At 33.4% G+C, this 288,358-nt stretch overlaps 4 protein-coding genes across 6 annotated transcripts; 3 read left to right on the plus strand and 1 right to left on the minus strand.

Annotated features, from left to right (window-relative positions):
* Nucleotides 1-6,046: 6,046 nt before the first annotated feature.
* LOC124369448 (nucleoredoxin-like) lies at nt 6,047-65,898 on the plus strand. Its single transcript, XM_046827454.1, has 8 exons — nt 6,047-6,467; nt 53,044-53,248; nt 54,998-55,065; nt 55,165-55,265; nt 57,757-57,949; nt 59,574-59,664; nt 61,647-61,771; nt 65,404-65,898. Exons 1-8 carry the CDS (start codon nt 6,096-6,098, stop codon nt 65,614-65,616), a joined length of 1,368 nt encoding a protein of 455 aa, XP_046683410.1. The 5' UTR covers nt 6,047-6,095; the 3' UTR covers nt 65,617-65,898.
* Nucleotides 65,899-84,128: 18,230 nt separating this feature from the next.
* Nucleotides 84,129-193,281, plus strand: LOC124369456 (endoglucanase F-like). 2 transcript variants are annotated; one of them, XM_046827463.1, is made up of 9 exons: nt 84,129-84,463; nt 157,768-158,004; nt 159,603-159,698; nt 161,661-161,843; nt 170,907-171,084; nt 175,462-175,624; nt 178,588-178,752; nt 190,453-190,592; nt 191,422-193,281. In XM_046827463.1, exons 2-9 carry the CDS (start codon nt 157,770-157,772, stop codon nt 191,654-191,656), a joined length of 1,395 nt encoding a protein of 464 aa, XP_046683419.1. In that variant the 5' UTR covers nt 84,129-84,463; nt 157,768-157,769; the 3' UTR covers nt 191,657-193,281. The 2 variants fall into 2 exon arrangements, with proteins under 2 accessions (XP_046683419.1, XP_046683420.1); XM_046827464.1 differs by having other exon boundaries at nt 84,130-84,463; nt 157,782-158,004.
* A 6,468-nt stretch (nt 193,282-199,749) lies between these two features.
* LOC124369460 (glucose dehydrogenase [FAD, quinone]-like) lies at nt 199,750-222,951 on the minus strand. The gene is made up of 5 exons (XM_046827467.1): nt 222,837-222,951; nt 208,183-208,228; nt 208,001-208,059; nt 205,740-206,150; nt 199,750-201,455 (listed from the first exon to the last, which is right to left on the minus strand). The coding sequence occupies exons 3-5, from the start codon at nt 208,001-208,003 to the stop codon at nt 200,034-200,036; spliced, it is 1,836 nt and encodes a 611-aa protein (XP_046683423.1). The 5' UTR covers nt 208,004-208,059; nt 208,183-208,228; nt 222,837-222,951; the 3' UTR covers nt 199,750-200,033.
* A 20,009-nt stretch (nt 222,952-242,960) lies between these two features.
* On the plus strand, nt 242,961-273,878 carry LOC124369465. Of its 2 annotated transcripts, XM_046827474.1 has the most exons (8): nt 242,961-243,120; nt 244,487-244,663; nt 250,762-250,921; nt 254,852-254,973; nt 261,840-261,965; nt 265,275-265,459; nt 265,683-265,770; nt 273,443-273,878. In XM_046827474.1, the coding sequence occupies exons 1-7, from the start codon at nt 242,983-242,985 to the stop codon at nt 265,762-265,764; spliced, it is 990 nt and encodes a 329-aa protein (XP_046683430.1). In that variant the 5' UTR covers nt 242,961-242,982; the 3' UTR covers nt 265,765-265,770; nt 273,443-273,878. The 2 variants fall into 2 exon arrangements, with proteins under 2 accessions (XP_046683430.1, XP_046683431.1); XM_046827475.1 differs by lacking the exon at nt 244,487-244,663.
* The last annotated feature ends 14,480 nt before the right edge of the window (nt 273,879-288,358 follow it).

The following is a 288,358-nucleotide window of genomic DNA, read 5'->3' on the forward strand; positions in this document are numbered from 1 at the left end:
AAGACATTTACGTGTTTGTTTCTTAATGAAGTGAGAAATATTTTTAATATTTTACAAACTTTAGAGCTGGAATTTGTACACTAGTTCAAAAGCACAGTCCAGTGAACTTTCATCTAGCGTAGGTCTTGGCTAGGTCTGAGAACCCTAAATACCTAGTTCCTTTTAGATGTATGTATAAACGTCAACAGAGCACTTATGCTAAAAGCTCCTCAATACTTTAGCAGCCTCAAATATAAAGTTTTTCTAATATAAACAGTTTAGCAGTACTCAGATAATCGTAAGAACCAGGCTTTCTAATTCTAGGATGTTCCAGAAGTATTGTTGTGTAAATTGTAAGGCTTTCAGGCACTAGGAGTCTGTAAGTTTCAAAACATTGGCTCCTCTTTAACGTTTTACGTGCCTAATGTACTCCTAAAAATCTAAAATATTATGTTTGGTGCGAGTATGTTATTCATTTTAGTAAGGTTTACCAACTTGTTATTGAAATATCTCAAGTATTTAGAGTGCTATTACGCCTACTTACTGGGTTACAAACTCCAGAATAGAACGCCGAGCTGTAGAGCAGGAGATCGAAGCTTCTTTCGAACTTCTATTTAAATTACCTTGGGACATTTTCAAATATTTCATGATAAGAATTTCCTCAGCTCAGCTTATATTACTTTATCCGCATAACAGCGGCCTCTATTCCGGACGCGGGGACGAACTTTTGACAGTAGAACAAATTAGTACAAGAACTCGTGGTCTGTGCTATCGAACACATTTCCAAATGTTCGATTTGGATTTAAACTCACTTTCAGAATGTATAGCATGCTGCTCTTGGTTGTGATTCAAATTTATACTTCTACCTTTCTCGTAAGACGAGATACCTAGAGTAGTCATAATAAACCCTGAATATTACATTTTTATGGGCGGAACACTCTCGTCTAAGTATTGATTAAGCTGTTTGAAAACCATTAAGATTAACTGAAGTATTTCCCCCCTTACATTAGTATATTATTCATGACAGTGTAATAATGTTTAGATCAGTAACTTAAATTATGTCTGCTTTGAAAATTTTCCTCTTCATCCGTCCAACCTCAAGCAAAGACGTTGGAACCTCGCGGTTCCCTACACTGTTCAAACATTATATTTAAAGGCTAAATTTTAAACCGTATAACTGGCTCAAAGTAGTCTTGACTTCAGTGATTACCATTGATCGCTCATCACAAAATAATCTGTTTGTTTTCGTCAGGGCCGAAACTCCATAATTTTCTAAACTAAATAAAACGGAAACCTCTTTTCTAACGGTAAGACATAATGAGGTAAGATTTCAAACCTGAGAGTGAGAGTCTTGTACTGTATCGACTTATTCTGTTTGATGAGATCCTCGCAAAGGGCAATGGTCACGAGGGTTAAAGGAAGCCGGTTTCTCCTTAAAATGAATGTTTAAAATTTCATTCCTGAGATTAATACAACAATTTTCAGTATTCATTGTAATCTTTTTATCAGTGTATATATTTACGTTTTTAAAGAAACTATATTCTTCTTAACGTTGTGTACATAAGAACATAATTAGCATTACTTTCATTTACATTAATCCACTGGCGTAACCCCTGTTGATTTAAGCAGATTTCATATTAGATCAGTTTTAAATTTAATACCCTGAATTATACAATGTTTATAATGCCAAAACCAATTCTGACATAACAACTTTTAACATCTGAAATCAAGTGTTGTTTTAAAATCTGTAATAATTTTTTTAAATTGCTTATACAGTGTTATTAAATAGTTTCTCTTTGTTTGATACTAGTATTTCAAAAAAATCATAGTTCACACACATCGCAACTGGTGTTTACATTCCGCTTATATCTAATTCTCTTTACCACAAATCTAATGTGTAAAAATAAGATTAAAAATTAAATTGCTGCAAAATAACAGTCGGGCATAATAAATAAAAACTGAATTACTAATTATTTTGTATGCATGAAAGAAATACGTGGCATGAGCTAACCCAGCCATTGGGTGGTGAAGACGAAATACAGTTATTTCTCCTACTTTGGAAGTTTAATGAAATTATTTGGTTTTAATTTTAATAAATAGAATCACTTTGCTTGCTGAGCAATCCCAATACTGTTTTCTGATATTTCTCCACCCATCCAGCAACTGCGTTATGAGTTGATAACTTGTTTATTCACCTAGAAATAACAATATTCTTAACCTCAGGTGCTTCATAGAAGTAACTTCATTTTATTCACACCACAAATTATAAATACGTAAACACAATAAATTGTAGTAATCAGTGACGATTTTGGTTATGTCTAAATACGTAAGTTGCATTTTTATAAAATATCCAAGAGAACATAAAATCTAGGTCCATAATTTTACAGTAGTATAACTCGATAAATAATACAGAATGATAAAAAATGTGTTGATCTATGGGCAATAGCCAGTTAAGAAATTACCGAAACAAAAGATACCTTTGTAATAATAGAATATGAAATGATGCAATTTAGAGGCTTTTAAATCTATACGCCTATAATAGGGCCGAAGTTATGGTCAACAATGCAGACAGAATATTTTATAATGTAGATATCTGAAGTGACACCTTAATGACAGGTGTTTTGTAATAAAAAAAGGTTTATTAAGTTAGTATGTAAATCTTCGAGTAAACCTCTTTCTCATAATAGTCTACTTTAATTTCACTAAATATATGACATTAAGTGCGTTTCTTTGTTTCATGAGTACGTTTATGCTAGATTCTGTGATAGTAAATTAAACATTTATAATTGAAAACAGATTTAAATGTCATGCCCACAGTTAATTTTAATTGGAATGCTGAGTTTCGTAGCACATTTTATTTAATTATCAAAGTAAGGTAAGCAAAAACTCTGGAAGTATGAGAGGAATATCTTTATGGATATCTTAGTTTGTACAAACGGCACTAATACGTGATCAATTTATAAGGTGTTTTTGTTTAATTATTTCTCACATATTTCCAGTAATGATTCACTATCACAAAATAATATCGCAAATCGTAAAATAGTTTAGATTTATTGCATAATTCTTTTAAATATAAAAGAATAAGTGTATGTAAGAAAGAGGAGCCCTGATATAGTTTTTAAGCATCATACATTTTAAGTTGTTTCAAAAGAATATTCATGTTTATGAAATTATTTAAATTGAATGTAGTTAAATAATGCTAGTAACATCATGACGTCCTGCTCGAAAGCTCAGTCAACCTTAATTATTTTATGTCATTGGTAGTGTAGTAATCGATAAATACAATCGGTACTTGTTAATGTAGAAATCTTATGTTCTATTTTTCCATTATTTATGTTTTTGATCAGTTTTTGTAACATTTGATTTGGAATTTGCATGTTTAAAAAAATAGTTGTCTAGTAAAACGATGACCTCGGCTATACAAGTTTTTACTAAATATTCAACTGTGTGTAATATGTTATAGTCAGGTTTTTGTTATAAAACGTGATAGACACAAATATAGACGGAATACAACAAACATGAAATATAATATGTTTATTTGATAATTGTTCATCTCCAAACTATACCAGGAATTATCCAACCTAATTTCTCCAACATTCTAAACTGAAAGACATAATTACTTAAATATCCACGTAATATTTTTAATATTGCGAATTCAATTGATTGCAATATATCTTTATGAGCGGTTCATCCATTGAACTGCACATAACCATTGTTAAAAGTCGCATTCATGTGTAATAATGAGTTAATAACTTGTGTAAAATGCCAAACGCCATAAAATATGTAAATAACGCTTCTAACTGTAGTTATAACTGTATATTTCGCAACAATTGCTTTTTCACAAGATGTTGAAGAATATATATCCTGAGGAATCTAACATACAAAACCATTATCTATAGATAATAAAAAATAATCCGGTTAAGATGTAACATATATTGCAAATGTTTTTCATCTTATTTAAGGTATTTTATATATATATATATATATATATATATATATATATATATATAATTATTATGTATATATATAATTATTATTAAACTTGTAAAACAAGTACGTGAAAGTCTGACACATTTTATGCAATTTTAACACATTTTTACTGACTTCTTATTAACTGGACAAATCACTACCAACGAAATGTAACAACCTAATATTTTGTTACATATGAAATAACTTTTTATATATTATTTTATAACAAACTTGTTATATAAATATTAAATAACTAATGATAAAAACAACATGTCATCTTATTATAACATTTATGAATACTAATACCGATACAATAGTACTTACTGATACAACACTAATCGTTAGCCTAAAGAACCTATACCAGTAAATTAAATCTGTAGAGTTCCTTGGGACAACGAACCTATTTTCACAATTTAAAGAAGTTAAACAAATAGGGTCGTTGGGTCAACGAGCCAGTGGAGCAATCGAACCTTTATATCATAATAAAGAAGGCCGTTGGGCCAACAATCAGTGGAGTAATCGAACCGTTCTCGCTCCAGCCCGCAAAAACCACACTGAGGGGAAGTTTCACCCAGATAAATTTTAAATAGCGCGTATTTACATTAGTATTTGATTCTGAACCTTATCAATACGAACGAATGGTATGTTCATGTTAACTGTAGTGTTATCTAGTGAAACACACTTCGATCTGTATTCGGTTTTCTACGTAGTATTATACTCATAGTGTTGTTCAATAATCTGATGTTTCTCATTGGTCCCTGCACTTTTGTCATGGTTGATTGATTACATTTATTTAGATAATGTGTATTTATTCTGGTTAAAGCTGTATGGCCAAACTGCTGAAGGCAATAGGTAAACAGATCAACAACTTTAACGGAACACCCATGGTTAAATCAATTAATTACGTATTTCTTTTTTTATATGAGGGATACAAGTGTGCGGGTTCTAAAACATGAACGTGTGCTGTTTGAATTTCAAAAGCTGAGGACAGAGAACACTCAATAACTGACTTAACGTCTACGAGATTTAACACTTTAAGTCACTATCAAAAACAAATATAAAAACCCATGCGTACATATACATCACATAACGTTACAAGGTCAAATGGTATGTCATTGAAATGCCAGTTAACAACAAAAGTTTTAATAACAACATAACAACAAGACGGCTACTTTTCTTTGTGTTCTTTAAATAATTATAATGTTATGCCTATGCCTCTTGATCATATAAAATGTGTAGCTAAATTAATTTTCCTTTGTACCCATTCTTGTCTTCTATTTCAAAGTTCATTTTTGTTTGGAGAATTTAACACGTTCTTATCGGTAACGTGGACCATTGGCTGCTGTCTCAGGTTACCATTCTACTAGATCTTATTTTTGATTATCCCTCGAAATATATATTAGTAACGTAAATTATTTCATCAAAACAATCTTTGAAAGTAGTAAAGATCAAATCAAAATTATAGAACATTTTTGAAATATTCATTAGATATACGATTTTATAAACAAAACCAAACGTGATAATTTACAAATGGACAATATCCCAACAAAAATTTGGTTGCCTCACAAATGTACTGCAAAGAGGTAAAAACCATAATACGGAAAACCCCATAATTATAACAAAATGTTTAGTTTAACCAACCGTGTATTTTTAAGGTATCAAATCATTGACTATAGTATTATTAACTACAAAAAATTAGTAAGAATGCAAAGGATTATCTGGAACTGCGGAAAGTTAGTTAGGAGTACGGAAAAACTAAAGCCTTCAAACTACGAATTTTACTCTAGTAGTTCAAATCATCAGTATTATTTAGTAATATTCTACGTATTAATTCATTCTACTTTTCATCATACAAAGTGATGTTATAATTTTTAAATTATTTTCTGTTTGCTTAGTAAAGTCTAAATTAAAGTTTTCAGGATGGGACATAACTGCAACTGCTACTTATGAGTTACCAACTGCGAGTATGAGGTGTCCGTGTCATGTCACCCGTTCGCCCGCCGCTCCCTCCCCCTCATATCGAGCGTATGAGTGAGAGGAGAGGGGAAGTAAGGCCATTATTGACCAGGGCCGCGCGCGCTCTCTCGCTCTTCCTCCCTCTTCCTCTGACAGCAGTCACAACACGTGGTATCTCAGTCAGTCTCGCCATGGCCGTCGACTGGCTGCGTTCGTTCTTTGGCGAGCGCCTGGTGAGGCCCTGTTCGGTCGCCGGCGATCCTGAAGACTTCTGCCCGGTGGACATCCTGGTAACCGAGAAACCCGTGGACGAGTCTCGCGTCATCGGGGTTTACTTCCGCGCTCTGACGGACCTCGACTCAGAAGATCCCTCGGTCAAGCCGCTTCTGGACCTCTACAACTCCGTCAACTCTGGAGGTTCTCGACTGGAGGTGGTGCAGGTGTTCATCCCCCCGTGGGTCGGGTTCCGCCAGTGTGGAGATCCCGATCTGCCCCGGATGTTCCGCCAGTCTTACATCGGAGTCCCATGGTACACCATGCCTATCGACGATGAGGTTAAGTGGGTAAGCATGCACCGGCTATCATATCACATTCGTAACAAGTTATTTGATTATTTCTTAAGTTATTTAACTTAAGTTTTTTCTTAATCCTTCGTATTGGAGATAAAAATAAGACTGAATTAAATTAAGAGCGCATCAAGTAAGCGGCGTGTTTTAAAATACGCTTAAACTGTGATAACGAATAAGACTACGAGAGTACCTGTTAAGCGTCCACACACTCTGAGCACATTTACTTTAATGTAAATGTATAATACAAAAGTTAGTCGAGAATCACAGTTACAAAACTTACAAAATTCATCAAATTTAAGAAATTAAACCAAATTGTAAAGCATTATTATATATTTCACTTTTTGTTTTAAAGTTCAAGGAAAGTTTATTGTAACATTCCACGGAAAGGTTTAGGAAATAAAGTAAATCTATTTACTATTCCAAAGCTCAGTATCAAACCACCTCGTTTCATAAGAGTTCAGCAAACTGTGAGTGTTCCAAGTAATGTAAGTATGCATTTGAAAACATTCACAGATCCTTTATTTAAGTTTAAAAAGGTTCGTTGACTTTATTAGTGAAGCAGGCGCTGCAGTGAACACCGCAACACTCCACTACGGCAACAGCATTGCGATAAATTCAAGCGTAAATATTTACAACTGCGCTAGGGTACACCTCTGCACGCCTCTCACTCCACGTCCCTACACTCTTCGTTACCCACAATCTCTCGTTCGTACTGTAAAATAAAATATTTTGGATGCGATTGAACATTTACTGTGTATTAATATTATGTATACTTCATACACAATTCTTTAAGAATGTAAAACGGTCTAACGAGTGGATAAAAATATCCTTTTAGCGCGAAGACAATGTTTACCTTTAGAAGATGTATAATTACTACTAAAAACTAAAATTACCTTTACAGATGAGAAAAAACAGTATTTAAAATCCATCTATGACTTTTGTTATCCTTATATTCGGACAGTTACCTATCGATGGTTCGGATTCCATATGAATTTCAAATGTACTTACAGAAAAAGTTATATTAAACCTCATGGTACAATTTTAAATCTTGAAACATGTAAACTGTTGATCATTGACTTAGGCGGCCGGGATCATAACTAGCAATCAGTTTGGTTACCGCGTCAAAATATTACTTACACAATGAGATTATTAAAACATTTGACTATATCTGTCTTAGAAATTGAACTTCATCTCACTTTAAACGTTAACGGTTCGAAAGAATTAAGCACGTTTTAAGTTCGATTTGTAGTATGTATAAGTTATGTTTTTCATGCTTAAATGTTTTATTGGTAACATTTTGAGGTTTTCATTAATAATCTGAACACAATTTGAAACCTTAATGCATAATTTGGATGCCAATGTTACCAATAAAAGATCATACTAATAACTCCGGTAAGTTGGTACCGCGTACAGGAGAGATAAGTAAAATACAGGATCAGACCTATTCTGAGGTGATTCGGATATGTTTAAACTTAGTTCTGGGGTGCAGGCGACCAAATACGAGGACTGGTGATTGGATATCGGGTATAGGATTGGATAATAATAGGATCAGACCACCATCGATCTGTCCCGGATCATAAATTAAAATTTGGTTCTCTATTCTTGTGCTGGCCACCAAAACACCAGAGCTGGTCATTGATTGAGTGTTAATACTTGGATGCCGGGAATAGGAGAGATTATCTTATCTTATCATATCATCTTATCATATCATCTTGTCTTATCATAGCATCTTATCTTATCGGGAGTAGGGATGATGTAACAGACCAAAACAGATGTGACTTGGATTCTACAGTTAGTTACTATTTGATTCCTTATTCTGTATAATTATTTGGCTCACTAATGAGTTTTGTTCAGAAACTGTAGCATTCTGAGGAATAAACACTTTAGAAAAAACGGTAAACAAATCACCTCATCCTGTAGGAATCGTGTTTTAATGTGTTGTGTGTGTGTGTGTTTTCATTCGTAATACTTAGGATGTATATTTTATAGTAAAGACAGGCAGAAATGTAAATATTTTCATACAACAGATCAGTGGATTAATGAAGTCAATGTGTTTGTACTGTGTGAATAATTGTTCAATTATTTTAAAATTATAAAATGATATTTACATTTTTGTTTGTTTAGTAAGACTGGGTTGATAAATACTTTAATGCATGACTTACATACAAGAGGTTGAGCTCGGCTGAAGAGAAGTGGAGCTGCCGAGGCGTTTCTCGGCAAACCCGGAGCCAGCGGCATCCCGAACTTTGACCCGGGATATTCCAACGGTAATTAAAAAGCCGCCTTCATCGAGATCGGATCAGTTCCGCAGAGGCGAGCGCGGCACGACAGCGACACGGGGGAGGATGCGGATAATGACTTAAAAGGTTTCCCGGCAACGTAGTGACAAAGTTCTGTCTACGCTAATACGTAGCGCAGCTCGTTACTGTACGTGCAATACCACTCTATCATTTAATTTAGTCTCTTGTCTTGGATTCCTCTTGCACCATAATTAAAACTGAAATACAAAGGTCTTGTTTTACATGAATGCTTCGTGATCTCAGCACAGATAAGGAAACTGTGTTGCATCAGAAAAAGCAATGTTAATGAGAAGAATGACCCCATGCCGTTACACATTGACATAAGAGTTTCAAATAACCTTAACCTTACCATTCATTTAAAGAATCTTGAATAAAAGTTTGAAGGTTTTAATAGTGAAAAATATAATGGCAAATTTAGGATTTATTTACAACTAATGATGTGGTTCAATATATTTTACAATATTTGTTTTAAGGTAACTGAAACTTTTTATTATAACCTTTCTTGTTGTGACTGTTAAGAAAGAGAAAAACGGAATTAATGCTACTTACAAACTATTGTATATTTTTATTTATGAAAATTAAAGGGTGGTTAAAAGTATAGAAGTAAAGTACGGGTGGTTTGAATGGTATATTTCGATAAGATAACATGCCATCGAAAATGTGCCATCGTTAATTTTACAAATACAAAGAAGAAGGACAAGACGTTTCAACACTACATTTTAAGGATCGCAATCTATCATCTTCCTCAAGTGTCAAAAAACCTTGAAAGATAAGATTACGTACTTTTACATAACTACATAAACGATGGCAAATGTATGAAAACCTGTTATGCTATCAAACTATCCATCGTCAGTAATAAACTGCAAAAAATTATATTTAGGTTTCAAACAAATAGATATTTGCCATTGATACCTGTTGACATCTGAGTTAAACCCAATACATCACCAAGGATGATGCTGCCGGCGAGCCAGAAGTAGATACCGGACAATTTTCGAAATGATTTTCAAAGTAAGTTTTTGATTTTGCAACATACTTGTAAGTGCCTGCAGTACTTGAGACATGAGAGGCCAAACAAACCTCGCTTGGTAGTCAGCCAGGTATCCCTTTCCATTACGTTAGTATTAATTTTGCTACCGACAATTTTCTTAATACAAAGAAACGCTAAATACAACATTAAAGAAACGTTAAATTTCATGTTGTGGCGTAAAATGTATTTCCTCCGAATTAATTACACAAGTAAATGCACAGATCAACAACTAAATATAAAAGGCACATTTCTGGTCCTTAATAAATAAGCTATACAGATAAGTACAGGTATTATTGACGTGAAGATAGTCAATGGCATCGTGATTATAACTGAAATGTTTTAAAGGTGTTGTGCTAGGAGTCACCCTCAACTGGTCTGAAATAGCACACATTGTTTATGTCTTCGCCTGTCAACTGTAAGCCATGGCTTAGATCTTGGCTTTATTAGATCATTATCAGAGAGAGACACTGTGGGTCTGAGCGGCGCGGCGTGACGCTAGGCTGTCGTTGTTTAAAATACAGATGAAACCGATAATGTTGTGGTTTTCTATTTTTACTATTATAATTAATTATCAGATGGAGAATAAAAATAGTCTGTGTCAAGATTTCAAAAGAGACTCTACTTCTTTTGAGCTTCCTTCTTCGGAAAAGAAAACTACGTGGAGTGAAAGTGTTTGAGTTCCTTCAAATTTCCAAATGTTTCTTCAACACGACGTTGTTTAAACTGTTTTAATAAAATAATTTTAAAATTTTAATAAATAAAATTAAACATTTTGAACATCAGATCATGATGAAAATGAATCCTTTCTCACTCGTACGTATGCATGATAGGAATATTTAATTTCTCTTAAGAACATAACTTAAGTCGCACCAGATTGATAGATATCAATGGATAGTTTAAAACCCTGTACGGTATATTAATTCAAACCAAATTTATGTAGGCAAATGATGGTTGGAAAATGTGAACTTTCAAAATAAGGTGAGGACGATTAAATTCATTCTAAAAAAATGTAATCACTGATACATTTTTGAACCTTATTCAGCCCATCCTAATGTTCCACTGTGTGAGGATTTTATAAAACAAAATAAGGTGGAGAATCAGTACAGTACAAGATCGAAAAAACTGATTAAAAGTGCTTCGGACAAAGATAAGGTTTGAACCTGTGCTATCTCTATCTCAAAATCCAGAGTCTAACGTCTTATAACGTGTTTTACAATTACGCTCTTACTATCACATATTTTAACAAAACACTTCATTTTATGTTATGTACCATGTACCCCAGTAGAATGTAGTATGTACACTATCCTAAACGCGCAAATAGAATTCCCTCATGTGTGGTCTAAATATTACGTGAACTGGTATTGTTTATTGCACCTGCAGTACACACAGAGCTAAAGTGAGTGTATTAACATTCAATGTTGATATAAATAAGAGTGGATGAGCAATCATAGTAATATAAAGATGGTTATGATAGGATGATTCTTATTGAATAGACAGAGAATTCAAATTACGGCAACTAAAAGCTAAAATGGTAAGCAATCAAATTATTCATTAGTTTGAAATTCTAATCATGAATTTTGGAATGTTTGTCCATGGTCTGGGAGAAAACTAAATAGTTTATTATAAACATGTAATCAAATAAAAAAGCACATGGAAATTGATATTTAATGTAAATGGATCTATTGAACGAACTTCTGGTTTTATTTAACATACATTATGAGACATGTACATAATTGTTTTACTGATATTAACAATGTTTTAAAACTTTAGATATTACTTCTAAAATTGTGTTTGTTATGGAACTTGATTATTATGATTTAACAATATTGTGGTTCTTTACGTTATATTTTCGTATGTCGTTAATTTGTTTCAAATTGCTAAAATGCCTCTTCTTTATTGATGATTAGTGACTTCATTTGTGGTTTTACAGGTTTTGTTCTTTTTATTGGGTCCAGCATACAAATAAAAAGATTGTATAGCAAATCTCTCTGAGTTATTGTTTATCATTTTCACTCTCCTGGTTTTAGGGTAGTAGACTGAAGACATGACACTCTATTTTTCAACTATAACGTAATTTTAAACCAAGAATAAAAGAAGTGTCAGTTCTCGAGAAGTTACCGCTTTGACAACTTTAACACTTTTAGTTTTCTTCCTTTGGACTAAATAAATGCACTGAAGAGGAGGAGGAAGGCATAACCAATTGTACTAGGAATTGAACTTGATGATTGCGTCAATTGCCAATGAAATTCTTTATTCCAATAGCTTGTACGATGGCGTTCATTGTGTGCCTTTACTCACAAGCAGACATTTCCCAGTTCTGAGCAACATAGAGCCAAGATAGTTAATTAAGATTTACGTCACTTGGCATCTATCTATCTTTTAAGATATAAGTTTAGTTTAGTTTTTTTTTTTACAATATACCGCCAGGCCTTACAGTTATTTTACCACAGGGCTTCTCCTGAATTGCTGTGTAAATTTAGGGGGAAACCAGAGACAGTTATAGAGTCACAGGTGCTGCATGAGTGTAGGGCCCATCTCACGTCCCCTACTCCAGCTCCCCCTCTTTAGTTTTCCGTTCTCTCCTCAGTGCTTGCTTATTTATCACAATTGGTTTACTTGCTGAATACAAAATCTAGCCTGGTGTAATTAGGGAAATGTTCGTTATTATCTTTTTTTAATAAATCACTTAGTAACTACCTGCCATGCAAATTGGATGTCGCCGAACCTAGAAAAGAAACTTATTATTGTAAATATAATATGATTCTAATTTGATGATATTTAGAATCATAAAGACATCTACGATGTGAGTTTTTCCAAATTCTAAACGTTTTGGAAAACTCCAAGATCATCAGTGTTTAATATGATTTTTGTATACATTTAAACAGGAAGAGCGGAACAGAAGTACTGGAATGATCGATATTATACAATTTATTATTATGGATATTGTCCTCGATGGGCGGTATATAGTTTACTAATGTTGTAAGAGGTTATGTTAGTTGTCAAAACAGTGTTATTAATATTCCGTATAAAAAAAGTAAAAGATAAGTAATTTCAATCTTTATATACATATTTTTTTAGACAAATGAAAAGACGATATTCAGTATAGGAAGTTCAAGACCGACTTGAGCCCTAAAAAGGGGTTCTCTACAGTATACAAAACTCAAATTCCGATCTCTTAACCTATGAATTTTGTTTTAAAAAATATGGCAGAAATTTGGCTAAGTTTTATTCACGGGTTTTGGCGGCGAAGAAACATCCATAGTATTTCTCCCTTATTGTGTTACATCCCACTTACATCCCAGATTTCCCGGGTTTGAATTTTGGAACTGCATTGAACATACAAGGAGAGTAGATTAAATGTTGTTTTGTGAATGGTAACGTTTTATTACAAGGCTTAACAACACTGAAAGACTTTACAATACAGAATTACAAATTCGATTTCAAACAAGGCAAGTGATGCGTACCGTCTGATTTAGTTAAAATTTTTGGTTGAATTCGATAAATCTACTAATAACAATGAGATTGATATTGGGACAAAGTTACTACGCCAGAAGGAATTTACCGACAGTCGTCATCGTCAGAGTCATCAGCGATCGATATCAGCGTCAGCCAACTAGATACACTATTATTTACTGGAAACTTTTAATTAATTGGCGAATCATTGATTTTGTATGAATCTAATGCTAAAAAATATGATATAAAAATAAATTATTTGTTATTTTAACCCTTAGATACCTTTCTTAATATATATTTTACTACCTATTTCACAAGAACTAGATGGAAATCGGCTCTCGTCTACTTTATCCAATGTACATATGAGTATTTTTGTCACTGTATGCACAGCGTATAGTGAAGTGGTTTATTGCATGTACATATAGTATATTTTATTCGTGTGTTTGTTGTTACTAATTATTGCCACTACTTGATTTAAAGGTATTTCACAGTGACGTTTTATAGTATTTCATGTTGTTTTATTATTTTTACACACAATGTTGAATGAAATAGGCTATCGTGCTAGATAGCTAGATAGGCACGATCGGCTAGATCGTGCTGGTGTTTATTTCTATCACAGATTTTAAAAGTGATTTTATGCTGGTTATTGTTTCCACCACACGATTAAGGTATTTAATTTATGTTGGTGTTTGTTTCACCACACAATTCATGTTAGGTTGTTCAGACTTTTCATGTTAGGTTTGTTTCTACCACACAATAGCTATGTATTTCGTAGTAGTGTTTGTTGCCACTGCCACCACACAATTCATGTTAGGTTGTTCAGACTTTTCATGTTAGGTTTGTTTCTACCACACAATAGCTATGTATTTCGTAGTAGTGTTTGTTGCCACTGCCACCACACAATTTCCAGGTATTTCATGTTAGTGTTTGTTCCACCACACATCTTGTTGGTGTTTGTTGCTACTACTTGGACGTTGCGTGGATGTACACCTTACCCCAATCAATACTATTTTCAATTAAAGTTCCTCCCCCTGCGATCGCTCCCCCAGCCATAAATCTTGAGTTATCACGCCCGCAACCCCGCCTGTCTCGCTCCGCCGCGGATCTGCTCTCACCTCGCCCTGGCCCCCCTCGCTTACGGCCTCGTCGGAAAAAGAATGTGGAATCAGCCATTTTATACTTTTGTTTCTATATTCTTGTAGCTAAAGTTTTTTATGCATTTTAATCAACGATTCCGTCCTGACGTAAGTATTTGACTAGACGGCTTCCTCAAAATTTGCTTAATTATTTTAATAACGACATTAAACGTGTACGCTTATATGTACCCAGAACAATTTTCTCTTCGTATAGTTATTCATCCATTTAAAATACACAAACTGTTGTATGATCCTAAATTTACATCCTTAACCCATTAGAAATAGACTGTAAATAAAAGCTAGTTTTTGTTTAAAACATTTCTTTTTACTTTTTTTTCAACCCTGCATCCATCGAATCCTCCACGCCTGTGCTCGTGGTGTTCCCTATCAGACCCTCCCCCAAGTATGTTCTGCCATTTTGTGTTCATGTTGTACCATGTTATTAATCACAATGTTTTCGTCATTTTTGTTTTATGTCTGGTGCTAGATTACTATGTAACGCAAACATGTACCGAGAAGAAACACAGTATGTAACAATGCTACGATTAGTATAAATTATCTCTGATAAGTTATTTCTGATTCTCATTCTTACCCATACTATATTTCATAGCTAAAATCACGTAGTTTACTATAGTACGAGATATATCAATGCAACCCTGGGTTGTGGAACGCTGTGTTCATATGTAACGGAAGAATAAAGTTAGTGGTGGGATAATCTATTGAATTCAACAATCGAGTGATCGTTACTGCTCATATTTACTTCTCATCTGTTTTAATGAGGCGTTTACCTTCACAATTTCAATTAACACGTGGTTACATTATGGCACAGAACGTGAGTAAAATATATATGTATATCAAAATAAGCAGAATATTCGAACACCGAAGAACAAAACGGATTTAAACAACCGGAACGAAGTGAGACATCGTCGCATCGCATCGTCTCATACTGAGGATCAGCTGATATGACAATTTGGCAACGCCGCTAGGTGAGGGGGGAAGTGGGGTGCGGCAACTGCCCATACTGCCACTCTTGCAATAATGTCTCCTACTATAGGATATATGACATATTCTTGATTCCTACGAATTTTTAGTACCTCCTCACACTGCTATCTAAAAAGGGCCTAAACAGGTGAAAGCCACACGGTATTGACTTTGAATCAAATTTATTTAAACCAAACACGTGAAAATAAACAAATAAATGAAAAAAAACAAGTTTTCAATAATGTTCTATTTTAATTAGTGATAGTTTTAACTCCTGGTTATGCAGTAAGATTAAATTACCAGCGTTGCATAAATTACTAACATGAGCGAATAAAGTGGAATGGTTAAACATGTAAGAATCTTTATCTTTCTTCATCATAGTAAACCTTTGTTTATTTATTTTTACATATAATATATACAGTATGTATATTTGTCCTTGGGATGTAATTTGCAATACAACTGATAGATTACATTCTTTTAGTTACAGTTAATGTTATTTGAAATTGGACTGGTCTTATTAGTTGTGGTACTTATAAAAGTTATAGAATTTTGCATGTAGCACGTTTTTCTTCGTAAAAGCGGCAACCTAAAAAGTACCACTTCCACACTGACACTGGTCGTCGGTCGACTTATTTAGTGGTGCCAAAGTCGAAAAGTTAGATCTAGGTTTGATTACATAGTCCATTTATTCCGAATCCTTATTTAAACCAGCTGATAAGAATTCACTGCCCTGTGTCAAACCACGTCGTGGCTATACTGTGGACCATATTAGTCACCGATGCAACCATCGCGCATCGTTTATTAGTGGACTTTTTATATTCACATTTCCCCTAATTTTATTTCTCCATTTTACACATAAAATTTTAATATGCATAATTATTTTGATAACATTAAACTTTGAGACTGTCAATCATAACTTTGATCTCCACCCAGAACCACTTCAATTTTGGTATTTGTATAAGCTTTATATGTAGTTGATTGATACATAATATCTTTTTCAGGTTGTGTATCAATTCCAACGAAAGATATTTTTAATGCCAGATACAATCAAAAGCTTCTGGGGAAAATACTGCTGTTTTTAATTATATTTTCAAAAACTTATACAATGATGATAAAGCTGACGTCAGAGATGAACATTTACAAGTAATAAAAGGCCACTGCAAAAGCTTTTACTTTCAGGATTCAAGCTAAGTGGACAAGTCACTCCAGGGTGTTGAAGAGATTTTTAAATCATGAAGATGACTGATTAAAGAGAGAAATAATGTTTGCTGAGAGGAATATAGCACCAAATACAACTGATAAAACATCGGTCGACCAGATAAGGATTTTGAGGAACTCATTACTGCATAATACAAGTGTGGAAGAATTCACTTTTGCTGCCAGTAGCAGTCGTTTCATAGGCTAAGTGGTAAACGAGATGCCGCTGACTTGGTCAGGAATATATCTGATTCAAAAACAGTTTTAACTGTGAGAAACGCCAAGAAAACACATAGTTCAGAACCCAGAAAACACACTGCTGAAGAAGTCCTCACATTGTTTATAGACGGCCGTTTTACAAAACATTCATACTGCTTATAATGATCAGTATTTATTATTCTTCTTATAAGTAAATCGCTAAGGCAAAATATCTTGTTATCCTTGCTAGGACAAAATTATTGTAATAACATCTGAAAGGGATTAGTTGATCATACTGCTAAATAACAGTTTCTTGAAAATGTGATTGTTAATATTCCAGATAGTAAAAATTTAGAGTTTAGTATAACATGTAAATGGGGTTGTGACGGAATGCACGGACAGTTCGCGTTCAAAGGTTCCTTTCAGATGAGGAGAACGATTCATCTTTATTTTTTATAAGCGGTGTGCCTTTACTACAGAGAAATAATGATACCACTATTTTATGAAATCCTAGGCCAAGCTATACACGACTTTGTAGACCAATTACAATTATTTTTAATCAAGAGAGAAGAAACTATTTTAAAAAGAAGAGGGAAATGTCACAAATCAAGATCACTGAACTAACACCAACAGTAAATCTTAAAAGTAGAATTGTTTCTGTACTCTATTATTTTCACCTACGATGATTGATAGCAAGGCTTTCGGAGCCATTACAGATACCTCTACCAAGTCTTGTGGAATTTGTGGTGCAATACCATTAGAGGTGAACAAGTTAAAAGACACCAAGAACCGCAAAATTGTTGTAACTCGCTACGTGTGAGAACTTTCAACGCTCCACGCTCACATTTCATGTTTGGTGTTTGCTACATGTGTCGTATCGTTTAGACGTTAAGAATTGGCACATTAGGGATTATAAAAAGAAATAATTAATTATATTCAAGATCAACTAAAAACACATGCGGCGTTGTTGGTTGTTGTTAGAAAAACCTCGATATGGCACTACATGCGACGGAAATACTGCTTGAAGGTTTTTCAGTCAATATGAATTAGCATCGACGATCACCGGGATAGATTCAAATATGGATACAGCTAAACTGTGTGTAACCTGTGTAACCGTTACCCTTGGTACAATATGCCTTCTGGCGTGCATTCATGGGACGGACATTGAAGTAACAACGTTGCCCCAATATTTTCAGAAGTAGCTCTTGAGGCTAGAAACAAAGATATCAGAAGATTTCGGGAGTAAAAGAAAAAATCCCGAAAATGTGAAATGACAAACCTCCTACATAGTACATCGTTCTTCACATCAGATCCACTTATAATCATCTATAGCTACGAATCAAGTGTCAAGGCCATAAGAAAACAATATTTGACCTCAAAAAGTTATTACTTGTACAAGAGGTGAACAATCTTCTGATGAGTCTTATAGCGAAAAACATTCTTAAACTAAATATTTTATATCTATGCTTGTGTGGGCGTTATTTAAGTGATGTCATTCTCAAAGGCATTGTAGTCAGCCTCAGAAATTTCTGTGAACGTTTTTATTAGGACTTAAATATTATTAATGTGGTAGTAGTATATATATAATTATAAGTAATTTAGAAATTTCAATAAAAAATACTATAACTGAAATTATTAAATAAATAACTATACATTAAAATATTGAATGTTAGTAAATTAAAGTGTAAATAGCTGGGCATAAAAGATTTAATTCCTTATTTTTTGTTTATGGGTGATAGCCAAACAAACAACATTATTCATTTTGTGCTAAGACATTGCTGGTTACATTCCACCAACGTTACTTTGAGCTTGAAGGTTGAAATAAAGTATGTATTGGTACACAACGCACCTGTTTTCATAATAATTGTGATTTAAATTATCGATGTATTATTCACAGTGCAACTGTTTTGTGCGCTACTTTCCAGTGAAAATATTCGTTGGTTTGCAATTTTGGATTTATTTATAAGATAATTGCCAATCATATAAGGTAAAACTGCGTATAGTTCATTAAAACCATACACTACTCCAACATACCAAATATTTATTAAATCTTTTGGAGCTAATTTTACTAAGCAGACTTTCAACATATACAACTTTGTTCTTAATTATATATGGTGACAACAAGTGCAAAATACAAATCCTATTTTAGAATTAAGACTTTTGCTCTGCTTTTGCATTGGGGAGCATTTTACCCCAATGTGTCGAGAGGGCATTCAACGATTCTTTCAGTTGGGATTAACGAATTTATTATGTCAGCTAAAATATTGGAAAGCTCGAGTTGACTTAGATTAAATTATAAAAGAATATAGAGTAATATTATTTTTATCTAAAATTGTTACGTGTGTATTTAATTTTTGGAACTAAGGAATATCGTAGGTTTTAAAGATGGAACATAATATCAGCTGTATATAGATTTTATAGCGATTAAGTCTATAGTGAAGTTGTTAAATTTATTTCCACAAATACATTATTAGTGTGCCATTAACATAAATGTGTTTCATAGCCAAAAATATCCGCACTAAACCCAAGACAAAAAAACAGAAATTGATCCTCACATTACCTCATATGTGTACTTTCGTCATCGCACACATCCGAGAATAGTAGCAAAAGCACTATCCAACAATGCAGTGCGTTAAGTGCAAACGTTAAGAGCAAATTGTGCTTAGCCACGCCCTATATCGAACACTGAAATTGTGACTTAGTGTTCTTTCCTCGAGCTGGCGGAGGGTAGCCATTAGCTGGTGTTCAAGGGCTTAACGATCTATTCACTCACACACGTAACACCTCCGACGTGAAACGTTTCTCTTTATTCCGTAATAGTTCCGAGATTTTCACTCTTTTCGTTCTCAACTATGATTTAAATATAAAGTTTATTTCACTACTAACTGAGGACCTATGATTAGGAAACTTTCGGATATCACCTGAAGTTCATGCCTCTGTAAAATGTATATACAATATAAGACGGTTTATGTCTTGTATGCCATTCTATAGCTACACAATATGACTAATATTTGCGGATTTTTTAATGAACCGTATACGGACTATATAACTTAGGATACAAAAATTAAACGTTAACACATTTTTATTACGACATTGTTTATTGCAAACAGATAGTTGTGTTCAATTGATTATGTTTTATATGATTAATGGATGGTTTAATTTAATATGGAGAAAGTAGCATAGGAAGGTGAAGCGAAAGAAGAAGGCCAAGAACAAAGCCCAGCTAGTTTCCTCGACGACGCCGAGGGAATGCAGCATAATGCCCAAAAAGAGAACCCAAGGGAAAGTTTTGTCCCGACATAGTCCTCATTACGAGGGCCAATGGCAGAACTTATGCAGACTTCTGAAGGAGAACCAGGCATAAGTGAAGCTGAAGGTCCGAGCAATCAGATAAATAAGGGTGGGTGGTGGTCTGTTGGAGGTCGGCGGTGACCGAAAGAAATGGAATCACTGACGTGCTGCAATGAATCAGGATATCCGGCGATACCTGCACAGTGCGGAGTATAGAAATCAGAGATCTTGAACTCAGAAATCAGAAGTCTAACAACTGTAGAGCAGGGGACGGCCACCACCACAAGGTATCTGGCTATGTATTTACATCAGAGTCTCGGTAATCTCTATACCTCGTAAGGATGTGTAAACAGGTTCACTGTTGTGAATCAGAGAGAACACTCTTTGCCAAAGCTCCCATTAAGGTAGTAGTCACGATTTGCTTCAAGCGCATCGTCTCCGTTATCCTCTTGGCGGACTGCAAAGGGCCGAACAGTAGAGGTTATTTAAGTGCTAATTTGGTGGCACCGTCACAAATGTCATTGGGCTACTTCCATGCGAGTTGCAATACAAGTATCAAAGTATTCAGTTTTTAAATTAATAAACTTGTGGCAGTAAACTATGTTCTTATGTTCTTCCATACAGATAGTAAACGATAGGGTATTTTAGCCCTCCAACTGATAAGATACTCCCAGAATGATACATTGGTTTTTGTCTTTGCGTAGCATATTTTTCAGATATTTTTAAAAATATATGCTAAATGCTAAGTAATAAGTGTTGTACATCAGTGTTTTGTTATAAATCAAAGAGACATGTAAAATAATAAAAATGCGCACTTAAAATAATAAAGGTAGTGAGATAAAGTTGCCGATTTACAAACTTGATTCCTAATCAGTGGCGTAGCTACACCCGGTGCGGAAGTTGGTAGTGTATATATATATATATATATATATTTCTTTTTATTATCTATCACTATAGAATAATACACATTTAACAATTCACGCCAACCAAACACAACACTCTTCACGAAACAAATGAGAAATGTTGCAAATGAAACGTCAAAGACCGCGAGTATGGGACGGAGAATCCCCCACGACAGCGTCAGGCTGTTTTGCGGGAATCCCCGAATTATACATAGAGCTGAGCTGGTGCTAGTGGAGGAATCCCCGAAAAAGAAATCTTCATGCTAGTGATTTATTTTTTTGTACATTGTTCTTAAAGTTGAGAGACCGGGTGGGTGACACCCCGTGCGGCCCGCCCCCGCCGCTCCCCCTTTGCTACGCCACTGTTCCTAATACCCTCCTTATCCTTGTGATATGGATTGCAAGCTAAGGTTACTGGCAATGCCTGAGTTTATCTATTTGAATAAAGCTAGTGAGATTAGGCGCCGGTTTTGAGATTAGGAGACTCTATTCCCGATACCATCAATATACTTGTGAGAGTGATTGTGGACTAGCTTTATTCAAAATCCGACGAGTTATAAGGCGAGCAACAAAGCCAATGTATTATCAATCACACGTTGGGTCGAGTTAGATGATGTTACCGGCCAAGCTGGGGTATTACTAATGTAGCTTTAGCCGATGAGTTTTCAGCAAAGCTGTATTTCCTTCTACTGCTGACACGAACCTTGCAAGACAAGTATGTGCACTAGTAATATGCTCAATGCCGTGACGTCACGTTACGAGTTAAGGTTACTTATCATGGTGTTATATTGAAAGTTATGCGATGAAGCTGACGATACGGAGTATTCCTGGTAAAGCAGTATTTCTAATGAAGATTTGAGACCGGCACGAAGGAAACGCCTGATAAAAACTTTATCTTGAGAAACAGTTTTATTGCATAAAGAATAGGAGAAATATCTTGCCAGTTGTGTAGTGACATTTATTGACAAACTATTCCTCTGAAATATAGCACTGCCATTACGTTAACGATCCAGTAATCAGAGGAGAAAAACGGAGATTAAAGATCAAAGAACAGCTGCATTGTTTAACGGGACTCTGTGTTTGTTAAATGTTAAAGTTCGATGCAGTCTTTATATAATACCCACTCAATTTATTCATTCTACATTCACTTCAATTTCTAACTTTTGTCTCGTTCCTGTTTGTTCTCTTGATATTTAAAAACATTATATTCAGTTTAATTAAAAGAAATGTAAACAAGCATTTGCAAGATTCAAGCAATTTTAAACTCTACTCTTCAAATTAGGTTTATAACAACTGTTGTTACAATTATTACTCAGCGGCTATGTCCCTCTACGTATATTTAATGTGCAACATTTAAGAATTTTAATAACCAATATTGTCACGGTCGTTCAAAATGTAGCTTTCTTTATTTATATATTGTTTTTACTTTCAAAATACTTTCAATTTACATCTGTGATTGGTTTTTTCACGTATCTCCATAATCGTGATGATCCAGTGAGTCGGTTTGGGTTTTGCAAGAACGCAAGAACGTTTTTAAAATTTTGTAATTGATAGATGTGTACCTGGATTTGTATAGAAATGTGTGGAACATTTTTGCTTTTGCGATATTAATAATGAAAACCCCTTATGTTTTAGCGCAAATTTTAAAACAATTATAACTCAATTGTAAACAAATTCTAATGGGCAAGATGAAGAGGAATACAAATTTCTGAAATTTCAATCCCTAGAAAGGTGGAAATTTCATAACACTTAGGCTGAATGAATAATTAAGTAGTAAACCTCACCTACCAGGAGGTAAAGTAATGCAGATTAGTTGATATCCTTGAGAACTGCCATTTTTTTGTTCGTAGGCCATTCAGCTATTAGAACATACATTAATTGACGAAACCCACGTATGTCCATACGATTTTAAGCTCCCTTTTGTCTAGATCATCTCAAAATACTTACTTTTATAAAAAAAACGTTGAAATAATAATACCATAGTATCACCCTTAAGATTTTATTACAATTGTTGTAATAACATTTCATTTTCATTTAAATATCCTTAAAACATCAAAAATAAATTATTGTACACTTTATTAAATTAATAAAAGAGGGGATGTGTCACGCCGACATGATGCCTCGGAGAGTCATATTCCATCAATAGGAGATGGAAGTTAATATTGTAGCACCCAGATGATATTCTTGTTTCCCGTTGCAAATATAGTTCATGACACCATTTTGGGTGTCGTTTCGTTCATAATGAATATGTATTAGGATCTCGTATTCCCCACTCATCAATCATATATGGTTACAAATCCGCAAATGGTGTTGAACTTGCTTAGTTGTCCGTCTACATCTACTAAAATATATATATATATATATATATATATATATATATAATTATATAATATAATTATATATATAAATTGGCTACAGTTTGACCAAGCAGCGAGCACGGTTATGTAATTGGCATTTCCTTTAAAATGCAAAATATCCTACAATCCTCTTACCTATAATAGAGTTTTCAAAAGGTTTTGGGTTTAGAGATTTCGCCAACCCCACGCTTAGGCCTGGGTGTTGTAAAGAGGTAGGACATAAAGCCAAGCCTTGATAATTGACGGATTGGCAGCTGCTAGGTGTCCAGACAATGAGACATGACCGACAAAGGGCGTGCTTGAACGGGCTGTGCTGTTGGGTGTACAGAGTCTCGCGCTCTACGTTACACACTAAATGTAACAATCTCTGTGTTACCATTTTCTCGCACTCCGTTGCACATACTATTATAACTGCCTTCTTATTTTATATATATTAATTTCTCGCGTGTCCAACGGCGTGCACTATACATAAATATCCTATCTTCTTTCAGAGTATCATTTTACTTGTCTACACTAGGTATAACTGGTATATACTGTTGGAGGTCGGCGCTGAACACGTTGAGTCGCTGCTCTCATCTATATACTAGATAAATATATATGATCCCAATTATTTACTGGACTAACTTACTTTATTACATGTAACAAACTTTTCTACTATGTTTGCTATGGCCGTCTTGCGCCGTTTCGCCTCCTGTCTCCGATGGTTTGAAACACCTCTAATAACCTAAATTTAACCTTAATTATTGTTAGTAATTAATTTTGTTCAACTTAATTATTTATTCTATAGCAAATAACATACCTTATTTTTTATGATTTTTATATCAAAATAATTAGACTATTCAGTATTGTGGCATAATTAATGTTGTGCGTGGCCAACAAATTACACAGATTATTTTAGATTTGTATAATATAATAATATATAATAATTGTTCTAAAAATATACAAAATAGTTTATTATTATTAATGGTAACTATTATTATACCGCTGTGCACAACAACTAGAATCGGACTCGTCACCACGCACAAGCCTCTGTGGCTCATATGGGACTAATTTTATGTATATTACGTGTACTATGTTTGTTTGTAAATTTTGAAATAAATTTAATTTTAAATATAAGAATCTTCTCATCTGTAATACAATAATTTTTCGTGTCCAGCTGAAAACCCTATGTATAACAAACAATCTTCCCACCTACCATATAATAATTTCTCGCGCCCAGCAGCATACACTATGTATAAAAACCTACCCATCTTCGTTGTAATCATTCTTCGCGCCTAGTCGCATACGATGTGTATAAAAGCTTTCCGATCTTCGATTTAATCAGTTTCTCCAAAATGAATAGTTTAACCGAGAGATATCCCAACTGAATTTATTATCTATAGATTACAAACACATTTTAATGAGAAATTTAATTACAGATCAAATAATCAAACTTGGAAACTGATATAAACTTAATTGTGTTTTATTTTAGTTTCTCGTGTTCCGCTACACCTGACAAGATACGTCTATGTCCAAAAACATTCTTAAGAAAATGATAAAACGTTTTAGATAGGATTAGTCGCAAATACCGTGAATAAACATACTTCATTCGTTGTTCAACAAATATAAACTAAAATATACGACATAGGCCTCATGTTTTAAAAGTTATTCATCCGTTACACACAATGAGTGGTATTAAGATCACAAAATAAAACAAGAGAGGGAAGTGTAATGTTACGCGACGCACAGCACGGTGTGGGGACTAGGATACGAGTACCGGTGAAGTAACACAAGACTGTACGTAATAACGAAACTGTGAGAGAATGTAACTGAAGACAACCCAGAAACAATGTAAGTCGTGCGAGAACAAAACACAAGACCAAGACCGCTGCCAAGGACAGCAAGGATATAACTCTCCGCAGTGGGACCAGACTGTCAAACGGCCGAACTTGCTGCAGCGCTTGTCACGTGCATTATGCCGCAGTACATCCAACAACTGAAGAAGACGATAGATTCAAATCCACGAAACGTACTGCACTGTCATATGATCCATCGCCTCTAATAAACGTCAAAAAAATTATCATAAACTATTTTTAACTTCTAATGTATTACCGGTACTCTCTCTTAAGCTTTCAAGCCTAAGTTAAAATTATCGTTACGAATAAAAAAAATAATACGGTCAGTCAGAAATCTAAAACCCTAAATTCGAAATGTACCCTTCACAAAATTTAAGGTGATGCAATCAGATGTATATTGGGCTAATTTTAAAAATGTCTGGGTTATAGTCTTTTTGGGTAGCTTTCATGATGGCACAAAATGTATAAAACCATAGGCATTTAACATAGGAAGTTTAAACAATCCAGTAATATGACAGTCTCTTAACTCATGTGTACCTTTAGTTCCAATATTCGAGCAGCAGGGAACATCAGATAGTAGCCGGCGCCTTGTGAAGTCCTGTAGTTGTTGGGTTTATATGGGGTAATAAAGGGCTGTGACTATTTTTAATTACAAAAAAATAAATCCAGCCAAACACAGATCTTACTACCTTAAAATAAAATGTAGATTTTTTAATCTTCAGTTTTAGTCAATTGTTTTATTTTGTATTAAAATGTCCGATACAAAATATTCCGTATATAACAGTGTCCGGTAGCATGTTAACACTCCAAAAAGACTGTTGTAAGACATTGTTTGAGTAACTTATAAGTTCAAATTCTATATTTGATTTATTTCTTTCAATTGAAAGTGTTTAGTTCCGGATGCCAATGTTTTCATAGCTGACCAGTCATAGCTCTTGTGCAAACTAACCGGTCAATTTTAAATTTCACACACGTACTCTCCGTCATGACTTTAATGTAGAGAGTTTGAAAATATTAATTTTTGGTTCCGCGGTTAAAAAACAGTTAGTCTAGTGAACTTGCTTATTTTTATTTTGTCCGTGTGCAAAAACATGCACATTGCTTAAAGACTGACAGAAGCCTCCCATTTTTATCACGCTTGGCATGCATTTAGAAAATATATAATAAAATATTTCAATTTGTAACCTTCCATATTTTTTTTAATTTAAAGGTAAAACTTGGGTTAGCTTACAAATTAGATCCAATAGGATATTTTAGAAGTCTTTATTATTTGAAGTGCGAAAACACGTGCGCACGCCCTACGCGCAAACTCACCGGGGTGTCCCCCTAGTCAGCTATGTAGGATGTCTACGTTCTATTGTCTACAATAACTGACCAGCAGGATACCATACGATGAACAGTCTACCAGCATTCAGCTACCGCACCGTGCGGTTGTGCCGCTCACTACTTATGGCAGGGCGACAGACAGATGCCAGACCCGGAATGTTTACAAACATAAAGCTCTAGCTCCGGTTCTACTGTAGACCTCTCAGCCTCTCAGTTTGACATCGATATTCGCTATAAGTAGCCATCATATACAACTCAACATTATGGCGATCGAAAATACTTTGTTGTTTACCAATATTCGATGGCAGCTCTCATCCTGTTACATACATGGCGACTGTGGCTACACAGCATAGATACCCGAGTAGTATACTTTTAGAATTTTCATTGCATACTAAACACTGTTAATACAATTAACGTGTCAACATATTTCGGCCTCTGTGTGGAGTGGGTAGCCATTGTTTACTTATTTTTTCTTTTAAGTTGGCGAAATTGATTTTTGGTTTGGAAAATATCTTTTTTTTGGGAATTTGTAGCCTTTTAAGATAACTGAAACAGAAAAAGTAGACCCTTTTTTGTTCACTTAGCATGAAATTACAGCCATTTTAAGTTTGAAATTTTGGCAATTTTTTTAATCAAGCTAAAATGAAAACGGCTGAAAATTATGTAAAATTTTTACATTTTGTATATGAGGTGTAGCTTTAGTGAGTGACGTGTTTTTAACTCTTTTTTACTTAAATCAGTCATTATTTTAATTCAATTTAAGAAAATTACATATTTTTAAGTTCTTTTTGTTAACGAAAGTAAAAATTTTTATACATAAAACTACGTTTTTAATTAATTTTCACTTAAATATTACAAAGGAGTTGGGATATGGACACTGTCCTGTCTTTACTATCACGTAATATTTTCCTTTTCTATTTCTATTTGATTTTGATATTGCAACATGTACCTGAATTTCATATTATCTTGTTGTTTTTCATATTTTACGATACGATTCCAGTTCGTGTTTCAATTGCATTTTAAATCAATTTGAATCGATATACCTGTATAGCATTTAAGAAGACTACAATTGTTAAAAAGTATTTTATGCGCTTGTTTTACATAATTTTCAACTGCTCACGTTTGCCTCAAGTTTCAACTTTATTTCAGTGCTCTTAATTCCGGTAAAGAAATTACACTTAAGCTATTCAAAACTCGAATTAGGTCTTTCCAATAAGCTATTATGACTTAGCATTGATGATATTTTAAAATTAAGTAAGTTTGATTCAGTGATATATACCGTTTACATTGTCAAAAGTCTCCGTGACGGGGATTCTACAAATAGTGTTCTACAGAATGTTTGAATTTCAATTTAATAACGAATAGTTATAGTGCGAATTCTGTTACGTGAATAATCAAAATCTTTAAAAAATAAAAATGAGATTGTCAGGGGTCTGTTCGTTTCTTTTATTCTAAAGTTTTTAAATCACTTAAAACATTTTAAGAACTCAAAAACTTGCAAGAAAATATTTTATTTTAATCGCTTAAAATTCCTACGTTGAAATATTTTTAAAGAACCATCTGACGAATACATCTATTGTAGTTGTAATGAGTCGATACATTTTTCTTATAACTGACATAATTTTATAGGAAATCTTTGTAAAGAAGCGTTGAAGTCCTTCTGCGGCCATGTCCAAACATCATCACACAAAGTTGTAACCGGCATGTAGCTTACACAATATGTGCCCACCACGAGTTCGATGTATCCCTACAATGTATCCCTTGAGCCCCAGTCTTTGACACATGACAGTTAGCTAACTCGGCACCGCTAATGCCTCTTTCCTCTTGCGCGGTTCTTGTTTGGAGACAGTTAATTCGAATGAAAACAAACTTGATATAATCACGGTCCGAGATTCCAAGGACATACAGAGTCCACCTGTGCATCTGAAGGAATGATATTAGGACTTTTTCTAAGATATAAATCGTCTATATGACTGTGAACTCACTACTTCGTGTATTTTAGCTAGACAGTTATTGTACAGCAGTTTAGTTTAAACTCATCACTTCTGTATGAGGAGCTTTGTAAGTAGATGTTCACCACCGCCACAAAAGTCAGGGCGTGCTGACGGAACGAGACACCATCATATCGACCAGGGGTAGCTTTCACAATCCTGCCATCTTCACACCAGGATAGCGAAAACGAGAGAGGAGTAGCTCAGTGAACCGTCGCGTCGTGCACGGTTGCGTGGAAACTGTCCGCAACGCTAGAGACATGCCCTCCGACAGTTGAAGTCATCAATGAACCGAAGTAAAAACTGTGTGATCCAACAATTTCAACTTTTCCATCACGATAAAAAAATTGTGTTAAAGATGAGGAATGAGGAATTACATCAAAGCCTTGAAAAGCAGCTAAGGTTTCAAAAAACCTTCATAATTCAATCAAGATACTTGTGAATGTCTATCCACTTTTTTGTTTTTGGTTTGATCTTTACATCTACGCTGATGTAACGCGTTTCCCCAGAATCAGACATCGATAGTATAAACGCCTCTCCTTGGATGCACGTGGGAGCTGTAACTACATTTGTACACTAAGTAGAATTGAAGTTAGGCATCTATGCTGGCCCCGCCTGCTCCATCCGATCAGAGTTGCACAAAGACTCATTCCTCTTTTTTTTGTTCACTTATGACAAGAGGATGGAGGAAACCCTCATTGCACCTAATACTAAAAGAACCTTTGCGTTTGATTCCGGACTAATTTTCAGAACGGATAAGATTGGTGGCAGGGGACGCCTCCACTTCGAGATCCCATGATGAGAATCATCTTGGAAGAATTGGGGGCTAGCTCTGTCCTAGCATCTTCCAGCCACAGAGGGTAGAAGACAGTACCCCTTCATGTTTAGGCTAGCAAAACCCTTATCACTGTAGGAGGTTTACCAACTCCAATTGTTATCCTTCGCAGTAAATGAGACCTATCGATTAACCATTTTAACCTAATAGCTCGAAATTTGGGGTTAGAGATGTGCCATTTCTGGACATCCCTGGACGTGATAGCCCAGATGCATGTGATAATTCTGTTTTTGCTGTATTCAGTGTAGGTTCGACTAGAAAGCAAAAACCAGCCAGAAGCGATCCTCCTGGGCACCCATATATATATATATATATATATATATATATATATATATATATATATATATATGTATGCACCTTAAGGTGTACCACTGAGAATGCCGAGCTCAGAGAAGAAGTACAGCGGCTTAAAGATCAACTGATGTGCGTCCTGGACCACACAATCGAGTCGGACACGCGGCTGCTCCAATACACAGACCAGGTGTTCGTGGCTAACACCTCACGACACGATTCATCGATGCGCGCTTCCACGACAGACTGCGGTGTCCAGTGTGATCTTCCGTCCGAATGCAGAGACCAGCGATGTGCTGAATCCAGAGACCTCGCGGACAAGCTTAAGGTTACGCTCGAGGTCCTTGAGGCGTTGCTGCAGTGTCTGAGGGGAGAGATGGCACGCTGTGAATGTGACGGAGGGGGAGGAGTGTCGGGGTCTGAGTGGACTGTGTGTAGCAACAAACGCCCTCCAGTAGCTACGAATAACACATACGATGTTTTAAGAAGTACAGTAGAGACAGATCCAAAAACCCTCCGAACAGGCAGACCGGTCAAAATAAAAGGCGACGAAGGAATAAAAAGACTCACCGGCATCGCACGTCAGCACCGAAATCAGCAGGAGCAGACCATCAGACTCTCCATAAAGAACCGCTATTGTTATCCTTCTCGTCTGCCCTCATAGACGGAGATAGCCACAGCCGTGGCCTGGCGGGTCTGGTTCAGCGGATGGTGGCCCGGAAGACGATGGTGAAAGGCATGTTTAAGCCAGGTGCCAAACTATTAGATGTGACATCCGACAGGCCCCCGCCAGCCGGTAGTTGCTCTGTCATCATCGCCGGCACCAACGATGTCGCCGCCGGCCAGCAGAGCAACATATACTGACATCTGGAGCGGTGCATCACTGGCAAGCTGAGATCTGCCGGTGTTGTTGTCGCTACACTGCCGCACAGACATGACATACCTGCGAATCATCCTGTCAACCTGGAGACCGCACGAGTAAACTCGTATATTGAGGAGCTGTGTGTGAGACATGGAAGAGCGGAAGTTCTTAACTTCAACCGTATCGACAGAGAGGCCTTCACATCACATGGGATGCACCTCAGGCCGCAGCACAAACGTCTGCTAGCCGAACTTTTGCTGGAGAGCGTGAAGAGACTGGACACGACCCCTTCGCCCGCTGCTGTCTGCGAGTCGCCGCCGCTACCGTCGGGGTCGCCGCTACCGTCACCGCCACCGCCAGTCTCATCGACAGTTCCGACTGAGCCTCACACCTTGGCCTTTGAAACTTATGCTCAGGCACTAAAAAGCCACATAGTGAACACTGACATTCCTGAACAAAAAAACTGTATGTTCATAAAAAATGTAAAAACAAGGTAGACGCAGAACTAAAGTGTCAAAATCAAAACAAAAACCAAATTAACCAAATTCCAAATTCAACCCAAAATTTATCGGTGGTGCACCAAAATGCACAGTGTGCCACCAATAAAGCTGACGAGTTGTCATTTATGGCAGGCGAGTTGAGTCCTGATGTTTTTGTAATTACAGAGCACAGTTTCAGATCTGAAACAGTCGGAAATTTCAGGATTTACAAATATGAATTGGCAACATCTTTTAATCGAGAACTTTTTAAAGGGGGAGGTGTGGCAATTTTCGTAAGATTTGGTATGGAATTCCTTCCCTTCAGGATCGATCATAGTTGTGATTTAGATTTTGAAGTGGTTGGAGTAAAAATCAACCTAAATCCCGAAAACAAAATTATCATAATTGGTTTATATCGCTCTCCAAATAGATGCAGCAACACCTTTTTTTGAAAAATTTGAAATTCTTCTAAATTCTCTCAGTTTAAAGTCGACCAAGTTTATTATAACTGGCGATTTCAACATCGATGTTTTGGACCACACTAACCCCTTAACCCAGCGGCTACGTGATATTCTTAATTCTTTTGGTATAATCTGGTCAGTAAACACGCCAACACGAGTGACCACCACATCGAGCACAGCCATCGACAACGTCATCACAAACATTCCAAACGCCACAATCTCTGTACTGGATGTAGACATATCTGACCACTATGCTCAGGAGACCATAATTAATAATTTCAAGCCCAAAATTATAACTCATTCATCCAAAATGAAAAGGGACTTGAGTTCGGAAAACATCGCCCTTATGAATTCATTTTAAAAAAATGAGTCATGGGCGTTTTTAGATAAAATTGAAAATGTCGATAAAGATTTTACCGCGTTCCACGAACGTTTAAATACTTTAGAGAGCGGAAAAAGACAAAATCTAATTCGTGGATGACTCAAGATATCTTGAAATTACGTGAACGTTTGAAATTTTACAATTCCATCTACGTGCAAACAAAAAACGAACAATTCAAAGCTTTTTATAGAACTTTCAAGACCAATTATCGAAAAGCAATAAAAACAGCAAAAGCACGTAAAATCGAAAAGAAGCTATCAAATTCTGAAAATTTTTCCAAAACTGCTTGGAGCATCATAAAAAAATTAACGACACAGCCCAATGAATCAAAACAGTATAAAATTCCAAAACTCTTAATACAGAATGAATTAATTACATTAAAAGTAGCAGGTGAATTCAACGCCTTTTTTTCGTCGGTTGCGTTATCCGATCCTTCTTTCAAATGCTCCAACCAAGTGTCATTGATGGGACCGGTCTCTTCCATGGCACTGTCTCCAGTGAGTGAGGAGGAGGTGTCTCGTCTGATACAGAGATGCAAACCAAAACATTCATGTGACATTAACGGCATGTCTATGTGGCTGCTCAAACGCTGCTTTGAGCACATTTTGACTCCACTGAAAAATTTGATCAACATGTCTTTCGCTCAAGGCATTTTTCCTTCCACCCTGAAAACAGCGAAAGTCACGCCAATTTTTTAAAAAAAGACGATCCTTGACTTGCAAGCAACTATCGTCCTATTTCAATCCTTCCAGTCATAAGCAAAATTTTTGAAAAGCTTTTTCTGTCGAGATTAGAAGGGTTCTTTGAGCGTTTTGATGTCCTTTGTTCTCATCAATTCGGCTTCAGAAAAAACAAATCCACTATCGATGCCGTCACAAATTTAATCTAAACCGTTGTCGATGGACTGGGAGAGACGGGAACATGTGCTAAGCATATTCCTTGATCTGTCCAAAGCATTCGACTGTGTACATCATGAGACATTGTTGTGCCAGTTGAAGACATGTGGTGTTCGAGGTCTGCCGCACGAATGGCTTTCGTCTTATGTCAGAGATAGGAGCCAGTGTGTGCAGATTGCGAATTCCCTGTCAAAAAAAGTAAAAATGGCCTATGGTGTCCCGCAAGGATCTGTCCTTGGACCAGTACTATTTCTTGTGTACGTCAACGGGTTGAATTCGTCACTCCTAACAGGTAAAATGGTTCAATACGCTGACGATACAACGCTCTGTTTCAAAGCTAAAACAAAGAACCAATTGGAAATCAATACTTTTTTAGAACTGAATTCATGTATTCAGTATTTCTCAACATTGAACCTGAGCGTGAACAGTTCCAAATCAAATGTGTTAAATTTTTTCCTTCGGCAATATGAGCCCGAGGATTGCGTTGCTGTAATGGTGGATGATGTCCAAATGATTCTACCAAGTTCCTAGGGATGTGCCTTGATCGAGGCCTGACATGGGACGATCACATAGATAGCATCTGTTCAAATGTTTCTTTGGGCATTTATGCTTTACGAAATCTCTCCAAGTTTGCTCCTTGGACTTACTAAGAACGGCCTATTTTGGCCTTGTATATCCTCATGTAACATACGGGCTGAGACTGTGGGGCAGCTGTTCTGAATACAAATTTGAAAGAGTATTTAGAATTCAAAAGAAAGCGGTCCGACAAATTTCAAAATTGAAATTCAGAGATTCATGTAAACATTCCTTTAGGGAGCTTGAATTGCTGACTTTGCCCTGTCTCTATATCCTTGAGGTTGCTCTGTACTGCCGATTCAAGTGTGAGTTGGTCCAAGGCAGGGACGTTCACCAATACGGGACTAGAGGCCGGGACAACTTCCGTATTCAACAGCACAGAACTGCCACGTTCGAACGTCTACCATCCGAGTTTGGCGTTCATAAATTTATAAATAAACTCCCTAATGAGATAAAAAATTTAAATTATCCTAAAAAATTCAAAGCTCGATTGAGAAACCTATTGGTGTCGAGGGTGTTCTACTCTGTTGAAGAGTTTCCTTTAGTTCTGTTCTAAATTGTAATCAGCATAGCTGAAAACGTTTTAATGACTGAATTGACGTGCATTTAAATTGATTTACAGTATTTGAATTAGTTTAATTCATTTTAATACATGTATATTGACGATTGTATACAATTTGCTTGAATTGTGAACACAATATAGATTTATTGTTCTATTATATATATATATATATATATATATATATATATATATATATATATATATATATGGGTACACATATAAGTGGGAAATCCGGGTCCGAGTCCCGGCGGAGCAAGTACTTTCCGTGATTCAATGTTTATTGAAATTATATATGTAATATTTTTAAAATCTTATACAAATTAGATGCCAAAAATGTCATATTACTTTTATAAAGCAAGGTATTCGTAAAATTCGAAATGATTAAACCCATCGCTGTATATTAAGTTGTCTATATGCAAGATGGTAAAGATAGTAAAGCAGACATTTCTGAAAGAGTTGACTGTAATTCCCCATGACTATATGACACCAACATCCAGATAGGTCGTGCATAAAACAGGTCAACGAGTATGTCTGGAATAGCGGGAGGGGTGGGGTAGCACCTACCATTCATACCAACTCTAAGCACCACATTTCCTAGCTCTCAGACCTCATTATGCAATTTTGTGTCGGTGCTTTTCGAAGCGTGACTAATGTATATTACGTCCCAGTTACTGCCGGATGGAATATTTTTATTTATTTTGTGCACCAGAAAAAGTTTCCCAGGTACACATTTAATTAACATTCATTTAAATAAACAATTGTATATAACTTATGTGATATTTTGATACGGTGTTATTATACATTTTTAATTAACACAATATATTCTTCAAACCTAATTTTAAGTAATTAACCTTAAACATTGAGTATTTTTCATATATTTTCATGAGTAGAATAGCGTTAGAGAACGCGTCCCTTATAAAATTTCGTTTAGAAAACCCGTTAGGGCACAATTATTGCGTGTGATACATAGTGTTGGGTGAACGACTAGACATCCTCAACTCCGTAGACCATTAGAGCAGGCATGGAACGAACCAACGTGCCATTTGTTGCCCAGTCAATTAGTTAAACGTTGTCGAGTTTTTTTTTCATTCGATAGAAAAAACTAAGCAATTTACATATACAACACTTAAGTGACATCAAGATTAAAAACATTTACTAATTGGCCTATTACCTTTAAACGTTAAATGTCATGTACCTGGGCATGATGGTTGTATCCTCGGTTGTTTAGCGTGACAAAGCCAGTCAGTTCTATCACAGGTGGATGGAGCGAGGGGTAAACACATTGCCATTTTGATTCTTCTCAATGGATACAGATCCATTCTCAAAAATTTCATTTCAAAAACTTGGTAAAGATATTACCACTTGCTAATAAGTAATCCCTAGATATATTACTATTGGTTTAAAATTGTTCTTGGACAACACATGAAAATTTCCTGGTTTTAGGCAAATTCTTAAAGATGGTAAATTGTACAGAGGAGATAAGAATTGTTAACTCTAGATGTTTCTTACTTCTAAATACGAAAACACGATTAAAAAGGAGACAGTTTTAGAAATGTACGATTTGTATTTAGATAGAGATGTGTATTTTTCATCTATAAGGATCTTCGTTTTTCCTGCCTATATTCAGGTTTAGTTTCAAAGAAACCCTGTGAAGTTTACAATTATATTTAACGTACCTGGTATTATTTACTAAATTGTATTTGTAAAAATGCAAATTTATTTTTTAAAATCGTACATTTCTAAAACTGTCTCCTTTTTTAATCGTGTTTTCATATTTAGAAGTAAGAAACAACCAAAGTTTACAATCTTATCTCCTCTGTAAGATCTACCATCTTGAAGAATTTACCTAAAACCAGGACCTTTTTTATGTGTTGCCCAACAACAATTCTATACTCTACATAGGCGCAATAAGTTATTTAGATCAGTATACTCGTAGTTATCTACCGATTTGTTAAGAAACATATTTGCTACAACTGTTTAAATATTTGAGTCCGTCCTTGGACCTCTAGCATCTCAGTTGTGAAGTTCCACAATAGGCAAATGGGTAGTTTTCTGTGGGTTGTTCTTTTATAAATAAGTCTCATTTTTAACACTATTTAGACCTTCCCTTGGACCACAGGTCTGGCGAGTATCTCACCAAACAGGATAAGGCAGAAAAATATTTAATGAATATCTCTGTAGAGAAATAAAGTACTAATAAATTGCATGTTTGATATTTATTTTTTAATATTCAAGCTTCAAAATGGAAGTGGATGTGGGGAGTCAGTGAAACTATGGAAAAGAAAAAAGTATTACGCTTATTATTTTGTGATTTTAATTCTGAAATGAACTTAATTAAACTATAGAACTTAATATTATTAGCAACACTGAACTATCTAATGAGAGATTAACAATATAAATTAATATTTACTCTGTAGACATTTGAATATGCTGCGTAAGCAAACGTGTTTAGTCGTTATTCGTGTATTTGAAGGGTGGAATTATGTCTTCTGAAACGGCAACATATACCTGTAAACAAGTTTAATTTATATTGTTTTCCAGAAAATAGGTATGTTGGAACAGTTACCTGCAACCATTCTTGCAAAGTATGGAATATTGAGACCAGACTTCCTACAACCGCAGGCTCTCATGCGTCTTCTTCGCCCTTTCCGAGGACACTTTTTCTAAAAAGACACTTTCGTTGAATTTCATAATATTCCTGACATGACATGACCTAATGTAATATTCTGCGATTAATCCAAAATGTGACATAGTAAGCTGTATCATTTTTAAGACGACATTTGATCAAATACAGTTTTGAACTACTGTTAACACGTACTCACTAAGGGGGTGTATCTGTGTTTTTGGAAACATGGAGAGAGTTAATGGGTTGATTGTTGACCACCATACAGTGATTTTAAAACGCTCTGTGCCTTCTCAGAAACCCTCGTCACGTTATAGTGATAATTGATTTCTAGAGCAAATTTAGATTGTTTTTATAATAAATAATGCTAATATTAAATTTATTTTTTCCAAAATATAAAATGATATTAGAAATGATGCCACATTTAGTAATGGAATCAGCGAGCAGAACATTGTTTTTAGATTATCTTTTCCAAGTTTTTAAAATGCAATTTTTGAGAGTGGATCTGTATCCAGTGAGAACAATCAACGTGTCAATGTCTTTACTAAGGCTACCTCGTGCTCCATCCACCTGTGATAGAGAACTGAATGGCTTTGTTGTCACGCTAAACACAACCGAGAATACAACCACCACGCCCAGATGCGAGTACATGACTACTCATTGCTGTCTGAGGTGTGACAGACCAAGAAAACAACTTTCTTCGTAACGGTTGAAAATGCCTCTGCACAAAGGCCATAGTGATTACCCACTATTGCACAAAGACAGCCTCACAAAACATGCCTTAAGGCTTTCAACTTTCCTCTTTTTCTTGGAAGCCACTTGCACTCTCATAATTGGTTGTGGAAATAAAAAGTTTTCCATCTTTACTTGCACCAGGAGTTTATTGTTAAAACACTATCATTAGTATTTTCAGAGATCATCAATCCTTAAACTGGTGTTTATTGAATTTACAGATGATGAAAAGAAAGATATATTAAAATAATTTTATTAATTTAGATCGATCAAATATGTTGTAGCTAAAGTATTCCGGGTTATTAAGGAGAAATTCGGACAAAGTTTAAAAGACTTGGAAAAGAGAAAACTTACTCCACAGTTCTGAAAGATTGTTACTGTCGTTGTCATTGTAACAATAATTGAAACCGAAATAATGAGTGATTCATTTAAAAAAACTTCCAAGAAAGGTGCCCTGTATATATAACTATCATGCTTCTGGGTTATTATTACTAAAAAAGGTTTCATGTCAGAAGAGCATACTGAGTATGTCCTGTTTGGTAGAAAATATAAGTATTAGTTTATTTGTTTTATACATTAACATTTATGGTTACTTTACTTTTCAAAGAATGAACGATTTTTTTCAGCAAATTGAATTGATAAGACAAATATATGATAATGAACTAATACGAATAGTATGAATAGAGCAACTGGTGGTCATAACGATGACTAATAGGTTGCTCTTGGTATCACTTATCCCTAAATCTATGACTCATGATATCGACACGGAACTTAACTGATGTGAGTCTATATTATTGCTTTCTTCCCCTTTTTAGGCGTAGTCTGACTGCCCTCATAGGCCACTTGCAGATCCGAGAGGATCTTATCAATCGGATGGAAGTTAGTATAGTACCTAAAGTGGTGATAAAAAGTGCGACGTCATATTGCGCCATCTCTAACTGAAATCCTAAGTCCGTTAGACTTTTAAAGCTACCGGCTCTACTAAACTATCCAGCACCATTTAGAAATCACAACTTTCAAACTAGCGTTTCAAAATATTCACTCATTTCTGAATATTATATTATGGCAATTCTTTCTGGAAACGTCTCAACATTTTATGCTAATTATTATTTGCCAGCTAAGAGATCCAAGGGTTCCGAATTTTTCATTTGATTTTTTAGTAAACAATTATTATTATTTTAATAATTCCGTATTACTGACATTTACTTCTGAAAGATCGTTCTCAACAAAGAAACAAGCAAAGAACTTTTTAAGAAACAAAATGGAGCCTTACTCTGTTCACCACGGTACATATACAAATATGTGTATAAATTTAAACCTGCCGTTCAGGTTGTTTTAAAAATGTATTTCAACTTTGAACTTAAACTTCAAATATCAGTGGGGATCTCCCACGTATTCACTATTGTTTCTTGAGAACTATAAATCCTAAGAAATGGAGTAGAACAGGAAACTTTATTCAAACAATTTTACATAAGCCAATTTAAAAGTAGCTATTAATATTGAACGTAATGTTAGTAATAACTGTGCATTTAATTAAAAATAGACAAATTCTCAAATATATTTTGTGTTTTATCGGAAATTAAAAATTTATAACATACAGATGCTAGAATACCATAGATAGATGCCATGAAATTTGTTTGAAATTATGTAACGTAAACCATTTATTATTGTAGGATGTCATAAATCCTTTTAGATAACTAAGGCGCAAGGTAAGTTCAGCAAATCCATGGTCCAAGTGGACATATAACTGATTTTAACGAATAAAGTCAGCAAATGTGTATCTTTCTCAATTAATTCATGTTTACTGTTAACTTATTTTTGCATATTTTGACTCATACCACTCGTTTCACAAAACAATGAAGATAATATTTATAATTTATATTATAACAATGGAGTTATAATAATTATAATCATTAAATTTAAATAGCTTGCCAACTCTATAGTTTATTTTATATTTCCCGGAGGTTTTAATTCCATAGCCTCATAATTTATAGTATAGCGGGAATAACATGCCATATCCAGCCAAAAGTCAATACATTTCTTGATTTTATTTATTATGCAATCATATTAACAAAGACAAATATTTACGTTATAGTAAAATCAGTATTATAAGCAATTTTGGATAAGTGATCTTCAGGTGGACATTTGACCTAACATATAAACTGCAATCTAGTTATAGTGCACTAATTCTAATGAAATGATAACACGCATAATTAGGACACTTAAAAATACCTGGGTGACACCTCCATCCAAACATACAGTTGATTATATTACAAATTAATACTACATACGTATAATAAACTAAAACCTGTTGTGATTTCTGACATCTTGTTACAAGGAGTTGGTGTGAGTTGTTAATTTTTACCTAGTTTGCAGTCTACATATTACATTGTTAAATCAAATTGTTAAATATGTCAAACTGTCAACCCGCCTGAGATTGTAAATTTTAAAACGTAGTGCTGCTGTTTTAATTTCAATTAACAATGATAATATTCCAAATTCTTTTGACAGTATTACTGTTACCTTCAATAACCTTTCAGCGTCGAAAAGCAACCTTAAGCAATATATCAATAAGTTCATTTTTGTACTCTGCATAACATAGACTATACATAAAGTTGTTAAAGTAACAGGATTGTATTTGACGTTTTACATCGTTTAGTGTTTCAAGAAGTCAGTAACACCACTACGTTCCGAAATCTGCAATCTGATTTCTTTCTCAAGCGGATAACTAACCTAGCATATAACTACAACCAAGGTTGAAAGTAAACAAATTATACCAAATCTTGCTACATATAACGTAGGTGGGAAGGCTTATTTTAATGTGAATGTTGAGTTTAGCTCCAGTTCATCGTGCTCTTATTGCAGCGTCTGGAATCTGACGCTGTCACAGACTGGACTCCTGAAATCTGGAGTCGCGTTCGTCTGAAGAGAACCGAAAAGGTGGGTGACGAAGAAGCATAAAATGAACTCTTTACATCGTTTCAACTCCAAAGACACCTAGACTACAAAATATAGTGTATTCTCTTCGTTTCATAAAGTGAAAAATTGTCTTTGATGTCGAAATAATGGCATAATCCTGATGAAAAAATATCCGAAAAATCCTGTTCTGTTCGTGTAGGTGATTTTTTAGGTGATAATGACAAAATTAGTAGTATCCGCTTCCGTTCAGACCACTACGAATCATTTGAATAAGCCACTTTATATATGAATTGTACATATTTAAAAGTTGTTTTGACTTGAATTGTTAGTGAAACTAGAGTTCTTAGATCTACTCAGTGACAAAATGACACAACATTATGGCAAGAAGCTCTAGTGAATGGCCACTTAAAACTCAGGTGTACAACATGCAGCTCTGCCAGAGCCGCTGCTGGGCTGCGATCCCCATTTATGATACGACGTTACCGTTCATGGCCTCTTGACTTTCTTGTTCCGGAGTCATTAATGAGTAGCCTCGTTTAGTTCCGGGAGCACCAAGTTATTACCTGAGGTAGTGGCATCCTGATTGCTCCGTTTCGCTCGTTTAACAGTTTTGATTTCTCGCATACCGCTTCTTATAAGTAGAAAATAAATTAAACCTTTCGAGGTGAAGAAATATTAAAGTCAAGACATGAGTGCTACGTCTTGCTTTGAGAGACCGTTTCAAGTACTCGCTCTGAACCTCAGTTAGGAACTTAAAATGTCAGTTATGAAATGAGTGCGCGAGTCCATTCTTTCTCATGTTGTTCGTACTTGTGGTAGATTTGTTCAAACTAAGCATTTTGTATTTCCTGGGTATAAACATTCATATTCTTAAACATCTTTAATTTTATTATAATCCTTGTTGTTTTTGTGAACTAAACATCGAATTAGTTTAAATACATTATTATAATTTTCCGATTGAAGTTTAGCTAGAGATTCATCTAAAATTTAGCAGAAAATATTGATCTATTTAAACATCTTGCTAAACATTTATAATAAAAACTTATTTGGAAATTATGAACTATACACTCCTTTAATAAGGCTTTGTTGTGTAGTTTACACAATACACACTTCATAAAAATATAATAATAAAACATTAATCATCACGAATAACTTATGTGGAAGATTTTAATCTCATAGTCCCTGTAGTGTATTCAAACCTTTAATTTGAAATAGTATCAACGAATCAAATTGTCAAGTATTCATAATAAGTATAAAAATGGTGGTTCAAGATCTTGTCAACCAGTTTTAACGTCAATTGTTGAACCTTTTTGAACATCAGAACTTCCAAGATAAACAAAAGTGTTTCTTGTGGTACCACAAACAAGAAAGGTTATAAAGCAGCGGTGAGGTCTGGCGAGATGGGACCTGCCGCTGTAGCTACATCACTCTAAAAGCACCATTTTCACTCCCTTTTGTTGTCAAGCTTATACCTGAGAGAATCCGTTAGTAAATTAAAAAGCTTTACGTTATCACGTGTCTATTCTTATTATTCTGTCATCCGTTCCTTAGAATAAGTAATAGAATTCATTTAGTTGTTATACGATTTTGAAGGTTCGTGTAGTTCTAAAATGACTATTAAATTAAAATCGTGATTTAATGGATGCATATTAATTACCAAATCGGTACCATCAGTTCTAGTACAAGATAAAATAAGGCTAATTGTGATAACAAAATGAACAATGACAATAATTACTAATGAATAGTATAATTTTATTCCATTTGACTTGAATTGTTTGTTTGTTACGTTGTTATTGTTGTTTTTACGTTTGTTTGGAACAAACGTAAAAGAATAAGTAATACAATAAGAAGACAGTAACATTATAAATAGCATTACCCAAAATAAATGTTATAACCACTGAAATTATTACAATTCCGTGAGGTCTTATACCAAAAGTCAGGTTCGTAACCTATCAGAAATTATGTCTGCTGTTGACAAAAGTAAATATAAAGAAAATTAACTTAAAATCTTAAATATAGTTATTTAGGACAATAAAAACAGTTATTAAAATTTTAATTTTATAGTATATTTAATAGTAGTAGTCGATGTGTAGCCGCGAAGCCGTAATACCTAAGTTTTTCAAGATGGCTATTTGTTCAGATGAAATTAGATAGATACACCTCAAAATCATCAGTGCTTTTATAAACTACAATATAACTTGGTTTTATGTAGAATGTCTTTTGGAATTTTTTCTACAGGTTGTTTCTTAAATTCAGATCACGTTTCACTATGTAGATGTACTGTACATATCCATTGACTATGCTTGCGGCCATCTCTATGTACTCGTATGTTTTACTCACAAATCGTTAACGCTCAAGCTGAAGTTGCATCATTATGAGCTTCCACTATCTTATTAGCAACTACTTCAGTGTTAAAAAGAAAGCAAGTACTCCTTTCAAAATAGTGAGTACTAAAATTGTTAATGTCACATTAAATGAAAACCGATTTGAAAAGAAATCAAATGTATCACAAAATTAGATAAAAAGTATTTTGTTTTTATTTTATTAATAGTTTATAATAAATAATACATAATTATATTTTAAATCTTGCAGAGTCACTGTAACATATTTTATAAGTAGGATTTATGACTGTCTAAATGTGCATATGCATTTTTCAGTTATCTGTCAAAGGAAAATAAGTAATTTTTTTTAATAGTTGTCTTATAATGTTTATTAATTTAATTATTTTATACCGGTTCTCGGGAACTTTGACGCCACAATAAAATTTCAAAATGACAAATTATTTCAAACTGGAAAATTATATTTTTATGTTAAGCCCTAACGTAGTTCAAACATATCAAAAAGTCATACATATCTGTAAGTTAGTAGTTTACAACTTTTAACAAAATATTCATGCAAACGAACATATGAAATAATATGTATCAAACACTGAATTCTGTTCAACGCCCGCCATCCGGGCACCGTTTCCCCTTGTTTGTTTGTTTACCCAGGAGTAATTTTTCAAGAAAGTTTTAACGAGTTTCTGGACTTCTTGAATAATGCTGTATTGCCAAACTTTAAGCCATAGTATAAAAAAATTTAGCCGAACTTCACTTATAATGCAGCATTAATAAGACAAAAGACACATTTATTTGGTTTGTTTTCAATGCTAGAGGGTGCAATACATCAAAATAAATAGTATGGTACTGTGTGTTTTCCAATGTATTTAGCGTTAACTTAGAAATGTTGCAACGTAACATTGTTCCTGCCATATACAACATAACGAAAGGCATTTAAGATCCTTTTTTCCAACAGGACGGTGCTCCTCCTCACGATGATATAAACGTTAGAACATTCTTCGACCAGGTGTTTCCTGAGAGATGGATAGGTCGACGGGGTGATGTAGAGTGGCCAGCTCGCTTGCCCGATCTTACTCCCCTAGACTTTTTCTTCTGGGGATTTTTGAAAATAAAAGTGTACGAGACCAAACGTCAGACCTTCATGAGTTAAGGATGCGGACTGAAAACGCTTGCCGACTTATAACACCAGAAATGTCGGAAAACATAAGGCATTCATTTGAATCAAGACTTTATTTTTGCAAGTAAATGGGGGCCATTTTGAGCATTTACTTTGAGCTTAAAAAAAGTTGATGTAAGATTTCAACGGTAAGTTTAATTTAGCACTATTTAAGAAAAATAGTGTTTTTTAGCGTAACTTTTCAATAAAACTTTGACAAGCCGTTATTTCGTACTGGATTGAGATAGAGACCTCTAGTCTGTGGCAGTGTTCTTCTTTTATAAAGAACTTAAAATGAAGTGTCATTTGATGTGGGTTTGCATTTAAAAACTTTGACTTGACCCCCCATTTTGGGTTGAGGGGCTAAGTTCTCATGTAGCGCAAAAATCATCATTTGTCATTATATAACTACCCCCCAAAGGATATTGGTTTGTTTAATTCCGTTCAAAAGTTAGAAGGGGAGGGGGACTTTTGGGACACCCGGTACCTATATACAGTCTGTTACAACTGGTTTGTTGCTGAAAAAAGGATCGTAAATGCCTTGCGTTATGTTGTATATGGCAGGAACAATGTTACGTTGCAACATTTCCAAGTATTGTGGGCCGTTCAAATTCCCATCAATAAAAAATGGTCCTATAACATAATTCTCTAAAATTCCTGCTCAGACACTTAACTTCTGAGGATTTTTTGTGTGGTTTTCAATCATCCAATGTGGGTTTTGGTTTGACCAGTATCGACTCTTGTGGCGGTTAATTGATCCGTGTAAATTAAAAGAGGCTTCGTCACTAAAACGTATTTTAGAAATAAACTCAGCATTTTGTTCAATTTTGTGCAGTATTTGCTCACAAAACTGAATCCTTCGGTCAAAATCATCTTCATTCAACTCCTGATGAAGTTCAACTTTGTAAGGGTGAAAATTATGTTTTTAAACACTCTTTGAATGGTACTTTTTGAAATATTAACTTCAGACGCGGCCATACGAAGTGACGAATGAGGATTTACAGTGAACCGTGCCAACATTTCAATTTCATCTTCTTCTGTGAAAGTACTTGGTCGGCCTGATCGTGGGGCATCATTTAAATTAAATGTAGTTGTAAACTTGTGAACCAAACGTCTCATGTACTCCCGATCCACTACCATAGCTGGAAATTTATCGTTATAAAGGCGCACTGACTGGTGAGCGTTTCTGCCTGATTCACCATAGCACAGTATCATTTCAACTTTTTCTTCGTCAGATCTAACCATATTTTTAACTAAACACATCTTAAAGCGTAAGGATACTGAAAGCTACAACCACTCTTCACAAATCGAATGTCACAACTAGCATTATAAGACACAACAACGGTGCTCATAGTCACTGAACTTTGAACCAAAGATAAGAGCTACACTACTCCTATGTCCAGAATGACCTTTGTACTTACATGATATAAATCAGATTGCTTTGATTTCTTTAAATGTTTTAAGCATACATTATTCCTACTTTCATTCCAAAAATTTGGGAATTGTTTCTTAATTCAAATACAAAACAAAGACTTGTCAAAATTAATACAAAAATACAATTCATATCACTTGAAACATATATAGAGAAGATATAGTAAATTTTGAATAGCCACACCTCGATGTGTTACAAACACTTCATATTGATATAGAAAGTTATAGTGAACTTTGAAAAGCAACACACCCAGTTGTGACAGACACAACATATATAGAGACGTTATAGTACATTTTGAATAGTCGCTGTGTGAAAATGTGTGATGATTTTCCGAGTGATATTTTACCGTCAAAGTTCCTCACTGATTAATAATTGCGATTAAGGCTGCACGTTATAATCTTCTCTCATATAGACTTCCTGTGTAATTAAGTAGAGGCTTACTGCTTGCTTTGTATCTTACTGTCCATTACTGATACCAGAATTGCATTTCATGTTACGTGATTATTCAAGGATTTTCTTGCTTATAAGAATAACAAATTGCCTCAGTCCGAGGTTACAATGAGGATTAAAATCAATTTTCTCAGTTATCTACCACCCGATCACGACAACTGCCGTAATACACGTTTAACTCTATGGTAGGTTTTTTGTCACTATTGTGTATTTCATGAAATTTGGTATGTAAAATGTAAAAACTATAGCAACTCTGTAGTTTAAACAGTTCTTGAGTTGTGAACATTTAAAGACAAAAACACATAAACAGACAGACGTAAAAGTGAACAAGACCGGACTTGTACGATACTTATTTTACACTTGTATATTTTCAGCGATCGAATACTATAGACAGGTTTGGTTGAGTATTTTCCTGACACCACGTATTCCAAGTGAAAAATTTGAATCATGTCCGAAATTGTCGCTAAAAATGTACTTCACTTGTTGTTCGCAGTAGTAAATTACAATTCTGGGATTACAATACTGCCACAAAATTGTTTTACCCTGAGACAGAAAATGGAGTTTCTTGTCACGTTTCTTACCGAACTTTAAAATAAAGTTGGAAATGTCAAATTGTGAATTGGTAATGTGTTCCTCGCTGTTTAACCGTTCGTATGGAAATTTTAAATTACTGCCTGCAGAATTCTAGTCACGGTTATGCAGCTTTTAACAGGTTCTAGTATGCTGTATCACACCAAGTGTTGACGACAGTGGTCGACTATCCATAACAGCACTGCACAAGAATAACCTTCCAAGCGGTTAACTTTAATCGCCGAGGACAGAGTCCGCGAATAGGAGGTATTGGTTGGGAAGAACTCTCACAAACATCGATGTACAGATGTCTTCAAAGTCTAGTTGTTCAGAAGTATATCTCGTAAAGTACACACGGTCCTGTTTCGCTTATTTCTCCGCATTTTAAAACATACCACGTATTTGCGTTTCCCAGTCCTACTAGTTTAAATTGTAGTGCTGAACCACTTCCTCGTCTAATGAGCAAATAATTGTTTCCTCTTTAATTTTGGTTTGTATTTATTTTTCTTGACATGATGATTATTTCTACTTATTTATCTCTTCAATGGTAACTTTACGGTCTACTAACTTCGAGATGCCACAACCACAAAGTACCGAAGTAGGTCACTAAACTCGTCGGATTTCTTAAATATTATTACGCTAAATTAGGTGACATAAATTTACTTGTTTCATCACTATGAATGAAGGTAAACATAACGTACGTATACAATACAGTAAACTAAACCTCTAGTACCTGAAAAAGTCGGATAAGTTCTCTTTAAAGTTTTTCCCACAGATGCAGCAGTTGTAAATTTACTCACAAATTAGGATAATGACTATATAAATATTGAAGGGCATTAGTGTAGAAGTGTATTGTGCGTAGGAAATGCTACGCACATAGGTCATTAGTTGCCACTCAGAGTACGATATATAAACAGATGCAAGTAGAGTGGAGTCAAAACGCAGAAAAATCATTGTATCCTAAACCTAACTTGCCTGATCTTAGGTTCTGATAATTAGGTTCTGCACGGGGAGCTTTTGAGTGATCATGGATTATTTAAGAACTAAAAACGGTTCCACTTATGTGATGATATAACTAATGTGAGAGTGTACCATAGTTACACACTGCGTCACATTGGTACCGAATGGACGAAACATGGTATTGGTGATCTCTGAGGTGATATTGATAAATACACGATATTGAAAAGTTTAGTTATGAGTTAAATAGTGCCAAATCAAACTCACAATCACCAATTTTAGATTTTAAATAAAACAGACTTTACCGCGTCGCTGGCGAAATAGAACAATACTAATTGGTTTCTTGGGAGTGGGCCTGGTGGTTCCAATGCTCTTTGGAATATTACCTATGAACTTACTCACAGAATAAAACTTTAAAATACTTCCCTTCGCGTTGATGTTGACTCACACTCCGCATCTTGCCTCGACATTGCACCTGTAGTTACGAAAAGGAAGATAAAATTTAGGTAGTCCTCAAAGAAGAGTCATTCTGGGAGTCCAGAAATCGATGATGAACTAAAAGTTAGACTCAAAGTACTTGGTCTCGCGGACAAGGTGCACGAGTAGGTAACCAGTGACCTGTAGAACGGCTACCAAGTTCAAGAGGGAAAAATACTACGCGTGCCAATTAGATTATTCTGTCAAAAATTTAGTTCCAAGAACATCGGAGGGAAATAATATTAACAAATAACGAGTACATACACATTATATATAATGCAACTAAATAACGGTACAAGATATTGCAGCACAGGCTGTATTAGTTTGTCCAAGACGGACTCAAGAAAGATAGATCTTAAGAAGGCGTAAACATTTAGTATCGACAGAGAGCACCTTCTTACCACTAGTGCTTGAAACGGAAGAGAAGTGGAACTTATTTGGTAGTTACATTAAACTATCATGAAGAAAAGAATAAAGCAAAACATATAAAATGGAAAGAAAATTGTAAGACGCATAGTAAAAAATAAAAAGGCAAGTAAACCTTTCATATTTGAAGTATAAATAAGAGTTTCTTGAGTGGTGGGAAAAAGAGGATGAGTTTAGCGTTTAGAATATCACTCAGTACGGATTGAATAGGCACCATTCAAGCAAGGCTTTTACCTTTACAGATTTTACCTGCTGTGGTTAAATGTAATAAACCTTATTTTGTTTCGTTAATGAAGTAATTTTACATTCATTCATTCATAACCCTACGTAAAAAAAATAAATTAAGAATCATTTTATACTAAGTCGGATGATTTGTTTTAGTTGTGTAAATTAAAAGATAAAGAAAGTAGGCCACATCCTAGAATTTAATTAGGTTGGCGCGTGTCCAAATTAAAGGGGTTAAGTTACAGTTAAACGTTGAATGCCAAGATTATATGTTTCATACAAATTTCCATTTGCTTGGTATTTCAAATATTTGTGATTTTTTATTATTTTATTACGTTTTATCTGCAAATATAAATATTACGACAGTTTTTGATTAGTAATCAATCATCCATCTAACAATGTTGTCAAACATCTTCAGAGCACTTCTCTTAAACGCACCCGAATTCACCTTCTTCTGCGACTTTTCTACGAGTACACTTAATATTGTTTGGCCCTCCACATCTACGAAAAAATTAAGCTGCCATTGTATATCTAAACACTGAAACGTTGTATATTTTATATAACAAATTATATGAAAGTGTATATCCATAAAAAGTGAAAGTGTGTAATTAGTTTAAAATTCTTACATTTTTTTGCTAAGCAAATGAAGAGTTTAAACCCCTAATTAAATTAAGAAATATTTAATTTGGAAGGAAATGGATATGTATTTTAAAAAAGTAAATACGTGAAAGCAAAAGATTGGCGGATTAAATTATAGGGTAAGAATGTCAAAATGTTTTTTTTTTATGTTTGATATATTTTTAAACATTGATATATTATTCCAATATTTTATTATACTCGTATTATACTCATATTATGTAATTCATAAAAAGAAAATGTCATTTTTCTGTTATGATCGATAAAAATTACAGATTCGAATATTCAGACCCACAAAGGGTAAAATAAACCTTCAACACATCGCATCCTCTCCCAACTATTATTTACTTCGTAATTATTACTAAACAATCGCTTTGTGAATTAACAACGATATCAGGTTACTGCTGTTGTGTAATACACGGAGATTTCTGACTAAATAACTTTGAAATTACAGCGCAATTAATTTAATTAACGGAATTTATCATATAAGTGCAAAACCAAAATGCCCTAATGGAATTTTTTTATTGGTGTTGAGAAATAGTCAACCTTCATTTGCATTTATCTTCGTTACAATGGTATAGAAGATCTAACACTGAAGGAAGACTACCACCTCGCTAACTAGGTAGTTATTTGCCGGTAAATCTTATCAGACAGCTGGCACCCCCATAGGGTTACAAGTACACAGTCAAGACTCGAGAGCCTGGATAGTGCACCCCGCGACTAAACCCTTTGTTGCCGGGCGCTCCGCTCCACTAAGGCTTAATTTGTCGACACCCGCGCCCTCGTTCCCACTCCGAGCTACGATCCTCCCGATATACAATGAGACGAGCTTTCGCACCTCCCCTCTGCAAATTTTTATTCCCTTTCATCGTCGATCTGTTTGTTATCCCTACAACTTGCTTGTGACGAAGTCGTTCCGCGTTTATTTTTGTACACCATCACTTCTGATTCTGTCCTTGTAAGTAGTGTTGGAACTAGCGAACTAAGTGGAATGTTTTACGACTCAATTATACCGTGCCGGTCATATATCGAGGTGAAGTTATCCAACCCAACGCGTTTTCCAAGAACATCATTGCTTTAGTACCAAATGTGATTCGGACCGAATTTTCACTTATTTTATTTGTGCTAAAATCCTTTGTTTTGGTGGTCAAACAGAAGAGCTCTTAGGTTAATGTTCTTGTTTTTCAATTAATGACTAGACAATCCGTTATTTATCTCTACGTAACAGAATAAAATTATCAATTTGGTTGTTACAGAAACACAAAAGTATGCTTAGTGATGAGGGTATTTTCCAAGAATTTTTCCGTCAATTATTCGCTGAGCGTTAGCAAGCCTGTAACTCGAGGGGCTGGAAAGCTTTAATTCCTGTCTTTTAGCACGATATATCGGAAAGGGAATTAAGCTATAGACTTGAAATTTTGCATGAAGCTTCATTTCTAAATAGGTAACACTGAGTTAAATGATGTTGCATGTTACTCTTTGGGATTTCGCTGTCAGCAAATATTTGTATATTTGTTTTATGGTTAACCTTAATGTTAACGGGGAAATAGCAGAATAAGTAAATTTGAAAACAAATTGAATAAATTTAGTACAATCATATGAGACTTTAACGTGTGACATTTTTATTCACTGAGTAGAAAAGAATAATAGAGTGGAACCCAGAGTTAAGAGTAGGTTAAAATATTTTATTTCAGCGCAATTTTGCATTGTATTATCCTTCCTCTCTCAGAAGAGCCTTTATTATTTGAACACTGTTATGAAACCTAACTAACTGAACAAAAAAGTGAATTTATCATGTGGCAAGACGTCTCGTGAAAGATTTCGTCCGTAGATTTTATATTTTGCGTGAAACTTCATTTCGGCATACACAAGAATGAGATCTATGGTGGTGCATGTCCAACCATAGAATTTGGTTGAACGACTTGAAGCCCATCACTCAGTAGGCTTATACAATTTCTCTGTTGTCTGCCGGGGAGATATAATAATATTTTCTGTATGGTTATGTTTCCGTCCGTCTGTCTGCAGGACGTTTCGACGTCTTGTGGTGTATTTCTACCATATAAATATATATAAATATATATATATATATACATATATATATATGTATATATGTATATAGTGTATATATATATATATATATATATATATATATACACAAGGAATAAATACGTAATATGACTACTGTGTTAGATCGGTTACGTAAGGAAGCTTGAAAGTTGTAGCTTTTCGTAATTTTCGTACATTTTGGACTTGTCATGTACGTGTGTTGACTGAAATAAAGTCAATTTAAAAAAAATTGTCATTTAGTGCTCACAGCAACAGGTATCATAATTACTTGGTTTCTGGAACATCTGCATTACTTACAATAGACACTTTTTGTTACTTTAGAATCTATAATAGTACAGCTCAGTCATAATGGAGTTTTTAAAATAAGGTAATAATTTGCAGAATCCAAAGTTAGAACCGTTTCGTGCACAATTACAGTTTTGTGATCTTCAATTAGAACTCAGAACGATCGAAATTACAATTAATTGGACGAAGCTTTGAAAGTGGGATTTAAGAAAATGAGGTAAAATTATTTCGAGGGAAGGGTTGTCAGTGAATTGTAGATATTACTAATTGTAGTTGCCGTCTTAATTGGGTTTCATTCAGAGCACTCGTCTTTCAAGTTCATTTTCTCGAATTGAAAACTTTATTTCGTCTTTCCAAACAAGCAGTGATGTCTTTTGTATCGCTCCAATTTCAAAACGACAATGTTCCTTTGAAAGTAACGTTTTGTGTTTACCTTCTCTCAGTTGCTTCTGTATTATCTTGAAATTTTAAACAATAGACAATGTTTTGTTGTGGGTTTCTTTACATTAGAAATAAGTAGTATACATTTTGTAATAATTTTAAAGAATTTCTTTAAATCATCCTACTTGTATATATTGTATTAAATATATACAAAAGGCAGAATTAACTTTTAATATAACGACAAATTTGTTTAATCAAAACAAATGGGGCTTTAGAATCAATCATAATTTAAGCTTTGCTTGATTTAAAATAAAAATATTAAGGGTCACGCTCTAGCATATACCGTTTGCTACGTAAATTACATTACACAACATTGGCACCCTGGAAAAGAATATTCTTAAATAAATCCTATGACAACGTTTTTCTTTAGGAGCTGTAGGTGTGTTGCTGATAAGCAAACAGACATATCACTGCTATAAGGACTATAATATGTTATAGGTTAATGCTATAGTACTTATGGTTAATTATAGATAGTGTATGGGTACTATACGTGTACTATTTAGTCCACCTGGATACCCCAGAGAAACTTTTTGGATCTTTTTGGTTTCCTGGATTTATGAATTTTTAGTACTACTTTGTTATTACTTTTAATCAATAAACCCCCTCGGCACTCTCATTCCAAACTTGTGCAAATCTCAAAACCCAAACCATCTGGGTTGTTGTTGATGATCTGGGTTCAAAAGCACTTGATTCTTGTTGATTAAATTTTCCATTCTAGCGTACGTCTTTCCTTGAGGCCTCATAATGGTCCCTGATGTCTTGACTTCTTGGTTAACTTGGCATCTTCTTTGTCCTTTTGATAACCTATATCACCTATTCGTTCGTGTAGAAACGCGTTTGGGGAGCTGGGATTTCTGACTCTGCCCTGTCTCTACATTCTCGGGGTGATCCTCTACTCCATGTCAAGGTGTGATTTGGTTAGGGGATGTTCACCAACACAAGACGAAAGGCAGGGACAACTTTCGCGTCCAACAGCACAGGACAAATGCGTTCAGAAACTTTCCATCCCAAGTTGGTGTCAGATTCATCAATAGTCTCCCTGAACACATCAAACAACAAAATGGAAAACAATTCAGTTGAAAACCCTTATGATTTCGGAAGCATTTTACTCAGTTGGCGAGTTTATGATGGATCGCTGGGATGATTGAAACCAACAATTTTCAAAGACCAGCAACACAAATAAATTTGCCGGGCCTGTAAATTGTGAGAAAGATTTGTGAGTGATATATTGTATGTCTGAATGGTCTATTGTCAGAATGAATGATTAGGTTAGGTAGGACGATTATGATACAATGTGTGCATTGTCTCTTTGCAATAAAGTGTATTATTATTACCTCTAAATCCACTCGTATAAAACTATAAACCCCTTGGAAAATTATCCATATTACAGTTTTGAAACAAATAAAATCTCTGGAAAACAACACCCAACGTAAATTGACGTGCTCCCTACAAAACTGCTCTTCGATCCACCTATGTTAATTATAGGTTTGGTTTCAGGTGAGATTGAAGCACAGGTGTCGAGGCAAAGTGGGCATGTTAGTACTGCTGTGTGCTCTCTCAGGAAAGGTGTTACACAAGGACGCTAGTGAAAGACTTGAGGAAGATCCCCAAGGGCAGAAATTCCCTTGGCTACCCAGGCCTGTTCCTCTCGTCATGTGTGAGGCAGCTCAAAAAGGTTTGATCTCAGGAGGGCTTAGAAGAGGTAAGTGATTTTAGAATTAACAGTAAGGTGTTATTCTGTATCAATATGTTTCAATTTTAATAGTTTCACAATGTCTTTACAGAGGCTAAGCTATGAACTGCTCTCTTATAGTATCTTACCACATGCTTTGAAGACGCAAGGTTTTCTAAACAATCTGTTACACAAGTAACGAAAGTATTGGAAAGGTGGCTGCATATACAACCAGATTTATGTTTAGAGGCGAGCGGCAGTAGGGCAGTCCCCCCCCCCCCCACCAGTAGGTCCCTGTAATCGTAAGCTCGAAGGTATGCTGGCGTGCGTAAGAACATTTCGCACACTTACAGTTTGAACAGTATATTGGCTCCTCATCACATACCCACAACTATTGGCATATTGCAGAGTTATTTATAAATACATAAAACTCGGTGTTCCCAGTAGAATAACATTTTATTTGTGTAAATAAAATAATGTTTTGTCGCACATTTTTGAGCTCGAAATCAGTAACAATCTTTTAAGTAATTAAACTGACACATCATTTTGAAAATCAATCAACGTTAGATGAGTTTTAAACTCTGTTACCATGTTATACCAATCCAATAGAACGCCGTTGTTGTCATTAACGTTTGCGATTCCAAGGGTTTCTGTGACGAACAAAGTAATTACTGGCCCCTTATTACACTGGTAAGTCACTGGTAAGTAGACTCGGAGACCATTACTTGGCTGCTTCAACCTTTATTCCTCAGTTTTCTCTGTCAAATTTACTGGGTTTCTTTCTGCAATGCTTATTCTATTGTTATTCATGTTCCACACAAAGTTATCAACAATGAGTAGAGATAACTTTTTAAAACGGGTGTGGCAGGAGAGACAAAGTCCTCTTCACAGTGGTGAGTGAATACGTAGAGTCAAAACACTGTACTTAGTCACGGCCAACACCAAAGGCAAGTCTAAAGAAATGAAAGTTCAAAGGTTGCACATTGTTCACACTTTAATTTCACGTCAGACAATAGGACCTACCTTCCCACCTTTGTAGACAGCTGCAGTAACTTCATAATGAGGTTAAATATTAATGACACTATGCAGGGATCTTTAGAACCATCCTTTTCTTTTATTATCCACGATACACATTAATTTTTAATTGTAAATTGTTTCAAACTATGGATATCCGTCACTATCACCAATGACATCTAACCATATAAATGTGTTACATGTCTTCTTCGTATAGGAATTATTTTATAGACCAATGATGAAAATTTAAAGTTTAACAAAAATTTAGAATAAGTAAATAAAGTCGTACAAGAAGTAAAAAATAACGTAATTTGAATAAATAATGAGAATTTAGATAAATTGATCACCAAATTTTCAAGTAATGCCAATGGAAATAAAGTAATAGTAATTAAAATTCCAATGCTAATCAGAAAAGATATACTAGCAATGGTAATGATTATGACTTAATTAAGCTAATGAGTGCTTGTAGTAACTATTATAAAATGCTTTAACAGCTAGAACAAAATGCATTACAACTCTGAATAAAAATGGTTCTATAAAAGAAGATTCAGCCTAAAACACACTAAGACTGTAGAACTACAGCAATCTTATTAGTATTCTAATACTGAGTCTTGCTGATTATGCTGACAGACAGGTGGGCTGTATACTCGTAGAAGTAAGTTTAAATCTTGGCATAGGCTAAATGTTTTTCTTACATGATATTCAATAAGACTTATTATAGTTAATTTTTGGTTACTAATTGATTGGGCTGATGTTTTTTTCTAGGACCGAAGATAATTCCATACAGTAGCCTTGATGGGTATATCAAAGGTCTTTATTTTTCAGCACACTGGGTAAGTGAAAATTTAATTTAATTGTTTTCCTTATGTATATACAAGAATTATATTTAGAAAACAGAATTTTCACCAATAATTCGAATGATCTGTTGCTAGTGCCCTCCATGCAAGGCGTTCACGCCCCAACTTGTTGACTGCTATCGTAAGATCAAAGGCAGAGGGCATAAATTTGAAGTGATATTCATCAGTTCAGATAGGTAAGTTTTACTTGAAACAGTTCTTTTAAGCAGCTGTTTAAGACTGGATCTTCAAAATTCTTTTTAAATATTCAAAATTGAAATATTCATTATGTCATCAGTTTTTTTTAGACGTATCTTCTATCAAAATATTTAATTCGAATGTAAAATATAATTTTAAGTACTAAGTTTCTTTGATGGTTTTAAGTAAGTACTCATATATCAATAATTCATTACTGATAAAAAGCAAAGTTAAGATTCTTTACTCTTGGCAGGTGAAAAAATGTAGTTTATTCTGTAAATATTTATTTTTTACTTATATTTTAAAATAACAGATATACTACACATTTTGTCAAACTGATAAATTATCAAAACATCCTAAATTTTGGATATACTGTAGTCTACTTTGTGAAAAATGTATGATGAACTCTTTATTGTTATAGCTTCTTTTTAGTAAACATCTGGGATTTCATAATTTAAAAAAGAACAAAAAAAAAAAATAGACACCACTGTTTGATGAAAAAGTATAGATAACCGAGTTTAAAAGGTAACAATAAACTAACTAGTAGAACTAAGATTAACGGGAATTTCAATAAAATTTGGATTTTTATTTCTATGTTTATACATACAAAGTAAATTATTTACAAAGAACTTCCAGTTTTTATGTCGGTAAAAATGAAAAAAAGGTACCAATTTATGGCACTTTTGAAACAAATTGCAACATTAAACATTTATAATTCGGAAACTTGTGATCCGATTAAAACCAAACTTTAATATAAGATAGATACAAGCGTACTGTTGTGAGGGTGTAATTTTAAAAGAATTTTATGAAGAGAGTTGTTATTAAATTACCATCTTAACTTCTATTTTCGACAGGGATGTATGAAAAATTTGGAATTGGTTATGCTACGGAGTTCTAAAAAATCATTAATTGAGTGTGTAATTTGGTAAACTTTTATTTTAAAAGTTTAATTTTTTACATGGATATAATCGAACCGGTTTTGGTAATTTAGCCCGACCAACCCGTTTTTGTTTATTTATTTAATTTATTTATTTTGTAACACTTAATTTTACATAATCATGGCCCCACCAAGTCAACATGAATTATCGGTGAGGTCCATAATGAAACTGAAAAAAAGCAAGATACAAAATTCCATTACAGTTTCATCAATTATTTGTTTTGATCAGTTTAGTTCATGCTTTTACAAGAAAATGTTATGTTGCTCTTTGTGTTTAAACGCGTCAACTGCCAAACTTCCGAGGCAACACCGCACTGGGCATGTATACTTTTTACAATCTAGGATATTTATGCTTTATTATTTAATAGTAAACGGGTTAAGTCCAAGTACTATAATTATTTTGAATCCAATAAATAGTGTTATGAAATCCCTCTAGTTTATGTGTAGCAACAGCCCTTACCCAATATAAACTTACATATTACTATTTATCCAGTACTATTATTTATTTGAGTGAGGACAACCTAGAGAGGTTCTTGATAATGGTATTCACAACACCTACATTAAAATTCCGTAACACCTTATTCCACATCTTTTAATCCTCATCTCATGTAGGCTATTTCTAAAATTGGAAGAAATTCCTTTCCATTTAATTTATAACACTTAATTATTCTTACATATACTTAATTATTGAAAATAATTTTCAAGAGAACTAACTCTGGAAAAGTGATTAGCATAACATTGATTATTTATCATTTACTCATTGTTTTTATGATCTAGTTCAGTCAGATTCCATCTCCTCCGGACATCTAACAATTTCATTTTCCAAGTCACTGTTTTTAAATCTGAAATGTGTTGAAACAGTGGAGTGGCCAGAAATGAAGTCTGACTGGGGAAAGATTTATTTGTCAGCTGAGCTATAGTGTAAATTAGGAAAATTCAAAGATCCTCTCCAGGAAAAATATAAATTTTAGTTTATGAACCTTTGCATAAATAAGTTTTACTCCCATGTAAAAGTTAGTTTTAAATTATAACTTTTGAAATTTTACATGCAAAAAAACTAGATTAAATTGACACACCTAGTAATTATTCTCTCTAGGGAGGTCATAGACAGTAGGATATTATTACTGCATTCAGTGTCATTACTCTTTCATTCCAAATACCAAGCTGTGGAAAACGCTGCTATTTCACTGAACTCACTCTTCGATTCAAAATACAAATCTCTATGGCATGCTGTTATTTCACTAACAAGGTACTTAGCTGATTACATGTGATCTAGGTCGAGTCTGTCTGTTTCATAGAATCCAAAGTTAACCTCAACATTGTAACTCTTTTAAAATTTTATAATTTCATATTACACTTTCATTGAACATGAAAGTTTAGGCTTTGTTACCATGATATTTTTATTCCTTTTTTTCTGATATTTTTCTGGGAAAGGTTGTAACCAGACCTAAACCTTATTTTTCAACACAAGTCTTAAAGTAATTTCATCATATAATATAAAATGGAAACACTAACGGTTTACATTATAATGAACCCACAATATGGTTCTCTAGGAGTGAGGAGTCATATGAGAGTTACTTAGCTACGATGCCGTGGACAGCCCTTCCTTACAAGAGCGGTTATGGTCAAGAGCTGGCTTCGATGCTGGATGTCCATGGGATTCCCACACTGGTGCTGCTCGACTCTGATGGTTCTATCATCACCGATGATGGCCGTAGTGAAGTTAAGGAAGATCTGGATGGAGAGGTAAAATCTGCTTAGCTCCCCTAAAATAGTGTTTAATCAGCCAGCTTCCTCTCAGTTGTATGTGCAATGCCTGATAGTTGGTATTTATTGAAAATTTCTGTGCATCGTTATCAAAATCTGCTTCAGGGCACAATGCTGTCTTCTATGCTGCAATTTTTCTTTGGATTATAAAGCAGAAAGAGTGCTTGACTATTGATGGAGAATGTTCTACGGTATTTATATGATACAACAGTCTTTGTGTATTTATCACTCAAGTTATGTGGTGATTCACAATGAAGGCATAGAGATTTAATGGTGATGAATTGAAACTATTCATCATGAGGCTGGCTACATCTTTAGATGTTGAGGTTGCTGAACCCTTTTCTATGATGATATTTAAATAAACGTAAACCAATTTTCATTATAGTGGTTATTTAGTGTACTTTATTTAACATTTAATTTTAAGCTTCCATACATAATCCTGCTTGTACATACTAAATTATTACCTGAATACACGACAATGTTGCTAAGGTCACACATCTTTACATATTATTCCAACTGCAGTATATTTAGTAACTAACATGTTCAATAATGTAGGTATTTTTATAGAAAAAACCATAAAATCAAATCTATATTCATTCAAAATGCAGTACTAGGCTAGTGTACTGGATGGCAGAGAAGTGACAGAAATCTAATTAAAGCCAGTTTATATAATTTGTAAACAATCTCATTCTATCCTGGGGTATTGGGGTATACATACTTTCAAATTCGGTACAATATACAAGACTTGTAATAATAGTAGTATTCATCTCTTGGAACAAAAACAATTCAACTGAGCATATATCACTTTGACTTTAATGATTAAAACATTTGTTCTTCACAATGCGTTTAATATATACCTACTATCTAATTTCCGTATCAGCTTCTTGAATGGTTGAATGGTAAAATTAAAATATCGGAATTGGTGTGAGCATATCAAAATTTGAATTGTGCAACAGCTGACAAATAAGAGGGAATTAGAAGCAATCATTTTAAAAAGCAATTTGATATATTAAAACAGATATATATATATAAAATATATATTTTAACGCATATTTTGGGTCAAAGCCCAAGTGTAAATTTTCTACATCAACCAATACTAGAGGTGTGAGAGAGCAACATTTTGCTGCTGCTAGTGACCATGAATACATCAAAAAGAGAATATTACGAGTCTCAATGTCAATCTCAACTGATGATGAAAGCCAGTGGTTATCACTGTAAATAAGTAGTTTTCAACAATAACTCATTGTACATAGAGACACACATTTTAGAAGGTCTGGAAAAGCATCAAATACTAGAATACTTAATTAATTTTGGGAGCACAAAGATTATGTGATGCAAGCCACTCGTTGAGAGTGCACTTCTCACAATACTGCATGCACTCTCCTGTCATAAAGAGTTAATTCATACTGTATACTCTGCCTCTCTGGTAGCCATTTCAGACCATTTTTAGGTTCATGTACAGTGGATGTTTTGTCAGTAATTCAACATTTTCTCCAATTCAGCCCATTCTGCAGTAATTTTCTAGTTTCAGTACAATGTTGTATATCTATTATCGAGTAGTAAAAATAATGACATCTAAAATTTTTATATTCTCGATTTTCAGTTTTTTCCATGGAGACAGAGGCCAGTCAACATCCTGACAGATAGGTTAGCGGAGCTACTGTATGATTCACCTGCAGTGGTGTTGTTTGTTGGTTGGTATCAATTACATTTAATAACTTCTACTATTTTAATCTCTTAATTAACTTGTTTAAGAATCAAAGATCATGACTATTCTAAAAATCTGGCAAAGGTTTTAAACACAAATCTCCTTGCAATTATTTATGTGTTCAATAGGAAGTTTTACATAAAAATTACAGTATACTGCAATTCGTGTGTGCACTAACAATTGAAAAATTATGAAAAATTCTAGAGACATTGTGAAGGAGAGTGGCAGATCCAACGAATGAACCCTTGGAGAAATTGTTCTTCCCCAAGTCTCTGGTAGATTTTTCATCCATTTTATTTAATAGATATTTTGTAGTAAAATTGTTAGAAGGCTAAACTTGGATTAATATTGTTGCCAAATATATTTCAAAATAGCAGTCAGTTTTCCAGATAAACATATATTAGAATAAAAAGTTAAAATAAAAACAATACAAGGGGTTCTGTCAGTAGTCTTCTGTAGTAGGTAAAGTGCATCATCATAAATCAGGTAGGTAGTTTATTTTTTAGATATGTTTATTAATTCACTCATTTTTTTTGTTGATAAGACAAAACAGATACATATGCCAATTGTATTCATTTACAGGATTAGCCCATGTGCTAATCGTACAAAGAGAACAGTTCTTAATATTAATCATTATATTTCTCCTAGTAACCTTATAGCATATAATGAATTAATCAAAATAACCCACAGAATTAAGACATATTTCCTTGATTTAAAAAAGAAATGTTTCAGTCATAGCTTGCCTTTTTCCAGTAAATCTGTCAAATCGCAGCTAGCAAACAAAATTACGATTACATTACTATTACAGCTAAAAAAACTGACCTGTATTGTGGATATTCATTACTATCAATTTGTAGCCTATAACTTATTTATCTTATTCTTAAAAAATGTGAGCTCTATATTTTAAAATATTTTCATTAATTATTTTTACTATTTTACTGTGGAGAAAATTATTTAATTATTAACCTACATCAACTGAATTGATTTAAATGTATGTAAGAAAAACTGTGTTTCTCAAAACAAATAGACTCTAAGAGCTTACAAATTGTGACTATATCTCATTGACTGATTTTGTTTACTTCAACGTGATGCTTGGTATTTTGTGAGCCAAGCCAAAAATGTGAACTTTGAAAAAAAATATACTTTGGTATGTTTGAACTATATACCCTCCCTTTTCAATTACCAAAATTAGCAAGGCTAACAAAGATTCCTTTCAATGATTTTTTTCCTTTCCCCTAGTGAATTTCCTTAAACAATTTCATGAAAAACGAGATTGTGTTTTTATAAAGTGGAAATTAATAATAAAAATGATCATCATAATATTTATTGCTGGAGATAATTTCATAGCAAAATCATTTAACATTTGATCTACACATTGATTCCTGATAGATCTATTCAGGGGATGTCCACCTGGTTGTAACTTTCAAATTAACTCTTTCTTCCTGAACCATATGCAATTGTTACTTATTTGAAAGAACAAATATCTGTCTCAGATAAATTCACCAAGTTATGCTGTTTACAGCCGAAAATGGTGTAGCATTATTTCAAATTCTTCCAATAGAAAACTATTTCAAAACTAAACATATTAACAAATTATTATTAAAAATAAACATATTAGATAAAGAACTTGAAATAAAGCTATAGATCTATTAAGGGTGTTTAAGGAGCAAAGTAACAGTGAAATTCAGTATAGACAAGGTAGACTGTACAATTACCATACAACATTGACTAAAACTGACTTTCTATATAGGAACTTATGCTATCAACTCAAACTTTGGCTTTCCCAAGTTTGGTTGCTGTTAACTTTCAGATTACTGTCACTGTCCTGAGATACACTTGTCTTCTCCAGAAGCCCTTATTACTATTTATTTAAGATATATCTATCTTTATGCTTTATGAAATCAGAAGCCTTCAAAATAAATTTAAATACGCTACTGACAATTCTATACAGAGTGTTTATATTTTCAGATGGGGAAGAAGATGAGGATCTGGAGTTTGGAGAGGCTGTTCTTCTCCCAGTCGCTGAGTGGACAGCAACTCACACCCACAGCCTCCACCTTGACTACCAAATTCTCTTCTTTGTGGCTATAGAGGTATGAGTTAGTGGAAGTTACACCAAATTCCTTCAAAACATATTATAAGTTTTATTTTTTTGTCAAAATGTTTTGTGTGGTAGAGGCAGGATGTTAGGACAGATTAATGCACTTTGTTTTAGTATAAATTTGATGCTTCTAATTCAAGATATTATTAGGATGTCCGATAATCCTGCCAGCACACAAGCCATACGTAACATATTCATAGAATAAGAGAGATAAATGTGTATCACTGAATTCAACAACTGAAGTAGCTTTGATAAATGTTGTTATATTTCTTATATAATCTATTTAATACACCAGAATGTTCTCCAATAATAAAACAGATAAAATTTCACCTGGGAATAGAAAAACATTCTATTAACCCTACGATAGCAAACATTGAATGGACAACGTTGAAAGGCAACATGGGGTGACGCGTCACCCCATTTTGCTTAAAAGTATAATAAAGCATGTTAAATATACATTAAAAGTGCTTCTAACTTCATTATTTTAATAAACCGATTATAAATACACAAAATACTGTTATATTTGTTTTTCTTCTTTTCCTAATAAAGTATTAAGAAATGTATTTCAAGGAAGACTTAATGAACAAGTTTTCTATATTTCAAAATGCATTCAAAACAATGATAGTTACATAAAAGAATGAGAAAAAATACGCTTACTCAACAATATTTTAATGATAAGATACATGTTAGTGAAAAATAGCATTTTTTGAGTAGTTAAAATACTTTGTAAATGTATAATTATGTTCATAATAATATAGTTAAAATCATGAATAATAAAAAAAACAATACGAGTGTTTATAGACCACACTAGTATAAATTAATGTTTTGACTAAAAAAAAAATATAATACAAATGAAATATATAAAATTATAACATATTATTGTAGCTAAGGCAACATATTAATTTGTAATAAATTTACCTTTTGTTTTAAAAACATTCATCACAGACTTCTTTGCGATGGTCACCACAAGTTGGTTTCCTGCATTTTGAACACACAGTTTTCACTTTTTTGTCCTTACAACGTGGACACAAGTGACATCTAGCTTGTTTAGCTAGCTTTGCCGGTGGGTTGAGGGGGTAGCTGAGGATCCTCTATGTGTAGAATTGCCTTGATGGTAGCCTTCAGCTCCTTTGGAAGATTTGTTTCCAGTCTTCTTTCCATGTGAGGTCTTGCCAACTGCAGTCCCAGCTCCTTTAAAAATTGCCCTTCTCGCTTCATATTCTCTAATGGTACAGTTTTTTTTGAACAGGACCATTGCATTAACGCCTGCTTGGTCCAACATACCATAGAACATGCGGAGGGGCCATCGTCTAGTACCTCTTGATACACTGTATGCGTGTACCATTTTATCAAATGTATCTACTCCTCCTTTAGTCGAGTTGTAAAACTCTATGACTTCAGGGTTTTGGGAAGTCTTTATTTACATCAGGTTGGTTATGCATAGTTGACAGAATCAAAACGCATTTGTTCTTTTTTAGGAGTAAATTGATGTAAGCATCACTTGACCAGAAAATCCAAATTGTGTTGTGTTGACAGGCTTTTTGTTTTTTGTCTGCCAAAAATGAGGTAGGAATTTCTCTTTTGTTGCGCCTTACAGTTCCTACAAGTGTATAGTTGTGATCTTTGGCCATTGCTCAACAAGAGGGCACAGACATAAACCCAGTTATCACATGTTATGTTGCGACCCGTACCATGTATTGTTTTTTGTCAGATTGTTTTACATAATAATCAGCTGAAGTTTTACCTGGGTCTTTACCAATGTACGGAATTGCATCAATCATGTAGTAAGTGCGTGCATCACACATAGTCACTATTTTAATTCCATACTTATCTTGTTTCTTAGCGATATAAACCTTAAATGGACATCGGCCACGAAATGCCAGCAATTGCTCATCAATAGTAACATAAGCATGGGGCTCATAAACTGATTTGCATTTATCAATGAAGTTCATCCAAAGCTCTCTAATGGGGGCAAAAATTGTCTTTTGTATTTCGCACGTCTTTGTTGTCGAATCTTAAGCATATCAGTAAAAACCTAAATCGATTTTCAGTCATAACACACTTATAAAACTGTGATCCATAAGGAGAGCCACATTTCAGAAGTGCTAAGGTGCCCATCTTTCTGTGAATCCTGCTGTGTATAGCAAGCCAATCAAAGATAAAATTTCAGTTTTTGAATCAGTATCACATAAATACCTTTGAGGAGAGGTAAAATTTTTCTCTACGCTTAGCTATCTCTGTGTTTGTATGAATGACAATCATATTTATGGCTGACTGGTCTAGCAATATTTTAAAAGCATCCTCTTCAGTTGTTATAATTTAGAGCTGTTTTTCCCCTTGCATGAGGTATACGAATTATATTTCTATTAGCTGTTCTAGTAGTAGGAGGTGGTACAAGTGACCAAGTATAACCATTTTTACCTTTTACTATAGGTCCTTGTACTTGAGACGCAGGATTATCCGGTTCCGAGTCAGAAGCAGCTGAAGAATCATAGTCCGGTCGGGTATTCAGTATTGTCTTCCACAGAAGTTATAGAACTTTGATCTTCATCAATTATCACACTGTCTTCATCTAACATATCTCTAACTATATCACTAAAGTTTGGGTCTATTGTACTTGCCATATTATAATAAAACTTTAAACACAGCACTCTGCATTTGGACATACACCGAAGGCAACAGGGTTATGCGTCACCCCAAGCAATTATTTATAGTCACTTTGAACTGATCAACACACTTGTTATCTCGCGTGCGGGCACAGACTGGACTGCTTGTAGAATAGATAAAATATCAAGATCGTATTAGCAAGATTGCCACAACAACAACAAAATATTATTCTGTCTGTGTGGGGTTACGCGTAACCCCTGTTGCCGTTCTAGGGTTTAAAGTATATGGGATTCAAAAACATTTATATTTTTATTACAAATTACAAAAAGTGTATAATAATAAATATTATTTGCTATTAACAACAAAACAACTACTCGTATATTTCTGGACTTATTCTTGATGTTTCCACATATATAATAGAAAAGTCTTGTTTTAATAAGCCATATCTCTACCACACTTTGCCACCCAGCAGGGAATACTTCTTCAGCAGGGGTTTATACCTTCCAGTTGAACCTACCAGTGGACACAGCAAAAACCAATGTGTCACTTAAATCTGGGCAACCTTTTGGATATTCAGGAGCGGCACATCACTAACTGCAAATGTTGAAATTCTGGGGTTCAAGGGCAATTCTACAGGTCTAGTCTACTGCGGGAGATGACTGTTGAAGTTGGTGGGGTTTGTTCCCTAACCTCAGAGGTTCTTGCTAGCCTCAACAAGGGTGTGCCACCCGCTGCCTACTTTGACTGAAGCGGCTGGTTCATAGCTGGCCTTCACTTCTTCCGGGGGACATGACTTTGAGAGTAGTGCCCTAATTCTTCCTTGTGGATCTAGATAGGAGGTGGCCCATATCCCCTAACCTTACCCATCAATATCCTGGCACTCCAAAAGCAGCGCTAAGGTTCTTACAGGACTAAGTGCAATTTATAAGCTTCTGCTAAGAGAACAAGAAAAAACATACTTTGCCATTGTTAAAAAGTCAAATTTATTTTTCTACATAAATGATGTATGTGTTTTAGAATGACGCAAGCGAGAGCCTTCGCTCATTCACCAAGCTGGATGATGCTTCTCCACTTGTGACTGCCATCGACTTCCCTCTCAACAGGTTCAGTGTGATGGAGTATGGTGCTGAAATAACAGAACATTCGGTCAAGACTTTTGTTTCCAACTTTATATCTGACAAGCTCACATTTAGACCCATTAGTGAAACTGAATCTTCTTCTAGTACATAGTTACAAAAAGCAATAACATTAAAATATATAGGCAATCCAATGAAAGTATCTATAGCCTGTTGCTAGTCAAAAGCGTTTTAGCTTTGATGATTTCAAGTTAAGTAATTTCTTCCATAATCTATTTTTGCCATTGATGAAATATAGTCATAGACATCTTAAATAAATAGAGTTAGTATTTTATATAGCGATTTTGTGAACCTAAATTTAATATTTTCGTACAAACTAGATATAAGATATTTATTATCTTGGAAATTTAAAATTTGCTTAACCCTATCATTTGAAAAAAATGTGTTCTTTATAAGTTTAAAGTTTTGTATTACTTTGTATTTTAGTATTCAAATTATGTTTTGTTTATAAGTAATTGTTCTACTTTATATGTTATAAAAATGTGTTATGGAAAATGTGGACTATAGTATACTTTTTAGAAATTACCCATCATCTATCTGTAAACTATTCTCATATAAATATGATGTCCAATTCTAAAATGAGAGCATTCAAAATCATATATTTTTGGATTTTGTATTTCATGGAGTTTAGTGAAGGCTTAAAAAGCATCTAAAACTGCAGGTTTCAATAAGGAGCTTCTCAATTGTTATGTCTAATAATGTTGTAAATACACCTTCTGTAATCAATGATCAAGAAGAAAGTTTATTCATTGGAAACAATAAAATTAAGATGGTTTGGAGGATATCAGTTGACACCGATATCAACTTAAAGTTAAATAATAGCACAATTTAACCTCTAAAGAAAATACAGGGAGTGAGACATAGCTATTATGTCAGCAATAAAAGCATTGAATTCACTTGTCATGAGCATATATATATGGTGTGGTGGGACAAAATAATAAACTTCTCTCATCTGATTGCTGGGGCATGCCGGAATTGAAGGTAAAAGAAGCAGATCAACCAGCCAGAAAAGAGAATTCCACACATCCTAGAGGATTCAAACTGTTTACGAGCTGATTACTGCTTTCTTTAAAGGAGACCTCAGCAAAAGGCAAGAAAACATAAAGAAAAACCTTTTGGACAGAAAGCTGAGGTTGAGACAAGACAAAGAACTACTTGGGAGCTATGTTCAGAGCTGAGTTGAGAAGGCTAAAAGTATTGCCTTTCTTCTATGGCATGCAAATTTAATGAACACCTTTGGAAGTTTATTTAAGAGAAGATGGTACCTGTTCAATCTAGTGTGTCAAGATAGACAGGAAACTCGTCATCATCTGTTAGTAGAATGTGATGCTAGGAGAACAGGCTGATCTTAAGATTGTGTTAGGCAGGGGATGCGGGTCCATTAGACAAAAAAAAATTAGGATAGAACTCGACTTTAATCAGATCATTCGTTACTTGAAAATGTTATCTTAAACACTGGGTAAGTTACATGTTAAGTTGACTAAGTATAAGGTTCCTATTTTTTTTATTTATTTATTTTTTGGCCTGAGGGAAAAGGACAGTTAGTCCTAAAAGGACCCTTGTACCTCCCTTACTTTAGTTTTGTGTCCTCAAAGTTTGAGGCTTTTGCAAAAACTAATCAGATTTGACGGCTCCTGTTCTCTGATGTCCTTGGGGCTGAGGAGATATGCTCCCAGGAATCTTTTCAGAGTTTCTAAGATGGCAGGACAAACTAACCAAATATGCTCTGCTGATTCCTCCTCTTCTCCACAGAGTCTACATTTATCAGTTTGGCTAAGGCCCACCCTCATAAGATGTTTCCTTAGGGGGCCATGTCCTATCAACATCCCTAATATCAGTCTTATATCCTCCTTATTCTGATCCAAGAGAGCTGTCTACACTTTAATAAAAACAGAGATAAACATTTGGATAGTCTTAATCCTGAGGCTCTACTCCAATTAATGTTTCTTATCCTCTTTTCTCAATCTTTAACCAGAGCTTTGCTGTTGGAGAAGGCTATCCCGCAACCTAGCTCAGGCCCCACCATTATAGTCCTCCCTTTTTGGCAAGGATGTCTGCTTTTTTATTTCCATGAATGCCCTCATGACCCGGCACCCAACCGAGTTTTCAATAAAAAATAGGTGCCTATTTAGCTACACTCTATGTGGCAGTGATATCAGAGAGTGTCAGTGTTGTGCGCGGGGTAAGCACAATGATACTGTAGTTGGATGTGGCCTTGAAGATTTTATATTGCCACGGCATGGTCATTGCTATATCCCCAACCCTAATACACGCTTAAAATGTTATTCATGTCAGTAGATCACCCACTCACAGTCTAGTTTTGAAGTTGTTTTGTTGACACTGTGTAGTTTTTATTACCTGTGTATAATGTACCTTGATTAGTGAATATCCCATACTTCAGAGGGAACACAAGTCAGGTGGTGGCCGCACATATGTTTTTATCATGGAGCATAATTTTAGAATTGTGGTTTAAACAGAAACTTGTTTCTGACCTATAAATGTTTCATTCCAGACACTTAGACTTTGATGTCTCTATGCTAATAAATGGTCAAAACTACAATCATCTGTTAACATCAATTGTTTATAATTTATATTCTGTGTAAGTTTTAAATACAGATTTTTAATATATATATATATATATATATATATATATATATATATATTGTAAAAATTTATGATTAACAGATAATTTTATTTTTTTTATTCATTATCATTGAGACACTAAAATCTAAGCTTCTGGATTAAAGCACAAGTGGATCTGATACAAGTTCCTATTTATAGCATAAATTTAAACATCCTCCTCGTGCTAAAAGCAAGACCTCAGATGAACGACAGGCAGCTAACTAGAGTCTTAAAAGCTTGGCTTTATACACAAACCTAGTTTATTAATTTAAATCACCTCTTGTCAGCTTTCATAAAAACTAATCTGCGAGAAAATGAAATGATAGTTATAGTAGTATGTAAATATTTAGAAATAAAGTTCTTTCTACTGAATTGCAAATAGTATGTAAATATTTAGAAATAAAGTTCTTTCTACTGAATTGCAAAAGTGTACATAGTTAATATTTATTTATTAAATTTATATTTGGGAGAAAATACTAACACAAAATATCTTATTGAATCGGTAATTAAAGTCCAGTTACATAAATAAACATGCCACGGAAGAGGTCCTGTTTTTGTTGTAGTGTGAACGTTGTAGCAAACAAGTTGGTCATAATTGCTGGCAAAAGGGTATTTTAATTTAGAGTAGAAAAGCATCCAAGTACTGACCCCATTGAAATCATAAGGTTTATTGAGGAGTAAGGGTAGGCAGAACTGCTATAACTGTTTTTCATCAAGTATATCAGTCAGAAGTAGAGGAGAACTATAGATCTTTCAGGTCATGTCACCTTTCTCTTTCTCTGACTCAATACAATAATAAATGATAATACTAATCCTCTTCAATAAATTCAAAATTTTAAAGCATTTTTTTATTACTACAAAATTGTTAGCAAATTTATGCAATCCAAAAGTGTTCTAGCTAGTGGTCATTTATGAACACTCCTGCAAGTTTTGTTAACACTGCAAGAAACCTTCTGATAACACTGACTTCACATTGCAACTGGATGAAAAATGTTAGGAAAATTAAGGATTGTCGACACCACCACCCCACCACCTTGTTAGAGCACTTGGTATAGGACCTAGCAACTGTGAGACCCAGGAATATCCTGGACACAGAACTCTTATGCTGTGCTGTGCCACAATCTGCCTGGCGTCCTCTCAGGAGTTACTCAAGCCAATTCAAGAGTTAGTAAATTTACAAACAAATCAAAGAAAATAAATAACACTTTTACAAATTGAATGCCAATGTGTTAAAAATTTGGTTGAAACAAATAAAAAGTTATTTTCTTAAATTATTTTGATGTAAAAGACATGAAAGTTGTAAGTAAACATGAAATGCATGCAACAACTATAATATTCATTTATAAAATGTACTTTCCTTGACTTTTTCGCAGCATCAATAACTTTCTCATAATTAAAAGTCCCAACAATAAAGTAAAGTGAAGAGAATTGCTATGTGAGCTTTTCTTGTGATACGCGTATCCCATCCTAAAACATGTATTTATTAATTTCAAATGGAAACAAATACCTTTCAGGACTTGCAATAGTAATGGGAACAGTCAGCAACATTCTGCAATCAATGTAAACACTGGACAAAAGATTCTTTATGCCAATGAAATACTTAATCACTTTCAGTACCAAATGTCAATGTAAATATCTTGTGGAATTAAACACTTTTATATTATATATTAAAAACTCAAAACCACATATATCTTTTTACTTATACTTGTCCTAATCCTGATTAACCTGTAGAAATATTCTCTTTCAGTTCTCCAGTACGGTACTGGAAGCCATATATCCTAAAATAGTTCTTAAACTGTAAGAATCCTTTACTAGCATGGTGTCAATATCCGATATAAGTAATCACGTTCTATTTTTTCCCTATAGACACTGCATTCATGCATGCAGCATACCACATTCATACTCGAAAAGCTTTCTCTTTTAACTGAATAAATTTCCTAGAATCTAATTCAAGGTTTTTTGTTAACTGTTTTGCTGTAATTCTTTGCTAGCAATAACATCTCATAGTATTTCTTTAAAAAAGTTATTAGTCCCAAGGATAATAAGATGCCACTTAGAGATCCATGTCCTCTGTCTGAAGAGTTGTGCCGACTGCGTTTAAAGCTAAGAAACTTTGTAACAATCTGCTATAGTTAGAATGAACTCAGATTTCTAGTGCTCAATAATTGTGCTAAATTCATTGTTATTATAAAATATATAATAACAAATTTAGATTGAACTTATTCTCCAGAATCTTACATTGTCCTTGTGACTGACAATGATGTTTTCCATTCTACTAATAGTTGTTATGAGTTGTTCCACGGATATTTTTATAATTTTGTAAAGTAAGAAAGAAAATTTTACAATTTTTAACTATAAATATTCTATGTTTATATTTTTTGTAATATCAACGTACGAGACAGTCTCATTTGGGTAATTGTATATTCCTGATTTTAGTTTGAAAAATTATCTTTTAAAAAGACCATCAACACTTTCTCATAATGTCTATATGAGAAATGTGTGTCTATTGCCAATGGCGCAGTGTAGCTGGTACAGTGGTTATCGCAAGATAAACAGACCAAGCAACGTCGAGCGTGGCCGCTGCTTGGATAGTTGACTGTTGAGTGATCCTGTCCTTGCAAGCGGCCCGCATGCCTGGCCATTGGTGGTGGTTCGGAAGTCACCTTTAAGCCGTTGGTCCCCAGGTTAAGTGTTAGAGAGGGCTTCTTAGCCCTAACTTCGCCTGGTAAAAATAAGACATTCTATATTCTATTGTATATATGTTTATTTATTTAGTTGTTTCCTGTCAGCATTTAAATTTATATTTTTTATATTTTTACAGGGCCAGGGTTCTTAGAAAAGCAGTTGCCCTGCTTCCCCTTGCCTATGATCGGCCCTGTAAAAGATTCTCCTATCCTCTCCCTGCAAATTAGTCAGTCTATGTCACTGCATGTATCCAATAGGTACAAAACAAAACAACACAAGTCTAAAAATTTAGGTCTATAGAGGCTTTCTCAACAATAATTTATATTTTGCATTCAGAATATGTTCATCCATCCCTTATAAATCAAAGACATAAAGTATCTTTAATTAAAAATCTCTATTTGAAAAAATCTTATGTTGAACTTGGGCTAGATAACATAATATTAATTGACATATATTTTTTTAAATTATGAAGTAACTTACTTTCCTTTTATAAATTTTAGTTCAAATAAGTATTGTGAAACGACCACCTATCTAAGGAATAGCTGCATTCATTTGACTTGGTTATCCCGCAGGAACCGCTGTACTCACAAAGCCAGTATCAAAATACAGTATGGTAAGGAAGAAAACTCCTCTCGCATCCACAGATTTAATTAAGTATGTGTCGCCATATAATAAGTAATAATTTGTTTTAACGTAATAAACTCTAAACTAAGCAAAAATACAATACATTTTACTCTTTTAGGTGAACAGACCGAAAAACACCCATAGCATATAAATTCCAAAAGAGCCCATAATCATAAAATATCTTGGCTTGAATTTTTAGAGGATCCAGTCCCATAAACAAAACCTTGTCCAAATATGAGGCCATTTGGCCTTTAGGGTGAACAAAATAAACACTTATGGAAGACAAATGACAATTTAGTTTTTATTAGGATAACAAAAATGGCCAAAAACTGAACTAGGAACAATTTTTTTTTACCTGCTGTAGAAATTGTTTGCATCCCTAAAACTTAATGCATAATGAAGATCCTTTGTTTTGTATTTTAACCCTAGAAATGGCCGTCCAATATTTCTGTGCTAGCAGGGTTTCTTTTCTGATTTGTAAAAGTTTCATAACTCTGATTTAACTTATGTTATTTTTACTCAAAAGTATACTTGTAATATATAGTTCTTTTTACAAAATACAAGAAACTAAAATTTCTTCATATAAAAAAACATAAATATAATATTATTCTACACATAGTGTAGGATTGTGATAAAATTGTGTTGTAAAATTGTCATGTTTGAATTCCCTAGTTCCTACTTAAGCTTGTTTATCATAAATCAAGATACGAAGCCAAATAATGGCAAATAAAAACATAAAATAAAAATTTGCTGTTACTAAACAAACTTTAAATTACTATAAAACAAGCTGTGAATTGACAAAAATGCAAGAATTGGTCAGTAAAAATTAAGTTTTACATATTAGCCCCAAAACTTATTATTAGAACAGTATTACTGATGTATGCTTTAATGTAATAATTGTAATTGTATCTTCAAATAAAAACTATAAATAAAATAAGAAAATTTATAATTTTACTAATAAAAACAATTAAACAAACATCCAATAATTCTTCACAAAAGTATACTGAACATTCATTTAATAGTATCTTATAGCTTATAATCTAAACTTTTGATTGATGTACAAAATTTGTTGAATACTTCCATTTTGATCTATACCAAAATGCAATGATTAAATCAATGAAGTATCAACATGGTGGTTGGCACCAACTATGCATTAACTTTTATACTTTATTAAAATTTACTTTATTATTATTTACTTATATTAATTATATTGCTTCTTTACAAATTAGCAGTTTTAATTCTTAAGTTGTTGTAATTAGTTTCTTTAGGTGATACAAATTAGCAGGTATTATGCTTAGAAAGCATAAATCATTTTAACAGCTTGAAATATTGCCCACTTTGATTTTCTTTGTTTTAAATAGGTGTTATGAAGGGGGGGAGGTTCCAAACACACTTAACAATCCTAAACCTCTCTCTCATTAATTATTCACATCTAAGTTAGCTTCTTAATTTTAATATTGAATGCAGGTTGATGCATTTATTAACCTGTACCCATAATCTGTTTATACTAAATTTTCAATTATTTAATTTCCATGATTCATCCTTCCAAGAAACATGTGATCTTTCAAATAACAATAATGAATAATGTTATCCATTCCTGATTGTTAATGGGTCCTAGAATTTCAATCTAATTAAGGAAAGATGTCTGGTAACATCATCCTAATACTTTTAATTTATATCATCCAATTCTAAATACCAAAGTTCACCACCCACAGAACATAATTTTTATAATGATTATGTACAAATAAGGTCTACTGGTTTAAAGAAATGTATAAGGATTACCCATTTAGTCTTTTTTATAGTAAATTTAATTTTTTGCCCTTGAAGGTAGGAGTGCTTTATTTCTTCTCAATTATTTCCAGCTCCACCTTCCTTAGTAGAAAAAATGAAGCCAAAAACCAACAATTTTCAAAAATATAAGCAATTTTGAGAGGGGTTAGGGCCCCTACATTTGCACCCCTTTTCGTGTTTTAAGTACAGCACTGGTTTAGAAGTGGCACTGGTGTATCAGGCTCACAGAAGATGGCTGAAGTCAACATACTACATGACGTCATTCTGTCATCACTATGACGTCATACTGTCGTATTTAGACGTCACACTGTTGTCATTAGAGACGTCACACTGTCAATAGAGACGTCATTCTACTGCTAGTTCATTAGTTTGCTGCCAGAGCGTACTAGCATCAACATGGTTTTACCGATCACCGTTAGATAGCGTTAGCTTGCTTTTGTTGCGAGATAGCACTTAAAAGAGCGAGAACCAAACGAGACTCCGCTCTGAGGTATCAGGGCGGCATAAACTAACCAAGATCAACAGCAAGCAGCGCGAGTGAGAATGATTTTAGTAACTTCGGTGACGTCTACACATGATGATATTTGACGTAACATACACTCCTCACTCTACCATTCTAAAACCTATTTTAAAATTACACCTTGAGAGTAAATTTGTACGCATGCAAATCTTAAAACAGTCGTTTATCCTTTCTGTTTAACATTTAACTTCTTTCCGAAACAATCATGCAGCCATCCAACATTTACTTTAGTACGAAGACGAAAAAATTATACACGTTCTGTTGTTTTATATATACTGACTCATTACAATAATAATAAATCTATACTGGATACATTGAGAACGGGTAAGCTTTGGTTCCATTTTACATCTTCTTATTTAAAGATATTTGCATGTACAAATCAAAAGTGTAAGATGTTTGGTGCATTATTATTTATTAGACATTATGTAAACAAAAATTAATAAATACAGAAAATATAAAACAACAAACAAATATATACGAGTCCAGACAGCTTTACCCCTAACACCTGTATTGAACAAGGATTTGGTCTCTCTGATTACAGCCTGCAAAAACATTTATGGATCAGGTGTTGAATGATCCCAACTCTTTCCTAGCAAGTCCTGAAGTAACTAGCGCCTAAAAGCAGCCACGTGTCTTTTCTGTTATACGATCGCATTATGAGTAATTATCTATACAAATACATTGATATGAAAGAAGCTTATTTTACCCGGATTGATGAAATTATTCATAAAAATATGAAATGTTATACTTGTTTGCGTACACAAACATAGTTCACAAAAACTTATTAAATGTAAACATTATGATTAAATGTACATTTCTGGTGACCAAAATACTTTGATATTGCATTACTTTGTTGGAAGAGATAATTGACTTCATAACGTGTACACCAAAGAGTAAAATCGACATGATTAACCGAATGCATGCACTGTACATTAATGGTGAACGCACGGCTAGCAACGGAGTAACTGATAAGATAAGGAAACAATACCTAGTAACGTCGTTTAATGTGATGAGACCAAATATTATTATCTGGACTGCTCTATTGGAAGACTGGTCACAAGAATTACGATCGTGTAGTAAAACAAATGGTGTCATATAATAGAAAAAAAACCCGCAACCACCAGCTAATTTGAACTATATAATAACCCTAGATTTTTGTGGGACCGGTAGAGGAATTTACACCATTAAAGTCATCTATCGTCAGTTGTGCTAATTTTTATAGGCGTCGGAATAGTAGAGGAATTGTCAAAAATACCAAATGAGTTTTCCACGCGTCAAATGTTTTTAACTGGACACAATTAAAACCAACTATCGGACAAATAAATAATGGTCAGGTAAGGCGTGTTATGTATTTGCACAATGTCTTATCCCTTTAAGAACCTAACAGTTTTAAACTTTAAAACCAAGTACACTATTAATTTTATATTAAAAACTATTAAATTGTTAAGATATGATAAAGGACAGTGATTTAACCCAACAAGACCTATGGAAACTGAAATGCTAGAATTTTACAAATCTTCATGAGAAGATACTGCAACAGTAACTGGCACAGATGGAAGTGGAAGTAACCTCATATGACTAGCCGGGCTTTAGGTTTTCAGGCCCTCTCCCTTCACAACACATAATCTTATAGTGTATCTAAACAATAACTTGGCATTCAAGCTCCTTCTTCTTTGTCAAATACATATAAATCGATTTATTACTTATTAGTAAATACGAAAATTACAAGTCCATCAAGTGAATTCTCGTGTCACTTATCAGCCCTATCAAGGTGGGGCCCTTACCTCTACTTTTCCCTAGTCCAATCAGATTCCAATACGGGTCAATCTATTGGGAAGGAGGGAGTGGGCGGGGGAGATGCTTACAAAGTTCTAATTGATAAACATTCACAAAATCATACAGTTCGCATAATGCTAAATAAAGAAAATCCGAGTTAGCTCTTTCGCTCTATTTTATGAAATTCGAGCCCTGCCGGTCCAACATTTGTATGAGAACATAAACGATTTTATACAAGAAGCTGTAATGAAAGTACTAACTTCCTTGTATACGGAACAAGGAACGTAAACAGAAAAAAAATTTACCAAAAGTAAAAACAGAAATATGGAAACTCTGTTTTCAGTACGCAGGCCCCAATGTATTGAATACATTACCATTTAATATTAGATCTAAAAATAATAAATAAAAAGAAATTGCAATAGCTTATTTTATTGGCTAATTGAAAAAAATGTTTTTTTTACATACATTCATTTGATATAAAACAATGGTTTTACAATGAAAATACCGTAGTCTAATCCAATTAATGTGTTTCTGAGTACATGTATGAATATGTTTGAGATTAAGTGAGTATGATCAAGAGATTGAATGTGAAATTATTTTTGTGTATCCTTTGTGTATAATGTATAGATGAGAAAACGTGTATTCATTGTAGTTTGGGTTGAAAATGCATTGATTGTATTGTATACAGAAAGATTGGTAATGCTTATTATTTTTGTTTTTAATTCTTAACTCAGATTGTAAAGTTGAATGTAGTTTCAGAGGCCTCGGAGAGTTGCCAAGATTATTTTAGTGAGACCTGAACTCAAACAGTATTGTATTTAATTCACATTAATTAGTATACCTAATCACGCAACTGGATGTGATTAGGCTAGTCCTAAGAATTTACCTATATAATCTATGTACATGTATTTATATGAAGGAATAAATCATTATTTATAATTTACAAATTTCTTATTACATAATGCCATTACAAATCTTTTTATACGATCCTACTTCAAGCAGCTGTTTTGTTTGATTCCATATACACAACAGTATATGGTTCCAAGTAGTGGCCGTTTCTCAGGTAATTGGTCCCCAAAAGAAGAACAACATCCGAATGAAATCATCTCAATGAAGCTCAACAAACGTTTTAAAAGGTTGAAAAAATACCCAACTCGGCCATTTTTGTATTTTGCAAAAATGGTAATTAGGCCTCTGTTTTAATTCAATAGTAAAGATTTATATGGTTAATATGTTGACTAGAAAGAAATTCAAGACAAGTGTAACTGAAATTCCTCTTCCTGTTTACCCAAAAATCGATAATGCTTGTTACGAATATCCAGTCATTCAACATGTTAGAAATAAAAGTTGGATATTACTATAAACACTATAAGTCTGTAAACGCAACGTCTGTACGTGTTCTGTTCAAGGAAAGTTATTCAACACTGCTTTTAAGAAATGTATATATTTTACTTCAACAGAACTGTATGTCTGACCAAAACCCATGTCAATACACTGAAGTATTTATTTGATGTATTATATATTAAACATTAAATTGTGAATTCTATTGTAGGCAGATTATATATATATATATATATATATATATATATGTATATATATAATTATATATCCAGTGGGAATAATTTTTACATAAAAAACAGTAGCAGTCGTGGGACTGCCGATAGAAGTGAAAACGGAACTATTAAGTTGAGAGTAATTAACAATACGTTATAGTAGCAGTACATCTGTAATTGTAAATGTGACGCGTTTTTAATTTTCCAATTTTAAAATCCACGAAAAAATATTATCAAATAACTAGAAATCTATTTTACCACGCTAGTAAGATAAATCTTATACCGTAATAATACTCATTTCATGATGAAGAGGTTAAATATTAAAAACATAATTAAAATGAATAATGCTAAATTTTAAATACAAATATTCGTACAAATATTAAAAATGTTGTTTTCATTATTCATTTATAAGTGAGTAAACACCGAGTGAACAACAGTGAGTTGAACACCGTTGTAAATAATACAGTTATTGCTACGGATAAAGTATATAATTGCAATAACAATTAAACCCACAATATTTTTAAAACTAATAAATTAGTTAAATTAACTTGGTTCTTTCGTAAAGGTAATTTTATTGCACAATAAACTAATTTATTGAGTTAATACGGTATCAGTGAGCCAATGCGCCAACTACAGTTCCGGCAGAAACGTTCACTCATCACTTCATACGCTACTACAGGCTAAAAACTAAACTTCCAATAAAAAAATGATAAATTACAAAAAAAATATTCATCTATTTTCACACAACTTTCTCGCTGACAAATTTTGTCTGACCAAAAAATAAAAAAAAACCTCGCTTACTACTTTTTTCTTGTCATTGTAAACGCTATGTAAAATGTAAACAATAATCAAAATTATTTCGAAATTTTTTTAATATTTAAAAATGTAACCAATAGATTGCCAATATTAAGAGCTTTAATTTGACGCATCTTACAGAATTGTACGACATTGGCTTCACTTTTAAATCGCGAGAGGAAGCCGTAAAGGTCACTGATTTTCGCAGTCTGTTTTCATACTCCGCCGGGACAGTTTTAACACAGCGAGACTGACTTTTTCATGCAGGTTAGTAGTCCGCGGCCAAGTCTACGGTTAAAAAACACAGCGAGACTGACTTTTTCATGCAGGTTAGTATCATTAGCATGTCGGTGACGCGAACCGAGGATTTTAGCCTCTACCAAAACGCTCAACGCGCCTAAAGAAGTTTTCACTTCAATAAATTATTATATTTAGTATATATAATAGAAATTATATATAAAATAAATTCAATAGTGACAGAATATATATATATATATATATATATATATATATATATATTATATATATATATATATATATATATATATATACTAAATTAAGAAATGCCCCCCACACAGCCATTATTTTTTTGGGTAAATAATGCCATATCTATTTCCTCGCACAAAGGCGGAATTGACTTGATTGTATCAGGGAGGCAGAATTGCCTTGCTGCTTCCAACAGAGATGTCTGGGCTTCAATCACTAAGTGAATATTGATTCACTAGGGGCCAGGGTTCCGTTCCCCGCCAAGGTGTTTACTTTTTGCGTTGAGTTGTACATTTTTTTGAACTATCATTTGTTAGTTTAACTCTTTGATGAGTTTATTAAAAGTATTATGTAACAACTATTATTATTGTAAAATATTATTTATTTTGCTATTTATTATTAACTTTACTCGATGGAAAAATGTTTAATAGTTCATGGTCTCAGAAGTCTATGATAATAAATTACAATAACTGTAATAGAACTATAAAAGAAATATCATTTATAAAATAATACAATATTCCAATCTTAGTATATATGTAGGTAAGATTAATACTTTTTGCAGCTCAAGTTTAAAATGTTAAACATCGTGTAAAAAAGGAAAATGGAGTACAAATTAATTCTCACTCATAACGGGTCGGTGCTGAAGCAATAAAATTTATTATGAATCTATTATATTTATCATATAATTATTATATATGAGATCTATACAATATCTATTATATCATTTAGATGTTAATTGTGCGTTCTTTTCCGATTTTATAATAACAATCAATAATAGTTTTGGAAAATAGACAACATTTGGAACTAATTTTAACACTTTACATGCTGCATTATTGTATTTTCCACGCAACAAAAGAATCCTGGAAGGTGTGTATATTGGTATGGTATTTGAACTATAAAGACAATTTTCAATAAAATAATAACTTAAAGAGTTAAAAAACTAAAAAAACTTAAAATGTGTAAAAATGTACAGGTTTCAGGCGTATTGCGACCTAGCCCTTCATGCAGAACTTTATTAACGTCAAAGCATACTTATGGGTCCTCCCTTGGGGTTACATTTTTGCTATAAAAATCACACACACATGCTGCAGAACACCCCCCCTTTTTGGCCATTTTTTCTCCCTTATTAAAGTAATCAGTTACAAAAATAAGCTCTCTAAGTGAATCGATTTGATTGATTAGTTTTAATTCAACCACAAAAGAAAAATGGTGCTATTACAATTAATGATTGTATACAATTAATGACAATGAATATTGTGCACGTTCATTATATAATGCGTTTCTCTACGGTGAAAGGAGGTCAACTATCACTATCCATAATACACTGGAGGAAGAGATAAGAGAACGGTATATCCTTTTTATTCTTCGGGATAATTCTGTTCGAAGTACAAGCAAATCACTTTGTGATTTATTGTGCCAAATAACTACGTATCGACTCATTTATTAAAGCTTCACTTTTTACGACTTTTTCTGAAACAGGAAAGCAACTGGCACGACTTTACAGGAAAATGGCATGGAATAGTAGGTCAAATTATGCTTCTAGGACAATTCTTGAACTCGGACAAACACTCTCTCCAAGCCCTCTGAGAAGCTCATAATCAGGGACTTCATTCACATTAATACCGTATAAAAAGACGACAAATATTTGAGCTTCAATGACGACGAAATGGGCAGCTGCGCATTACATTAATTCAAAAAATAAACCGATGAATCAAATACAGTTTAAAATAAAGCAATGATAGCAATGAAATAATATCTATTTATTCATAAATAATTTTTAAAACATTGATTGACATAACACAACAAAGCTGTGAACACATTGTAATTTACATAGTGAGTGTAAGCTTTGATATTCAAGACTAAACGCAGCAGTTAAGTTTTCCTTGTTTTAGTTCTAACAGAAACGCCAATCAATCGTTGACCCAACATCTGAGTCACAGTGACTGATGACATGTTCCAGGAAATCCGTGATTCCCCAGCTAACAAAGGCTAGGGCTTTGAACTAGCTAGGGACGGGAACGGGTCGAGTTTGATCTAGGAGTAATGTAAGTGTTTCAAGTGAATACTAGAGTAACGTCATAGTTATCACAAATATTCACGACGTTACTACAGTTGCTCAGTTTTCTAAAGTGATTAATGTCCAAGTTATTTTTTATATTAAGTATAACATAGTTGATTAATTGTTGTTAAGTATAGCTTTTAATAAGTTCTCTATGTCCTAATAATGTAGTGTGATTAAACGCATTTTTACAACTGATTTATATTTGTTGTACACAATTATATTATTTATAAGCCGTAAATACATATGTTTTTTTACTAAATGAATTAGAAATTCAAACCAATACAAAAACTTGTTTCTATTTTTGCTTATCCTTCGTCTGTCGTTACAGTTATTTTATGAGTCAATGTGGCCGCATATCTGAAACTGAAACCTGCATTTCCATGAATTCACTCACTCTTCGTTGCATTACGTTACATACAGAGACATCACACTCCAAGAGTCAGATGGTCGATTAGAATTTACACATAAACGTCTGCGTCTCGTTTTGAGTTTCTGCGTTTATACATGGTGTAAAAATAAAATTATTTCTACAATGCTACGTTTCAATATCATTTACTGCCTACGTTAATTAAATGTTGTAGATTAGTAATAAATTAAATGCTGTAATAAACTACGTTAATTAGTTACATTATAGTTACTAAATCAATCGATTTATGAACCCGTACTTATAAATAATATCACAAAGTAATTTCTGTAATATATAGGAATATTAACACTGCCAATAGCTGAATGGTTAGTACAAGACTTAAATGTTAACCGTAGTACTTTATAAACTTCAGATATCCCGGAAACGTCTTTAGCCTGATGGAGAGCAGGACAGATGACCGGAGTTTCACGCCATACAAATAATGTTACAGTTCGAATAATTTTACGCCCTTATTTCCGGTCATATAATTATAGTCTCATTTTAATGGTCCGCATTATATGCCTTTCATGTTTTCTTGTAAAATGTGCCGTATACTTCTGTTATGTTTAATTAATGAAGTATAACGACTTGTGACTTTGTCTGGATAACCAATGGACGTATCGGGAAAACTAAAAAAGGGTTAAGATACGTATTTATATCTTTAAAATGGGACATGTCTTATATTTTTAACATTGTTGTTGTGAGGCCGCCAGTCCGACTCATGACCGCGGAGAGCAGCCAAACCTCAACTCATACAAAACAATATAAAGTTTTATTCACTATCTGAATATTGTTTGCTGGCAAAACAACCGACCAAATATAAAAACTTTAATTGTAAAACCAAAGTCTTTCAAGATAAATTAATACGATCTATTTAATGTTAGAACAGCATTTACTATTCATGAAATGCAGAAACAGATTTGCACTTGAACTTTTAGCAACTTCTACAGAGTGATATGTTTGAAGAGGTATTTAAGGTGGTACAACTGATTAAACATCTGATACGTGAATTACTACAGTTTTCACGCATCTGGCTTCCCCATGGATATACACTCAGAGACAACAGTGGGACACCCAATACATTGTTATAGCTGCGTAATATTTTATTTAGGGTTAAATATCTTTAGTTCTCTTATACGTGGACCATTCCTCAATTGATACTTCGAAACCATCCTAAAATATCCTGGTTATCTTAATAAATATTGCTTACCTTATTATGAGTACAATCTACTTCCTTACTAATTAACTTAGAAATGGACCTGTGTGTTTGTTCAGTGCTGCAGATCATTCCAAGCTTAGACAATAACAGAAGCTGTATGTGGCACTAACAGATTGGGCCAGAGTCTTACTCTAGTGGTTCAACATAGCAAGAAGAGGAAAACACCAGGTTACTCTAGATCCAGCATTAGCAGAGCTGTGATTCGCTTTAGACTGACTGGAAGTTAAATGAGGATACGGGGATCGGGGAACAGATCAACGAGAACCAGAGATGACCGTTTAGTTGGGTCAGTTAGCTTGCACGATTGTATTCGAACTTCTGTTGTTGAGCTTATGAGGTCTGTGGATTGAATATTCCACACGAACAATCAGAGGAAGGCTTCATGAAGCGGCACTTAAGGTGTATCGGCCAGCAAACCACGGCGATGGGTCTGGGCTAATACCACGCCATAGAAGGTCGCGTTAGGAGTTTGCTCACAATCATGTAAACTGAACCGCAGACCAATGGAACCAAGTTTTGTGGACTAATGAGTCTCGGTTCTCCCTGAGATGACCAGACCGTCGCAAAAGAGTTTGGAGACGGACTGGAAAGAGGTTTGCGCAATGTGCTATATCGCTAAGGATAAGTTTTTATGGTGGGTCTATGATGATTTGAAGAAGAATTTCAAGATAAGTCCGCATTGATTTTAAACAGAAGAATACTAAATGCTAAAATGTATATTGAAGAGGTTTTATCAGAGTATGTAGTGGGGTTTTCGGGATATGTGAGTCTATATATTTATTAATTCAAGAAAATGTTCGTCCGCATGCCGCTAAGATGGTGCAGAATTGCTTACATGAAGTCGGAATCAATGTTTTGGAATGACCTGTGAACAACCCAGACCTTAATGCATTTAACACGTTTGGGACGTGATGGTAAGATACATAAGAAATCGTCAGGCCGGGGTGAATTATACTCTATGCAACAGCTTAGTCAAGCCCTACAGAAAGTAATGGAATAACATGGACCAGGAGTACGGGCATGATTGACAACATTGGTCGCAGACTGCAGACATTCATCAGAAGCCGAGGTGGAAACTCGGTACAAACCATGTTTAAAGTATTTCAAACTCAAGACGAGATAACTATATATGCCAGTCTTTCATCTCATTTGACCAATTTAAATATTTCCGCAATTAAAACACATTAATTCCAGACTTTTAAATACATCTGATACTTTTACAAATATGTAAATAAGACAAGACGTTTTGATTCTTTTTATGATAGTATATCAATAAATTAAAACATTAAAAACTCGAAACATATTGAATGTCCCTTTTTGTGTCCCTCAGTGCGTATTAAATGCGGTTAATAATGGGCTGCACAGGCAATTTTGTAATTGTGGTCTTTTTAAAGTGACAATATACACTAAAACAATATATAAATGAGTGATATGTTAATGAAAAACAATTACTCCGTTATTTGTTAGTTTTAAAAGGTCGAATATTCAACTTAGAGTTGAAAGGTATTACAAGGGCTCTGAATTTCTGTGGGAAGGTTTTGAAATAGTCATGGGACTTTCTATCAGCCGGACATCACTAATAGTTTAAGATATTTTAAACGAAATGACTATTGTTATTATCGGAATATCATGCACCAGGTATCATTATTCTTTTAAATATAAATGTATTACAGTATTTCCAAATAATTCTCGTTTTCAAAAAATAAATTAAAAGAGAATATTTGTATAAGAAAAAAAATCCCTCAATAATATTCTTTACAGGTATTAATTTACTGTACGGAAGAAGGGATGAATCCAAATCCAAACAGTAATATATCAGCACACAGAGATAAACGGCGTTTAAAAATGTCATGCTTCGGCCCGTTTATTGGAACGAACTTTCAGTAATTTCAACTCAAACCGGCAGGTTGCAGAAGCAGTCACAAAGGATCAGGATGAACACAGTGGCGGAACCTCACCGCCAAAAGTGGAACTACAAGTAGAAGGTTTGCAGAAGAGTCCGGTAGAGCGGGCGCGAGGAGTCTACCCACACCAGAGAGAGACAGAGACAGAGAGAGAGAGGGAGAGTGAGAGAGAGCCCTCAACCTCTCTTCCGACACGCATAGACTTCAACTACTGAAGCACTTGCATTTCCAACCGCACATCGCTCTTGTACAGACGTCTGGTGTTCCGCCGCTGCCGCTGACTGCCCACCACGCTATCAGTGATACGGAAAGTTCCAGCTGTCAATTTGTCTCATACTTTTCCGAAACAATGTTTTATCCCGTGACATGTTAAGTGCTTTAAACTTTATTAAACTGTCATAACTTATTTCAACTTGTGAACTGCACGTCTCAGTTAACATGTTATCAGTGTATTGAACTTTCACGCGGCTTTTCAACCAACTTCTCAACATGAACCCAGTAAGTACAATTAATACGAGACATATATACGTTGCTAATGTTATATTTCGTTAATTATAATGGTATTACAATTCTGAAAAAAATTTAACACTGCGTAATTTTAAATTAGGATATTTGTCAATTCATGGAATTATGTACTTAGTTTTAATTGCATTTTCAGAAAACGACTTATTATATTATTTAATTACCGACACTACTAATTACCATTACCCTCAACGTAGAAATTAACTGTTTAACTAATTCACTTTATCGCTAATGCATTATGTGCAGGCGGAAGCTGTTTGATTACAATGATTTTTATTAAGACCAGTTAAAACAAAAACACAACACCCATTTACAAAACAAACATTTTTTTATTATGTGGGTAATAAATTACCACTGTAAAAACTTGTCAGAAACAGTACCGTAATAAGTCATGTATAATTTCACTTACTCTTCATGTATCCACTAGTTTATAGTGTGGCCTAATGGTTGCAAAGAAATGTTAATGTGAATGACAACCAATGTTAAAGTCAATGTTAATTCATGTGTCGTTTAACAGACTGTGATGCCAATGATAAATTTCGCCATGTGTTTAACTATTATATTTAGAAATCGCACTATTTGACAAATCAGGGCATAGTTTAGCTACGGCTTGTGTGATATGCGAGATTGAAACAAGCTTAACTACGTACCACAGAAACATACGTATAACGCTTGGTTTTGGTAATGGTAAGTACATTGTTTTTGTTACATAGTAAAAGAAAACCAGAAACACCTTTACGGGAATCCGCAAAAACCATGCTGCATTCAAATGACGACCGAAATATTTTAAAAGGATGTCCTTCTATAACTATACCTGTTGTTGCTTTTTATCTAAATAATTGGGAGAATTTGAATAATTTATCAAAACTGGAAGAATAAGGAAATTGTCGTTTTATATATGCTAGTTGCAAACAGTTTTTCTCGTTTTCTTAGTGGTTTCTACTTATCTGATTTGATACATAATTAGTTATATTTAACATTTCAGAGTTACTCTAATTACTTGAGTTTTCTTTGGAAAATAAAATTTCTGCCATCTCCAATTAAGTGGTCTAACTGCTTTAATTAACATCTCAACGTTTTTGTCTTGTGAACCAACAGCTTTAAATTTGACTTGTTCAATCGGGTTTGAATTGTTAATAATTGTTTTTGGGAAATTTAAACATTGGTTCAGGCAAGGTTCAGCAAAGCAAGTTCCCTCCCACACCACAATTAAAAATATGCAGAATAAATTATCATAATCATACCTCTAAGACCAAATGCATTATTTTTAAATGCACATTTTGGGCTGTTCTACAAATTATACAAATTAAAAAAATGAATTTATTATAAACCTTCTAATTAAATATTGTACTATAATTTGTAACAGAAAACATACGTGTGATTACAGTACTTGGTATAATTTTGTTATTATTAACAGAACATTCTTGAGCTAATTTTAGTACTTGTAGCCTTCTTCTCACCATAAAAAAGGAGGTTCAAAAGTATTAAACATTATATTTTTAAATTGAATTCAATAGGACATGGTTTTTACCAGTTTTTTAAACCAACGTAGTAAAGTTCTACTTTTGTTTTAAAGTAAGTAAATTGTTATAAGTAATCAATTGAAGTCTTTAATGCCTCCCTCCCCCACCTACAGTGCAAAAAGCATAACAAAACCAGTTTTGTTGTTTGTGATGTAGGTGTAAGTAATGGTTTTTTATCGTTCCCGCCGAAAAGGGGCTAAATGAAAACTCAACAAAACTACTATAGAAACACGGTTATGAAATGCAAATGCGAATTCGGTTTCTACATAAAGGTATGGGTAAGGGTTGTTAAAAGGACTAGATACCAAAACTAGTTCACAATAAAATTTAAATAATTGTTCATACATTTGAATTGTTGGTCGATGCTGTCTTATATATTTTTAATAGTTACGAACGTTTATTTAATCGCGTTTCAAGTTTAAACAATTTCAGTACCATTATAACTTAGAACTAAAAACGGGCATAAATTGGTTTCGAGTTTTCTTATTTATTAAAAAGCTGTGGAGTGCTCTTGTAATTTCTTTAAATCAAAGCGCACTAATGTGAACAGCGCACGCGACGGGTTGCGTCACAGACTCGCCGCTTCGCAATCACCTTCGCTGACGATACGCGCCAAATTAATTGCGTTATATTTCGGGCAATCTCCACAATGTTTATCGCGGTTTTCCGGTGGTCAGTAATTTAGTTTCGAATGTCTTTATTGCTTTGGGTTTTCATAAAACATACGGTTTTACTCAAAACAATTAGAACAATCACTGGTTACCTTGCAATTTGACAATAGAACTAATTCAGTTAGAGTTAAATATAAAAAATAGTTATTGCTGCCATAACCTGTAAACGTTGTGCGCTAGTGTCACATCCGATAGGGGGCACTTACTTTGAGATACGACATTGTGTTTTGTACCAGAATAACTATTTTAAACTCCGAACTATTTTATGCCATTTGCTTGATTTTATAATTATGGTAGATATCTCACTTTAAAGGTATAATTAAGGATCCCAACGCATTTTAATACTCGTAAAGAGTATATTTAAAATATTTTAGTTTTTTTCTTAATGACCACTAGAAATATCGAAAAACCTAAAACGCGTCAAACGCGTATTGATCATGTTTGTATAATGAAACATCTTGCAAACTTCTACGACTAAAAATAAGGGCGTAAAAGCGTTCGGAGTTTAATATTGGTATTCTGGAGTAAAACACAAGGTCGTATATTAATCTATAACATGTGCTTAAGGGGGTAAATCAAGAAGGCTGAGAGTACAGCTGCCTGAAGTTGCAGCATAGGTAATCTTTCTCCACTTAGGCTAATCTGTCGAGTACCTGGCGTGTTTGATATAGATAGAAATAATGTAAGTATTACTAAAATTGTTGAAACAAAGTATGCTTTCCTATATATTTTACTCATTTAGAATATTTGTTTGGGACAATGATGACTAGTATAGAGAAATGATATGTTGGCAAGACAACAATATGTCGTATACAACAAGACCAGTTTTTAACTAGTAATACTAACGGTTGTTTCTTAATTTATTCTACGTGAATTTAAAGTCACCAAAAAGAAACAAACTTTCAATACTTTAGTTCAGTTAATTGGTACACAAATGGATCCGTACCACCTATCTGAAAATATTTGTATACGTAGTATGCAATTTACAAACCACTGGTAATAGTTTTCGTACGATTAAGTATGTATCCTTTTCACGTTAAAAGTTCATAGCCAGCAACAAAACATTTTTTTCATAATTTCTCCTTCATAATCTGGACTATTGGAAACAGCAGGATAACCGTAGTGGGAATCAATTGTGCTATGAATGAGAATGGATGAATGATTGTTTCTGTGAGTTCGAGTGTAATACAATACAATATTGATTGATTGATTTATGTATTTGATATTACATCTTGAGACTGAAAATTAAATTTAAAAAGTGAAACACGTTTCTATGGGCCCTTCAAGTATTCATAATTATGATCTATGAACGATATTACATAGCTTACTCAAAGATATTTAAATTATGTAATATATCTTCAAATTAAATTTATACTAAACTATAGTAAATAAATTGAGACACATATTTCAGTAAACATTTACAACAAAAAAACCGGGTGTCATAATGGACGAATTTTTTTAATTTTCCAATAATAAATATAACTTAATCGGGAATATCCGTATGTAATTCCAAAAAAAGATGGGAATTTAGAATCGGTTTTGAAGCAATGCGAACTCCGTTTGAACCATGATTACTTTGGCGCCAAAATTGGATACTGCTTAAAACCACAACTTAAAATTGCTGTCATATTTTTTTCACCATACGGGTATTTATGACCGAATGAACTTTTCAATTTTTAGTAATTAGTCAGATTTATTGTGACAAGTTTTTGAGAGCAAGCTATAAATTTAAAAAATCGTGAAATAGATCTTCGATATGTACAGCTAAGTAAACGTTTTCTCAGAAGTTTACTAACTTGTATTAGTTTTATGGTGTTTTGAACTGTTTAATTGTGCCTAGAATTATTTAAAATTTAAGAATGTTAGAAGCTGGTGGAAGCTTTACGAATACTAATTTTCAATGCGTCCAACTAATAGAAGTTAATTTACGTACACATGCTGGTAATAAATCTTAAAGGTATGAACAACTGTGAAAAGAATTGTGTAAGATCAGTACCGGATTTCCATCTAAGGCGTGGTCTTAAGGAGGGGGAGGGGTAGTAAAAGTCTTGGTTACATTTATGAGTGCTAACGAAGGGTTATTGGTTCTCCAACAGGAAGGAGTTTTCCAAACTAAAGTTGCTTTATATCTTATAGTGTTTTTGTCACTAATTATGTACACGATGTAAAACGATGTTCCAACCCGACAGAAAATTGTTTCTTATATAAAAATAAGAAACATTTTTGTAATTAAATAATTAATATAACATAGCTTATAAATATAACCGCTACTTATTATTCAAGGTAATTGTTTAAATTAAATACAATAAGGAAATGGCATGGTTTTAATGTTTTAGTTTTCTTTAAGAATTAAAAAAAAACAGTTTATTCCTTGAAACATTTATCTCACGTTCATGAACATTTCTCATTTTTATATTCAGCCGGTTTTATGTGGGCCAGATTACAAATTTGTCTACATTTAAATGCCTGTCTACATTTCACGTGTTTTAATCAAACATATCATTGTTTACTATTTATGTATTCAACTAGGGCTATTAATTTACGAAACAAATATTTTCTAAACCCAAAATTGTTTACATTGCGAAAATGTAAAGTAAATTTTGTAAGGATTAGTAATTGCCAGAGTTTTGTATTATGTGGAAGTTTGAAATTACATACCAAAGTTTTGTGAAGATGAACATTACTATATTTACTTTGAAGTGAAACCTACAAATGGAAACCATAAAGGGGATGATCAAGAATTTTAAAACAGATTTTAGAAAACTAGATTGTGTCTTTAAATGTAACATCTCCTGTAGTAAAGTTCAGTGTCTGCCTACCTGTTTCTTATTTTCCACTACCAATTCTAATAAAAGATGCTCAGCTCTTTAACTATTGCACACGATTGACTATTTTTGTCGTTATGACGTTATTACATTAAACAAATTTATTTAAACAGCCACTATTTATAGGATAAGATAGGATATAACACAACATACTGTGAACAATAAAAAAACTATTAAAACCCCAGATAGGACAACTTTTACTGTTAGGGGTTACTTCATTTAAACGTTTTCAATTATTTATTGAAGGATTTAAACCACTGTTAAAGCACTCTTAGTCCAGACTACTGTTGTAGAACACATAATTGGTTTGCTATTAAAACTGCATTACAGAATAATTAGAGTTTCAATTAGCTTACTTTGAGAGTACCGTACCTTTCACATTCCCTATATCGGTTCTAAGCTATACAGCTGTAACGTAAATTGCTGAAATACAACATATATGTAGCGTACCAAAGATATAGTTAGAATTAACGTTTAAAAGTTAAATATCAGTTACTACGTGCACCTTACGGTACAATAACGATGTGTTTCGTGTCCGATGTTTCGACTGTGTTTATTCACGTTTCCCATTGATGGGTGGAGATATAGTTAGAATTAACGTTTAAAAGTTAAATATCAGTTACTACGTGCACCTTACGGTACAATAACGATGTGTTTCGTGTCCGATGTTTCGACTGTGTTTATTCACGTTTCCCATTGATGGGTGGAGATATAGTTAGAATTAACGTTTAAAAGTTAAATATCAGTTACTACGTGCACCTTACGGTACAATAACGATGTGTTTCGTGTCCGATGTTTCGACTGTGTTTATTCACGTTTCCCATTGATGGGTGGAGATATAGTTAGAATTAACGTTTAAAAGTTAAATATCAGTTACTACGTGCACCTTACGGTACAATAACGATGTGTTTCGTGTCCGATGTTTCGACTGTGTACACATGTTTTTATTATTTGTTTATAAATTAATTCAAGTGTATGCAGTGTTAATAAGAGTGGGGAACAGCTGTTTTGGAGCAATATCTCTCTTGCCCTCAAATATTCTGCGTGGTTTGAATGGGTGATGGGGGAAACACTTTAACCGGGGGGCGGTTATTTTGAATAATTTGAGCGCATGCAAGTCTTCAATTTTTAAAAACTAATAATTTTAAAATTAATTACCTTACAGTATCTTTGTCATAAATGTTGTAAAGATTATTCAAAACTACGTTTCAATACTCAGAACATTATATCTTGGATTAAAATAATAAAACATTATATAAATAAATAGTGAAAATAATAGAAACTATAGACATAAGTTATATAATGCTTCGTTTACCATGTGTCTGTGTATATTGTGAAATGTATATTGTGAAAGTAGTATTAATTTGTATCTAAGGTATGTATGCATTCAAAATGTACACACTATTATGATATTTTCGTTACTAGAGCAAATAATAGCCCCACACATCAAATGCAATATTCTCATAAAATTAATATTTTAAAGACAACCCAATTTCTTTGTTTGCTAATTTTTTCGTGCGGTAGGAGCGCTTCAGCCCCGAAACCCCACTCCTAACAAAAAATTGGGTAATACCGAAAATAACATAAAATATAAACTTGATATATAGTACACTGCGAAGAAACATGAAGTCGGCCGGTGGCATGTTATGACTTGCCAGTTCCTAATCGACTCTGCCATGACATGTCGGTCCTCGCCTTGTTTACAATCGAGCCGAACTTGCTTATTGACAGCTGACAATCTTGACATAACAAATGTGTTTCCAGACGAAGATGCAGATCGTCAATATTTAGAATTTAAAGCTCTGATGACTGTGAACGTCAATTGTGTATACACATCCCGTACCACTTACATGATCAGTTTACTCTTGCTACATCGCTGGTGAATCTGGGCATTGAGAAACTAGGACATCACTCATAATTACCGTAATTCGATGGAATGTCATTTGACAATAAAACATTCATACGGTATACAAACAATTACGTAAGCTTATCATTCGTAGGTGGAAGCAAGAGCAACATAGTCTCCATTTCATTTACGGTAAAATTGTATTATTCACACCGTAGTATTCTTTTCAAAACTGACTATTAAATAGTTGCCGCCAGGCCCTAAGTTATCAGGTTTGAGCTTCTAAATATCCAGGCCCCAGCCTATGCTTTTAAGAACTCAATTTTATAAGTGACCTGAGCTCCCACTTGGACACTTATACTAGGCGCCCATCACAAGCATTTATGCCCAACATCCAGGTCCTCGGACCTGAAGGCTTAAAGTACCCAACGTGTTAAGTATGCGTAATCTGTTCTCCTTAAAACCCTCGAAATATTATGGCCTCAAAATTTAGGCTCTCAATTTGAGGTCCCAAATAAAAACACTGGTCCCAGAATATCTTTTGAAATCCGAATTTCAGGTTCTCTACCCGAGCTCTCAAATATCCTAGCTCCAGCATCCCAGTCTCAGCTTTCCCCCGTACCAGGCCTTTTCAGGCCATCAACTCTGGTTCTCTAGGCCTCAGTTCAGCCTTTATAGTACCGGAACATCAGATCTGAATTCAGGCTCCCAAGTATCCTTAGCCTTGATCCTTAATCACAGCTCCTAGTAACTTGCCTCCTAGCCCATGCTTTGAAGCACCCGAGTCCCGAGTCCTCATCCTGGATCCCTTTCTTAATCAACTCCCCTTTCTTTAAGGTTTTCTTTCCCTTTACGCCACATATGGACACATTTCATTACATCGTATTTTTCCTTCAGCTTCATGAGCAAAGATGTCCTTTCAATCTAACAGTTCTTTGTATGCAGCCGTAGGCGGTTTTTCCAAACTGTTGTACGATGTAAATTTCTTATATAGGAGTAAAACGAAAAAGAATTACACTAGGGTGATGTATTTTAAGCCCTCTCAAATACTCAACTTAAAGACTAAACAAAAAGTAACTTCCGAACCACCGTTAATGGCTGAGAAGGCGAAGGACAGGATCATTCACCAGTTAAGTATCGAAGGAGTAGCTATATAATTAATAATATTGTTATCAAACAATAATCACTGACCCCTCCAGATAAGATTTTAGATTAAGACCTGTTTTAATTGTTATCTTTATTGAATGCATGAAATCTATCCTTAACGGTGGCCTCGAGCAAACTGCTGATGATTATACCGATCACTTGAGTTAAAGGCCATTTGATTCTGCAATCATGAATTTTTAATTTTTTATATACTTTGAGCAGAAAACACCTTCATCCTTCTGAACCCCAGCAACAGCAGTGGTAACTTTTCCTCGTAAAATTAATCCTTTACTCTGTTTTATGCTGTTGGGAGCGTACAATTAAAAAAGATGATAAAATACAAGGTGTTAATGTTTTAGATCGCAAATCCTCTTGAAAATAAACAGCGTTTTTGGAAAGCTACGAAGGAACTTTTATAAACTTTTTCAAATTTTCGAAGATACAGTTTCTGGTCTGATGCTTTGCAGATCCTTGGCCCGAAGATAGAGCAAGTAATATGATATGTATTGAGCTAGTAATACGTATTGTTCGCTGATCCGAAGCCACAATGAATGCTATATTAGTTTGTAGCAGATATCTGAGTTACACATAAAAAGCGATCAAGGCCTTGCATAGGAAATCCCTTTCATGAATAGTCGGGAAGTTTCCTGAGCTGTGCAAATTAATTATCTTACTTTTATTTCAGCTCTTCCTGTAGTGATAAACTTGTTATTTTTACAGTATTCCGTGCAGGCTTTATATATCGGCAGAAAATGTAGGTTTAATAGTTCCGAGTTGAACCGTTCTTAAGAGAGATCCGTTCGTTTGTCCGTACTTCTGGGTATGTGATCCAATAAATAGTTTTACTGGTATTGGAAGCATTTAAACAGAGTATATCTTTTGATGACAGTACGGAAACTCTACCCGCCACCTGAGCTATGATTGATTGATTGTTCCTAATCAGATTTTTGTTGTGAGCTGAACCTCTAAACATTTCGGTCACTTCACTGTCTGAGAATTCTATTGGTGTAATGTATTGGCCAATAGGAGGGCCGGATACATGATTGAGCATAGTCGGATATCAAATAAAATATGACTTGAACCCATATTGTTTTGCGGTGAGGTATGTAATCGATCTGAACCGGAAAGCCCACTCTGTCTTGGCTTAGCGTCTACATGTTTACACTTTTCCGTAACTATGGGTTACGTCTGTTCATGGATTCGCAGTAAAGCTTAGTTGTAGACGTTCTAAGAAACCAGGCTTAAATGGAAATAGTTTCTTTTCAATTGCTCTTCTTTGGATTATTCGTATTGTGTGGCACCGAACTTTTTAAGGATAATATTTTACATGAGAATTTCTTAGAACAGGTTATTGAGAAACATTACCTTTCATCCTTTTTCATTCCGAGGATATAAAAATACACGGTTATGAAATTCAATCAATGTTTTATATCCGGTTCGATACGTTATAAACCTACTAAATGGGCAGCAACAATCTGGAAAATACGAAATATGTACTTTGTGGTTATATATTTGACATAAAAGTACAAAACTATAAAATAGGTTGGGTAAAAATATAGAAAGTACTAAATTATTATTTTGAAATGTTTGGCTTTGTAAAAAAGTAACTTTACTTTATGATCCACATGATGAGTTTCTAAAGTAACCTATGATTCTTCTTAAATTCGGGAATAGTGTTCACAAACATTAGCTGAAAATCTTGTCTTGAAAAGATAAGCTTTGTACTTTACTATAGGATCCCAAAAACTAGTCTTATAATAACCTGCGATTCTTCTCTGTTCAGAAACTTTGTCGTTGATAAGTCTAATATATAAGGAACATGTGTTTAGTTGCATATAGATGAAATGTAAGTGCCCTCTCATCTAGCACATTTTCGACAAATTTGACCTTAATGGAAAGATGTAAAGTGTTACAGCGATACTTCAATGGAACACTTACTTATAAATTATAACATTACTTGTTATAAATTCGTATTACATGATAATGAAAACAGTTTGTAGTGTAATATTTTATGACAGGTGTTATACTTCAATTGATAATATTTGCAAAATACTTTGTGAGTAATCCTAATAATTTATTTATGCTCGTTCTGACGTTACTGAAAGATTCAATTCTAAATTTCATTCCCTTTCAATATGGCCGAACACAGCCGATACTATTATATTAAGGTGTTTCATAAAGTCTATTTCATAACGTTGTATTTACAACGCATACAAAATGGAATAACAGTTTGGAAGGAGTTTACATTAATAAATGAATGTCTTCATTTACAGTTTACTTCTTGAACAATGTTTGGTTCCCAATAAAAGATGTAAGACCTTTTTTTATTATTTTAATATTTGTTATTATTTTTTTAATATGTACCTTTATTTTTGCCAGGGGTCTACAGCGTTCTATTTTAAGGTTTTATTATAATTACACTTTTTTACTGCTTGAATGAAGTCAAGCTTGAGTATCAGCTTGTATAATTGTATCTTGATTCACGGTGGCCTCCATACCCGGTACTATAATCGAGAAATATTCATACAATCACCGCCAATACCAAGACTTTAATCAGTGGTTTAGTCGATGATAAGCGTGATGGTTCTCCGAATTGCCTACGGCCCTAAAAGTGACAAGGTGAGCCTGAACCGTGTAGGTATGCGAGGTAGGCGACCTGACCCGCCTTTCCATACGAGTGATTAACTTAGCGCCTCGCGCCACAGAGGCATGGATTATGACTAATGCAATGTCGGAATGTATGTGTATCTGTGACTAGTTCCCTGACTATTTGTACACCATTGGAAACATAAGAGTACTTAACTTAGCGCCCCGCGTCACAGAGGTATGAACTATGAGTAATACAATGTCGGAATGTACATGTATCTGTGACTAGTTCCCTGACTATTTGTACACCACTGGAATGATAAGAGTACTTAACTTAGCGCCCCGCGCCACTGAGGTATGAACTATGAGTAATACAATGTCGGAATGTACATGTATCTGTGACTAGTTCCCTGACTATTTGTACACCATTGGAATCATAAGAGTACTTAACTTAGCGCCCCGCGCCACTGAGGTATGAACTATGAGTAATGCAATGTCGGAATGTACATGTATCTGTGACTAGTTCCCTGACTATTTGTACACCATTGGAATCATAAGAGTACTTAACTTAGCGCCCCGCGCCACTGAGGTATGAACTATGAGTAATGCAATGTCGGAATGTACATGTATCTGTGACTAGTTCCCTGACTATTTGTACACCATTGGAATAATAAGAGTACTTAACTTAGCGCCTCGCGCCACAGAGGCATGGATTATGACTAATGCAATGTCGGAATGTATGTGTATCTGTGACTAGTTCCATGACTATTTGTACACCACTGGAATCATAAGAGTACTTAACTTAGCGCCCCGCGCCACTGAGGTATGATCTATGAGTAATGCAATGTCGGAATGTACATGTATCTGTGACTAGTTCCCTGACTATTTGTACACCATTGGAATCATAAGAGTACTTAACTTAGCGCCCCGCGCCACAGAGGTATGGACTATGAGTAATGAAATGTTGGAATGTACATGTACCTGTGACTAGTTCCCTGCCGACTTGTACCCCATAGCAACCATCAGTTTATGTGTTTCTCGTTATATATGGGGCCCTCACGAGCTCAAAGTTTGCTGATTTTGAAAACGTGATCCAAACATTTTAGTGATAATGAAGATGCAGGTTAGACCATGTTGAAGAAAAGAATAAATAACAAAATTTCCTGTTCAAATTTTCACGTATTTTACAGAAAATACCTATAGTCAGTTTTGTTTAGTCAAATATGATGCATTGCTAATTAGGCACTCCTGCGTCTCTTATAAAGCAACATTAGTTGTTGGATGCGTCATTACTTCGTTCCAACATCAAATTAAATTCCTTGTAATTTATTTCATTTCGTGGATGAATGATTAGCTCTTTATTTTGACGGACGAAGTTAGGACCATTTAGTTATATCTTAACACTTCACTTCATGTCATTCATTTCACGGAGAAACACAACGCTATTCAGAACTACAATACATTTGTCCTAAAAATAAAATAAATGTATAAATAACAAAGTCATGATAATTTGAAGACACCGATGCATATTTGTATCGTAACGTGAAACAAATTACCAACAATATTGAAAGAAATTATAAATCGCCAATTAAAACTTTCTAAAGAGACGCAATTATTATTAATTGGTTGCCACCTGTTCATTTAATAAATATTGAGTATTGCAACAATTATGAATTATTTTGCATTTCTTGGTCTTTTCCCCTTACATATAAGTTAATGAACCAAAAATAATTGTTAGGCAAGTTAAAACGGTTAAGGATAATTGTATTGCTAAATACTATTTTAACTGTTACTAATGTATTTTTATTTATTTAGCAATTGTATCAAAAAATACGCATTTGAATACTCAGTATTTCAGTACTTTTATTGACATTTTACAATTTTCCATCCAGTTTGTTATAAAATTCCAGTTTTATAAGTTGAAAGTATTCTAATTGAATGTTGCCATCATCATCCGGTTGTTTTATATCTTCAGTCTTTATGGACCCATAAACTCAATTGCGCATAAGAAGCAATTGAGTTTACTGGAGTTTCAACATTTCTGACGTGCTAAGTTAAGTGGGTTGTGCTGCAGTGGATTGAGGGTCCTCCAGGAGTCTTGTCCGGCATGAAATTCCATCCCTTAGCAAATACAGTGGAAGACAAGGATAACTAGTGACCGAAGGAAGAATATGCGTCAGGGCCAGTCCAAGAGTACATGAGACCCGTGACTCGACATCCGTAGGACGGACTGCCTTACCACACTTTCACTGCACACACACATGGCCTTGTGGCCGCCTGGGTCTCTTGTTATTCAATCCGCGGCATCGCTTAAGCAGCTAAACAGCCGTTGCCATCTTCTAGACCTTCCACCTCGGCCGCTCTTTGCGTTTTTTACCAAAATCTAGCCGATCGAGACGTAGGCCAATGATGAAATTCTTGACTGCAAATTATCAAATAACGTTAGAACGGTGGAAAACTCAGTGTGATTTTTAATGGATGATTTCACTGTAAGATACTAGAGAGGTCAAGGAATGCATCTGTAAGTGATCTTCACTTCAAGGTAAAATTGTTTGCTCAGATGACACTTCGGTATCTTTTTACAACAAATTATTAAGTTATTGTTTTATATTTTAAAATTTATAATCTCAACTAATGAGATTTACGAATTTTTAGGCTTATACACCCCTAAAAATTGGTTTTATGTCACCGGAAAAATTAGCCCAAAAACGTTTAGCGCCATATGCTGAAGTCGGTAAATAATAATAATTATGTCAACTTTTGTTTTCAATCATCACACACCTTTATGTATAGCTTAAAGATTAAAAATAGTTCCTCTCTGGTTAAAATAGTGCAACGTTTACAACACAAAATGTAAATTGAATCGAATAATACTAGAACGGCCTGACTGCCAAAAGTTTATTTTCTCCGGCCAAAATAAAACCTCACATTTTGAAAACTTCTATATCAATAGAACATACAATCTTACGTGATAAATAGAATATTGTGCTAACTGAAAGATTCTAATTTACTTGCAATTCCCGGGTGATAGTTTCCAACAATCGCATTCTTCCGGATTCCATAGTAACGTATATTACTGTAGACATTTTATGGAGCCTGGCGTGTTCGGCAGGATACACTCTGTTTTCAGTTTCACTAGCAAGTTTCCTCAGCTCTCTCGTCGACAACTACGTGACTCCATAGTAGCCATTTTGCACGCTTGTAACCGACATAATTGAGGCTTCAACTGCCGCAAGTCAGATTACATAGATTAACTAGTCTGCCGCTCTCTCATTCGAACTTGACAGGTAAGGTCCCTTCTAGTCTTGTATTCGCTTTATCCCCGAACAAACTAAACCACCCGAGGTATCAATATACGTACATCATGTCAAAGCGTGAAATGTGTGAAAATTCTTAATAGCAGTAATTTAACGTTTCCAGGTAATTTGTATGAAATAGAAATAATTAATCTTCTGGTTACTACTTTTGAAATTTGGCTGCTATCTAGAATCTACCATCTTGGATTTAAGTTCAATATGTTATACACGAGGAGGGCAATTTAAAGTTATTAAGAATCATTTCGTTTTTAAATTTGTTATTTTCAGTATTCAAAATCAAGTTATTATGCCTCATTGCTTCTGGAAAATGTAACTAGCCTTATTAATTTAGGTACGTTTTGTTAGTACTAGTTTTGTTAGGCGGCTTTTATGCTGCAAGAGCGATGTGGCATAATAGATCAACATTGAAAACGGTGTGTATAACTGAGGTCACATTAATGAAGCAATTAAAAAACATATGCAACATATTAATGTTTCAACTATGTAACATAAGTCCAACGGCTAATTTTCTAGAGGGCCGTCAAAATTTGAAATTTGGTGAGCCACCCGTCCACGATCTATAGCGGCTGAACAGATAACCTTTCTTCTTTTTGACGAAAACCCTCATATTTGGGCTCCAAAGAATTCAGGAAAATAATTGTTAACATCTCAAAATGGAACTTTTGTGTGGGTAGGGGTAGTTTTTAAAAGACTCAAATTTAAAGGTAAAGGTAAATATAAAGGTAGTTCGAACCGTACTTCACTTTAAAGTTATTGGTTCCATTGACTGATCATTTGGAAAAACAAGCATTTATTTATTTTGCTTTTTGCAAACAGGGTGGTCCAAAATGTCAAAGTTGTACTGCTTCACAGACTTTTTTACTGTTACCTCGTTAACAATTTCAGTAAATCCAAATTTTTATCCATGATTACCAAAGAAGTACTCTTACTAAAAATATGTTACAATTGTCACTTTTGAGCTCATTTCCAATTTTAAAATAGTTCAAATTGGGGATATTTCAATCTCGTAAAACCTAAATAATTAAAATAGAAAGTATAATTTTCATGACACCTATCAATAGCTCTCAAAACATGTTTTTTAATATATATAAAGTTTAGCTGTATTTAGTATGCCGTTGTGTTTTCGTACCTTTGCTTTAGGGTGTCTATCACTTGTTTTTGAACACTTTCCGTATAATGAGAAATGCCGTATACTAAAAGTGCGTCGATTATAATTTATATATTAGTGACCTGTGATGGATTTGTTTGGTAACAAACCAACTAGCAATGCCAGCTATGTTTTACAACTTTTTGTGATTTTAAAACAAAGGATTCGTTATAACTGTAGTAAAATGTTAAACAGTCAAAGAGTCTTGTTTTAATTTTAACCCAGGTAGGTTTGGTATGCTTGAGGAGTTGGAAGACAATTAAACTTTATGCTTTACTTGGAAATTTTAATTACAGTACATATCGGCTCACGGACCGAGTTAAAGAATTGATATGTCCGTTTTTCTGTGATTGGCTTAGTATGTTTACAAAATAATTTTATTTTTCAGTATTAGGGGTATATCACTACTTACAGCCGTAAAATGCTTAGAACTATGCTTTAAAAATTATATAAGAATGTTTTAACTTTGTTGAAATAATGCTTCTTAACTTACCAAATAAATTAGCATCTATTGTATTTTAATTAGCTGTAAATAGGATAAAAGTTGTACCCACTTATTGTTTATGATACAAAATGTTTACCATACAAATTTCAGTTGGTCTAGTTCGTGATCATTTATTTAGTAGCAACTATTTAGTTATATATAATATCAGTTACGACAATCCTGAATAGTTGATTAGCCACAACGAATATATAAAGAGATTTCAGGATTCTTGAATTACAATAAGCAAGCATGAATGTCAGATACCTATTTGTTCTCCTTAATGTAATGAAACAACGAATGCATAAATTCATTGTTTATTCAAAATTCATAATTGACGATCGTTTGAAAGATCAACTCAATTGTCGCGGACGTTCGTTATCATGTTTGATACCCACACCGTTAATTGGATAGGAAACAGTCGTTAGTGAGTTCATGCAACAATTATTCACACAATCGGTTATTAGAGCCTTGTGTGAGAAGTCCACACAGCATTCACTGTGCGATAATTAAGGTAGTATTACACAGACTAAATAAATACGAAAACGGGGAATGAACATAAACATAACAAACGCAATATGTATGAATATGTGTAGAAAACGAAGATCCGGATTTGGAAAGTAGACAAATGAATAATCAATTGTATGTTCTATTAGGTAAATGCAAATATATGTTATAATAGAAAAAGGAAAACAAATTTAACTTTGAAGCTATTGAAAGTTTGTTGAAATCAGGCTCTAGTATGATAATTGGAAATATGCGTAATTTTTATACCCTTCTCGCAACTTTATGGTTGGCGGTAACTATATAAATAATGTGTAAGTTGCTCAAGTGAAGTGCTAAATTTTATCGGAAATTTTAATACACATTTGTTAATAAATAATTATGATAATAGTTTAGTTCATTGAGAACATGTATATATAATTGTTTTCAGGGTTTTATGGTTAAATATGTCATAGAAGCGGAGATGACTCAAGGTCATTATATAGTGAACTCAAAATGTCACTGGCCAGAAAGAGGGTTAAAACACGTACAGTGATTATATATTTGTTTAAATGCAAAGAACAAACCCTCAAAAGTGTTTGACAACAATTCTGAAATATGTTAGATTAGTGGCCCTAGCGCAGCAGTCTTATTGAAAACTGTTCACATGGCGATCCCATGGCCAGACTTAGTATTATCATTGGCAGGGCCTAGCGTAACAAATATTCTGTTGATGACTCAAAATTACTAACTTTAATGAGACGTTTAGGTCCAGTTGTTTTAAAGACTAGGAATGAAATTCCTAAGTAGACTACATATTGAACCAATGGTCTCACCTAGCTAAATAGATGTAGGACTAGAAGAAAATACATGTATATGTAACTTTTGACAAAAAAATTGTTAAGAAGTACCTATCTTGCAACTATCTATCACATTTTGTGCCATAAATAAAGTTTGATTTACAAGAAAACTATTTTGTAAACGTAAAATAATTATAGTTACTTTATAGTAAATGAGCAATGCAGTTAAAAATAATAGAAGGTTATAATGCAGTTAAAAAAAAAGACTGACATAGGTTTACTATATCCTTGTGTAACTACTGTCTAACCGTAATACGGGTTTTCTAAATATTTTCTGTTATCTGTGTACATGCATATTTTTTATCACAAATGTGACATGAATCTAAATTTTTCACTACTCAAAACTAAAGGTAGTTTTCTATCAATATGCTACTAACATATTGTAATAAAGAATTGTTTAATGAGATCGCATCTTGTGGACATTTATTGGAGGAGTGGGTCTACTGTTATATTTTATTACGATAATACAATTTTTAAGTAATGAATAATAGAAAATATCCCTTCCGGCTCAGTCGGAAAGAAGACATATTTCAAATGAGGCTGTCATCTCAAAATGTCAAACTGAAGATGCATTATTAGTATATATGTTTGGTTCGCGCAACACTGATGGGACAATAACCCTCGATGTCGGTATGTTAATACAATGGTTAACACATAGAAAGTCCATAATCTGGAAACCTTACTAGACAAAAATTGTTACAACCATATAAATATCTTTGTAAAACAGAACTTAATTTAGTCACAATTAATATGAAATTATGTTTGTAAACATATTCACTTATAACGACTCAATTTTATACTTCTATAAATTTGAATGGCCACCATTTGGAAACCTGAAAAGTTATAGAAAAACAAGTAGGAACTAATGTTGCTTAGTGTTAGTTGACAATTTTATAAAAATTGCACATTTTGATTTATATTGTGCAATACTCTAATAATACTTTAAACCAAATGTGAATGATCGCCATCTTCAAACGTTTCATTGGTTGACTAGCTAACGAACTTATCCAAGCTAAGTACAAATGCTGTGTATTCACCAGGTTTGGTCTGAATCTATTAAGACTACGGTAATTATCGTAGCAACAGCACTGCTAGTAAGCTACAAAAATTAGCTATTTTAATTTTAGCTGCTTTAACCAGCTGATAAATATGATATTTTAAATCTATATATATATATATATATATATATATATATATATATATAGGGTTATTCCCGGTGGAGCAAGTACTGTTTGTGATTCAATGTTTATTGAAATCAAATTAGGTTATTGCCACTCATACAAATTTATTTAATGCAAATCAAAGTCGTTTGACAGGTATTTGGTCTCTGGATCATATTTTACTTTAGTTATTTGAACACATACATGACAGAAACGGCCAAATACAAAATGATTGAATCGAAAAAAGTACGGGCTCTGTGGTGTAGTGGTAACGCACTCACCCGGCAAGTGAGAGATCCGGGTTCGAGTCCCGGTGGTGCAAGTACTTTTTGTCATTCAATGTTTAATGAAATTATATGTGCATATACGTTTTCGCATTATGATGGTTTTGGATTTTGGACGTTATGATCGGAGAAAATCCAAAAAAGTCTCCCAGAAATACCGTCATGATGACAATTGCAATAGACAGATTTCAATAAAATCTAACTAAAAGCATGTCACCCCCTGAAGCTATAGCTCATAAAATACTATATAAAGTCACATATCTATATTCAGCAATTTCTACAAAATCGTCTAATTAAAAAAAACATTTTAATGCCTATCATTCCTCGTGGAGTGATAAAATATTTCCTTTTTTATTTTTTAAGGGAAGTTATATTAAAGACCTATGAATTTAAAATTAAAAAATCACGATCTCATAAAAAAATCGATTACTGACATGACAGAAAGATCCTAGACATTTAACAGGAAATTAATAGCGTTTTTCGAAAGAGTAGAGTTGCTGTGTTGCCACAATATATTGTTCATACCGAGAATTGGAGGAAGTACAATACTGTGCGATTTAGTGTCAGTAATTGTGTAGTAATAATCCTATTATATTGATGTTCTGTGAACAATACAGCTTATACTACGAAATGTAATATCTGCCTATTGATACTAACTCTAATAAAGGGTAAATAATTAGTTTTATAGAAGGCCAGACGAAAATGGATTTGTATAAAAGATAAGAAGTATTGTATTTCTTTATACAAGAGCAGTATTGGAATACTATTTTATTTAGAATTTAAACAAAAAAATTAAAGCTACTTTTTTGTGAATATTTTTGGATTCTAAAACTAACCAATTCCTGTCGATTGGTGTAAATATACCTGTAAACGTTAAATATTCATATCACGATTCTAAGCCAATTCGTTCGGCAGAGATAACTAATGTTCCATATCGCTATTACAATCTTTCCGCTGAAGAAGAACGCTCCCAGCACCGGTTTATTATGCAATAATCCGTTTTCATAAATATCTGTGTCATTTTCCTCAATGTTCTACATAATCTATCATAAAAATTCAGATATTCTGAATGTATTTAAATATTTCTACTGAAGTAGTTAATTACAACCATCTTTGGTCTAGTGTCTTATGTTTAGAACCCGGATGAAATATTTTTATTCTTACTAAAGATTTATTGTAGCTATTATGAGATCAAAATGAGGAGATTCTACTGATAAATAAAAAGTTATTAGCAAAGACCTAAATAACCCGTTATTCGGTTGGTGCACTACTCAAAGTGATGTGTACAATTCTTTAAAGTACTTCTTAAGGTCCTAAAACCCTTTTTATGACTAATATTAAGGTACTTTTCTTTTTTTATGACACGAATGCGGGCCAAACTTACCTAAACAGTCCGACATGCACCTTATAGCTGATGGGGATGGTAACTAGCGGGAGCGCCGGCGGCAAGCGGTCTAGGGCGTCGGACTTTGGATCTGAGTTACAGATAGCGCAGGATTGCAACCAGTTAGCCTTGTACTGTACCTACTCTCTCCCTTGTTCTGTTTGATAAGATCCTTCCAGTGGCTCATGAGACTGAGTGGAATAAGGTTAAAAAGGGGATAGAACTCTTCTTAAAAAAAGTATACCAGAACTAACTCAATTCAATTGTTGAATTCAATTTGATTTTTGCTTCCTAATCGGCGACAACTTAAGTTAATACAGAAGTCTAATCCAAGGGGTGACGGCTTGAGAGGCCATTGCCCTAAGCTGCCATCTCTGAATAGTATTATATGTTCACCAACTAGATCCTCACCAAATTCAGCACCACCTGGCCCTCTCTTCGCAACCTTTGATCTTTTTACATAAATCAGATCGCAGGTGTGTGTTCCCACCCTCGAATGTCGAGTTTATTTTGTTGTAACATTTAACGAAGGCAAATATTCGTTATCATTTTACCCTTGAAATCACCCATCGCCAATGACTAACTCCAAAAAAAGAAATTTATTCCTATTGAAAACGTTAATTGGACGATATAACGGAATGTGGTCTGAATATCTCTAACACAGCAAGAATTCAATCAAATAATGAAAACATTGATTACCGTAATTATAATACAGAATTTTAATATTAAGTTATGAATGTTTTAGAATGTTTATTCTGTTAAATTAAAATCAATTACCGTACTTTACATATTATTAGGCTTAAATAAATGCTACAAAAATGTTGTAGCGCTGTAGCTTTAATCACTGTGCAATGTGCAGTCTCACGGTGACGTATACAAATTGTAGTCTTGTTATTTTGTAGGTGTATGTTATTGTGAAGGAAGCAGGATTCTTCCTTTCTACCTTTTCCATCGCCCAGTGATATAAAAGATCGAGATCTGCAAACTGATGTCTTCCTTAGAATTTGAATTCTTTATTGCAATAAAAAATTTACAAAATTGTAGTGCAATCGTCATTTAAAATATTGATTACAAATACATAAACAAATCTTATTGAACGAATCTAATGATATATTTGTATGTTTCCATGTTTCGGATATAAGAAAAATAAAAATAAAATAATGATAAACAGTTATGTTTATTCCAGCGGCCCATCGTTAACTCCGAAACAGATTAAAACGCCTTTGACAACAAAAAGTGAATTAAACGAGGTTTGAATAGTTGGGGTTTATTGATCTGACTGAGATCCCCTGTGGGCTTATTGATTATGTTGACCCCTACTTGAGACAGCAAGTATTCGATTATAATCGTTCTGTCTCGTTCAGTTCTGAAGTTATCCCTGCCTCGGTCTGGTGGACGTTCCTTCCTTGTACCAGTTCGCACTTGAATCAGCAGTTCAGGGTGACATCGAGGGAGAATGTAGAGACTGGGCAAGGTCAGCATCCAAGCTAACCGAAGGCGATTTTACACGATTCCCAGAGTTTTAACAACTCTATCAAATGTGTATTTAGAACAGATGCCCCATAGTCTCAAACCTTAGGCCAACCGTGGATGTATTAGACCAAAGTAATCTGTTATCAGTATATCCAACGAGCAAAATTTTGATAGATAACGTAAGAAATAAATGCATTAGGTAACCTTTAAGGAAATTCTGTTGATGTGAATGCTCTAGGCCAGTCAACCATTAAGGGGCATACGCAGAAGCATGGTGGACTCGGATTCGTCAAGGATAGCATCCTCCGCCATCACAATTGATCTTTATTCGTTTTCTTGTTGGCTTAGTTGAGGTACGGTCTGTTTTCAGATTTCTCTTTGAAAAGTGTTCGATGCATATGTTTAGTTCAGTAAAGGCTTTGATCTCGAGACCTTCTTTCCTTTTTGATCTGATGCACAGTGTCGTATCGTTCGCATTTGAAATCATCTCTTCATTTGATAAACTCAAAATATTGAAATAAACTTAAAAAAAAGGTTGGCCACAATGTTTAACCCTGGGGAACACCATAGGGCATTTTTACTTTATCTGACAGGGTGTTCGCGATCTGCACTGAGGTATGACGAAAGCCATTTATGCGGCAGACCTAGTACATCTCTTGTCCATAACGGATGGAACAGTCATATGATACACACAGTCAAAGGCCTTTGAAAGGTCAAGAAATATGCTGAGCTCTTTTTTTTGCCTTTCCAGGCCATAAGCGACAAAGTTTATAATTTTTGTGTCAGCATCAATGGTCGATTTGTTTTTCCGGAATCTGAACTGCACATGACTAAGAATTTAGAGCCGTTCAAGGGATACTTCGAGTCTTCTAGTGAAATTTTGCTCAGGACCGTTAGAAACAGGTCGATAGTTATTTGCGATGCAAGGATCGTCCATTTTGGGAATTGGAACTACCATTCCTATCTTCAAAGCGAACGGGAAAACGTTTTGGGCGAAGGAATTGATTACGTTTGTAAGTGACATTAAGATATCCCTGAAGCATTACTTAATCAACTAGGCAGACATTCTGTTGATGTTGTAGGACTTTGTCTGCTTGAGAGCCCTCACGACGCCACCTCCACCTCTTCTACAGGAAACAAAACCATAAAAGAGACCGGTATCACTAGTAAATCTTCGTTAGGGCTATCTTATATGCAAGATAAGTTAGATACAGTCATAGTCGACACAAATTATTGAGGAAAGAATCGTCTGTTAATTTACCATAAATTTTGGGTTTCGGATTAGATTTTTTTTAACAGGGACGCTTTTCGTTAACTCCATCCACTTTTTGAACCGCTCTCTGCATTAAAAAAATTTACTTGTTATCTTGTGTTTTAGTGCCTTTGATTTCCTGCCTTTAAAAATAAATAAATTCTTTTATATATTTTAAATAAATTGAATTGTAAAATTTAAACTTTTCTCTTTGCTGTTACATGATACATGTTGTTGTTACACGTGTTTATCTGTTACAGTAAAAGCTCTAGTGCATCTTTAAAACTACGTAAACCTCGAACCGTGTTGAAATGACTTGACTGAGTGGGCCATAACCGTAGTTGAAAATGGCAAGTAGATAAGCCATACATAGTTTTTGCGAGATTTAGTCTTTTAAATTGAATAGGAAAAGTACTCCAATTTCTGACTCTTTTGGCATTCTGTATATAAGTTGTAAACCCGTTTCATAATTATTATGGGTAAAACTTGAAAAGTAAAACATAATTAACGAACTATTTGACTTTGCTTTATTATAAATTGTCCTTAGTTTATACAGCTGGATTTTTTTTATTTAGGGAAAGCTGTGTAGAAAGTACACAGAGGAAGCCCATGAAAGGGAAACTAATGTGTAGAATTGAGACATTTCAAAAGATCATGGGTGTTAAGCCGAACACCTAAGCCACATATAATCAATCATCTATATACAATTGGTATGCCGTACAGTTTACAATCGTTGTAGTAATTTTAGTATGATTGTTCACAACACGGATGATTGATCATGAAATGTTGATTAGTAAACTAGTGCTATATTTAAACACACGTTTGGTGTTATGCTCTATCTTAATACTTCAAATTCTAAGGTTGTTTGAACACAACTGCACTAGAGTGTATCAAAAAGATAGCTTTTCATATTGTAATTGAATGATACACAGTAAAATAAACAAATCTAAGGAAAGTCCTAAGTTAGGGGTTCTTTCATGAGTCCAAAGTTTCAATCACGAAATGAAAGACAGAGCGTGAATCCTTGACGCCGCCGTGGGAAGTGACGTTCTTATATTCTCAGGAAGATGAAGAGGCCGCGGGGTGCGACTTTAGCCACTACTAATTCAAGTCCCGTCCCGACAGGATTTTTCCTTTATCAGTGGAACTTTACTTTTATCAACAGGTTTTCCTCCACTGCAAGACTGAGAATCGCCTGGTCCGTTCCTGGAAAGGAATCAAGGTCAGCCTTACCTCAATGATTGCGCTTTAATTTGTACTCTGCCATTGTTGCGCCCGCGCTACTTAATCGGGTGAAAGGCAGCTCACCAGCGGCATAGTTTAGCAACCGCACGCATACTCCGGGAATAAGCAAACTCTAAATTAGCCAAAGTCGCTCTCTCAAATAAATCAATTTATTTATTTCTCAATAACTAATCACAATTATTTTTCTAATTTTTGAGAGTGAAATATGTACCAATATCCAAGATGTGTATTTTGAAGATCATAACTTCCTCATGGTTATGTTTTTGAAAAACTACTTTCAAATCTCATTATCATTTCAATTTGAAATAAAATAAAGGCATTTATAGGAGATTACTTGTGTTCTCATGAATGGCAACGCATTACAACGTTCTCGTTGTTAACTCTTTAACTGACAGTCGTTTAACAGTCTTAATTATTAAAACATATTATGTTTGTTACAACATTTTTACTCTAGTTCAAAAATGTTATTTTACTAAAATTGAATATTATTTTGAGTAATTTATCCAGTTATGATATATCCAACTTTATAATCGTATACTCGTCGTATTATTGGGTCCGCTGTCATAACGAGTCATAAGATTATTTATTAAGTAGTTTTCATTATTATTAATGTATATATATATATATATATATATATATATATATATATATATATTAACGTATTATTACGAGTGTAATGATTGGTATTCATGGGTATTGTCTATTAGTTTAAGATTAAACCTGTAAGGTTAGTGAAAAAATAAATATTTATTTGTTTGTGAAGTTTATGTGCAATTATTCTGTTTTCTTCTATAATTTATCTACCATTCACAAACGTTTCTGTTTGTTTACTAGGTGAATGTAAGAACAATATAGTATGTTCTTGTTGGTAGATATTCACTGACTTTTGAGTACGGTACGAGACATTTTGTATTTTCACTCTATATTAGACCGTGTAACCTTATTTGGCAAAAGCCAAAGGGCATGGAACATTGAGTTGCACAATATTACACATAAGTGGTTCGCGAGAGAAGGAGAATTTCTCAGATAAATCGCAGTGCTCGGTTATAGAGCGGTCAGCAATTCCCGGAAGAGAAGTAATATTAAGTACGATAAAAGTCTGATATTTGGAGAACAATTTTTCAGACAAGTTGAGGATATTAGAGGTCATATATTTTAGTCTACAGTCCCTTTTCACTAATTGTTTAACATTTACCAGCGTCCAGTAAGTTTTTCTGCCCGATTTTATACAAACAAAGATGAAATTACTTTAGGGCTCATGTGACAGTATTATTTCATTTATTTACCATAAAAAGATTATAAAAAACCAAGTGGCTTAGTGACATTTATTAACCTAGGTCATTTACAAATTATAAAACGTCAAAACTTTATTCTGGGTTTTAAATGTATTACGCATGATATTAAAAATTTACTAAATATTGGATATGATTATTTTAAACGGAAATGTACATATTCATCTTTAGTATATCCTACTCTAGATAATATAAATAGCCCCAGCTAAACACTAAAGTGTAATGTCTAACTTCCCTTCCTTAGTTTGGCTGTTGGGAAGATAGAAAATATTTAAATAAAGCAGCAGAGTACGAAACGCACTTTTCAACAATCATTTGTCTGTGTTTAGGAAGACAGTAACTATTCCATTTCTTTTTCTATAACTATGAAACTTCTAAAAATGTCAATAAAAATATCTTCTAAAGTTCAAAACCACGTAGTGAATAAATTGGAAGAATTTTGAAATTTCAAAATTCATGTATACACGATACAAGCTTGGTAGAACAGCGGCTCATAATTCCCAATTCCCATTTTGTACTTCAGATAAATGGAAACGTCAACCAAATTAAACTAGTCGCAGTCTTTTTCGTCTCCTATAGGGATGACTAAGAATTGAAAGTGTATCCAAATTGGCTAAGAGCAAAACAAGCCGAATTGAGTTTTGGGATGAAAGAATTTAGAAATCCTCTCTCAGTTTAGTGTAGAATCTAGTATCATATCTAAGACTTTAATTCTATTTGTACTGTTAATTTTTAAAGTACAGTTTCTGTCCGACAGCATTAACGACATGCAACCTGTGTAGCATTAGTGACACATGCAGTTGCAATAAAATTTTATGTTTTGAGTTTTATTTAAATTTAGAATAAATTTAATTTGGAGAAAACCACTCATTTAGTTACTTGGTACTCTCAAATAATTCTTGTAGTGTTTTGTGGGATAACACAATCGTTGTATCATCTGCATACAGGATAATATTTTGTAAACTCCTGTAAATAATGTATGGTTGGAGCAAAGTATTAACATTTTTATATTGCTGAAAAGCATTTAAAAATACTAATTCGGTATGATAATAATTATACTGTGGTATGATTACTATTTGATGTATAAAAGATTGGAGTATGATGTATAAAAGATATTATTTTCGAACGTATCAAATAAGTATTCCCTTTAAAATGTGTAATTTACAATATTGTAACATTTCTATTTGTGTGTGTGTATGTATAGTTTAAGGTAAACATTCTTAGTTTCCACCCTCAATAAAGGTGATGTAGATCTACTAGGCTTGTACTGAAGATAGAGAGCAAAGGTCCGGTTCGGCGTAGTAGATGTTTGATCAGTTCCGTCCGATACCAATAGTCCTGAAGCCACATTGTATAAACACGTTACCTAGTTGTTCGTGAAATTGGTAAAAGACTTTTCCTTAAAAAATATATTATGAAAATAGTAAATGTTTAGTGAAGACGAAATGGGAGGATATTGAGAGGTTAAGTTAAATTGCCAAATTAGTTTTAGTTCTACACATTTATAACCAACAGTTACACACGTAAATAATTATATCAATGTCAGTTAACAAAATATAAGGACTACAAGTTTCCATACAAAGTAATTCATCTCTATTTTATTTTTTGCTGCTGCAATAAAAATATGACTTATGAATATTTTTGTCAGTTATTATACCTTCATAAACACTAGCGCGGCTGACGGTTGGTTTATTTTTTTGGTATAAATTACTCTATCAATGTCTCGAAAAATGAAGTTACATGCTTATACAATCCAAATTTTGCTCTCTACTCCTAACTAAGTGATTCGTATGGAACCTTAAAAACTGTCGGCCTTTGAGGACTACTACACACCACGAACACTCATCTTTCTTTTATAGTGATCATTAGATTCCTACATGTAAATGTTCACGGATTGAGATAAAGTAAATTTCCTGGTATTTCGTCAGAAAAAGTTACAATTTTATTACAATCCTCCGTTTTATGAACTGTAATCGCATCAAGAATTGTCTGTTAAGTAAGTTCTTGAGAGCCAGGGTCAGTTTAAACTGAGATCGCGTCAAGAACTGTTTGTCGACTCTCAAGTAAGTTCTTGAGAGTCAGGGTCAGTGTGAACTTCGATCACACCAAGAATTATCTGCTGACGCCCAAGTTCCCGAGAGCCGGGGTCGAGTGTTGACGCGGTGCTGCTTGGTGTCTAGTGAGTGCAAGTTGTTGTGGTATGTCCCACCTCTCAACCGTCCATGCATGCATGCCCTAAGCGAAATGAAAGTCGCCTCCTGCGGTATTCCGTTAGCATATTAATCGAGGAAAGTTAGGTAGAGGCGGTGTGCGGAGTGACAGCTGTTTACTTAATGGGCACGTCGCCGCGCTGCGCCGCCGTCGCGTCGCTGTCAGACCTCTCAATCTGCGCGACAATGTGTACTCCCCTTCGCGCAGGTGATACAGCAGCTCTACAGTTGCAAACAATAACAGCGAATAAACACTTCAAACTAGAGTTTTGTTCACGTACTATTATGGCAAAGTCATGGAAGTATGTCAACAGGCAGGTTATGTATTTCCATAAAAAGATTTGATAGTGGCAATCGATGGCTTTTCGTCAATTTACTACGATGTCGAGGTTGAAATGTTTTAAAACACGAAACAAACACATTGTTATGACTTAAACACCATTACATTCGTCAGTTTTGTCCCATCATACAGACAGGTATATGTATATATTTGTGTTCGTACATTACATTACAGTTACTATTCTGTGGGATTATCCAAAGCGTCCGTTGTTAACCATTACCTTACCTTCTTAGCAATATATTCGTAATTAGTTTTCCTTCCACAGGCTAAACCTTCGAGACTTACAGATTTTTAAAAATATATACTGTTTACACCTTTTATATTTTAAAAGTTCTTGCGAGAAACCACATTTCTAAGTACCTCATGGCTACCTCTAGTGTGAAACATTTCTTCTTACATCAGTTCTTTCAAATATGGCATTTGAATAACTATTATCTTACAGCTACATTGTTATCCCCATATTATCGCATTGCCTGAAAATTAACACATTATGATTTCAAATGTATACATACATGACTTTATAAATTGAACTTTGTGAGATGCCCAAAAACGGGCCGCAATTTAAAGGGCCGCCATTTTGAACAGGGTATACGTTTCAGGGATCATTCTATAATACAACAGAGCACTTTGTATTGAAAGTATTGAATTTCGTAAATTTAATAAAACTGTGAATATTGAATTTCGGTCATTTAAAATAATGTTTGCGCGTTTCCAGACAGACACCCCGTATACTTTTTCGGTCCCAAATCCTCATCGAAAAATGGAGTCGAACAGAGCGCCTAATTTGAACTTGGTTTGACCCTTAGACTAATTATTCACATGATTCTAGGACCAAGCTACCAAATCTATCTGTTCGGTCGGTTACGAGCAGTATGTTGTTGATTTAATGTAATTTAATTTTGCTTTCAAGATTACATATGGTTCTGTACTTACACTTACCTATTGGCTCATAGCGACTATAGTGTCGTCTGAAAAATAAAATAAATTGTAATTTCATTAAATGTTTACCAAGTTCTATTTATATTCCAGTACATTTTCATTATTCAAAAAGCAAATATTGTTATCAATATATTTTACAATACAATAAATATATGTTATATACATCGATTTGACATCAAAATATACGGAGTTTGACTTTGTGTTATAATTTTGTTGTATATAATTATGTAGTATGTATTTGGTCCAACAGTGCGAACATTTTCTATCCCAACCTTCTTTTGGCTTGTAACGCATTCTGGACACATTTCATTTTTACGACTAGAAAACGCAATCTATAGCCTTTTCACAGCACTGACAGGTGGTTAAATGTGTCGTATTATTCGTTAAATAAATAAAAACCCCCAAATTATCAGTAGGTAAAAAGTATCTGATAAAATAAAATTGGAAACTCTTAAATTGGTACAACAGAGTTTGTTTTGATAAGCATTAAATTATAAGGGCTATTCTCAAAAATGGAAAGAATTTATATAAGGAACTGATACATTTTTGCTCAAGTAAATTGTATTTGAATACTAGTATTAGTCAGGATTTAATAAATATCTAAGTAAGATTCAATCAAAACCTTAAACAGTTCTGGTTGGAAGAAAATTAATACTGTCTGAATCTGGTATAAAAACTTGAATATCTTGCAGTAGCATAATGTATCCAGGTCAGTATTTAAATTAGACTTAATCAAGGTTCAAGACAAGCTTGACCGTTTTAAAACAGTGTTCTTTAACAGTTTCCATTCATAGGCCAAATTTATAGACCTCTATATTTGAAGATGGGATTTTAACAGTTCAGTTTAGAGGTTGAATGGAAGATAGGACTTTTTAGTCCTAACTTCACCTCTATAAATAAAGGCATTTTTCATTTCATTTAATTTGGATGGGCTTAAATAGAAATAACAATACCAGAAATTCCTAAACTATGCAGAAAGTAAACAGAAGTAATGAGATTCTGTATTACAAATGACATCTCATGTTTCATTGTTATGTTTGTTTAGGGATTTTAAAACATATCTAAAAATGTCTTTGCAAATATCGAATATAATAGTAGAGCCACTTTGCATTATATAAGCACACGACCTGGTTTTTCATGTTAAAAACAACCATCAGACACATAAATAATAGTTATATAATCGCCGGAAAACTAGATATAGAGACCGAGTGTCGCCGATTTAAGGCTCTTTATATGGTGAGGGTATCAAGCTAAGAAAAATATAAGCTGAGAAAATAATTATAATGTCATATTTTTAACCCTTTTGATACCTTACCATTCGATCTCCACAAAAACTTGTGTGGCTGACAAACGTTTTCTTTATCGGAAAAGATTCCTCCATTGATCACAAAAAACAGATTATATGCTTATAGAGTGGAAATTCTATTTCGGCTCATACTAGAAATCGTTGATCCTTTATTTGACTTTTATTAAATCAAATATACGGTATTCAAACGCAACTTTAATTAGGAAAATATTAATTTTAAAGCAATAGGGTGTCTTTCAATTGTTAATGCCTTTGATGCTACTAACGATTATCCAGTTTTTAAACAACTTTGTATTTACTAAAATTCAATTAACGTTCGATTTTAAAAATAAATTATCAGGTTTCTATGAGTTTCTAAAACACTGATGACGTTTCAGTCAGATTTCCGGCGCTGTACTCAGAAGAAGGTGTACTGGAACTAAATTCAACATATTCAAATTAAACTTCATTTATTAAAAATTATTTTAAAAACAGAATCACAAATCAAATAACGTTAAGTTAGGTTATTATTAACTAACTAATTAGATGCTTTAGTGCACGGTATTAAAATACAAAATCAAACTATCGTCCAGTTAGTTGTACAAATAGCAACTAACAAAGCAATATCAGATCAGTTTTAGAAACTTTTTAATATATTTAGATTTATATTTAATCTAAATAATCTCAATTATTTTTACTGATGGGAAATAATGACTTATCCATATTCCATAGAGACTAAAACACATTTTTATTGGAATTGAAATCAAATATTTCGAAAATATGAAGTGTATTTGGACTGATATGTTACAACGGCAGGATATAAAATACTTTATTTCTTTGATTGTATTAAATCAAAGGTTATACTAAACCAATATGCATTTCGTGGAACTGGGTTTGTTATCGAAGGCCTCACACCATCCATCCTTCATATTGACTCGTTTGAGGTTTGTCTTCTGACGGCAATTTTATGTCTTTATATTAAATCCTGCAATCATATTGTATACTTAAAGTCTTTTAGCTTTGAAATCCGGTTTTATTCACGAATGACATATTAATATCAAAAACGAATCCTTTGCTTACATAAATTACACTCTAGATGTTCGATTGAGTTTTAAAAATAATTTTGTTTGTACATTGCCTGTTTATTTTGCCGGAATCTTTGTTAGGAATAAATCTTTCAGGAATGTAAATCTTATTTCTGAGTACGATTATAACAATTCTATTTATTTTAGATTAAACGCTATTTTTTACGACAAGACTTATATAATGTGTTATTGTATATAATGTGAATGAATATACGAGTACAATACACACCATCATTATCACGATTGTATGGAATTGTATCAGATTGTTATAGAATTATTATAATATAATATAATTGTATAGGCTTAATTTTTCAGTGAATTGATGAAAAGTAATTCTTACTTCATTTTGATTATGAGATAAACTCAAATTTGATGTAAAATTGTACATTACCCCGTACAATTATATTTGTTTAGGATTGAACTTTCTCCATATTTTGAATATAAATGTAGTTGTATTGTAATTTTTAAAGGAATTTGCGATTCGAAAGATGTAGTATAAAAATCTCTCAACCTACTCTTTCCCTTTGTAAATAAAATAATACAATAATTATAAGTTTAAAACAGTTTATGAACTACAATACGGTAAGAGTATCAAGAAAAATATTCTTCTTTAAATTTGCGTTAGTTAAAAAAGCGTGATGAATGAAAATAATATATTATTTTATATGTAATTAATTACCTGTTCCCATGCCTTTGACCGGGTAATGCCGAACCGGCTATGCTACTGGCCTCTACGCACTAGGTATTATAGCGACGTTATTTGCCTCTACAAATTAGGTATTATAGTGACGTTATTCACCTTTAAATGACGCTAAGTACACATTAATCGAGTTAATTGGTTGAATAAAACAGGTTAATTTGTAACAGTTTCAAGACTGGATTGCTAATCTATAGTTCGGAGATATAGTATGTATCTGGTCATCTGGTATGTGATAAATTATTACAAGATCTACAAATTGTTACATCTCCTAAACAAAATAACTCCTCCTATGCAAGTATATAACTTACAAAAGTTTCGTACAGACACTGTCAGTATGTACATCCGACGTGGAAATTATGGCTATAGTTTGTGTTTTGATGAAGACAAGAAGCTTAAACTAATTCATCATTGAGTCGAAACTGTATGAGTGCACACTTAATACTGACTCTTCGTTTTCAGTTAGTTTCACTTTGTTCATTAAATCAGACCTTAGCTCTTTAAAGTACTACTGCATTGCACAATATATCTGTGGTGGGTCTTGATATGAAAATTGAGTCATCAGTAAACAGAAAGGAACCTCCTGTTACGTTGAGGTCATTCATAACACCCAGGAAAGATGAGGCACAGTACAGAACCCTGAAGTACTCCATGTTTTATTCAGTGTTATTTATTGCTTTTAAACTATTTGGCATCTGTCAATTGAATATGATACAAGTATTTCTAGCGACCCCCCCTATATGCTGTACTCACTATCTATGAAGGACATTCTGGTTGATGTTGCTACACTATAATAATAATTTAAAAAATACAGCATTACCCACTCAACTGACGTGCATACGATTGCGACTGGGCGGTACGAAATTGAAGAGTTTACACTATTTCTGAAATAGTGTGAGACTCTGTGACAGATTGTTGCACTTCTTTAAAGCCATGGTGTGAGACGTCACGAATTTCTCTCTAAAGTTTTAATTAGTTTTTTATATACTATACACCCAAATAACAGTTAACGCCTGGTATGTAGTTCTCAATGTTGGACTCCTCTACAAAATATGAGTAGTATGTTTACAATAATCAAGATATTATATTATAATTAATAATATAATATAATCACCTTCCTGTAAACACCATCACATTCAGATGACCAAAAGACATTCATTTTCAATTCAAATTCAAAATGTGCTTCATTAATTTTACTGTCATACTACTGTTTACACATCAGGATTGACTTTAAAAGCCAGATTATTATGATAAATTGGACTGTTCTTCCAGGCTTCCAAACATTTAATCCGGGTAGTCCAGGATTTTGGTTAGCTCGATATCACAGAAATCAGAAGATTCACTAATCCTGCCCCAACAAAACAGTTGCTTTCAGCCGGGGCACCTTGAGTTTATTTCTGTTTTTAATTATAAAGTTTAAGATGACTGTCGTGTTAGATGTTTCCTTCATTAACTATGACGTAAGCTTCATTGTGCCTTCCTTAGTGCAAACGTCCACGTTTCATCTGTAGACCTTTCGTTAGAGTAAGCGGTGGCCCCTCAATAATCACAAAATTCTTGTTGCAGAAAGTCCTAGTGAAATGTTCATGAAATGTATCTGATGATGAATTCTTAGAATTTGAAATGTACATCATACGAAATAAAAAATATATTAAAAGTATTAAAAAGGTTTATTATTGTAAATATTTTTATCAAACACTTTTCGAGGCTACATATCTAATATAAAGAAGTACTATTCCAAACATCCAGTGTTTCTATCTTTTATATTATATCTTTTGTCATGAAATCATATATAGAATTATATACAGGCACATTATTAAGCGCAATACTGTAAACCCCCCCCCCTCGCAATTGCGGTGCATTTAAAAACAAATATTTTAAGAATTCATATCGCAATAAAGTTGTTTGTTTCTTCTTGTTTGGTTTGGAACCGTCGACAGAAAATATCGAATACATTATTCTAGATACAGAATGCTTATCAAATAAATCAGAATTTTCATCGAGTTTAAAAAGTATGTATAAAGCGTAAATTAAAGTACTTTACGGTTCAGGCTATTTTTTATGAATTAAAGCGTACATTTAGATTTTACATGTTACATTCAAAGGCTCGGCAGACATCTTTTATGAGAATCTTCCAGTGCAAACTGTGATAAGCATGTTTTAATTCTGAGAGGACAAGATCGAACCTGTTGGAACAAATCATATTTTTGAATAGTTTAAAACTGTACCAGGCGTAACATAGCACTTTGCATATATCAGGTTAGTGACGGATGCATTGGATGCAGTGTATTCTTTGCCATTAAATAGTAAACAAAACATTATGAAACATATATATATATATATATATATATATATATATATATATATATATATATATATGGTATGTAAATAAGTCAATGATTTTCGGCTATGCAAGGCATGTAAAAATAAACAACTCACGCAGGATGTAATTGTTGTATTGGGAAAGTAAACATGCATATGAGTACACGATTTTTGGCCCTTTTTTACATTTACTTTTTTGAGTTTTTGTAAAAATGTAAAAGATATTGCATACTCTTTTTGTAGTTACTAAATGACGTACAACAAAATCCCATAAAACCTAATTCTGTTGTTGTGCATTAACACGTTCAACGAATCTTTTTATTTATTTAAATATGCATCATCTTCTTTAATACGCATACACTCGGTTTTACACAGAACAGGTGCATGAAGACTAAGGCGCAAACGGTTCATGAACATTTTGCCTTACCAATTTTGTTAGAGAAGATGTATTGTAATACAGTTTTCTTTTACATGTGTCTACTAAATGTAACTCAATAAAACTCTTTAAAGTTATTGGTGAATTTGAGGGTGTTTACCTTCTAATAATATTGAGTTTCCAAGAACATCCACAATTTTTTTGGGGACTATAAAGTTTGAGGTGGTCAAATAACTCTTTCCACTACCAGTAGGATATTTATTTACTAAAATAAGTTATAAATGTGGAGGGAAGGGACTGGGGGCGTCGTTATTTTGAAAGGGAAATTATGGAAATATATTCGTTGCATAATGTTTGGATGTGTTTGGTATTGAATTAATTATAAAATCGCTACTGTTTACATTTATATGAAATACTCGTCCAATATAAATGTAACTAATACATTCAAAATATTAAATGCCTTTTCAATAATATAGAATTCACAAAAACACTCACAGAGCATTCCCAATAATTATGTTAAATGGAACTTTCTAGACCTAAAGATTTCGTTATCATCAGTTTCTGATACATTATTTATAAACTTATAATCCCTCTACACTATTTTATACAATATACCTATATAGATGGACAAAACAGTTATGTTAACCAATTAACCCCGTTTCATTTGCAAATTTAAAATATTTGTCGTTAAAGTAAGTCGATGCCAACAGGTATACGATAAAACATCGCCAATAGTTTTCAAATATCGTAGCTATTACACAGTTTATTCATCGATGACAACATTCGGTATAAATATACTTCTGATGTTAACATAAAACGTAGAATGGATAACAAAACGTTTTCTCTCTGTCCAAGTAATTAATTATTCCAGGTATAGGGATACGAGAGGTATACTGCAAAGTGCAGACCCTACACAGCAAAGCACAGACAGAGTTCGGGGAAATCAGAGATCGTTATCTATTATAACTTTGTATGAAAACCTAGTCGTGTATTGTGTCCTTGCACGTGATGTAAAGCCAGAATTTCACGACCTCATTACCGTTCAATAACGGTTTACATCTATAGTGTTGTACACTTTTATGAATGCGGGAATAAAACATTCTAAAGCAGTGCTCATCAACAATGCACTAACGACGCACTCTTTTTATAACATTTAAAAATTGAGTATATCGTTGGAGAAAATGAAAGATTTAGCTAATGCTTACTGGTAATCACTTGTAGAAACACTTAAATCACATGAATAAATATCATAAACATAAAACAGTACGTACCTTTACTTACTACGTTCAACAGCGTCGCACCCCGACCCGAAGCTTGAATCCCCTTCAACAGCCTGGCCTCCCTGCTGGTGCAAACGGTTTATTTTTAAATTCAGTGAACTTTTGAATATAACTTTCCTGAAGACAGACAAATAAAAAAAAGAAAAATAGCTCTTGAGGAATTGCTGTATAAGCATTTCAAGTAGGAATTTTGGAAAACTTTGTAATCAGCCACTCCCTCTGAAAATATCAGTTGTCATTAAAATTTAAGTTTTTTTAGTATAGTATACGTATACTAATTCAAATAATGGCATGTTTTGAATGATTTATGACAAAGAAATTACATTTTTAACGTTTCGGAATTACATCGTTATTATATTAAAATTACATCAAAATTATATCTATTACAATAATTACAATTATTACATAAAAATTACATCTAAAGACAATGATGTGGTTCCAATAAAATATAAATACTTTCTTATAAATAAAAATATCATTCCCTCCAGTTATATTTCATATTGACACAGTAAACTTTCATATTCTTTATCTCAAGCAGTTTTTTTTATGAACTCGATTTCAAGATGCCCACTAAAGTACTAAATTAAGCCCGGAATGATATAACAATTTCCTATTTTTTTACTATAAGAAAGGTTTTTAAAGATGTGACTAACACTTATAAATAAATAAGTTGCACTGCCTGATGAAGTTGAACTACTTTGGTCTACTTGCCTTGATCGTTTTTTAGGGCATAGCCAAGATGTGCCAACCAACTATAGTTTTTTACTAGTAACCACTGGTAAAGTACAGTTTTAGGTGGAACTAGAGCTGTTAAATATCTATATATTGGTAAGGTGGTAGTATCTAGTTCCAGAGCTGAATGAAATTCTTCCATAGCCTAGCGTCAGGTCAGGTACTGACTATCAGTTACTCATGTTTCTAGAAGAGTTGTGACAAAACCACATACTTACAGGGTAATTATAGACCTTTCAACAGAAACAAATACCTGGTGTCCCACTCCGTCTCCACCACAACATGAGTGTCTGTTCTAGGAGGCATATCTCCATTCATACCGTACCACGAACTCTCCGTCATCATCATTTTCATAAAGCAGTAGTTCAGGACGAGGGCTAGTAGTCAATTGTCGATTGTGTCTCCGAGTCTTCGATTTTAACACGGGGGATAAAGCTGAAAACTGTGTTATAAATAAGATAATCGTAGTTTTTTTTTAATTTTAGTTAATTAATTTGCATTGAGATGCAAAGTTTTAATTTTCTGAAGTAAGGCTTTATGGATCAGAGATGAATTGTTATTTATAAAGCAGTTTTATACATTAAAACCCACAACTAACTACGAGAAGCTATCACCTTATCGGACTTTATAATCATTATGCAAGACCACTTAAATTGTCTTTATGTTACAGTGTAGTTACAGGTTTCTAGCGCAAAAAAGTCAGGATTACAAATTTTACAAAATAGCAATTCAAATGTCTTCATTTTAAATGTATTCTCGAAAATACCTTTAAATAATAACGAGGTATAATTTATTGATACAAGGAAAATGTCAGCAATATTTGGGATTTGTTTGATCCCTTACTGGACATGTTCACAAGATAAGATAAGCTGTTTTAGACCGGGGCTACCTCAAAGCTAATATTTCCATCAAGAACATAAGGTACTGTAATCAAACAACTCATATTTCCTTTGTGCGAGAATCGCTTGATACCGAGGCCTGCTGGGATGCGCCAAGGTGAAATTGACCGGTTACGCAGACTTGTTTAGAAAGTGTTAGCACATATATTTGTATAGGCTAACAATCACCAGTTTTCATTCTTTTAATACATTAACTACTGAAATATATTCAACTAAAAAATATAATACAAAATTTAACCTTAAAAGTTAATAAAGTTCTTAAACTGTTTTGAAACAATTAAACATGGATAAAAACAGTTTTGCTATTAGCTTGGTAAAAAATAAATATAAAACTAGAAAAATGTAGATCGAATAATATATTGTAAAAATGTTTTCAAAAAGTGTAAATGTAGTATTTTATCACGTATAAAACCTCAACGTTTCTTACAGTTTTTGGAGTTTTTCAGTAACTAAAAGAAGTCTAACAAATAATATCTTTATAACAAACTGAATTTGTTAAACTCCTTTAAACAAATTTACAATTGACTGTGGAATCACAACGGTGAAATATGGCAGTTGGCATACGTTTGCAATTGACGATTTCTTAGAAAATCTTAACATTTCGACGAACACGATAAACAATAACATTAACATAATTTTATCTCTAATGCCTGAGATATGCCACACAAGATGTTCCTCTGACTCATACCCACCACACGAGTGTCAGTGTTGGGGATCGGGTTGATGCAGCAAATACTCAGAAGCGTCAGGGGTCTGCCCTGCAAGATACCGTAAGATAATGGACGTCCTTTGTTTCTTTGGCACTGTGGCTGCGATAACGTTATCAAGTGACTGGCTGTATACAACAAGCTCGCCACAGTCTGAGACTCGCACCAAAACCTCCAGAGAAACGTAACATATTTTACAATTGTAGACGATTGTTTCTAATTGAAAGCAAAGATTTTTCTACGGGTCGTTCCCTGAACCTCAAGCTCAATTCTGTTATCTATTGTACGTGGCCAGATACCGAAACACGTGCAAAGGCGAGTTGCACAACTACGCCCACTAAGGGTTCCAAGAGTTCTGCCCGACTTACTACCCCGCCCCGGTTCATTGCCCAGCCATGGTAATGAACTGTCCGCTCGAACCACACAGCCTGTTGGTTTCATTTAGAAGTACAACTATTCCGTTTATTATTTTACACTTTATGTTACTGAGACTTTCTCTTCAGGCAGTTCGAAAGTAAATACGATGTTTTACTTGAAATGATAACAGGTACTTTCAAAATAAACCCCGAAAATCGTACTTTCAATGTATTATCCCAGTTATCGGGTGTAATCCGAAGAATAAGGACAGGAGAGTGCAAATGGGGGAGATTCCTTTAAAAGAAAGTAGGAGTCGGATGCCTTCTGGAAGTCCAGGTACATGGTGTTCAAGGTCTGGACGAAGCGTTTCCATTCACAGTGTGTGTCCATATGTTGTCTGAAGGGAGACTAAGTTATATTTATTTATTTATAGTTAAAACCAAGTGCTGCTTGATAGTGCAATCCGCTTTGGTTTAGTGTTTTTTTTTTTAAAATTTCTGATCCCTACTCCCTTTTAAAATACTTTTATTAACATAAAAATAGGAAATAATAAAAAGTTGATTGTTTTTATATTTCTTATGAGACATATTTGAATTACGGGTAAGGGAATGGCATATTTATTAATTGAATTTCATCTTAGGGTTACATTTTTAGATGGCATATAACAAGAATTTGCGTGTTCTTTGTTAATGAAACATCGTTTAAGGGAATTACATTATACATATAACAACGTACCATTCCTGTCAATCACATTTCATGCACATGCTATTAAAAATTCATATCTTAAACCGTTTTTCTGTTGGCTTGGTTTCAAGATCGCCAATCTTACTATTTTAAATGCCTACAAAATAGTAGTTATGGAATGATCAACTCCACTTAACTATCAATTTTCTTGCTTCAAGAAAGGTATCTAAGGAGCTTTAACTAAACGTTTACAAACAAATTTAAGTAATTAACCCTAATGAACCGATTCTACCATCATAACATTCATAAACAAATGCAATTTCTGCACGTTAACCTAAAAACATGGGGGTTTACTAAAGTAAAGGTTTGATACATTCATTTAAGATGTTTCATTTCACGGTTAATAAGGTTAAAGTAAAGTGTGTGAGTGCGGACTTACTAAACTTTAAGGTCACATACTTTTTTAGTGAGTTAGGAAGAAACATTCAAATTTTAGGTTAAATACGTTTTGCATGCCTCCAACCATGGCTAAACTGAAATCTTTCAGTATTAACAGAGAAAAATGAAAGATGAAAAGTTAAGTGACAAACTGTATCGCTATGTTAACAAGTCAATAGTGAGTTACTTTTTAAAATTTTTCGATAATGGATATGTTTTGTAAAAAGGTATCATATTTTGTAATGAATTCTTAGCTTTTTCAATCCTATTGCATATGGTTTTAACATATATATACTTTCCAGTATTCTAAATAAAATCACACAATTAATTGATACTCAAAATATAATGAAAACTAATGACACATAAGTGTATTTTTATTGTGGCCTGAAAATATTGTAATATCATGTATTCTATTGCAAGTGTAAGATAGAAAAATCTTTTTACGGATTTTACAATAAAGTGGAGAACTTTCAATACGCTGCAAGATGCCCGAATTAACATTTTCACAACTCATAAAGTGTAAAATAGGTTTTCAAACTTTTGTGTAAACTTTGGTGTTTTGTTTTCCAAGTTAAAATAAACATAAACGACATTGCAATATAAGACTGCACTTATCCCTGTTATTTGGTTAAATTTGCAAATATAAACAACAAACAATTTAATTTCAGACTGGCGGCGTATTTCTTCGAATTCTGTACTTTTAGCAAAATAATTTCGGTCGACGCTAAATATCATCCATTCACACTCATTAACTGTTGCTGATGTTTGTGTACTGTTAATTATTTGGTAGTTTAGTGGCAATAGCGTCATGTTAGTTTGGAAACTTCCAGTCATTATATTCTAAATTTAACTAACGAGTCTTGGAATGTGACTCCTTATAAATTCCGAACGTGAGTTATTACTGCAATAATTAATTAATAAATGTAAAAACTTAATATAAATCACACCTTTGACACACTTTACAAAGTTTTTTTAGTATAATCGTATCCCAAATTATTTATTTATAATAAAATATTCACAATATAGTCAAATAGTATTTTTGGGAATAATTTATATTTTGAGCAAATATATAGGATTTGTAAACATATAATAAGAACAATAATAAAGAATTCATGTGTATTGAAAGTTAAATTAATTAATTTAATAATTTCATTGAAAACAATTGAGCTACTTTATTTTATGCTTGGAATATTATTACGTTTGGCATTTTACATTACCGAAGATAAACACACATTGTAATTGCTGTTGACAAATAAAACCAATTATCGTTTGCTATTTGTAAGTGTTTTAAAACTGCATTTATGTCAAACAAAGATGAATGCTCGCCTACCCGTGACTCCATTATTGCAACACCAACACTAATAATATTTTTAACATTTCTACTATAATATGATGGAAAACTGGAAACAAAAATGAAATCACTGACAATTCTAATTAAATTTTAAAGTGTCCATGAACTAAAAGCAACCTGGAGCACCGATCGATTTTGCAAATTTACTAATAGATTTCCAATTATTTCAAATAGTTTGAATGGTATTGAAATTTATTGAATTTCAGAGATTCTTTGCAGTCAATACTAGTTTAAGATTTACTCATATGTCTGTCAGAAAAATACCGACATGTTAATAGAGAAATGTAAAATTTAGTAGTAGAAATGTTTATTTGAATTCAATGAGTAATACCTCGTAACGAACCCTTTAATTTGGTAGAAACGAATTTTGATTGGGTTAATATTTCTAGAATATTATAGTCATATTCCTTACTCGAACACAGAAAAGAAAAAAATTATACGAAATAAAAATATATATATACGAATTATAGGCACTAAGTTTAGGCATTTTCGACATTTTTTGTAAAAAGAAACTAGAATAAAAACTTGCTTTAGGAATGCGAGTTTGTGTGATATATGCAAATAAATGTTTTTGAACAATCTATTGCCGAAGGTAATTAAATTTTGTAGTGAAAGACAATTTAAGAAAACGACGTGCTTTTAATAAAATATTGCCTAATAAAATTATTTTTCTGAAATAAAACACATCATTCCCTCTAGTTACGTTTTATATACTTATATATACTTTTATATATTTAAATATTTTTCCTTAGACGTACTTATAAAATTGCCCTGAATACTACTTTAAATTGTTGCAAATTCTTAGTGGAATGATTAAAAAGATTTTGTATATTTCTCGTCTTTGAGAAAGGTATCTTACACATTTGTCACTAACAAAATTTTTAATTTAAAAATATCATCCCAACCGTACAGCAATGAAGAGATGAGCTGATTAAATGTGTGGTTTGTTGGTTTTTTTAAAGAAAAGTCGTATTTATAACCGTGTATACACCGCAGCTATTAGCATTGTTTTCAGAAAAGTAAGACAACGTTGTTTTTGTTTGCAAGGTTGATCTTGTAACAACAAGAGGCGAGTAGAAATGTTTGACACTCGCTCACAATTTAACTCGCTAGATAAACATCTCAGATACGGTGTGTCCACCAGCACTAGACTTTTTACACATGAGGTCTCACTGCCGATCAACATTCAGTATGAGATGTTGCATGAGCATCCCGAGGTTCTACTTGATTCTACATTAAGGCGGCAAGTTAATCATTGCGCAATGGGATCACATCAGTGCTCTTAACGGCGGCATCAATCGTTGAAGGTACTTTCCAACAATTTGTGATTTGTATTCATCTTAGCAGATAACAGGTCAGCAACGGCAACTGGAGAAAGCAAAGCGGACTATTTCAGACCTCAGATCAAGGTCTTTCGATCCATATTTTTCGAGTGGGTCTTACATTATCGGTTTTATTGATCTCAATAATTTCAAGGACTCAGTTAATCTAGGTAGAGTGAGGTTAGAATGTGATTGTAATCACATTACAATCACCTCTTAATGTGATTGTAATGTGAATGAATATGCATGGTCCTAGCCTGGTCTCTACGTTTTCATTGATAAACGTTTGCCATTAATGGTTTGTATTTAATGTTTTTTAAGTCATTACAAAACCGTTATAATTTTGGGTGCATGTGTTTCACTAGGCAGTGACTAGGAAATGTCTGGCTAAAAATTTTGAATATTCCTTAAATTCCCAACAATTCATTCCTTAAATATGTTTTATGATGGGTTGACTCTGATTTTAAAATATTGAAAGTTTGACGAAGGAAATCTTTTGAGAATTTAATTTCAAAATGGTTAAACGTTTGGTAAACTTCCTTTCCCAAGTTGAGACACCTTAATGTGTAAAATCCTTACGACTAAATATTATACGGTTACTTAAGCTTAAGGAAGCTACAGGGCCTTATTGAGTTCGAAACGCCAGATAATTTATTCATGTTTAGAGCACTTTGTAAGGATTAAAATACAGAAGATTACAATTTTCATTGGTTTCTGTCTGGTTAAGCATACGCCGTGCTCACGTGTAACAGGTTGGTGTTACTTTGTCCGTTAATAATTATTTTTAACTTTTGTAATAGATGTTGTACAATACTGAATGGAATATCTTTCAGCTTACAGCTACCTTAGTAGATATTCGAAGGTTTTCACCATTTTGGCCATTTATAGGTAAAAATGCGGATAATACTATAGGTGGTATTGTATTTTTGCTTACATTGCTGGGCGCTGAGAAATGTAGATCGTGCCTTGTTCATAAGCCTGATTAACACCTTATTACGTTGGAAGCTAAATTTCGAGATTACGTCCAATATGTATCCCATGTAGTTTCTATTTTTGTTCTTATTTATAACACCTTACTGTAAACCTTACTATATTAAAAGGTGTCATATATTAGAAAATAAGCAATAGGTTTTTATTTTTCAGTTAATACATACTAAAAATAATACCGTCAATACATATATAGAATTTTGATATAGTGCAATATAACGTCATAAGGTCATCACTAAACATTTGTTAAAAAAAACACAAAGTTGACCAGTTCTTAATATAAAGATTCAGTCAGAAGTTTAAAACATTGTTGACTACAAACTGTCATAATCTAAGACTACTATTACAATTTTAAATAATAAAAAAACTCTATTTTATATGAAATGGTCATAAAAAATTCATTTACTGAATAGTATGCATTCCTTAACAAAATATTTTTTATTTCCTTTAAAAACCTTTTGCTGGACACCAATTCTTTGTTGCATTTCAATATTTTATTTATTATTTTACAAATCATATAATTTATGGATTTTTCAAACTTTTAAGAGCTATGTTGTTTTATTTGTATAATATTATGTCTGGTATTATGTTTATTGGCGTTTGTATCATGAGAAAAAATATTTTTATGTTTTGTGTAGTATTTGCATAACTCATAGAAGTATAAACTCGATAAAGTCATGTTTTTGAATCCTGAAAAAGCTGCCTGCAGGAATCAGTGGTTTTTTTTACTAATAATTCTTACAGCTCTTTTTTGTATTAAGAATATTCTGTTAATACTTAATAAAGTTGTTCCTCCTCAGATTCCTATACCATAGTATACCAAACTTTGAAACAAAGCAAAATACACGTTTCTCAATACTTCAAAAATTAACGGGGTTTGATAATATTTTTAACGAAAAAAAGTGAATCAAGCTTTTTTGAAATTTGTTAAACGTGGCATGAAAAGTTCCAATTAGTGTCAATATGAACACCCAGAAATTGAGCATTAGTGGACTCAACAAAGTTGGCATCAGTGCTAATTATGGTTAATCTTCCAAATCTGATTATGTTTGTTTTATTTTTATTTAGCTTCAATGCATTTGCAGAAAACCAGGTTTTCAGGTTTATGATACAGTTCATAATATTGGTATCCAGCAATTGAGAACTCCTCTCCCTGACGATCACTTATGTGTCATAAGCATATTGAATCGTTCTTACGTTATCAGCATTAATACTTTTAGGTAAGTCGGCTACGAACAAAAGAAACATTAAAGGGCCCTAGTATTGAGCCTTGAGGGTATCCTGTAAGGCCTTAATTCCCAAATCAGACTCAAAACTTTTCCTGAATTTGATAGCTGCACTTTTTGAGGTCTCTGATTAAAATAGTGCTGTATGGGGTTGAGTCCTATACCTCTAATTCCATAATTTTCTATTTTTTTAGTAATAACTTCCGGTCCATTGAGTCGAAAGCCTTAGACAGATCACATAATATTGCAGCTGTACAAAATTTAGAATCAACACTTTCTTAAATTGTGTTTGTAACGTTTGCTATGGCGTCCATTGTTGATAAGCTTTTTCTGAAATCAAATTGTTCTTTATTTATTACTTTATGTTTATCAAAAAATGGTAAAAGTCTGTTTAAAATTATTCTTCCATATAAGTTCGAGAATACTGATTGTAAAGAGGTTGGATGGAAATTGTCTCTGTCATTACGGTTTGATTTTTATTATTGGTTTTATTTTTTAATTTATCTGAGAAGATTAATTCTGCAGCAAGACATACAGGTATAATGATTGAAAATGTATATTAAATGCGGGGCAATTAATTCTGCTACATATTTAATTAAGAACATTAGGATTTCATCCCATCCTGCCGATCTTTTGTTTTTCACCCTCTTAATAGTTGATAACATTTCATAAATTGTGACAGGTTTCAGGAAAAGGGTCTCGTTTATATTGGATATATAGTTATTGGAATATTGTAAAGCATTGACTGTACTTTACTGACTGTATAATCTATTATTAATGTTAAGGAAATGTTTATTCAAAATCTTGCTGCTTCACTGTCATGCAAAACCAAATCTCCGCTTCCAACTTTATTGTTATTATTACTGTTTACTGATTTTCTTAATTATTGATTAACAACGGATCAGGTGGTATTTAATATATTTTCAGAATTATTTATTTTATTAATATTATATTCTAATTTTGCCGATTTAGTTTTGCTCCTTAGAGCCAGTTTACAATTATTGTACCGAAACAATTCTTTTATTATGAGAATCATCTTTCAACAACAATAAAGTTCTCGCTTCTCCGCACTTAAAATTTTAATTTCTTCCGTAACCCATTTCTTATTCTTAATTGTTTAATTTGAGGATGTCAGTTTTTTTTAATGAACGATATTGTGGTCACGATTATTGGCCCAGAGGCAAGTTACAGTTTATCAGACTAAAAGCTTGTTTTTCATTAGTTCGTTTGACGAATTCCTTCCAAAAAGGTTGTCAATTGTTCAAGCAAAAGTGATCACACACTTTAAACCAACCATCAGATAATAGTTAAATTAGTGTTAACCGAAGTTATAAAGATACATAAAATGGTGACTTAGTTAGTTTTCAGTACCCTTTTCTTGTCATCTGACGCTAATAGACTATTATTTGAAAGCCTGAGGCAGTGGCGGATTTACAAACTTGGAGGCCCGCCGCACCTTAGCTGTCAAGGAATCCTTGTGTACAGTTAAATGCTAACATTTTTCATTTACCTATAGGAAAAAATTCTAATAAATAAGACTTGTATAGTGCAAAATGCGTTTAATAATAGTTTCATAAGGGAAATTTTGTCAATGTAATCGTAATGACATAAAGAAAAACCAATGTTATAGAATTAAAAGAAAAAAATTAAAATATTGAAAATAATAGCAGTAATAATTTAAAGATAGTAAAATTGTAGCTTATCCTCGATATGTGCATTTTGTAGAGCAAAGGATATATAATAAATACATTTATTCTGTCTTTTTGAACAGCAAAAGTGTCTATCAGTGTGTCGTAGCGGATAGTTTTCAAAGGGTAGAGAAAACTTTAAACTTTCAATGTGGAGAATCATTCAGGTGATTTTTTGAAAGAGTCGTGTGAAGATAATCTTTTTTCCTCTTCAAAGCACTAAAGGATCTCTCACCCAAAGAATTGGATATTGAAATTCTAAGAAAGAATGTCATGATAATTTCTAAATTGGAAAAGGTTTCTTTAAGCCCCGTTGGTTGTCACTATAAGCTTATATCATTTTCTTGGACAATTCTTGAAGTTGACCATCTTGAGTACAAAACAAGTTCTGAAAAATTGGAAAAAATATGGTGAAAATTTCATTGTCTGTTTTTTAAATTCAGAAACAATTATGTCACAAACTTCAGTTAAATATTTCCTCTCTCACTGTAATAGCTCTTCTCTGAAATATTACTTCAACATCTGTTGGGGACGAGGTTCCATTATAAAATTCCTTTATTCTTTTCAATCGTTTTATTTGATCTTCTTTGTATTGAAATGTTTCTGTCAATAGTGTCAATAAACTTTGGGCACTTTCCATTGTTGAGAAATCCTCACATACATCTAAAACATGGTTTTTCAATCACTACAGCAGCTTTACTGCTATCTTCACTATCTATATCACTATTTTCGTTTTGTAAACACTTACTAGTTTTATTCACTGTTTCAAGCAAGTGGTTCTATAAAATTGTCACAACAGTAGTTTCATCGGAGGCTAACTTTTTGGCAAGCCCTAGTGCTTCTGATTTAACTTTAGGTTTTTCATGTTCACGTGCATGTGTTTCTAAAAGAGGATTTTGAATTTCTGCACAGCCGTTTTAAGCGCTAAGACAGAAATAAGCTCTGGCTGACCACCTTGTGTCACTCAGTCTTTTCACAACTAGTAGTTTTGGTTTAATGTGCGATATTATTGTACTCCATCTATATTGTTGAAGCGCTAAAAAAAAGTGTACAAATTGTGAACCAAGTCAAAAAAATTACAATCTACTGTAACTTTTGGCAGCGTTATTGCCAACTAAGTTTAAAGTGTGGCTTGTGCAAGGCACGTAGAACGCTTTAGGACTCATCTCCAGTATCTTGGCTTATAGTCCAGCATGTATTTCAGGCATTGTCGTAGCACTGATCTCTGCAACTAGATGCAATGTTCAGACCCAGACAATTCAGTACTTTCAGCACTGTCTCTTTCAAGTATTCTGCTTTGTGTAACTTGACGAGAATAAAGCCAAAATGTCTTTCAACTGACTGACGAATCAAATTTATTACAAAAACAATCAGGTGTATTACAAAAGTCAACTGGTCTACGTGACTCAAATCAGGTGCTGAGTCCACAGTTATGGCAAAATATCGAGCTACTTTACTTTCACCACTTAGAGTTTGTTTTAGGGCTTTTGTCAAGAGGGTTAAAATCATCGAAGATTTTATTAGACAAGTAGTTTGTTTTAACTGAGCCACAGGTTCCATATTTCAATAAATGTTCTTTCAGGAACTCATCAAATGTAAAAAGATGTTCCAAACAGGATAACAAAAATTTCCTTTGTTTTTATTTGTACCGGAAATCTGGGATAAATCATGCTCTCTGTGACCTCTAAAAGGAAGTTCACGTTTAGCGGGCAGTTTAACAGTGGCTACTAAACGATGTAGAACTTTCCTCCTGTAACCATGCTCCTTTTCAATTGAGACATTTAAATAGCTTCTTGCAAAAAGCTTATAGCTGTTAAATGAGATTTTGATGTTTCGTGGATATCTAATACTTTTGATATCGCCGTCACTATTAGGTGAATAATATCATACATGTCTAGCCACTAATTTTGTTGCAAATATATTATTCCAAAAACGATTGGAGAGTGAGTTACTCGTATTTATTTTTTATTCGCTGATAACTTTAAAAAATAATCTATATAATTTTAGGGTAAATTAGTTAATACACTGTGGAACAACATAATATCCCATAGAAAGTGGTTGAGTGTAGAGTTTTGTATTCAAAAGACAAAAAACTATACAAATATGTTTTCTTCTGTAATAAAACTACTGTAAGTCTCTAATGGCAATGCTCTTTTCCCTAAATTATTTCCAGTGCCGTATGTTTCTTTATTATTTTACTTGAGCTTAAAATGAATGATTTCTTCAGTGTTTAGAAATTATTCGACGTACATTTATTTCTATTACTATTGCTACATATCAAATATGTATTATTGTGTTGTGATATTAATTAATATAGTTCTTAGCATGAAACTGTTTACTGCTGTTTAGTTTTCTACTAATATATTCCTTGCTGACGTGTAATTTAATTGTTTTATTGCAAAATGTAAATATTTTTCTTAGCTAGTACCTACCTTGTGTACAAAGTTTTATTTAAATCATCCGGAGTTTTCTTAAGTCGCTGGTGTAGCTCTAATGACATTTTCAGCCAGGATAAGCAAACAATTGACCTATTTTATTTATAATCAATATTGTTCAACCGAATGGGGTGTCTCAGTGCGGATCATCCAAAGTCTCAGTCCGGATCATCTAAAGTGGAAAATCTATTAAGACGTCGTTTAATCGGTTATAAACAGCGCTTGACATTGAACACTGTTGAGGGTAAGAGGATTCAACAATTTAATATAAATTAATGCAAATTCGAACTAATTGTTTTGGTCGTTCTATAAAATGCATTAAAACATTTAATAGTCTGGAATCTATTTGTGTACGGAGGTGCTGTCAGAACTTCCTATTATTCTACCTCGTGGTTCTAATCCTTAACGCTAATGATGTTCGATCTAATATCTTGTTGGATGAACATTACTTATTTGCCTTATCGAACTTCGTCGCGTCAGTGCTCCTACATGACTCTCCAACAAATAAACTGTCCGTTGGCGTGCCGATAAAGGTCATAGACAATAAACAGAACTTAATGACTTGGTTTTAAGGAGGTTGGTTTGGTTGATTTGTATAATGTCAGAGTGATTCCCCTCTAAGATAGCTTCCTTAAAGGCATAAAATATGGAACATTTCTTTGATCACTCCACAAGGATTTTTAGGCATTTAAATTATAATTTTGGCAATTTTTGACCAGGCCCAAGAAAGTGATTCTTAACAATAATTATATGACTATGGGAAGTGACATATTTTTAATGATCTATGGTTTAAGGTAATGACCTCTTATTAATACATAACTTGAGAAAATTACATTTTTGTAATATAATATTAACTCATGAAATTACACATTTAAGGCAAAAAAGACGCCACTTTCTTCGGTCTTTTTTATGGACGTAGTATAAAGATTTCACGTATCCTAATATTCAGCCGTTTCTTTGTGGCATGATTATAATATGTCCCAAATTAAAAAGAAAAATCCAACTGATAAGGCGGTACAGAATCTTTTCGTGAACCCTGTTCTTTGTACTGTCAAAAGTCACTTGACACGGTCGTAATTTATTTACAGTACTATCGTGTGTGATGATTGGATTCCTAAATGTTTTATATTTCCATTATTTCTTATATTGTAACCAATGTTAATCTATATAGTGTGAATTAGAGTACTTTCTGTGACAATACTGTATTCCAATACGTATTAAGCAATGTCGGTATACTTCTGAGTATTATTTTACCTCTTAGGTTTACGTGGCCATTCATTACTAATATCAAGTTATCCGGTTCTTATCACGTCTAAACACTGCTTACACAATTATCAAATTATTGATTTATTTCTCTATGGAGAACCATCTCAAGTTAACCGAAACATAACATCTCCACAGCGAAAGCAAAATGTACCAAGAACTTATTTGTGTGAGATATAATTCGACTCTAGGTGAACAGGAAGAATAGATTGCTATCTGAATATTATACTCAGAATCACGTCAACAATCATTCTGAGATAGTCGTATTGTAGTCATGCTTATAATATGTCCGAAGAGTTTGTATTAAATTGAATCCCATAAAACTTGAATAGTGAGATAAAAATAATATTTATATTTTAGCACTCCTATTCCATTGACATTGACCTTTCGCCATCAAGCCTTTGACCATGACCAGCGCTTCTTCATCCTAATGTGCTATTACTCACTCACTACATAGAAAATAGGGTGACACAGTTAGTGCTAAATAGGCACGCTGTCCAAAAGACAATAGGATGGAGCAAGTCAGCGCCAGAGCCGCTCTGGAGGCGTAGGTGGCCGAAAGGTTAATTGACAACGAGATTTCATAACCAGCACGTCCAATATTGACGTTTCGCAATGAACACCTGATCAGCAGTGCGTGACCCTCGACCATGACCTTGACGGGAGGACATTTTGTTATTCAATCCGTCACTCAAATGACACCTAAAGATCTCGTGCTTTTCCTCAAGCTGGAGTTAGTTGAAGAAATATCTTAACAGGGATATAACCGAGAGGTGAAATGTAAATATAAATTGCATGTAAATAAAAGTAGTTGGCAGGAAGAGATTTAGACACCTCGAGATGAGTTGTCTATGATTCGATACGATTACGCAAGCGATGCTTCGCACCATGTGAGGACTCGTTGCAAGCTACGAGTTCATACGGCTACTAATAGATTTGGTTGCCGCCAGTTTAAGGTCATCAGCTGCTAATGTGGATCCTATTTTAGGGAATTTCTTAAATATGCGTAGGTGTTAATCGGTTTTCTCTTTTATATCGTATATATAGTATTAATGTGTCGTAATTTTATTAAACGAAATGTAATGATTGGTAGTTGAAACTATAATCGTGCTTCTTTATTTGACATAATTTAAACGATGTTCCATAAAAATTGTTTCGAAATGCAGTTAATGGGGTTCGGCCCTAAAATACTGAAAAATTCAAATTTTAACAAATGTTTTGTTTTTGTTCTCTTTACATATATTCACCATAAAATATAACTATATACTTGTTTTGTTACAGTTTTCAGAATGTTAACTTGTAAGCATATATTCCTGCAACGTTTTATTCATTATTAAGGACCCGGTAGATCTTTCTTAAAATCGCTTCATTGTTTTTTCTACCCGTCTGTGCGATAACTCTTAATGGAAAGTCCTAGATACTCGTTACATCGGTTCTTCTTGGTCCAAGGAAGAATTATGTTGCTCTAGGGATCCAACGAATAAATGGACCTAAGTTACAGTGCAAAGATGTCACTAATCCGGGATAAAAATTACAGTACGAGGAAGTCACTAATCCGGGACAAAGTTACAGCACCAGGAAGTCACTGATCCGGGACAAAGTTACAGCACCAGGAAGTCACTGATCCGGGACAAAGTTACAGCACCAGGAAGTTACTGATCCGGGACAAAGTCACAACACCAGTAAGTCACTGATCCGGGACAAAGTTACAGCACCAGGAAGTCACTGATCCGGGACAAAGTTACAGCACCAGGAAGTCACTGATCCGGGACAAATTTACAGCACCGGGAAGTCACTGATCCGGTATAAAGTTATACAGTTGTGTGACTGTTTGAATACATCATAAATGATGCGTAAAAAGACTCAATGTCCAGTAGCGACTGCGTACATATAATTTAAATCATAAAAGAAATACGTTCTAATCTCAGACAACAGGTTACATGTGTATTTCTTAATAATAAAATAAAATTCTTAATAAAATGAGTGGAATTTATTAAGTTATTTATACTGTCGTTATTTCTGTTATGATAATATTATCTTACAAAATTGTGTACCTTATGTAAATCTAAATGCCCGAACTGACTATCTTACCTTTATTCTTCATGAGCATTTATTTGTATATAAATGACCCCCGCTACTCTTAAGATCCAGCAATAATTATAATGAGGCTGTAGCCTAGGCAGATCATGGTACCACGCCTCCGCGGGGGTCGAGGGGATGCTTGCAGTTGCGCACGAGTGTACCCCCGCACATCCTTATATGTGCACCACGCAACACGATGAGCGTTATTCGTGGTACTGGAGGGGCCCGAGGTAGTAGGACCGCTGAATACAAGGTACTTGTACACACAATTCCTGATGAATACATTTCTAGTTTCTAAGGTCAAAAGTTCACACAAACACGCTTTTAGGATGAGTGTTTGACTTGGTTCTCTTTAGATTCAGTTTCCTTTTTTAAATTTGAAGACTAAAACAAGTATATATTACTTGACACACGTACAGTTTTCCTTAGTATAGTCGTTTCAAAACAAATGTTTTAATTTTGGCTTTTGAAGTAAATATAACTAAAAGTTTTATTGGCTACCATTTCAAGATATCTTAAGAAAATTCAACAGAGATGTTCTGATACTCTTCTTAAGGTAACAACCCATCTCTTAAACAATTAAAAAATAAATTATAAAAATGCTTCTTTTAATCTTTCATTGGAAAGTTATACTAGACGGAGAAAGATTATGGAATCAGATTTGCTTCGTATCTAAATGATGAATTCAAATATTAAAACAGTTCAATTCATGTTTTAAATAATTATTGGCTTCTTTGTTTCGAATTTAATGTGAATAACATCTAAACCTAAGAAACGATAAAAGTAGAGTAAGGGAATTATTACATTTTTTTAACAACTTACCATATATCATTGGTTTTGTATGGTTGGAGATGTCTCATAAATAGTACTTTTGACTTAGCTAAGACGGTTATTAATGTCGTCCAAAGAATCATACCGGGGTGATTTGATGTTGCATTTGGCGTTATGAAATGGCAAATTTAAAAGTATTGCAATTGTGAACTGTAAGGATGTTGTTGGTGTTTAGCTCCACGCTCTTAGTGTAATGTCACAAATCTGACGCTGTGACATGCTTGACTCCTGGAGTCTGGGGTCATGTTCGTCTGAAGAGATCCAAAAAAGACGCCAACACACGGTCAAGCTCAAGCCAAACTCTTAGCATCACATCGTTTCGACGCCGACATCAGACTAGATTTGAAGAGTCAAGTCTGTAACATCGTCAGATTTCAAACGCTGCGCTAAGAGTAAGGTGGACTGGAACTATACTCAACATTCACATTGAATAAACCCTTCCCACCATAGCTATGTTATATATGGAGTGTAATTATCTGAACATAGTGATACCACCTTTTCTGAGCATTTAAAATGTGTCATATTCAGGAAGGAAAGCAGAATTTTAGTAGGAACTCAAGACCATTTGGAACATGGCTGGGTATAAATGTTTGTTGAAAATCTTCTGTTTTATCCTATCTGGATAAATACTACTGAAAATGTTATTTTTTACAAAAACAAAACTTACATTGAGATATAGTATCCTATTTTTATTCCAGTTTGTATAAACGTGCTGTAGTTTGTTGGGTAGAAATGTCTAGTGAATAAAGTAATAGTTTAAAATCGTAAAAATATACCGGATTAAGCTCATTTTATATATAGAACTTAATATTCCGATAAGTACCTCCAACTAAAGTTTTAGTAGGCTAATATAAATGTATATGTCTAGTGAATTAAAAATTATGTAAAGGAAATTTGGTGAATTAAAAAATTAAATAATTATTCAATTCTGTTCATCACTTTTTGATAGGGAATTAGGCTTTAAGGCCCTTCCTGAAAGGAAACAAGGATGCAGACCTCTTACGCTTGCAGACCTAATACAAAGGAACGCGCGTCAGAGTTTACAGTGTATTGATAGGTCAAGATTGACTGAAGTATACCTTTCTTTGTTTTACTTATTTTAATAAGAAGCAAATAATAACTTTATTATCTTTGTAATAAAAGTACTGGTGTGCTCCAGTATCTGGGAGAGTCAGTAAATTATAATTAAGAATCTGCTGCAGGTGAAATGACCTTGAGTTGTTTTTCCGTATAATAGCAATGTTAAAACTCATGCACTTTTACAGTTACATACATTTTCATCGAAGTGTCTTAATTTAAATATATAATTAATACGTATCGAAAGCTTTTTAAATTTTCTTTGAAAGTCTATAATTTTTTAATATTTAAATCATGAAGTACAAACATTTGTGATTTCCTCCTGAAACCCAAATAAAAATATCGAAAGTAAAACGAAAAAGAGGCATGGCATGTGTATTAATAATAATATTAATCTTTAAAATGAAACGTCCCCCATTATTCTACGATTAAAAATAAGGTCGTAAATGTGCATGAGGTTTAACATTGTCCTTCTGGGGATAAATAAATATGACCGCCATTATAACCGGGTCTTAAATATATCGTAGTGAAACTAAAGATTTTAGTAATGTTGTTTCAGCTAATGTAACCTTGATTTATTTTACGTGTTTCTGATATCGCAGATGACAGTGATATTTTCACTTGCAACAACTATATATAACATTAAAATTATATTTATTTCATCACGACCGTTGAACAACTATTAGCACTTCTTTGTTTGAAGTTTGTTTTCGACGATGGAAGGATTGTGAAGGAAACAGGATTTTTCCGAACATTTTCAATCGTTCAGTGACACTAAAAATCAGTAACACTACGTTTCGAGATCTGCAATCTGATCCCTTCTTCAGGTTTTAACACTTAAGGCTCCAATGAGCATCCGCCACAACAACCCGGTAGTGGCCATGCCGAGCGCGCCGTGGTATTGAAGGTCACCAATGCCTCATTACACGCTTCGCTATCCTTTGTATGCTGATTGCCAAAGTAAAAGACACCAATATTCGATTTAACAAAGATAATTAATTTCAACCGTTTTCGTTCTACGCAGTGTTTACTGTTAACTCGTTCTAGTATCTTCGCAGTACACGAAATAATTAAACGTTTCTGCGAATCGCAATGCAATACTATAATCTTTTTCTAATTACTTTACTTACTGATCCTCCGACAGTAACCCATTGTTAATCACTATCCCATTACTGATGGTTCCTAATAGAATTTGTATACGTTGCACAATATCAATAAAGAAATATTTCAAAATAATTACTTGTGACAAATGAAGATATCTATATACATCTGAAGTAAATGTACATATTCAACGGATTTGAATTGTTACCAGTAAGGTGCATTCACACGAACTTAATGCACTTTTTGGAGAATGAAGTTGTCTACGCGTATTTCCAAGTTTGGCTTCGTAATGACAGGTAGTCAATGATCATTGAAAATGTCATTTTCTGTTATTTGGTTGTATGGTCACCATCTTCACATTTTGTTATGAGAGGGGAGTGAGTGATCATTTAGTGATAGGAGGGGAGTCAATAATCAATTAGTGATTGGAGGGGATTTGTGGGGTTCAATATTGTCTATAATAGCTCTTAATACAGACACTATTCACAGGATATGAGTGCTTAAAGGTATTATCGAGTGCATGGCCTCGTCATTTTCCAAAAATGCACGTATTCATTTTAATGCAAATTTAAATTGCAATATTCGTGTAAAACACATACACACACACACACACACACACATTTTTATATAAAACGCCTCATCATATATATGTTCTAAAAACAGTAATAATAATAATTGATTTTCCAAAAAAAATACAATTTACAGTAACATATTCACATTCATCGTTCATGCACATTAACAAAAAAATAAAAACAACAAATGTCCATTTTTAACTTGTCAGACTGATTTATATTTTATAAAAATAATTAACTTTAATTATGTACAAAAACTTCTTAACTATACAATAAATTTAAGGTTCTTTACTTGTTTATGAAACTCTAGGGCCTCATTAGGCTATGCCTGATTCGAGGCTCCTTATTTAAAATTAAATTTAAATTATGTACTGTGATAAAGAAATTACTAAACAAAGCAATTTCGGCCATAAAAGAAAGTTATTTTGACATAATTAAAACAATACAAATTGTTTTTGTAAAACAATACAGCTTTAATGCTTTTAAACAGAGATATACTTTAAAGGTAATATATAACTAGCATAATATAAAATAACAACGTATGATTCTGTATATATTCATATAGCACTGTATACATAAAATCTACAAACTACAAAAGAAAACAAATAATGTATAAATGGAAGAAAATTAAAAGTAAATTAACTTTATATTTGAATTTTTAAATGCTATATCTATATTGGTATCTTCTTGTTGAAATAACAATTTTTTCAATTTATTTAAAAATTATTTTTTGTTTGATATTTTGTTATACTGCCAGGTAATTTATTAACCATTCTCTGAGCAATAAAGTTATAAGTTTTAGTGAGCAATGTATTCATAGGTCTTGGAATCTGAAAAGCGTTGACTGTTCTGAGCTTGTTCCTATACCTGCTCTCATTGAGTGGGACATTTCCGCTTCTGTTATAAAAAAGTTTTGTACTTTAAACGTAATATTCTGTGACAGATTGAGGATGAGATGGTTCAAATTTTGTTTTTATATTAAATTAGACTTAGCAGAGGTTTTTACTGTTTATAAATTGTGTTTACATGTTGATTTCCCTACACTAAAAATCTAAATATATACTTTTATATTGATAATAACGCACATATGTACTACGCCTACGTCAAGTACGCTTTTGTTATTTTCATCATTTTAAACCCTTACATTTACTAGCATAGACACGACAGTAAGGGTGTATCGGATTAAAAAAAACACATTTCTACCAGACATTGAGCATAATGTCCCTAAAATGTGTTATTTCTTTGGAGCTAAACAATTTAAGTTGTATTTACAGTAGACATAAGCCAGCACATTTTTCAACATTCCTTTGATCCTTTTATGTTTGAATGTAATTTAATAGTTTAGATTTTAAAAATATTATTTATCGGATGTGGCATATCTGTACATGGTTTGTTTTCGACTAAAAGAAGTTAATAATCAACAATGTAGCTATTTTTTTACATCTTTACTCGTTACAGGGTATATAATCGTTACTCGTATTCGAATATTTGGTTTAGAATTATCTAAAACTTTGAGACTAACTACGTTTTTGAATCAGAATTTAAAACCTCCACCTAAATTATTGTAATAGAAAATAAATTGTTTATTGAACATTCTAAAAGTAGTACTTTGTAAACCTACACTACTCAATCAGAAGTAGTACACTTACAATTGATATATTAAAAAATTAACCTAGTAAAGTTTCAATATTAATGTTTTATATTTGAAAAATTTAACTTTCGCACAAAGGTAACTTATATGATTGTATGACCTCCACCCGTAACCTGTGTATCCTTGAACATAGTTACAAAACTACTACAACGATCTAACCTTAAATTATTTATATTTGTAATCTACCTTTTCCCTTTCTTTGTGATATAATTTTCTGAAATTCCTTTATATATTCCTACATTTACTGATATTTCATTTTTTCCAGAAAGTTTCCTGATAGTCTTTTCTGCTTCAATATCACATTTTTGCCTAAACTGTTGGGTGTGGCCGACATTTTTTCTTATTAGCTTATCTAGGAATTTGGATACTTTTATAAGGACCAAGATTATTTTCGTGGTTTGTTATTGTAATATTATTTTGTTCTCTTTTATTTTTTCTAACAACTTGTTGCTTATTATTTTACAGTTTTTCATTCAGTATTATTCTGTTGATACGATTATTTTTCTAGATGTCAATTCCATTTTCCTTCATAATGTTGTTATGTTTTCCCTCCAATCCTTCATTCTTCCTTTTATTATCCTTTTCAGCTTTATAACACACCACAAACTAAACAGTGTCAATATCAGCTATGAAAGTATTGTCAATACTTATAGAACAAGTATGTGCTTATTGCGACTCGATAACAATTGAAAAGGCCAGATTTACAATTCAAGATCTATGAAAATCACAACATATAATAAGTAAGCAGAGATATTTTCCTTACTTACAAAAAGTATTAATGTGATAACAATTTATATAAATAACCATAATAATAACTTCAACCTTAGTAATCGAACATTCATATTAGTTGTTATTAGGCTTTTACAGATATGCTTTATATATGTATACAGTGTTTGTTATTGGACATGTGCAGAGAAGTTCTTGATACAAAGTCAACTATTTCACTAACATACTCGTATGTTCAAATAGACTTATCAACTTGTATGCATGGTGGTTAGTACGTACCCTTGCAGTGTGGTGTTATTAAAGATCTATTTTTAGATTCATTGAATCTAACAATTTGAAAATCCAGCTATTATCAACTGGCACCAATCTGTGAATTTCATCATTGCTAACGTTAATTTGGACAAGTCTAACGATCACTAAAAAACTAAAAATCAAACTGAGCTAAAAACGATTATTTTCCATTTAGAATATAACAGTAATTTACGGAGAAAATAAATTGTAAAAATATTTCCTATATGACATTCACAGAAGAATACTTCAGTAACGAACTGTGATTTCTTGTACTCCTCATATTATAACAAGTAGGCGAAGGATATTTTGGGTATTGTATCCTTATGGGAAAGACCACGTGTCAAAGGTTTGTCGATGAATGATATGATGAATGATTGCTAAGGATTTCCTAGAAAGTCGTATTGGCTGTAGAAAGTAGGCTAACAGTTACTGAGGTGTAAAGTAGTATACAAATCGAGCGTTTCATAGAAACACAATAACCAGTACGCTGTTGCAAATATCGGTTATAAACGTATTATAATAGGTAATAAACGACCAACGAGATACGGCAGTGGTGGTCTATGCTTATACCGTGAACCAAACGATACATGTCTTCTGAAAAAAAACGACAATTAGTTTCACTATGATAATAGTTTTGTCTATATGAGCTGTACGTCGTATTTGCTTTAATTTAACTTTGAATTTTCCGCTCAATTTTACGTAGTTTTTTAAACAATTCCTAACAATTTAACTAATTGAAACCACCTTTGAGTTAGCCATTTAGAAAGATGTAAACACAAATTTAACATAGAGTATAAAAATGCACATTTTAAATGTCAATTAACAGTACCAGAAAGACAAAATTAAAAGGTTTTTACCTTTAAATATGTATCGGCGAAATTTCTTAAGGGGACGGCTTGGCAACATTAACTGTGATCGGAATATTATGGGAGATGTATGATCACGGCTCGGAAATATTGATATAATCCGTTTTTTTATGATTAACAAATTTTCTCATTATGGCTTGTACTCACCAACATGACCCGGGTATATCAAAGCATTGGCTGGCTGTTATTGTTTACCAAGGAAGTAAAAAAAACTGGACGTCTTCAAACTGTAAGCCAGACTTTTCTCAGTGGCTCGTTAGTATTGTAGTACTGCGTTCTCTAAGCCTCTGTCTCTGTTGTTTTGCTTTAAGGTTCTTTTTTCCGAACCTCCAATTTTCGATGCAATGGCGATTTATAAACTTATTTATTATTATGGCAAATATAAATTGTTCAGTTACTATAGGTCAGTAACCATCATTTCAAGCGTGCCACGTATTTTAAAGCACGGTTCGAGATGAAACAAGATGTTTCTTGAAACCTACTAGTTGACGCCGACAGCATGCTATTTCGCTTGGAAGGTCGTTCTCTACTAAACTTGTTCTGTTACAAGACTTAATTAATCCAACCTTGAGAAGATCAATCGAGCTTACGATGTTGATTTGGACTTTGTACAAGCATTTAACACGGTTATCATTTCTCGAAACCCCTAGAGGACGGGATAGTTTTGTGGTTTTTCACGATCTACCTGAACGGAATAAAACAATTGCATAAGGGACACTCGTTGTCTATCTCCGAAGAGTCAGGTGTCCCTCAGGTGTCACACTTCAGACCTAATTACTTCAATATCTATTTCATCACTATGTATGGACTACTTTCCAATACAGCTGAGATCTACGAAAGTCATCGTTTCCCTCGTAACTAAGTCATCTGATTTTTCCTCTCCCAAACATCACTCTTCATATGTAAACATTTCTTTCCCTGTAAAAACAATTAGATTCCATTATTTGTTTTAGTAGTGCTAAGTTCAAACAGCTGATTTTAACACCAAAATGAATTTCATAATAGTGTCACGTATCCTTATGGAACAATGATTACTGGACAATGAAGTATTTGATAATATTTTAAAAACATATTGTGTGTTTTTTACATCGTGATGAAAGTATCTTTCAGCTCTCGTCTCAAAAGTTCAAAAGGAAACGAACAAGGAGAGCTTCTACCGAATGTAGAATCTATTACGTATGCTATGTTGCGATTTTTTAACTGGCGGGTTTCCAGTTAAAATATGTATTGGTAATGAATGCGCTGTAAAAATGTGTGTAGTTTTTTCAAAATACAAGTTGTAATATTTTTATAGATATTATACTATATTGTAATTGATAACAATTTACAAATTATATTCGTAAAATATAGCAACAATGTCATAGTAAATAAATAAATAATAATGATATAAATAAATAATAAATATTATATAGTATATGTAAATAATATTAATATTTATTTTGAGTAATGCTACAGTGTTTAAATTAGCGGAACCAACAGTCTTGGAGCGAGGTAGCTGGATCCCTAGTGGTAAGACAAGCAACAATGTGTTTGTTAGCTATCAAAACATGGGGCGTTATTCTCATTTGCCTCGCAAAGACATTTGTTGAAACAGTGTACTCCATCACTAATATCTACTTTTTCGGTACACACCGCAACAAAACACTTCTTACACATATATAAAGTAATTATATTCTAGAGAATCATCTTTACAATAACTATTACATTATTAAATGAGCATCGTTAACTTTGCGTCGATATTTCTGTACAGTCTTCCTTATAAAAAAAAGAAGCACGCACTATTAGATTATTATTATTATGATGAATATGGCGTTGCTATTTGTCATCATAATGATAAAAGAATCAGAAACACTACGTTTCGAGATCTGCAATTTGATATATTCTTCAGTTGAATAACTAACCTAACACATAACTAATATCTAGGTTAAAATAAACAAATCAAACCAGAGCGTTGTGTGTCAACTCCATGCGCACTAACTCTAAAACCTGCACTTAATAAAACCAAAACATTAATGAATAAAACTGTAGTACAGAATACAGGTCACAATAAATCTGCACTATTGTCGGTTCTAACTAGACAGAACTGACCCAAGACCAATAGTAAATGGCGATCATCACGGCAGGAGCAAAAGGGGGAAGAAGGGGTTATTGGGTTTTTTATTATTGGTTCATTCTAGATGAACTTATTTTTAAACATACTGTAACCCCCTCCCCTATCGGTTTATTACAAATCTCTAATCTGTTCGATACTTTATGTTTCCTTGTTAGTTCATTTATCAGAATTTGCATCAAACGGCCTAATCTCGACTGCTACTTGACCGATCGGTTGGTCTGACAAATTGTATATATGAAGCATCTATTAATTTCCTATTAAAGAAATGAGGTTCTCGGTGTATTATGTTGGCTTTATCCTAATTCATACAATGGTCTTCGGACCAACAATGATTTGCAGTTTTTAACTTTTCTGTTTGCCTCTTTCTCGTGTTTTCTTTGTGTTTTTTTTATCTTCAGGTTTTAATGGTCTTTTTGTCTTGCCCATGTAAGTCGAAACGCAGTGATACTGATTTTTTACATCACTGAACAGTGGAATTTGTCCGGAAAAATCGTGTCTTCTTCAAAATTGAAACAAATGAACATAATAGCTAAATAAATAATTATGCGAGAGCAATAATTAATTGAAAATATTTATCACTTTTATTAAACTATGTATATGCAATAAACAATTTGTGTTAACGTTGTATAATTTTATATAATGTTGTATAATTGTAATAAATTGGTATAACTTTAATACTTCTTCTATAATGTGAATTATGAAATGTGATGCGTGACGTAATTACGTAATTACATATACTGATTTTACGTTCAATATTAATTTTAAGCTGTATTATCAAAAAGCTATTTATATTTATGGGTCATTACGTTCTCTTCAAATATTTTTTATTCGTTTCTTTAATATTATAAATTGTACTGAGTTTAAGTGGAAGAAAGGACTTACTTATACTATACTATATAGTCCTAACTTTGCTTCCAATAAAGCCAAATTTCATTTCATTGTTTCTAATATCTCCTATCACAGCGGCTTTTTTAATTATCAAAAATGTTCTTCCAAACAACACTGTAAATTTACATTATTAGAAAAAGTTCGTACAAATCATATGTTTACTGAAGTATTTCTCCAACGTATTCATTGATTCTCTTTCGTCGTAATAACAAAGTAGTTGTAATGCCCTGTTTTAGTGATAAAGTTGAAATTCCGACGAATAAAACAATTACAATTGTTTATTATTTTTACGTATGCTTTAAAAACAGTTGTTTTACAGTTAAAATAAAACTAACCTATTTGACACGATACAAGATAACGATTTAACAATATACAGAATGCAGCAAAATATCGAAATGCAACTTAGCTATAACTTATTTAATCAAAGTTTTGAGCAATTACCTCAACATATTCAAGCGTACGAATTGATCTAAGACGACCACTTCACGTTAAATCATGTACCACTCTTGCTATTCAAACCTCTTGTTCATTTATAAAATAGCTCACCGACTCACCTACTTAAGCTCGAGGAAAGTGTTATTCGAATGTTGCATTGTTGCAATGACATCGATAACATTTCTATCGAATTGCCACCATTTTTTAAAATGAAACTCTTTGATCTAGAGCGACCTTGCGGTTCTGATTGTAAACACCGTCGTACAAATAGTTATTGATAAACATACTGGTTCAAAATAACAAAAAATAGTACACTCGCCAACCCACCTTCACAAGTTAGTAGTAGACTGGCCAAATAAACTTAGACAACAGAATCTAGACTACACCTTAGATAAGATAAGCAGCGAGTCAGCGACACTGGGAGATAAACAATGTCGCTCACCGGTCTGCAACTTTTAACCGGTTAACTGACTTTAGCCTCACTTGATATATGTAATAAATGATTGGTCTGTTTAATAGAGTAGGCCTTAATACTTCCCCTTCAAATTGGGAAATCTTTTTTGAAGGTGTTTTCTACGTAATATCGTCTTTTTTTATTTTAAATGTCGTTTTTATCAATGGAAACTCCTTTCCATCGTTATAATTATATTGCGTTATAAATAATAATAAGTAAGTCAACCGGTGCGGTATTGTTGAATAACAACTGCGGCTCGACGCGCCGCAGAATTCACAAGTTAAAGACGTCAAGTTAAAACATGTTTAATTTAATAAACTATGTTTGGAGAATTACTCCGATAATGGAATATATGTGAAACGAACAATTAGAGAGATACTAAAACACTGAAACTTTACTAGCAGATCAGAATTTGAATAGAGAACTATATTTATTATATAACCAAACTAACCCAGACCCGTCACTAAAATAAATTATAACATTTCTTTCAAATAGTAAAACTAATTATGGTACCCATTTGATGGTGCACAATTGGATTGAGCACAATCTTGGAAATTTTTGTAAGCCGTATTGACGTCAAATGATACAATACCTCTAAAATCTAATTCTACGATGAGAAACACGTCTACCATTATAAAAGTGTTTTGATGTTCGATTGGTAATGCCTCGGTTGCGAATCGAGTTTTGCACTTCTGGTACCTGCGAATCGAATCTCTCATATTGTAATGATAATAAGGAAGTTCTAGGAAATCTGTAACGACACCTTCGTTTCCGATAATCATTAGTTGGAAAACACACTCAAATAGCTCTCATGTAGAACCCATCTTCAGCTAAATATGGAAAATTGATACTGAAAATATATCTCTTTGAATTGAAATACTGAATGAAACCTGACATCAAAATATCGTCAATTGGTTCTGCTTTTTTCCTCAATACTTCCATGTTTTAATTCAATATCCAATTAGATTCCTATTTATATTCAATTTATTTTCTATATAAACCCAGGCAAAATGTAATCTATATCGTTTATTTAAAATTTGAATACTCTATATACTAAACTATGCAACCTACGATGAGTTTCAAATTTATGATTAGTTTAATTTTCTCTCGTAATTTTAGATTGACTTATATGAAGGATTTAAAACTTTGAGAAGTGTCTACGAAACAATTATAACAAAAGAGATTAAGTATAAGTACACTGAGGAAAAGCCGAACTGCAATAATATTCCAAAGTTGATAGAATATTTAATAATGAACAACTACTCGTAAATGCTATTATATTTCTTCCTAAAACCGTTTTTGAGGTTATGTGTACTAGGTAAGCACAGTACGTTCTTTAATTCTCAGTTCAACTGTTACCTGAAATTAACCTCGTCACACGTCAGGTTATTAACACCGTATAAACTTCTCGTTCCACGAATCCTTGAACAGCTGACTGAAACGTTAACTAATCGTAACTTTGGAGTTACTAATGCGGTGTTAGGTAACCTACAGATAACCAAGCAGTTCTAATGAAAATACATACAATCTCGCTTTATTTATAGTATAAATGTACGTGTTTTCGTTATATAATACGTAACATTATTTGGTGTTAAAACTATACAAATAATCTAAACTTAGGGAAGGCATAGGAATTGTCAATTTAAATGAATTTTTCAGGTAACACTCGAATTAAGCCTTGGCCAAATAAAACGTGTTTTGTAAAAAGTAACTTTATTTTTCATCAAAATTGAAGTAATTTTGTTTTTTTCAATTTTCTTTAATTACCATCAAACTTTAAAACTCAAACCATGGTTATTAAAGTTTTGGTGGTCAATCAGGAGACATATAGTTATAATCTGACATTTCAAAATAGTTACAAAGTTTGATAATGCATTTCAACCATATTCTTGACTTTTTCTTATTTTCCGCAATGAACGCCAATTAGTGTTTTGGGTTCATGGATTTGTTACCAAAATCTGCAGAAGTGTAACCAATTGTCGGGTATGAGCTGTAAATCAGCATCATTTAGCATGCATTACATAAGCACTTCCTACAATACGAGACACCGTACCTTTAGAAAGCGGAACAATTTTAGATCTTAATTCTTTGTCTTCGTGTCCATTTATATTTCTGAAAAATGTTGTCAATAAAACAATAAAAATCACTAAATCTCTTTGTATTGCAGCCGTCTCGGCAAAACATACTTTTTATAGTATTTACATATAATCTTTAGGGTATGTCATAACCTATCATGGTAACACAAGATTTTGTATTACTCGTTTGATTAAATTGGTATGTCTCTAAATATTAGTTTCCTCGGAAGTAAACAATCTCGTCTTGTAATAAATAAATATTTTATTATTCTCACGTTATCCTTTTGCGTTGGAATCTCATTGCTTTTAGATTCAAGGCGGATGTCGGAATATATCAGCTTTCTTGACAACCCCGTCTCGTCAGTTGACTCTTTTATCTTTATCGGCACCCAACCTCACTGACCCATATTTCCAATATCCAAAATAATATTTAAACAACACATTTGGTATAGTATTCCAGATGTACACGTATATGGCGAATTAGAAAATATATGTAAAGCTCTTGTAAAATAGTGTTAGGGTATTAATTACATGATGGGTTCGGTACAGTTACTCACAAGTGTTTCACAGCCAAGGTCAAAATAATTTTATCATAATGTACAGTTATCATAAAATTATCATAAAATGGTCAGGTTATTCTAAGCTTGAGTAAAAATCACAAAATGTCAAATCACTATGTTAATTAAAGGTTTTTAGTTTTATTTGTAATATTAATGTCTGATAGGTTAAATTTAGAATACATATTTTCGCTTATTCTAGTTATGGAAGAATGTTTAATTTCTTCGTTATATAATTTAGAGTAGATGTATTACTGTAATTTGTTCTACGTGGTCTGTTCATATCCAGTTGTTTAGGTTGTCTAAAAATTAGAAATTAAACATAGGTAGATTTGTTCAAGAATTGAAAAGTCACCAATCCCACCCGATAAAAGTTTCTTTAAATACGAAATAGGCAAAGGCGTCCATATCAATTTTAAGTTTTGCCTGTAATACTAATCTGTAAATTCTCAATAGACACTGCAACTTATCAATTCACATTAAGCATAAACAAATATTAAACTTAATGCGTAAATAATGTTCAAGATCAGTTACACTTTTCGTTACTGCCAGACTATTTTAATCAATGAAGTATCATTAGAAAAGACTTATTTTAAACTGAAATTATTGTTTAAGAAGTAATATTATCTGTTATGGGTTTTATTCTCCATGCTGACAACCAAAACAAACCAAATCTGTGTGTAAGCCTGGAAGTGTGACCAGCTGGTAGCGTAGTGGTTTTCACACGCCGCCATAGAGTAAACAGTGTTTGATAACACCATTCGAACACCATTTGCTGGAAATCCAATTTATAGCTATATTTATATATTTACACGGCTATATCTATATACATAGACAGCTGACTTCACACAACACACGTATTCACAATACAAACCTTGATTGTGATGTGACATCCAATTTTTGCAGACATTTCTAACCTCAATACTTATTCAATTATTTTAATGAATACGATAAATTGATGTCATATTTTTCATGTGGCATCGTGGCGTGGAGTGTTTGCGCGAATTCCTGCTAAAATCTTCCTTTGAAATTAACGTAGTACTGCTCTTTACATGGAAATTTTTACAAAATAATACAACATAAAGCAAAATTGCATTTTACAACAATAAATGCAAAAATCTTTGTAGTTGCCTCTAATAATACATTACAAGTCTATAAGAGCAGGAAGCTATGCAGTGATGATATATTTCTTGAATGATTTTTTTTAATAAAGGGTTCATCAATTTATGTCATCCTTACAAAATTTTAAATATAACATGAACAAAAAATCAATTAAGTACCTCCAACTATAAAATACAATGCAAAGTTATGATACGATTCTTTTCTGGACAACATAAAATAAGCAATATTATAAAAACTGTAATTAATATCTTATTTTCCTTTCCAGATAAGAAAAATGGCATTAGTAATATTTTTGTAAACTACCAGCCTATTACAATTAATAAAGTTATTTTCCTACGTGACCCTGTTTCCGTTAAAACAATAGCAGTAAAACAAAATAAAATCATTTTTTATATTTTGAACAAATTCAGTAGTAGCATTGCTTTGGTGTTATCTTTAAAACTAAGTTACTGCAAATAAAATATTTGGAGTTAGGTTTTCGGTTCCAACATTTGAGAAATTTCGTCGTGAGTTGATTTATTGTGATTTAACTTCAGCTCTCAATTGTTAAATCATCTCGCACTTCAGTAATGACCAGTTAATTTCAAGTTACAAATAAATAACCACTGTTTGAGTTACGTGACATTTATAGGAAATTAAATTGTTGGAGTGCTTAAACATTTACTGTAATGTTGTAAGAATATAATTTTGTTGGGAATGCTTAGTTTCACCCCATTTCACCTTCCGCTTAGTGCAACGTCTCAGCCAACACTGCAACACTGTCACAGACTTGAGTAACTTGGCAACACTACTTAATGTGAAATATAGCAAAGTCAACATTCGAGTTGAATCAATCACACGACTTCTCCAGTATAACAAAATCTATTTATGAGTTACACACATGGTATAAATCTGCAAATTTTCGTGAGCAATGTACAAGGTGATATTATAATTGTGTTACAAAATTAGGTATCTGTGTTAAATACCTAGCTACGTTTACTGTTGTAGAGCTTCTTAGCGCTAATTTCGCTTCATGAAATAAGACAAACTTTACCTTTTTTAACTTAGTTATAATAAGTATGATATTGTATAAGTATCTCTTATATACAGATCTTTATAGAACAAATTCTGTATGAACCAAAAAAAATACTTTTGTGTGTGGATTTCTATACCAAAGTCATTATAATAATTCTATAGATGTAATATAAACTTGTAACGCTGTGTAATCATTTAATATTAATGGCCCAAAGAACTAATTTTGTATAAGTAAATAAATAAGGCAGTACACCTTATTTAAACGTGTACTTGTATTTAAACTACCTGTCACTGGAATGGGCATTAAAATGCTCCAGAATGGTAGAGAAGTTGTATGTTCCATAGACATATTGTTATCTTAGCAGATAATTGTTATGGCGAACCACGAATCTGTCGATGTTAGCGGTAATTTTGCTCGTGCTAATGATATAAATACATTAATTCGCTGTCATTAGCCCAGCTAATATGGGAACAAACACGTTCAGACTAATTACTGTGTCTTTGTTGTACCACATATGAGCTATTGCAATTGCAGTATTATTACCCATGTCCTTTATTGTCGATGTATAAATGGTGATTTAGCGTAGACATCTTGTAAAAGGTTTATTTTAAGATGATCCTTTTAGTTTGTTAGTGGCATAAAACTACGGTTACAACTACTGATGTATTGTTTGAGAATATTTACTTTCCGAAATCCAAACTGTCCCCCAAACAGCCTTCAGTGGTAGCCATCTAATGCACTTCTAGTGTAGAGCCTGCTCTGCTCTTGTGCAGCTTTCGGTCAGGTGTGAAGATTTGCTTTGAATTACACATTTAATAGTATTTTAGACGTGTTTAACCAGTTTACTGATCCATATTTTGTGAAAAATTCTACGTCAGATACACTAAATCAATCGTTTAAAAACGTAAAAAATAAAAGAGCCGAAAGCACATCAAACTGAATTCTTAACGTGTTTATGACTTTGTATCACGTTCTTTGTGTATAATTGAGACGTAATCTAACTGCTTTTACTTTTGTGTAAAACTTTATTTGATAGGTGCGACGTGAAGGTAGTGATTGGGTAATCCGAAAGTAAAATTTGAGTACCGTATACGATTATTTTGAATGTTCCGATCTTTAGATATTTTTTCAAAATAAACTAAATACACAGAATGATTTTCTGATGTTTGGAATTAACTTTGTGTTTAGGCATTACAGTAATAATTATTACTATTTTTAAACATTGTTTCTTTATTTAAGTAATAATTGACATTTGGTTAAGATAATATACTTACTACGACATGCGATGCAGGTTTATTTTACTTGTAGTGGCATATATCTAATACAGTCATACTGAACACAATGTCTGGTATAAGACACCAAATTCACACTTGATTGTTTCGGTTATATTAAAACAATCGAAGCCATTTGATGTAATATTACCCTCGAATAATCCCATTTAACTCATATATCCCCATTATTCCAATATTGGACAGCAGGAAATTCCAGAAAGTTGCCTGCAGCTTGTAAAGTCCTCTACGTCTTGCATTAAGTTCCGTGCAAATTTGTAATACAGTTTTTAAGTATGGTTAAAAATGTTTTTTTATTAAAAAAATAAAACTTTGTTGGAGTGTTACTTTGCTCATGATTACCTTCGTTCCATTCAGCCAACACTACTCTATTAATGAATAATTCATTATTACCAACCATACTAATAAATAATTTACCATAACTATTATTCTTCAACAATCTAATTTCATATGTTAAATATAAAATATAACATCCCATTGGGTATATGTATATATATAATATGTAAATCAAACATAAAAATATATACAAATACAGATTTAATGAGTTTTAAGTCGTTTTAAAGACATTTGGTCTTACGATTATATGTTAGTTTGGTTATTTACACGCATATATGACAGAAAAGGGCAAATAAAAAATAATTTAAACGTAAAAAGTGAGTGCTCTGTGATGTATTCTAACATGCTCGCCAAAACATTCAAAATATTCTTACATATTTCGATACTTTTAAATAATTGAACATGAAGTTTCGATTACGAAATCTGATCGAATATGCCATCACTATCTGAATGTGTTTCTACAGAACCTAATACTTAAACTATGTATTACTACAGGTCAAACAAAACATTCGTTAAGAAAATACTATTATTAATTACAAACCAATATTTTAACGTTTACAATAACATCTAATGTTCCTTATAGGAATTGCCGATAAAGTGAATTTCCATAAGAAAGAACGTTTGAAAATTGAAGTCCTAAGCTAATCAAGAAATATTACTGCAGCTTTAGCGTTTATGTATTTAAAGCTCAAACTCCAGATTTAAATTTCTTCTCTTCGCTGTGTTGTGTGTGTTCATATAAGTTAGACCAAAGTAAAAATATACTCATAAATAAACATTAACTATGAGGTTTAATATTTAGTAATATTACAATGTTAAAATGAATGAATTCAATAAAATTAAAATTTTACCTTAACATTTTGCGGTAAACTCAAAAACATTGTATTGTTTAAGAGTATTTGTTAAGTTAAAATTTTGACGGGCCACCATTTTGTACTGGATTGAGATACAGCAGACATCTGGTATGTGTCGTTGTTCTTCTTTTACAAGAGCCTTTAAAATGATATAGGGGTTTATATTTACAAATGTTTACTTACCCGTCCCTCCAATCAACCATTTTGTACTGGATTGAGATACAGCAGACATCTGGTATGTGTCGTTGTTCTTCTTTTACAAGAGCCTTTAAAATGATATAGGGGTTTATATTTACAAATGTTTACTTACCCGTCCCTCCAATCTACCATTTTGGGCTGGGAATTAAGTTTTCGTATATCACAAATACCACGATTTATAGTCTTATAATTTTCCCCCATTGATATTGGTTTATATATCTCTGGTCAAAAGTGAATAGAAGGTGGGGATTTTTGTGTCACCTAGTATGCGACGGTACCATATCACAGATACGATTACAGATAACGCAAATGTATCCCAAGACCTAGTAACAGTAACTAGTAAAAGTTTGAATCCGCGGTAATCTAAAATATAGAATAAAATCAAATTAAGCCAAATTTAGGATTTAAACCTATTTACTAACATAATTATTACAGATAACCTAGCCCGTTTCTGTTAAACCTGGTTCACACAGCCACATCTCGTCACATTAATGTTTTTGCTGTCATGGTTACCCATGTGTATCTGAACCAACAGAAATGCATTTTTAGTAGACAATATTCTGCAAAAACTATTCTAAGATATTTCAGTATTTCATAACATTGAACTCAACGTATCTCTGAAATGTGCGACTTCTTGGAAACGAACGTAATAAAACAAGTGCGTATACAAGTAACAATTTGAGATTCATCAATCACAAGTCTACGAAACATCTGCTAAATAAAACGATGAGGTGATGTGGTTCCCCATCCATCATGCCCCGACACAGGTGTCCTTGAAAGCTTCTTATTTCGCTCTCTTGTCCTGTCCCATCCTATATCGGTCCTGTCCCACAGTCTACTACTTGGTTCCTTCCCGAATTTGGGGAATATGGCGCTATTAATACGCAAGATTTTCGGGCTGAGAAAGCCTTTATTCAAAACAAACATAAATACCGGAGTTTTAGTGATTTATCTGTAGCGGGAGGTCCGGCGTTAGAATCACTATAGTCCTTTGTCCAGTCTCCTCACTCACTCTGATTGATAGTGGTTATCAATGCCACCTGCTGTCAGATATCGGGCGACCCGCAGCTTATCAGCGTTAGAATCACTGTAGCCCTTTGCCCAGTCTCCTCACTCACTATACTTGATAGTGGTTATCAATGATGTGACCTGCTGTCAGATAGGCTTCTTTGTCCTATGCTGCAGTTGGGTCAACCGTACTTTGTACCTCTAGGTTTGTTCCAGAACATAGAATATGGAATTTACTTCCGTTTGTTTCATTTATATGTATATTACTTATCAATTCCCACAGAATATTGATAAACTCATTTTCAGCACTGTCTTAAGTTAACTGCACATAACCTTTTTAAATTTACTTCAACCACTCCACTAAAAATGAACAAATTATGGATTTGTTGACACAACAATTTTGGATTGGCGTAACACGTTGTTTAGTCAACAACACTTTTGCTGTTTGCAGATCTTCATGTTAGCTATAATACAGTGATATTTCACCACTCATCAGTAAAATGGAAGAGTTATGCTCAATAATATGTCCAATAATGCACTGTAACTATCACTGTACACCCATTAATCGTCATCAACCTCCAGACTAATTCAAAAAGTTCTATGAGACTTAAAATGAGAAACAAGAACATTTCAATGCTTAATTCATTATAACTATCGTTTTCGTTATCCATTCCATTATCGTTATCGTTTAATACAACTTGACACTCGTGTGTACATACACTTGTTTAGCCGTGTTTACATACATATATGACTTGGTGAAAAAATTAATGTTAATCTTTTCTTATCTTACATATCTATGATTGTGATAAGTTCAATACCAAACAATATCCAAAAGCTATGTAATGCCGACAAGTCAATTTGATCTTTTGACCTGTGATTAGCATGTAACCGCGTTTTAGACGAGTTTATGATAATATTGTATTATCTGATGGAAAAAGGATTTTCCAGACATTTGCCATCGTTCAGTGATACAATACAATTAGTAATACTACAGTTCGAGATCTGCAATCTGATCTCTTCCTCTGATGAATTACTAACCTACTAACTATAAACTAGGTTAAAGTAAACAAAACATACCAGAGCGTTGTGATACACATAAGTCAGTAACCACAACATCCATGTCGTGTGTCTATTCAATGCTCTTTAACTCACTACATTATATTTTACCCTAATTCGCTAAGGTCCAAGTGAATGCGTACTTCTTTACGTTCTTTCCTCTGCTGTGATTAATTATACATAAAACAAGCGAAACAATTATAATCTCCTTTTCTCCGTAATTTTAGCCAAAACTGAATTTATAATTATGTCATTGAATAATAACTGCAACACTGCATGTTCACTATTTTAATGTTCCATGTTCACTGTTCTGGTTTACAAAGTGTTCCTTGGTGATTGTGATTTGATTTTTATATTTGGATCCTATCTCCAGGAAATATTATCAAAAAGGTATTATTAAACATATTGTACTTGTACCAATCTAATACTCGTATTGAAACAAAATTTATCTTTCAAGGACTAAACTGCTCATTGTTGGGCTGTACTAAAAGAACCCTATCATCAACATTCTGTCATAGAGGGACCCTTCTCAATGAGCGCAAAGCAACCGCTCTGCACCGTGAAATATTCGTATACGTAATTCAGTACTAAATTAGGGATTGCTGAGCTTTCGAGTACGAAGATAAGTGATAACTGTTTTACAGCAAAATTTATGTACCATTTGTACTTATATATTATTGTTACTCAATTGTCTAAAATCACTCAAATTTCTGAATATTTCGACCTTGCTGTGGAGATCATAAATCAACAGATGTTAAACCGAAATTGCCAATAATTGGTTTAAAATTTGTTTACTGAAAATGGGTGTCTATAACGATACCGACATGTTTAAATAACTTAATATTGTAAACGATGTTTTGACGCGGTTCACACCGGAAAACTGAGATGTTAGTTGATTGGCAGTTTCGGTCGTCTGTTGACTGATCAATGGCTCTCCACAGTGGGGTTGAAATATTCTAACAATTGAATTGTGTAAGCAATTTTTGGAGGCTTCGAGAACAGAAAATTCAGATATTGGTGTAGTATCTAAAACCAATTTTGTAACCCTACAAAAGCTGCATCAACATTTCATTATTGTACGAAAGGAATGATGTTCCAGATGGGAGCTGTGTGGATCGTTTCCATTATTTTAATCCAAGGATGCTGCATGGTATTCTGCGCTGAGCACGATTACGGAAAAATTTTGCACTTGTCCCTACTTTTCTATGAGGCACAGAGATCTGGGAAATTGCCTCCCGATAACCGTATACCTTGGAGAGGCGACTCTGCTCTTCTTGACACAGGTCTGAAAGGTGAAGATCTCACAGGAGGCTATTACGACGGTAAGGCTGTTCAGTGCTATATTCATTATATTTTGCGAAGGTGTAAGTTTTTAGCAATCGAAAGATAATTTTTTTTTATAAAATACCAACCAATATGTTTAGATATATATTTCATTACTTTAGATATCTAAAGTTAGAAATTATTAATCATATTACAACCACAACTACACATTACTTTTGTGCTTCCTGTATATCTGTACTTCTTATGATATATTTTGTTATGTTAAATCAAACGATTGCAACCCTCTCCCCCCACCTTTTTGAATCATACCAACAAAACCACTTCAATGGTGCAATAATATTGTGACCGTCTATTTGTAGGCCACCACGGTTTAAAGTTGAAGGAGACAACGGAGAGCCACGGTAAGCATTTCTTTTCATCACGATCTTGATGTTTTGGAAGTAGAGGAATTAACGTCCACTTGATAATCCCTGTTTGATGACATAGGCGTCTGAAAAGAGATGTACTGAACAGAAAAGGAAAGTGGAGCAAAGCTGAAGAGGCTCGATACCCGGACGAGTTCTTGTACTGTTCCTTGTTAGGAGAAGACAACATTTAGCCGCATTCCGTCTAATCCTTATTACAAAACATAATGGTGTGCAATAAGTCACTTAGTGACAACTGGTTTGATCAGCTTCACTTTCATAATTACGCTGAGACACTCCTGGTGATGGCTGTAACCCGAGTTTACTGAACATGCCTCATTTATACTCAGACTGCACTCATTTCATTGCATATTCTCCTTCTGCTATTAGATTTACAAAATGTTGTGGAAAATATACAGAGCCCACAACATTGTTTTGAAAAGACTTCTCATTGAAAATACTGTTAAACTAATTCAAAGAGAAAAATATTAGTATTACATTACCATCTGAGGTTTGAAACTGTACAGTTAATATATTACTCAAATTATTGTTTTGAATAATGATTCTTAAATTGGTCAAATCATAGTTGTCATAGAGGTCCTTTCAGTTCTATAATATACTTATTATTAAATCGCAATCATATAAAATTAAATAGTTGCGTTGTTTCTGTATGTAACACCAGTAAATACACTCATCATGCTTTATATAACTTGTTTAGACAAATAAAACCAATTTTATACCTCTTGGCTTCTAAACAGAGGTTAAGGTGGTTTGTCTTACTGGTTATTTCAGATCACTAGTATATTTTAAGAACTTTTCTTTTCTGTTCTCATCTTCCAGTAGTCGTACTTAGTTGTGATAAAACACAGCCACTTAAAAGTGTGAAGAGCCCCGTGGAAATATTATACAACTTGACATTTTTAAGCATGTTTTAATGTTTATTGTTGCTCTAAAATTGCAGTGTGAAGAGGAAAACCTTGACAGCAGTCATGAATTCGGCCTTGTAAGCCTAAGAACTAAAACTCTAGCATTTAATTAATGTTCAGAATATTACACAAACAAGACTGCTTCAAATTCAAATATACAGACCAGTATGAAGCTAAATTACAATCACATTGCACAGTAAACATATTTTATTATTTATACTCCACTCTAGGAATGTTTAATGTCAAGACATAATTCTCTTGCCACATACATTCACTACTGAAAACAAATGATCTTTATCTGTTTAGCTGGTGATTCAGTTAAGTTTGGATTCACAATGGCTAGTGCAACGACACTCCTAGCCTGGGGCTGCATCTCGTACAAAGACGCATATGTCGATGCAGGTATTTCATCTGTTACTTGACTGTCTCTATCTTACACTTAAATTTAATCAATTAAATTACTACATGTAGTTATATTATTTTCAGTACATATATATTATGAAAACTTATCATAGAACAGAAAATAAAATTTGCATAAATTCTGAAAGTTATACCTTTTACTCAACATATAAAAATCCACAAAATACATGTAAAAGTGCTATTACTTGCACACTTAATTGCTGCAAATACTTTTAAATCACAAGTTTAGAAAAAACCTATGTAATCCAGAAGATACTTCATCAAGGAGATGTGTGTATCTTTAGCTGTCAATAATGTTGCTAATGGTTATTTTTCCAGTGTAATAGCAAAAACTGACGTATATTATTGACCGTAATATTATCATCCTCCAAAATAAAATTCGGTATGCACTCCATATCCTACATAATGAATTGTTCAGATATTTTCATTAGTAAAAACCTTAATTTAAATATAATGCGACACATTTAAAAAATAAGAAATACATATGAAATACTTTACATACACTAAATAATTTGTGAATATGATAAAGCCTTTGCAAATGAGTATGAATGATTAATTCACAGCTAAGGGAAGGGAACTGGAATTTTTTGTTAGTCTTTGCATTTTAAAGTATTGCTAATTTTTAACCTGTTAAGGTCCTTTTTTACCTTTTAAAGTACCTAGTGACAGTTTATCTACAACTGCTCTTTCCAATTTGTAACATTCTACACTCTTAAAATGTTACAGTTTAAATATAATTTTAATTTTTTCAGCAGATCTCTCTATTCCTTACCAAATCAGAGAAATTTGCATAAAAACCATACACTGACCAGAAATGGCATTTACACACTAATAAAATGAGATATAAATCTCCTTGAGTTCAGTTTAAACAAGCTACAGATTTCAGTATAACTCTATAATTTTTTATAACGATCGCAATTCACCATTTCAAAAGAACTCAAATGACGAAAGGAGCAAAAAGGATAAAAATAGATTAGGTGAAATATTTTCCACCACACAGTGCAACTAACAATTTAGATTGAGCTTACCCGCACCTCAAGTCCTGCGCTGAGGATGAGTAAGTTACTTTTTGGGGTGTTTGGTAGTGGATAAAATATATGAAAAGATTGAGGTTTTGTACAGTGCAGGAAAATTTAGTGTTTTTGTTAATCTGATATACTTTACTTTTACTTTGAGTATCAACAAACTAATATATTTAGTTTATGCATTACAGTATAAGGGAGATCAGACCCCCATTGCCATGCCTATTTGTGCTGGATTGTTTACCCAAGATTTTATTTCTTTTATAAGCTCTTTTTAGTCCCTGTATGAAAAAATTATTCTTTGATTTGTAATACAATACAATGAACCGTTAAGAATGATGATATGATACGGTACTGTAAGCACAAGAACCAATATAATATAACACTAATGAACTACAATGTAGACATATGTTTATACAGTGTAAAAGTATGGTTGGTCTCCAAAGAATATTTTTAGTTTAGTTTTATGTCACTGGCTTTGTACATGCAACGTTCAGTGTTATCATGGTACCAGAATGCCACTTTGGCACTAGTTTTTAATGGATAATCCCAAATTAAATCAAGCCAGTAGCAGCAACTAACAGGAAAAGTATTGCACTCACAGTACTTTTATTACTGTATTGTTACAATAAAACAAAGATACTGCAAGATAAATCAAGGATTTCAGCTTCTGGACAAAGACCTATCACGCCTAACAGCCTAACAATGATATTATCTGTTTATATGAAGCCAAAACAGCTTTTTATGGACTTAATTAGCCATTTCAAAAATTAGTAAATAACCAAAACCAATCATTACTATAGTATATTTTTAAATCTGTCACCAAAACTTTTAAACTTCAAATATTTATTATTCTTCCACGATTAGGAAATATCGGGATCCATGTGTTGGCCATCCATCTCTACAGCTTTGTTATTTACAGGAGAGTGGAACCGTGTGCTGGAAGCTCTTAGATGGGCCACGGACTACTTCATCAAGTGTCACATCAGCCCTAACGAGTTATATGGACAAGTGGGGGAGTTCAGCACAAACAGCGAGCACTGGGGGCGGCCAGAAGACATCAACAGTACTCGACCTGCGTACAAGATCGATATCGAACACCCAGGTAACTCTTGCCAACATAGAAATAGCAACAAAAAGAAACACCTTTCAAAATTTTATATTCTATCGGTATTTATCATTTAGATAATTATATTATCTGTCCTTTAAGACTGATTAACACAACTTGTAGATGAAATATTTTATTCGTATAAAACAAATCTTGTGGGCTCTGTTAGCATTTGTATTGACTGATACTTACAAAAAATGACTACTTAACCCTCATAACACACACATAAACATAATATTTATTTCAAATTAATAACAAAATTGGCAATTAAATTAATATCGATTTTTACATGAATTTGGCTTTGAAAATTTAGACAAAAATGTCACATATTTTTACAACATATTAGTATTTAAAAATTAAATGTGTTTAAAAATTATCTTTGCATTTTATGTTTCTATATAATAAAGAAATATAATAAAACTGAAGAAATGTTTCAGAGTTAACTAATAGCTCATGCATCAAAATGTTTTATACAATTTCCTTTTATAACAATGCACATTTGTTCATGTACATGTCTGAAAGAGTATGCTTTTTAAAGATGTTACTGTAACATATTAAGTTATAGAATACTGAAAATCAGTGTAAAAATGTACTTGAATTACTCTAAATACTGAGCTTAATCTACTCTGAGTTTCATCTTATCACAGCCCAAATACTAGAATAAAAAAAGAACAAAGCTCGAGTATATGACTCAAAACTGAGTCAAAAGTGGCTAGTAATTATAAATAATCTATTTACATTTGTAGTTAATAATCTACTGAGCATCTTTAAGATCAGGTACACTAACACAACATAATAATAATAGGATGTGACCCAGTCTGAGAATGTTCCTGTATGGAACTCCTAGTTGGTAGGGGCTGTCATTTAACTAATAGTAGCTAGAGACCCTTAAGTTTTTGTGAGACTTGACTGAGGCACTCACTGTTCCTATAGTCCGGATGTGACACAGTCTGAGAATGTTTCTGTTTGGAACTGTATGGTAGTTGGTAGGAGCTGTCATTTAACTAATAGTAGCTAGAGACCCTTAAACTTTTTTTATACTTGACAGAGAGCACTCACTTTTCCTATGGTCCGGTTGCGACCCAGTCTGAGAGTGTTCCTATATGCATTTCCTAGTTTTAGGAATATAGGCTGACACAGAAGGCAATACCAAGTAAGTATTATGCCAAGACTCTCTTTTGTGAATCCTGTTTTAAACTAAAAAAATCAGATTTCAAAGTGTTCTCATTGGAGGTTGTAGATCCATCTATTTACTACGTTTTGCACAAACTTGTCTATCCTGGTCCTGTTTTTTTTTTGGGGGGGGGTTTGAGTGTCAGAACTTTCTTTGAACCCTCACAGCTTAGATTGATCTTGGTGTTCATTATCGAATATCATGTCCAGATGAGGTAAATTAGTAGATTCAAGGAAGATCTAAAGCAAGATTCTGTTGCGACTGCATAGGAAGACGTTTGGATTCTAAGTATAAATCTTATTGAGGTTGCTCTTAGCCATTCTCTTGTTACAATCATTACTATACAATGTATTGCTCGATATAGGCAGCTGCTGAGTATCTGGAAGAAGCTGGTGATATCTACTCTCTCACCGGTATATAAGAGTCCTCTGGCACAGCCGTCCTATAGATGTTCGTGTCTCCACTATCATCATTTGAGTGCCAGGGATCCTTGATTTGATATCACTTATTTGTTGCTGGTAGTTTGAGCCATCTTTTTTGTTCACTTAGGATGAAAAACTGAGGAAACTCCTGATTTTACTTAATCCTAAAAGGACCATTATGCTTGCTTCTGGAGTGACATGGGTATTGTTGGTGATAGGGATCTTGTTGAGATCCCATGAGGAGTGATAGCGGACTCTCTCTTCCAGTCAAAGTGTGTACGGGATAAACTCTGTTATGTTTAAGCTAGCAATAGCTTTTAATGCTAAGCGAATTCCACTCACTCTAACAGTCATCCTCTGCAGTAATAGTTTAGAAGCCGAAAGCCAAATTAAGAGAACTCTTGAAAAAATAAACTACCGATTTCATAAGCACTCACCTAGAGTTTCTTGAAATCGATAGTTTATTTTTTCTAAGAAATCGATCGTCAGCAATGTTAGTTTTCGTAGAGGTTGAAATTACAGTTTATCGAAAGGGTTAAAAATATGAAATTATAGTTTGTTTTCAGATTACATTTGTTCTAGTTTGATACACTTTGAACTGAGTATCAGACTCATAAATAATAGTTTTATCACCATTAGACAAATAACTAAAGATACTGAAGGTCGCCACTTTAGTCTGTATAGGGTCATCTGATTCTGATTTAACATTTATTTGCAAGACTGGTGGTTTGTTTCAAGTGTGCCAAGCTAAGAAAAATATCATCAGAGAAATAAAATATCATTGAATATCTTTAATCCTTTTTATACCCTCGCATTTTGATCTCCACCAATACTAATATAATGATTTATTTCCAACAGTCACATACTAGCACTGCTGATGATCAGTTTTTTCTTAATGCAAATTTCTTTATCAATTTAAAAAAGAATGTGTGCTTATACAATGCTAATTGGCTCCCAGATCCTGGACTGTAAACTAAACCTATTGATCAACCCTGCTAACCCAATACCTCCATATCTCCACATTTACAGTTAGTGATGTGCCACTCCTGCACATCCACGAAACAGCCTATATGTAAGTGATACATTGGTTTTTGCTGCACTCACTGTAGGTTCAATTAGAAGGTATAAACCAGCCAGAAATAAACCCTCCAAGGGAGCCATCTGTGATGACACACATACTTATTATGTTATATTGGTTGTGATTTCATGGATAATTTATGGAGCATGGAGGGCGTGGCAAAAAATTTGTGCTTTCTTGACTGTGTCTTGTATGTGTGAGAGGGGGTACATTATTTCCTTGCTATCTCTCGAGACTAAGATATTGTGGAGATTGAAGTGCTAGAGTTCAATGTCATAGGTATAGAAAAGATATAAGCAGAGCAGAGAGGGAGGTGCTTGTTGGTGTAATCAAAGACAAGGCACTTATTACTGTAAAAATGTTGTGGTCCATTTGTTGACTTACCTTTTTACCTGTTTCAGCAGATGACCCATAGGTGTGGCTTATCCTTCCTATAGGATCTGCTATCCCATAAGAATCATATAAAATCTCTCTCTCAACTGTAACTGGGCTTGATAGGGTTACCCCAGACAGTGGTGGGATGCAATACCAGTATCCATTCTAGCCCTTCCATTCAAGCTTGTTCTTGGTTCTGTTGGCTTCTTTGAAAATCTGTTTGTAACCTATTTGTATTTCTATAAATTCCAATTCGGTATAGCTAGGAGACTTTCAATCCATCAGCATTTCTTCAGTAGTAGTAAGGTATATCCATGAAATGTTAGCTCAACTCATTTGGGAAGAAAACATATTCAAAAGTGCGTCGGTTTTACTTTCATGATGGTTGTGTTGAGAATACCACAATCCTAAGAACGTAATTTATGTTGCATCTCTAGATTTACAAGGTATATGTCAGTTTCAATCACTTTCCCACTTTGAACATTTTAGCAGAGTTAGGAGTACCAAATGGTTTTTTAGAGTATGTTTCAAGCCTCTATGAGTGGAGTTTGACGGTGTATTAAGTAGCAGGGTAGTAGTTAGTCCTAATGAGTAATGGCCGGTATGATTCATGATGTAAGGCAGAGCTGTCTATTGTCATTGATTCTCTTTTGCCTTGTTGTAGGTGTTATTTTGGCTTTTGTTGATGATCTTCTCTTCTTTGAGGAATCGAAGTGGGGTCTTTAGACAACTTCGAAGTAAATGTTGGTGGCATATGGGCTTGCATTTAATCTGGTTAAGTGCATTTTTTAATCTTTTTATCTGATTGGCAAAAATTGTTATGAATTGTGCATATTGAAGTTATCAGTGTCCTAATTCCTTTTATCTTCTAATATTACATCTTTATCTTTTGCTTATAACATCAAATAAACACAGAATTGTTGAACAGATAAAAGGTAGGAATAAGATTGAGTTTATTGCCAAGATTGTCACAAGTATAGCCGACGTGTGGATTTTGTCTCATTTTAGGGTGTTCAGGGTTAAATTACTTTAGTATTTGTCACTAATTGGTATTTTTTCCTATTTGACTTTTGATATTGAGTCACTAAAATGCTAAAATGTTTCAGCCTTCTTAAACAGCATTTTTGCTGTAAGAGATGGGGATATCCTATAAAATATCAGCATTTAGAGTTACTCTACATTAATGATAATCTACTCCTTTAATCATTGTGTCTCACAATCCCACCATTTACCTATCCTTTTTATCCATCCTTCACCATATATGCATCCAATAGTTACAGATTTAATATAATGTTGAAATGATTTATCAGACCAATAGAACATTACACTGTTATAAGGCTTTTTGAAATAGGAAAACACTAAATACTAAATTACAATTAAAAAGAACTAACTAAAACACTAGTAACATATAGCTAAAACTAGATGATTATGATATTTCACATCTTAATTATCTTATGGTGAATTTGAAAAAACCTCATCAAAAGTATAAATTTTAGTTGGAAACATATATCCTTTAATAGTTTTTTGAAATCCTTTAATGTAGGAATCTCCCTCCATGTTAAAGGTAGTATGTTGAAAGAATGCTGACTATTGTAGAAAAATGCATCTATTAAAAATGTTTATATTAACATTATGATTCACTTGTTCTAACCCTAGAATAAATAATTAATTTTACAGACTTGTAAAGTTGTCTTTTAAGAGAGGTGGCTTGATACAATTCCTCAATAATCAAATCAAATATTAATCTTTTTATCCTTTTTACTATAAAAGTGCAACTGGAAAAAGTTTAAAAAATTGCTTGAAATGTTTCAAAAACAACATCATAAGCGGTTTCACTTGAAATGTGAGTTAAACACGTATGCCAGCTTTTTTATTTCGTAGAACCAGACTAAAATGCTCAATTTTGTTATTGTTATTGGCCATTCTTGTAACAACAATTCTTTTTTCATGTTCTAAATTATTTTATAATAAATACCTCTCAAGAGCAATGATCAGAGAGACCCAGTTCTTTTACTTTACCATATATTGGTACCAATGTTTTAACATTTGATTAAACATTGTCTATACATTATTTAGAATTGTTTGTAACTCTTTTAACTGTAGAGAATACATTCCAAAAAATACATAATACAATACATAAAGGTCTTTCTTTAGTGTATTGTATTTTGTTCTAAAGATTCTAGGGATTGTCAATCTCCAAAATAGGGACTTGGTATTCTGTGAATTCAAAATTTTGGTGATGTGGCTGAAGAATGAGGCCAAAACTTAGCTATTTGATATTAGAATTTTATTTTTTATTAGAATTTAGTATGAATAACTACCAACTATGAAATCAACATAATCCATTTCAAAGAGCATTATTTTTTTAAACATTTTTATAAAGTTCTCTCCATATAGGAAATTAATAAACTCACGAATTACACAAACTTCAGTTAATTAGACCTTTTTGATTAACTTTAAAAAAAGGAAATATCCAGAATTGAGAGACCTCACTTAATCATGTGATGAACATTGGGGTGGTGCACACAGGAACGTCATATTACATTGCAACATATGGCAGATGATGGGAATATATTCAAATTTCAAGCAACATTTTTTGTTTGAAAATGCATCTCTTGTAGATGCTGCTTCTCAAATAGTTAAATAAAACTAAACACTGTATTATTATTAACCCCTTGAGTGCTGATCATATTTCATAGGTACATGAGAGAAATGTAAGGGCGTTTTTACCATAAAGCATGCTTTTACTTAAAACACTATAATTTTTGTACTTTCAAGATATCAAGTTTTTTTTTATTTTTTACTTAAAAGTAACTGTACATTAATCTGTAAACTCAAAACTATATTTTCTTTGCAAAAATAAATACATAAAAAATTGCATAAAGTTGATAAGAAAACATTATTGACTTTGCATAGGTAAGTTAGAATCTTCAATTAAAAACCTAGTGTCTACGTTGGACTTGTATGATATTTACGTCTCTTTATAAGTCTATACAAACAAATTTGTAATCCTACATTTCTTAAAAGTTAAGGTACAGCATATTTAACATTTTTTGACATCGGTTCAGATATCCACATTTTTTGACCAGTTTCTGTTTTAAACATATAATTTTTGTTTATACAGGGTGAGTCAGAAATATGGTAAAATATTTTAATACGTGATTGTAGAGCTAAAAATAAGAAAAAAATTTTATATAAAGGTAGGTCCGGAAACGCTCCATTAGTGAGTAAAAACTGTTCACACTACAACCTCTAGAGTAGTTTTATTTGATTTTTCAAGTGATTTTCCTTATAAATCCACTTTATTTGAGTTAAAAAGTAAGAACAAAACATTTCAGAATCACTTAATTTTACCAGGTGAATTGAAAACAAAGCAAAATCTTTCGCCATCCAATACTCACTAATGGAGCGTTCCGGACCTACCTTTATATAACATTTTTTTCTTATTTTTAGATCTACATTCACGTCTTAAAATATTTTACCATATTTCTGACTCATCCTGTATATATTTCTTGATCAAAAAGTAATTTAAACGCTCTACTTCAGCAAAAAAATAAAACATGTTGTTCATGACAATATCACATACTTGTACTTACTTCAAAACTATATGTACACTATTTACAAAACGAAACCAAAAAGCACTGAAGCAAGTTGGATGGACTCCAAGTACCTATATTTTCCCACAATTTTTATACATTACTTGAATATAATAACACATAATAACAAAAATATATTGTAATTGTAACCTAGAATCAGAACAATTACACAAAACGTAAGCAAACACAGGCCGTCTGCACTGATGCTAGACCAAATCATGTGGGTGCTTTTTTATTCTAGGTCATATGGCCACCAAAATACAAAACGTAAACAAAAATGATAAATCGATCATAAGCGGTTGTAAAATATAGCAATACCCAAATATCAGGCTTTTTTGTTAACCATGCATCCTGTAATCTCAATAAAACTGCATGTCCATACTATATGGACGTTGTCACTGAAAGAGTTAAGTAATAATAAATAAAATATAAGTTTAGAAAGCCATTTTTCCAAATTTTGAATAGTTTTGTATGCAATTTCAGTTTGTTATACATTTGTATAAATTTGGTAGAGATTAACACCAACATTAGGTTCCACAATCCTTGCATCAGATGATACAGATATTGGTGGAGGGGGAGAACCTTAGGAGCATGCATGAGAAGGGCAGTAAAATTCACATTGAATATATATATTCAATCTCGCACATACACCTTTCATCTCTTACTTTCTAGTTGTTTCAGTAGAAGTAATATGAGAGCAGTAAAACTAATCTTTTGTCACTCATGTCCAGGCAATGTTGTGACATTGATGATTAGGAGTGATGATTCTCAATTCTGTTGTATGAAACATTCAGTTGGGAGCGGTTATAGGTATAATTGTGGAGAGTCCCTACAGAATGTGGGTGTCCCTGCAGCGGATGTATCCCTACTCCGAACAAGGGGAGTCAATAACAACAGGGCTTGGTGCCCTAAACCTAATTGGTATCCATCCATTTTAGCTGGGTGAATTTAGTAAATACCTCCACATCTCCAGCAGCATAGAACAGAAGTTCCCCTCCTGGATAACAAATATACATCAGTGTGTTATCACCAGTTTATTAAATTTAACTTCAAATACTCTTCATCTAGGTTGGTGCTTATGATTTTTCCACTGTTCAAAACAACGCTGCTCAACTGATAGGCTCTTTATCACTTCTGCTTTTCTACTTAAATGGTACAAAAAGACCATATTCCCTTCAAGAAACTTTTACAGGTACAGGTGGTTGAATACTATGATTATTTTATCTGCTAAAAACTGCCTGGTAGAAATAGCATTATGCTGAATACAATCCTTGTAATCATTTATAATTCTTTGTAGATCATTCTTAAAGGATCATATGTACCAATGTATACCACTGTATACTTTATGAATAAAGTTATTTTCAATTCAATTCAATTCAATATAATCACTTTAGAATAAAATCTAGTTGCTGCTGAATGTGTTCAATGTTATCTTAGGTTTTTTGTGACATTGTTCTGATGTGAGGATCCTGGAGACCAATTTAAAACAAATTTTACTCGTGTTTAATTCGTCAAGATTTGTCTATTTTCTTTTTTATGTTGACCATGTTAGCAATCATTCTAATATTCTAGTAGACATGCTCAGGTGTCTTGTCTTTTAAAGTTTTGAACTTATTGTTATAAGTTATTGATTGTCTTCAATATATTTACGCTCCTCATTGCTTGTGTCACTTAAAAACACTTGCATGACTTGCAATCTTGTATGGACTATTGAGATAAGAACTAACTCTGCTGGACTAAGTTGGTTTAATATATAGATGTTGCTTCAAACTATAGGTACTTTTTAGCAAAAGTACTACAAGCACCTTCAAAGGTTTCCTCAGAACAAAATAAGCAATGTAACATAATTTACCTGACCTCTTTGCAAGCAGAAAATATTACATGTTGTTACTTACTCCATAATTACACCTACAGATGCATGCCCAATATGAAGTTTAATCTAGTTTTTAACTCTTTGTGAAAATTCTTCCTATCCATGCTTTCCACTTATCTTATATCTTCTTCTGCTGAAACCTTACCAAAACCTATGGTTGTAGTGGTAGCTTCTTATTCCTTTAAACAGAAATATGTATTATACTTAATTATTCTCCAATGGGGAAAGAAGATGTTCCTGGTTTTGTTCCTCTAAAGACATATAACATTGTCTGTAGGTTATCTGTATTCCTGTCTATAAGAGTTAAAGGAAGCTTAAATAAACTCAGTTGCCATAACGTTGTCCTATAAAGTTAAAAACTGAATGAATTTGTAAACTATTAAGTCATGCTTGTGGTACAATGTTTTACTTATGTAACAGCCAAATTCTGTTCAGTGCCAGAATAGGATGTAACATTAGGAATCGATATGGCAGATAGTCCATATTTATCTTTTATTTAAATCAGTAGATAAACTAATTTTATCATATTTTTGAACATGCAGGTAGTGATTTGGCAGGAGAGACTGCTGCAGCTTTAGCCGCTACAGCACTTGTCTTCAAGTCAGAGGACAAGGACTATTCTGAACTACTACTTAGTCATGCTGAGCAACTGTACGATTTTGCCAACAAACATCGGGGTCTCTACAATGATGCCATAAAAGGAGCAACTGAATTTTATGAGTAAGTAAATATTTTATGAAACTGGAGATTTAGGTCACCAAATTTACCAATACTACGATGCACTATAGTATTTATATTTGTTAGAACATTTTTTTTATAACAAATTTCAAAGTATATAGTTTAATGTTTACATATGCCAAACATTTTTAGCTAATGGCGTTTTTTTAATGTTTTATTCTATCGGAGTTTGTAACAGTATAAAAATTGCCTAATCGAAATAACTTTGAATGAATATTTGAACTCCTTTTCCCAAAATGTGTCAACATTTCTATTTGAAGTGGAATAGCTATTACAATTACATTAGGCTGGTTGATGGACCAGTACAAGGCTCCAACTGGAGGATGTGGCCCTTTCTCCTAATTTACCCACAAAAATGGCAAACATATCTTTTTGAAACATTTCGTTGTATGAGATGGCCTAAATGAAGCAATATAAGTAAATAGGTTATTGTTCCAAAAATACTTTACAATGTGGCAAATTTTATTTATTTTTTTATGTTGCATCGATCTTGATCGTCCTGCCCCATTTTTCTGTGTATACACCTAAGTTAGTTATTTAGCTAAATTTTATTAATTAATTGAATTTTCAAAAGAAAACAGTTGGCTTGTAAGAACATTTTTTAAATATCTCATATTCGTATTTAGTAAGAATGAGTAATGTGCTACATTTCAACTTAGTTGGTTAAACCATTCAGGAGATAAAAATTATGCAATAAAATAATCTAAAAAACAAAAAATCCTGCACTCTTTTTATAAAAAATTGTTGGTCATGCTAAACAAAAAAATACATCTAGGTCTTTTATTATAAAATACAACAATTTTTCTTTATTGTGACTCTTAAAATCATGCCCTGAATTATATCCACAGAGACACCCAGTAAACAATGGGTTTCAAAAGCATCAATAAAATTTTAGAACTGAAGTCCGTATACAAAGAGAAGTAAGAAAAATATCACTCATGTAAAAACACACATTTACAGAGGTATCCAACTTTTTAGTAATTACTACAGGCATCACATTATATAAGTTACAGCAGCTTGCACACTCATGTGTCAGAGAAAATTTTCAAATTGACCTTTTACCTCAAATACACTCATCATTTCATTGACTTAAGACATAAGATATTTATTGCCGTTGATCATATATACAATGAAATAGGCATTGTCAATACACTTTTGTATAAAACATACTAATATAGAAACAAACCATCATTGAAAACCACAAAACAGATTTAAGAGACTCAAAAACATTTACCTTACAGTTGTAAAATAAACATATATTTTAAAATTAAAACCCAATGATTTAAAACTGAATATTGACATCCATATTTAAAAACTCGTCAATTGAATAAAATGGATTATTTAAAAGCCGCAAATAAAATTTTCTTTTTAAATTAGTTATGGGAGTAACATAAGCAATTTCTGGAAGCTTGTTAAAAAATCTTACACAATATGCCATATGGGATGTTCCAAATTTGGTCAGTCGATGTTGAGGAATGTCAAGCTTATTTTTATTTCTGATGTTGTGTGTATGAAATTGATTTCTAATGAAAAAGTTTCTGAGGTTAGCTTTAGTGTATAATATAATATGGTAAATGTAGAGATTAATTATGGTAGGTATTTGCAATTGTATAAATATGAATTTGCAATGATTTAATGGTGCAGCATGACAAATGGTTCTAATAACCCTTTTTTTGGATTATTAACAGATCTGAGACTGATATAGAGTGGCCCCATAATATCAAGCCGTAAGCAATATGTGATTAGAATAATCCAAAATACGCTGTTCTAAGGTACTCAGTAGATATTATAGGTCTTAATTTCCAAAACAGAAAAGCAACTCTCAAAAGTTTTTTGCTTAATCCGTTAACATGATCGTTCCAACTCAATTTCATGTCAGTTTCAGCCGTCCCAGTAATTTGACGGATTGGTGATCGTTTTGAGAAAGGCTGAGCAATATGTTTTGCGTTTTACTTTCATTGCAGAGAAGTTTATTAGTTGTGAACCATTTCTGAGTATTACTATGAGCTGCAGCCATTGTAGCCTTTAAACTTTCCAGATTATTATGATAGGAGAACAGAGTTGAATCGTCAGCATAGATAACAGAATTCATACCAACATTTTTTGATAAATCGTTAATTATCACAAGGAAAAAGAAGGGTCCAAGGACAGAACCTTGAGGAGCGCCTAAGGAAACATCTATTAATGATGATTGTGTCCCTCTTAAACTTACATACTGTCTACGATGTATTAAATACAACTCAATAATCTTCATATACTTTGAAGATATTCCATAAAAGTCTAATTTAGTTAAAATACTATTTAATGGAACACAATCCAATGCTTTACTCAAATCTAATAGAGATAGAGAAACTGGAAACTGACTGCTTATTTTCAAATGCCTGCAATGCCTCACAAACCATTTTGGTTACTGCAGCAACTGTTTGAACGGCTTGTCCTGAATCCGAATTGAGATTTAGAAATGAGGTTATTTGTTTCAAAATAATTACTAAGTTGATTATACATTATGGATTCAATGACTTTGGAAAAAGTAGGGACAACTGAGACAGGGCGATAATTTTGAGGAAGCCTTTTATCCCCTTTTTTGTAAATTGGTATGATTTTAGATATCTTTAACATATTTGAAAAGTAACCCCATTCTAAACATTTGTTTATTATGAAAGAAAGCGGCTCCTTAATTAAACCAATTGTTTTTTTCAATAAATGATTAGTAATCCAATATACAGTACATCAGAACTTTTAGAATTTGAGAATTTAGAAACTATTTTTTGTACATCTTCTGAATTAATATTTGTCCAATTAAAATAATTTTGATTGATCAGTCTATTTCCTAGTAAATCATAAATGTTAGTATTAGTGCCTGGAATTTGACTTGCCAATTCATCAACAGAATGTTTAAAGTGATAATTTAATTATTCAAGGTCAAGTGCGATGTCTCTAGTAGAATTTAGAGAGTGTTCTTGAGATATAACCTCCCAAGCTGCTTTGCACTTATTTTGTGCTTGGTCTATGTACTTGGCCTATGTACACAGGCTATTTTTTGGCAGAGGTTAGATGTGCCCTATAGCTTCTTTTACAAAAGAGATATGCATTGTAAGCTAACTCAGTCTGCTCTGATCCATTCCTCAACATGTTTTTATAAATATAATATAAACTTAACATATAATCTCTTTCCTGAAAAAGTTCACAATTGTGCCATTTTATTTTATTTTTTCTACAGTGTAGTTTACTATTACCTAGTTTTTTACTAATTAATGGTGAGCAAAAATGCCATAGATTGATATAGTGCCTAAAAGAACTATCAAACATTGTTGAAACCTTTATCTGTCCTAACTCAAAATCAGTGATCATATTCCACTTTTCTTTCTTCAATTCCTCAATAAAAAATTCAATATTGTTTACACTTTGAGAACGAAAGAATGTTCTAGAAAATTTGTTTTTTTATGTATTTAAGTCTAGGTTATCATATTTTAAACTAATTACAAGTGGAATATGATCTGCAAAGTGGTCATCTACAGATTTTACAGTATACAAATCATTAGAGAAATTTACCAATATATTATCTATGCAAGAGTTAGCTCTTGTTGGTGCCAAATAAGTACAGTAAATGTTGAGTGATCTTAATAAGTTTAGAAATAGAATCGAACTTATGCACACAATAAACAATACCCAGTGTAGTGCGTACTGTCTGATAGGCTATCTAAAGGTGTGCACAAGTGAGATAGTTCATCATCAACTGGATTCAAACACATCAGACAGTTTCACATGTCCACACAGATAAGGCTCAAGGCAGAAGATTAAGAACCATTTTTCCATGTGTGCCTTGTGGTAGACAGTGACTCTAAACTAGATATTGTTACTGCATGTGAAACTCAATGACACAAAGATCAAAGTAATATAATGAGGTAGGAATAAGTCACTTTGACCATTTTCTCTGCTAAATAATTGTTCAAGCTGCCATAAAAATATACAGTTTAATACTTAATTAAAAATTTAATGATCTGTAAATATAGATAATCTCCGGTCCCATGCTGTCATAACCCTTTTTCCTCTCTCTGTATTAGTAATCCATTTCCTGCAATGTTGTTGTTAGATTTTGAAACAACCTTTCACATAAGTGAATAAAACCATTTTATTTCACTTCCATACAAGAGTTGGGGGGTTTCAAATAACATTAAACAGGTATATGCAAAAGAAGTCTGGATATGCTTGCTTCCCAATGCATAATTTTTACTACTGTGTTAAGTTTTAATATAAGTGCTGAAGAAAATGCTGGTCTCCTGAAAATATATATATATATTGTTTAAGGTGGATATAAAAATTCATAGTGACAGCTGATGACATTTGTCTTTATAACAGATCGACAGACTATGGGGATGAGCTGACCTGGGCAGCAGCCTGGTTATTCAAGGTATCTTCCAAACGCTACTACCTGGATGAGGCCGAACACTACTATATGCAGTTCCGGCTGAAGGAACGGCCAAATGAGTTCTTCTACAACAAGAAAGTAGCAGGCGTTCAGGTCAGCCATTCACATTCACGACAATGTGGGTCATTCAGGACCAATTCATATTTTTACGTTGTATTTATAATGTCAAAATCTTAGTAAATATGCTTATAGAACTTCACAGTCCTGGAAAATAACTTTTAAGGGTCTTAAATTTCTTTTTACCTCAAAATAATTACAACAATCGTAAGATGTTATCATTTCATACATAATGTGTACAATACAACTGGAAAGTGAAACATGATTTACGAACATAATGTGCGTATAGTTATCACAACCAATAAGGAAGTAAAGGACACAGGATTTTTATGGACATTTGCCATTTTTCAGTGATACAAAAAGTTAATAACAAAATATGGGCAATATGGAAGATGAATTATATCTAAACTAAGTATTTCAGAAGAAGTGTTTGTGTTGAATATAATTATGAGTATTAAAATGTTGTTAGACTTTACACTAGCAAAATTTACTGTAGCAATTTTAATGGTAGAGTACAATTTCTGTACCTGCATGCAGGCCTGACCATGTCAAGCTTGTTTTTAGAGTTCATTGGCATAAGAGTTATATTTTACTTTTTAACAGGTTTTATTAATTTTTGGGAACATCTGAAATACTTTTATATAGTTTGTGGTTGTTTGTTCAATTTAGGTTTTGTGTTAAAAATGATGGCATAGTTTAAATGATGCCAATTAATAAGCTAATAACTTAATCAATAGTCCAATTTTAATTTGTATTAATTCTCCTGAAGATGTTATTGTTAGGTGTTTTACTATCAACTAAAGAAATGTATAATTTAAGATAGATAATTGCTGTAGAACAAGTTAAAAATGCAATACACATGGGTGCAGAAATATGTAAAAAACTGTATATGACTTGCATTCTCTATATCTGTCTAAAAAGACAATATTAGTTCAAACAACTCCACGGTCCTAGAACTGACTCTTTTGTCAGTTACAATGTCATTCATGGAGGATACGAAGACCGAAGAGGTTAGATTAGTTGCCCTCTGTTTCAATTTCACAACAATACTACATATAGTAAACAAATAATTTGTTTTGCAGAAAACTCAGATTTTAAAGTAGGTACGGTATTTTAATGATTCTATAGAATAATTCTACATGCATTATTTGTATGTTTACAAAAAGCAGATGTATGTTTATGAAAATCAAAATTATAGTGGAGACTTACATCTTCAAGATCTCCAGTAAAGGTATATTATGTAGGTAGTTTACCTCATCTCATAGTTGTAGGGTAGCTTTTATAATTTTGTTTATAAGGCAGTAGAAAGATACCTCTATTTCTATTACAATACAGCCAGATAATTCTTGAACCCACGGCCTATACAGTTAAAAATCTGTGTACTAGGTGAACCTGCCACCGTGATAGAATTATGCAGTTATCTATTCTATAACTAAAAATTTTACGTGTATATACACAGGGTGGTCCAGGAGGAAATGAAAACATTTTAACAGGTGATGGTAGACCTAAAAACAAGACAAAAAGTTTATGCAAACATATGTATGTAAATGCTTTGTTAGCGAGATAAGGCTAGCAAAAGATTTTGCCCAAATTTCCATTCTAAGGATTAAGTAAAAAAGGACTGAAACCATTAGTATGGTAATTAAGACAAACATTTGATCGTTCCATATGAATTTTCACCTGAAAAATTTAATAAGCTAGGTCCCAGAACTGTAAGTCCCTTAGTTTATATAATAACTTGCTTTAAAAACAAAAATTACTGTCATAATCATGTTTGTTACGTTTGAAGTGTTGTAATTTCATTAAGTGGCTAACAAATGCATAAAGCCATGAACAAAAATTGTAGAGAATTTAAATCTGAGAAAATTTATATAAATAAAGTCAATAACAAACACATTTTAATTTAATCAGTTCAAATTTATGAAGCTTATATTATCCTCCAAAAAAGTAACAATACTGTATTATCATAATAAACGATACAAAAATAATCTGATACAAATTAAATTTACCATCATAATACTTCTCTAAACAAAATATAACTAATTTAATTACATTATAAATAACGTTCAAATATTCCGCCATTACAGTCTATACACTTCTTAACACGCTTCTGAATAATTTGTGGCACTGTTGCAATAATATAGTTCTTTTCCTTTATGAGGGCAGCAGCATCAAAAGTTCAAGTTATTAGTTCATTTCGTGTATTACATTTCACTTTATAAACTTCACTTTTCATCCAACCCCATATTCAATAGTCTAGTGGGGTAAGGTCTGGAGACCTTGGTGGTCAGTTACTCTTCCAGCACTTATTAGTTTGTCTGCAAATTGTTCATTTTGAAGTTGTCTTGTTTTTAGATCTACAATCGCCTGTTAAAATGTTTTCCTTTCCTCCCGGACCACCCTTTGTATACAGTGTGTTCATAAAAGGGTGTCACAAACTTCTATGGTTGATAGTACTCATGATTCCAAACGGCTGATGCCTTTAAACAGAAAAAATGTTTGTTGTTCCCTGCTTGTGCAAGCATACCTTTAAAGTGGTTGTGCTCATTTATGAGTTGACCGACTTTGTTGAGGAATGTACCATTGGAATTGTTATAAAAATTGCAAAATAGTTGGTCAAGTGTAAAGTTTTTTAACTGTACTGGTTTTTTTTTTGTTATTTGACTTTAAAAATGTTCAACAGGCGCTTTATTGTTAATGTTAAAGCAAATTACACAATAATTGTTTCTTCTTTCTTCAATTTATTTCTACCTATGTGCAAAGTTTGGTATCTGTAGCTTTACTAGTTCTAGAGATATTAATTTTCTATACAAAATGGCGACTAGCAGCTAAATGACACATTTTCTTACCTATATTTATAGGACTTTTTTGTTTTGAATCAGGAGTACTATATCTATAGTACATGTCTATATTATAATTTAATCTCTTTCATAACATTACATTTTGTTGTATAATCTTCAAATGGACATTGTTAAATATGGCTTGATGTATATGGGCAGGTATTGCTAGCACAGTTGACCAAAAGGCAAGACTACGTGGAAGCAGGCAAGGCATTCTGCAACTTCACTGTTTTGAACCAGCAGAAGACTCCTAAGGGTTTGGTGTACATTGACAAGATTGGTACATTGTGCCATGCTGCCAACGTCGCATTCCTTTGTCTTCAGGTAATTGTTCTTTAGAAAACGTGTTTAAAGTACCATGTTTTATACTTTAACTATAACATTCCTTTGGGTATGAATGTTTAAAAATAAAGAAAACACACAAGGATGATGTGCCATATCGATGATCAGATGTAAAGTACTTCTATATTTAAATATGCAAGGATTGATTTCCTACAAATGAACTATTCATTGAAATGCTCTTCATAGTTGTATCTATAGTTTCAAAGTACAAAGAAACAGTGGTCAGTTCTACTTATTTTGGTATTCTTAAAATCAGTTCTTATTAACTGTTAACAAAATGTCTATCTAAACTACTCTATATTAAGGACGTAGCCAGTAAAAAGTTTTGAGGAGGGTCCAGTCGAAATTGATGGGCCTCCCCTGGATACATTCAATTTTTTTAAACTTTCAAATTTAAGAAGCAAAAGAGTGAATTGAAGTTTTTACGTCTTTGAATAGGTTGTATTGACAATTGGTATCCATAGTTTTGGAGGCATTGCTTTAGGAGGTTGTGCAGGATTAATAATTGAAATTTATTAAACTTATGTAATAATGTAATTACAAAAAAGACGCTTTTATTATCTGTAAAACACTGTACATAGTATAAAATGCGCATCGAGATATGATATGTCAAAGAGTTTTACATAAGTAAAATTTTTCTTGACTTCTGAGCCATGGTCCAGTACTTGCTCTGGAGAAACTGATAATTTCCGTAGCGAACAAATAGCAAAGTAAGTGCAGTCAACCACCCATTACCAATTTTGTTCCTCAAAAAGTACTTTACTCTTTTCAATGTTGAGAACAATCTTTCAGCAGTACATGTTGACACAGGAAGTGTCCCTAACACTTTTAACAAACAAAATATATTTAGGAAAAACTGTTTGTCATATATGTTGAGACACTTGGTAATTGTTGGATGTTTTAAAACAAATTTCTCATTTTGCCATTTCTGGCACAACAGAATATACTCCTCTTTAACAACTGAGGAATATGTCTCATGTTCAAAGTAAATTTGTAGACAATCTACTTATCAAAGTGGGCAGAAAAAGCATGATTGGGTTTGAGGGTTTCAAAAGATGTAATAACATTGCTTTGTGTTCAAATCTGCTATTAAGGTTTTTCAAAATGTCATCCAAAGCAGGGATAAAAATAGTTCTCCTAAAGTATTTTTCCAAATTCTGATGATTATGGTTGTCTCTTGTTGCTGTCTGACTGTTTATTATTCTTGGAAGTTCTAGGTCAGCACAAAACATAGTCCTGTATTCTTCTTGGGCAGACAGGAACAGTCAAGTAAATTCTTAAGTTGAATCTTGTCTAAGTTCTTGTAGCCTCTCAGCAATAGCTTTGGCATAGCCTAATGTAGAAATTAAGTCTACCTCTGTACTCTCTAAATATATTTCATAAGATGTTCACAATCAAAAGAGAAGCGATAAAAGTGCTTTTTTCTATTGCAGCTAAAAGAGAACTTCCTTTGCTTGTAACTGATTGAGCATAAGTGTTTATGTATGTTGTTAATACATTATTTGCATATGAATTGTTTCTAAACATATTACATACTTCAGTCAATGTACCAAGGCAGTTCTTGGTGCTCCTGTTGTTCAATGCATTTAATAGTACAAGATTTAACCAGTGGCTAGCACAGTGCACATATAATGCTCTTGGATGATCTTCAAATATGTGCCTGGGCACCATTCAACTTCCAACTCATTGTGTTCACTTCATCATAACCTTGGCCAACAAGATTTTCCATTTTGAGTCCAAGACTCTGACGTTGGTTAAGAATTAGAGTTGAAATTCCTTCAGCAGTCATATCAATAACTTTCACAAAACACAAACAGTCCTTGAGAACATTGTTTTCTGAATCAATGAAGCGAACACATAAAGACATTTGTTCATTGTCTGATAAATTCAGTGTCTTGTTTGCTATTAAAGTAAATACTCCAGCACCATTGGTTTTCTAACAACAGTTTCCTGGATTATGCTGACACAAATGTCTACAATTTCATTTTGTATAGTAGGGCTCATGTAAGTTGCATTTTTAGAACCGTTGATCAAATGCTCTCTTAGTTTCTCATCCCCTGCATTAGCTTTGAGCCTTGAAAGAGCCTTTAATTTCCCATCTTCAGACTTGGACTTATCCAATACAATCCAATACATCGTCATAACATTCATATTTGGAAAGTAAAATCTTTGTGCCTTTATAGAATAATACTCTAATATCCTGGATTTTAGTGTACTCTGCCTTTTAGACCATGTTATGGATTCATTTTTTTCAGAAAACGTTGACAATTTTTCTATTTTTAAATATTTAAACTCGGTGCCCTTCCTCAAATTGAAAACTAACGTTTTATTTATCATCTTGATGACGTTTAAAAATGTAGCTACCTTACAGAGGCAAACTTTTTTTATTTTATGAAAATGTGATATTTCACTCAAAGTTGGATAGCACAAGGTAGGAAGGCTTGGCCATCAAGCTCACCTTACATTATTCCTTTGAATTTTTATTTAGATTCAAAGTATAAAAGATTTTTAGCAATAGCACTGAGCTCTGTTGAATCAGATACAAAAGTTATTTGCAGGAGTGGGAGAAGTTCAGGTTCCATTTGGACTGCTGAAGGATAGTTCTTGGTACTCATGTCTAATTGAGATAAACTAAAGTAGAATTTTTAATGAGTTTTTGAAATCTATGTTCATTATATTTTTTACTGTGCGCACTTAGGTAAATAAATCAATTTAAAAGTGCCATGACTTTCTGTACATTCAGTATGTTATGCAAGTGGTTTTATACAAAACTGTTAAATGAGCTTCTCATATACATGGTTACTGTATATGTGTACTGTATGGCCATCTCTGTGTACAGATAAGTGGTAGAAATGGATTATCTTCATGAAAATCTTACACATTTCACATTGAGCATTACCAATTACTTTGAATGTTGTTGATATGATATTATTTTATATGAATGAAATTACAATAGACAATAGACAAGTTTCTTTATTGACATATTCTTAAAGAATAGTAATAGAGTCACATATTATTACAAAAAGTTAGCTTATAATGAAACAAAGTCAAGGTTTTTGTAGTCTCCATTCTCCATTGCAGGCGTTCAGAAACTCATCCAGTGTATAAAAAGGTTGATTTACTAGGAGGTTGTGCAGTCTTCCTTGTAGGGCATTCCTCTTCAATCCTTTCATTGTATCTGGTAGAGCATTCCACAATTTCCGGCCGTTGTAGGATGGTTTTTCTTCAAAGATTGCTGTGCGATGTGGGGGCAGAACGTAGTTAGTTGGATGACGAGTAATGTACGAGTGGAAGTCTTTCCCTGTTTGAAGACTCAGACTATGAGCATGTAGAATAACTTCTTGAATGTACAGAGCAGTGATAGTCTTTATGCCAAGGGCTTGGAAGGCTTGCCTGCAGCTTTGTTGAGGTTCAAGGTCAGCGAGGATTCTGATGACTTTTTTCTGTAGGATGAGCACCCTGTTGAGGTTCCCAGCAGAGGACCCACCCCATACAGCGAGCCCATACCTCATGTGCGTTTCTACTAGTGAATAGTAAGTTGTTTTTGCTGTTTCTAAATTTTCAGTCCATTTTATGCGCCGCACAGCATATATACCTGTGCTGATTTTTTTGCACATGCCATCCACATGCTCTGTCCAGTTTAGACTTCCATCCAGGATGACTCCTAGAAATTTAACGTGGTTTTCAATTTCTACGTCAGGTATTTTTGGAATGTAGTCTTTTCTTTTACTAAAATTAATCTGTATTGTTTTTGATGGGTTTACAGCCAAGTCATTTTTTCTGCAGTATGTCAGTGCTTTGCGCAGGGAGTTGCAGGCAGTTATATGCACTCCTTCTGCTGTAGCATCACTGATTAGGAGTGTTGTGTCATCAGCATACATAACACAGGTGGTGTTGTGGTCTTGGATGTATGCTGGGAAGTCATTGACAAATAAAACAAAGATGACTGGGCCTAGAATTGATCCTTGTGGCACTCCGCGTGTGACTGGTTGTGGGTTTGATTGAAAGGTGTTTTTAAGGCCATGTGTAGTGCTCTGTACTTCAACTACCTGTGTTCGCCCTGAGAGATAACTCATAAACCAACTGTTAGCTATTCCAGTAATGCCTAGAGATTTAAGTTTTTTTGATATGAGATCATGTCCTAGACAGTCAAATGCTTTGCTGTAGTCAAGAAGCAGAGCAGAGATGTATTTTTCTTTATCTATTTGGTCAATGATGTATTCAATTAGGTTGATGATAGCTGATGTGGTTGATTTACCTTTCAGAAATCCATGTTGACAACTAGTGGCTATGTTTAACTGCTCCAGGTGGTTCATAAGCCTATTGAGAACTACTTTTTCAATTATTTTAGAAAAGGTTGAAACAAGTGAAATAGGACGGTAATTTTTTATTTCAATCGTTGATCCTTTTTTATGTTTTGGATACACTTTTGATTGCTTTAATGCAGCAGGAAACTGACCAAGGCTGAAAGATGCGTTTATTATGCTGACCAAAGGTGGTATTAGCTCTTCAGCACAATGCTTTACAATTTTTGATGAGTATTCATCCATTCCACTTGACGGTTTAGATTTAAGGGAATTGATGACCGCTCTTACTTCTCTGTCACTTGTCAGGCTTAAGTTGAAAACAGTTTGGCAGTTGTCTGTTATGGACTGGTTGTTTGCATTGTTGTCATGATTTCCTACTGTGTGGTTGCTGAGTTTCAGTGTTGCTTCAGCAACTTGAGTGAAGAAAGTGTTGAAATGTTCTGCAACTTCAATTGGATTATCCATCACTTTGTCATTGATTATAATACGGCTTTGAGGTAGGAGTTCTCGTTGTCCTTTTCTTTCATTGTTAATAACAGTCCATAGGGCTTTGGTTTTGTTGGCGGCTGACTCAATGAAATTTGAGTTTGCATTTTGTCTTAGGGCTCTAAGTTTATTGTCATATTTTTTCTTCCTTTCCACCATAACTACTTTATCTTGGATATTTCCTGACATTTCGTATTCATACGATGATTTAAAAAAAGTATCTTTGAGGTGTTTTGACTCATTGTCATAGCACAAACTTTTATTTTTTGATTTCCTTTTACTTTTCTTCATGGAGCAAGCAATATCAAGTGATAATTTCAAGGTTCCTAGAAATATATTGTAGGCTGTTTCAGCGTCAGGAGCATTATGGATGTTGTCCCAGTTTTTGTTCAGTAGAAGGGATTTTAGATTGTCTAAATTGGTTTGACTAAAATGCCTTTTAAAGGAAGTCTGTGGCAGAGTGTTTATTTCATATCTATTTATCTGGCATATCTGAGCAGTATGATCAGAAAGTCCTGTTTGTATAATGGCTGTGTCAACGTTGTACTCAGGTACTGGTGTACTCCAATCAGCACTAGGTGTTTATTGTGTGCTTTTGTGTTGTCAAGAATATTTGACAGAACATTTAAACTAGCCCTTGTATTTTCTCTAGGTGATCGGTATACTCCCAGGATGTGTATAGTTTCACCAGTTGACTCTACCGATACCATAGCCGCTTCGCAGCAGAACTCTTGACAAAGGTGGGATATATCGATTTCTTTGGTCCGGTCTGTCAGTGCATCTTTTGCATAGATAGCTACGCCTCCCAGCTTATGGTCTTCTCTGCTGAAGTTTGCTATTAAAGAGTATCCTTGAAGATTTGTACTCTCTAATTCCCTACTTTTGAGGCCATGTTCGGTAAGGACCAGGATACTGGGATCTGTATTGTTAAGCAGATGATTTAGCCTATCAATCTTCTTATCTAGTCCGTGAATGTTTTGATGCAGTATGGTTAGATTTTTCCTGGAGCTTTTATTAAGTTTGAGTTGATGAAGTACCTGGTTTTGAATTTGTCTTCTTCTGGTAGGAGTGAACTAAAAAATGTTTATGAGGTTCTGGCTGGAATTCCGGTATGATTGTGGGAACTGAAGTTTGGGAGGTTTCATTGTGTAAAAACCTATTAATTTTTGGGTTTTTAGGTAAATGAAATTCCTGGATGTTAGCTTTTTCAGTGGCTTTTGCCATTTAGAGGGAGACGCTAAACTTGTTTGTCTTCTTAATCCATTTTTGGCTCATTCCTGTTGTTGATGAAGGGTTTTGTTTTTTCAGTGGTGTAGTCCGCATATGTTTCAGTTTTTTTCTACAGGTTTGACTGACTCCTGGCGTAGTTAAACTTAAATCTGTCATGGGTAAGGCAATAGAGGACTCCGCCTTTGTTGTCCTTGTAGATAGAATCAGTTTTTGGCTGCAGGTTTGACTGGCTCCTGAGGTTAGGGATTAATTTTGTTCTATTGAGGGTGTGGTCAATATGTTTTCCAGTTTTTTCTGCAGGTTTGGCTGACTCCTGGCGTAGTTAAACTTAAATCTGTCATGGGTAAGGCAATAGAGGACTCCGCCTTTGTTGTCCTTGCAGATAGAATCAGTTTTTAGTTGCAGGTTTGACTGGTTCCTGAGGTCGGGGGTGAACTTTGTTCTGTCGAGGGTGTGGTCAATATGTTTTCTAGTTTTTTACTACAAGTTTGATTGATTTCTAGTGTAGTTTGATGCGTGGTGGGCATATTCAAAGTGTTATTTATTTTTTGGCAGCAGGCACTTGAAGCTAAAGTTTTAATAGTTAGGTCCATTTGAGCAAGCTTTGAATTCATCTCTGATATTCCCAGTAGTACAGCGGTTTGATTTGCCTCAAACACTTGGGCATCTTTTGTGGGAGATGACGTCTGAGTAACCGAGTCCTTACAGATTGTAGCCGTTATTTCTATGTTTTGGATTTTTTCTTGCAGTCTAGAGTACAAAATTACAGTAGATCCTCATCAGTCTGGATTACTGATATTTAGAGGACTATACTATAGATGAGCCGCTTTGAAAGCGACCTGCACGAAGATTTCTTATGCATAGGGGGAGGGAGAAGGAGGAGGAGCTCGACTATGCCTAATGCCACCCCCTCTTTCATTGCTCAATCTATTTCCTTTACAAGATACAAGTGGGAACCGAGTGCTTTGCTTCCCTGCGTTGGTGTTTTGGATCATCATGCTTTGTTTTGTTATTATTGTTGTTATGGAATAAAAAATATTATTATTTATGTTAAGAATAGTCCACTGCATCTATTTAATATGTTAGTATGATTAAGAAGTATTTTAACAAATGTTTATTGTTAAATAGCTGTTATTATTACTGGGTTTGTAAAACAGCTGTTATGTAACACATACCCTACAAGTGGCAAAGTGGCGACAGAGTAGTGGTTGGTAAGGAATGTGGAGGTGGAAGTGACTCCGCGCTTCTTCTCCTTTTCCACATCTGTCTGTCTCTCTCTCCTTCCCCCCCCCACACTGTTCACTTAACAGGTCGTTTCCAAAGCGGTTCATCTATTTATTGTTTGAGTTTTTCATGATGGATTGGATACTTAAATGTATATTAACCTAATTGTTTCTATTCTTTATCCGTAAATTTTATCATTTAATTATTAATATCTTAAATTTTTAGGTTCAATTAAATTAAATTCAAATTAACTTTATTCAAGACTCATACAATGTACACATATAGTATAAATACAGAATAGCGTCAACCATTATATTACAATATCCATTTAGTGGCTACATAAATCATTAAATAAAGAAGTTTGCCTCAAAATGTTATGTAAATGACAAAACTGATTTTACAATTTGGCTACTATTTATAATATGTCATATTAACTACTAAATTGTTGGATGAACTAAGTTACCTCAAAATATTCTTTAAATAAGTATACTGATTTTTCAATTAAAAATGAAACTTTATTTTAAATATGCAAATTTGTGACATTTTTAGAAACGTTTTTGGAAGAAATAACAAGAATTTGGATCCTATAGCTGTGGGTTTTTATTAAAAATTTCTAAGTTATGTTTTGGGATTGATGGATAATTTCTATGGCGAGTGTTATAATCATGATTTGCTTCTAATTTAAGTATACTATCTTCATTTGATTTCACAAGCATGATAGTTTGAAAAATATATAGACCATACACGGTAAGGATTCTTAATTTAGAAAAATGCTGTTTGACAGATTCATTGCGTTCCAAATTTAACATTATTCTAATAGCTTTTTTTGTTGGTGAAGAATTCAGTCTAGATTTTTTTTTTGTAGCTCCATACATGCTTATACCATAGACATGTGTGAATTGATTAATGCAAAATAAATAGTTTTCAAGGTTTCAATATTATATACCCTTGACATTTGTCGTAGAGCGTAAAGACCATAGGACATTTTATTTACTACATGGTTAACATGTTTATCCCAACTTAAGTGTTGGTCCAATATTAGTCCATGAAAGTTTTCTACTTGATTCAGTTTTGAATTTTCTAGATAAATATTTGGCTTTAATTTTGATCTAGTTTGTTTTGTACAGAATGAAATACAATTTGATTTATTTATATTTATTAGGAGATTTTTAGTTTCTGAAAATTCTTTTACAGTTGTAAGACTTAAAGATGATTTAAGCTCAATTTCTTCTTGACTTTTACCTGAAATTGTGATGTTGGTATTGTCAGCGTAGAGGCACACTGACCCATCCACCTGTATCACACCCAGCAACCCCTTTAAATAGCAAAGAAATAGAAGAGGGCCAAGTATAGATCCATTTGGGACACAATGTTTTATAGTTTGAAGGTTTGAATAAAAATTTTGTGTATATTTATATTTGCTATTTAAATAACTAAAACTATTTTGAATTTGAATACATTGTTGTCGTTTTTTAAATATGATTTGAACCATTCATGTTCCTTACTCTTAATACGAGTACTCCTTACTCGTATTTAAATTGTAAAGTACCTTAAGTAATTCATCGTGGGACACACTGCCAAATGCTTTGGAATAGTCAAGGAAGATTCCAATGACTTTTTCATTCCTGTCAACCAAATCTATTATTAATTCAATTAAATTAACACCTGCAGTTATCGTAGATTTTTGTGGTCGGAAACAATGTTGCTGATCATCCAATATGTGATTACTTTCCAGGTAATCCAAAAGTTGATTATATACTACTTTTTCAAACATTTTAGAAAATACAGGTAATAAAGATATAGGTCTGTAACTTGTTGGACTATTTAAATCCCCCTTTTTATAGAGTGGAACAACTTTAGCAATTTTTAATTTGGATGGGAAAAGGCCAGATATTAATGATGAATTGATTATGTGGGTTAATGGTTTGGAGATTATTGGAAAAGACTGTTTAATAAGGGTGATTGGTATATCATCAATTCCTGTTGAGAATTTGTTTTCAAAAGCCATTACAATCGTTTTTAAAATTCTTTCATCAACCTCTTTAAATTTGAAAATATTTTAAGCTTGAGGCGGTTTTTCATGACCCGATTGATTAACAAAATCTTTCTGAATATTTGGAAGCACAAATCTATCAACAAAATTTATAAAAAAATCATTAAATATATTACCAACGAGAATTGGGTCTGATATGGATGTGTCATCCTGGACTAATTGTATGTTATTAGTGATTTTGGTGCCATTGTTGATTTCAGATTTGATAATTTTCCAAGTTGATTTTGACTTATTTGTAGATTTCTTAATTTTACTGTCAAAAAACCTTTTTTGTCATTGTTTATTTGAATTTTATTTTCAATTTCAGTTGCTTAATTAATTGTTTTAAATCATTAGTTTTTCAAACCGTATATGTTTTTTCCAATTGTGCAATTTTTTCCTTTTTAATCTTTACATCATCTGAAATCCAACTATTTAAGTTTTTCTCTTTTTCAACAGATAATAATTTAGGAAAGCTAATTTCAAAAACATGAACAAATATTGAGTAAAAAACATCATACTTAGTTTCTACGCTAGCCTGGTAAACTTCTAACCAACTTTCACTGGCCAATAGCCTTGTAATTTGTTTATAACTAGATATCTTTTAATAAAACAGCACCAGCACCGTCTTTACTAAAAACTATTTAGGTTTTACTAAACTTTTCTTAACAAAGTTAAGAACTTTATTACATTTATCAATTGGTCAGCTACAAAATTATGATAAGTTGATGTCTTTGATAAACCTGCTGTTATTTAGTGAAGCATTAACTTTTGAGACTTGCTTCTGTCCCCCTTTTAATAAAGTTCACATTTGGAATTGGCACATTTCAGCTCTTGCTTGATTCATAATAGTATATAAAGATGATATGATTTCATGACTTTTTATTTCATACTAATAGAAAAACACATATTTTAATCGGTAAAATGAAAAAACTTGAAAACAGTCCAGACTGTTTGGGACTATCACTCTTTACCACTGCAATGAATATTCAATACAAATTGAGACATCATATTAATATTTTTTTATAGATAAAAAAGGTGGTATCACCTTCTCCGATAGGCGTTATCGACACTACCCCAAGGATACATTACCACATCCAAGTTTCCATCCAAATCTGGGAGGTTTTATGGCGACTCAGAATAGTTTTCCTCATACCTTATGGTTAAAAATCCTCTAATCAACCCCACATATGTGTAACTAAAATGATGCCCGAGTTTCAGTGTTCATTGATCACTTCGGGACGTTTCACATAAGGTGGGATAAACAGCCGCTTCTATCAGGTCTTCTCAAGGGTCTCAGACATCCATCCTGTATCTTGTGCGTCAGAACAGACCATATGAATGCATTAACTACATTCTAATCAGTCACGCTCAGGAGCATATTATCAACACGTAATAAAAAATCCCCAAGGTCTATATTGAGAGCTCTTCTTTCAACCGTTAACCACTCACGTGTAAAAAATGTATACTTAGCATTATTGATCTCATCCACGCAATACATACTCATTGGATTTTTTACTTTGTGCATTCAGTGCAGTTACAGGCAAAAGTAGCTGTGACCAGTATGGAACTGAGTGAGGTAAAAATTTACTTCCACGTTTTTCAGCAAGTCTTCTTGTGCCTTGAGATGGACCTTCAGAATTTGCTATCAGGTGAAAAACATTTCAACTGAAAGTCTATTGCACCATCTTAAGAGTAAATTTTGTGATTTTTTTGCTTATTTGATGTTCTTAATTCCACATTTTTCTACATTTTTTCCAGATCCTAAAAATGCTGACCTACACTTGCTTAATAGCAAGTGTTGCATAGACTGACCAGTCATTACTGACAATAAAATGAAATGTATCTCAGAGCACATATTTTGAAAACCATGAGGGTAATATCTTGTAGCAAATTCTGTGGCGGCTCTGAAACATTTAATAAATTAGTGAATAGATTAACTAGGTGTGTACGTTCTATTGCTTTGAAATATTTCACCAATGGAGATACTGTACAGTAATTTCTGTTAATGTATAATAATTCCCATTACTACATTAAAAATAGAAAATAAAGAGAACCCATAGTAATTAGACAAACTTTTGAAATAAAAAAAAATATATATAGATCTAGAAGGAAATAAAAGAAGAATCAAAATTAAGAATCAATATAAAAAATGTTGGTATTATAATTAGAAGCATATATCTGATTGGAATTAACCTTCTCCTAGTTCACATCATAGTTAAAAATCTATTTTATTAAATTTGTGTTTTTTGGAACCCTAGAGAACTCTAAGTCTGCAGTTTAAAAGACTAACCAATGTTTCATATCACCAGAAACACAAAATCATCCAGGCTGTGTAGGTGTTCATCTTACATCTCTATTTCTTTATACTCTTTGACAAACTTACTTAAACTTCTGGGTCAGTTGGCAGATGAAGGTGTTAATGCAGATCTGTATCAACGATTCGCTAAGCAGCAGATTGACTATATGTTGGGCAGCTCTGGTCGCAGTTATGTGGTTGGCTATGGAGAGAAGTATCCAACCAGACCACACCATGCTGCAAGGTGACCACTTTAACTCTGTTATTCTCCGCTACATTCATATTTTCTGTTTATTGTTTTTGTCAATATTTAGAGTTCAGTGAGAGTATTGTAAAATAATGTTAATTAAAAGATATCTATGCATAAGTCTGGTTCTCACAAATTAATCTATACTATACATGATGAAGTAGTTGGAAATTTCGTAACAGGTTTAAACATTAAACACAAAAGGAGATTCAGTATTATTTGCAACTGTCTTTTTTCTTTTCCTTTTGTTTAAGGTAAAATGAAAGAATCAGTAATATATAATTAATTATTATTTTAATTTTAATAATGTAATTATGACAATGCACCAACTTGTGGTTGCTCTGTGGCATTTGTATACGAGTTATATGCGAAAATAAATAATTTTAATTTGAGTTTATAATAGTTTAACTGTTTTTCATATTGGGTTGGGTACCAATAAAATGAGAATATTTCAGTCAAGTTCAGGTATCCAAAAACGATTGGATATTACAAATTAAATTCGGTTAATAAAAATAAAGTTCAATATCTGGTTAGGTATTTATATAAACTACTAGGCACCTAAATAGGTGAAGTCTAAATTCAAATGTCAAATCTAATATTTTAAAGGGGCAATGTTTAGTGTTGTTTATAAAGGTTAATAATAATTTTTATTTACCAACCAGACTAGTTTGATTTTGTAAATGGAGAAAAGAGTCGAGAAGTGAAACCCAATACTCCATCACTAGTTTTAACCTTTATTAAGTACGGTAAGTTAACAGTTATTATAACCATACAATCATATTGTACATGACTGATCTGTTAATGATGGACTTAACTTATGTTGTAGCTCATGTCATATGATGCCTGAACCGTGCACCTGGACCGAATTCGGTTTGGACAGACCAAATCCCCAAATTCTTTATGGAGCTCTTGTTAGTGGTCCAGACGAGAATGACTTCTATCAAGACAAGCGGGAGGATTATGTCTATAACGAGGTGACACTCGACTACAATGCAGGATTCCAGTCTGCAGTTGCAGGCCTGCGTCATCTGCAGTTAAAAGGAATCTCTCTTCTCAGATAGAACAAGCCCTCTCTGCTTGAGCAGAGCAACTACCAAGAGTCGACCCCTGTATACCAAGAGTCTGAGGGGCGATCGTCTGCTTTATCAGTCACTTCTGTATTTCTGCTTACTTTTGTCATCTTGTTTGTCTACGGTACTCAAAATACTCTTGATTAACGTAGCCAACATTAAAGCATGAAATTGTATTAGATTTAACTTTACATTTTGTTAACATTAATAATGCAATTGGTTTTAATTCTTAAAATGGAGTCGTAAAGACTTGAATTTGATCTACTGATGTACTCTTTACTATGTGAGTATTCTATTTGTCGTTCAAGCCATTTGTCACTAAAGTGCAAATGCATGAAACATTTGGTGTTGTTTTGTTTCTGTACGCATATATTTTATATATGTTTCCCAATATAATAAATAGAAACTTTAACATTCCAAAATTGTTTGTTCTTAGTGTTATTAAATTATATTATGGTGGGATGTACTGTGCAATTGTTGTGCTGACTTTGAAGATATGAAGATCTGAAGTTAGTTAGAACGGATTTCCTCCTCCATCTTGCTCACAATGTTTGCTAATAAGTGTCTAATAATATCAAATGCTCCACTAGAGTTAGAAGTATAATCTAGATTTCCAGAATGTTTCGGATTGCATTTTTATACTGTAGTCAACTAAGTGTCAAATTAGTTAATAAAGAAACTAAATGTTTTAGTAGGTTACATTGTTTTTGAGTTTTTATGAGTTATATTTAGGCTGCTGAAATCACTTACAATAATTAATGTTTGTTCGATGTCTTGATGGCAAATTGTTGATGTATTTTATGGCTACATAATTATTCTTATATAAATTATTATATATCATCAGGAAAACGTTGTTGCGTAATGGTTGTTACAAATGTTACTCGTCTATGTAGCCTTCTAATTTTTCATTCTACTCACTTATTCTATTAATAAACATTTTCTTTGAAAGTTGAATTGGAATTAGAGGAGGATATAGTAAATTTAAAGCTTTCATTGTCGCATTATTTTTAAATTGTTTAATATAAGTGATAATATAAAAGTTCCCTGTGATCGTGATTTGTAGTTTTTCGGGCAGTGAGTGCTTAAATGTGTACTAGAAATTTTACACACAGAATGTGTAAAATATTTTTAAGAGTGTAGTTTTTATACTTAAAGAGAAGGGAATTTATAATTTCATTTTTCATGCAAAATGTATAATTTAAATTGGTACCAGTAGTTATTAATTACCACTTTGTTGCCAGAAGTATTCTTTGCCTTAAGTTTAAGATATTTTCCAGTAAATTATTTAAGGAAAAGAAAAAAAATTTACTTCTTTCGTTTCGGATTGTAGTTCTAGTGTAGGACCTATACACTTGAAATTATAAGTATTGTGATATTGGATTTTACAAGTTTATGTTTCATTTTTAGGTTCTGAGACAAAGTACCTAGAGACAGTACGTAAACAATACTTCTATACAGTATATGAATATTTTTTTACATGAAGAACATTCTTGATACAATGTATGATCCTAGATCAATCCTATTTTATTTATTTTCATATAAAAAATAACCATGTTGTTGTCAGCAAATTATTATTAGTAGTATTTGTTGTGTAAATAAAATCTCTGAAAATATGACTAGTGATTTAATTTTATTGGCCCTTTTTGAGATTTGCTGCAAGTAAAAATAAATACATTACAAATGTAGTGAAGTTTCATTAAAATAAGGTAAGGATTTTAAAATGCCAAACATTTCCCTACCTGCATAGGTAGTAATAAACAGAAGAAAAATGGTGTGATTTGCTTTGATATTAACACTGTTGAAAATTGTTAAGCCAAATAACTAAAAACCAGTATTTCAAATCAGTTATATAAACTTACAAGATGCTAACTGCTTTGCAATTTTAAAGGTACTTTTTAACCACTTTAAAGGTATGCTTGCACAAGCCGAGATAACAATAGCTTATACCTCTCAACTGTGACACATTATTGTTATTCCCAGTTGTGCAAGCAAACCTTTTAATGTTAGATATAATATTGATGTTAAGACAAACAACAAAGTAACTGATCAACAAGCTACAGTTGGTCAAATGAGGAAAGAGAAGTACTAGTATGTGCATCAATGCTCCGCTCTCCAGGTAAACCGAAATCACTAAGGAAGGTTGAACTTGAAACTGGTGTTCCATAGTTTTCAGTACAGAGAATAATGAAAAAAAACAAAATTAAATTTTACAAAATTCACCTAGTCCATAATCTTCTTGAAGATGATCCGGACAGGAGATTGGAGTTTTGTTCTCGTATCATCGAGTTTCCTAAGCTAGATCCTAATTGGCATCCTCAAATTACTTTTTCAGACGAGTCCACTTTCTACCGCAATGATGCTGTAAATACGCTTAATTGTAATTATTACAGTAATCCACTTATTCTCGAACAGACTCTGATCAAATCAAAAGGAATTATTGTTTGGGCAGCTGTCAGTTGTAATGGGGTGCTATCTTATAACATTTCAGACAGTACAATGACTGGGAATAGGTATGAACAGGTTTTAAATGAACAGGTCTTGCCTCATTTTACGGTTCCAGAAATGGATCAAGCAATCTTCCAACAAGCTAGTGCTCCTCTTCATTTCACAAATCCTGTCAAGCGATTACTAAATGACAACCTTCATGGCTGTTGGATTGGTCGTGGAAATGATTTTTTAGATTTGCCACCTCGAACCCAAGATTTAACTGTGTGTGATTAATTTCTATGGGGTTAATTAAAAGAACAAGTTCATACTCGTAGCTTCAATAATGATGAGAAATTAAAACAATCAATTGAAGAGGAGCTTCTCTGGAAGCCGCAGAATTTCTTTATAAGAGCTTATGATTCATTTGTTAAGCGCTGTTATCAATATGTCACTGTGGATGGATTATAGTTTGAATAATTGTGGACTGTAATTAATTGTAGGTTTTTTTAATAGGCTATGTTCTAATTTTCTGGTTGAAATGCTTTATTTCTCTAGAATATGATAAATAAATAATTTTACAAAACCAAAAATACTGTTTTTGTTTACTGTTTTTAAAGTATAGTTTTTCAAAATGCCACCATTTTGTTCAACAATTGCTAGAGAGCTGAAATTTTCACAGAATATTTTTGAAACCTATTTAATGGATTGTGTAGAGTTTGAAAGTGTTCGGTGCATAAATGGGCAAGTAATATAAAATCAAATGTTTAAACCTCTTTGCGGGACACCCGGTAAGTATCATTGTTGATCAGATTGTTAAGGTTTAAACAAAGACATTTAAAAATGCTGTAATGGATCTCATGTAAATGCCAACATCTCTATCCCGATTATAGGACTCCTGAGCTTATCATAGTGTAATGATTCTTGATTCTTTATAGTACATTACGTGGTTATTATACATATTTCACTAAATTTGGAGAATTATTATTTGTTATTACTAAGAAGAATGCTACAATTGTATTAAAATGCAGGTTTTTTTCAAGTAACTTGTAAACAAGAAGAGATAGAAATGAAGTTTAAATTTTAAAATGTTTATTTTTAAATGACTTTTAATTTTATGTTCAACATGACCTACGCTCTCATTTAAACATTTTTGGAAATGGGGCTACAAAGTTTTCCAGTTTAAACATTTTGGTGCTGTGGAAACAAGGAAATCTTGCAAAAACAGTTTTAACAGTTCTAACAAAAATAATTGACACTTGCATATTTAAAAACAAAAGTACCACAATAAAAAAAAACTCAACAAAATTTCCAAACAATCCCTGCCACTGAACAAGATATTATTTAATATTAATACTAAATTGTTCAGCATTCATGACCTATCTCATTTTTGAGTATACCATGTATTTTAAATGTGACAAAAACAATTTTGAGATGTTCACTGTATGAGATTTATTAGGGTTACAGTTTATTGCATCATTGTTTGTCAAACCGTTCAACACCAGGAGATTCTGGGCGTGTGGTTCAAAACACCCTGTGTGTGTGTGTGTGTATATATATTATATATTTCTTTATTATATACCGACATACATACCAAATTTTATTTAATTACAAACCTTGTGTGAAAATGTAATAGCTGCATTAATGTCATATCAAAGACTTCATTCTTAAACTACAATTAAGTCTTGTTCTGCTTTGTCATTATTGGACTGGTCAAGGAAGACAAGGAACCTTCTCATGAGATCTGCATTCAATGTGTCAGTTGGCTGAATGATTATTCTCACAAAATACAAACACTACCTATCCAGTAGTTTCTTGGGTATATAGTGTCAAATTTCAGATTAAAACTAGACAAATGAATATTGCCCCTTCACTAGATATTGCACTGAGGATTTTACCTAGTGCCTATTACATCTATAATAATGTAGCCATAACAAGGAGAAGATGTTGCAGATATACTAATTATTTTTTTGACCATTTTTTTATTTCTACAAGGCATTTGACAAACAAACTTCAACGTCAACTCTTTTTGAGAAGATTCTGGCTTGTCGATTTTCTCCTTATCTTATTCTCTGATTAAATTATAACTTTTTGAAGAAACATAGTACGATTTTATGGAGGGTATTCTGAAAATTTTTATACCAATTCAGGGGTACTTCTAGGCTCCAATTTGGACCCTCTTTTTTCTTACTGTTAGTAATGACACATCTATTCTGAACTGTGGTATACACATTTAAGCTGATGATCAAGGGAATGACAGACCATTTAATTCTGTAGTAAGTCATCAACTCTGTTGTAGAATCGGAATAAATCAATCACATGCCCCTTAACCTCAGCAAAACAGGGGTACCTTTAGTTACAAAATGAATGCTTCTTTCTTTTAGGATATTAGTGGCAGTAGGAAAGAGAGAAAGTAAAATATATAAAATCTTGATGTTCTCCTAGATTCTAAGTTGATGATTTTTAACAGATTCTTGATCTGAACCCTTCTTGATTATGTTATACTTGACTTGAATAGTAATGCAGAAGTCAAAACTCTACAAAAGAATGGTCATTTTGTGGATGGTCTTGAAGTTTTCTGAGCTTGTTAAAATAGATCAATAAAAAGATATATAACTCGGTACTCTTTCTGCTTCTGTACTATGTAAGTTTTGTCTTTATAAATTATACATGTTCAAGGTTTATGATAGATCCATAAGCTAGTCCTCATTTTGGAGTATGTAATCTGATAATTAGGTTCCCTGGTATTGCAAACACTTTTCATCATTTGACAGTCATGCAGAAAGAAATGTGTACATCCCCCTGGCAGATAAAAGGTAAATTGTGTTAACCTACTGCGTGATAGGCATGAATGATGCTCAGACTAATCTAACGGTTGGACATGCACCATCATAGAACTCATTTTTATCAGTGTAGAAATGAACTTCCATGGAAAATTAAAAATGTACAAATGAAATCTTTCTTAAGATATCTTGCCATATTTTGGTTCAGCAACTTGGGTTTTATAGCAATGTTCAAATAAAAGTTCCAATAAGCTAGTGAGGGTACTACATTGTAAGAGTCTGAAGTCAAATATTGTCACCTAATTTTAACATTGACCTCAGTATATTATATTTTCTTTTTACTCTGTGAATATAAGTGTCACTTGTTAAAATCTCACATATTTATTTATTCAGATATTGTCTCATTTCTTTCATAGTTACCCATAAGACCGATGTAAAAATATTCGCTAACACTGTTAAATCCCATGGAGTAAAATGCACCTTATTGGAACTCAGTGTTCCTCACATAAAAATGAAGCTTCATGAAAAATTTCAAGTCTATAGGTCAGTTCATTTACAAGATATCATCCGGACAGACATACAGACAGAAACGAAATTATTCCAGTCCCACAAGTGATATGCTTCGCTAAAGCTCAGCTAATTAATGTTTAACTAAGTTTGTATTTTAAAAAATAAAGGAAACAGTGATATAGTTAATAAATCACATGTATACTGTATTCTGTACCTACACTAATATATATATATATATATATATATATATATATATATATATATATATATATATACACACACACACACACAGACAGGCCCATACTCAGAATGGAATGGTTTTTCCGAACAATTTTACCATGGTATGAGCCTTCAGGGGGAAAAATTGTCCCGCCACATGTCTATTTGAAAAGACCGTGATGACAGTTGTGGAAAATATTCTTCCAGGGCCTGCCTAAGCTGAGTACGGCTTTGCATATACATCTAATTATACACATACTGTAATAATACGTCATACATTCAGTGAAAGGAAGGATGAAAATACTAATTAATAAAATAAAATAATTGTACATTTAAAAACAGACAATTGTTTTGTATTTTAACTCCCATTTTGATAACTGATATTAGTATAGTAGCTGTACATCAAATAAGGGTAGAAGCCAGATTTTTTAAAGATCCATCGCAGTGGTACAAAATATTTTAATCATGTTTTAACTTAGTATATTCTGTAATCAAGATTATGAATGACCAATCTGGTAATGGTAAATATGTTCGTTCTATCTATAAATATAAGTAATGAAACTGCTGAGAAGTATTATTGATTTATACCAACTGCTCATAGAATATTTACTATACACATTTTTGTGCTAATACGTAAGTACAGTAAATTATAAAATCACAGCACAAGCATCAACTGTAAGACCTGATATAAATCAGCTATCCAAGGATGAAATGTTAATTTCAACTTATGTACATAATTTATTGTGTGCTTCATTCTGGATACATTGCACACACATGTGTATGATACACCTATGAAAGAGATCTGAACGCATATCTCAAAACATAGTGTTACTGATTTCTTGTATCACTGAACAATGACAAATGTCAAAAAATCCTGTTTTCTTCACAATCTCCCATTTGTTTATACTTTTCATTATTATATGTAATCCATTAAAATATTCAAATACGAGTATATATATATATATATAATATAATATTGTAATTTTTCTGATAGTTATAGCAGTACATCCTTTCATGACAATAGATTTCATACATATCGTAATAAATATAGTACTATATACATAATATTATATATACACATAATATATATATATATAATTGTAGTATATTTATTAGTAAATATCAGATATGAAATCTATTCTCGTGAAAGGATGTGCTGATTTTTATTTGTATATAATCTGAGGAATATTTGATTGCACAGTTATATAAGCAACAATTGAATAAGTAATGACAGTTCCAACATCTATTGGACAAGAATACACTTACAACCGTCATTAAAATTTAGTTTAAATCATAATCTCTCATTTAGATTACATTTTTTCTGTGGGTATAGTGGTATAACAATATTATTCGTTCTTCAGTCATTAAACAAAACTGAAATCTACATACTCATACTGAGCTGTAAACTTAGCATTAATCAACTTCTATTTTCCAAACAGTTTAGCTTATGTTCAACCCATTGTGGATTATGGACAAGCAGAGATGGCTCTTCCACTATGTATGCCGTGCCATTAAGACTGTTCAGAGCTGACTAATTCTCGTACTGGCTATAAATGTGACTACAAGAGTGGGATTTTCCAATATTATGAGTGAGAGAACTCGTCCAAAGATCTATCCAGTTCTTTCTTTATATGCCATTTCCATCTTCCCCCATAAATGTAGATTTTTTTTGCAGGGGAATGTGTTGGATTGGTCTGCAATGCACTGAATACCTCTAATACTATACCTAGAGGGATTATGTTACGAGGGGTTTAGCTAGAAACAGTTTCGTCCTTCATTCAGACTATCACACTTTTACATTTGCAGTTTCGTCCTTCATTCAGACTATCACACTTTTACACTTGCAGTTGGCAAACTAGTGCAAAATAAATTATGATTGAGCTCATAATTTCTGTGGATAGCTCTGGAGGAAATTTAGAATTTGAGTAGTTTAGAAGGTAAATGGATCCTGGGGACTAGGTAAGGATAAAATTCTTGCGATTCCAAACCCCGAGATCCTGTCTTTATAAAAGCACTTGTAAGTTCTAGAAGATTTATACTATACTATCTATAGAATGTTAGCAAATAAATTATATTTTGTAAAATATTTTGCCAAAGAACATAGCTTCGTTTTTAAGAACACAAAAAGGGAACATATTATCAACGCTATATTCTTAAAAATTTATTGAAAACATTAATCCATTTTATTGTGATTTTTGTAAAATAAATATTTAATAAGAATTTACTTATTTCTATACAAATCTTGTTCAGTCAGCTGATTATAAAGACCAGTCTCATAAGATAATATTGGTTTTTGTGTTTTACAAGACTATTAAAATCAATACAGTAGTTTGTTTTGTTCTTAACTTCAGTGACAAATATGGTTCCATGCAATTTCTTGCCTATAGTATTTTTCATCAATCAAAAATTAAAAATTTCTATAATATTTATATTTATTGTGCTAACCATTTCTTTTTTATCATATCTGAACCCTTTTCAGCAATCATTATGATTGGAGCATTTGTGTTACCCGAGGTGACTCTTGGCATGACAGACGCATCCATCACTCTCAAGTTCTTGATTCCGTACACCCGCAATTCAGGATCTACAACAGCACTCGAATCCTGTTCTGGACCCATCTTACAAGATCCGGCCTGATGATTTTCTGCTGCTGTATTCCTTCGTACAGCACACTCCCAGTAATCATCAGATCCAAATTTTTTACCTTCACATCCCTTAATAGGAGTTTCATTCAGTGTTATACCATATTTCTTCAAAGCTTTTGTTTTTGGTATTTTCAACGAGAACTTTATGCCTTCAATGAGTGTTGCTACATCAAATGGATCTGTAAGATATTTCCCAAAAATCAGAGGGTAAGAAAGAGGGTCATTGTTTTTTAGTACTAGATATCCAGTGCTCTTGGGATGAAGAACTGTAGGGGTTATTGTTATCATTCTACGAGGGGGAACTCCATTTTTAAGTGTACCCTGTATCTCCCCAATCTCTCCGGTCTTGGAACACCTAGCTAAATAGCCACCAAAAAATATTTGTATATCGGGATGATCTTCACTAGCATTTGCAAATTTTGTTTTGATCATAGCAGTAGTTTGAGAAAGTCCAGTGCTAGACATAACACCATCTCTGTTCAACATGTACTGCATAGCTGTGGCCCAGTTCAGATCAGAAGTTGCAGTGCTATTGGTGTAAAAACTTATTCTGAAAGCAACATGATTGTGAAGGTTTCTTCCCACTCCCGGAAGGTGATGCACCAGTGGCACTCCCACTTTTTGTAGATCCTCTTTAGGTCCTATGCCTGACAAAAGAAGGAGCTGGGGAGAATTCACAGCTCCACCGCTTACCACAACCTCTTTCCTTGCAAGGATTTTTTGTTTTTGCCCATCTCCTGTTATGACTTCTACTCCATAGGTTTGCTTCTTAGCTGGATCAACTAGTACACGTGCTGCAGTTGTATTGAGCATAATATGAAGATTTGGTCTATTATTTGCTGGTCTAAGGAATGCCCGTGAAGCACTGTATCTTGTACCATTTTTGCTTGTAGTCTGAGCGATGGCAAATCCATCATGATATTTCCCATTCAAATCTCCAACTCTTTGCCCTAACTCCTGGCCTGCCTTCAAGATGTCCATCGCAAGTGGTGGTTGGTAGGGAAAGATAGAAACTGGTAACAAGCCTCCCACTCCATGATAGCCAGCATCCATATTTTCAACCTGTAAGTTGTCTTCAGATTTCTTAAAGTAAGGAAGAACATCTTCGTATGACCAACCAGTGTTTCCTTGTTCAGCCCAACTGTCAAAATCTCTTCGGCTGCCTCTCATGTACATCATCCCGTTTAAAACACTGGTCCCTCCAATCACCTAAAGACAAAATATGTCAGAAACCAGTAAAACAAGCCCAAATTCATCTAATTAAATAAAACAGTAATTAAAACATCAACTAAGTTCGCACCACATCAAAACATCGCTTACACAATAATTCTTGTGATATTTTAGACTCACTGTGGAGAGATATCTTGCAACAAAAAATGTTAAATCGAAAAATAACTCTAATTACTTTAAAAACAATAATACTGCCCGCATAATATGTTGAATGCCAATCTCGTTAGACCCCGTAACAGTCGTCATTAGTGTTAATTTTACCCACAATGTTGGTGCCAGGTGTTTTTGAAAGCTATTATTTCAGATATTAATTATTAATGTTATGTTTAGCAATATGTAATTCTGTAAATGCGGACTCTGTCATACAACTAGATGTTTTCATATAGTAATAAAGAATATTTGTCTGTATGATCATAACAATCATTTTACACTCTGAAAAATCATACAACGTGATAATGAAATTTATAGTGTGAGTACACTCTTTCATCCTATGACTGAGCAAAGAATTTCAGATTCTGTCTTAAGAAAAATAATTCAAAATACCAAGAGAATTTAGGTGGCAAAATTTATATAAGTATGTAAAACTTAGCTGAAGAGAAATTTAATTACTAATTTGTTTTGTGGGAAGGGGTCATTGGAGTCCAAGCACATTATTCTACGAGTATGTTAAATTAATGTTAAGGTCTTATTTAGCAGCTTCAAAGCCATGTACATTCCAAAATGTTATAAATATGTCTATACACATTTCTCTCTATGTTTGGGGAGGTGAGCATTGGTGTTTTAGTCTAAATTCAATGCTACAACAAAATCTAAGATAGTTCTCATTTAGCTCCTCAAAATCCATCTATACTCTTCTATACTATCTAAATAATGTGAATTTGTTACCTATTCTTTTGATGGAGAAAGTGGTTGGAGTCTAGATTGATTGCTCCAAAACCAAATATTTAACAAATATTTATTTTGCATGTATGAATGGTATCTGATTATGTCTTAGAAAATACAACCCATCATCGTCATCATCATTGTGATTATATAAAATGAGTTAAAAATAATGAATATTGTTTTTTTTTTCTGAATTTGGAGGGGAGAAGCCAAGCCTGCTCTTTCACATCAAAGTAAGGAAATTCAAAATTCATGTTTGCGCAAGATTTTATAGAAGTCATGTAATTTCTTACAAACTTTGGTTTTTGACCATTCTAGAAGGAGTAAGAGCCCAAACCCGGTACTTAATCTAAAAGTGGTAATGAATCCATTTTAGTGGCTAAAAGCACACAAATAAAAAGAATTTATACAAACCCTGTTGTATAAGACTTTGGCTTTTATTTTATTTTTTTGCAAGGGGTAGTTAAGTCCAAAACTTTACATTAAAATAATGTGAACTTAGTAATTATTCATGTGTCAAAAATCATCTACACAAGATGTTTTATACAAATTTGATGATGAATAACAAATTATGTTATTTTACATTTAATCTGAGGCGGACAGATCAAAGTCCTACTCAATTAGTTAAAATTAAATAAAGTAGATACAAATTTGAATTTAATGTCTTAAAAACCACATACACACCAAGTTTGTAAATTTTGGTGATAGAGATGTATTCTTCAAAATCATGCAAAGATGAAAAAAATGATTAATTAAGTTGAAAGTCATAAAACTATAAGGACAAATGTTCCTTTGTGGATTTAATGATACTGTTTTGAAACCAAAATATCATAAATACAACAAACAATGCAGATTGTCCAAGTCTTTTGAATACAAATTAGGCTTTCGTCAGCTTTATCAAAAATTGTGAGGAATATCAAATTTGTCATCTAAATACATTGCATAAGTAAAAAGGATTTCGGACATTTGCCACTGTTATGTTACAAAAGATATATACTTTATTTTATATCAATGGCAAACGTCCAAAATCCTGTTATCCTTAGTAACCTTCAATAAAATCAAATAATAAATAATGAAATGTAGAATTTGCATTTTTTTAATAGTTGAAGAGGAGTGAGATTTTGGAGCCGAAAATCCATGCTATGCATGCATAGGGGGAAAATTTCATGTTTGAAATCCTGAAATCCATAATCATATGAAATGTAAAAACCTCATTGTAAATAAAGAACTAGGTAATGAAATGGAGAGTTAGGACATCTTTCTTTGAACAATTCTTGCTGTCATTGTGATCGCCGTGTGCTGGAGAGCCCAGGGGGTCTTCTCACCATGGACACTCCTCTGTTTAAAAGACAGCTGTAAGTATAGCTCAGGTCTTCAATCAGCTTGGGCGCCCAATGTCCCAGAGGACATTGTCTGGCTATAGTTCCTGCCAGTCTCTCATGAAACATGAACAGTGGAAGCACTCCCACGTGTTTGCGTTTTACCATCCCGGATGTAATGTTTGCAGTGGAAAACCTCTACCGAATAATCACGGACTGGAGGGTAATGGACGGTTTCACTGGGTCTGATCACCATTATATCACATTCAGTGTCGTGCCAAGGAATCAGTGGTCCCAATCTAGACAACCTCCACAATCTTAGGGTTGGAACGTCGTCAGGCTCAACGAATACAGTCTGATGGGAATTATCGGTAGGGGAAAGGGCCTTGTCCTGTAAGTGACGAGTGTGCCGGCGATATTATAAACTCGGCGATGGAGTTTACCGTGAGGGGCTGCGACGCTTTGATACCAAAAGAGAGAGGCCCGAGACACGGTAGAGTTCCAGTGTACTGGTGGAACGAGGATAACACATACTGTTCGTAGAAGGTGTTTCAGGCTGAGATGGAGGGTTACCAGCGGGTGGCAGAGTGGAATACTTTGCGAGGCACCCGCGTAGTAGTGGTACAACGAGACAGGCTTTGAAACGAACGGTGACGACGAGCAAGTGCGATAAGTGAAACGAGTTAAGAGGACATGAAAACGAACACTGTGGGCTGAGTTACCGAATTGCAATGTGCAGATTCCACGCCTAATCAGCCGAATCGATCATGACTTCCTCTCTTTTGGACAAAAAAATTGGATGTCCAGTTTCAGAACCACCCGTTCAAGGAATACGAGGATATACGACCCCAGGCAGATTCCCTTCTTCATTAAGACGGAGTTGTATCGGACCGTGGCACCGACAGATGCTCCCGACCCCGATGGACTCCCGGCCGAAGTTCTGGAAGTGGTTCGGCCCTGCCCACAGTTGCTGCGAAAGATGTATAACCACTACTTGCAAGAAGGCACCTTCGATTCAACAGCTAGCCCTCATAACTAAAAGAAGTGAGGTCCCGAAAACCAGTCGGCTTACACGCCTCTCTTTATGCTCCTTGAGCGGCTAATGAAGCCGATGCTTATCGAAGCGATCGAGGCGGGCGGTGCTCTATCCGATCATTAGCATGGATTTCGGGCAAGCCGCTCCTCAATCGGGGTGGTGATGCAGGTATCAGACGCCTTCGGGGCGGCAGGCTGGTTTAGTTGAACACGGTGGGCGTGCGAAATACTTTTACATTATTAGTCGGTGGACTGATGTGCTGACCGATCTACATGATAACTTTCACGTTCCAGCCTACCTCCTGAGGATGCTTAACAACTATCTCAGGGATAGGCGGTTAACCTATACGACTGTCAACAGACCGCGCTGGAGGGAGATCAGGGCAGAGGATGCTCAGGGCTCGATCCTGGGACCGCACCTGTGAAACATCGCTTACGATGGGATCCTCCGTATTTCCATGAGGATTGCCTGGAAGGAACTTCCTCGTGGGTACGTCGATTTGATTACATCACCGCGGTTATTATTGTGAGGACCTTCGACGACGCACAGTGGTTAATTGGCTGAGTAGTTTTTAGTTTAATGTGCTGTGGTCCATTTTAAAGAACTTGAATAACAAACAATATTATTGTAGAATTGCATTTGACAATAGGACCTGCAGTGCCTTTTGATTCCATTGGTAACAGTAGCATAATACTCCAAGAACTAATAACATTTTATGTCCTTTTGTTGTTAATATCACAACTGATTGACATTACAGATCATGTTTTCAGAAAATTTTGAATTTGGGTCTACTATGACGTAGCAATAAAATTCTTGCATACAAGCCCCAGTAACACCAAATTTATTTTTAAATAGCTACTTGCTTATTGTGTAATCAAATAAATGTTAAATGTATTAAATTGTATTTGGTAATTTAACTTAATCAACGTTGTAGTTTAAGGTTGTATACCTTTACATTTGTTATTCAACCTCTTTTAAAAAGTCATATTTTAATATATTTTCTAAATATATAAAAGAGAAAATTACCTTTCCTCTAGGCCAAGAACATCTCTGATCCTTGCTGTTCAAGCAGGCCATCTCCTCAGGCTGAGTCTTGTACTTCCAATCAACAGAGGAGCCCAGAAAATTGAGGAAGAGAGATGGCACCTGACTGCCTGTGGGCTCGTTCCCTCCTGCCTCCACCAACAGAACGTTCCAGTCAGGTACTTCACTCAGTCTGCTGGCCACCACGGAACCCCCGGAGCCACCACCCACCACGATAAAATCATATTCTCTTTCAGGGTTCTGTGGTGGTGTAAAGTGGCCACAAGGGTCCTCGATATCACACTGGGACCGAAGGAACTGCTCCAGAAGACCCATGAAGAGCACGAATGAAGCTCCGCCGCATGAGTTGGCAACTGAGGGCCCTGGTAGGCTCACCGGGCAACTGCAGTCCACCTGAGAAAATCGCTTTTAAAATAAATTTTAAATAAATATAATTATTCAAAACTAACATTAGTTCCATTTCGTTGCATCCAATTTTGGAGATATTTATTGATTCTTTCTTATCCTATGTCACATTCCTTTACGATGGGAAATTTTACTAGAAAACAAAAATGCTGAACATCAACTAAAGATTACCACAGAAACAGTTTTGGTAATGAACACGAAATACTCTGTATAGTTGTGCGTATTTTAGTGGCGAATATAGAGTTAAATGTTAGAGTCTCTCTAAATGAGATGCACCCGACGGGAAGAGGAGTCCGGAAGATCTTGTCTGGAGCATTTTTAATGTTTTAAATTTAGTGTTTCTTTGAAAAGTAAACACAAAAGTTACCTAAAAATGTACAAATTATTTTCCCAAAATTTTTTTACTGTCTGATTAATTTATTTAAAAAACTGATAAATATACAAGAATAAATACATATGAGAAGCTGCCATTTTAATGAGTGTTTCAATTATGTTATGGATTGTGTTTCACAAAATTCTTGTTTGAAGTGGTTGAAATGTAATTTTAAAACATTACCCGCTTTAAACGGGCAAACAACTTGACAAATAGTAAAGTAACTAACTCTTACTACAATTTACAACTGACCCCTGTCAGACTGAACAGGCGCGATATGATTAATTATTTTTTTCAGCCTTTCAAACAAGATTCTCGTAGCACTTCGTTTCCATTTTATTTCAGTTCACGTCATTAAAATATATACAGAGTCTGTGTTTATTAGTGTTTATTTTTATGTGTTTTTATAAGATTAAAAACTTTAACCTTCCGCCATCTTGAAACGTGATATGATAATAAATATTACTTTTTTCTTGATTTTAGACTGCAAAAAAATAATTATACCAAATTTGAATTTTATATCTTTACCTGTTTTTGAAATACAATATAAAATCTAACAAATCCATACGGACAGACAAAAGGTAAACGAAAAGAGGTAGGTCATTGGTTACATTTAGTTTTTAGCCCCTCTTAGTTCATGGAACAATACTCTAAAGTTTGTGTAGAGAGTTTTGTTACACTCTGTATAAACCCCAACAAATATGCTATTGTAACAGGTACCGGGGGCCGTAATACACAGTTTGATCTATGCAATATTAATTAAATTGTATATTTATAAATGCCTTTAAATATTAATTAAGTGTAAGTTACTACTTCATATTCATGTAAACATAAATTATTAATACTTTTTGGTATAAACTTACCAAAATTAAAATTAATTCTTTCTATGAAATCTTTTTACTTTTCCTACGCTAAGATGTGTTTATTTAACTGTTTTTAACCCTAAGGTTTCCCATGAAAACTAAAATAGGTTTTAAAATTAACTTTGAACATTTCTAACACCAACTGCCTATAGTCATATACGAGCAGGACCTACACATTGCACATATCGAGCATATGATAATAAACGTCATAGAATCTAATTTTGTTTTGAGCATGAACTGAAATTCAATACCAATGTTAACTCTTGCAGACATTATGGGACCAGTGATTAAGTACTGTTATTTGTATTTAAATCGCTAATGTCGTTTTTTTTAATCCCATTTTCGTGATTTTTACTTAGTTTTTAGGTTATTCACAATGTTTTTCAGTGCTTTAAAATTTTATAAAATAATAAATAGGCAACCAGTTTTCTACCTCAACTGCGAGGAAAAGCATGGCCACCTAGTCACACCATTAAAACGTAACCATGAGTATTAACTTTGATAATTTAGTACAAAGTAGTGTTTTCTAGTATGTAGTCATGTTGAGGAGCGTTGTTGAGATGAGTGTATTACGAGTGATTTAATCAAGATTGCTTACTTACCATGGCTGAGTTGTGATCCTATTCCTTCGTTCCCACACTGTGTGATCTCCTCTGACTATCTGCAAAAATTAAATGATCATCAGTTTCACAAAAAAGTGTTTGATCCTTAGTTCCTAAGCTGTGTGATATTCCCCTGACGACCTCCAAAAATTAAATAATTATTAGATTAAAAACAAAATTACCTCTTTAATCCTTCGTTTCTGGGTTGTGTGATTCTCCCCTGGCTATCTGAAAAAATTAAATGCTCATCAGTTTTATAATAATGATATGCTTCATTTCGGAGTAAAACTGTAGTTCCACATTATTTTTATGGAATAGACTATTTTGTTACACAACCTATAAAATATGCATCGAATATACATCAGTGTAAAGAAAACAATTAAGGCCAATTCTAAAGTATGTTTTAAGATATGATATTTTCATCCTTTTCATAAACAATATACGCTCTCGTGCTCGGATGGGATTTTAATCGCACTTCAAATATTCTCTTAAACATGCCTAATGGCAAATTAGCGCGAGGTTTGACCCCAACTGGCTGATGTGGTATAACCCCTCTCTTATTGGAGGAGTGAGACCATATTTCATTTGAGGTGAAGAGTATTTCATTTCTTGTCAAGACTGATATCAGGTTCAAAAAACATTTCCAGTAGAAAATTTGGAAAAAAGTGTCTTACACAATATTTGGTTCTTGTATAATTTTCATATAATTATAAAAAGTCACTCATTTGATAAAAATTACAAGTAGAAGAAAATTAGAAAAGGGTGAAAATTATTTGAATACGATCGATCATTGATGAGGATTAACGAAGGAATCATTTGTGTGATTAGTGAGTTTGTTAAACCCGAATCCCTCAAAAATAATGAACGTGCTTTATTATCAAAGTGCTAAAATTAAGATAATTTGAGTAGTTTACTTCAATAACTCCTCTCTGTGTCGCATCCAAAACGATCCAATGTATGGGAATCTAAAACTGTTTAACCAGTTCTTGAACCGGCAATCATTATGAAACTTAATTTATTGCATTTCTTCCAAGGAAACATGTAAAAAATCAGCTATTTAATTTATGGATTTTGTTTTCTAAGATTCTGAGATGCCTATTTAAGTTACTATAGGCTGACATGGAATGTATTAACTTGGAATGTTGATAACGTATAATAACCCAGAGGTTCACTTCAGGCATTATACTTTATGTACCTTACAACCAATTAACTTAAAACAGTATGTCTACAATAAACCGTAATTTGAAGCAAGGTGTCTGGGGCGAATGCGCTAAAAAAACTATGAAGAATAGATAATGTACTGAATGAGAAGATCCTCGAATGATATCCAAACTAGAGTTGAGAAACAAGCAGGAATGAGTTTAAAGAGATTGAATTGCTGACTTTCCCCTGTCTACTCTCCCGATCGTTTTATCTTGCTCAAATTGTCCTCTGATCTAAGGCTGAAACATTTTCCACTATAGCACAGGAAGTAGAGCCAGGATATTTAAAGACACAGAACACATAAAGCTGTCTGAAGATGGTTTCAAGATGAAAGGTACAGTAAATATGCTTTCTTACAAAGCTTTAAACACAACAGAGAGCTCAATTAAAGAACTTCCTGGTATTAAAAGTGTTCTCGATTGACAATTTCATGGAGTCACAGGCACAACTAAGAGTAACTGGAAAAAAACCAGCTGGATTTGACGAAATTCCTAAGTAACCGAATGCTAATGATGCGTGTCATTAGTATGAATTATTACATTGTGTTTTATTTGCAAGAGTATAATGTTTCGTGTAACATTTAGGACATACAATTTAGAATACAATGTATGTTGAACATTTGAAATTTCTCACCACGACAAACCAAATATTTTATCTCTGGGATCACACAGAGACACGTATTTAATACAAAACATCTAGTCTGCTTTTATGTACTGCAGGTTAACAAAATTATAGAAGTATAACTGCTATATACATTCTATCTGTGTCAGTTAACACGAAGCCGGCCCATTAGACCAGTCAATGAAGGAAAAATCGTCAATACTGGGAAGAATTTGTGACAAGCTGAAATTTTACAGATTGTTAGATGAATTAGAGGATTATTTTCGTAAGATCTTTGTTCCCACTTCCTTTCGATTGAAGAATTTTGCAAACATTCACAACATCCATCTCGTACCAGTGTCTTATTATTCCCTTCAATGTTTAAAAATTTGCATTGATCCATTTCATGTTTACACCCAGTACACTCTTGATATCTTAAATAGTTCAAAGGCAACTTGAAGAAATGTATAAACTCAACAAAAACTGTTGAATACACTTAGGATGTTTATAGGGGACCTTCGAAATTTGTATCCTATTATATGATGTAGGATGTTTACCATTCAAATACATAATAATATATATCAGCATATAAATACACAATATATCATTATGATGATGTGAATGAACTAATTCATGTCTTACTTAAGTTGATGTAAAAGGCAAAAGTTTATATAATATCACAACTCCAGATGTAGAAATGACTTTGTTTAAAATTTGTTGTAGGCTGTTCCTGAGATGGAAATCGAACTTTATTTATCTGTGTTGATATATATAGATATATTCACTAACTTAATCACATATTGAAGAAACAACACTAAAGTGGTTGCAAGATCATTGTTTACTACATTGTACAAATTTTTGTTATGAATATTTGTACACAGTATTTATATCGGCTGTGAGTAAGGGAAGACTGAGTGTACTGACTGAGGTAACATGAACTGAGAAACGGTGGTCCCGAGACGAATGCTCGTTTAACTTTTACGATTAAGTTTTGTGCAAATTCAGAGACAGTTTATTCTGTGTTATATAAGGTAACTTAACTTCATACTAATTTGTATACATTTGATTTATATGTATTAATGTTACTAAATAAGGCATGACTATTAATTTCGTACTGTATTAATTTCGCTATTGAAAACAATCCGATACACCGGGATATCATCTTCGTTCTAGTACAATTTGTAGACGTTTAATTAGACCAATAATAACAACTATTTATGTTATATTTTTTACATGCATTGCATATAAACATAGCACCTATAAATGTGGGTAATTTCATTGAAGGAGGAGCTCTTCTTATTGGAAAATCTACTGTAGTAAAAGAAACACACAACTGTCCAATAATTCTAAATTTAATCCACGAGGATACATCCACAAATACTCATGGATTAAATTTAAAAGTATGGACAATCGTGTGTTTCTTTTATTACAATGTGGGTAATTTATTTTAGAACTTACACAATTAAAATAAAACCCATTATACTGTAACCAGACTGCATTCTTTACAAACAGGCTCTCTAGTTTTCTTTTCTTGAAGTCTCAGACCGGTTAGATTCACCTCCTTGGCAAACTTGTAACGGGGACAATGAGAATTTCAACACTATACCTATTCGAAAACAATGCTATATCATTGTGTGAGCAATAGAATATAATGTGTAATAAACCATTTGGAGGGCACTCGTTAATAAAGACTTGTAGACCATTATTGCAACGAGCATAGCAAGGACGGATGTGTTACATAAGGTTATTGGGAGGAAAAACGCGTGTTCGATTATACAAAGTGAGTTAAGAAGACCTTGTGTTACTGCTTCCATAAACAATACTATGTCTTCGGAGCTCAGTTAGGAAGTTGTTTACAAATCAAACTGCTTCATGTATAGGAAACCGGCTACAATAGATTGCAAGATTGCACCATTACATTTTAAGAGAATTAGTATTGTAACAGCTTCAACAAACAAAGCCGGGGAAAACCAATAAGGGAATTTACTCTTTACGTAAGTGACCTTGTTGCCGTTTTTTAAACTCCAAGTGTAGGAGATCTAGGTAGACCCAAGACTGGTGTAGTGTGAATGTTGAGTTACGCCCCAATAAACCTTCCTCTTAGTGCATAGTTTGGAGTCTGACGCTGTTGCAGACTTAAATCCTAAAATCTGGAGTCGTGTTCGTTTGAAGAAATCCAAAAAAGTTGGCGACGAAGGAGCTAAAAAATGAACTCGTTACATCGTTTTGACATCAGAGACACCTAGACCACAAAATATAGTGTAATCTAGGTGAAGATGTATTCTCATTATTTCATCAAGGACATAATTATATCTATCACATCGTAGTGTACTCAACTGTTCACCTGATGAGAAAATGAGAGTACCTCTTCACCTAGATTACTCTATATTTTATGGCCTAGGTGTCTCTGATGTAATGAGTTCAGTTTTGAGCTTCTTCGTAGCCGACGTTTTTTATCTCTGTAAACTGACATGACTCCAGATTTTAGGAGTAAAGTCTGTAACAGTGTCAAGTCCTATACGCTGCACTAACAGGAAGGTGAACTGGAACTTAACTCAGCGTTCACATTGAATCAACCCTTACCACATAGCTACGTTACTGATGTAGTATTGGAGAATATTCAAAATTCTTTTTCTGGAGTGTGTTTTGTCCTGATTAATACCAGAAGAAGAAACAACGAGTTCCAGTACATAAAACACAACAAAAACATTAAATTCACACTATTACAACAAAGAGAAACGTTTTATATCAACGTCTATCAAACTCGTCTTTAAAAAAATTTAAAATAAAATTTCGTTTCTACCGCGAAGAATGTCGTAGGCTTGTCTGTTAATACCCACAAAGTTATTAAGAGTTAGATACAGAAAGACATAATGATAAAAATGTTCGTACTGTTTCAGCTGCAGTGGATTTGACGGAGACATATAAATATTACGTATGAGACTTTCAGAGCTTGATCTAAACTTAAACTCAGGAACTTCTCGAAAGATGATTTTGTCCGCCTGAACTGTGAGGTTTGCACCATCGAAGCCCACACTGGTCCAGGGGCATTTATGATTTCAATTTCAATCCTTTTACTGTCGTAGACATGTATTAGACGTATGAAAAACGTCATTTATGTATTATTGTACACTACAATGTAAAAATACACTATTTGTATGAATGTAAAAAAATATAAATTAAACGATAAAACCAATACAAAATATAAATTCAACACAGTTTAGGCTATATACTCCCTAACCGAGTAAAAACAAGCCTGAATTAGGTATTCTTTTAGTTGTTTAAAAGAAATTTATATTATATTTTTAAATGACTGGGGAGTTTATAAAAACATCTAGACCCTGAAGCAGTCCACCTGCCAGAGCAGAGCGATTTTGGGTTTGTCGCAGGTTTATTCGGGCTTGCATGTTGTGGTCATGTTTAGCGGCTCTATCTACTACATTTGCACAATGAAACCTGGCATAGAAGATGGTCTCGTAGGTATACAAAGATGGGAAAGTCAAAATTCTGTGCTCTTTAAATGCATTTCTACATGAACTTCTACGAGATATGCCAGCCACAACACAATTCGTTTCTATAAAACGAAAACACTTTTTAGCAAGTACTGAGGTGCCGAGCCCCAAACAAGATGTCCATACCGCAACCGTGACTCTACCAAACCAAAATATATTAGTTATAATAACTGAATATGGCGGTATTTTGCAAACTGGGACATCAGGTAGGACGATGAATACAAAGAAGCAGACACAAGTTTATGTGGGATCGCCAAGTCAAGTCATCGTCCACCTGAAGACCCAAATATTTCACTGATGATTGGTGTTCTATTTTTTCTATACAAAGACGCTGAAGAAGATTATTATTTTAATATTCTGTAAAGCGTGTGTATGTATGTGTGTGTGTGTGTGTGTGTGTGTGTGTGTGTGTGTGTGTGTGTGTGTGTGTGTGTGTGTGTGCGCGCGCGCGCGCGTGTGTGTGTTTTAAAGTTATGATGTAAATTTATATTGTTTAGAAATTGATAGGCCTGGGATAAAACTACGCTGCTGTTAATTTTAAGTCCTTCTGTACTATGATTCGGAAATATGAAGGCAATGTCATCAGCATACATAACAGTATTTTCGTGGTTTATAGTGAGCACCAAATTATTTAGATAAAGGTTAAAGAAAATTGGTCAAAATGCCGACGCTCCAAATTTAATCTCAATCGGTTCCGAGTAGTGGTTATTGAGTGGGGCAATATTGTTTGTGGGTGTATTGTTTCATGCCAGATGGTCCAACGTGATCTGAGCGCCTTTTGGGGTAACGATAAACATCCCTCGAAATAGAATCTAAAAATTAAGCTCAGATCGCATGAGATCCTTGCACTCTTTTTTGTTCTAAGCACCACGATGATAATGAACAACTTATTGCTGTATTTATCTCAATTTACCTTTCCGTCTTTAATCAACTTTGACTGAGGTCGGTCAAATTTACTTGTTATCAGAAACAACACGTACAAATTACTACAAGCAAAATATTGAGTAATTTTAAATCAAGTCGCTGAAATAATGTATGAAGATAGAATAGTTTGTACATTACTTTGTATTTTTCGTTTATTTCGCGTTTTTGACACTCAAAATTGTCTTAAATATAATTAAAAACTTTAATATGTTACTATACTTCAATAGTCAAAATATTGAAGTTGATGTAGTATAATACTGACGAATTACATTCCTAACAAATTAAACTAAACAACTATCGAAATGTCCGATTGTTATATTTTGACGAGATTTTAATTTTACTTGACCACTAATACAAGTAGCGTGAAGTTTTCTCTGGAATACTGGACATCCTCACCTCAAGAACAATGGAAGGCCAGTCGGAATTGAAGATCTTATAATTAAACTGCGAGCCAATTAGAAGAGAATCCGTTAAAAGGACACCATATTATAAATCAGCTTGCCTCAGATAAATCAGCGGTGGATGGTATTTCATTATTCAGGCCGACGCTGAAAAGAGTAAAACTGAAGACTTTATATAGTGTGCGGTAAATAATTCTTTCCTCATCTGTTGGTAACTCAGGGAGAAACTATTTCAAAGGGGTCAGGGTGAAAACCAAGGAAGAGCACGAGAATATAAGTGTTATCTTCACAAAAATGAAATGACGAACTCGCAGTGTTTAATCAGCATCAAGAATGCATATCGAAACCATCTCGAATATTCAGAGGATAGTCAATACACTGGCTCTGAACTGACGTATTACGTTGAAGGGAATATGTGTATTGTCACAGGACAATAACACTATACTTAGTTAATCGATCACAGGTGTGGCACTAAACTAGACACACATTAATCCCAATACAATCACGCATAATCCCACAAACGGTAAATGTTTGAACCTTGAATTCAGATAATTGTACTCTATGAGGGGTATTCCGACGTTGCCGTGTTTTCCCAGCAACGGGATTGTTATTAACTGTCGGAGTGTTTTTAAATAGTAATTATTGGATAAATGTAAAGTCAGTCTGGTTTCAGGTGTAAATAAATAAAAAATGACTGGATAAATGCATCATGTATGTGTATATGTAATAGTAACCTATACTACATTCTCTTGACATGCCAGGCGCCCAGAGAGTGACGTAAAACTATACGTATATTTCGGCAATTATGTTGACGTTACCTCTATAAAGTTGAGTTAATCTAAAATTTGAAGTATAGTAGCTAACCACAATATTGTGGTGTGACTATCTTATTCCCAAGTAATCCTTTAAATCTGTGAAATTGTAAAAGAAATGGAAATTATTTCAATATTTTAATTCACCAAACACATTTACACTTTTGGTACTTCTTATCAGTATATTAATAGTGATAGGCTTATCACTTGAGTTTTTACTTTAATCTAGGTATAGCACAATGGGGAAATTAAAACTCATATTTGAATCTGAGGTGCAGGGATGGTTTCAAGTGAATAAGGGATAGAAAATCCTTATTATTTTCCCACTTCCTCTATTTGGTCAATCGATCCATTACTAAGTAACCATCTTAAGATCGATTCCCTTGAGGACCTTGAGGACTATATTATGTATGAGACCAGGAAAAAATTCCTTTCCTTCTTTCTTTATTTGACAAATAAATTCATTATTAACAACTATCATAAGATCGGATCCCTTTAGGCTAACATTATGTGTGGTACAAGTGAAATTGTAGGTGAATGGAACAGAAAAACAACATTCTTTTCCCAAGACTTCTATCTGACATCCAACCAATCCATTATTAACTACGATCTATTCCCTTGAGGATAGGATTGTAATTCAACTCCAGAGAGGTCGAATGAGGTTGCAAAGCATAAATTCAAGAGTGCAGTTATTGATTCATGCATTTGGAGATTATTGCCAGAAAAGGTCTGCAAATTACTAATGTGGGTGAAATATCCCCCTATCAATGTAAGAGTATTCCAATATTCAGGCTATACCTTTTGCATTTCATGACTTGTATATTTTCCGATTGATTAGGGATCTCAGGGTGGAATAAACTCTTGAAACTAACAGTTTAGAATTGAAATAGTAGATGAATTTAAAAAAGTTAGAAAATAGGAGATGTATGTTTTTATTATTGGAGATGTAATACTTAATTAATAATCGGCATATAGCAAAAACATAAATTTGATTTTAAATCTATAAAAATCCAATTTTAATACCAATTGCCGATTACCGGTTACAATACGATATAATACCGAATAAAATAACTCTTAATAAGTTATAAAATGGAATGGAAAAATAAAACAATCATACCGAACTCGTCCTATTTAACTTGAATGAGTTTAGTTTGACACTCACTTTTGGTATAAGTGAGGTGAATTCCGATGGATAAAATTTGCTTGTCTCAGCCACAATACCAAATTCCGCGAACTATGACCGTAAGTATGTTAATAGTCATTAAGCCGAGAAGTTATAGTATAAATTACTTTAATATGATGTATAATAAATGATAAAGTAATCCAATTCTTTTTTTATGACTGGGAATGATGTTTGCACATACCACCTCTGGTGAAGTAGTTTTTGTTACATAGTAATTAATATCTCAGCTTAAATCTGATTAGTCTGGGGTTGTTTTAGGTGAATTCGTGATGCCAATTTTCGTGGTGGCAACTCTCGTGGTCAACATATTTTCGTCGCACCGAGAATTTCGTGGAGCAGACATTTCGAAGTGTCACCTATAGTTTATTCAGTCGAAAGGGAGGTCACACCTTTGGACGCCTAGTGGACCTAAGGAAGGTTTGAAATAGTCCAGTTCATTTTATTCTACCGTATTTAGTATTTACTAACTTAAAACATTGCAAAACAGGGCACTAAGTTAAAATCGTTTAATACGGTGTTTAGGGCCTTTTAAAAAATAACTCATTATTTTATAGAATCCACCTCCAGTAGAAGTATACATAAATGCTGTCTTGGTGCTCGTTAATAGTTTATAATTATTAGTATAATCTTTAATAATAATTGCATCTTTTACATAACATATATATTAACAGCATCATAGGCTCTCGAAACGCGATCTTGGTATTGGATTAAATGAGCGAGCTACACATTGAAATAGCATTTCACGTCACTGGTCTAGCCAGCGACTGAACATTTATCACACAAATAGCGACAGACGTAGGAAACCTCTTCAACAATTACAATTAGCCATAACACATGAGACTTCTGAAAGCTTTCAAGATCATTAGCAACCATTCTCTGAAACAATAGATGGCGAACGATTTCCGGTGTGAATGAACTGAAAATCTTTAGCTAATGCTTGAAACCGGTTATTCAGATAACCTGGACGTGGCGACAGATTCTACACTCACTGATTTATACTGGCTAACTTTCCTTATAGTGGTCTGCGGGTTTACTGTAAAAACAGGGTATTATAAATTCCATCCAAACTTAATGGCTGTTAAGGTCTGTTAAAGAAAGAGCGGTACATTTTACAATGGTTATGAAATAACACTGTGTGTTTTAAACAACTAGTTTTTAATACCATTTATATTTATAAAATAAAAAATTCAATGTTGAAACTTAACTGTATTCTCACTATTTTTCCAACAATAATTGGTGGAGATATTAATTACCTTTAATACTTGTGTACGTCAGGTGTCCATAATTTGCCACACAAATTACTTTTAAATGAATATAAACGTTTAATTAAGTGAACTTTTTATGGAATAGATGACGCCTTTTTAAGGTAAGATAATATAATCCGTTTCCTAAAAGGGGGAAACGGGATAACTCAAAATGTTCAATTGTAAATTTCTAACTTTCCTCATTGTGTTTGAAAGCCGTTGCTTTGAAACAGTTAAAACTAATGACTTTATGTTGAATCTGTTCAAAATGTTGGCTTACTACAGTCAACTTCAAATCTAAATAGTTTTGTGCCAACTGCTGAAAAAATGACTTGCTAAAAGAGTACAAAATTATTTCTAAAGGAATAATTAAATCAATATGTTTTGGCTTTGTAATGAAATAGATACTAGTTTAATTATTTTATACAGGTTGTTAAAAATCTTGTCGGATATTTTAGGGAGTCGTCATTCTTGTTATAGTAAACTCATTTTAAACTATAGTTACATTTTTAAGTTGTTTTGTATTCTGTCTGTATGTATGTGCTTGTATTTTCTTAGAAAATATTTTTCTCTCAAACCTCACACATACTTTAACCAAATGTTACATAGATGGTAACGTTATTAATTTATATTAAAAAATAATTATGATAATTTTACATCCATCCATTTCATGATAGGGGTTACTTAAAATTGTTGACTTAAAATAACTCAAAACACAAGCATTTAAAAATAATAGCATTTTACAAGAACAGTTATTTTCTTGTGTGGGATTTCTGAAATATCCTGTATAATTAAGTAAATTTGAAAATATCTGAAAGGAGGTGGATGATGCCCTTTTGTGCAAAACCGTAGTCAATGTAATTTTTTTTTCATCTTATACTCGAACGTTACCACCCCTAATCTTTAATCAAAATTCTTACGATATGGTATCACATTTAGAGGGTTATAATGTAAACATGAAATTTTTTAAGCAGCCGCACGCTCACCTCCTTCTATTCCAAAAGAAGACAAAGTTGCCCCGCTCACAGAAATTCTAGAAATTTTTACTGTTCATGACTGACTATTTGTACTCATTCAAACGTTTAAGAGGGGGGGGTGGTAAAACTTTATGAACGACCAATATACATTAAAAGGCTAATCCTAGAATAAATGTGATCAAATTCGAAAATCATGAGATCAATTTCGAGGAAATAAAATTCTATAAGACCTACATAGAATCACACAGTTTGTCACAACACCTTTTAATTTTGCTTATTATCTTCTCAATAAGTTGATCACAGTAAAAATATACATCTAGATCAAGGGATTAGCGAGAAGTGTTTTTTAGTCAATATATCTTTAATAGATCGTGAAAAATGGTCAGGGATACTGTAAGCTAATCTTTCCCACGGTCACAACTGTTACCATTTTCAAAAACACACAATATTAAAATGTTCCTAAAACTTTGAACATTTTACCAACTACAGTCAAATATTTACAACATGACCTTCGGTTGGAAGGAAAAATAAGTAAAGATGATAAAGGAAGTACAGGTTGTGCAACTCAAACTTCAATATTATGAAACTCATTATTGTTAACTGTATAAGTTACGATTGAAAATAAAATTACACGAATCAAGATAAATTAAATATTTTACTACCCATCAGAGACAACGCATTAAAAATCAAGGACACACATAGCCTTGTATGTAGTACTTTTTAAGAATAGCGAGAATTTCAGGAAAATATATGGAATAATGTTAATACACAAGACTTAATTTAGACCCAACTCTACGTTAAATTTGCCCTTAATTCATAATTTTTCTAGTAGATGAAGTAGAATGTTTCAAACATATCAAAAACATTTGCGTTAAGAAGTTTAGGTATTCATATCCCTGTACATCCACCATCATGTAACCGAAAGTGGATGTAACTTAGATTTTGAGTTTTATATATCTAAGTAACTAATTTGGTATTTGAATTCCTCTTTTATGGGAAGAAAGGGGGGGGATTAATTATATTTAATGTATGCCATATGTAGAAAACGTATATCATTCTAATAGGATCTAGTTCACGTGTCTTGTGTTCTGAGTACTTTCAGTCCTCTTGGTCACACGATAGTCGGCCTCCACAATCCTGTTTTGTTTAAAGTTCATTTTTGACAATGGATAATTTTAAAAGATAACTAGATTACGAATATTTGTCATTGTTAATGTTACAATACAATCTTTCAATTTTTATTTTTTGTATGAGTTAAGCTTTGCTTTAACACCCACAAAAGAGAACAGACTCCAGTCCTCGAAACGCCATAACGTTCTTTTACTGTAGCACTTAACAATGGCAATAGTCGGTAACCCTGTTATCCCTTCCATAATCCCATTACGCTTTTTAATAATTATTTTAATAATTAGTCTTGTATACAACTATATTCCTTTTGGCCATGCAATTATTGGGAACTTCAGTACAGCAAGATCAAACTTCATTGGGATTTCTTTACATGCCCAACAATTGACACTTCGCTTATTAATTTCTATTTAAATTAACGGCAATATCTGTCTCCTCTTCTGACTGCCTGTTCTCCACCATCAGATCATACTGGTCACTTCCAGAAGGTAGCAACTTTCGTAAATTTACCTCTGGTCTGCAAACCGACTGCGCTTATGGCATACCTTACGGAACGAGTCCTTTCATTTTCAGTATTAGCTTCATTCCGAAGATTCGTTCATGACGAGCTATTGATTAATTCTAATATTCTCGTTGTTACTCATTATATTTATTGCTACCTATATTTAAACTCACTGGTACTGTGCATATATAACGATGCGCTGTATCGAAATTTTATTAGGTTTTTAAATGTTAGAAGTTCCAGCTTTTTTCGGTTTGTAAAATATTGTGACCTCTCAGTGGTTCCTAATTTACCGGAAATCAACAATAACATAAATATGTCCTTCTTTTTTTAAATTTTAGGCTCTTCAATAAAAACTTGAAAACTAAGACAGCGAGGACATAAGTAAGAACATCTGAAAATTATATAAAACACACACACACAAAATGTAATTTGCCTAAGTAATAATTAAAAAAATTAAATTCTTACATTGTAATAAATAAAAAAATGTCAGTTCCTTATCTTCAGCCATTTTTCCTTGGATCTGGCCACAAATATTTCCAAAATTAATATTCAAGTTCGAATAATTTCTGAGGAAATGATGAATTGTTTTTCTATCTTTCCAACCAGCACGCAACCTTACTCCTCCGTTGGCTCAAAACTTATCCAGCCAACCTCGAAGTGGTACCCACACGATTCACTAATAAACTTTGTTGCCCAGCCAAATTGTGGATCGAGAATTTACCGCCATAACTTACCTCTAACTAACCAACCTCGTCTTACGAGCCTCATTTCGGTATTGTGAATACAACGGGTTTTCTGGCAATCATCTTACCAACCATAAATCGGTATACTTAGATCATCATTTAAACCTACTGCACCAGATTAATAAGGAAATATGGTATACACCGACATCGTCAAAATCGTACTTGGCACCGTAATAGGGTGATACGGTATATACCGGCATCATCGAAAACTCTACAGTGCTTGGCTGCGTAATATATGGAGATAGGGTATAAACCGGCATCGTCGAAATCGTATTTGGCACCGTAATAGGGTGATACGGTATATACCGGCATCATCGAAAACTCTACAGTGCTTAGCTGCGTAATATATGGAGATAGGGTATAAACCGGCATCGTCGAAATCGTATTTGGCACCGTAATAGGGTGATACGGTATATACCGGCATCATCGAAAACTCTACTTGGCTGCGTAATAGAGAAATAGGGTATAAACCGGCATCGTCGTAAACCCAACTTGCCAGCCACATGACCGAACTAAGAGTTCACATTTATACCCGTCAGTGTCTTGTTTGTTTATACACACATAACTTTTTAGGAATATTAATCCCTTGCAATCAGTGACATAACATAAAATTCCATTCACGTTTTTTTATAATTAACTAGAAGTATTTTACTTAAGAAAAAATTTGAAAAAGTTTTAATTTTAAAAGTGTCGAGTATTTTTTTATGCAAAAGACATAATTTATTAGGTATAAAACAGAATTAGAGGTAGGTTAAGGCTGCTGGAAACAAGTGTTATTATAGGGTTGTCAGCAAAACTGCTGTAAAGCAATGAAAACGTGTTTTGAGGATAAATGTTTGATTAGATTGTACTAAATCTTACCCGTTTGGTCTTCATCATCGTTAAAATAGCATTTTCATAAAAATGTTAAAACCCATTTTTCCGTAATTACAAAATGACTATAAATATTTAAACGCTGTTTGAACAAATGTTTAGCCTTTAATGAGTAAAAAATAAGAACAGTTTAATTAAAACAGTGGTGTTGTTTTGTGAACGTTTTGGTATTTTACTAATCTAAAAACTAGCTGTTATCGGTGAGGACTTCGCAGGGACATCGGACACATACTAACGAAATGCACGGACATAGCGTTTTGCGAAAATTATTTTTCTAACTTAGAATATCCCAACCAATGAATATGTTTTAACCAAAATAATAAAATCTAATTTCTGCATGACAACAATATTTTATTTTTTGTTATTTATATGTGAGAAACGTACACAAGTGCCAATATATACGAGTGAATGAATGGTACTCTTTCTTCGAAAAGGATAAGTTTGACAAACAAGCTTCTTTCAACAAAGTAATTGTTTATAATATTATTTCATTTATACAGAACAATACATGAATATATCGTCTTTGAAAAACGTTTAAATGAACTCGATCTTTTTAAATTAATCTCTTATCAGACTGGTTGAAAGACATATAATTATATAAATGTTGCCTACAAACAATTAAAAATACAAATTAGAGTTATAAGAGTTTAAAGTTATAAAGTTTTAACTGAAGACAATTACTACATATATTAAGTAATGCGCTGATAATAAACATCAATCGTAGAGAGACTTACCTGGCCGACCAACGTGTGTGCGCCAAGACAAGGTCAAGACTGCAGGTAAATTCTGCAACACTTTGTAAAAAGTAGTGGGAGAAGCTGCTAAACTTCCTCTCCCCGCAGGTAACTATCCAGAACATGACGTCCCGACTCGGGTGTGATCTTCCGAGATTGAGCACGAACACGATCCGTGGGGTTTTCCTACCGGTTTCCGCGACACCACACGCCTCGAGCCTCATGAACTTGAAGTGGGCCGCTCTTGGGTGAGTTCGTGTCAGCAACTTACCACGAGCCGCTTCTACTTACCTCCAAAACGTGTTGCTTCTCCAGAGTCGGCTTTTGCCCTACATGATGAATTTTAAACCTAAATCACTCTTACGGCTTAATTTTGGTAGTAGGATTACGGTTAATGTCTTATTTTATTTATATACATCGAAACGATTTGTTATTGTAAAGTATAAATTTTTAGGTCTTGAAACGATACGTTACAAAACAAGTTTGTGATTTTCGCTGAAAACCTAATAGAAGTTCTAACTCTAACAAATCTAAATACACATTCGTGGTGCCGATAACGAATCGGCAGTGATTCAATGTTTTTCTCGCGTAATAACTAACCTGTCTATTGCCCGCAGATATACGTTTTGAAATGATATTTCGAAAATGAAAACCATGTTTATAAATTTTTGAAAGCGAGTATGATTAGGTCTTTGACAAAATCTTTAACTACAAATATACAAGGGCCTTATTAAGTAACTTACTTTCAATTTGATCTAATCAAATTACAAGTAAATTACTTAGTAGGGACTAGTCCATTTCTTCAAAACAACATATTTAAATTTTCTCAGAACGAATGATGTTTTAGCATTATATACGGTAATCGTATTATGTAACAAATAGTTAATATTAATAAATCTATTATAGTCAATAATTTATTTTTAATGAATGCAAATGGCGGTATACCCTGCCATAAAGAGAATCCTGTATCGCTTCATATTACTATATCATATTTTATATGTTATGTACAGTTATAAAAAATACAAAAGTACACTGAGAATGATAATCTATGATTTCAATGAAAATGTTATAGAAGTAGAAACGTAGTATTAGCAGTACAATTATTGGCTATCATTATAATATTCAAACCCCCTCATAGTCTGTGCATGCACTAAATAAACAAACACCTTCTAGTAGGCGAATACAGCGTTTTACAAATCCTCTAGCTACATTGTCCAAAGTTACTTCAGAGCAATGAGAAGTACTTATTCCAGGTTGTTCTAACGAAGCTTCAATTATTTCGAGGTTATTATACAGGTACAGGTACATAAATAACGCCTATTATGTTGAGAAAATTCACTTCTGTATTTTAACCGTCAGAGCTTCAGACATGCAGTCCGGTATTTATATTAGTTTGATTTTTAATACTCGTAGTACAAATCACTCTAAAATTATATTGAAACTTATTTATTATTCCACAACATATGCTTGTTAGAACAGTCTGCTGCTCTAATATCTTTCTCTTTGTGAATGTGTAAGTGAAACAATCAGATAAATTTGGATATCAAGCATACGCAAGGGACACGGGATTCTGCTGAATATTATAACGTCACTAACGCTCTTATTTCTTTAACGTTTTTTTAACAATTTGTTGTAGAGATAGTTAACATGGAGTTAAGACACAACATGTTTATTGAGATTCCTGACTTGTGTGTGCCTCAACACGTTGGTACGTTTTGTCTATTTTAACCTAGATTTGAGTTATGCGTTTAGGTTAGATATCCTCCTAAGGAAGATATAAGATTACAGATCCCGAAACGTAGTTTTACAGAATGTGTATCACTGAATGATGGCAAATGCCCGAAAATTCCTGTTCACTGATGGGCTATATACTTGTAGGAAACCTTCTATCGTGTATACCAGATAAGGGTACATTATTTGAAAATGTAAACAGAAAATTAAAATACCAGACAGATTTTGCAACCTATTATGTTTAGTTTCTTTGATAAAATAATTGAAAAATACATTATTTCTATTTTGTTTGAAGAAAATTAGGGGTTATAAGTAATATAAATAGTTCATTGATATTTATTCGATTAAGAATATTTCTTCAACAAAGACAATTCTACTGCAAAGAATCCATGAAGAGGGGATACCGTATTTGTTTATGTTATTTGAAATTACAAATATATCTGTGAAAATGATTATACCCTAGTATTTAACATTGATAATTGTAATATAGAGATACTTAAATATCTATGGTTGCCAAAGCAAAGTACTCCTTAATGAAACTTCTGTAGTGATTATGTTTAATTAAAATCTTAGAAGAAATACTAATTGTAGTATACAATATAATTTTATATATTGTAATTTTAAGCATTGTAGTGTATAAGGAAATGTTCGAAAGGTCACTCACATTTAAAAACGTGTGTACCAAAAGTAGCCGAATTAAATATGTGTGCTACCACAGAATGTAATTTCACTCGTATTAGGCTACCAACGATAAACCAAGGCACCATTCGTTTTATCCTTGTTCTGACGCGTACTGTATTGCAAAGTGCGTTACTCGATAAATATGTCGTTTTCCCAAGAGCAACGAGTTTCCAATGTTGAACAGGATTTTTCCAGCTGTTCCTACGCACTCCATTAGTTTGAAGTATACACTGATGCAGTAACGCTCAACAACTCGGAAGTAACATGATTAATCGCCCATTTCCGGGAATATGGATTAATTGCAAACCGATGACAACTGGGCCAATGACTAGTTTAACTTGCTTGGAATATTACTATACGAGTTTAGAAAATCATTAAAATCTAAAATTTCACACAGTAGTGCTGAAAACAGTGATGAAGAAGTAAACGAATTTGTTCGCTGAGTTCAGGTATTCATGCTGCCAGATCTTAAACCCACCTTGGTACATGGATTATTCTTGAAAGCTACGGCATTAATGGGTTGTTTTACTCAGTAAGTGGTTTTTACCTTGAGGTTGACACGGATACATTCAAATAAATATAATTTGGTAAACTGAAGATCCTCATATGTAATAAGTCCTTGAAATGACAAAAAGTTGAGTGTGGTGTGCCGTAGTACGTCAACAAGCAGTCGGCCCTTTGTAATCTCATCGAACTGCAGCCAACAGTGACGTCTACCAAGAAAATTTACGTTATGTATTATGCAGTATTATGCATATTCAGTGCTTCTAGATAACTATGAACGTTTCTTGGTAGCAGCATGTCTCTATGTTTGTCTAACAACATTTTGATTTTTGTTATTACTTTTAGTCATTGTTTGTAATGTCAAGAATTATTGGAATATCGCTGAAAGATTCTCTATTCCTTGTTAGTAAGATAAATTACTATCTATTTTTCGAATTATATATATTTTGCTTTTCATATGTTTGTAATTACCGGAAAGATCCATTTAAATAAACGTGTTTTATTTCATAATAAGGATTTAGTTTTCGCTCAACTGGGTTTGACATTTTTGTCAACGACCTCCCATCAGTTTGAAATCTGGGGCAAACATAAATATCTTTACTGACACATCACCATCCCTCTCCGCTCCGTTAACATAGAGAACTGAGTACTTTAGTGGAAGCAAATGTTATATTGCAATGGGTGGTAAACCATCTTTTGAAAGTAGTAAGTAGTAGTAATTGTCAGGTAAGAGAATAAATAATTCGAGGGAAAAGTCCAAAGATTCTGTAACTAAAAGAATTTAGGATGCGTAATCTGCAAGAGGAGATTCTTAATTTTCTTAAAAAAGAAAGATTACTTCAATTTTGAATTTCTCTCGCCAATTTGTTCTAGGAAACACAAATAAAAATGTATTTGGTACATAAACATTCTCTACGTTACAGAGTTTATTTTACTCATATTTATATTTGTAAAAAGATGTTCATAAACCTAATTTTGCCTTTTGGAAATATATTGTCATTGTGATTTTGAAATAATTGATTACTATTGATATTTAATAATAGGTTATGCTCATTTATATATTGCTGAATATGATTCTACAAAAATATGCTTATTTTTGAGAAAATATATAATACGTTTTCAAGCTCTTTGACATAAAAATATAAGACGATGTGTTAAAAACTCTTTGCTTAAAATAATTCAGCTTTGGCAAGGTTTGGAATGTTATTATTTTGCTAATTTGTATTACATTGTTGCAAATGACATATTTCATTTAGCCATTATTTTCATTGTAAGTCAATCTGAATACTTCCAAACAGGAATATCTTGACGTATTTCTTAAAAACAGAATTAATTTTTCTGTACAGATTAATCCTCGCGTTTATGTAAAATATATTCAGTATAAAACGTTTTTCTTTGTATTGTCGGATTGAATTGCTTAAAATGTAATTTGTTCTAAGATTCATACTGAATTGGTTACGACTTTTTTAAACTAATATTTAAAACTATAAAAGTTTTGAGGAACTAATTTTGAGATTAGCATTAGTGTCCATTTATTAGTGTTCACCTTCTTTTAGGCTGTATATCATTTTGCTTTAAGATCTGGTGCTTGATTTAAATAAAAAAATTACTGCTTCTTTATGGAGGGTCTTGGCCAACTTTGCTGTACTTTATGGAATTAGTCAAAATAGGTCAAGAAACCTTACCGATTTTATTGCAAAATGATCTAAATTTCTCACTATACGAGATGACAGCTACATTATAATCTTTTTTGGCACCTGGGTATTTCATCAGAACTGCGCATAGACCAGAAATCAATGTCAGTACATATAGAAATTAAATTAAATAAAAGATGTCTTTATTAGAGGCGAAGTTAGGACTATAAAGTCCTCTCCACCACTTAACCTCATAAAAAATTAAACTACATGTATAAGTACAAATAAATCTATTTATTTACATTATATATTAAGTGAATCTTAGCTTTAAAAAAAGCATCGATAATTAATGTAACTTTGTACATATTTACAATACTGTAACAAGACACATACACATTCATTCAACCTGCATTCAATTGTCCTAAGTACCACACTCCAAAGCCGCCAACCGCTATACAACCTAAGCCCCCAGCATCAAGGCCCTGACCTACGCCCTAAAGCGAGCGCGCTTATGTTTACAGGTAAATCATTCCACAATCGGCAGGCCGAAACTGTAAACGACTTTCTAAAGGTAGTTGTTCGATGAATTGGGATAGATAATAAGGATGTACCCCTCCTTGTACTTCGTTCACTTATTTCAGACATAAATTGAAAGTTGTTTGAAAGATAACTGGGACAATTTGTACTTAAAAGAGCGTACAACAGAATGAGTGAGTGATAGTCTCGAAGATCTTGTAATTTTAAGATAGATAATTGTTTGAAGTAGGGCGTTACGTAATCATTACGTCTGAGATTGAAAATGAACTTAATGCAAAAGATCTGAGCACGCTGGAGTTTATTTGAAAGCTCCACAATCATGTCATTAATGACTATGTCACAGTAGTTAAAGTGAGGCAGTACAAAAGTCTTTATCAGCATTATTTTAACTTGCTGTGGTAAATATGAAGCCAGCCGCTTGAGGCTGTGAACATCGGCAAAAACCCTATTAAATATCAAAGAAGCCTGTTCAGTCTATCTTAAGTGTTCGTCAATAATAAGTCCTAGATGTTTTACTTTCTCAGAGTATTCTAACTCATGATCATTTAGTTTTAATTTAGGAGCCGTAGTAAAGTAAATTTTGACGAACAAGCTTTGAATAACCTATCATAATACTCTAAGTTTTGTCTACGTTTAATTTTAGTCCATGTTTCCAAGTCCAGTGAGTAACAGCGTCAATATCGGAATTCATGAGAGTCACACAAGTTTGCATTTCTCTTATAGAAAAATGGCGGTATATTTGTAAGTCATCTGCAAATAAGTTAAAATTGGAATGAGTAATCTGAGTAGTAATGTCATCGATGTATAGTGAAAATAGAAGTGGCCCAAAGACTGAACCCTGTGGAACTCCATGAATAACTGATCTCTATCTCGACTGCTTCCACCGACCTGACATACTGGCGCTGTCCTGAAAGATACGACTTGACCCACTTGATACTACCATCAGAGAACCCATTCTTTCTAAGTTTGATAAACACAGTCAAAAGCTTTTGAAAGGTCGAAAAGAGTTAAAATGGTTACTTGACTCATCAACTCCAAGGTGTATATCATCAAATATTTTTAGAAGTGCAGCAGTAGTGCTGTGGTTGGAGCGACACCAGATTAAAAATTTGATAAAATGTTATTACTTTCAAAGTATGTTCGATGAAAATTGCTGATGATCAATCGGCTCCACACACTTTAATAAAGCAGGAAGTATACTTATTGGCCTGAATTGTGAAGGATTTAATGGAGAGTAACACTTTTGAAGTGGGCAAACTAAGGCAGACTTCCATGCCAATGGGAACATTGAAGTAGCCAGAGATTTACTGAAAATAGCAGTGATAGTTGGAACAGCGACTGGAAGAGTATGTTTTATTAATCTTACAGGAGTGCCATCGGCCCCGACTGCGTTGCTGGACATCATTATAATACCCTTTAACACATCTATCTCTGTCACTGGAGTGAAAAAGAACTGAAACTCAGGTTAATCAACAGTAGCATCTTCGAGCTCGGAGACATATTCCTGAGCCCTAGACTGATCAACAGGAATCTGAACAAAGAAGTTGTTGATACCATCGAGATTAAGGAAAACCGGGGAGTAAGTGTTAGGCTTGCCGACTCCCAAGATCTTTTGGTTTCGACCACAAAATTCTGCTAAATTGATTTTTAGACAGGAAAGAGTAGTAAAACCTGATCTTGGCATTTCTAATTTGTTGTTGCACATTGTTCATTAATTTTTCATATGCAGCCCACTCATGACGTAACTTGGACCCCTTAGCCTTAAGGAAAGCTCTATCTCTTTGCTTCTGGAGGTGTCGAATAAATTCTGAGGTCCATGGAGCAGGTTGTTTGGTTACTCTTTTTGAAACAAATGGAGCGTGTTTATCAAAAAGACCATTCATTAATGAATTAAATTTTGATACCATAATGTCCACATTATCACCCGATGTGACCTCATGCTATGGAGTTAAAGAAGCATCGATAAGTAGGGAATAAAGATTGATATTTTTGTAATTTCTATCAAACATAACTTTTGGTTTGATATTGGGGGTTCTTAGTTTATAAGCAAGAAAAATAAGGCCATCTTTGGAAAAGCCAGGAGCAGAAGTTGCCCGTGGTGCGCAACTAGGGTTTGGTCACAGACAGCGATGATATTAAGCCAGGTGACGGCAGTCTCAGAATGGCGAGTGGCTTGCAGGGGAAGTATGGTCATGTTACACGATTAAAACATATTAGTTAAAAAGGTTTGGCCATAAATAACTGGTCCAAGTATAGACATGGCTAAGAATATATTTGGACCCTTTAAATTCCTTAGTAAACATATATACAGTGTTATAGAACCCAAAAGTAGCCATGACACTAAGAATCTTATACCTAATCAAAGACTACTCATTTAGATCAGCCATAACACTATAAAAATAAACATTTTCTCAGTATCTTAGCCAAATAGCTACACATTAGAAATAATAACTGAATAAAAATTAAGTAAACTTAAATATTTTAACTCAAGAGTCTGTCATAGATTATTACTAATATTTCAATGCTTGTGACAAAAACAGTCCCAATTAAGCAATGTAAGGTTATAATAGTTTTCGGTAAGGTAGGATTGTCTATTATGGGGTCTCCTAAGGCCTCAGTTCTAAAAAGACTCAGCTGAGAAAAAACTGAAACAGTGCATTGTAGGTCGACAGAAACACTACGACTTACGGCATTTGCTATACATAATACACACAGGCGCGCGCGCATGATATTTTTGTTTATATGTATATAACGTCCCAAAATCAAAAGATATATAGAATTATATAAAACTGAAGAAATAAATCATTATTTAAATGATCTAGAAAAAGAAATCTAAATTTATAACATTTGTTTTTGTTGTTAGCTACATATTTGTTTTTCTACCTTATGGTTTCTGTTTATTTTGTACTACTTTTTTTGGCCTGACTGGCACCTAGCAGAAAGATCACTTATCCCATCATTTAATTTAGTTGTAAGAAAACATCATAGTAATTTTCGCTTTAACGTAGTAACAATTTACTGATAGGCAATTTAGCATTTGCTTTGATGTGATTAACAGTTTTAGAGAAATTACAGATTTTAAAGACAACAAAATATATGTAGATGTATTTGTAGTCACACACTGACTTATTTTTAAAGTTACAAGACTGATACTGCTTCCCCAAGCCTGATTTTAGTACACCAGAAAAAAATACGTTTCATATCTGAATAAGCGGGAAACAGTAAAATTGGCGTCCGAACACTGAACAGTTCGGAATAACTAGACTAGTCTTCTGAATGTGTTAATAATATTACATAATTATTTTAGTATCGCATATTACCGGTCTTTATTATAACTTTGAAAGAAGTAAGTTTTACAGTTGTACATTATACTGATAAATCTATGTGTTATAGTGTATATTTTATCATAGGACAGTTTATTAACAAGTTATAATTTTTATGTTCGTTAAATTTTACTAATATTACTTTTCTGTCTACTAAGTAGATTCAGTCCTTACATTTAATTTGATTCATCACAAGATTAAGTTTTTTTATGAAATCACTGATAGTAAGTGAGCTCTGAAGCGTTGATTTAAATAATTTTCTTTGAACAATCTAACAACTAACTTATTTTGTAGGCTACTATATCAAAAGTTTGACATGTTTTTACCTTAACATTAGCATTTAGGCCTAACGTAATGTGTTTTTTATTTCATTAGGCTTACCATCTTGTCTTAAACTTATTTATTTTTAAATAAATATTGAAACAAATTCTAAAAAATAAACTACTTAATGTAGCCTATGTATAGGCTGTTTGTTCGCTGCAGTATGATAAGCGCACAACACTCATATCAAATGTAAATATTTACTTCAGCCACTTCACACTATTTGTAGAAAATGTCAACTTAAAATAAGATAATTAACGTAAAGGAGAGTAGTATAATATATATAAAAGGGATGCCTATAATAACAGAAATTACGTTGGAGATACCACTGGCCATCAGTGCGGGCTTCGCTGCACTTTTATGTCACCATTTATGCCTCCCTGCACTTCTGGAAAAAACAAGAAAACCATTCTTGAGAAAGTATTTAAATACAAGTTCAGATCACGTGAGAAAGCCTAAATCAAAATGCACCTTGCCATCAGTGCGGGCTTCAGTGTCACCTTGGTGCCACCTCGCACTTCTGCCAAAAGAAAGAAAAGATTCTTTCTCTCTTGAGATAGTACCTAAATTCGATCTCAGATCACGGATAAGTGCCTACCCAAATGTTAAGTGAACTAACTATTTTGCACTTTTCTTCTTTATAAGTATTAGTTGTGACTAACTCAACAAACTCATTTTATTCCTCAAGATAGAACATATACCTTTTTTAATTTTTTTAAACACTAAGTGCAGTTTTAAACTATAAATAACCATTTTTATCATGGTAGGCTTTAAAGCCAACAGCTGTAGTTAGTTGTTTACAACTACAGTATTTTCAATACAAAAATCAAATTCACTTAGAAATTAAATACTCTGTAAAGGTTAAATGGACATTGGTATTTTAAATTTCTAACTAAAGACTATAAAAAGTAGCTGCTTTTCACTTGGTGTAACTATGATTTAAATTTCAATTAAGTAAACTGTTAAGAATAACCTGGTGAAAATGAAATTAAGGAACAGGCAGTCACAAAATAAATAGAAAAGATTAAGTAAAATATGCGCTTTTTGCTCTATGATCGAATATTTTAAAACTAATTCCTTCACGTTGTGTAATTCACCTTCGGAAAGAAATTGATTATTTTCTTCTTATCATCCGGTTGAACTTTACTATTGTTATTAATTAATAAATACAAATCCTACTATAGACACAAAACATACTGAATTCTGAAACAATGAATTGAACTCTTTATATATTATCTAATATATTATCCCGATTAACTCGCATGTGTCTCCTTGAGCACATTCACCACTACCTGACTGGTTACTGAAAGCAAACTGAGTCATCAAAGATTCTTTTCAGCCCCACCTCCACTGTTTGGGATATTATGTTTGTCAAATCAAAAGAACCAGCAAAAACGAATTGGGCTAGTGGCGAATCTGTTGCCAGGTTTAGTCCAGGACAAAACATTCCCTCTCAATAGTCTTGCATGAATGGGTAGGATTAAGATGATCCCAAATCAAGATAATCTCAAGATTATCTGAATTGGTCTCGAGCTCGCGAAGCCGATATTTAGTCTGCAGATCCTCTTAGCTCCAAACTAACGATAGTCGTGATCTTCAAAATCCCGAGCTAGTGAACCGCCCCTAAAAGCATTAGTGTTTAGTCTCAAATTCAAAAGCCATAAGAAAACTATAAGATACTTAAAGGGTTATATAAAATTGACTAGTTATAGTTGTCAATATTATATAACATTGATCACCTATAGTTGTTGGTGTCAACTCTTAGGGTGTTAGTTGGGAAAGTGTGTAGTCTCCAGTGTCATCTTCGAGAGCTGTAAGGATCTGACACTAACAGGGATATATTAATGAACCATCCATGAGAAATCTAACCTTTACCGGGTTTATCTGCGTCTGTCTGTGAAGGTTTAAGGTAAAAATGTTAAAAAATTCATTATATTTTGATCATTCTAGGCATATTTTTAATTATTTAACTACACATTGTATTTGCGCTAGTATTTTTATCTTAGTATTTTTGTATGAATATATTCCATTTTTTTAGGTTTCCTAAAAACATGATGGAGAATGATGAGATTAACAGTGAATTGGCTAATGAATCGGAGCCAATGGAAGTTGTAGAAGTTTCCAATGAATCTAGTAAGTATTCTCTAGTTTCAAGAAAGCGTATACTAAAGTTTTACTCTATCCCATTCAGTATGCAATGAACGGTTAATTCTGTTACAGTGCCATAGGAGTTCAGAGTGAAATAATCAAATTGCCAAATATCTTAACTTAACCATTAACATTGTCAGCAGTTTTGGCATCTTGTTGTGGTTATTATTGAGCGCCATAAAATACTTTTTGTTCACTTTTAAGAAAAGAGGTGTAGAGCACTGTACACTTCTAGTGTAATCTACCGAGAGAATTTAATTGAAAACATCTTTATTTAAATATACATATGCAATAGCCTGTACACTGAATAACGTTTTAAATCTAAACATCATAACAAGTGCATTCATAATAGACTTCACTAGTTTCAATAATAGATAGGGATGTTGGACTGAACTAATCATTTGTTTGCTTTTCAAACACAACTTAAACATTGTTTCTTTAGACATTCTTCAACTACATTACGCATTGTCTGGATCTTGCCTCTGCAGTTTCAGAATTCAATGGGAACTGACCTCACTTAAACTTCCAATACACACACTGTCAACAAAGTCCATTCTCTGAGAGGGACACCTACCACACTACCCACTATTTTTGTTCAATTGGGAATCAAGAACATATCTCTCAAGAACTTAACTCCTGAGGCTGACCACTCGAGGGTTTTGAAAGGGTTCTCCCTATTTTTCAAGAAGACCTTGAACTTTCTGCCACTTAATGTAGAGTTGAGAAGCTGCATAAGAACAGGTCATGGGGCAAAGTTGTAAAATTTATAAAGAAGGCTCTTCTTCCAGACATTGTCATTAGCCACTGTAATATCCAAGAACGCGACGTCTTGGATTTTTCTCGTAACCCTACTCAATTAAAGCTGTTAATGCTAGAACGCTGGAATTACGACCAGGTTTCAACCTGTACCCAGCCTGTTCAACAGAGATGATGGGATTGAGAATTATTGGGCCGTAATTTTCAGTTTGCTTTGCTTCAAGACTATTATTATCAAGACAGTCAAAAGCCCAGGTCTTACTTTTGTGCCAATGTTGTTCAAAATTCTGTAAAGATGCTGTCCATTCCAGCCAACTTTCTTCCTGACAGAGCTGTGGTTACCTTTTCCGGTTCTTCCATAGTCAAGTTTCTGGAAACCTCCAAGGAACCTTACTGACTCCTCCTTAAATTGTGAAGCTTGTTGCAAACATCAGTAGGTGGATGTTAAAAATAGGCAAAAATTATTTGTTTGAAGTTTGTTTTTGACAATGGAAGGATTGTAAAGGAAACAGGATTTTTCTAGACATTTGCCATCGTTCAGTGATACAAAAAGTCAGTGACACTATGTTTCGAGATCTGCAATCTGATCCCTTCTTAAGGTGAATAGCTAATCTAAGACATAATTACAAATTAGGTTAAAATAAACAAATTATACCAGAGCATTGTGACACGCGTAAGTCAGGAATCACAACCACCATGTTATGTTTCAACTTCACTAACTCTAAAACATCCACTTAGTAAAACATTAAACACAACACTAATTATCAAAACTGAACTACAGAATACAGGTTATAATGCACGCAATGCAATTATTTTGAGTTAGAGGGTCAAATTTACCGTTAAGATGAGAGAATGGCAATGGGTTCTCCACTGTCTCTTATTTTCGCCAATATCATTATGGAGGAATTTGAGCAAAAAGCCTTGGCTTCGGCTCAGTTCAAACCGAAGATTTGGTGGAGGTATGTGGATGATACCTTTGTTATTTTTCATCATGGAGACACTGACCAGTTGCCATGTTATTACAAGGCAAATGGGTGGATAGGAATGGTTAGAGATGTTGAATGATGATGAAGGAGACTACAACATAATATTTATGCTGACAGGTGTACAAGAGCTCTTAAACACATTCTCTGCCTGGTTAACCCCTTAACAGTTGTAGACATGTTAACATGTTTAGTATTACCTAGCCATTACTGCAACTGAATGGGAGAATAGCGGATCAGCCAGTACAAGATTATATCATGGATGTTGACATGCTGTTTCATCAACTGTTTGTACTTAAAAAAAAGTTTGCTTTGCGTAAATTTTAATTAAAAAGTAACTAGTTATATTATACTGTTGTAACATCTGCCATTTCCCGACAACCAGGTGTTTAAGTTGTTTAACTGTGAAATGCATTCTTTAAGAAATTGTCTTATTTTACTTTTGTTATTGTGGTTATTAGACATCTCACACTCTAAAATAAGCAAATTACAAAAAGCGTCACACAACAAAATATACACGGTTCTAATAAATTGGGGTTAGACAAGAGCTAATATTTTGATGTAAACGTGTGCTCTTAACATAGTACCATAGTTTTTTATTTCATTTTGATCTATTCGTTTCTTATACATAGACTTGGCCCCACCAAGCCATACAAGGCTTGTCGGTAAGAACCACACATGCAAATCAATATATATAAGTAGATATAGTTATAATTTTTTGCATATATACTAAGTTGTATAATTTGTTGTGGAATAATTAAAGTTGATGGTGGTGTAAGGGCAGGCACTAATGAGAATCTAATAAATAGTGAAGATTTAAATCAGGCTAAAACATTATTGTAAAACAGCGCTTCAGTATTCATAGTACTAAAAGTAGCCACCAGACAGCAGTCAATAGGAAATAATAACCAGCCATGTCTAAAAATGTTATAACACGAATATCAGTGAGGGCGCGATGCGTTGGAATGTGTAAACAAGAGAGGAGTGCTGGAGGTGTTCGGCTTGCTGTATTGCTCAGCAGTTAAGGGGTTTTAAAAAAGCTCTACAGACAACACAGCTGGAACGTATTTACAATATTGACCAAAATTTGAAAGAAACAATTAAAAGAAAATAGGAAATATTCCAAACAAACATTTGAGAATTTAAATTGATAAGTGCAACACTAGTAAACTAATTTCAAATAAAATTAAAGTTATTACAATAATTTTAATTCTTAATAAAAAGAACGTGAAAGATTTACTTGAACTCGCCCATACAAGAATTTTAGTTTTTTAAAAGTTATAAAGTTTTCATTGAAACAAAACTTTTTAATATTTTAAACACTTTCCAGAAATACTTTCTACAGACTAATTTATAGAGTGATTATTTATTTTGTATTTTCAAGTGTTTATTTTTTATGAAGGTTAAGTGTTACATTACTTTATTTGTTGTAAACCAATAATTTTATATGCAATGTATTTTTGATAGTATATAACCTCCTTTACATTCAAAAGTTGACTTATATTTTTTTTTATTTTATGCTCTTACTGTTCTCTTTCCAGTGATATATACTTATATGAGGTTATCTTATGGCAGAAGTGAGTTATGAGCTCTTTTGTAGAACCACATCAGGGTTTTCTAAAATTCTGCCTTTTCTACTTTATGCTAATTCTGTCCCTAAAGAAAATTATTAACTGAATAAATATAATAATATTATATAATTATATTATATAATTATATTAACATGCAATATTATTATTACATCATACTGCAAGAAATTCTGAGCAAAATAGTCAATTTTAATTAAATGTAATTGAATAAAAAATAAGCATTTGAGAAAGAAAACCGCTAATTATTGTTAGCCTACACGTATACAAACAGTACAAAAATAGTAATATTTCATGACACTTTGAAAATTTGTGTATCAGAAACTATATAACGAAACACTGTGTTATTATCTAATATCCGTATGTAGAACAAATATACAACAAACATTTCATTTTTTTTTTTTTTTTTTTTTTTTTTTTTTTTTTTTTTTGCTTTAGGGTATTGGGGTGGATTCACAGATCCTCACACGTCAACCTGAGCTTATTGTGTGCCCCTTTGATGTTAGAGGGGTAAGCCTATCTTTGTGCCCTTAATTTGGCTAAGAAGCTTTTCCCCGATACTAGCATCTGGTTCGTCGCCTGGTTGTTTATCACCGAAAAGAGCCCTTCTCCTTGCTCCCAGTCTCTCACAGTCCAGTATTATGTGTTTTTGCAGTCTCTTCAGACTTATTGCAGAGTCTACACTCCGAGTCCCTCATTTCGTAAACCTAGAGTGTTTAGGTGTTTCCTGAAGTGGCCGTGTCCAGTGATCAAGGCAATCACTTGCTTAACCCAATCCCTGCCCAGCCCCATCAGCCATCTGGTGAAGCCGGAGCTAGAATCAGTGAGCAGTCTTTTGCCGAGTGCTTGTCCTTGGTGACTTTGCCACCGCAAGCGGTGTGTCTTCCTGGACCATTTGTTTATACTTTTGGTAAGCGGCTGACTTGCTTATACCACAACTCGGTTCTGGACCGGTGTATGGCATGCTTGCTCCGCTTTTGGCAAGCCTGTCGGCGTATTCGTTGCCACCTATGCCTGTGTGGCCCGGTACCCAACCAAGACGCACAAAGTTGCGTGATCCAAGCTTGCAGAGAGTGTTAAAGCACTCCCACACAAGCCTGGATGAAATGCTGTTGGAGTCAAGAGCTTTAAGAGCTGCCTGGCTGTCTGACATTATACAGATGTTTCATTCCCTGGTACCCTCTGGTGAGACCTAGGTTGGCACAGGCTAGGATACCATAGATTTCGGCTTGAAATATGGAGCAGTTCCGACCCAAACTGCCGCAAAGGGCAGTTCTAGGGGATTGACTAAACACTCCATAACCAGTTCTTCCCTTAATAAGCGAGCCATCCGTGTACCAGACAAAGCTCTTTCTTATTGTTGGGATGTTATCTTGCGATTTTCCACTCATCTCTGGAGTAGAAGTCAACAGAGAATGGCTTATTGAATACGAACTCCGTTCTCATTATGTCGGAGACCATTTCGAGAATAGCGCTTGGGTTTACAGCTTTCAGTGATGGCGCCATGGCTCGCGTTAGACGCACCATTCCTCCACAAGCCAGCAACCATCAGCCGATTAAAATCCACCCCCCCCCCCCCCCACCCCCCCCCCCCCCCACCCCCCCCCCCCCCCACCCCCCCCCCCCCCCACCCCCCCCCCCCCCCACCCCCCCCCCCCCCCACATTTGCTCTACGATATTGCCATTCCAAATACAGCAAATCGAAACCCAAGACCTCATCATTTCTTTTGGCTGGGAACAATTGGACCACCCTCCATACACACTCCAGCACCGATTACCATTTGTTTCTATATTGAAGACCCATCTGGTGGGGCAAGACAGTACCTATGATGACAAAGTAAAAACGACAATGATGCACTTGGACAGTTGTTATCTAATCAGGCGGCATCATTATTTGACAATGGAATACAAAAAACTGGTCTCACAGTACAATAAGTGCATTAATATTAATCGGAGTTGTGTAGAAAAGTATAGTATCGTATAAATTAATAAATAAATGAATAAATTATTTTTGAAAAATATATACTTGTTTTTTTATTACAAAACGTTACTTACTTTTAAAGCACACTTTGTTGTTTATTAGTGATATATTAAAGATGCCAAATCTTCAGAACAAAGAATCTATAAACAAGATTCGAAAATTGAATCCGCTGAGATTTGTTAGATCAGGAATTACTGGAGACAGAAGTCGTATTCCTAGATTAATGACCTTGCAATGTCATTAGATAGTTGCGACTATCACAACAACACACCACGAACAAGATGATTCAATATCAACTGAACAGTAATTTAAGGCACCAGATATGCTGTCTCATTTTCAATTTAACATTTTATAGAAAAAGTTCAAAATAATTATCAGTTCACAAAAATTATACAGATTGCTAACAAAAATGATAATTATTCAATTTATTGATGATTTAATTAAAAGTTACACTATTAAACTTTCAAATGTTCAACTGTCTGCCATCTTGAAACTTGATATGATAATGTAGTATTAATTTTTCTTTTGATTTGAAACTGCAAGAACAATAATCATGCCAAATTTGAATTATTGTCTGTATTGGTTTCTGAAATAAAAAATAAAATCTAAAACACGCCTACAGAGAGACAGATGGTAAACTAAGGATTTCTGAGCTATGTTTTTATTAAATTCTTTTGTCTTGACTTGAAGAAAAAATCTCCAAACAATCATGGTTTTGTTATGTAGAGATATAAAAAGTAAAATAAAGTTTCTACACTGTAGTAACTTGTATTTTACAGCTTACTTTACCTTTCCTATGTTTGTGTCATTGTTTATCAGTTAACCCTCTAACTGGCAACCATAAGGCAGTAAGCAGATGTTGCGGAAATTGGTTATTTGCCGATGTTTCGGTTTAAAACCGAATATAACTCAATGTCAGAATAATCAAGCTATTGATTGAGGTATATTATTACTCAATAAATCAAACTTTATTTCTCTGTGTATGATTAGAAGAAATGTCTTGTGTGAGTAACTGTTTCGACTATGGCTAGCTAACCGGGCTGACTGTTTTATTAGTTACGTCGACAGTGTTTTGATGTCTGGCTAATTGATTTATTTTTATTTTGGTTATTAATAATATGGCTGACAACATTTTTTGGAAAACATCAAGTGATTTGAGAGAACTATTAGCTGAATGGGTACCAGCATCCTTATCAGGCTTGTTCAAGGTTAAATTTTTTGTGAATAAAAAAACAATAGCAACAATAAAAAGCGAGTATTATTATTTCTTTAGTTTCCCTGAAAACAATAATATAATGTCATGATATTATTGTTGAATTTCATTGTTATAAAACAATTTTATTATTGTACAAAAGTGCTGAAAATACAATGTTAATGGATTTTGCACTAACGTTGACAATTGGTAAAAGAATTTTTTTAAGTAAAAGCGCTAAAACTATCTATATTTGCTAATTGTGTTTCTTTTGTATGATTTGGAATTTATATAAACCTTTCACACATATATGATGAGATAGTGCAAAATTATGAAAAATTAAAAAACCTCTTATCACGAATATTCAAATACCAAAATTGTTTGAAAGTCAGAGAATATTAATGAAGATAATTTATTATTGTTATTTGGAATATTCTGAAAACAAATACATATACAGGGTGACCTTTAAGTCTTAGGACGACTTTATAACTTTTAAACGACAAGAGGTATCGCAACCAAATTTGGTATACCGTTACTGGAAACTGTAAGCTTCTTTTCTGTGTACATGGTGGTTGGATTTCACCTTTGGGTGACGGCCCGTCGGGAGTTATAAGAAAATCTTTAATGACAGCCTATGTTGAGTTGTACATCATTTTAAATGTCTACTTGAACTGAAAACAAAGCCGCAAACCGGACTTCAAAAGGTTGATCCAGTCGGAAGAAATCACTGTTCAAAGTTTAAAAAATGTGTAATACCATTATTACATAAGAAATAACTAATACTGTAGCTGTTAGAAGTTAAGGGGAATACTTAGTAAACTCATTTAGAATTAGATGTTCAAAATGTTTCCTTTCGGCCGTCTGACAATGTACTACGTGTAATCAGAGAAACCTGCTGCATTAAGAATTACAATGAAAAGTGAAATCAGTGCCTCTAAGTCAGGGTTTCCCATCCACTGGACTTCCTCATAATGGCTGTTATCTGTCTATCAGTTCACTTATCAGTTCCACTCAATCTACAGTACTTTTTGCAGCCATATCCTGTTACTGTAAGTTATAAGTTTTAAAAGATGTCGTTTAGTGAGCGTGAAAGAATTATACTCTTAATGATGCGCGGCTGGGGTGATAATGTAAGACCGTTTGCAGAAGTAACACATTTATTCAATGCTACTTTTCCTGATAGAGCTCCTATTTTTAAATCCACAGCACAGTACACATTTGCTCACTTTGTAGACACTGGTAGTGTTAAGGAGCCAAATCTGGACGACCAAGTACTGTGACAGACGAAGACGGTTCATTAGACATTCTTCAGTCTTTCATTGAAAATCCAAATGAATCAGTTAGATCAGCAGCACAATCTCATGGAATAGGTCATTAATCAGTTCGCAAATTATTAAAGAAGTCTGGTTTCAAAGTATACCATGTTACCCTGTTGCAGAAACTAAGCGAAGATGATTTTGATCGCCGGATGGAATTCAATGAAATTATGATGAATAAAATTGACCAAAGACGGTATTTTATTCTCAGATGAGTCGACTTTTATGTTGAATGGCCATGTTAACAGGCATAACTGCCAGTATTGGGATAATGTTAACCCACACTGGATGAGTGAGTGTAACACACAACATCCCCAAAAATTAAATGTATGGGCAGGTATCGTACGTAATTCAATTATAGGACCATTTTTCATGGATGGAAATTTAAATGTCAACAAGTATCATGATACGCTCCAAAATGAGATTGCTCCTGCTTTACAAGCTACTCTGAACGTTGACTTCCAAACATGTTTTTTCCGACAAGGCGGAACACCGCCACGCAATGATGTTCAGGTAAGGCAATACTTAGATGCAGTATTCCCACACCAATGGATTGGAAGAGCTATTCCACAAGAATACATACAAAATACAGTAGCCGGCTTTTATAACCAGTTAGCACATTGTCAGACGACCGATGGTGAACATTTTGAACACTTACTTTGAAAGACTTTCAGTAAGTATTCCCCTTAACTTCTAACAGCTACAGTATTAGTTATTTCTTATGTAATAATGGTATTACACATTTTTTAAACTTTGAACAGCGATTTCTTCCGACTGGATCAACCTTTTGAAGTCTGGTTTGCGGCATTGTTTTCAGTTCAAGTAGACATTTAAAATGATGTACAACTCAACATAGGCTGTCATTAAAGATTTTCTTATAGCCCCCAACGGGCCGTCACCCAAAGGTGAAATCCGACCACCATGTACACAGAAAAGAAGCTTACAATTTCCAGTAACGGTATACCAAATTTGGTTGCGATATCTCTTGTTGTTTAAAAGCTATAAAGTCGTCCTAAGACTTAATGGTCACTCTGTATATATATATATATATATATATATATATATATATATATATATAATAACTAGTATATTTGAATAGTTTTGAGAGGTGTATAACAGTTTAATGTAATTCTTACTAACAGCTAAAAACAGGGTGACAGTATAGGAGCAGACACTACCAGTTCGAGGGTTACAAATCATTCTTACATGTTGTATAGTTGTTTTATTTATTTCAGTTTTTCCACTCGTGAAATCAAGAAGCAGTCAGTTGTTTTATATTCATAATTTGATCATTTAATCAGTTGTAATCTGTTCTAAATGTTATCATACACTACCATGTTTAAAATTATGTTCATCCTAAAACCATCTCCAATTCCTATAAGTCTAGAATAATGAAAATACTCTATTATAATTGATCTTATTTATCTTTGTTATTTTGAAACAGCCTGACCAAATGGATACAATGAACAAACTTTCAAGTGTATTGATGATAGCTCATTACACACTGAAATACTTTGATATGTCACAAACTGAAATGAGAGATGGGGTATTTCAAGCTCTGTCCCTACATGTAGCAAACAACAACTCACAGGTAATTTTTCTTTATCAGTTTCTAATCTGGAATAATATAGAGATATTTTAACTAAGAGATATCTGAATACCCCACATTTAAAATCATATTGAGACAGATTATTGCTTGAAAATTGACTTGTGTCAATTCCAGCCATGAAGCACAAATAGTTATAGCTCCGCATAACACAAATATATGACCCAATGTGGCATAACTAACACAAATTGATAAGTTAAACAATCAATCAAATGTTTATTTAGACAAACATTAAGAATGTTCACGGTGTAAAGATGAAAGTAAGATTATAATATAAGTTGTTACAGTAAAAGTAAGCAGGGTTATAGAAATTACTTGCACATTTAGAGATAGAAGAATTCCTCTGTTATTTAAATCCAACATCCATCTGTTGTAGATTTTTTCTTCAGTTTCTTCCTCATGGTTCTCAAAGACCACTGCAGATGGTTGTGAGGCTTGCACCCAATATAGGTTACCTTCTTTACAAAGTGGTTTGCCCTATGATGAGGAAGGACGTATTTAATTGCATTTTTAATATCATTACAGTTAAAATGCAAAACTGTCTAAAAAGCTTATCGGTACATGTCAGTTTAAGTTATTTTCCCTGACAGTTTTCTTTCATTGGTCAAGTACTCATGTAAATTAAGTGATTGATATGCCATAAGGAATAAATGGTTCTACATCCCAGCTGACTATCAATTAGTAAACTGTCTTTATTATTTCTAAATGGACTATCCAAATTATTCTCCTGTATATATGAATTATTGCTAGGCCTTGAATTTTTGCGTTATAGTCACTTTTTTATATTTCTGGAACTAGTCTGTTTACCATTTTTAACTCTTTTATACATATATATATATATATATCTCCTTAAACCACTAGACTTCTGACCCGCAATACTGGGCTGTAGACTGCCCCATGTTAGTGCTGTGTGGTATTTATTTGTTATCTTTGTATTTCCTAATTGGATACGTGTATTTTCTAGACGTCACAGAAAGGAAATTTATTAGGTATACACGATGTTATGTCGACACATCAAAAGACAAAGAGATATAAACTAAGGAGATTAAAATAGGTGATAGCGATAAATCGTCACAGAATTTCTCGCGTATTGGCAACTACGAAATGCTAGGCACCGCAGCTTTGTGCCATTTTGCAAATACTGCAAGTGACGATAAAACATCAAAACGTCTTCCCCAATATGCAAGTGAAATAATTACATTTTATTGTATGGTAAAATGGATCACAGAATACTTTTAAATGTGAATCAAACGTAAAACCCAATCCTTTATTCAATTCAAGATAAAATTCACTAAGAATGATTTGAAACTGTAAAAGTAATATGTTGTTAATGAGTTTTTCAAATTCGCAGCTAGTGAAAGTTTATGTTGCTCCGATGTGTCTTTACATGATTGAGTGGCAGCTGAAAGATTTACCAAGCCTAATTGCAAGTAATGACAGAGTGGCCAAACTTGAACAACAAGTCAATGATCTAGTTAATGCGTTAAACAGATTCTTACATGCCACAAATTCTAACACCAGAGCAATGGTAAGTAACTATCCTCTTTTTAAACAAAATCTATTTTGACTTAATACCACATTGTTGGGCAACAGATCTCTAATGGACATTTAAAATTGCTTTACCTTTATTAACCAATTAACCCTTAAACTCGTATGTTGGACTTTGTACGACATTGTAATGACGACACTTTTGCTTCATTTTCAGCCGCCCTGTGATGTGTAGGATTTGTGCTGTGATTACACAGCATTCTCAGGAACTAATACGTATAAAATATGTTTGGTCATTTTCCATCTAACAATGTGTAAGGAAATTACGAAAAATCAGGTCTTTCATAAACAGATCAACTGTTATCCAATCCATGGTCACCACTATCACTATTTGCTGGTGGGCCTACGCCTAGGTTATCATCACGATCACTTTGTTCGAGTTGTGGCTATTAAATAATAGGACCGACTTTGTTAAAAATTGTATACATAATCACTTATTGCTATCCTCAATATACACTCCTTATCCATCCCTATAATGCTCAATGCCAATTCTCCATTGTTGGAACAGTGCCGGAAGTCATCTTTTATCAGCCTCTTCACAACACATGTCGCTTTTTCTTTTACAGTTTCCACAAACTTAAATTTCGTCCCTTTTAATGCAGATTTCACCTTAGGGAACAGGTAGAAGTCACAAGGTTCAAGACCTGGTGAATAAGATGAATGTTCTAACACTGGAATGCTGTACTTGTCTAGGAACCTCTTGACAGATTATGCATAATGAACTGGTGCATTGTCTTGGTGAAGAACCCATTATTTATCCTTCCTCAGTTCGGTGCAGCTTTTCCTTACTCTTTAACGTAATGTAGAAATTACCTCAGGGTAGTAATATTGATTAATTGTTTGACCTTCAGTGAAGGCATACAATCCCATGGATATAAAAAAACCATCATCTTATTGAAGTTATTCAACAAACACCCGAAATTAAATAAATATGTTGGAATTTAAATTGACAACAAAATAACGTGGAAAAGTCATATAAATAAATTACACGCCGAAATCAGGAAATTGATTCGTACATTCTATTTTTTAAGAAATATCTGTGACATAACTTGCTTAAGTTCACTGTATTTCTTGTTGATAAACTCCCTCCTTCAATATGGGCTGCAGTTTTAGGGTGGTGGTTATAATACCTTAATTCATAAACTTTTTGTGACCCAAAAACGTGAAAACACAGACTATCTTTTCAAAAATCTGCAAATTTTACCCATAAAAAACCTTTTTGTCTTTAAAGTTCTTTGAGCATTTTTCAAAAAGAGCGGTAACAGTGGAACTGAAAATTTGTTTTATTCTACTCGAAGCACAGTCTGACGTTTTTTTGTAAGACCAAAAATAAACAGATCATTCTTTGTAAAAACATTTGTATACTTAGGCCCAAAATGCTTCAATCTTATCCTGATAATATAAAAACAAATTGCTAGCTTTAAATTGTTTTCCAAAAAGCTTAGAATTTGGTTTAATAATATTGACGATTTAGGCATTTTACTGTCTATTGTTTCCTAACTTTATCTGTCTAGCTTATGATCTAACCTAGTAATCTATATTGTTATACATTTTGTATTTCGTTAATGTATGCTCTTCAATCATTTTCTCTCTAACTGTGCTATAACTGTAAAATAGGTGTAATTATTAAATATGTATTTTTTTCGTTCTCTTACATACTTATTTTTATTATTATTAGTTTTTATGCGCTAAATAAGACGAAAAATTAAAATGTTAAATTATTACAGAAGACTACTACTTTAAGTTGTAATTATATTATAATTAAATTACTAAAATAACCAATACTACTGGTAAATGGTGGTTATTTGTTTTTTCCAAGTTGTCATCTTATTATGTAATATAAATGAAAAAGATGGAAATAAATATATTCTATTCTAATTGCACGAATACTTAATCGACGTTTAGACTGAATCAAATTACCAACTTTTTCAATTCAAAGCATTTAAAAACACAAGCGTGCGATAAATATTCACTGCCATACATGTCTTTTAGTAACTTATAAGTTTCAGTAGCAGTTTTTCCAGTTTTAAAGTGAATTTTGACAATAATTCGTTGTGCTACTATTACACTAACCATTTTATCTGGAAAAATAATCATTAATGCAAAAGTAGGCTCTGACTAAACGGTGTTCTTTACAGAAGCAATACTAGCTGCATACTAAAGAGAAATGTTCACACTAAACAACTGTTTATTAATGGCTGTTGACGCATGCCCCCTTGATGCGCAGCAGCGCCAGTCTCATTATTTAATAGCCACACCTCGTATATTTTCGTCGTTACTACAATAACCGACATTCTTTAACTCAGCAATAACTTTGAAATCAGAAGCAGAAGACGTACTTGGTAATGACATATTGAGGTACAACATGAATGCATCTAAATAGTCTGGAAAACTGACTACAACAAAAAAACCAGCAAGAGACAATCGTTCTCTATCTGTCATGTACTAGTTTCTGAGAATGCCGTGCTATCACAGCACTAATCGGAAACATCACAGATTGGCTGATAATTAAATAAAACTGATGTCATTACAATGTTGGTTGTCAGTGAATGTTTAATGTTAATATAAACGTGAAACAGCAAAATCATGGTGTCTGTCAATGTCCAACGTATGAGTTGTAAGGGAATTATCGAATTATTGCACAACCTGTTAAAAAAATAATGGACTTTATTTTTCAGAATGTTTAGAAAGATGTACCCTGTTAGTTATAAAACTTGTTAGTGCAATTATAATTGTGTTATGGCTTAATACAATGTGTTGAAAACATAATATATGATACAATACAATATTTTATATATATATAAACTTCTGTGGGTAATAGTATTCATCATTTCAAGCAAAAAATGTTCTATAAATTACAACAAACAACTGATAACTCTCAACTGTGACATGTTTGGCACTCCTGGCTTGTGTAAGCGTATCTTTAAAGTGGTCAAGCTCACTTATGCGTTGACGATTTAAATAAGTACCGTTGAGAATGTTATAAAAATTAAAAATAGTTGGTATCTTGTAAAAAAATTTTTACCTATTTAAAACAGCTGATGCCTATGAAAAGACAAAATGTTTGTTGATCCCGGCTTGTGCAAGTTTACCTTTAACCCTTTCCGCTCGTATGTCGGACGTCGTCCGACATTGCTATTTTTGCCGTTCCGCTCGTATGTCAGACGCCATCCCGACATTGCAGTGACGTCAGCTTTACTTTATTTTTAGCCGGCCTACGATGTTTCCGATTGGTGCTGCGATCGCACGGCATTCTCAGTAACTAATAAATTACAGCTGAACTACGATTGGTCGGCTGCTGATTTATTTTGCTTTGTCATTGTAGTCACGTTTCCTAACCAATTTTCAGACGCGTTCGCATTAGTGACTCGATATGTCGTTACCAAGTACCTCTTTTCTTTCTGATTCAGAAGTTATTGCTGAATTACTTAATTAAGGCAAGGATAATCAAATAAACATACAAAAGCCAACAGTTATCTGTCAGTATAACAAATATATGGGTGGCTTGGACCAAGCAGACCACTATATTGCTTCCTACAAATTTCCCCGTAAATCTCTGAAGTAGTGGAGAAAGCTATTTTTCTGGATGTTGGAAGTGGGAATAGTAAATAGCTTTCTCTTGTTCAACACGAATAAACAAAACCATGGAGAAAAAACAATTCAACACAGGAATTTCAGAGAAATCCTTATCACTGAACTTGTAGGCCATGTCCGTAACCCTATGAGTTTGAAGCGGGGTCGTCCTTCATCAGTAGAAAAAGAAGAAAGGCTAAACAAACAACCTCACTTTCTTGCAGCTCATCCAACAAAAAAAACTAAAGACTGTGCTGTTTGTAGCAATAGAAAGGTGCCAGGAGGAAGAAAGGAAACACTTTACTATTGTAAAACCTGTTTCAAAAAATCCTGGTCTTCATCCTGCAGAGTGTTTTGAACGATACCATACCATGCTAAAATATAAAACTTATTAGTGTAATTATCAAATTTTATATCTCTAAAATATAAATTAGAAATAAAATAAAATTATTATACAATATAATAATGTATATACTTTGTTGACTTCCAGTTTGCTAAAAATGGGTTTTTACTGAAAATATGCTAAAATAAATACAAGCTGAGGGGGCAGACTAGTGAAAAAAAATCCGAGTGGAAAGGGTTAAAGTGGTCATTTTCGTTTATGCACTGATGGATTTCGTTAAAACAAGTTCTGTTGGAATTGTAACAAAATTGGTCAAATAGTTGGTGTCTATAACATTTATAACTATACGAGTTTTTTTGTTATTTGACTTCAAATATTTTCAAGAAACACCATTTTGTTAATATTAAAGAAATAATCACAATTTTGTTTTCCTCTTATCATCTTCAAACCTATGTGCCGAATTTTGATTCCTTAGCTTAACAGTTCTAGAGATATTAATTTCTTTTATAAAAATTACAAAATAGCTGCTAAACAACACATTTCTCTACCTTTATTTATAGGACATTTTTGCTTGAAATGATGAGTACTATCTCCAACAGAAGTTTGTAACACTAATATATATATATATATATATATATATATATATATATTATATATATATATATATATATATATATAACTACTTTAAAATTACTAGTTTACTCAAAATTGGCTTTTCCATGAAAATATGCTAAAATAAATACAAGCCGGGGGTGCTTTAATCATTCAATTAATTATAAGCTAACATTTTACTCTTAATCTCAGAGTCTCTGTAGTAAGTTTATAGTGGAACAACACAAACATTACCAAGCAATGCAACATTTATTATTTCTACAAGATAGGAGTACACCACACCACTTGTGATGTGTCAGGCTTCGCTAAGGTTGCATGTAAACTTTCAAATCTATAGCTCGTTTCATTCTGGAGATGTCCTGCAGACAGATAGCAAGACAGACGATCACAAAGAAATTTTTTCATTGCCTCTAGCAGGCCAATGTGAGACTGTGTCAGGATACTAAGTAATAACCTTCAATGGTGCTCAGCCAAATTTCAATTGCAATATTGCAAATGCACCTTCATAGAGCTCATTCTTGTATATGTAGAAATGAAGTTGAACAGATGAAATATTTCTCAACATATCTTGCCACATGATACATTTCCATTTTTGTTCATTTAATTAGGTTCCATAGCAGTATTCAAATAACAAAAGTTCCAATCGCAAGGAAGGGTACTACAAAAAGAGTGCTCAAGTCAAATCGTGTCACTGATTTTAACATTGAATTTCTACTCCTTTTCTTTATACTCTATGATTAAAAGTCACATGTTGAAATCTCATATGATTGGATCCAGTTTGTTTACAAATTTATTTACTTTGCTATTTTATTGTTGTCATGATGGTTACCCACAAGAATAAAATACAAATTTTCAGTAGCGTTCAGCCAAACTCCATAGAGTGACATGCACCATCATCAAACTCATTGTTGCTAATATATAAATGAAGCTTCTTGCTAAATTACAAATCTATATGTCAGTTTGTTTACAAGATGAAGCTCACCCAATAAAAATATACAACATTTTATTAGATGCTGAAAAACTATTCAACTACAAGTATATATAAACAAAATATTAGTATAACGATTGAGATTTATTGAATAAATGTGTACCCAAATTTAAATTTAATTGTATAGGACCCATAAAATGTAGTCTTACAGCACGTATCTAGTATCTGAATTCTGACTGAAGTTGAGAAGCCATCAGCAGAAGATATCACTTTTTTTCATGAATTTAATGAATTATTTTTGTCCAGAGTGAGGATGAATCTAATCTAAAAAATTTAAATAGAGTTTCATAAGGGCCTGTTCTTGAAACTTTTCTCTTTGTTGTTGCAATAAATGAGTTTGCGTTAAATATATTACTTGTTTGTCCTTATGAATTTCAATAGAAGCTTAGATAGTCTGGTTATTGAAGAAAATCAAGCACTATAATATAGTCGCTACAGTAAATTGTGTGTAACTTTTGTTAAATCCGACTAAAATAAACAAGTCATTTTCGTACAATTCTTTTTAATGGCTAATCTAACTTTTATTTATATGTTTAAACTTATATTAAATGTATGTTCACAGGCGTTCAAAGTGTTGTGTAGGCTCCTGGAGTTGTTTTGTGCAACCAGCGAGTTTATTAAAGGCTTACCATCAAGCATTCAGATTCAACCGTCTGTACTTATGACTGAATGGTTGAACTTTAACTTAAATGTATTAGTCCCTCACAATGTAACATATACAGGTAAATATGTATAGGAAATTTAATGTTTCATACCAAGGGCACAATTATCTGAAGGTGATGGAACCTAGTTTATCAGATAATTGAAATTGTTTATAAGATAGATCATCATTAAACACTTACTTTAGTTGGTTTGATATGTGAAAACCAAGCAGTAGTGTCACGCATACATGTATGCGCCTACAGCAAGGCTTACCTACATTACGAAGTGTAATTCTTAGAATGTACTTCAGATAACCTGCAACTACTTTCCAGACAATCGTGTCCCCAGTGTTTTTAGATGAATTAAAATATGAAGTTCTTTCTTTTTCAGCAACTTTACTTAAAAGTTTGGAAGGATCTGAATTTTGGAGATGAGATCATAATGGAAGAACACAAAGCATTTGCTAGCCATTAAGTGTATTAAATGTATTAACAAATTCAATACTTTAATAATGTCTAAAACTCACATTAAATAAAACGTTGAAGTTGATTTGAAAATGAACAGGCAATGAACAAAGAAATAGATCATTATTAAAAATTTAAGATTTATTCAGTTAGTTGTATTAATCAAATAACTTGAGCACTTTTTAACAATATTTATTGAATAGTTACTTTATTTTTAGCCTCTCATATTAATTCTTATGAATATTGTACAATATTTTAAAACTATATTAATAATATGTTTGTACTAAAATTTGTTATTTCATTCTTTTGTTGAAATTTTTTATTAAATTCAGGTAAATCTATCTTCATGGCATATGCTACAAAACAAAATAAATGCGAAATTGAACAATCATATAATTAGTAACATTCTCATAACTCAAAAATATTATACAGTATTTTTGTTCAATTTTACATAAAAACAAGTGAGATAATGATGAATGTCCCAATAATCGGTTTGATAATGAATTTAACATAATCTCATCTGGAATTTATGTTTTGCAGCATATTTATAAGTTGTATGTATTAAACTCTCCCTGTGAGCTGAGCTTCATATCATATAGCTTGTATCTAATGAAAGTAATATAAAATACAAAATTTGAAACATTCTATGAAACTCAGATCTCTTTACTGAAATTGAGTTGAAAATCAACTAATACCAGTATCTGTGTGATTTTTAAAGAAACACCACTCTATTAGTGTTGACTGCAATAGTCTCCTGATTAAGTCTGTACAACTCATGAATCTTATTACTTGTAGATGCGACTTCTGCAGTATTATTCAGACAATGAGAAGGTGATGATTCCATCACTTGTCTGTGTTTGCTAATACATGTCATGCTGCGTTTTACTGATTCTCTGTCAAAAACTAATGCCATATCTTGATATAAAACCTGTATAATCCTATTTACTATTGTTATGTACTTATCTTTATATGTTTTTAATGATATTTAATCAACATATATTTTAATTTATTATTATTATTCATATTTCTTTTTAATTTGTTTACGTAATTGTGTAATAAATATTAGTTGTATATTGACAATCAATATGTATATATGCCACCCTTGCAGCGCACATTACAACTGTTATGGTTAGGCGAATTTACTGTAAATGTATTTTCTTAATTTTGAAGATAGAAATTAAGATTGAAGAAGTTATGTCTGGCCCGGGCGGCGGCAGCACACATACGCAATCATGTGGCTTGTTAATACTTGCTACGTCTTACCATACGTTTTTGTCTATACATGCAGTGGCGTAGCAAAGGGGGGCGGCGGGGGCGGCCGCACCGGGTGTCACCTTTTTTGGGGTGACACCCACCCAGTCTCTCAACTTTAAGAACAATGTACAAACAAGCAAAAAAATAAATCACTAGCACAAAAATTTATTTTTCAGGGATTCCTCCACTAGCACTAGCTCAGCTCTAAGTATGCTTCGGGGATTCCCGCAAAAGAGCCTGACATTGTTGTGGGGGCCCGTCTCATACTCACGATCTTTGACGTGTCAGTTGCAACATTTCTCATTTGTTTCTTGAAGTGTGTTGTGTTTGGTTGGCGTGAATTGTTAAACGTGTATAATTCTATAGTGATAAATAATAAAAATATATATATATATATATATATTTTACAAACTTGAATGCTGTTGTTTGAAGATTAAAAAGATTGACTTTTGGAGATACTAAGACTGCGAAGACACTTAAAATCCGCTATTGTTATGGTTACTGATTAGGAGTCTCTAGATTTTTTAAAGTTTATTGTACAATCGGATTTTACAAAACTCTTCCAAATCTTATGAAAGCATTGAAATAGTTCATGACGGTTTACGTGTCCGTAGATTCATGTGAGAGGAGATTCAGTAAATTACAGTTAATAAAAAACTATTTGCGGGCAACAATGACCCAATCGCTGCTTAGCAATCTTGGTATATTAGCCATCGAAAACGAGGCAATACAAAATATAAATTTCAATGAAGTTATTGCTGAGTTTGCAGCTGTCAAAGCAAGAAAGAAGAAATTTTAATTGTATAACAATTCCTTTTCTGTCTTTGTTATTATTGTTTTGCTACTTCAATATTATATTTAATAAATGATCCATGACATTTACCATATAATATTTATTGCTTTTTACTTTCGATGGGGTGACACCAGGTGCCACCCAAGGTAGCTACGCCACTGTATACATGTGATATTTTTAGCTTTCTCAAGCATTTATGACCTGGCCCTTTAAATAGTTGTATTTTACAGAATGCTACTATCCCAAGGGAAGTAGTTGTTCATTACCACCAGTGCTGTCGTAGCCTGTGTTATGGCCGGAGACATTACTGTCAGCCCAGCCCGTTCAACTGCTAGTTCCTTTTACAAGGTTAATATCAATTTTTCAGGTTTTCCAAAAAACATAACTGCCGTAGTGTGCTCTGAATAGGTGGTCTACGTTTGATCAGAAAGTACCTTTTCTTTTTTTAATAAGTTCAATTTTTAGAAACTAATGTGGTAAAATACATTTTTACTTGTAAATAATGGGCACCTTGTATAACTATATAACCTAAAAACCTTTAACATTATATACACCACCACTGTTTTCACAGTAAAATTTGTTACAAATCGGCTATTCTAAATTATGTTTACATCCTTTTTTTAAAAAAAGACGCATCGAATTTTATGGAATGTATAATTTTTTTTTTAATTTAAAAGTACAGTTTTTAAAACCACTGTGAAACCAAATTTTTTCATACTTATATGGTCTAATTTTCTGTTTTTTAATAAGTAAAATAATTTACAACACTTTATAAAAGTTAAAAATCATGTTTTATGAATATTACAAAGAAAGTCTACAAAATCCCAAAGAACTGTTGTGTATTTCAGAATCTCTAATGCACCGTCCTGGTTTAAAACTAAAATTAGCACAATGTAACAAATACACAACAGTGAGATATAAGGTACTTGAATTGAAGAGATATCACATATTGCCAACAATTTTATTTCTGATAATTTAGACATAGAAATATAATATAATCAAAAATTAAAAACTATCTATCAATTCATAATTGTACTGTTGAACACAACATATTCAAAGACAAAAATACAGTATACATCACCAAAACTGTAACTTTGGTGTGACTTTTATATTCGTGTAAGCATATTTTATCATCAAGATTGTCTTCTTGGAATATGAATAAAGTATTGGACCCATGTGGCATGTAGGTCAAACAATTTTAAATTGTAAGATACAAGATATGTGAAGTATATTGCCACAAATAGTATTTTTATTGGGCTAACCATAATCATCTAATAAATGATCTGAAGAATTGACCATTTTATGAAAAAAATATTAAATGGGATTATGTATGTATGTACCTTTATTATGCTATGGTAAAAAGTAATGTAAGTGCATAAAATGGTTTTGATGAAAACTATTTTATTTTATATATGTAGTTAATAAATTTATATAAGTAGTTCTGGTATGATAGGGTATGACAGTGCTATCTTGATATCCACAGAATGTTTATGTTCTAGATTCGCAGAAATTTCAAGTAGCTGCCAAACACCTTAAAAGATACTGTAATCTCTTATCTTCAGGGATTCTAGACATTTCCTATCTGTCAAGTGTCCTGCCTCATTTTTCATTGTATTTAAAGGTATGCAAAATGTTTTTCAATGATTTAAGCATCCAAAAAGTAAAGGAAAAAACACTTAGGTCATACAGTAAACTTCTTTTAATCCAGCACAATTAGGGCTTGAGGCATGCCGAATTATCAAATATACCGGATTATTGGATGTAGATCAGATAAATAATGTAGACATAATAAAAAACACGTTTGATTATTCAAATGTAACCTTCAGGTAGTCCTCATTATATGTAGATCTATAAGTGCAATTTTTTTAATGGTCAATTTACCGTGCATAGTCTACGCATCACAACAATTGGGCGGAACACAGGGTACATTCATTACGGTTCATCACAACCCAGTATCTTACTGCCACTGCCAACTTATCTCAGAAGGCAGTGGCGAAAGACGTCAGTTGTTTAGAGTCGTCCTTCCACCACAAACCTGTGCTGAGCACATTAGCTTGGAAAATGATTTACTATAACTAGACTTAATTGAGTTGAAATGAAAGTGCACCTGTTTACACAGGCTGACGGCCATGGTCAGTCACGTGAATCGATATCACCCGAAGTTAGCCAAACATGACACCTAGTCTCTTTTCTACGCCTGCCTAAACGCTGTGTCCACCACAAACGGAAAAAACATCAATACGTATTAACTATTGATGTATTGTGTTGTTCAAGAGAATTTTACTTTTAATTTTACATGCCAGATTACCAAGCTTGCCTAACTGTAGGATGCCGGATTAATGGAATTTTACTGTACTATAACGATTTTAAAATCACTTGGATGGGATCAGATCATAAAATGTTGGATCTGTTAGTCAGATCTGTTTTTGATCCAACCAGCAGTACAAGTATCCACTATCAGAACATTTTATAAATGTTTCATTTATAGTAAACTAATCAATGGTTACTTAAAATAATACATTAAGTAATAGTAATATACGGCTACTAGAAATTTTATTTAAGTATTGGCCTAAATCAATAGTACATGTTAAATTAAACAGATGAAGCACTGCTTCTTTAGTGTAAACTCACTGTTTAATAAAGTTTATATATGGGTTTGTCAAGTACAAGTACTTTTATATGTTAATGAAAATACTTTGCTTATGAAAATAATTCAAACATCTCTTTTATCTTTGAAATTCACAGTATAAAGCTGCTATTATAATTAAAACCAATATTAAAATGTGTCAACGTTGTGACATCACATTCAGTTATAATTTTGTTTATATTGTATAATGTTGAACATGATACTTAAAGTTTATTAATAAACTAAAACGGTTATGAGTAGTCATGAGTTGTACTTACCAAAAGAATAATACAACGTAATACGAGGCATGTTTTTAAAGTAAGTACTGTTTTGATATTAAAAAAATCAACAAGTAAATTTTTTAAACAAAACTTTATTTACCTGAAAGAGCATTCTTTTCTCTACTTCTCTACATAATTTCCATTATTATTAAGGCACTTGTCGTATCTTGGGACCAGCTTTTGTATGCCGTTGTCAAAGAAGCTTGCCGCCAGACTGGACAACCACTGTTGCACAGACGTTTTTACTTCTTCATCATTGGAATGATGCTTCCCCGCCAAATGCGTCTTCAAGTGCAGAAACAAATTGTAGTCGCTAGGCGCTAGATCGGGACTGTATGGAGGATGGTCCAATTGTTCCCAGCTAAATGAAGTGATGAGCTCTTGCGTTCGATTTGCTGAATGTGGACGAACATTATCGTGGAGCAAAACGACGCCTGCACTCAGCATGCCACGCCTTTTGTTTTGAATTGCGCTGTGCAGTTTTTATAAAGTTTCACAGTACGCGGCTGCATTAATCGTTTCACCACGAGGCAGAAAATTGACCAACAACACACCCTGTCTGTTCCAAAAGACAGTGCACATGATTTTCTGGGCAGAAATTGTTTGCTTGAATTTGACTTTCCTACGGGACGTTAAATGCCGCCATTCCATTGACTCGTTTTGATTCTGGTGTAAAGTAGGCTACCCACGTTTCATCGCCTGTAACGATATGGCTTAAAAATTATCGCCCTCGTTACTGTAACGCTCGAGAAAGCTCAATGCACTGCCCAATCGTTTGGTTTTGTGATCATCAGTCAACATTTTCGGTACTCACCGTGAACACAGTTTCCGATAATTTAAACATTCGGACACAATTTCGTAGAGAATACTTCTTGATACAGCAGAAAATTTTTCAGCTAAGGACAAAATTGTGAACCGTCTGTTCTCTTTCACTTTACAGTCCACTTTTTGAATGAGATCGTCGGTATTGATTGAAGGTCGTCCACTTCGTTACCCATCATGAACGTTTGTGCGGCCATCTTTGAAGGCCCTAACCCATTTCCGCACCATTCCTTCACTCATAATGTTTTCACCATAAACTTCACTGATTTGACGATGAATGTCAATTGCTTTTAAGCCTTTAGCACAGAGAAAAAGAATCACAGCACGCACTTCACAGTCGGTGGGATTCTCGGTAGTCGGCGGCATTTTAAAATCACATAAACAAACGATGACTCGATCAAACGGCGTCGTAATGGCGTCTGTGGCTTCCCAACTGATGTAGCTGCACTACACGCATGCACTAAACGACAACTGCAGCGCTGCGGCGGCGTAATTTTAAAACTGTACTTACTTTGAAACCATGCCTCGTATTTATTCAAATAAAATTCAAAATTATGTTTATAAATGTCGAGAGTAGCTGTTTTTAATTTAATGTATGTTTAAAACCCTTGAAATCGCAGTTAAAAATTCGTGTATTTGCAGGCCAATTTTAGGTAATTTGTTGCCTATCTGTAAAAGTTCTTTGATTAAGATAAAGAGCCATATTTGGAAAGTGAGTTCCATTTTTTTTAAACTAGCTAAACAAATTCTTTTTTAAGCTAATTTTACTTTTACTTGAAAGAGTATACCTTACACTTTTTTCTGCATACATTCTGCTAATGTTCAAATACTTCTCTATTTTCACTGTACCTTGTGACAAACAGCATTGCCAATGTAATTTTGTTTGGAACACCAGTGAGCATTTGTGGAACTCATCAGGAACACAGCTTGTGAAAACCTAAGCGGTCGGTCTGGAAAAATGTGATAGTATACAGTTTGGGAAATTTGTAGAAATTCGTGTGACCGTATCTTTATTGTGAAACATCTGTTCTTGTAGATGTTTTCATCAACTTTACTCATCAGGTCATCATTTACAACTAAAGGTCGACTCCAAGCCTCATCGTGGCCATTTGACCGATCTTCATTAAACGTTCTAACCCACCTTTACACTATTCAGGCACCCATCAAGTCTTCACTATTATTGGCTTTAACTTGACTAAGAATTTCAGCCTGTTTTACATTCCTTGTGTTTAAAATTTAATTACAGCAAGGATCTCACAGTTGGTAGAATTAGTAACTATCTTAATAACTGAATGTGCACTGCAAACTGAAAACACAATGTATAGTAATACCAATTTTGTCATTTGAAAAACAGTAAGAATTGTGTGCATGTGCAGAACACTGACTGCAGTGGCAGTACAATGGAACAGTACTTACTTTCCGTGTACACCTCGTATTTATGATGTCTTTTTCTCACAGAAAAAGTATAAAAAGTTATCACAATGTAAAGTTTTCACAACAAGTTTTTTTTTACTAAAATTAAAGGGGGAGTGTGCACTTACCAAAGGAATGGTTTTGTAAAAATAATAAACTTTCAATTTAATCAAAGGTTTGTAATTTTTATTTAGTTTCAAAATATATATAATGTTCTATATGTTTTGTTGCCAAAAAACAGTAGTAGTGCATGAACAACTGATTTTGTTACAGTTCATACGACTTTTTTCAAAAATTGAAAGTAAATTTAAAATAAGCAGTACAATTCTCTAATTGATACTAAAATGTAAAAGAACAGATTTCTAAATAGTATTACACAATTAATTAAATGTTTTTCTTACTAAAATATAGAATAATCCATAGCCTAATGTTTTTTACACTGTCCTATAAATATTTTACAAACACAGTCAATTCTTGATTATCCTGGTTATTATTATATTAGTATTATCAACGGCAAGCCTCCAACAGTTATCCCAAAAAACACGGTTAAACAAAGAGAGCCATTAACATTGTTAAATTAGTAATTTATTGCTAAATGAAATGGCTTTCAGTTAAACTTGTCTAATAAGAGCATTTGTATTGTCTATTTCGTTGGGAATAAAAAAAATTACACACTTTAATAACATGGAAATAAATAAAAAATCTCATGAATTAAATAAGCTCATCCAGTTGCCAAACAGCAATCCCCAGTCTGCACCTGTAAAGTGTAAGCCCATTGTGCAATACCACAATTATTACATTGTGGCTGCTGATGAATTAAGTACATTAATTCGAACTATTATGGATTGTATAAACATATTATAAACTATGTCTATTTATAGGGAAAGAATCTAATCACTTAATCTAAATAAATAGATTTACATACACTTTCAAATGTCAATAATTTGCAGACAGTACATAATTTGATAACATACATATTTGTATTATTTTATAACTATATTAAGGTGAAAATCTTTTGGAATTAGTCAAAATGTTCTAAATTAACAACACATAAAGAAAACATAATTGAATGCAAATAAAAAGACGATTCCGATTACATATTTACAGATACATATTACATATTTGCATAGATTATAAATATTAAATTTTACACTATATACCTAAACATTAATGTATAAACCTAAAAAATAATACACTAATCATGTCTAATTATACCCAAGTCAAGTGACAGTTCTTATTAGACATATAAAGATACATATTAAATATTACATTAAAGATGTTAAAATTTAAATATTATATTATACATTTTAAATTTTACATATTATATTATTACTTTCGTAAGTAATTTATAAGTAAAAAATAAAAATCTTTAAAGAAGTATTAAGATTTATCTTAGACCTAAGATTTAGGCTGCTTCAATTTAAAATTCACTTTACACACATGCTCATAATCAAGACAGGTAGGGCCACAGGGGCCTGCTTGCAGGGTTGCAGTGAGCAAGTGTGTGCGTGGGTGTGATAACATTGCTCCACCATTTACCTGTTCTAAACTGCGCACGCTCTATTAGTTCTATGACATTCTGTTTAGCACTGCTCGCCAGTCACTAATAGCGTGTGTTTCTAGTGTTAGCCGCTAAGTGGCATATTTGTCGAGGGATTTCAAAAGGACATAACTTATAACATTGAAAAGTTTATCTTCTCAGAAGGATCAATAATCAAGGCTTTTACTAATTTCTTGATGATTTCAAGTTTTTATTGTATTGAAAGAACAACACGTTTCCTCTTTTTCCAATGCACTACAACACTGTATAATTTATATACCTGTATACTAATAAAATTTGTAAGAAATCAAAATGAAAAGATAAATTAACAGAATGCCACACACTTAATGTACACAAGAGATCACTGATTTGGTTCAATCACCTGTGAAAGACTAACAGAAACAGTTTCGTGACAACTTAAGTTAAATAATGGGAGGAGATGAAAGATGTTTCCAGTAAATAAAGGGAGTCTAAAACTAGCCGCTTTCACAACACTTACAGTTAACAGCTAGATGGACTCACCAGCAGGCGATCTACAAATGCTGTATGGTATCTAATATTTACTATTAGTATTATAAAACTCAATGTAAATAAAACGGAAGTAAAATTGTCAAAAAAACTATGCACAACTGTTTTTAATTTGCATTAACCATACAATTGTTTTTTCTTTATTGACATCAACATTTTTACCCCACCTAATCCGCAACACTGTTGTTCCGTCTCCGGAAAATCGGGAAGTTGACTATATTTGTGATAAATCCCACAATCATTGCTAAAAACTTTCTACAATACTTAGTACCTTTTTTTACATTGATTAATTTTCTGTACATTTGTGGTCATTAAGCTTAACAGATATGAAAATTAATTACTGTCAGAACTTAAAAATATAAGTTAAAATATTGTATGATAACAATTATAGAACTAAACCACTTATATTGGCCCCAAAGAACTTCAGCAAACATTATTATACCACAATAGAACACTGACATAAAGCAAAATGCCAAAAGATTTTATTTTCATTGACAAACCATTACCAAGCTGTTTAGAAAAAAAACATCTGAAATCAGCAGCTGTTTGTGAATGCAGTGGTATGTGAATCGTGTTTTTTCTGTTGACATGTGTACCAAGATAAACTTCATACCGGGCATGTGTCAAATTGATTGTAAACTGGCTATGCCATTATAGGAACAATAAAATTAACCGACTATCAGGCGATTGCCACTTGTATGGTTTTCAGGACAATTTAAATTTAGACTAGAAGCTTGCTTAATTGTAAGTCTGTTTACTATTGTCGTTGTTATCAGTTTAACTTTGTAATGTTGACTTTCTCATGATTGATTTTAGTCGTAGTTTATTATTTATTATTATGTAAACATTGATATTGAATCAAACAATTCCTTTAATCAAACGCTAGCTTTTACTATATATTGGGTATAACAATACCCAAATTTTTTTGATATATAAGCAGAAATAGGAAAATATTTGTTGAGGAGAAAGAAAGACAAATAACTCTGTTTCTTTAACACTGAATTATAGCCTAGGTGAGCTTCTTTTCCAGGAAGCAATAGATCCAGGTCAGGCCGTAAGAGGTCAAGTAAGCTTATTTGTTTCTTTTGTAACTTGAGTGCTAATAAATGTGGAGCAGATAAGCTGCTCTTCAAGTGAGCTTACTTTTTTTCTTCGTTTAGTTTGTAAATTTTTCTTCAATATTCTCTGATGTTTTTTGTTATTCAAGCAAAGAGAAACATTTTATTGAATATCTTCAAATATTAAAGTATGGTAACATATTTTTGTGTTCATTACAGGATGGGAACTATAATGTTGTTTTAAGGAAGTTAATTGAAGAACTGTCATCGAATGCTTCCTTACCTACTATTCTTGTTTATTCACTGGCAAACATAAATATACATCAAGGACAAAGTCCTTGTAAGGTGAGTTGGAACAAGATTAAGACATTAAGTAACATAAAAGTCTATAAATTTAGGCAGTACTAGTGTAGTTATCCGGATGTAGTTTAGGCGGATTTAAAACCAATTATCAAAGGTGTGTACATTCTTTTAACTTGTACAACTTTTATTATCTGAACTGACTTCACACAGAGTCTCCACCTGACTTTGAAAACCATGAATATTGTTAAAATAAATATTTTTTATTATATTATAAAATGTTCTGCAAATGAAACATACAGTAGAACCCCTCATATCCGGCCACCACGGGACCGAGCCCCTGGCCGGATAACGATTCGGCCGGATAAACCAACCCACAGTACACAGCACTTGACGAAACAAAACAATTGTACTGTACTGTACTAACCGCACTGGAAATAATCAACGAACTGTTTACAGGTTAAACCTATTAGCTCAACTGAGGACAACACAGGAAAATGTAAACAAATAGATACACCAAAATAACGCAAGAGTCGTGGGAGACTAGTGCGTGCAACTGCGCGTCTGCAAGCCGTGGTAAATAAATTTCGATATTGGCTTCCGGGAAGTGGCCGGATAAACCGAGGTGCGGTAAAACCGAGGCCGGATATGAGGGGTTCTACTGTATTATTAAAAATTGATGAAATAAAACCCATTAGATACTTTTTTAACCTTTTGACTGATTGTACAGCCGACTGAGCTAGTTGCGCTGAGACAAACTTGGTCAGACAGCGCGGTGCCGTGATCATTTCATTCATCTTTGGTAACCATGTATGTTGTATATAACTATTTTATTGCTGTTGTTAATTATTCTAGTGTATTTAGATTTCACCCCTAAAAAATATCTTTGAAAGTGTATTGGTCTATTTTAACCAGGATATAAATAAGGCAGTTTATTCCACAGTTCTTTTATGATAGGACACTATTAGAATACAATCCTAGAAGTTTTTAGTTCATTATATTTTGAAAAACGTTGAACAGCACATAAAGCAACGTCGCAACTCCCACACGTGTAGCGGAATTCATGTCTCTTTTTTTCTGCCAATCCCTCCCCCTCCTACCAGCTCCCCCACACCACACAAGATCTCACTCCAACTCTTGGAAAATTAAAATACACATCAGACAGCTGATTAGTATGCAAGATAGCTCACATGACTTCGTCAGAGTGCTGATAGCATTGAGCGAGAATACTCTACATCAGTAATGATGGTAAGTGCTCTGCTTGCGAGTATACTCATCTACAGCAGTCAAAGGGTTAACTAAGAAACAGCAAAGGTTACTCATCATCAAGCATTATTGCTGCTTCACCTAATATTTCACCCACCTCACGTCATTGTAAAAACCAAACCCAAATATGGCAGGGAGCACTTAAATAACTTTTTACAGTATAACTTGTCCTTGTGATAAGGAATACATAGATAAGGCAAAAATGCAACTAAATGTGAGGGTTAAGAACATAAAGACAATACGACAAAAGGGTTAGTGGAAAAGTCTAAGTTGCTCAACATTGTTATGAAAATCATTATCAGAAGTGGGATTCTGACATAATACACCATGAAAAGAATTTATTCAAAAGCCAAGTAATTGAGGTTTAAAACTGAATTTCTTCAGAATGATTTGTGAAGGAATGAGTAAGCAAACCACCTCTAATGCCTACATCTCTTTAACCCTTTGCACGCCAACGTACCTATATTACGGCCGTCGGCTACTCAACTGAAAATCACCAACGGCCGTAATATAGGTACGTTACGTTTTTTCGCCTGTAATTTTCTTATAGTTCATCTGATTGCCGTGAAATTTTGACTAATCGATAGTAGATTAGTTGCTTTGAAACCACAAAGTTGTTTATTCCTTTATGAACTGTTTGTTTGGTCGTATTTGAGCTTCGCAGCTGTTGGATTGTTTGGTTGAGAGTGAGGTTACGTTCGTGTTGCTGTGCGTTGTTTACGTTTGTATTTCTCTCATTACTTTTGTTGCTAGGGCATTTTTATTATGCCCCTTTTATTAGATTTATTGGTACTTTGGGATTATATCGACCACACTCGTACCTTATTGGTACTTTGGAATTATACCGACCACACCCAGACATGAATCGTTATTTGACATTTTGCTTCTACTGATTACTAGATTAGCGTAGAACAATATTTCGTCAGTATAAAACAGTAATTGTCTTATCGCAAACCACTCCCCATCCTCAGACTGAGGTCAAAGTCGAGCGGTCTAGTAGATAACGTGATTGCTGAGTCTCGCCGCCCGTTCAGCTGGTGCGTCTCTTTGTTGTACTTCCGTGTTTTACCCCTACATTTCTCCAAACACAAAAATTCAACAAACACAAACATTACCAAACAAAAACTAAACTCTTTATTGAAAACAAAACACACAAAACTTGTTTTTATTCTTGATCACACTCTGCTACCCAAAATGCGAGTGCCTCCGATCGAAGGTGCTGACGAACCCCGCGCTGATGTCAACGAAAGAAAAACATCCCTCGAGATAGTACCTATCAGTAAAATATCAAATTCTAGAGGGGCTGATCAGAAATATAAATTGAATGTTAATGGAAAGGCAATTATGTACCATGCAAAAAACTTAAATAATCATGCCACGCGGCCTGCCGTAATCGGGATTCTCGAGAAAGATAAGATAACAGCGACAACAATACCGATCACAATACCTCGAAATGCTTGTTGATTGATGGAATGTTAGTTCTGTTACTCAACTACATCGTTTTATAACGTTCTAAGCTTATTGAAAAAAGTTTAAGCGTTGGGAGCCGGAATCTGACCCCATTAACAATAATTGATAATCGTTGTAAGTTTGTAATTTTGTAATTAAAGAGTTGTTTTTTCGTTGTATCATGTTTGTGTCTATAAATTTATATTTTTGTGTTCTTCATACTGCTTTGGTCAGTATAATCCCAAAGTACCGATTTATTTTAGTATAGTGCAAATATTGATTTGTGAATATAGTGTAACATTACATACAACGTCCATGCAACTTACAAAAACTGTGCCCGTGTCACATTTATTGAAGAAAATCACAACTGGACTTCTATATAAAATAGGCTTTTGAAATTTTTGAAAAACTTGCAAAACTGCTGAAAATGCCCTTGGCGTTTCTGGGTAGTACTTTTGGAAAATAGGCTGGCGTGCAAAGGGTTAAAGGACAATTTGTATATAATTTTCTAAAAGCTTAAATATTTGAATTTATAATGTGAATTTTAAATCTTAAAATAGAGCTTATTTAATATAGTACTAATCCATACACGCATATGATAATAATGTTATATTGTGAGAAAATGGTATCCATTTTCAGATGATAGCTGAAGGATTAGCCCATGTTCTCTTTTCCCAACTGAAGGAGGAGGACAAGCTGAGAAATCTGAACTGGGACATTCTGTATGCAGGTTCATCCTACATCCTAAAAAACGAAGAATTCAGTCTCCTACAACCACTATCCTGTTTTGTTAAATTCATTACAAAAGATGAAGCGATAAAAGTGTAAGTTGTATAAGTGTATAAAATGGTTTATTATCATTAATACATAATAAACTCTGATATAGTGTCTCTAAATTTAATTTATATTTTTATATTCATCTTATCACATTTGCATCTACAAATTTTTCACTTGCTTTATCATTGATTGGGGTTCTTTCATTATTTATATAACTCAATGATTGGAAGTAAAAAAGTAGTAGACTGGTTAATGATCTTTATGTTTCAGTAAAGCTCAGATTGTTCCTCTGTTCTCCGGAGTCTCCAACAACACTGAGGTGCAACAGTACTTGAATTCTTTTCCAGTGTAGTGCAAGGTACTTTTTACATTTTTATGTTGTCTTACCAGTAATAGATTATTACATTCTTACAAGTCAAGTTTTAACAACATTAGATTTTAATGTATTGAAGTATTTTCACAGACTAATAGTTAAATGTTAAAAAAGACAGAAACACTAAATTTCAAGACCCACAATTTAATCTCTTTTTAGATAGTTAACCCTCCATCGGGCGCTACACGGAGTTTTCCTCCGTGTATTTTTTATTATTAAAAATAGTACTACTTTTCTGATGTTGGCAGTCGTGTCCCGCAGTGTACTTCACGAGCATCTTTCGGGGAAGCAAAACAATAGCCTCCCGCTTATCTTTGTCAAAATCTGTCAGTATGAGGTCTACTTCCGTGCGAGACTGGACGATTCTTCCGTGAGCGCCCGATGTCGTGTTTGTAGTCCTTGGACGAAATCTCCGTGAGCGCCTTATGGTGTTTAGTTTTTATGGAGTAATAATCCGTGTGCGCCTAAATATCTGACCTGTGATGGTTTCTTTTTAAGTTTTACAATATATTTTATTTGAATTTTGTGAAATGGAGAATGAAGACGAGAGACTTGTCAGTACAGGTCCCGTGTGCTAGGGAACATTTCAGTACTGTTTATGGAGTGAACATTGTCGTTATAAGAACCAGAAGGAAAATGTTTTGAAACTTTGTGTAGTGTTAAAAAATTTTTAGTAAAGAATAAATTTTGATTTTAGAATAATAATTGACATTACAATTGTATAATATCTCAAGAATTGAAGAAAGTTGTTTTTGGAAGAAGTTAAAAACTAAGTTAATTTCCATATATTATTACAGAAGGTATAACACATTTAACATAACATTTTTACAATTAATTTCATTATTCCTTAAAATAAATCATGTTGTTACTATACAATAACATTTTTTTAAATTTCGAAATTCTTATTTGGAAAATTCATTACATAAGAGAGTAATTTTTATTTAAATTCTAAAAATGAATATATTACATTGTAATTAAATCAGTGTGAATATTTAAACAAATAAAAACAGTTTAAACGACTATAATATCCATTATTAACTAACCTGGAGGAAACCTCCGTGAGCGCCTGATGGTGTTTCTAATTTTAAGCGCCCGATGGAGGGTTAAATAAAATAAGACAGAAATCACACAAGATAAGGTAAACCACTTTTCGGCTGTAAAGCTTTCAACCCCTTCTCACATCTGCACACTGTTCCATTTTCAATAAGCACTTGCCAAAAGAGCCAAGGTACTATTGATGCATGTTGCAAGTGTTAAACTATTGTCAAGTTATGCAAAGGGGTAAACTGCTTTGACGTTTAATGTCTTATTACTAATATATTAATTCTAAAAACTCAAAACAGTTAAATTACAATTACAAAGAAAACCAAACTTTATGTCCAAGTAATCGAGGAAGTAGTTGTGCTTTGCACCAACTTTGAGTTGTATGACAAGATGCAGAGATTGGGAATTAGGTGTTCTCTGATGTCTGTTTTAGCTAATATTTTTGTCAAAGAGTTAAAGCAAAAAGGCACAGTTCTCTGTTTAAATCAAAGATTTTGAGGAGACCATTGGATGGAATGTTTGTTATCAACTTGTTAAACTTGATAAAAAATGACCAAGTCACAATCCAACAGATATTCCACATCATACAGCATTGGCACACAGCTGCTTGGCCACCTGTAACTAGACAACCAGACCACTGACCCCAGACACTGTGTCAGCATCGTCAGCGCTGACCTACAGCAACATATCCAGCTGCTGTACTACTCGTGCTACTGATACTGCACTTGATTGCCATTTAATTAAGAACAGTTATATAAATTGACAGATGTATTCTTTCATTATCTGACATAGGAGTTGGCTTGCTCATCTAAACATCATATAAAACATCTTCATTATTGACAACTATTGGCAATTTCATATGTAATCTCTCTTTTATTATACTGAACACTGATTAACTTAAAGTACCTATTTATTTAATTAATTATATACCAATAACCACTTCCAATTCACTAAATGGACAGCAAAAAAGCAAATCTAAATACCCGTGTGGCAGTTGTGGCATTGGAGTTAAATATTCTGCTATCTTCTGCACAGCCACTTGCAGGCTATGGTTCAGTGTAGGTTGTGTTAACATCTCTTGACAGACAACTAAAAAATTGACCCCAGCAGATACTAACTCTTGGACCTGCAACAACTGTAAAGCAATGGTGGACAAATCCCCAAGACCTAATCATTACTACCTGAATTCTTTGCTCTCTAACCCCAAACCTGCCAACCAAAGACTAGCTTTCCCAATATCACTCAACAGCTCTGACACCATTCAAGAACTTCAAAATAGTCTCATTGAAAATAACTATTTAGACAACTCAGATAGTCAAGAGGAGGAATTAGAAATGGCTACCAAGATAGGATCAGCTCTAGTAGAAGAAAACAAGTTTTTAAAAGAAGAAACACTCAGGCTAAAAAACAAAGCATTATGAAGTAAAAGTGGGGAAATCGAAACTCAGAAAAACAGCAGATAGAGACACAAAAACTACCCCAGGAATCAGCCAAACCTGTAGACAAAAACTGAAGAAAACTAACACATCACTGGTTAGGAACAAAACCAATTAATTTAGCATCTCTTTACAGGCTGCTAAATATGCTGCGGGTAACTATACCTCTCAAAGTAAAGAGTCAATCAAAATTTCCTGAACAAGCCAACCACAGTACACATGACATGGCCTCTGCTACTTCACCAGCTACATCAGTGACCATGCCCCTTACCGTACTAGACCACTACCAAACAACAGCTGAGGCAGAAATACATCAGTCTGACCCTTTTTTAGACTATGTAAGCTCAATAAACCACCATCCATAACAAAACTCAAAGCAAAATCAGGACTACTTTTCTTCCACAAAATTATGGACAGAATGGCAAGCAAAATTGAGTGGCTAGAACACCTGCTGCACAATACAAATCCAGATTTTATAATACTAACAGAATATGGTCTAAAAAGGGCACAATAGATCAAGCCAGAATAGCTGACTATAAACTAATCAGTGCTTATGGCAGAAGTGAACACATTAAAGGAGGAGTCTCTCTATATAAACAAAAAACAAGTTTCCCATAAAACCGAAAGCTTAGGGTTACAACAATATAGTATTGAAATGACCTGTGAAGTATCAGCTATAAAAATCAGAATGGCTAAGAAAAAGTGCTTATACTTTCTTGGAGTATACCAACCATCAGGATCAAATTTTGACACTGTACGTCAATCTCTGTCTGAAGTTCTGGACAAACTACCGCTGTGTGCTAAAAAAACTTGTTATGGGGATATATAATCTTAATGAGATATCAAGAGAACACAGTGCATTCAACGAACTACTAAGGGTTCTATGATATAACATACATAGATTAGACCTCACACCTACCAGAATCACCGAAATCTCTATATCCTCAATAGACAGTATGCTCAGATCTGGATCAAGACATGATAAGTGTAGAAATGACTAACACTGGGCGATCAGACCACACAGACAATACTATACACTTGACATGCCAAAAGCGACCAGAGAAAACATATGTAATTCACAAAGAAGTCTTAAACATATTAATCTTAACTTCAAGAACCAACTCGCCATGGAAACTTGGGACTCCGTCATTAATTCAAATGAGGTAGATGAAGCATATTTCCACTTTGGCACACCTCTCCAGTTTGCACTTGACTGGACATGCTCCAAGGTAAGATCTCTTGCTAAGCAAAAAAAGGGGAAAATTATGACTTACACTAGAGAAATGTCTATCCTTTAAGATGAATTCCTGAAAACACAAGATAAGTTGTCCATATCTGGAACTGCAGATGACAAACGGGCTGCCAAAGAACTTATGAAAACATATGACCAAAAACTTAAACAGTCAAGACAGGAGGCTAACGTTACATACATACACCAATCAGATAATAAACCCAAAGCTATCTGGAACACCATAAAAAACGAGAGGCAAAGGAAGATAGGCTCTGAAACTACTAAAATAGAAATATGTCATGACGGAGAACTGTTGACAGATATTGGAAGAATAGCTAATTGTTTTAACAAGTATTTTGCAAACATAGCTGAAGAAATGCTTAAAATAAATAACAAACAATGATTCAGCCCCAGCAACAACATGTACAAGCAGTTCTAAGAGAAACTCTAACAACTTTTGAAACAACTACAGCTGATGAAATGTACAAATTTGTAAGGTCTCTAAGGAGCTCATCTTCTTCTGGAATAGATTAATGATCAACAAAGATCCTCAAATGTTGTGCTCATCAACTTATAAAACCCCCTGTAAAAATTACAAATTTGTCCATTCAGACAGGCATTTTCCCATCCAAATTCAAAATAGCCGAAATCTATCCAAAATATAAACAAGGTGATCCTCAAAACATTGCCAATCTCTCTTATCCTATCAGTCTCAAAACTTATTGAAAAAGTAATTCTTATTAGAATTTTAAAGTATCTAAGAGAGAACCAAATATTAACTGACAAGCAGCATGGATGCATCTCTGGAAAATCTACCACAACTGCAATTATCGACCTAGCTGAATATATAATTGACAATATCGAGATCAGCAACACCATCACCAGCTTATACCTTGATCTCAGTAAAGCCTATGATTGCCTTGGACATAAACTCATAATGACTAAACTTCAAGACGTTGGTATCTGACAAACAGCACTCAATTGGTTTAAAAGCTATCTCAAAGGACAAAAGAAAATAAACCCACAATACAAAAAACCAATTAACCCCAAACCAGCTATAATAACAGAGCTGTGTTATTTTATGCAATTTCCTTTGCATGGTAAAGTTAATGGTGGTTTGAACTGAAGGAAACAACCAATGGATACACACACACACACACACAATCAGTATAATCTCACCCCCTACCAGCAAGAAGAGAAGTTCCACAAGGCTCGGTCCTTGGACCAGTTTTGTTTATTTTATTTATAAATGACTTTCCAGCCCACTTGAGAGAATATTGTCAAATGATGAATGAGAGCTGCCTTTTATTCATGTTTTGTATTGTTGGCTATTTGCTGAGAATCTCAATGTGGCCGTGTCTTGTCACAGTAAACCCGTTCTAAATCAGCAATTTATTATTCTATTTAAATAATTTTAGTGTCATTAGATTTGTGATAAAATCCACTAAAAACTGTTATTCTTGCAATTCTTGAGAAAAAATGCTATTTTTTAAGATATTCAAAGTTAAAAAGTTTTAATGGTTGCTATTTTGAAAATACTAAAGATAATTTCATTATATTCTTTTCAGTAACTGGCCTTGTTATCATGAATATTATAAATTTATTAATTACTTTTAAAGATATTAATTTTTTTTTAAATAAAAAACACATACAGACAGACAGTAGGGAACTAAGCATAGGAGACCCATGCTCATATCGTAAAATATGTTTGTCTTGACTTGAGCAATAATGTTGTATACCTTTGTCCAGAGTTATGGGACACCCTGTAACTCTTGAGCTGCTGGTAGTTGTGACTTTTATAAAGTTCCTCAAGTCTGATATTAGAAGTGATTAAAGTTTCTCCCCATCTAGTATCATAATCATGAAGAGTACAGTGAGTCTCAAATGTGCTTCGGTTTTCTTTTACATAGACTACATTTTCAAAAATATAAATACAGGCCAGAGTCAAAATCTGGAACCTAGCAAACGGGATGTTTACAAACCCAGATAGTCCAGCAGTTATTCTAATGGCTTTTTATTGGCAAACAAAGACTTTATGTAGCACTTGAATTTCCCCAAAGACGAATCCATAACACAGATGGCTATGGAATAAAACCATAATATGTCAATATAAGTGTATCAAAGTTGACACAAAACTTTGAGCTTTCTTAGCAGAAATGTCACCATTGACAGCTTTTTACAGATTTAAGCAAGCATCCATTCTCGTTATTTTTTTATTGCTTAATGCAAATATTATATTCTCTGTTTTACCCTCATTAATTAATAATTTTTTGCAGATTACTAATATTTTGCTAATTCTAATGATGTTAGTTGTGCCATAACGTTAGGAATGTTAACACCTGTACTAATCATAATGGTATAGTCAGCATATAATATAGACAGAGAAGGTACACTAAAGTCATTAACATAAACTAGAAAAAAAGGTGTCAAAATAGAGCCCTCAGGAACCCCTGCAGTAACATAAGATAACCAGACTCAATATTATTAACTTAACCACCTGCTTTCTATTGGAAAGGTACGTTTTAAACCATTGTAAACTCCTTGCCTCTAATACCATAATATTCTAACATTTTTCCAATATACTGTGGTTAAAATTGTCATAAACCTTGCTTCAATCTATTAAACTACTTCCTATTTCTAACTTAACTCCAAAACCCTTTAAATTAAATCAACAACAGTTTCAACAGCTATTGTAGCAGAACGTTTAGGCCTAAACCCAAATTAAAAATTATATAACAATTTTCTATATACTAAGTAATTAAATAACTGAGTTAGCAAACAGGATTCAGCATTTTTATAAAAAATAAATTCCTAGGTACGCTAACAAAATAACTGTTTAAACTGTGAAAATTGTTAGAGCTATTTACACCAGACTCTTGTTTTATTATACTCCATGCCATTTTAAATGTGTTTAAGCATTAAACGTGAGAGAATTGTTTTGCTTTTGACTCAGGTGTAAACCACTTTTTTAAACATTTATGGTTAGATTTATTTTTGCTGTTATTGATTTTTTCCTGGGACAATGGCGGTTAAACAGTGGCAGTCTTATCAACATCATCCGGCTCATAAAATTTAGTCCAGTCAAAATTATTTTTAAAGATTTTCTTACACATTATTTTAAAGGATTGATAACCTTTCATTAGACGCTAACATTTTACTTTATGTTTGCTGAATTTTAACAAAAATCTTTTTCAAAACTAAATGTAACCAAAACACCGGCATGGTCTGATATTAAATCCTGATCAATTAATGCAGATGTAAATGATTCCTTATTAATGTTTTTATACACATTATCAAGGCAGGAAGAATTTCTTGTTGGTTGATGACTCACCCAATATAAATTTATTGATCCAAGGATATTACGGAAGTAAATTACCTCAAGCTTGTTAGGTTTCAATATGTCAACATCTAAATCACCACACAATGCAAAATATGTCTGAGGTAGTCTGGTTATTATTTCTAATATTACATTTTCTAGAATATTTATAAAAATACTAAAATAAGATGTAGGATTTCTATAAACAATTAAAATAACTAAGTTATAATCTAAAAGTAAAATTGCCAAGACTTCACAAAAATAATTAAGGCAACGCTTTGATACATCTATCAGGTCATATTTTAGGTAATTTTTATTATATAGATGTGTCTCCATGAGCAAGGAGAGGCTTTCTACAAAAGCTAGATGCTACAGTGTACCTTTCTGATACATATAAACAAATTTGCTTTTCTTTTAACCAATGTTCATCAGTAAAAACTACGTCAATATTATTGTGATCTATAATTATTTCCAGCTAACCAAGTTTAATTCTTAATGACTGAATATTTATAGTTAGTAAATTTAACTTATTGTTATTTCAATCATAGTTGGAAGGTGTTGCACCATAGGTTAATATCCGTTTCCTGGTATGAGCAATAAGCGATTTAAGCAATCTTGTTGCAATTTCAGGTACAACAGATGGTGTTCTCAAGTACTCCCTCAACATCTACTGGACTGGTGCTCGTAGATGTGGTGTGTTCTATCGCTGTGAAGACTTATTATAACATTTAAAAATATAAATAAAGCTTAATATTGTTTTCCTTTAAGCTTCAGCATAATCTCATTAGACTGGGCTTCTCAAATGTTAACATTATATATGGTTCATACTAAAAATCATGATTAAAATAACTACCTATTATAGTTAGCTAACATATAACAATATTTTTGTACAGAAATTTTAAACTTCATTATAAATTTATTTGCATATGAAATTGTACTTTTTAACATGTGGTTAGATCTTTATCACCTTAATATGTTTGGAAGAAAAGTGTTACAATGTATAGTCATTAATAAGCTTGTATTACATGCATTGTTATTTTAAAATAAAAATAATTGTACAAATCTGTAGAATTGTTTTCATACTCCCTTAAAGGGTGAGTTACGGCTGAACTAACAAATGGAATAAACCCTTTTTCCAATGCTGTTCAGAGTTTCAAGGCATTGGCAGTTTTTTTTTTAAGTAGACAGCAGAGTCAGGTTGGCTAAGCGGACATTCAGCCAAATGCCTGGTACACCACCCGTATGTTTGTTAAAAGGTACAAATTGACCGGACCCACATTTACCATAAATTATTCTGAAAAATCAGTGACCTAAAAGCTTTGTTGTTACTGAATAAACAAGACTTCATTTTCTCCAGTCTGCATGGTGTCCCAGGTAGTAAAATCACTGTCAGCAACCTACAGGTACATAGTGTTGGTAATATTTTCTTCACGAGCAAGGCAAGTGAGCTACAAGTTGGCTCTGCTGTGTTGTTATAGAAAGGGGATTTCCAAATTTCGAAGGTCAAGATTGAACCATTTTAGGAGGCAGTCGGGCCAAATACTTTCACATGCACTTGAATAAAAGCCAATATGGTTGGATATCTCTATACTAAGTAACCAATAAGAATTGAAAGTTATATAGTAACTAAGCAAATGTAGTAAGTTTCTGAAGAAAACTATAAAACAATTTCATACACAGCACAATCATTTATTTACTTCTATTAATTTTCTTTATAGATGTTGTCAGAACATTAGTCCATTTATATTTTGTCTTTCTCATTTGTGTCCAGTTGTTTTTGAACAGTATCAGTCCATCTTGTCTCGATCTTTGACACCCTTATTACCAAGTAGATTTTAGATGTTCTTTAGAAAGGTACGCTAAAATAGTAGAATTTCAGAAAGGTCATTTTAGTAGTTTGTTGACAGGTATCTGTCAATCCTGAAATTGAAAACATTCCACTTAAAAAGAGTTTTGTTCTCTTGAAGTCATCATCTGAAACGAAAACTGTAACAACGTGGATGTACAGCAATATGCTGATTGACTATTAATAAATTATAAATCAATACAATTAATTAATAAATCTAGACTACGAAATACATTGAAAAACTACCTGTAAATTAGATCTCTACGCAGCATTTCTTCAAGCACTCATTTACGGCAAGTCCAGTCACATTAAGCTTTGAAGGTGCAATTTAGAATTTTGAAATTGCTTTATTTTTTCTGCATACTAATGCATCATCAAAATCAGCAGTGATTCATAAATTCCTAATAGTTTCACATTGGTATCAATTGCATAATAGGATGGGAGAGGCATAGAAAATTCACTAGCAATTTTTTGAAAGTTTGAATGTGGTTCCAAATTGTATTTTTCTACTAATTTTCATTAAATGCAGATTTTGTTCTAAAAACTTTCACACATTCAAACAAATTGTTTACAACGATTTTTCACTTTTAATTTCCAAATTTAAAAAATTATACAGTTGGTAAGATTTACCAGTGGAGGCAAAAGGTGAAATCGTCCACCAAGACCAAAAATTATACGTTCCTATAGCTCCGAATGATTTGAGGTTCACGGACAGGAGTGCAAATCATTCAAAGCTATCAGACAAAAAAGAATCGAGGCTCACAGACGATTCTACTTTTTGGCACTAACAGAATCCAGGAGGATTCAGAGTTGGCAGACTGTCTCAATATTCGGTCGTGGCGGACTCAGATGTCTCTTAGAGTCAAAAATTAAAGATTCCTATATAGCCAAATAAATTTGAAGCTCACGGACTGATAGTAGTAACTTTTCGATGTTGACGGATAAATAGTAAAATTTATTGGTGCTATAGGAAAGTTTAAAGTAGAATCATCAACTCTCCACGAAACCCGAATTCATACCAATTCGCCTGGCCCAAATCAGCTCTAGTCCGCCAACGTCAAAACAGCCCATTCCATCAACGCTGAATCGTGAGGATGGGGAGACAAGAAGGAATACAAGGTTGCGATGACTGCTCAGCTCCTCCTAATGCTAATATTACAGTCGCCTGGCTCTACCCTCTCCCCTGCTGCCGGTACTATCGCCCCACTTTACTTTAAGTCTTATAAAGCACACAGTGGAACTAACCACTTTTGGAACAAAAACTTACAGGCCAAATTGTCTCCTTCTAAAGAAAATTGAGTAAAATTAACAGATAACAGTAAATATTATTATTTTCATATATTTCTAAGCGTTATATAACCTCTTGGCTTTTATAAAATACTTTTAAATGAAAAGTTTGATTTTATTAGTGCTTAATTGATGTAATTGATATTTAACCAAATGTAGTTAATTATTCTTTAGTAATAAGTTCAATACTACGATGAACCACCAAAGTAATATAAAACAATGGAATCTTTCATCTCATACATCACTATATGAAAGAATTCTAGGTCTATTATCCAAACAAAAACATTATTTTCCATTAACAGTAAAACCTTTAATTTTTGGAAGAACTGACATTGCCATAGATTAACACAAGAAATCTACAACTTTTTTGCTATAAATTAAAACAATAAACAAACATTACAAATATGTTGAATGGTTTTCTAATACTACCGCATTGTGATGTTCTTTTCATTACAAAATTTACAATTTAATACGGTTTTACTTAATACCATGTTATTTTGCCATAACAAATTGTTGATTATAGTATCATATTGATAAAAGTAAAACAATCTTGAATGGTATAACGATATAAAGCATGTTTGTCATCATATATTACACATATTCTACTCATGTTACTCTTTCAACTTATATTTTATAAATAGGGAAATTAAAAGAATATTAGTTTCATATCGGATTTCTCAAATATTGAAAACCTAACCAAGGTTATGACGCAAACCAGCTAATTAAGTTTTGGTACAATGTCTTCTTTTCTTTTGATTTGATATGATCAAAACATAACAAGTATTGTTGTTATATATTAGCTTGTACACAAATTTTCATCTTTTTTATATTCATTTTCCAGCTATTTTTTACCTAATTCCAATAAGTAAAGTACCAAATAGTTTAGTGTTTTGGTGGGTTCCCTCCAATCCTATCCGATATTACCATACAGAAATCAATACTTGCAGTAATAGAGAAGGATCTTATGTTAAAGTTGAATCTAAAATAATTGTAATAGCCCTTGTATATAAAGCCATGATACTCACAAAAAGCTTGGAGCTGTTGAGGACTAACCAAAGTATATAGTTTAATATGGAATTAAAACCAATGACTTAAAATATTAAATGTAGAAAATAAATTAAGGATGTGTTAACGGAACAGTCAGTTAAAATCTGTATAATGATTTAAATGTAGAACCCTACTTGGCCAGAAAAATAATGATTAGGATTATATGAGGACTATTTTTAAAGTAACAGACGTTTTTGAATGGTGCGGCAGTGGGCGGGTTTACAACCGCCATTTTGGTGCCAAAACACTCATACAACATTCAGTAGTCATGTGCGGTCTGTATCTTTTACTTTTCTCACTGTGATTAATTAAAATTTTTGCTGCAATTGAAAATTCCGCCACTTGTGAAGTGTGTTTACTGATAAAGTTTTTGTTGGCAAAAAAACATAAACCAATTGAAATCTATCGTCAACTGTGTGAAGTTTGAGTGAAAGCAAAATAAGGCAGTGGTGAATTGGCTTTAAAAATGGCAGCACCAATGCTCATGATGATAGCCATAGCAGTCTGCCTACCCTAGTAACTGAAGATTTTATGTTGAAAATCAATGACAAAGTTCGTGAAAATCACAGTTCCACAACGACTGAACTCTCGGCACATTTCACACAAATTTCAAGAAGTTTACTTCATGAAATTGTTGTAGGGAAGCTTAAATACCACAAATTTTGCTCAGGTGGGTTCCAAAAATCCTTACGGAATATCACAAAAAACAATGACTTGCTGCACTGTTAGTCTTGATGAACACTACAAACTATATTTTCTGCTTTGTATTCTTGATGGAAGTGAGTAGGTTTTAATGGAAAAGACATTTTTCATACTTCCACATTTAATTCATTTAAAAATCGCTTTCGCCGGTTAAGGCATCATCAGTTTGATATTGTTTACAGAAAAAACATATGTGTAAAATAGAAAAAAAACATATGATAAAATTTAAAACTAATAAATTATAAAAGAATTATATCGAAAAATGTGGTTTGCAATTCATAATTTTGGAATGGATTTCTTCTTTTACTAATGGTATAAAAATATCACTGAAATTTATGGAAGGTTGGGAAATACAATTATCTTTTAAAACTGTCATACATGCACTTTCAATTTTAGTCCAGGAAGATTCTTTTATTCAAATATTTATAAGAAAATGTATCGTCTTATAAATATTTGGATGTTTTCTTTGATAAGCGCTTAAAATGGTCTGCACATGTTGAATATGTAAAAAAGAGAGCAAGGAAATATATATTTGCGTTTAAACAATTAAGTGAAATTTTAAATGAAAAAGAAATTAAATTTGCTTATTTCGCCTATGCCCAATCGTTGTTCTCGTTTGGAATAATAGCCTGGGATGGAGGGTATAAAACTCTTTTGCAACCTCTGCAAGTGGTTCAGAAGGCAATCTTAAAAGCCGGTTTCAAAAAATCTAGGATATATCCTACTGACACTTTATATCAAGAAACTGCCATTCTATCAATTCGAAAAATATTCATTAAAACACTCCTCGTTCATATTTATAAACATTTTTATACAATTTTCTCTACAACTTCGCATTCTCATAACACACGATACTCACGGAATATTGGTGTCTCATCAATGCAAATCAGTAAATCCTTCTCATCTACAAATTCTCTTTATATATCCCATATTCTGTATAGAAATATCTGTAAATACTTTCCTGACAACCAAATATTCAACTCACCGTCAATATATACATGTAAGAAACGCTCGAATGAATGGCTGTATCTTATCAGTGCGGAGGAGGCCGAGGCAATTATCACGGCTGACTACAGACGGACCTGACTTTTGACCCTGCCTCTCCCCTCTTAATGCCACTTCAACAGCACCGATGCCTCTATGGTTTTTTTCCTATTTTATACATTTATTTTTTATTTCATAACATTTCGGCAAGAAATCTGCTAGTAATAGGTTAGGTTGTTCTGCGTGTTGACCTTTTGACCTTTAAAATACACCATTCCTTAATTGTTTTTCATCTCAGTAAATCTTTCCTTTAAACTATTGGTAGTATGTACGCTAATAAATTTCAATACCGTAATACGTAAATACGGTTTATTGGCGCGCGCGCGCGCGCGCGTGTGTGTGTGGTGTTGAGGTTATATGATAATTAATCACCCGATTCAATTCGTCCACAACCTCCAGGGAAGCAACTCGAGCCTACGCACAGGCTTTCTGCCCATGTAGGCTCATTTCCTAGGCCACTTTAATTTGATGAGTGTAATATTTTCATGTTTAATGTTTTTAAGTACACATTTAACTATAGTAACAAGATAATATAGATTTAATAGTAAATGTGCTCGCATGTAAATATTTTTGGGAAATAAATTATGATTTGATTTGATTTGATTTGATTCTTTAAAAACAACACTAGACGATTCAAAATTTATATGATGATTTTCCTTTACTGCGTGTTCAACTAATTTAGACTTTTCAATGTTTTCTTTTGTATAATTATAAATATGTTCTTTTAGCCTAATTTCCACAGGTCTTGATGTTTGACCGATATACTTTTGTTGCATCCACAGTCAATTTTATATATCACATTCTTGGTTTCCTGTTGTTTGTTTTTCGGTTTTAATTTTGTTAAATAGCTTCTTATATTATTTTGTGACTTAAAAACAGTGCGGATGTTAAATTTATAATTTATCTTACGAATTTTTTCTGATGTTCCTTTTACATAAGGAATAGTTACGTTAGTGAGATAATTAGGATTGTCTTTTTTGGTAATTTGCTTGCAATTTTGGTTTTTAGCCTTATCTCGTTCAATAATTGACGGTAGTTGTTTTTAATCAAAAGTTCTGTAGTATAATTTTCCTTTAAAATGTTATCTTTGCTATCAGTTACCAAATTATTAATCTTCTGGAACAAACTTTGTACTAATCAAATTTTTACATGTTGAGGATGATTTGAATTATAATTAAGGTACTGTCCACTGAAAGTCTTCTTGTAAAGGGTGATTTTTGTATTGGTGTGGTTTTTAAGTTGGCACAGATCAAAAGTTCTGTAGTATAATTTTCCTTTAAAATGTTATCTTTGCTATCAGTTACCAAATTATTAATCTTCTGGAACAAACTTTGTACTAATCCAATTTTTACATGTTGAGGATGATTTGAATTATAATTAAGGTACTGTCCACTGAAAGTCTTCTTGTAAAGGGTGATTTTTTTATTGGTGTGGTTTTTAAGTTGGCACCACTATTAAACACAACAATTAAATTTGAATAAAACAGCTGATCTTTGTTTGTTATCTTATGTCATTTCGATATTTGTATTGTCAAGTGCGTATTATTGTATAGTAACTATGAACAGACTTACAAAAGAAGAGCGTTTGCGAATAGTGCAAATTTATTTTGAAAACCGCAGTTCAGTTCGGGCAACTTACCGAGCTCTTCGTCCGATTTACGGACCTCATAATCGTCCATCAGAGTCAGGTATTCGAGCTTTGGTTAATCGTTTTCGTAATACCCACACTCTTGTTGACAAGCATCGGCAGAGACGCCGCACAGTAAGGACCGAAGAGGCTGTTGATGCTGTTGCTCATAGTGTTGAAGAGGATCCAAGTGTGTCGATTCGTCATCGTGCGCAGCAATTAGCGATCTGCTACTCAACTCTATGGAATATTTTACGGAAGGATCTACGCCTATATCCATACAAGATTCAGTTGGTGCAAGAACTGAAACGATTAGACTATCGCAAGCGTCTTGATTTCGTTGAATGGGCTCAACATAAGATAACACGTGACCCAGCTTTCGCAGGCAAGATTTTTTTCAGTGATGAGGCTCATTTCTGGTTATGCGGCTTTGTCAACAAACAGAATTGTCGGATTTGGAGTGATGAAAACCCAAAAGAATTTGTTGGTATGCCCCTTCATCCACAAAAACTTACCGTTTGTTGCGCCATTTGGGCAGGTGGTGTTATTGGCCCTTGTTTTTTTAAAGACAATGCTGGCCAGACTGTTACGGTAAATGGTCAACGCTATCGGGCAATGTTACGGGACTTTTTCTTTCCTCAGCTAAACGAACTTGAAGTGGATTTAGAAAATGTCTGGTTCCAACAAGACGGCGCGACGTGCCACACGGCAAACGACACAATTGGCCTCTTGGCAGAAACATTTGGTGAACGTATCATCTCATTTAGAGGTAGTGTCAACTGGCCCCCACGGTCGTGTGATATCACGCCAACAGACTACTTTCTGTGGGGATATGTTAAGTCTCAAGTATACGCTGACAAGCCACAAACTTTAAATGACTTGGAAGCTAACATTCGTCGAGTTATTGGCGGAATTCAACCACAGCTGCTGGAAAGAGTATACGAAAATTGGACTTCTCGATTGGGCTTTCTACGCGAACGAAATGGAGCCCATATGCCAGAAATCATTTTTAAACGTTAATGTCGTGACACTGTAGTTCAAATAAATGCATTTTTATGTCAATGCAGGTTGTTTTTCATTTTTTTATTTAGTTTTAAAAACCGCACCAATAAAAAATCACCTTTTAAAATAATGTTGTTTTAATTGTGTTTTAATTTGTTTTTGTTATCAAAATATCAAGAAATGGAATTTCACTGTTAACCTCATTTTCAATAGTAAATGTTTATCGATGGTCTAATTGTATTGATGTGTTTTAAAAATTCGTCTTGGATGTTAATTTTATTTTCCCATACACAAAAGACATCATCAACATACTGTAACCAAATTTTGGGTTTAATACTCCAATTTACAAAATCAATGTCTTCAAAGTGGTCCATAAATATGTTGCTAATTATTGGGCTAAGAACACCACCCATAGGTAAACCGAATACTTGATTGTAAAATCTGTCTTTTAACTGAAAATAGTTGTGGCTAACACATACAGTAAGAAGTTCCATTACACAGTTACATTAAAGTATTGATAATGTTCTCATGCTGAAGTTGTTATCATTAGAAAGTCGTTGTCTAATCAAACACAAAGCTTCAGAGACAGGTTCATTTGTAAACAGACTATTTACGTCGTAGCTGACCATAATATCATTGTAATCAATATTAATATTTTTTATTTTATTGATAAAATCTTCTGAATTCTTGATGTAAGAATTAGCTTGTCTAAATAATGGAGTAATAATAGGTAACACAAATTTTAATAACTTTGATACAGGAGAGTCAATGGAACTTACTATTGGCCTAAGAGGAATTAAATCTTTGTGAATGTTTGGTAGTCCATACAAATGTGGTGGCTTTGAATATTGTGGGCTTAATTTTACAATAAGAGGTTTACCTACCGTGAATCGGAACGGCGGGGTGAACTGGGATAAAACTTAATTGTTGTACATTATTAGTGAACCATAACATATATGTGGGATCTTTTATCCTAAAATATTTCGTAGGGTGGCTAATATAACCACTGATGGGGATATACAATGTTGAGAGGTTGGCACCACTGGTAGCCTGTCAACAAATCGTGAAAGTTGCATGAAGAAATCCGTCAAATTTCAACTGGTCCAAAACTTTACAAGTAAGTCAAAACCTATTACATATGTAGGATTAAGAGTGTTACTTTTTTGTTTGGTGATATCCTCGTAAAATATAGACATAATGTAGTTTAACTAGAAGTTACAAAGTAAATGTTAAATCTTGATTTTGGTTATTGCGTCATACATTTGAGATTTGCGGGGTGATTCGAACAAGAAAAAAATGGTGTTCCAATTCACCCCACAAATTCTAATAGTCAATAGAGTAATCTATTCATGTAGCTATTTAGTAAATATGTACTATAATAACTCTGTATTATATCTCTTGTGGTTTTTTCAGGTAATGGTGTCTGGAAGGTAGCCTACTTTGAACAAGATGTCTAGGAAATACGTAAAAGTTGCAGAAACAAAGAAAACACAAGCTGATTCTGAAGCGATTAAACGAGCTGTGAAGACATTAATGCGGGATTAAGCCTCCGAAAAAGCGCTGAAAAACATAATGTAGCTATCACAACATTGCACAGACATATAAAATGTGGTAACAACATGAAAACAGAGGAGGGCAGACAGCACTGTCCCTAGAGGAGGATGTAGCACTGAGAGACCGGTTAGGGATATGTGGTGACTGGGGGTACCCTATAGATTCGTTAACTCTCCGGTTACTGGGTAAAGAGTATTTAGATAGACAGGGTAAGCCAGTATCAAAGTTGAAAGACAATATGCCAGGACCTGATTTTATGGCATCCTGTTTGAGTCGTCATAAGGAGTTCCTATCCCACCGAATGTGCCAAAATATCAAAAGAGCAAGAGCAGCTGTTTCACCTGAAGTAATAAATTCATATTTTGATGAACTTAAGAATTAAATCAATGGTGTGCCACCAAGTAACATAATAAATTATGACGAGACTAATCTGTGTGACGATCCAGGGAAAAATAAGTTAATTTTTCGAAGGGGGAGTAAATACCCAGAACGAATAATGAACTCATCTAAGGCTTCAACCTCTGTAATGTTCGCTGTCTCAGGTGATGGCAAGATTTTGCCCCCGTACGTAGTCTACAAGGCTCAACATCTTTACAACTCATGGACAGAAAGGGGCCCAAAAAACTCTAGATACAACCGCACCAAGTCTGGTTGGTTTGACAGTTATTGTTTTGCAGACTGCGTGGAAACAAGAGCAATTCCCTACTTGAAAAGTTTTGAGGGGCCAAGGTTTCTCATTGGAGACACAACTTGGCATCACATTTGTCACTAGATGTCATAAAACTCTGCACTGATAATCAGATTAGATTTATCTTCCTGCCAAGTAATTCCACTCACGTAGCCCAGCCCTTACACGTGGCTTTTTTTAGACCAATGAAATGTACTTGGAGGCAGATATTAAAAGAATGAAAAAGTGGAAGTAGAAACGGAGAATCATCTGTGCCTAAAGACAAGTTTCCAAGTTTAGTGAAAAAACTTTGTGAGACCTGTAAAGAACAGAATGTGATTTCAGGGTTCCAGAAGTGTGGGATTGTGCCTTTGTGTCGCAAGAAAGTCTTGGATATGTTGCCTAAAAATCCAGATGACACGAGTACTGGTACTGGCAGTGGAACAGGCGCAAGCACGCCATTAACTTCAAATGTTGAAGCCATTAATGAGACTTTTAAGGACCTTCTAAAATCCCTGAGACAATTTGACAAACCTCAGATGAGAAAAAAGAGGGTCAAAGTAAGTGTAACTCCAGGCAAAAGTGTTCAGGTTAAAGATTTTGAAGGCTCTGCAGAGATGAATACTTCCTTTGACCAATCAGGACCCTTGTAGGTACGTGAAGAACCACTACAAGTATCGAAATCAAAGAGGAACAACGCTAAAAAAAGACGTCACTTTTCTTCATCAGAAGATTCAGATGATTATTCCATACAGGACAGTGACAAAGAGTTAATTCTTTCAACAACCTCAAAGGAGGACTTTCACGTGCAAGATGAGGAAGCCCTAACTCCAAATGAATTTTCTCCAAGTGACTTTTTGGTGATTAAAGCTTATGGGAAAACCAAAAACTCATCTAGACTTTATGTTTCAAAAATCCTTTACCCAGATCCAGATGACAATGAATTCGTTGGAGTGTTTTATAAAAGAGTTTCCAACACTTGGAAATTTACCAAAACGGAAGAAGAGGCATTTTTCCTTCCTGAAGATGTAGTGAGAAAATTACAACTTGATGACGTAAAAACGTCTTCTCGCTTCAAAGACATGATTTATTTCAAAAATGTCCTTTCAGATTTAAACCTGTATTAAAAGGATATAGAAGAGCTAGATATGTTTTCAGTTTTTAATAGTTACTGTTTTCAAGTTTTAAAGGTCAAAAAGCTTATGTTTTTGCACTTAAATTTCATAATAAATGTTTCATTTGATTGTAAATTGTGCATTATAATTAACTACCTAATAATTACTAGGTGTTTCTGGCCACCCCGTAAATGTTTAAATAGGAATACTCAAAGATTTTAATATTTGTTTCGATTCGCCCCTATGCCTGGGGTGAATCGGAACATCGTGAAAAACACAATTGTTTAATAGAAAAAAAATAAAAAGTGGAATTTACAAAATAAAAACTGTTAGCCTAAAACAAGACCCAAGTTTTAGGACCAAATTTATTATTTTAAATCAGCAGCTTTTAGAAAATTTTCGTGTTAGAAGTTCAAAAGTGTTCCGATTCACCCCGTTTTACGGTAGTTCATTTTCATGGTTTTTTAGTGCCGTTAAGTACCGTTTACATTAATAATGTTGTAACTAATGCGTTGATGAATATACAGTCAGTGGTAATACATTGGTTAACTATATTATCGTTTTTTATTAAATATACAACAACTAATACTAGATCTGTGTCCAGTTTTGTTTACTTAAAGTTTTAACTGACGAGTCTTCAAATCAATCGAAAAGAGCAATCACAAAATCCAAGGTAAGTTTTATAAGTTAATTTTGAAATTGCGAACGGATTGTTTTCAAACTTAATATTGATACATTTATGCCATTTTATATTTAATGATATAGCCTAATTAACACTGTAAAATTAATGTTATTCATTTTCCTTCAGAAATTTATAAGTAGAACAATCAACGCGATTGGTGAACTTTTTATGTTGTTATCCAATTATTTTAATACTTGAATTTAATTTCCTGTTGCAGTTAAATTGAATACATTTTTAATTTTTAAATTTATCATGCCAAAAATTTTAGTAACCATTGCCCAAATAATAAAATAGGGTTCTAATATCTTGTTACTTATTCACGACTTGAAACGAGACAGAAAACAAGTAAGCTTGTAAGAATGTTTAGCGTACATTCTTGTAAAAAAATAATAAGCAGCACTTCCGACTCATTCCCTTATTCAGATGATTACACTTGTAATAATGGCTTGTCAAGTTTGTGGGAGCTGAATGGTATTGTAAGTGAAACAATACCAACTAATACAGCTTTAGAAATTTTAAAACGGCGGTTAATAATTTAACAAAGAGTATACAGCGCAATAAAAACCATGAAATACTCTGTGAAAATAAGTACTCTTGTTGACTGACAAGGAATTTAAAGGTTACAAATAAAAATTTGAAAAATGTACGAGTCGCAAAAGAATTGTAAAAAATCATAGTTTATAGCCCAGGAACTAAAAATTGTAAAAAATTAAACATTTTGAAAACTATTTGTATTAAAAGAGTATTGATTTTTGTAAATAGAAGCAATAAGTTTTGTTATTGTTGTATGAAATAAGTAGTATTTGATTAAATATTTGTAAATATCTTAGTTAAAATAAAAAATGTAAGTGGTTCATATTATTATCAGGGGACTGGCGACGTCTTCCAAATTGAACACAAAATCAAACCTATACATATTTAACTTTGTACACTATGGAACCTCTGCAAACCCGGCAATGTTGAAAGATTTCGTGTTATTATTCACATCTGTGAAATTAAACAGGGCATAATTAATGTTAGAAATATTTTTAGATTGAAAACTTAGCTGGACAGGTATTCCCTTCGTAGGGATGGAGGGAATTAGTTTGATTAATTTTGGTTGGTGTACCTCCGAAGACATCATAATGTTGGAAGAACCGAGACACTTTATACTCTATTACATACTCGTACACACAGTGATTGTGCCGGCAACGAATAAATGGAAATAATACAACAACACTTTACACTACACTATTACTTCAGGTTTTGTAACATTATCGAGCGCCTTCGTAGTCTCCGTAATGTTCGAGCTTGAAAATATAAAATAGGAGGTGGAAATCAATAGACAAATTACTCGCTATGAGAGACCAAATAAGTAATGGGATCCGGAGGTGGTGCATTCGTGGCCAAAGAGATCAGCTGAATAGCAGTAGAGTGAAACAAAGATTAGCAGATCAAGTATCGAGAAGAGTGCGCAAGAGGATGTCATAGAGTGGTAGTGCGTTGGGGGAAATCGTTGTGAAATATGTAAGCTTAAGAAATGATTGTACAAGTAAGAATTTAAGTTTGTATAGTAGCTTGATGTAGGTCTCACCTAATAACTCAAAGAAAAAATGTTGGAAAAAATTCTGTTGTTATTAAAGAAAAATATCCGAAATTATGCTTTAACACATTGATGTATGTGTCTACTCAATTCGAATCACATTTGATTGCATTATCACAATTTTACATTACACCGCAAACGACAGTAAATCATTATTTGTATATTTATTTACACACACTCTCTCTATCTGTAATTTAAATTTCCAATACGAGTTGGATGATCCTGATGTCGCTAAAATTGTTTCCTGTATCTGTTTTGTTTGAAAACCTATGAGGTATATGATACTTGCGGGTCTTGGAGAATTATCGAACGTTTAAATACCCCATGCAGTTTGCAAAAGATACTATTTTTGTCATCACGAAAAATACATAGAAAGCGGTTTAGTATATCAGGCAAAGAGGACTGAAATTTTTAAAGAAGTAGAGGAGAATTTCAAAGCTTAAAATTAGCAAGCCGTATTCAAACCATGTATATCTTATTGAAATTTAAGTGCAACAATTCGATGCTAAACGTAAATATACCTTTATAAACCATAAAAATGAATATTGCATAGAACAATTATTTTGTCGATGTTAAGTCTAAAACTGACGCTTTTGACGATAATTTTCTCTCAGTTTATGCTCACTTCTGTCTTTGATTATTTATGTATATAAGAAGATATTACATGCTATGCTGTTCCCATTTAAAATCTCATAGTTGTGCCCTATCTGGGACGGAGCAATCGAAGGAAACAGAAATTGTAAATATATCACAGAAAACTATCAATCACGTGTTATATATATATTGAGTAAACACTGACAATAATACATTGTTTAAATTTAATTTTAAAATGAGATAATTACTGTAAAAATTACAATTAAAATAGAATAAAACTCAGAAAAAATATTGCGTATCGTTAAATATGCTTTAAAAAATATGATTAGCGCTACCAAAAATTCTGCCACTCAATCCCTATATGGTTGCAAGATTTGTTCTCTGAAATGTCATAGTTAATAAAAGTTCTGAGAGAGCAGGTGCCATTGACGTCCCGTTAATTGACATATCTTATTATTACTTACCTTAAGTTGAAAAGGCCATCAGGTCTCTGCTATCCAAAATTATATAGAACCTGATTTGCTACCTTCTTATATATTTAAAGCGTGAAATTCAATAAGAATCAGTAAACATTATTTTTAACTTATTATAAAATAAGACTATTTTCTAATATTTGGAAGTTATGTTGTCGTATCTTTATGTAAGAGGGGCATACGACTAGATATTGATAATTACAGACCAGTGGCTATTCCAAAAAGTAGAATTTCAATCAATAAGGATATTCTTTGGTTGTGTTCTAAGGTTTCTGTGTTATAACCTTTATATTTTTTAACATCAACATTGAACAAGGTCTCAAGA

The sequence above is a fragment of the Homalodisca vitripennis genome, chromosome X (assembly GCF_021130785.1).
Source record: "Homalodisca vitripennis isolate AUS2020 chromosome X, UT_GWSS_2.1, whole genome shotgun sequence".
NCBI classification, from domain to species: domain Eukaryota; kingdom Metazoa; phylum Arthropoda; class Insecta; order Hemiptera; family Cicadellidae; genus Homalodisca; species Homalodisca vitripennis.

What these genes read in the sequence shown, in the direction of transcription:
- LOC124369448 (XM_046827454.1), top strand. Translation starts at nt 6,096, where the DNA reads ATGGCCGTCGACTGGCTGCGTTCGTTCTTTGGCGAGCGCCTGGTGAGG. An exon ending in ATATTCATCAGTTCAGATAG is followed by an intron (nt 55,266 to 57,756) that starts GTAAGTTTTACT and finishes ATGGTTCTCTAG; the next exon opens with GAGTGAGGAGTCATATGAGA. An exon ending in TCTTCTTTGTGGCTATAGAG is followed by an intron (nt 61,772 to 65,403) that starts GTATGAGTTAGT and finishes TATGTGTTTTAG; the next exon opens with AATGACGCAAGCGAGAGCCT.
- LOC124369456 (XM_046827463.1), top strand. Translation starts at nt 157,770, where the DNA reads ATGATGTTCCAGATGGGAGCTGTGTGGATCGTTTCCATTATTTTAATC. An exon ending in CACAGGAGGCTATTACGACG is followed by an intron (nt 158,005 to 159,602) that starts GTAAGGCTGTTC and finishes TTATCTGTTTAG; the next exon opens with CTGGTGATTCAGTTAAGTTT. An exon ending in AGACGCATATGTCGATGCAG is followed by an intron (nt 159,699 to 161,660) that starts GTATTTCATCTG and finishes TGTTATTTACAG; the next exon opens with GAGAGTGGAACCGTGTGCTG.
- LOC124369460 (XM_046827467.1), bottom strand. An exon ending in GTTCTTGGCCTAGAGGAAAG is followed by an intron (nt 201,456 to 205,739) that starts GTAATTTTCTCT and finishes TTTTGTCTTTAG; the next exon opens with GTGATTGGAGGGACCAGTGT.
- LOC124369465 (XM_046827474.1), top strand. Translation starts at nt 242,983, where the DNA reads ATGGATACAATGAACAAACTTTCAAGTGTATTGATGATAGCTCATTAC. An exon ending in TAGCAAACAACAACTCACAG is followed by an intron (nt 243,121 to 244,486) that starts GTAATTTTTCTT and finishes TCAAATTCGCAG; the next exon opens with CTAGTGAAAGTTTATGTTGC. An exon ending in AAAGATGAAGCGATAAAAGT is followed by an intron (nt 265,460 to 265,682) that starts GTAAGTTGTATA and finishes TTTATGTTTCAG; the next exon opens with TAAAGCTCAGATTGTTCCTC.